Raw genomic sequence first — 240,752 nt, 5'->3', positions numbered from 1 at the left:
AGAATCTTTCCTCTCTCTAGCTTTGGTGGAGCTTGGGCCAGGCACCTGGCAAGGTGCTGCCTAGTTTCCTTGCTTATTTCAAAAAAGAAATCCATGGTGAGCAAGATCCTGTCCTGGATCGGATAACCCTCCAGGACTGATGATTTTGCTCTGCCCACCCAGAATCTTCTGCAATGTTTCAAATGGCTTGGTTCAAAGAGGCCTGAGCACTCTGTTTAGTAGAATTTAATCCAATCTTAATGCCATTATTTTAGGGATTAAAAACAAAGCGGTCCCACTCACTGGTTGGGTCCACTCACTGTTTGGGCCATCTGAAGCAATGTGGTGTTTTTGGAGATGATATAGAGGAAGGTTTTGTTGATTGACTGAGCATTGATTAATTAATTCAGGATTTTGGTTTTTTAATTTATTACTGCAGGACATCTCACCAGTTCAGTGTCTGTCTTAAAAAACCTTTGAAACCAGGACTGGACGGTCCTCCTTTTTCCTCTGTGTGGTCTCTCAGTTGGACTTCTGATTCCAGGTCTTAGGTATCTCTGCAAGTCCCAGGCCATTGGGATGATGGTACATGCTTGCAGATTTTCACAGTTGTGATGTCTCTTGTGGCTATGTCTCTCTTGGTGCAATCTGCAGTAAGGATCAGCCCACAGACTTTTCCCATTCTCTAGGAGACTGTGTTAAATTATAGTGTTGAATAGTTTTAGCATCCTTTCTTTGAGACGACTTTCATTTATCTCATGGTTTCTTTGCGCTGCAGAAGATTCAGATTTTCCCCATAGTCTTTTTATAGCCAGTCACTCATGGTATAACAATTCATTGTCGGGTGTAAACTCTAGCCTTGCATCTCCACATAGATTTATCTGATACATTAAGAGCTTCTCTCAAAGGCTGCTTTCCAAGTCACGCTATTGTTGGGGCTTGTGATCTAGCACTATTTTCTCTACAGCCTCACCAGGAAGCTAGAAGATGATTGTCCATGAGTCACAATAATTTTACCTGTAAATTCAGCTAAGCCCCCAGGCAGCTCAGAAGGCTGGCCACTGTTTCTCAAGCCTGATACTACTATATCAACAGCCTAAACTTTAACTGGGAGAGAGTGTTTTTAAAATAGAAAGGGGGAGCATACACTTCATTCCATCACACAGTAGGAGCTGTGTTACTTGTAGCTCATACCAATAGTCTAAGGAATAAGAAATTTCCAGTTTTTCTTCACTTTTCAAGACTATCCTGCAGAAGGCATCCTTTCCAGCTTGGGAGTAAAGCAAACATTTTGTGTGTACCCTACACCCACTCCAGATTTACAAATGAGCCTATCTTAAGCACAGGGTAGTCCCACTGGCTTCTGTGGCTACTTGCACATATAACAGTTTTCAAAATTGTCCTCTGAGCTAACAAAGCTCAGTTTTGATTCCCTCCCACAGCAATAATTATGGGGGTTTCCCCTCTCTGCCCTTAGCCAATTCGCTTTGCTGTTTCTAAATTCTCTCACTAACACAAGTAAGCTGCATGGCAATGAGTCTGCCCTTCCCAGAAACATCCCTGTAAAGAGAATGGGTTTAAAGACAGACTCTGAGAGCCTTTTCCGTTCTCTGTCCCAGGTAATTCCAAAATACTCCCAGATCTACAGAGATTTATTCCACTTCAAAAAAAAAAAAAAAAAAAAAAAAAGAAAGGAGAGGGGGGAAGAATGGAGACTGTCAGAGAATGGAAGCCAAATTAATTTCAGAAGAAATTGGTTCATCCTTTACTGGCATCTGCAGAGTTGCGCCAGCTTGCTGCAGAAATGGATTTGGCCTTGTATTTCTGAGAATCCAGCCTTGTTTCAATTCTTCTGAACACTTCCTTCTTTCCTTCTGACTGCACTTCAGTTTTCATCCAAGTATCAGATAGGCCCACGAGGCAGCTGACTTGCACCGAATCTAACAAACTTCTGCTGACAGGTTCTGCTACCTACATGATGCATGGCCCACCAGTGAACAGAAAGGATAAGGTCTCAGCTTCTTTTCTTGCTATAGCAACAAAGCATCTTGTGATGATAATTTTTTTCCCGTTTCATAAGCTGGTTGCCATGGCAAGTTACTTGTGTTGCATTGTCAGATACTAAAAGGAAACAATTTGCGTTCTCTAGAAATCTCAAAATGTAAAAAGTTGATTGCGTATTGGTTTGCTTTCTGCCATAACACTACTCATCCTCTAAGCTCAGGGAGAGATGAGCAAGAAAAACATCCCAGTATGGGAAAAGTACTTGCAGTTTCTCGAGTCTGGTGTATCTGCAGGAGGAATAAATTTAAAAATCATGAAGAATAAGGTGCTGTGGGGAAGCAAAACTCATGGGGATCTCTGCTTTTCTTAGTACGCTCTCAAAGACAATGTTAAAGAGAGCGCAGTGATATAATCTTCCTTCCAAACACTTCAAGAAAGTTTCAGTTACACAGAAAAAGTATGCATCTGGAAAAATGGACTAGCTGAGTGCAGGGAGAGCTCAAAAGCCATGGAAAGAACCAGGAAGCAATCTGCATAATTAAAAGTAAGTCAGGTGAACTTGTAGATATGGCAAAGCAACAGGAGGCTCAGAAAAACAAAAGTAACTGACATCACTAATCTACCCTCTGTGCTGAGAATTGATATACCCTTCAGTATATCAAAAATATGTGATTTATGTCTGGATGTATTCAAGTATGTATCCTTGTGAAACTAAAAAATTACTGTTACTTACTTTGCTGATGATTTTGATGATCACAAGAAGAACTTTTCATGTTCTTTTGGGTTTCTTTAGGGGGAAAGAAAGAACAGTTCAACTTGGCCATTGCCTGGGTGTTTCTACTAGAAATAACTCTAAAAAAGATTAACATTTCAAAAATGTCAGGGATAGCCTTGATCTATAGCTGATGAGCAAGTTCAGTTGCTAAGTAAGCTCTTGGCAGAAGTTTGTATGTCACACAATGGAGAGCTAAGCTCACTCCTTGTCTATGACTCCCCTCTTGCAGAGGTTAAAGAGGGAATGACAATATCAAGGAGTTATTTTTTAGGTCACAGCACCTGCAAAAATCAGTGTCGTACCTTCCCAGACTGAATTTAGAGTGCTGTTACAAAAAGTCATGACAGTATAAGCATGTCCATGAGTTATGGCCTCCCACCTGCAAGCTACATACAGTTTGGTGAAGACAATCAGGAAAAACTGAAGGCATGGGAATGATGGAACAGCTTTTCAACCCCACTGCATGTTTTGTTTTGGCAGTATTACTGTGGCAGTAAGGATCTTCGGAGATTCTCTCCATTTCCTTTTTATTGCTCCACATGCCAGTGGGCCCAGTATTTGACTAGCCTTCCTCTCCCCATCATGCAAGGCTTGCAAGAGCTAGTAGCACTGCAGGATTTCTAGAGAGCTGCGCATTTCTCTTTGCCTGCCTTGAGGTTTGCCATAGAGCACAGGATCTGCACTGATGCCTGGTGGGTAGCTGGAGGGGTTTGTTGCCAGTCCAGCTGGAGACACCATGGGATGAGTTAGCAGAGTAGTTAGTTAGTAGACTGAACTACCTTCTTGAGGTGGCATTTGCACTGTACTTGCTGTGGCACTGCACGTCCCATGTTTAAAAAAGAGGGTTCTGTCTTGCAGAGGTGTCAGACAGGCCAGACATTTTCATAGAATTAAATTCAAGTTTAGAGAAAGGAAGGAAGAATCTGTTCAGGCAGAATGACTTTTTACAAACAGAATGGGCTATAACCTCAGCAAGTATAAATCTGTCCAGCTTTGCCAAAAGCAATGGAGCTATGCTGCTTTGAAACAACTGAGGATCTTGTCCCAATATTTTGCTTTTTTTTCCCAAAAATAGAAAGGGGGAGAAGACATCTTTAACCTATATCACTCTTTGTGTCCTTGCAAGTTTGTGTCATCACCCCTATGTGATTGTGTGGTTATGACTCACCAATAGGTGATAATGCCTCTGTCTTCCAGCAGTCTGCAAACAAGTAGTCCTCAGGTATCTTATATCCTGATGTGATCTGGCACTGAAGAATGAGCAAGAAAGAGGCAGTTTCGGTCCCATCTTCTGGTGTTTCTTGGTTCCTGCAGGTCACTGAGAAGCCCGAGAAGCATGAAACTGAGGTTCACGCATAGCTGTGTCTATTACACTACCTATTTGGTTCTTGCTCCCTGGTAAGTTCTTCTGGGCCACCTAGGTACTGAAAAATATGAGCCCGCTTTCAAGGTGCTTCAAAAAGCAAGATTTCTGCATGCTCCAGTACCCTGCCTGCTCACCAGAAACAGCTAAAACAAGACAAGACAGGTAGCACAGAGAAGCGGTGTGCCATGTGTACGTGTGCCTGCCTGTGAAGAAACCCATCACCTTTGTGTGTGCTGCTGCTCCTGCTGTTGGCTTGGTCAGGAGAGATGCCGTGTTTCTGCAAGCTGTGGTCCTTGCTTCTGTGGAGAACTGAGAGGTTGTTCAGAATCAGGAGGGCTTGTTAGAAGCAAGCAAAGAGTTTCAAGGTAGGTTAAAGCTTCAGCCTTTTTGTTTGGACCTGTCTGTTTGCGTGCCGGCTTTTAGAAAGTGCTCTGGCGGGTTTGTTTGTGCTGGTGCAACACGCCTGAGACCTGAAAAAACCTGCACGACTCTCTCAACAGGTATCCTTAGAACTCGCTTAATCTACTCTGGCTACAAGCTCTGCAGGGCACGAGCTTTCTTTTTATTATGTGTCAAGCGTAGTATCTAGAACAATGGTTTCTAGATCCATTTTCAGATTACTTTTCTAATGGAAATAATAAATTGTGGCAGTGTGCTTGAAACTTACGTCAGAGCGAACAGTGCTTTTCCAGTATCAGGAATGCATACTTTATTCGGCATCATATTCTGCATCAAAGCTTGATCGCTTCTACATGCTCCTGCATAACAAGGTGATTATGCAATCCACTATCCACTTTCCAAAGTAATAGGGGAATCATGGTGCCCAATAGTAGAAAACGTCTGGTAACATAGGCGTACTGTGACAGCATGGGAAGTGCTGCGTTGACAGACCTGAATTCACGGAACGAAGCTTGAGCCCATCAAGGTTTACTAGCTCTGATTTAGCGGTGCTCCTTGTGGGACACAAATAGGATCAGACAGAGCCTCTCGCCACGTTTGGACCTTTGCCTGTAACTGGAGCAATTCTGTTCATGCAGCGTGTATCTCTGCTGCTAAGCCTAATTGGACCGCGGCTTTCTTACACAGACTCAATTCAGGTGTCTCGTCTTTTGTGGCCTAAATCGCTCCTGAATAATTTGGAGTCGTCTATTCTTCTAGGCATTTCCAGGGGCCAGATAAAAGCACCCAGTGAGCGGGGTTTAGCCGACGGGTTATCAGCTAGGGGCCCTGACTGCTAACAACCACTACGTTTCAGCAACCAGTCTCTGTCTTCCTCCCCCAAAGCGCGCTGTTCGCCGGGCCTCCGCGGGGAGAGGCGGCTCAGCCCAGGGGCCTTGCCTGTAGGGCGAGGGCAGGGCGAGGGCTCTCCCTGCCGCGCTACCTGCAGGGCCGTGCCCTTCCGACGGCAGCAGCCCTGTTCCCGGCGAGCGGCGGCTCGCAGGCCCCGGGACAACCGGAGTGTTGAGGTGGTCTCCCACCCCGCCCGCGGGCTAGCGGGAAAGCCGTGGCGCCTCTCGGTCCCCCCCGCGGGTAGAGCACCCCTGCAGCCGCGGGGAAGGGCGGGCTGAGGGGGGGGGAGCGGGCGGGCTGGCGGGCGGCGGTTGGCGCCTGCAGCGCCGCGGCCGCCAGGCCTTCCCCTCACCGCGGGTGCGGGGATCTCCTGAGGAGGGGCCGTCGCGGGGCGGGAAGCAGAGAGACAGCCCCGAGGGGGAACGACGAGACCGCCGCGGCTCCCGGGGGAAGGGGCGCGGAGGCGGCGGCGGGCGGCGGAGAGGAGGGGAGGTCGCACGCCGGGGCGAGGCGGCGGCCCGCCGCCCTCCCCCCTCGCAGCCGCCCGCCGCCGCCGCTCCAGGGACCGCCCCGCGGCCAGGCCGCGGCGGGCGGGCGGTGTCGCCTGATTGACAGACGCGGCGGCCCACCCGGAGGGCGGTAGCGGCGGGGGCCGCCTATCAGGGGCGGCGGGCGGCCTTTGAGCGGCGGGTGGGCGGGGCGCGGGGCCTGGGCGTGTGCCGCGGCCGCCGGCGGGGCGCGCTCCCGCTCCGCTCCGCTCCGCTCCCCCCGCACGCACATTGTCCGGGCGGCGGCGGCAGAGCGCCCTGGCGCCCGGTGCCAATGCGGGGCGGGCGCGGCACACCGGGGGCGCCTCCACCACCGCGGTGGAAACTTCACCTCGCCGCCGGGCCGAGGCGCGGCTGAAGCCCCCGGCGGGGCCGGGCCGGGCGGGGAGGAGCGGAGCGGAGCGGCGGCGAGGAGAACGAGGAGGAGGAGGAGGAGGAGGGGGGTGCTCGCCCGCCTGGGGGGCGCCTCGTGTTGTTTGATTTTCCTCCGCTGGAAGAAAAAAAACCAAAACAAAACAGATAATATTATTATCCCGCTTTAAACTTCCGCGCCCCGCTCTCCAGGACGCGCATCCCATCCGGCGGGGTGGACGAGCCGGTGAGTGACCGCCGGGGACGGGGCTGGGGCTGCGGGGAGTGGGACGCGCCGTCGGGGGGGGGGGGTCGGGGCAGCACCCACCGCCTTGGAGGTGACGGGCCGGCAGCGCCGCCGCCACCTGTTAGCGGGGCGGCTGCACCCCCCTGGGAAGTTTGCACCCCCACTGTGCTGGGGGGGCGCGGTGGGGAGGACGGGACCCCCGGCCCGGGTGGGCGGTGGCGGCGGCGGGGCCCGGGGGTGTTTGGGGGCGGTGGCGCGGACCCACCTGCTCGCCTGGCCGCGCCATGACTCTGCTGCCTGGGCGCTGCCTGCCGACCCCAGCCCCGGGCAGGCCGCCGAGGAGGGCAGGGGTGGTGGGGTACTACTGAGAGCCACAGCCTCTGCACCCCCTTTCCCCTCCGTCCCTTCTGCATCCCCTTTGCCCTCCGTCCCCTGCCCTCTCCTCCTCCTGCACCCCCTTTGCGCTCCTCCTGCCCCTTCCCCCCCCCCCCCCCCCCAGGCTGCAGCCCCCTTTCCTTCACCCCCCCTGCCCTCCCACTCCCCCCAAGTCCCCAAGCTGCAACCCTCTCTGCCGCCTCTCCTTCCTCTTCCTTGCACCCCTGGTTTGCAGCCCCCTGCACCCACCTTCCCTCATCCCCTTGCATCCCCCACGCCACCCCCGTGATGCTCCCAAGGGGGAGCACCGGACCCCCTACCCTTTGCCAAAGCAGGTGCCCACCAGGCTCTGGCTGCCCCTCATCAGAGCTGCACCCCCCCAGAAGAGACCAGCTCCCCGGCAGTGCCAGGCGTCGGCAGGCCAGGGGCGAGGCGCGGAGGGGGCGCGCAGGTGGCGGAGGTGCAGGTACGTGCATCTGCGAGCAAGTGAGCGAGGTCCCCGTGTTCCTGCGTGCGTGCGGCTCTGCGGAGCTGGCGGCACCTCCCTTCCTCCCAGGGACGCTCGCCGCCGGGGCTCTGCGGCGTGCGGAGGCTGCTTGCGCCCTGCCCGCCGTGCAAGGGCATCACGGGGTCCGGGGCTGCAACCCCTTCGCCTCGAGTGGGAGCAGGTGCATCTGGTGGCTCGCTTGGCCCATATGGGTCCTGGCTGGGGATGCGTTTTAATTGCCTCGAGCAGTGGAGCGTGCCTGGAGACAAAAGAGCCGATGAGAAATCGGAGAGGACTGGCAAACTCTGGAGCAGCTGGAGAAATGCTTAGGACAGCTGGGAGCAGGAGGATGGTGCAGCAGGAATGGCTTGACCCAAGTCAAGCCATTGACTGTTTCGGTGACCTAAGCCATGTCTCTTTAGCCTGCGCTGTGCGGAGTTGCTCCTGGGTAGGTCTTGGAGATGCAGAAGGGGTACAAACTCCTGGTGAGGTTCTGTCACGACGTAGCCCAGTCTGGTTGGCACGGGTAGGTTGTGCAGGTTGGAGCAGGAACTGGTTTCGAATGGATAAAAGCACATGAGGCTTTGTGCGGGTTCAGCTAAAGAGTTGCTGGAGGGTTGTATGGCAGATGTTGGTTTCTCCTGGTCAGAATTGCCAATGTCTTTATCCTTGCAGAGCTCCAAAGTATTTTGGTTTTGCAGCTGGTGATTTGCGTGATTTTTCCCAAGTGTTTGTAACACAGCCGTGACTTTGAATCCATGTGTCCCCCCCCTCTGTGTATCTGGTCCTTCCCCTCTCCTCATCAAACGTTTTCCCAATGTGATTAATAACGTGCCAACTGCTTCATTTCAGCACCAGGGAGGCCGATGCTGATTGATTTCCCTGATCAGTCTCCTCGGTGGGTCTGGAGGCTGATGGGTGTTATCACTGCATAAAAGTCTGCTTTGGGGTGGGAGCTGTCAGCATGTCTTTTTTTTGTCTTGGTGAGCCTCTTATTTCTTTAATTAAAAAGGGATGAAGTATGTATGGTAATACCCTCCATGTTTACATAAAAATGATCCTGTAATTAGCAATAATTATTTCAGTTTGGGATATCGCTGTTACATTTAAACAGGACTTATGACCTGAGGGACATTTTTCTGGCCCCAAGGAGTTACCCTTGGTGTGGTTCTCTCCTGTGGTGAGTTTGGTTCTTGCCTGCTGTCAGTGGTGAAGGTAGAGCAGCGGTGGGAGTAACCTCGGGTTTCTCTGATGTGGGCCTAGAAAGCGATGGCCGCAGTTTCCTCATCGAGTCCATCACTGCTTCACGGGGCTCCCCAGCAGACCTGCTGCCACGTGGACGGAGATGGTCTGCTGTAGTGGCTTTCACCCTGTTCTCTTAGGACTCTCAGGGGGACTCCCTTGTTATTGTGTTGGGCCAGAGAGGGAAAAAACAGGCTGAAAAATTGACCTTTTTTTTTTTTTTTTTTTTTCCCCTAGCTCTCCTAGGGAGGTTTGGAAAAGGCTGCTGGTACTTGGGAACCTTTTCCCTGCGAGAATAGAGGTCCTGAGGCATCCTTGTCCACACGGCCATCTTTCACCTAACTTCCCTTCCCTTTGAGAAGAGCAAAGCTCAGCTCTCAAATGTGAACGTTTGCTTCCAGGCTGGAGATGGCACCCACTGCTGCCCTTCTGCTGCTGGTGCACTCCAAATTTACCTTCCTGCTAAGGTGCCCTTGGAGCTCCCCAGGTTTTCTTGGGGTAAAAAAGCTTTATGGAGTAAAAAAGTTGAATATGGGGGAAATATTCAACAAAATAAAACCCAAGACAAAAAGTATTGCCTGTAGAGAGGGATTCCTTGTGGGAGGGTGATGAAGGGAAGAGGTAGAAAAGTCTCTCGTCTCCTGTCTTTCAGGTTGTGTTATGCTGTTATACTTTTTGTTGGTCTAGGAAAAGCAAAATGATTGTGCTCCGAGCACTCTTTATCTATTGTAATTTATTATCAGCTTTCTATTTTAACATTTTTGAAGTGTAAACTTAAAACCAGAGCTTATTAAGCGGCAGATAAAAATGTTGAACATATTTGAATTTTACCTGTATTAATCTAATAATATATTTATGGAATTATATTTGATCAGCTCTATAGCTGGTTGAAGACCACAGAAGAGTATTAATCAAATAAATTATTTGACAAATACGCATGAGATTAAACAAATGAACTATTTGCCAACTGCTGTTCAACTGTTCAGCCATGGCACGTTCCTCTTTCTCTTATCTTTCCCTTCCAGTTTTCATTCCACTTTTTCATGTTTTATCTTTTCCTGAACCGTCCTCAGTATCTGTTTCATTTCACTTTTCCTTTCCCTGTATTATTCTTTATCTCTTTTGTGTCATGGTTTTTCTTTCATTCTTTCTTCTGTGTCTTTCTTCAACCTCTCTTTCCATGCTTTTTGAGTCTAAATTAGCCAATTTTCCTCTTTTTCTCCACCTTCCTGCTGGAGATTTTTATTGAACACTTCGTAGCCAGCTCAACTAAACCTGGTATGCATTTAAACCCATAAAAACGTAAAACTAAACCCAAACTGGGTGTGAGTATAAAGATGTTTGCTTGGTGGTAATGCTTCTCTGCCTCTCCCTGGGTTTTCTGGCTGTTGCAGGGAGGGTGTTCCTGCAATTCTAGAGGTTTTTCCCAGCTCTCGTTTTTGCTTGTGCTGCTCTTATGCCTTTTTTAAAAGTGAATTTAACTTTGTATCCTGAGAAAACAGCTAGGATCAAATGGCAGACCTTGTGTTGTTCATTGGTTGTGTATCTGTACGCAACCTGCTTCCATCTGCTGCCTGACCAAGACCAGCCTCCCCACTGGGCAGTCCTGCTTTCCTCCTGGCATCATCCTTCCTCCCCTCTGGGGTTACATCCAGGAGGTATCTTTCAGTAGGGCAGAAGGAATGAGTGCTCTGAAGGTTTTCTGGCTTACCTGTTACTTTCAGAGTCTATATGAGTGTCAGGTTGATGAGGGTAAGTAGCAAGAGGCGAACAGGTTATCATGCATGACAGAGCAGTCACAATATTCAACTTAGATGTAGCATTCAAAGATTGAAGTCTCTTAAAAATGAAAGTGCTGTTGTGGAGAAGACCTGGTTTTTTCCTCTGGATGAAATCTATCGGTGGGGATATTCTCAAAAACAATGAAAGGAATAGAAAATTTTGTATTTCGGGCAAGGAAATTTGCTATGCCTTGGCAGTAAAGCTCAGGCAGTCCAGAGGAGTGTGATGGGAGTGCTCGGAGTGCGTGATTTGCCTCCTCTGATGGTTGCAGTGGTGTTGCTGCAGTGAATGAGCTAAGCCATGTATGTCATAGCTGTCTGCTTTAAGTACTGGGAGTTACGTGATAATGCGCTCTCGTACCCATAAGGAAAGGTCTCTGCTGTACTGAAGTTAACAGTTACACCGCTCCTCTATGTCTTGTGAAATGTTTTGGATAACACTCGGGTGCACTGACACAGCGAGTAATCTAGGCAGCATGTCGTTGTGAAGCAAAATTGATTGGGGAGGATGGGGCCAGGAGGAGTATTCTTTTGCAGTTAATTATTTACTGCAGGGAGAGGGGGAAGCCGATGACGTTTGGTTTATAATTATAGATATCCAGAGGAAAATGCTTCAAGATGATCCGTTTTATTCAGTGCGTTGCCACCTATTTCTTGGTCTCTATAACGTGAGACCAGCACTGTTTAATGACCGGTTCAGTAAAAGCAAAACTTCATTATCAACTTCTCACTGCTGGAATATGGTTTTACAGCTTGCTGTGTGTGACGCAAAATGGCCTGAATGCCTACAGAGGGAATAGTCTTTCTGTGCTTGCTGTCTTAATGCATGACCTGCCCATGGTGCCCATCTGATGGCAGCGTGGGCTCTTGGAACAGCTCATCTCTGTGCTGAAAGGTGACTTTGTGGTTAAAGTGCAGGACCATGGACCCAGGAGTCCTGACCCCCTCTCTGGTCTTGGCTGAGCTGATTGCCTTCTCTCACTGGGCTCTCTTCTTCAGGTGTGATACCAACCCAGCAGATATCCAGCCTATCTGCTAAAAGGGCAGGATTGTCCTGGGTGAGGGGCACACTGATAACACAGAGGCAGCGGCAGCCCAGATTCTTGCATAATACGGTGCTGTGGGCCAAGCTATAAGTGGATTTTTTCCTTTTGCGTAGCTAAACCCATTACAGTTCAGACTGCTCATATGTAAGTTAAATTCAAGAGCTGGTGGAGCTGAGTTTAGATGCGTGTGTGTGGGAGCACTAACTTGACGAATACAAAAAAAGAGACATTGCTGCAATGTCTCTGGGAAGATGCCTGTACGTCTACTGCTTGTTTAGCATACTTGAGAGAACAGCAGATGTGAGGGAGAAGCTGTGGCCTGTGAAATGAAGAGGATGTCGTCCTCTTACTGGGAGAAGGAGAGGAGCAAGATTCAAAAAGCCAGCGAGTAGGAGCAAAATGAGGGATGCAGGTGTGCACAGCGGGGTCTGCTCTGGGCTGCCCTGTTCTCACTGGATAAGGCTCTGCAGGAAGAGAAGTGAGGAGGAGATCAGTAGAAAAAGGCATTGTGGAGGCTGCCGTTGTGCAAGGTGGAGCATTGGCTATCCTGCCGGTCCAGGCTGAATTGGAGCATGGCTGGCTGGCAGCGGGAGCACACGGGATCACCTCCCCTGAGAAAAGCAGACAGGTGAAAATCTCTAAAGGAGAGTCTGGCTAGCAAGTGCTTGTGCCCCAGGCAAGTTGGGATCTTGTTTAGAGGCCTGCTGAGAAGTGAGCTCCGTTCATCAGCGGTTTGTTGGGGTAACAGGCTGCTGTCGTGTAGGCTTGTTCCAATATCAGTGTTGAGTCTGGTCTGATGCTCCATGCTGTCTTCAGCAGTTCTGTGGCTTGCATCCAGCTCTGCTCAGCCTGCTCCAAACTATGTGTATAGAATAAGCTTGAATGTATGAAACTGGAGTCTGCAAATGATGCATTTTGTTCCTTCTCCTACCCCAGCTAGCCACTGCAGCAGCCAGAGCGGTTCTCCTGGTGTGGCACTAGTTCTTGTATTTCTGTAGTGACCGTAGCATCCCTGCTGCTTCCCTGCAGCTAGATTTGCTGGAGCAAGAATGAGATGTCAGGGAGCGTAGTGTTACATGAGGGACTGGAATTCATCCTCCAGAAGGAGGAGAAGGCTAGACTTGAGAAACCAGGCTTTGGTTGGTATGATAAAATCGATAAAATGGTAGTTGAGTACGATAAGTAAATAAAACATCACTGTTTCTTGGAGGTAAATAAGGGAGAGACCCCAGCCTGTACGTGTGCTAATCCTGTAACTAGCTTTTCCATTGTCTTCCCTTGGATCTCTGTCTGTTGATGCTCGTTTTGGGTCCTGCCATGTTAGGCTCCTGCTGTGAACAGCACGACTTTTACAACCTTGGTCATGCAAGGTTTCTCCCAATCTTGTTTGCCCTGGCCTTTTCCTGATTTGCATGATATTGTACGAGGCCAGCCAGCTTTTTCTGGAGGGCTTGTCCCACTTTCCACGCAGGCAGCCTTGGGCTGGGCAAGTGGTCTGCTCCCTGACCTGCTGTGACAGGCGTGTGCTGGCTTCTTGCTCTGGTGATGTGGGAGGGAGTGTGAGGGTAAGTGCTGGGGGGCTAGGCAGTGGGAGGACATTGCTGTGCCTCCAGGTTGGTGGTGTGACCTCCCATGTGGCAGTCAGTGTAGCTGCTGATGGATGAGGAACTACATGCAAATCCCTACTCCGCTTTCTGCCTCGTCGTTCTGCTGGGTGATGCGGTGGTTGTCACTTGTACTTGAGTCTGTGAGGGTCAGATCTGCTCTCTCTACTCCTAGGAGTACAGATGTACCTCCTCCATCCTGCTGTACTCAATCACAGCTGACAACGCTGTGGCTGTTCTCCTGGGCCCCATGAATTTCCAAACATCAAGGTATTCATTCTCAAAACACACACACGCTGGAAAGAAATGACCACCACGACCATGGTGAAGGTGGGAGACAGAGGCATGAGAGAGTCTGACCTAGATCTGGAAAAGTGCTTCTGCTCCTGCTCTTCCACAGAAGCAAGGAGGCTGCATGCTGGTGTGGCTCATAGTCATAGGGGCACGTGCAGGATCTGTGGCAGAGCAGGGAGGTGAATGGATGAGGGTGGAAATCTCTTGGCTGATCCCTGTGCAAGATCCATCTGGTACAGTTGGTACAATTGTGCCACGGTTCCTTGTGCGGAAGGGATGAAAGCCACAGTATTCATCCCAGAAAGGCACCACAGAGGCAGCATCAGGACATATTTCTGAGAGTGGCTGGCAAAGTCGACACAGACATGTTGTCCAGTCCTAGATCGTTTCTGTGTTCCCATCCCTGCAATACGCCCGGTGTCGAAGGATCAGTGGCTAAAGATGTCAGGCACCTAATGAGAGGTGTTTTCAAGTGTGAAAAGCATTGTCTTCTGAAAATACTGTCCCTCTATGTATCTCAGTTGGTCATTCAGAGACTGAAGTCATTCCACAAACTCTGGTAACATTGACCAAGACTCAAGGAAAGCAAGAAGATGGGGCTGTAGACTTTGCAGGGAGGTAGGGCTGTGTAGAGCGCAGCTTGGATCCGATGTGCAGACAATGATCTGCACAGGGCTGTCAAGCAGATGCAGTGATAGAGGCAATCAGTTGGCGTTGGACTGGGAGGTCGACCGGCTGGCTGCTTTGTAAATGTTGCTGTTTCCCTGCTGAGCATGCTGACTTGTGATAGGTGGCTGAGGGTGGAGGGTGCTTTAGAGCACACAAGTTTTTTAAACCACTGACAGTGGTTATTTAGAGCTGCAGCAGCGCGTTTTTTGTGGGCATACCGCTGCAGCTTAACTTTGGCCTCTAAGAGATTGGTTTGCTACCACCCCCACCACAAACCACAGGATCTTAGGACTGATCCTAGGTGGAGTGTCCGTCATAAGCCCACCTCAGTCCTCCTGCCATGGGGCTATAGACCATGTCAGCAGCCCTTCAGTGTGGGTCTAACAAGGCAATGCCTCAGTGGGGTAAGAGCAGTTCTCTCCCTATTTTGTAGCAGGCACAAGGAGGATACAAATAGGAGGAAAATGGCCTTTCTTGACTGATTGCAGCAACCACTGTCATGGTTTTCTTGAGATCGTTTCCTATCTGCCATCCCAGGCAAGAATTTGGGCAGTTGTCCTGCAAGGAGGAAGGCTAGGACTTTCGGACCCTGAATAACACTTGCTTAATAATTAGTCATCTGATCCCCACAACTACTGCACCTGATTATCAGGGGCCAGACAAGATGTCCTCTGCTCCACATTTCTTCCATGATGAGCGCATTAATCTGTATGATTAAGAAAGAATACTTCCTCTACATCAGTTTATACCTTTGCTGTTCCTCTTCTTCTGCAGGGTATCTCCCAAGCAGCCACCCTGTTCCAACCTATGAAGCGTCCAGGCCTGGCTGGTTCCTCATACCTGCTAGAAAGTGAAAAACTGCACTCTAAGTGCCAAGTTCTGGCTGTGGGAAGTGAGTTAATGCGTGAGTTTCTCTTTCATCTACCTCCTTCCCAGAATTTTGCTGGTATATATGATCACTCTTACTGCTTGTGGGTAATATGTCCCTACCCCAAGTATCTACCAGTGCCTATAGTCAGGGCAGACACTGACTGGGCAGGGAAAGGAGAGGCTTTATTACGACCTTTTGTTTTACAGCTGGGGAACTGAGGAATGGAAATCCACGTTAAAAGGAGGAACCTGGAGAAGGGTTGAGAACAGAAATTGTTGTCCTAGTCTGATGCTTTGACTGCAGGATCAGCTTCCCCCTTCTTTTGGTAACTGATAAGCATCAAAAGATTCAGCACCCAACTGTTGATGTGTTGCTAATCTGATTTTCTGATGAGTGAAATGCTTCCTCATCACAGTGAACCCCTAGAAGGTGGGATTTTGTTTCTTTTTATCATTTCAAGCAAGGTTGTCTTGTCTGTTCTTTTAATATTTTAGGTATCCAGTCTTAAAAGTGATGTGAGTGGAGGGCTGGAATAGCAGTCCTTTCCATGTAAGTCTTCCAGGCTGTAAGTGGGGCTTGTGGCTGCAGAAATGGATAGATATCCTATGGTAAAACTGACTGTCTTGGCTTGTTGTGGGTTGGAAAAACAGTAAGAAAATTTGGGCAACTGAAAAGAGATGTTGCAGCCCCCTGGATATGGGGATTGATTTAAAAACCAGAGGGCTTTAGGATCTTGATTTGTGTTGGTGGCAGATGATTGCAAAACAAGCCATTCCCTTTTGGTCACCTGCACCAAGGTGCTTTTTGTGGAAAGATCTAAAAAACAAGATGCAGTTAATTGGCCATGTTTTTGAGGATAAAAAAACTTCCCAGGGAGGGGAGGGGGGGCGAAGGTAGAGGTAGATTTCTTCAAGAAGTAAAAAAACCCTTTACTTTTTCTCAAGGCAGTTTCCCAGGCACCTAATCTAATTTTTCCAAAACAATTCTCTGGCAGCCAGGGCTCACATATTTTTAAAAAACAATGTAGGAAGGAATGCATTGTGACAGTTTAATTTGTTGCTGAAATACGGTCACCTCTGGGGTAATTCAGAGCAACTGTGGAATGGATGATAAACCCATTCAAGATGGAAGGTGAGTGAAGGGAGGCTGCTCAGAAGAAACCACTGATGGAAGATGCCCATGCAGAAGTATAATTCCTGGAATTTAGGTTCATCATTTTCCTCCTTTGACTCTCATGGAGCTGTCACATCTTCTGAACAGGGCAGTTGTTGCCGAGTCTTTGCATGTGTCCTTGATGTGGCAGCAAGGGAGGTTTTGGTGGCGATTTTCCCATCCAGGTGGTAGGGAAGACCCTCTGGTACTGGCCAGCTTTAGAGATGAAATGGATGCAGAAGAAAAGGTGGAGGATTGCAGCACATAGGGTACAGGTCCCTGTACCTTCTAGTCCCTGGCTGGGGACTTCTAAAGGCCCAGGGCAGCTAGCTGGATATTGTAGTCACCAATCCATGGGTGCAAATTGAGCTGTGTAAAGCTGGCCTCCAATCTCTGCCATTTTAAAGAGAAAACAAGGCAATTGCAGGATGCTCTTGAGAAGGCAAAGGAAAGCCTGCCCGAGTTTTAGAGGAAGCTGTACAATTTGAAAAGAAAGAGGTATGGAGTTGCTTCTGTAGCCCTGTTTAGGGTCCTCAAGAAGAGTGTTGTCTGAAGTGTGCTCCTTGTGAAGAGGTGAGAAGCTGAGTGCCTAGCAAAGGGCTGGGCTTTTTCAGAGCACGCTACTAAGTATATGGTTTTTGGCAAGCCTTGCAAATGCATTGCAACAGGGTTACAAGGTCTTGTTCAAATTCTGCTGAAGTTGGTTGAACTATGTTGACTGCACTGACCATGGGCTGGCAGGCAGTACAGCTTCTCTCAGGTCAGTTCAGGTTTTCATCTCCTTTGTTTCAAACTCTGCATCTAGAATGAGTTTATTTAATTCACAGCTTAGAGCAACTTCAGAATAAATCTCAGGGAAGGAGAAAAAGGAAAAAAAACCAAACAAAACCAAACAAACCCACCACCAACAAAACAGATTAAAATAATTAAACAGCTCATGCTATGGAACTGGGATGTGACTGGCAGCTGATGCATGGAGTTGGACAACCATCAGTCACACTGTCTCGGTGTGGCTTGCCCTGCGTGCGCGATGGGAGCAAGTACCTGTTGGGACTAGGACACAAAGAGATAACATTTAAAATCTGAGGCAGGAGCCTGCAAATGCAGTGACCATTGTATGCTGGGGTGGAAGAAAAAGCTCTGCCACAAGTAAGTCACCCTTTCAGGGAGCTAATTTGAACGTCTTGTTTTCTTCTGAACCCTTCAGTTCAGTCCCACTGTGGGTAAATGTCATGTGGTTGCTTCCATGCTTTCTTTTTTCCCCTATTTGATTTGTAACAACTTACTCCTCATTCATCCTGTTGTCAGGGAAGTTATTCTGCCTGCAATCCCGTCTGAGCTTAATTTTCTTATTTTCTGTAGCACAGGGGCTGATGGCTTCACAAATCTCAGAATAACTCCTCAGTCTCTCCCCTGGCCAGCCTAGCAGCATGACAGCTCCATTTAATGTGTGTTGTCTGCTTTGGCTTCCTGCCCCTAGACTCATTATTTTGCATTTGTCTGCCTCAAGCTCCAGTGTTGCCTGCCCCAAAGGATTGTATATCAGAAGTCATGAAAAAGAGAAGAATCCTCAAGGTTGGTCTGTAAATCCCAAGTCTCTCTGCTAGAAGAAATGTGCAGTCTGGGTGCTCTATTCTTTCCTCTCCCATGTCCTTGCCACAGCCCTACTGCATGCGTGCATCCCTCCCTGCCTGTCCCAGTACATCTCGATGGGTATGAAGTGAGCCTTGCAGGCTCTCCGGGCAATGCCGTTCTCAATGGCACAAAGCGTTTGGTGCCTGGGACGTTTCCCTTTCTTCTCCTGCTGACACAGAGGCAGGTTGAGACCTGCAGCTCTGCCTTCTCTTCAGCCAGCCCCCAAAATGACTTGGATCCACTTGGACTATTGTTACAGGGAAAATACTGTGAAGTTTTCTCCGTGGTAGATCCTTCAGGGCATGGGCCTCGCATCTACCACTTGAAGTGTAGCATTACCTTTGGGCTTGGGGACTGGAAGTGCTTTCATGTTAGGTGCAGTGTGAGATAGTCCCTCTCTGAAAAGCTTACGAGCTAAATGCAAGATGAGGAACGTCAGGGTGCAGTTCACCTGTCCAGATGTTGACATTAACATTCCAGCTGCTTAGTCTCAGCCCCCTTATATAGGCAGTGGAGGAAATGAGCACTTTCATCCCAATGCACATAGATATCTGAAGCAGGTCTAACAGATTGTGCCTGTCTCTTCTCATTGACGATAAAGATGAATCCCACCTTAACTGGCTACATTGAGCAGGCTGGGGTAACACAAAAAGAGAGCAAGACAGTGTTGAATGTAGTCTGTCCTTGTCTTAGCTGTGTGCTGTCTCATCTGGTAAACCTATGCCTCTTCCTTTGCTCAAGAAGCTACCCTTCATTTTGGTTCCTTGCTGGCCAAGAGCTGGAGGGAAGTCATCCAGACAGTGACTGGAAGACAGATTTAAACACCTCTCAGAGGTGCTCCTAGCAAAGGTGCTAGGACAGAGCTCCAAGCCTGTCCGAGCTCTGGACCAAGGGGAATTTTAACCAAGAGAAGGCAGAAAGCATAGGCAGGAATGGAGCAGTTTGGTCCCTGTTTCATCCTTTCATACTGAGGCCAAACAGCTGCTAGCATAGGTCGGGGTTACTCGAATACTTCTTGGGAGCTCCTGACCTCGTGTGTGTGCCTGAACAGCAGTTCTGTTATGTTGCAGTGGGGAAAGACATGAGACCTCTAAATTTGGAGCTGAGACAAGGGCATGGGAACTTCAGATTGTGGATTAACAGATGATAGCAGCAGGAGCCCTGCAGTGCCTCTCCAAGGGCTGCACATCTGGGTGTTCGAGGCTTGGTGGGTAAAACCCTTTCTGTCAGGGGGAAAAGAGCTTTTTCCTAACACTGAAGCACTATTAAATGAGGCTTTGGGGGCAATGTAGTTTTGTATCCCACTTGAGCTAAACCTTCACAGTTGCTCTGAAGACCCTGGCATGGTCTGCAGGGAGCAGGTTGGAGGAGACCCAGACCTGTTCTTGAAAGAAGTGAAAAAACAAAGCTGAGCTGACTGGAAGGAATAAAGCCTGGTAGCTGAGGGAGGATTTTCTTGACTGGCTGACTTTTCCCTTTGATTGGGAGCACTTGTTCCATCATGCCTTTTGCTGGGGAAGAATTAGCCCGGTGGCAGAAATGTGATGTACCGGGCGTTTCAGGAGTGAAAAACCTGTCCGCAGCAAGAGCCTGCAGAGCTTGAACTCAGCCTTTGAGTCCCTGTGCCGGCAGCTGATTGCAAGCCTGCTCAGCAGGGGAGGGTGCTGTGCCAGGCTCTTTACCCTCTGTCTCATGCCTGTGTAGTCAGCATTAAATCCTAGGACCCCAAAGAAAACCAGAGTCAGTTTTGTACCCTACTTGTTTGTTACTGAAACTCATGCTATAATTCCCATCAGTTCAGACATCCCTAAATTGGTAGTTAGCTCTGGTGAGCCTCTGGAAGTCTACTGTGTGCACTTACAGTCACTTCAAACTTTGCAATAGCAGGGAATTTATTAGGGGAAAAATTTCTGGCTGACCCTACGTGGGAAGCACACATACCATGCTATAGAAAAAGGCAAAAAAACCCCTCGTATTCCATTATATAGTGTATTTGCCTCACTTCACAATATAGCTGATCTCTCCCTGCTCTCTTTCCTGGCTACATGTGTCTACCACAAGCTTTTCTATTTTCCAACTCTTGCTTCTAGGGGACAGAGAGGGCAAGGCAGAGCATATGAAAACCTTCAGGAGGTTTTTAATTCAGGAAGGAAAGTGTATCAGGGCCTCATAGTTAAGACCCACAGCATACGTTTTGCACTGATACTTTCCTTGTTGTCCGTCCCCTCTGAACTTTGGTACAACAAATAGCATCCGTGTTTGAAGAGCGTCCCAGCAGAGAGGCAACTGGCACAGCATTGGGTCCTTGCAGCTTCTCAGTGTTTCTGCTGCATGTAGCCTCTTGCCTGGTCAACAAGTGCATCATCAGTAGCATGAAACAGCGAGCGTGCGCCTGCCCCTTTTGCCTGCTCACCTGAAGTAATTCCTTCTGTTACTCCTTCCACGTGGCAAAAACAAGTCAGAAAGGGAGAGACGTTAATGCAGGGTTTTGGTTTGCAAAATGATACCTGCAGTGCCTTGCTGTGCTCTGTTAGTCATGTGCGAAACCCTGAGCCCATCTGCAGGAGCGGTAGCATGCTAGTACTGGCTTTTTGTTGCAGTCAACCTGCTGCTGGTTGGACGTACTCCGGCAAAACAGTGCTTTTTACTTGTTAATTTTTGCCACCGACAGTACACTCGCTGCGTTGTCGACAGGAGATTGTTCATAGGTCTCTGGGACGTGTAGCGGCGTTCCTCGGCTATTTGCTCTCCTGGTTGAACAGGCATGTGTATGGGTCCTTGAAAGCTGGTGGGAGAAACCAGGATCCATCAGTCTCTTTCATGAAGGTTTTGTAACTATATGACCTTCCTAACTAATTTCTCTAATTCCCTAATGACATATGTGTGCAACTAAATGTAGGCAGACAAGGCTATATCAAGCCTTAGGCATGGGAAGTCATGTAATATGATAAAGTTGCATATTGTGTCCAGGGCAGAGCTAACCTTGTTGCACCAAGAACTTCCTTAAGGTTTTACCTTTAGCGGGGGAAGACGACTCCCATTGCAGGGAACCCTGGTTCTCTCCCATGCTCCACCAAAGGCTGCTTTGGTTTCTGATTCAGCTCTGCAAATACCATCTAGTGGCTTCAAACTGGATATGAATTTGGCTGGTATTATTTCCCCTGTGAAGGCTAGAGCGAAGGAGAAAAAAATTAAAGTAACCTGTCTTAGCCTGAGTCAGCATCGCAGAGTTGTGAGCTTGTCTCTGTAGAGCCTAGTGAAAGGTCCCTGCCTTATCTGGCTTGGTGTTTTGCTGGTTGCACAACTCACCCATCCCATAGATGCAAATATTTTTCCTGGGGTTGGCCCTGGTTGCCCAAGGAGGCTGTTTGTTCAGATTCTCATGCTTTGCAATTAATATAAGCTTGCAATTAATATAAGCTTCTCGACTCTGTGTGAGAGAAAGAAGGGGAAGTAGTGCTAGGTGGTTTTTCTCCCTCTCCCTGTTGTTGTTCCTCACCAGCCGGCTACTTTGAAAGGAGCGCGTTGTGGTTTTTCCTTAAGAAACAACGTGTCGCTGCAAATTCAGCTTCGGAGGTGTTGTGGGAGCTTTTGTCCACTGGTGTTGTGGCTGCTGCAGGCAAGGTGCAGACAATACATAGCGCTGCGGGTACCCAGCCTGTGAGCTGGGTCTGGTCGAAGTGGAATTCAGCCCAGCTGAGCGGCATGGTCCTTCTTCCCTGGTGCATTCCCACACTCGCTTGGCGGCAGCTGTGAGATGCTAGACCTGCCTCTCTCCTTCGTATCGTCACCTAGATCGTGCAAGACCAGCAAAGTTCACACCATGGGATGTTGTCAAAGGAATCCGAACCTGGTGCATTGCAAATAAATATCTCCACCTTGTTCAGCTAAGGCAATGTTATCTCAAGAGGGCTGTATGAAGTGTGCTCATCACAACCGTTCCAGGCACTGACACAGCTCACAGAGATATTCATGCACATTCTCTCCTGAGCTCCTGGATGAAATTGGGTCCTTTAGAGGGTAAATCCCCTCCATTTTAGTACACGTTCAAAAAAAGGTATCTAGTTTAGACCTGGAGAGCACACTTCATCTTTAGGTACAGTAGAAAAACTTTGAGTAAACCTCATGAAGTCTGTGGTTCACTGTTTCCCAGAGTACTCTCTGAACTTGCTTTTTTTTTTTGTGTATGTGCTTCAAGAGCAGCAATTCCTTTGGTGCACTTGCTTAAGTGAAGAAGCACTTGCTTAAAGTGGCTTGGAGGAGTTGTCACCCTATAAAACTCAACCTGGGCCATCAGCTGTGTGTTTCACAGTGATCTCGGCCGATCACATCGGTGTCTTCTTCAGACCTTGCAGCCATGTGGAACTCTTTTTAGCGGGGAGAAAAAGGCCAACTACATGGATTTTTGTATCTGATCAGGTTAAGTCAGATTTCCTGTTTGAGTGGACGTAGTATGTCCTGAGTTTTTGATAAAAATATGTGGAAGTAATGGCAAATGAAGCCTGTGGAATGGCAGCCACCGCTTGGAACAGCTTCTTTATAGTAGAACTCCATTTGGGTAAGAAATACTAACTGCAAATATGCTTTTCTTCAGTGCAGGTCTTACACCCTCTCTGTCCTATCTTAGGTGTGCAGGTGAAAGGCAAAAATTGATATGAGGTGATAAAATATTTGTGATTAGTAGGGATATGAATCCACATCCTAGACCCTCATCAGCCTCTGATGGAGGGAATTAATTTAGAATGAGACAACCTTTACCCCAGTTTTTTTAAGGATGGACTGTGAGGGTAAGTTGACAAACTCCAGTGTTCAGAGCTCAATGCTTTCCTTGCTGTTGGAGTATGAATTTTCTTCTTGTGTTAATATACTCACTCTCTACAAACACCGCAGCACCTCTTTTTGCGTAAGCAGTGTTTCAGGTTAAAGTTGGCTGGTTTGACATGTGAGCTGGTGGTTTTCTGTGGGCTTTTTCTGTTTTTAAGAAAGCTTTTTGCGAATATTTGATTCCTTTTTTTAAATTTCATTTTATTTTTTCAGTTGAAGTTCCTGTGTGGGAACAATGAGAGCTATGTGTAGGAACTGTACCCACTACACCATGCCATGGCCTTGAAGATTCATTGTAGGGACATACATGGTCCTCAGGGAGTTGCTTTCTGAAAATAAGAGGATTTTAAGGGGGAAATCAAGCAGCAGATTATTTCCAGTTAGGGGTGAATGACATCCAAGAGTGAGAAACTGCTGTGCGTGCCTTAGGAGCCCTGAGAAACAGCACTGGTGAGCTCTGCTGCTGTCAGGTGAAGCAGGGAGGCTTTATCATCAGCAGCACATCACCCCTTTCCAAAATCTCACCAGCTTGTCTCTCTGCCAGGCTCCTGTGAAAGCACGTGATCGTGAGATCTCACAATACTGGCAAGACTGTAAAAATTCAGAGTTCAAGCTTGATCTCTGAATTTATTGTTCTAAGGAAGGAGAATTTTGTCCTACTGAGGATTTGAGGACAAATGGACCCATAAAGTAGAGCCCAATCTGGGGATACTTGGTGGTTCTCTGCTCCCTTTAAGAAAAAAACCCCAAACCACCAAAACTCTGAAAGAGCTGTTTGTTCAAAAGTGAAGACTTTCTGTAGTTGTTCCTAGTGACTGATTCCTCAGGGGGATCATTTCCATATCTTATGAGTAATTTCTGAGTCCAACTTGAAGCTCACAAGACAGATCGTGTCGTGACAAGAGCTAGGAAGTTTGCATCATCTGCTTAGACTGGATCATCTTTAACAGTGCCGGTTCACATCACCTGTCTATCTTCTTGCTTGCTTTTTCCTAACCACTGGGGGGAAGAAAAAAAACTCCTAACAGCCTTGTGACATTTAGCATTACTCAGACACTCTTGAATGGTCAGCAAAGGCACCATGGACAAATTTTGTGAGTGTGGGTGAGCAGAATTGGAGAGGAACCCCGGACCACACATAGGACCAGCCTCCTACCACTTGAACAGCGACTTCATAGCTGTTAAAATTCATATTTATAGCAGCAGACCAAAAAAAGGCTGAAGGTGTGAAAAGGGATGCAGCCACTAGTCTGAGCAAGCATGTAGACTGTGGTCTTGGTGCGCATCCCATCTTTATGTCCCACCAGCCCTGCCTGGAGCCCCTGTAGTGGTATATGCCATAGCCCAAGAGATAGTTGAGGTTTTTGGTGCCCTGAGGTCCAGTGTTCAACCCCCTTTCAAGAAACCACAGCTTAAGTATCAGAGGTTCAGTTCTTGTGTCTTTGCTGGTGTTTGCAAGGGCAGATGCTGAACACAGTGGTAACCAATAGAATAAAAGGTCAGGACTGGTTTGCTGGGGGCTGATGGCAAAGGGTGATAGCATGAAATGCTCCTAGCAATCAGTGATTTGCAGAGTAATGTAGGTCATGTAACAGATCTTCCCAACCCTCCCAATCTAATAGCATATAGAAAATATAATAAATTTTACTTATAATAAAGTTGTATTATTATACGCTGAGGGATTGAAGGCAGATGCTTGGATTTTCCCCAGTGGGCTGATGGGAGGTTCAGGTTTTGTTTTGTTTTATTTATTATATTTTAAACCAAAGCCAAAGAACCATGAGTCAGCTTGATCTTTGCTGCAGCAGTTCCTCCGCTGTGGTCCCCAGGCATTGTCTAACAGACGCCTGCGCCTCTGCTAGGATGGATGAACCCAGAGACTGCTGTATAACATGTGCAGGCTTATTTTGTCACCCCCCCTTGCAGAAACTCCTTAGGGAGGCTCTGCGTGTCCTTAGGAGCCAGTGGTAGGGGAAAGGAGGGGATGCTTTGTGCCTCTTAGCAGAGGGTCCTGGGAAGACACTTGGCTGCTGATCCCAGGAGCAAGTTCTCTGTGCCAGTGCCCACCAGCACCATGTATGATTCCTCATGGCAGCCAGATCTCCAGGGAGGAGGAAACAACTCTGTTACCTCCTTCCTCCTCCTGCTTTATGACTGCTGACTTTTACAGCTGCTCTGTAGGCACTCTGTGCCTCCCTGGCTGAATGAAAGTGTATTTTTAACTCTTCCTGTGCCAGGAAATGTCAGTCTACCTTGCTACCCTCTCAAGATGTTGAGAGGGATAAGTGCTCCAAGTGGGCTACGGTTGGAAATTAAAATAGACCAAGTGAGGTCCCCAACCAGTGTTGACTGTCTTGGCTTTAGTGGCTTCACTGCAGGGATGCTACTTTTTACCCTTTCCTTAAGGTGATCCTTCAAGGTCAGATCTCAGTTTTGGGACTCACGCATTTGGTTCTGACTCCTCATCTCAGGCTGTCCTCTCCTTTCCTTTGGGAAACTAAAAAAATCTTACACCTTGTCCATATTACACACGCACAGTGGCTTAGGGCTGTCAGGAGAAGTCAGCTTTGAAGTTCTATGTTTGCCTTTTGTGGTTATGTTTTTTTCTAGGCCAAATACAGAACTATTTGCATGAGCCTTATAAAGTCCAAGAATAAATCCAATGAACGCTGCTGTGTTTCTTTTTAAAACGTCTCTGCAATGTGTGCTTCCCCAGCATTGCAGAGTTGTGCTTGGTCAGCAGGATCAGAAAGTCTGAGAGGCTAGTGGGAGATGGCTGGACACTGGGAAAGAAAACAGGAAGCCATATATACAAGCCTGGTAAAAAGAAGGGATGTTTATAGCTTGGGAACCTCATTGCTGCAAGGTGTTAGGGAAGTCAGTGACTTCAGAAAATAAAGATTTGAGTGTTGTATGGGCAGCAGGGACAACCGAAGTTAAAAAGAAAGAAATTCTCCAAAGTGGAAGCTTTGGTGTAGGAACCCCCTTTTTTGTTTGCAGATCATCTGGCAGGATGAGACCCTGCTCTGGGACCAAAGATGGTTTGCACTGGAAAGAGTAAAAGAAGGTTTTGGGCTACATGAAAATCCCTTACAACATCTTTGATGCCTGGCTGTCGCTTACACTGCGCTAATCAAGTTATGTTACAGTAATTACAGTACACTGCAGTTCAAAGTTCAAAAGTCCCTTTTTTCCTTTCTTTTCTTCTTAACGTGCGTGACCTTTTCTTGCTGCTGCTTGGGGTTTGCCTGGGGAGTTTGCTGTGCAGGGCTTGATCTGTGATAGGGGTGCATTGCCATACCTGACAAAGGGATGCTTCATCTAGAAGGGCACCTGCAGGCTCATGTTGCCTCCTTTTAGTTTCCCAAGCTGTGACTCTTCCAGGTCATGCCGCAGACATTTTGGACTGTACTTTGCATGGTCTCTTTCTTTGTGTACTCTCAGAAGAAACCAGGTGCTGAAGAACAGGGTGAAATCCTGTCTGTGGGTGTTGTAAGCACCAGCTGTGTTTGGTGACCGGGTACCTGCCAGGGTCGTACCAGCTGTGGGTAGGTGCTGGTCTCTGGCTGACTTCTCCTACTAAAGACATTCTCTCTCTAAAGATTTGAAGGTTTTTTTCTTCCTGTTTGCAGTTGGGAGCTCATGTCCACTGTCCCTTGCATCTCTTTGTCCATTCACTTCATGAATACTCTGACTGTCTTTTCTGCAGCAAATTGTCATCCCTGAAGCTGAGGGCACAGCGTGCTTCCTATCCATACCTCTTTCAAACAAGCAGATCTGGTTAGTGTGACTGGAGGGAGCACTTGCCAGTGCTGTCATGCTGGTTCAAGTGAGGATCAGAGCTGCATTGCCCTTTTCTCCATCAACTGTTGTGTAGAGGAACACCTAAGTTGAGTCAAAGAGGTACAGCAGGGTCACCGGAGCTTGATGACCACGTCAAGTGCAGCACCAAGGCCAGATCTGGATCTACTCGTTGCCTCTACTAGGGATGTTCTGAGGGACTGGGGATCGGTTGAGGGATTTCAAGAAGACATAGGTACACTTAACCTTTAGGCATTATCAGAGGGACCTCAACCGCTCTGCTGCTCTTGGAGGCTTTGCTTATTTGTTAATCAGCTTGTCAGGCTTCAGTGTTGAGGTGGAGCCACATCTCACATGTGCTTGGTGTCTTGCTTTTCTGTGGTTTCTTTTCAGCCCTAGTGTGCCTGTGGATGCTGGCTGCAAGCCCACCCAAATCCTGCATGTCGTCATTGCTGTGGGCTCCCAAGGAAGCTCTGGAAGGAACCCCCGCCCCCGCTCCTGTTGATTGCACAGGTCTGCCAGCAGATGCTGGAGGCTGTGATGGAGGTGATGGAGTAGGCATTGTGCTCCTGTCCCCTGCATAATTAACTGCAGCCATTGATGAGAAGCACAGTCTTGTGGCAAAAGCTCAAATGTGGGGGGAGCAGAAATCCCCAGCTTTACCGTAAGTTTCCTGTGTGACCGTCAGCAAGTCGCTTAATCGCTGTGGGTTCCTCGTTGCAGGGTGGAGTTACTATTTCCTTGATCTGCTACGCTGTGTGTTCCCAGGGAGTGGGATACATGAACCTGCGTGGAGGCTACTCGGAGTTGAAGAGCATGTCTTCTGTGTCCGCGCTGTGATGCTTACAAGACAGGCAGGATCAGTCCCTGTGCAGTGTCCCTTTGTCAATCCACAGCCAAAAGAGGGAGATTCCTCCCTTTTCAGTATGGAGAGCTGTAATCCGTACATCTTCAGTCTTATTTGCAGCAGGTCTGTGCTGTGACAGTGATGCATTTAAATAACCCACCCACAGCAACATTGCTTGGATTTTTTTTACACTCTAGACTGCTGCAGAGCAAGGGGACAAAACAAGCTGAGATTGTCTGTGGCTGAGATTTACCACGAGCAGCAAAGTGAGGTTTGGGTAATCCAGGACCTAAACTTAACAAAGTCTGCTGATCCAAATGTAAATCTTGCACCTTAACCTTTGGACCTCTCTGTTTCTGTCAGTGTTGTGTGATGGTTGCTCAGTATTGCACATACAATGCGTTGGTGGCATTGGTGCATTGGTGTGCCTGGCTTCGGACCCGGTCGTGATGAACTCATTCACCTTGGCTGTTGAAGGGCTGGGTTTGGAGGTTTTCTCCAGACCTCTCTGCCAGCCGTGCTTGGTGTCCCCATCCCTCTAGGCTGCAGCTGGCTGGTGCTGCAGCTGCTGGGTCCGTAAATCAGTAGCATGTCCCTGAATATCTGTTGCATAATGACTGTTGCATATTCATCTTGCAACAGCATTGTGTCACCGTGCTAATAACATGTCCTGGTAGGAAGGCGAGCGGGGATGGGGTCCCAGCAGCAGGTACCTGCTTGCTTCCTTTTATCTCCTCTTCCTGCTGTCCCCTGGTCGTTGGCTCCCTAAGATGCCCCATCACTTGCTTTTCTAATACGTTTTCCCCAGTGCCTTCTCCCAGATTTGCTAAAGTGAGCCCTGCAGGTTTGCTTTTTGCTGTGGTGCCGCCTTCTCCTTCATCCCTGCTCTGCTAATAAATAAGGGTGTGTGCTTGCAAAGGCACTGCAAGGGCTAAATGAATGCAGAAGGATGATCGTTACATTTGATCATGTAAATTAAATGGCTTACTAATAAAGGAGACACTCTGGAAGTATCTGATTTTGGTTGTTTGGGGTTACTCAAGCTGTTCCTTTGAGCTTTGCGTTTGAATGAAGTGTATGAGCAGCTTTTTATCTGTGTCCCGTTGGGAATGGAAAGACAAGAAGGAAACTCGATCTTCTTCCCTCATCCTGAGATAGACTGTTCCTCACCCACAACTAGCCTGTAGAGATGACACTATTGCACCTGTGCTGCTCTACCCTCTGCCTTGAAAAATGAGGGGAGAAAGAGATGTTGTACCACCTTTCCCTGGAAAAATTAAAACTTTGGAGGGTAGGATTAGCAGCCTGTGATATACCACATGTGAGAGGATGGATGGGGCTTGACTCTGCTTTTCCCCTTCCGGTACAAGATCCTAGGTGCTGCCCAGGTAAGCTGGGGGAGCCAAGTTGGGTACTAACCAAAGGGTACCTGGAGATATGCCTGTCTGAGTCCAACCCAGCTGGAGCTGGCTGTCCCTGCAGAGGGGGGTCCCTCTCACTCCTCCTCTGTGTTTCAAGTTCCCCTAGAAGGAGAAGACCCATCCCCAGACTAGAGGACCCTATTTCTCTGTGGGGCTGGTTAGCCATCCAGAGGGCGAGTGCTGTGTGGGCAGGAGCATGTGAGGCAAGTGCTGTCCCAAGATATGCATTTGTCTGCTTTGCTGCGGCTGGCCAACAGCTTCCACCTCTTTCCACCTGATTCCAATGCAGCTGGCTCGCTGTCTGGACCTTTCTGCTGCAGGAGCTGTAGTGTGATAGGACGTGCTACATGCAGTTTCATTCCTGGAGTCCAGAGCTCACCGATACTCTTGTAATAATATTTTGCTCCAAAACCTGGCCTTTTAAAAAGTCTTTTATCCATTAAATGTTGAAAGAAAAAATGTAAAAAAATAAAAGCATTATCAAAACAATTCTTGAAACATCCCAGCTGCAAATACCCTGTTTCCTTATCCATTTATTTGCTGTAAAAATACATGTGTTAAGATTTAAAGCAAGCAGGAAGCTGAAAGCCAGACCTATTTCCATTGCAAATTCTTCTCAGTGAAAAGGGCTTGGATGTGTTTCCTGAAACCAGCTTCCTAATTTTTCCCTGTCAGTGGTTGTTTGGGAGGAACAGGGAAGGATGGGGAGGGAGAAGAGAACAGAAATCTCATAGGGGGAATGCACTTCTTGACTATGGGGTAGGTTTTTTTGGCCTGATATGCATCAGTGGTGCTCAGGTTGGGACTGGCCCTTTTCTTAAGTGATCTACAAGGCTGCCTTATACCAGTGGCTTCCCCCTTTCTTGTAGCTGGGCTTTGAGGGGGGAAAATGACAGTGGTGCTCAGCCTGCCCCTCTGCTCTCAGCCCTACCTGCATCTCCTATTGCTTATCTGTGCATCAGGGCATCTGCCTCTCTGCTGGCCGGGCCGCCTGCACCTGTGACCCAGTTGTGACTTCATTAGGATAATTGGAGAGCAGGGCACCTCTTACAGCACCCCGGGCTTTCCTGCTTGAGGTACCCTGCCTCCCCAACCACCTCTGCCCAGGGAGGCTGGGCTGGGGGGGAGCTGCCAGCTCTGACAGCCCAACACAAAGACCCAGCAGGGGACCATAGTTTGTCTTGCCTGAAGACCCCAGATGTTGCCTGAATTTAGTTCCCAGCTTTACCACCCATTGATGACTTTGGGCCAGTCCCTTGGCTTGTTTGCATCCCCTTGCCCGTCTATACAAGTAGGAGGATGGTGTTTCTGTTCATGTTTGGCTACCACCCCCAGCTCTAGCACTGGGTGCTCCACCTCTTGCAGCTTGGTGGCGAGATCTGAATTTGTCCCTTCTTACGCTGTTGCAGAAGAGAGCCAGGCAGCTGTGACCTGCCGTAGTGTGATGGCAGGACCAGTGGGTCCCAGGAGAGGCTGTACCTTTCCCCAGCAGCTTGCGTGCGGCTGCTCCTTTTGTCACCAAGAGGACCAGGCAGAAGACATCAGGTACCTTATGAAACCAGCCTGGAGACAGCATCTCTTGTAATCCCCCCCCATTACTGGGCAGCATTTGCCCCAAAGCCTGATGTTCTCTGTCTCTGTTAATAGCTGTTATTACAGAGATCCACTTACACTGGTGCTACATACTTGTCTGGTCCAAGCTTCTACTTCATTGCGCCTTACATCTTGTGGGAAAATCAATACAATTTGGTAGTGAGTCCAGCAAGTCAAGAGATTGCTCAGAGCCTGGGTTTGTGGTTGCCTACCACGCATTTTAGCAGTTATAGTTATTATCATCTATGATGTGGGTCTTGTTTTAAACTTTCCTGTGTACCTGTCCATCTCTTCGTATGCTCAAGGTACATCATGCTGCCTGTCAGCCATCCCGTTTATGTTTACAGATGGGATTTTAATGCAAAGGAAGGTTAAGAGCTGCCTCTTCTCTTGAGCTCCGCCTTGGCCTCTCTGTTGCACAGAGTGGGTTCTTCAGTTGTTTTTCTGAAAAAGGCTGGGAAGCCTGGGAGAAGTCTCTTTTCCAGGGCAGGGTGGAGAGCTGCCAGCCCAGGCGGGGAAGCATCTGCCTCTGAACCACCTGCTCAGCCCTGGGAGGCTGGAGAGGAGATGAAAGCGGAGAAGCCCTGGCAGTTTGCAGTCTTCTGCATCTCGGCAGTGAGAGCTTTTCCTCCCCCACACTGCTTTCCTACATGCGTTGGCAGAGTCAACACTAGGTCCTAAGTCCTGACTGTAGGATAAGAACTCAGGTTTTATTTAATTGTCCTCTGTTGTCCAGCCTGCTTTGTGGTGTCTTCATGCCTTCATGCATCCACCTTTACCAGGCTTTCAGACAAAACTCCAGTTTCCTCTTTCCTTATGCAGGCTACTCTTGCTCATCTAGAGTCTCAAACAGCACTTAAGTGTTAGATCACAAATCACAGGCATAATTTAAAAAACGTCTTTGATTTCTTCAAACCGCTGGCCCTGCCAGATGCAGACAACTGGTGTTTTCAGCTAGTGACTTGGGTGCTAGCCCAGGTGGCCTCTCCCATCTTCTTGTGATTTTTTTAAGGGTCTCTGTTCAGCAGTGTGGTGGGACATATCATTTGCTTGCCTGTTTCCTTCAGACCTTTCCATGAATGGGCAGCAAGTAACCTGCAGAGCAGCATGCTTTCTCTCTGTGGAAGTTAGCTTGGAAGATTGGTTCTTCTGCAGAGACTATGGTGGGACAGGTTCCTTGCGTTCAGGGAGAAGGGTGGAGTGGTGATGGTGGGAGGTGAAGATACCACTGTGGTTTGCAAGCACGTCCCAGCACCTGCCAGAGTTTCCTGATGGCATGCTGCTCTCCATGCCACGTTCATGATGCTGGAGACGTGGGCATGAGCAGCCCTAGTTTATAAGCTCCTGAGATGAGCTAATCTTTCTTTGGAGTATAGTAATTCTGGTGGCCTGTATTGGCTGGCGGGTCAACTCTTTCATCCAGAGAGAAAGCTCATGGGTAGCTGGTTTGTTCTTTGGGTTTGTTGTGTTACTGACTCGTGTAGGTTGTTTGCTGTTTTGGGTGGTTTAGGCATAGCTACCTACCAGTTGTTTTTCTTAGAGTAAGATGGCAATGAAGAACTTTATTAAGAATATTTATTATTTGAGTGGGAAAGCAAGAACAGCATAGCTGGATCCGCTTACTGCTAACAGCCAGTGATTGTGCAGCTTTGTCTCTTACTCAACTATCAGACAGCTGAAGCAGGAACCAGGGAACAGAAAACAGGCAGCAGCTTTGGTGAGGACAGTACTATCTTGTTTTCCTTTGTCCTTCCATCTCTTCTGGAGAGGGAAAACGAGCAGGGACTTCACAAGCCCTTTGTGGTCAGGTAGTCTCTGGCAGAGGGATTGTGTTGCCAGAGGTGCTTCAACTGGAAACTGTGCAAGGGCAGGGCCTGGTGCAAGGACCCGTCCATGCCTGTTCAAGACCTTGTGCAAAGCCATGGCTTGCGCCTTGCTGCTGGGACATGTTTATGGCTGCTGTGGAGAGGCAATCCTTCTCTTCCAGACCTGCCTGTGCCTTGAACCTGCCTGCAGCTTTCTGCTATTCTTCCTCCCAGGTTTCTCCTTGAATGTATGCCTGTGTTTTGAGCCTCCTACATGATGTCATTCCTTACCCCTTTTCTTTTTTTGCTCTGGAGCAATATTTTTGTTCTCAGTCTCTTGGGACAGGCTGCCTCTTCTTTCAGATCTTGAAGAGCATACAGAGGATAGAAGAAGCCATTCTGTTCTTCTTAGGCTTTTTTTCTTTTTTTCCCTTATAGAAGACATTTATTATCTCCAAATAGTTCCTCCAAAGCAGGGCTACCATTTGCAACTTCTACTGCATCTTTGGCATCCCTCTCTCTTTTTTCATCTGTGGGCTGAGGTTGGAGGTACACAGCCAGCAAGCCAACAATAAGCACATTGAGGTTTGCAGCCCATTTTTTAATTTAAAAAGCAACAAGTAAATTAAAATGAAGCATTGGGTAGGCTGTGATTTGTAACAGAGCATCAGCTTGCCAGCCTTGTTTCCCTAATCTCTTTCACGCTGGGCAGACTGTGGAGAACATCAGCATTTTGGCCCTTGAGTGAAAACAGAAGGTAGCATTTCACACCACTGGAGAGGTTCCTTCAGTCCCTCCAGAGGCTATATTTTGTGACATTGGTGAGAGTCTTGTGCATGAGCAAATGGAGGAGCCTGGACAGTCACTGGGGTGAGCCAGCAAGGTTTGCCTTGTCAATGTTTTAAAGTCACAGAGAAGGATTCCTGACTTGTGGGTGTGGTGGACTGGTGGTAAAAGGCAGAGATGAGCGTTGTTCTCCTGGAGGACTGCAGACCACTTCTGCCTGCAGGGCATCTCTGCCGAAGGGAAATAAAATCAAACACTGCAGCGTTTCTGGTCTAAGGGCTCCTCGGTTCCTGTGGACAGGGCTTTTGGAGGCAAGGGCGCCCAATCTGAGATGTGTCCAAAGAGATTTACAGAGGTGAAGCTGACTTCTGATGCTTTTAAATGCAGAGGCTCCCAATGGACAGCTAGAGGGTAAATGCTCAGTAATGAACAGTTGTAAAACTTCTGTCATGGCTGGCCTCAGTATGGCACTGCTGTGCAAAAATCTGTCTCTTAGGTTGTTTAGTTGGTTGTCCATCCTGGGAGAGAAACAAGGTGATGGGAGGAAAGGGAGGACACAGAGAAAGCTCCTTCAGTGATCCTGTTGGGTGTCAGAGCCTCCCTCATAGTGAATGCGTTGGAAACCCACTGCAAATCCCTTTCACTTGATGCCTGAGCTTTTCTTGAAACTGTGGTGGTGTGATGGGACGTACTGATGGGGCCAAGCCCCTTGAATTCCTCACCTCTGCTTCTGCTGAGTGAGTTTCTCGAGGTTTCACAGTCAGGTCCCCAAAAGCACCTCTCCCCCTGCAGATGAAGCTCTGTGCTGGAGAAGAGGGACTGTGAAGAATGTCAGGTTGTTCTTTGCAGGACACAGCTGGGTCTCTGGGTAGCACCTGTAACCTTGATGCCTACACCTGCTTTAGGTCTTAGCCCTGCGAAAGCTTGTGCCAAGCATCTTGGTCCTCGCTTCTGCGGGCAAAACCTCTGTGCTGCCCAGCATGCGCAGGCGGGGGAGAAGGTAAGGTGTGCCTTCTGCCCTCACCTACACCTGCATCCCCTCCCTGCAAGACAAAGGTAGGATGCTGGTGCCCACCGGCGCTGGGCACTTGCTCTCCCAGCGTCCTACACAAGGCTGGCAGATGTTTCTTGTTTGCTGGAGCTGCATGGCTCTGGCTACCGGGCTGGAAGCAGCTGCTGCTGCCAGGAGGAAGCACTCGGCGAGGCTTTCCTAGACAGCTTTGAATGGGAGCCAGGAGCCCTCTCGCTACAGGAGAAAATCCACGAGGTCAGGAAATACAGCAGCAGCAGCTCCGGCTCCACACTGGGGCTGTTGGCTTGGCATGCGGATCCCAGCCCTTCTCTTCCCAGGCGGTGCTCCTGAACGGCTGTCCTCCTCGCTGTCTCGCTCAGCTATTTGTTTGACAGCCCTGTGCGGCTTTTGCAGGGTGCAACAGTTGAGTACTGTAGAGGTGATAGATTTGGATAGGCAGGAAAAAGACCAGATGGTGACCTGGGTCAGGCTTTCAGATCTTGAAGAGCTTGCAGAGAATGGAAGAAGCGCTGTTTCTGCTCAGCGTGGGACTGGGAGGCTGTGCTTTCGTGTTTCCCTCTGTTGTTTTGTGGTCAGCTCTGTCTGGGCTCTGTGTTAGCTGCTGAGAAATAGAAACTCTTGTTTACTGTCCTCTGGAAACCCTCACATAAGGAGCTTTCACAACAACCAACAGGCTGTAAACCTCTGTCCGGTGTGTCCCCAGACTGAGCATGAAAACTTTGGGTGTCTGTTACCATCTCTCTGGCAGGAGCCCCACTCTTTCTCCCCTGCCTCTGTTTTTTAGGAGGGCCAGAAACATTGTCTTTGGGGTGGCTGTTCCCTGAACCAGCCCATGCGGTGGTGGTGATGTTCATGTGGTGTTGAGGAACAGCCACTGATGTGCGTGCATCAGTGAGCAGCCTTGCTCTTCCCATGTTCAGGAGCAAAGAGTGTGATGGGGAGCTATGAGATGGTGTTGGTAAGGTCAACTTAGGGATAAGACCAGCTGCCCAACTCTGTAACAAAGCTTGGCCCTATGGAAATCCCTGCTTTCCCTGCAGCCTTTGGCCAGGCTCTGTCTCCAGTGGCATTTGCATGTGCTCTGATGAGTGGTTGGGTCTGCATGCTCCCTGTGAAGAGCTTGCATTGTGGATCCTTTGGGAAAGGAAGCGAGCTTGTCTGAACATTGATTTTAGCACACGTTAATTCAGGCAGCTCTCACGCCCAGAGCTGTCCATCATTCCCCACACTCTCACTCTACATTAGGACACGTTTTGCAGCAATGGTATGAAACAGTTGTGTGGGCTGGACTCACCATCCTCTGCAAGCTGCAGAATCTCTCCTGCCATTGCCAGGGCGAGGATGGCATGTAGAGTGGTGAAGGGTTAGCCGAGGCACCAGCACCTTCTAGGTATGGTGTGAGTGAACAAACACCAACGTTGCAGAGTTCTTGTATCTACATTGTCTGTGTGCTGACCGTAAGTGGTGGGGAACAATAGCTTTTTCACCTCCCTTGTTTCCCCTGCCTCTTGGGTGGGTGCAGAGCAGGCAGATGTGGGTCTGTGTTTCTCTGGAGGAGCCAGAGCTCAAAGCTCCGGGCTGGGGTGGTGATATGCAGGGCTTGCTGGTGTGTGGTTGCCCCTCCACTGTGCAGCGGGGCTCAGCTGGGCTCCGGAGCAGGGAAAGACCCTTAAGCTGCTGTCGGTGACTGCCTTGGCCCCCATGTCCTGCTGCAGTGTGGACAAGGAGGCTGGTATGGCTGTGTGGGCTGGGGGTTTTCTGAAGGGATAGGCCAAGCAGTGCCTTCCACTGGGGTGGTCTCGAGGGAGGACCCCTTCCTTGAGGACTCACCTCTTCTTCTCCCCATATCGAGTCTAGGCTTTTCTCACTGCCTTAGCAAGTTCCATAGACCTGGGCAGTTGTGCAGTTCCCCTTGAGCATCATCATGGCAGCTGCTCCATCATCAGCATCAGATGCAGAACAAGGTCCATCGTAGCCACTGCAGGCCTTTATTTGCAGCTGCTGTGTGTTTTGCTAGGGGTTGCAGATTTCCCTGCTCTGTATGAAAGGTGGCAGCTGGTTGAAGAGTTTCTTCAGACCCTCAAGACCCCTCTATGTTCAGCTGTGAAGCTGTTCTGCTGCAAGAGCAATCCTTCCTGGCCAGCAGTGTTGGTGGAGACGGTCAGTCAGTGTTTGCTCCTCAGTCCCCCCTTCAGCCTGTCACTGTCCCTCATGGTAATTTTTTTTTCCCATCTGAGAGAGATCCTGGGGTGGGGATCTCTCTTGTCCCTAAGAAGTAGTGTATGTGAGAAGTTCACAGACGTGAAGGCGTGCATTAGTGGAGCAAAGCAGCGTGTGCACGGTCAATTAGTGTGCTCACTTAGATTGTCTCCAGTAGCCTTGCTTTCAATCTGCATCTCTTCCTTGGCTGGCAGAACAGAGGCATATTGGACTTTTCTGGGAAGCAGTGGCACTTTTGGGTATGGACCTAGGGTATCACATTATTTGCACTGCATTTCCCCCACTGTCACCACTTTTCCACTGTGTTTAACAACCTTCAGCTTTTCCAGCAGCATAGAACGGCACAGCAACCAGAGGTCCTGCTTGGCATCGTGTTTGTGCTCTGGTTGCTCTTTTGCACCCCCTCCCTTGCCCTTCTTCAGGATCCTGGATGCTGAGAAGGGCATGAGCTTTGTTTGCCTTCCTGCTACTGAGACAGTAGCTCAGAAAAGGGCTTTGGCAAGAGGTGGTTGTGTCTGACTGCTCCCAGCTCGAGTGGGTGATTGAACTGTCTGAGTGGTTTAAGGTTGCAGTCAGGTGGGGATTGAAGGCAGAAAGTTCTGGCCTCCTTTCCATTAGATCTTTGCTGCGTTAGCAAATGCACCAGATGCAGACTGGAACTAGAGTGCCCTTTGCCAGCACAGTTCGTACCAGCTTCCAGGGTTTTGGGAGCAGGGCTGGCGAGTCTGGGGAGGAGGGTGGAGTGATGTAACTGTCCGGGAGGGTGTGTGTAATTGCCATGCGTTAGTGTTGCAGGCTGCGTTGAATGGCGACCGGGCAGGGGAACCATGAGCTTGTCTTCCCGCTACCTGCTGCGTTTCAAGTGGCTTCCCCAGGGCTCACAGATGACAGCTGCAGACGAGTATCTGACCCTGGGGTGACTTTCAGTGGGCAGGGGTTGCAGTCCAATGAGGGTGGATTTCTATTTAAACGTTCAGGGTTTTGTAATCTTCCTGAGTTGAAGTTCCTCTTTCTTGGTGGAGTTGGAGCAGAAATTTAAAGGAGGAGGTTGGGGGGGTGAGTTTTTTCCTGCTGAAGGGCCATGGCAACTACACAGTGCTGCAGAAGTGTGGTTTGCTTGTCCTGACCCTAATCATCATTCCCAATTAGCACCTGTCATGATAGCATCTCTTGATCCCCTGTGGGGCATGCCAGCTTCATCTTGTGGGAGCAGAGGTGCCCTTTCCGCAGTCCTCCTCCCTCTTGTGATGGCCAGCACAGCAGGAGGCATCGTTAGCTGGAGGACTGGCAGAGGGTGTGGATGTGCCACCATCTCAAACCTGCCCTGTGGTTTGAGGTTTAACGCAGCCTTGAGCGTGAAGACATGGACCTAACAGCGTACTTGGGGGGGCTGGGACTTCTTCCCCACTCCTGTGGGCATTGACATCCAAACCATGTTGGCCAAGGCTTTCAAATCTATCTAATGATTTTGGATCGCCAGCTTGAGATAAGACAAATTGGAGACAGTGCTGAGCACTTCTGGAAAACCAGACGTCTTAACTTGGTTACTTTAGGGTTTACTTTTGATTTACACAGCCTGTACCTCTGTTTTCTTATCGGTAACACTCCCTTATCTTGAGGTTTGCTTGGGGAATGTGTGAAGTTTGCATCCAGACCATCAGGCTGAAGGATTGCAGCATATCACTGGATAAACATAGTTTTGTATTCAGTTTTGTGGAATATTTTGCCCATTTTAAAGTAACCTTCATTACTAGTGGAGAGCATTAGGTTAAATAGCTCTGGATGCTGCAGTTCCGTGCTGTACTTTTAGACCAAGTTTCATGGTTTTACGTGAGGCTCTCTCACGTTTGACACCCCAGAGCATCAGACCATAAAAGCAAAAGGAAGAGAGTGGATCCTGGAGGCACAGTACAGGGTGACAAACTGAAATAAGTATAATTTTCTCTGGTCAGATTCCCAGGGTAGTCAGTGTGCTAGGTGGGAAGAAAGTAAGAAAGCCCTTGACCCTTAGGGCACACAGGCCATCCCACCATCTCCCCATTTCTAGGCCAGGCTTGCCAGGGTGGTCCATCTGCGAGCTTGAGATGAGAGACCAGGGTGGTCCTGGAGCAGAGTATCCTGTGGTGGCAATTTCCTAAAGCTACATTAAAAACATGTTGCATCCCTGATGGTGGCTTGCTGGTTTTCACCCCAACGAGCAAGGGGTGGCTCTTTGCCACCCAGAATAGCAGTGAAGTGGGTTTACCTTGTCCCATGCTCAATCCCTACTGAAGTCAAGCAACTTAAAAGACTGTTAAAACCTTGAGGGCTGCATCCCTTCACCTCTGCCTTGCAGAATTAGGTGTCTCTGTGTTACAGCGTGCTGGATCCCAGACTTTGGTGTCTCTACCTAGCAGCATTTGGGTGCTCCTGGGATGTGCAGGAGACATTGGGAATGCTCAGTACCCAAGGAATGAAGCTGTGCTTCACAGATTTCTGCCTTTCCCGGCAGAAGAGGGGGCTGACCGCTCAGCCTTGCTGCAGAGCAGGCAGTGATAGGGAGGGACCCCCTCTCCTAACGTGGTGGCTGTGTTTCTCCTTGCAGGTGGTGGTGCTCCTGGAACTCCTGCTCTGGGGTTGGCTGGAAGATGACCGAATATAAGCTGGTGGTGGTGGGAGCTGGTGGTGTCGGGAAGAGTGCTTTGACAATACAGCTCATTCAGAACCATTTCGTTGATGAGTATGACCCCACGATAGAGGTAAGCGGCTCTGGGCATGGGGTCCATCTGTCTGTTTTCCTCTTGCTCTTCTCCATCTTGCCTCCAACCTAGAGCATGCTCGGCTTGGTCTCAGGTCTGAACTTGAGCAGGGATGTTCCTCTGCTTTGCAGAGCTATTCTGAGTTGCTACTGTGTTCAGAGGTCGCAGTGACCGACTTTTGCCTCCTGAAGAAGGTCGGCGGTGTCTGCTGAAGAGAGATGGTGAGGGAGGCAGCAAAAGTGGGCAGAGGGGGAGGCAGCCCTGGGCAGGTGCTGAGAGGCAGCACAAAAGTCCTCTTTTTTGATAAGACAACAGTCTAGGGAGAGGTTAAAGGTTTGGGATTGAAGAGCCATTTTGTGCCTGTGCTTTCGTTTCTTCTGTGAAATCAGAGTAAATATATTGACTTCTCATGCAGGATGTTTTGAGATTTACTGATGAAATGGGTTTTATCAGAGCTTGGTTGTATTATGTATGTCCTGCAGTTTGAGCGAGACGTACGGAACAGCTGAACCATTGTGGTTCCCAGAGTGCTGTCTCTGCTCTATTGTGAGGAGTTAAAGGTTGGTGCATGGGTCTCATAGTTGGTGTGGATGGTAGCACTGGCCTGTCTAGCTCAGCACCCTACCTGTGCAGATGGGGGGGGTGTCCAGTCTTCAATATCCATTACACTATTTATTTATTTTTTTTATTTAAAAAAAAAAAATTCCATTCTCCGACTGCTTTCACTGTTGCTAGCGAGATGCTAATTACCCCCTGCATGACTTACACCTTCGTTCGGGGGAGATGTGGGCAGCAGCCGCTGCTCTGCACAAGGAGTAAGTCCACCCTAGGAAGGCAAATTACAGCTCTGTCATGCCTCTTGGACAATAACCTCCCTGTCTGCAGTCCTAAAGGACTCTCTACCAGATGTGTATAAATGCAGCTGTGGTTGCTGCAGTTATTATTATCATAATGGATAAAAGGCTTCAGCTGGGATCAGAAATCTATTCTGGTAGGTGTTGTATGTGTAGTCCCCACCCTGAAGAGCCTACAACTTAAATAAGCAAGACAAGGCTTGGTAGAAAGGCAGAAATAGTCTTACAATCCTACAGATGGGAAGGAGAGAAAGCACTTACAAGCACGTGCTATTACGTCATTTGGCCAGGGTCACCTAGAAGGTCCGTGGCAGAGACTGGAATTTAATTTAAGGGCTCCTGAGTCTTGGTGCTGCACCTTGCTTATGGATGCAGTTGCCTTCTTCCCCAGCTCCTCTCCCCTCGCGTGCTTATCACCAGTAGCATTGTTTGCTTTTGTTAGAAACCCATTTCAGGTTGGTTTCAGCAAAAGAGCTGCTGATGGAGAGCAACCTCCCTGGGGAGGCATCTGCATGGATGGGTCCTCTTTTGGACCTTAGAGTGGGCAGGGGCAGCTCTGACCCAGTGATGTGTTGGGTTATGGCATCCTATTTGTTTTTGTCTCCAGCCGACTGCCCCCTGTATGTACCCTGCAGGGAATTTTCTCCATGTAAACAGGCAGTGGGGAATGTAAACCTTGTATGGCATTTCCCAGCACACCCTCCTTGCCCTGCCCACTGCTGACGTGCCCTGGGAGATGCCCGCTCTTGTCCCCCGTTCCCCCAGCCCCACTCTGCTCTTCTCCTCCTCTTTTCTTCCTAAAGCAGCCATGAGCTGCTCTTCACCCCTCTCACCCCTGGTGCTTTTCTACCTGCAGGTCCCACCAGCCCTGATGCCTTTGCAGCTCCCTCAGTCGTGCCCCACATCCTGCCCCCGGCCATCTTCTCACTCATTCCAGGGTGACTCCTTTTAATTATGCTTCATTTTATGGGGAATTAGGACGCACAGAGAGTTACCTGCCAGCCATCTGAATGTGACCAACAAACCACCCTCCTGTGACTAAGCTGCTTTGGATCATGCCCAGGAGCTGACTCTGACTGTTCAGCCGGCTAACAAACAGCACAGCAATGCTGAAATGAGCAGGATAAAAGGAGGGAAAAAAAAGAGTATACGTGCATGGAGCAAAGGCGTTACCCATCGCTTTAATGAATTGAATGCAGGCTGTGCTGCAAAGGGGGGTGCGAGTGGGTTGGGGTGCACTGAGAAGGTGCTCCCCAGGACAGGAGAGGTGGAGAGTGAGTTTGTCCCCTGTCTGGGGCAGAGACCCTGACTGAGTGCCTGCTCCCCTCCTGCCCTCCCAATTCACTAGTGCAAATGTCTGGCTTTGTAACTCAATGCTGGCCAACCCGCTACAGCACGCGCTTGCACGGCTGCTCTTGGGCTGCCAAGGAGTCTTAAGACCTTCAATTTGGGAACAAGAGGGCCGAGGCACCAAGTAAATGCACACCACTGGCAGTGTCGCATGGCGAATGAGCGGGGATGGAGTAAAGAGACTGTGTTGAGAAATTCTTCGGTTCATCTTCCAGCTTTTAGCAGTCAGCTAGTAACAGGCTTCCCAAGCCTCTGGTCGCATCCTGACTGTAGCGTTTAACAAATGGACCTCTTGGCCTGGTCCCCCAGCACACCCGGGGTGCTCCCAGCATCCATCTGGGATCCTAAGTCTGAAGCCCAAGCGGACCCTGGCACTTCACGGCTGGGTCCAGCCACTTTCCCTTGTGCAGGAAGGTGGGGTAGGACACGGGGGTGCTGCAGAGGAGCGTTGAGGCTGCAGGGTGCCGGTGGCTGGACGTGTGGGCTGGTGGCAGCTACCCCTGCAGCAGCAGTGAGGTCACCAGACAGCATGGCAGGGATGGCTGAGCTGCCATTCCAAGCATCTCAGGGGGGTTCAGATGAAGCTGGACACAAAGCAAGGGTGGGGAGAGCTTGTCCCCTTCCTTTGGGGAGCGGTATGCAAAGCATCCTCTGCAAGACTCTCAATACCTTTGCTTCGTTAGCGAGCTGGCTGGCCTTATGGGGCAGCCTGTTGATGACCTGAGCCGAGGTGCGGGATCACTTCTCCGTAAGCGTACTGTCTGCTGGTGAGACCTCCTGTAATTGGGGACTTGGCAATTAATTGTGAACATGTGTGCCAAGAGGCTGGTCCTCTGGACGCAAGCCAGGGCCCAGGGGTGGGAGAATGCTCTGCTGTGCAGAGCAGGCACTGGGGTCCTCTTTGCCGGTCCTTGCCAGGCACTGGGACCCCGGAGGTAGAACCAGTGCTCTTCTACCTTGCACCAAGGAGGCTCCAGATACATTATTGATTAGAAATGGGAGCGCATCCCTGCAGGGCAGTCTGCCAGTTGCCTTCAGAGCGGTTGGCTGGAAGCCAGCCCATCACTCCACACTTATTCCCGGTGGGTCAGCAGTCCCCTTTTTGGGAAGGCACAGCGGAGAAGGTCGTGGCAGAGCAGATCTCATCTCTGATCTCATGGCCCTCTCCACAAGGTGAGGAAAGACTTTAATTAGCCCCGGTAGATGATGTCGTTGTAGTAGTGAACCAAAGGGTGGAGGCCGCGTTGGCCCCATTCCCTTTCCGTGCCGCTGCTGGTCCTGTCGGTGACCTTTGCTGCGTTGGCTGTTTGTCTGCAGACCTGCAAAGCTCATCTGATAACATTGTTGTGGTCGCTGGAAGAGCAGCAGACATTTGAATTAATTCTAAACTGCAGCCGTAGCCTCTGCGAATGGCTGCAAAGCACTGTCGTGGTCATATTGCTGACTCGCACCTTTTTCATGCCTTTGGTTTTGGCTTCCTTCTCTTGCTGAGAGTCAAGGATGCTGCGCTGTACCCAGGGGATGGCTATCGGAGAGGGATGAGGCTGTTCCTTCATGCAGGGGCTGCCCCAGCAGCATCCCTGCTGATGAGACTGGGCATGGGGGAGAGGGATGGTGGGGAGGAGTGGTGCTTTGAGGAGCCTGCCTTGAAAAATGAAACCTTTTGAGGGATGCCCTGAGTGATTTCCAGGCCTTCTCACATCTGTGATAAGTTGCGATTGCCTCTGCTGCAGGGAAAACCCCCAACTTCAAAGGACCTGCCTGGATAGTCCTTACCTCTCCTGGAGCACTCTGGGCACAGCCTGGTTGTGGGAAACACCCTCCTCACAGCGTGATTTTTTTTTTTTTCTCATGTTTGAAGAAGAGGTTTACCATCAAGTCCAGTTTGCAGCCTTACTGGTGACATTATGCTTCTGGTGCCTGATCTGAGGTGCATTGGAGGTGCTGCATTTCCAGGTGATCTTAAACACCTTCCAGCCCTGCAGATTGCAAATGGTGGCTGGAAACCCTGGCTGGCTGGAGCTGCCTTTCCTGGGTGTCCCCTTCCAGCACTAGGGCAGGGTGGCAGTAGAAGGGATTAGCCAGGACTAAATAAAGCTTAGGAAAATAGTTGTCGAGGGCTATGTGTTGTGGTAGAGACAAAGCTGCCCCTGGTCTGCCAGAGGCAGGGCTGGGAATGGGGAGAGCAAGCCAGGGGCTGTCTTCTCTGGCTCTGCCAGAGAAGAGGAAACCTGCTCAGCTGCTCCCTTTTTCCTTTTATTTTTTTTCTCCTTCTTTTTCTCCTTTTTCCTTTCCCTCCCATTTTTGAAACAGATTGAGTCAGCTATTTAATGGGAGCTAAACCCAGGCAGAGCGTGACCTGGCATCTTCCCAGGGATGCACTCGCTGCATCCCTTTGCTTGGCAGGACCCAAGCCCTCCCTTAACACATCCTCCTCCCTTTCTTTCCCTCTCCTGGCCTGCAGGATTCCTACAGAAAGCAAGTTGTCATTGATGGAGAGACCTGCTTGTTAGACATCTTGGATACCGCAGGGCAAGAGGAATACAGTGCCATGAGAGACCAGTACATGAGAACAGGGGAAGGATTCCTCTGCGTCTTCGCCATCAACAACACCAAGTCCTTTGAAGATATTCACCAGTACAGGTCGGTATCCTGGAAGGGCCCCTTCCCTCTTGCCCTGTGCAAAGGGGAGGCCTTGCCGCTGCACCCTCCTGCCCTCCCTTTAAGATCAGGCCCCATGGTGGAAGCACTGGCTGCCAGCAAAGACAATTAGCTCAAGTGGCCATTCCCCAGGGAAGAGACGGAGCAGACAGCTAATGTCAGTGACTCCAATAAAACCCATCCAAAGGGATTGCTTGTGGCCTTTGGGGACTTGGTAATGTAATGTTTAAGTGTTTATGGTGACTAAAGAGAGAGCTGATCCTCTGTGACCCCCTCCCTTTCCTCCCTAATTAATGGAATTGCTTTGTTAGTGGAATCGATCTCAGCGACTTCTGCTGGGCCTGGGAGCTGGGAGAGGAGGTTGGGAAGGGCAGGGAGGGCTGCTTCCCCCGCTGGCAGCCATTGTGGCAAGGCTGCGGTCTGTCGGCCGCACGCACATGGGGAGAGGCAGTCCTTGCCCGTTGGAGCTCGGTTTCAACCAGGGCAAAGATGCAGCAGGAGGAGAGTCAGAGCCCCGGCGAGGTGACTTGCCCAAGAGGTTGTACTGGGGGGACAGTGGCAGAGCAGGGACCCCAACCCAACGTGGTCCTGCTTTGGCTGTACCCAGGTTACCCATCCCGCTTCTCCCTCCCTGCTGCCATCACCCGTGCAGAGCTGGAGAGCCAAGGAGATGATATAAATGCAGCGGGAGTCTTCCCTGGTTACCCCGATGCTAGCGTAGGGAGGGATCTCTGCTTTATGCCTTTCTTTGAGGCTTAGCTGTGATGGGAGGCGCTTGCAGAGGATGCAAGAGATGGCTCTGCCTGTCCCCGCTCTGTCCACTGCCCACCAAGGGACTGTGTTCCCCAGTCCCTCATCATAAATCTGGGTCCCAGATAACCCTGTAGCTCCGAGCACAGGCACAGCCCTTCCTTGCTCTGTAGTCAGAGGCGCTGGTCCGAGCTGTCGAGATGTCTGAGTCTTTGGCTAGCAGGCGTGTTCAATGTAATAACTATATGGTTGGACTAATTTGGCTTGTTTTAGCTGAACCAGAGGACAAAGGATGAGATTTTCCTAAAGCACCTGAGGGATTCGGCAGCATTCATCCTTGTGCCAGGGCTGGTGCCTGTGAATCACTCGCAGGATGGCTCGTTTTCAAGCCCCGGTTTTAATCATGATGTAAATCACTGGCTTTCATCTCATTTTGCCTGTGCTCTTTGTGTTTGCACTTTTAAAAGAATATTCCCCAGAGAAATGCTGGCTCTCCCTGGTTAGTAACCATTAGGAGGTATCTCTTTCCAGCTAAGTGTAGCCCGTTCACTAAATTTAGTACTTAGGTTTGCTGATCAGGATGTTACTTGGAACATTTAGGGTGCTTTATGGCATATCATACATATAGTCAGACTTCATTTCTATGTTCTACTACATTAAAAAAAGATGACTGATTTTTTTTTGTGTGTGATACATGTCCAGCTGCTTTTGGATGGAAGTTTGAATTCAATTAAAGTGCAGAAATCAGCATTTTAAATAATGCTTTTACTAGTTAAATAAAACCATGTTAAATGTTCTGGATGCATGAGCAAGAAAAAAAAGCTGTTTTGCATCTGAAGTTAAATGATTTATTAAGGAAAGGAAGTTATTATCTATCAGGAGGGAATTGAGTGGATTGTTTGTGGTCATAATGGCCTTTAAGATTTTTAGAAGTGGTAGATCTCATCCTCGCCCACCTAGTTTTAAATCCGAGGTTGGAATGAAGAAGTGAGCATTACAGCTTTTTTGCTTCCCAGTTGGTTTCTCAACTTTGAGTGACCTGAACTAAACTGAAAGGAAGTAAATACTGCCTGTGCATCTGCAGAAAAGGTTACAGCTGCCAAAAGCTGGTTTATCAGCTCAGCAAATTCTGGTTGCAGGTGATTTTTAATTTGTCCTTATTTAGGGGGATTACTTGATCTAAGATGTTGGAAATAACACAGGTAACTGCTTGAGTATTCATTTTTATTTAGCTTAAACTATCTTAAGCTCATGTCTTAATATAGATTTTCATAATTTCAAGTTGTAGTTTGTAAACAGTTGCATTTAAAGAGCAGAAGTATGTTCAGTTTTCGTTTCCAAAAGTGCCCTAGCTATTTTGCTGTTTAGTCATTTACGTGCTGTGGTCATTGACATTCTCCTGAAAGCCCAACACAAGGCACTTGGCAGGAATGAAGTGCAGCTGTTAATTCTTGACGAAGAAGCTGGTGGGGAGTGCCCTGGAGCTGCCTCTGATGCCTTTTCTCCCTTCACGTTGGCACCTCTTACTTTTGCAGGGAGCAGATCAAGAGGGTGAAAGACTCAGATGATGTTCCCATGGTGCTGGTGGGAAATAAGTGTGACCTGCCAGCCCGGACAGTGGAGACCCGGCAAGCGCAGGACCTGGCCCGGAGTTACGGGATCCCCTACATAGAAACGTCTGCCAAAACCAGACAGGTAGGAGGAGGGTTTTAAACAAAATCTTCTTTTTCTTCTCTTTTCTCCAGTGTTGTCCTGGAGAGGCAGGAACGGGCAGACACCACCTTGCAGATAGATGAGTGCAAGGGCTGGGGTTAGTTGCTTCCTCAAGGCTAAATGCTCCATCAGGACATTCCCTCCCCTGTCCGGGCTTGAGTGTCCAATCTGGAGAAGTACGTAATTCATGCTCTGGCATCAGTGAAGGGCAGATGCCTTCTCAGGGCTTTCTCCAAGGCTCTGGAATAACCCCCATAGTCACTGCAGGTCAGGTAGGCTCAGGGGACTTGGCTAATCTCATCCATGGTCTATTTTGGTAGACCTACAGGCAGAATATACCGGTGCTGGAAGGACCACGTGGGGATCCCAGAGCACAAAGGTGGAAATGGAGCAGCTGATACCTTCAGTGGTCTAGTGGTGGCTTTTCTCTTGGGTGGTAGACCTCATTCAGGCTGCTGAAAGCTGATGAATCTCAAGGACTTAAGAGCTCCTTGGCCTTGTGGTTGCTCATTCAATCTTGGTCTCTGTTCAGAGGCCGCACTAAGATCCATGTTAGTCTTCCCAGCTTGGTCTCGTGCCTTTAACTCTGCAATCTGCACTGCTGGGAGACAAAGCTAGCTGGGGAGCAGAGCCCTCTCTTCTCTCCACTGTCCCCTTTCGAAGTGGGCAGCTGCTTCAAGCAATGCTTTTCTTCCAGGGCGTTGAAGATGCATTCTACACCTTGGTGCGGGAGATCCGTCAGCACAAGCTGCGCAAACTGAATCCCCCAGATGAGAGCGGCCCTGGCTGCATGAACTGTAAATGTGTGATATCGTGATTACGGTGAGTTTTGGAAGCAGGAGATGGGGTGCAGTGGGGAAGCAGGGCAGGAGGTGACTGCAGATGCACTTGTCTGCAAACAAATTCAGCAGAAACAATTTCAGCAACAGGTATTTTTTAATGAAACACTTTTTTGACTGAAATAGCATTTTTCTTTCAAAACATAGGTAAGTCAAAATACCCACTTTCCTGAGGAAGTGTGTAGGAGGAAAGGGTTATTTGTTTTTCCCCCTCATTTTGTGGAACAAAATTCTACAGAACTGAATAAAAAAGAATATGTGTTTTGTCATGCTTTCCCTGAGAAAGCTCCTTCCCATGCTGCCCTTCTGAAAGAGGAGTTAAGCTGGTGTTGAAGGTGTGCAGCTCACTGTATGTTCACCAAACTGGCCCTAGAAGAGTTCAGATGAAGAACTGGGTGAGTGCATTGCCTCCTAATGTACTCATCTAAATTGCCTCATCCTAAACCTTCAGAGCCCACCTGTCTCACTGTGAAAGTCCTGTGTTCCTCAGAACAGTTTTCCCCATCAGATATATCCCCTGGGATATTTGGAACTGATGCAATGTTGAGAATTAGCCATAAGGGGGCTGTTTTGCTTTTATAAATTGTGCGTGCTGGAGCCAGAAACAGTGTTTTTCACATTGTCCGTGTTCACTTGCCTGTTTTTCTTCTTTCTCTTTCCATCCGTGTTCACTTGCCTGGTTTTCTTCTTTCTCTTTCTTTGTTGTTTTTTTTAAATGATGAGTTTATTTAAATCATTGCAATCCTGCTGGATAGCAGTGAGGGAGAACTCCTATCGGTGTCCCTGCATGAGCTGGGTGGCCTTAAGCCAAACGCCTGGGAACATCTGGCTGTGTAACCAACTCCTTCCATGGCCGAAGTGGAGAGAGGGGCAACTGGGGATGAGTGCACCAGGGTGCGGGAGAAAAGCGTGCATGAACGTTGCCCTTAATGTCTTTTGGGGAGTCTCCCAAGCACCTGGACTGGCCCTTCACCCCTTTACACGACTGCTGGAGTCCTAAAGAGAAGCACATGGTGCTAAGAGGGTCTTGCTGAAGGTGGAGGTGGGCAGCTGGTTTTCCTCCGTCACTTTTTGAGCCAAAGGCCATGAGTGCAGAAGAGCTCTTCCCCAGAAAAAAAAAAAAAAAAGAAACGCTGGCAGCGTTTGCTTCCTATGAGCAAAAAACCACCAGAGCACCCCACCCCTCTGCTCCCAGCCGAGGCATGCGAGGTCTCCTGGGGGCCAAGCCGAATGCTGTGCCCAGCACACTTATCACTGCTAAGGGAGGTTTTCCAGATGTTCAGGTCCTCCAGATGTTCAGGAACATTTCCTCCGGATGGGGATGTGAGCTCGGGGCTCATTTCCTGCTCTGGCTCACAGCTGATGGCACGGGTTCGGCAGATGCTGCTGCTGCCCTACACCAACTGCCAGGAGCCCGGTCCCCATCACAGCCTGGTGGCCAGCACTGGCATGGGCAGTGCCTTCAAAAAGAGGGGCAAGAAGGGGTGGCAAGGAGTCTCTTGGAAACACTCCCCTCTGTTAAGAGAGCATGCCCTGTGAGTTGCCCACATCTTTTTCTGCTCAGGCAGAAACTGGAAACCAGACATCCCAGCTTATTCTAGCTGCAGTGGCCAAGAGCAGAGAGGGAGGAACATCAGGGCACAAAAGGAGAAGCAAGGCAAGGACACACTGGGTTTTGGGGATAAGGGTGGGTGTGTGGTCAGGGAGGCAGGGAGATTTGGCTGCATTTGCCCTGGACTCACTTTGTGGTTCCTGTCATCCCTGGAGGAGGGAGAAAGATCTCACCAAACAGTGCCCCTTCCCCAAACAGGGTTTGGGCAGAGGCAGAAGGTCTGGTGTGATGCCCGAGGCTCACCCATCACTCTACAGACCATTTGCTTGTTCCCTTTAGCACACATGCAGATGCTTTGCTGAGCCAGGTCCAGTCCTCCGAGACCTGTGTAGCCCTTTGCTTTCCTTCTGTGGGCACTAGCAGGGTCATCCTGAAATGTGAGGGGTGGGTAATGGAAACAGTCCCCACTGGTTCTGACGGTGAATGGGTGCTAATGAGTGTCCTCTTCTGGTTTCAGCTGACTGGACCGTGTCTTGGAGAGGTTCCCACTGTGCAGAGTGCAAGGAAAGAGGTGAAGCGAAGGAAGAAGCAAACGGATTCAGGGGAGGAGTATGGGGGGAGGGGGAGAGGAAGAGGAGGAAGAGGACAGGGGGAGCATGAGCCCCTCCAAGGACTATCTCGCACTTCACCCAAGCCTGCAGCAAACGACTTTTTTTCTTTTTTTTTCTTTCCCCATCCCCTCCTGCTTTGGCCTCCTCCCACCCTGGCAACTGTACAAAGCCACAGATTGAATCACACTAAATTATTATTTGATGGTCTCGACAAACCGTCTTGATGGCTGTGTCCTCCTTCCAGAAAGTGCTGCTGCTGGTGCTCCGGGAGGATCGCTGGTGGGACAGCAGGGAGGGAAGGGCACAGAGGTTTGCTCTCCATGGACCGAGGCCATGCTGTAGGCCGTGAAGGCGATCGGGGTGAGATATCCTTCAGGGAAAGAGCTGTCTTTGTCTCCAGCAAGTCGTCGTCATGTCCCTGTCCCCCCCAGCCCACCTGAAACTCGTTGCTGGCCCCAAGTTTTGGTGGGGTAGAAGAGCGCAACCAGTCTAAGCCTGTCCTCAGTGCTCCCCTGGGTGCTTTGCCTTCAACCTAGTCCTTGTGGGATTTTTTATGGCCTCAGATGTGATGCCTGGAAGGGAAGAAGCACTGGGGAGGAGATCTGAGAGCTGGGTTCACCTCAGCTGGTGCCAGTTTGTTTCTTCCTCGATTTTTTTCCAGGCAGCTCTTTCTGGCACAGCACCTCCCAAAGGTTTATGTGTTCCAGAGGTAGCATTAGGCCTTTCTGCTCCCCTCCAGCACCTAGCTAATGCTAACACCTGCATACCTTGGGCTGCTCCAGTCTGTCAGCAGTGTAAAATGGTATGCAAATCCTTGTCTGCCCTGTGCACGGCTTAATTACTGGTGAGCATGTAGCAGAAGGGCTCTCTTGCACTGCAGACAGCTGTCTGGCTGCTCAGCAACTAAGACTAAAGGATTCAGACTTCCAGTCCTTGGGTTTAGAGTGGGTAAGAGTGTTTTGGATAAGGGCTAATCTGTTGGGAAGCCTGTCTTCGCTCAGCCCTGCTCCTGTGGGATTTTTGCCTGGTGTCTGACCGGCTTCTCCCACATGGCCTTTCACTTGTAGAGCCAAGATGAGGCATTGCACTCAGTGCAGCGGGTGGCCCAGTGCTCGCTGCCTTTCTCTCTCCCAAGCTATTGCACAGGCTAATTTAGCTGGCATCCAGAATTAAGAGCATCAAAGGGGGAAGGAGATCCAGCCAAGTGCAGCGGGAAGCTGTTCTGCACGGGCTAGCCCAGGCCTGAAGAGGTGTCAGGTTTGGCAGCTGAGGCCGGCAGGGGTTGGGAGCGGTGAGGGCAGCATGTGAGTCATATGCCTCACACGGCAAAACCAGAACAGAAAGCCCGGTCACCCCCAGCACAAAGCCACAGCCCACCCAGGGGCTCTCAGTATCCATGCGGGCAGCCTCCTGTCCTCCCCTCATCCTCCGTCATGCCAGGCAGCAGCAGAATTAAAGCAGCAGAATTAAACTCCAATGCTGGTTGGAGTTGCTGCCTTTGCTTTTGGCCTGGGCAAGAGAGGACTTGTGCTAACGGCTTGTTTTTTGTACCTGCCTGCTCCGAACTGCTGTGGGGCACAGCCACCACCCTGGCTGCAGCTGCCTGGCACCCCATTCCTGCAGGAGAAGGGGTGATCCCAGCTTGAGCGGGAGAAGTTACCCAAGGGAAGAGCTGCCCTGCCTTTAGCTGGGCGTGCTGTTTGCAGCAGTGCCTGTCCCCATGCTGGAGGAGTGCTGAAGATGCTGAGTCTGGTGTTACATGGTGGGGCTGGACCAAAGGCTCCCAGAAAACCTCCCAACCTAAGTTGTTTCAAGTGTGAAGCCTGGAAGTATGTGTTTTGTTCTGAAGTTGGCAGCTTCTGCGCAACTGCAGGCAGGGCAGAGGGCAGGGCTACTTTGTCCTTCTAGAAGATGACTAAAAGCCTTAACAGTTAGTGAGTGGGTTGACATGGTGTTACTGCACTAGGGACCTGGTGCTCTTTTTCTGCAATAGAGCTTATTACATCCTTCACCAGGCCCTTGGGGATGGGATAGCTCTATCTGGAGGCCTTCAGATGAGAAGTAATGCTGTGTTTGGGGCACTCTCAAGGACTGGACTCTGGATGGCTCTAACCACTGAGAGTATCCTTTCATTTCTGGTTGGGAGCCAGAAGCCACAGTCAAGGACCAGGAGCTATGGTCAAGCAAGCTGAGGAGCTCCAGGGAGTACCAGGGGTGAGGTGTCTTCACAGGGCAGGCACCAGCTGCAGCTGCAAGAGGCTGGCAGGTCTTGGTGAGGGTGTGTGAGAGCAGCACTGGCCAGAATACAAAGTCCTTCAGCAGTTTGGTCAGGAGCAGGAAGCCAAAGTATGATCATCTCCCTTTCAGAGAGGTTTCTGCACCCCTGAGGGTGAGGTTTTCCAGCTTGCTCAGGAAAGCTCTGGGTCTGGTCAAGTCACATGTGTTATTGTAGCTTGTTCGAGTGTCTTCTAGTTCCTTGGGCCACTCATGGCTGTTGCACCGAGGGGTGCTGAAGGTGAGCTGTTTCATCAGTGGTTCAGCAGTCGGCATCTGTGTTTAGCAGCACACCATCAGGCACCAGACAGGCTTTTCTTCCCGGTGGAGGAGTCTAGTTGAAACTTCACAGCTTTGATATGTTGTACACTTCAGGTGGTTCCAGTTACTGACAGTCTCTTTTCTGGAGTGGCTGGTTATAGTCCTATTTTATGTATGGCTAAAGCAGACATAGATGTGCTAGGAGTCACTAGGATTCTGCAAATGGACCCAAAAGTTTTTCAGGAGCCAGGGTACACCTTCATCTCGGTGTAGGTGGTAGGACAGTGCTATGACAGGACAGTGCTTCAGGAATCCAGTAGGCAGGTAGGAGCTGGAACTGAAGACTGCAAGCATCTTAGGAGGATGTGGCTGATAAGTGGTGGTCCGAGTCTGGCAGGGTGCAGACCAATCTCATTCCTTTTGTGGACTGCACCCAGCAGAAGTGACGCAGCCATGACCCTTTGTCAAACAGTGCTGGTCAGTAACATGGCCACCTCAGGATCTGGAAGCACCGTTTTTTTGCTGTAATTAGAAGATCACAAGGAACTCCGACTAAGGTCAATGTTCAAGTCCATACTGAAAGTTGGAGGTAGGTTGGGAGCAAAAGGAGGTGCTAAAAGCTTGATGCCACAGCTCTTCCACTGAAATTGTGCATTAATCTTGTATTAATGTAGTACTGCATCTTTGTTGCAGGAGGTTGGCTTCAGGAGAATCATGACAGATCTCCAATGTACAGTAAGATATGTCAGCTCTGATCTGATCTGATCTTTGGGGTAGGCAAAAACCAGATCGTATCACTTGTCTCAGGTGGAGCTGTTACTTTGGACTTGGAGTTTTCACTTGCTGACTTGGTGCTGGTGATTTGGGTACAGGATAGCAACTTGCTGGTCATGACAGACAGGCGGTCAGTATATGAGTTCATGATGTGTTCTCTGCTTGCTAGCTGAACTTCTTGAGTCTGAAAGTAACATCAGGGTTACAGTTTCCTTAGAGCAAAGGTAGGTCTGGAGAAGGAATTGCTGGGTTTGGAGTTGATTTAGTTGATTTTCCCCACAGTTCTTTAAGGCGCATTTGTTTTAGAAGTACGTGGACTGGAAGATGTGGTTTTCAGATACTGCAGTCGTTTTCCTTATGACAAGGAGTTTATTGCCCATCTCAGTTCTGCTTCTGTAGCACAAGCTTAGGTGAGCAGAATGTGCAGTTACTCTGAAGAGCTGCTCCAGTTGCATAGCTGGAAGCTGCAGAAGTCCAGAGAGGTAAGCTTTTTGCTATATTTGGGCACATCAGCTCATGTTTGGCTGCTGTGATCTCTTCAGCTGGTCATGGCAAGGCTGGACTAAAGCTGGTGCTGTGTAGTGGATCTCGGGCAAGCGTGAACACCACCTCTGAGAAGGCTTCAGGCAGCATTGTACTGATTATCTGTTGAGGCTGCATCTCCTGTATTGGAGGAGTGCCACCTTTGAACCTGTACTTAAATGATGGAATAGCTGAGGAGGTCTAGTCTGGTTTAGTCTGGTCAGGTCCAGATGTCTCAGGACTGATGTATAAGCTTTACTCTCCCACATCTTTCAAGCACCCCACACCCTGTACCAGAGGGGTTGGGGCTCTGGAGACATCACAGCTGAGTCAACTGACAAAATTGCTTACAAGTCCTTAAAGATGCTGATTAAGTGCTGGAATACATCTCATGCCTTTTGGTCTGTGAGGGCTTCCAGAGAAGCATTTTCCTAAGCCAGCAGAGGTGGTGACTCCAAAACAGATGAGCGCATGGTGCTTGCTGAAGGCTTTGGCAAGTATCTGGGTCAAGTTTGCAGGAGCTGGCAGCAATGACTCGTTGCTGGAGAGAGGCCTGAGAGGCAAGGGGGGGGCAGCTGAATGAAAGGCTGAGTTTTATGGAGCAGTCCTGGCTAAACGCTGGCCTCATCGTCCTCACTTGCAGCGTGGTTGGATAAGGAGGAGCAGACCAGGTTTCCCTTCTGGACTACAGTCCAGTCCACTGTTGCAGACCTTTCCAGCCCAAGTGGTACTTTCGTATCACTTCTCCTTGGCTCCGCCAGGAGCCATAAAGGTAAGCAAAGCCCCCGAAGAACCAGCTTCCCCAAGCAACTGCCTGCCTGAGTGAGCTGCAGGCGTAGATACCCCAGGAGCGGGGCTCTAGCATGGGGCCGGGCAGAGTGGCCTCCAGGGCACCAGGGTGGCCCAGGTTCTTAGTGGGGTGGTTGGAAGCATGGGCTCGTGATAATCGCACCCCATCTATCTGCAGGTACCTCTAGGGACCTCAGGCCAGTTTTGGAGCAAGGATGGAAGTTTCTTACAGTTAACCTTTCTCTGTGTCTTAGGAAGAGCCCGTTTTACTGTGTGGAAGGATAGGGCTAAATAAGCCAGGCTTTAGTGACTCCGATCCTTGGACTCGTGCCTTTGTGTGTGCCTTCAAAGCCATCTCCATCCCCATCTTGGGCTCTTTTGTAACTGCTGCCAGTGAGTAGGGACGCTTGTGGGGTGGGACCAGCTGCTGTGCCTCCGAGTGAGATGTTGGCCGAGTTGTTTAAGCTCTGGTTTGCTTATCTCCTGTGCTGTCATGGTGCCCACGTCTGCTAGGTGAGTGCGATTGCCTCGCTACCAGGAGGATGCTGGTATACACCCTGCGGGCTTCCTCGGCCGCTGAAGTTGTAGGATTTGGGAGATGGTTTGGGAAGGGGTCAGACCTGCCTCTTTCAGCTGCCAGGCCGTTATTTTCTCCGCGTGCTGGTTTGTACCAGATGATGTGCTGTAGGAAGGGGGTGGCATTGCTCGGACGATGGTGTGACAGCAAACATCCTGGTCACCAGCAACTGCTGGGAACTGGGTCAGGCAGATGGGGCTGGCCCCATGCGCAGCTTCGTTCCCCCTAGGGCGGGTGAGCCTTGCTGTCTCTGCGGGTTGAGTACAGGGTCTGTGGTTTAGCAGAGCCCCGGCCAAGGCTGCTGGGGCTGGGGGCTGCACGCCCTGCACTCTGCGTGCCCTCACTCTGCTCCCCAACTCCCAGCCACTGCTGCCACAGCCCCTTTGCAGCGCGCGAGCAGCACATGAGCAGCACCGCAGCAAGCGAGGAGCACGTGAGTGGCACAGCAGCATGTGAGCACCAGGCGAGCAGCACAGCAGGCCGAAGAGGAGGAAGACTCCCAGGCCCAGCCGAACTCCAGCACTGCCTCTGCCAACCAGGCCAGGGCGCAAAGCTCCCAGACACAGCACACCCATCTGTCTCCCCCCACTGCATCCTGGGACCAGAGCCTAAAACAGCCCAGAGCCTTGCTACCTCCCTCAGCTTGGCTCTGCTCCAGGCTCCACTTAGCATCAATTATTCAGTGCTGACTCGCTGACGTATTGCGGAGGCAGGCAGCAGGGTTGCTGAGCTCTTAGCGGTCGTAGGTGGTGGGCAGGGAGGATGAGGAGCGCGGCCGTGGCTCGACAGAGCTGGCGAGCGACAGGGCGAGACGTGGCCGCCCGCCTGTCCCAGGTCCTGGTGCTGCTGGTTTGGCTGTTCATGAGCCAGGAAGGACGGGAGCCAGGGCACCAGAGCTCAGCGCAGCTGGCGGGTCTGCATTGGAGTGGTTTCTGGGCAGGGACCAGCCCTGGGAGCCGGAGAGCTGGTGTTAAGAGTTGTCTGAACACCGTGACGAGAGCAGTGGCTCCACCAGGGGAAGGGAGGATTTAGTGGGAATGCTGGCAAATGCCAAGTGTGGAGGGAGAGGCAGCAGGAGGACCGGTCCCCGGCTGACAAGGCCATTAGGATTTAAGCAGCAGCCTTGATACCATCTACAGAGTTCATTCACCACTGGTGTCGGCGCTGTACAGCAAATGGGTATTGGTAAGCTTGGGCTTGGGACTACACAGCTGTCCTGCTCTTGGTCCCCTGGGAGCAGCACCCAGGCCCTGGAGGGCATAGGAGGGGGTAGAGGGTGCTTCTTGACTGGTGCAGGGGGTGTCTGCACTCCTGTCCCCTTGGGGACACCAGCACCTCCCGTGCTGGGACCTTCCCGCAGCAGGAGAGCGTGCTGGTGAGCTGCTGCTCCTGGCACCAGCCAGAGGCCAGGCATTTAGCCTAGGCTGGAGACCAGGCATGGCTTGTGTCCACCCCGAGACCCACCCCGAGGTCTTTCACTTCTCTGGTAAGGGATGGAGGTCCTAGGCTTACCTGGTGGGCAGGTCCCAGGGGTGGACTTCCCCTGGGGAGGGAGGACTCTCTGCAGTGGGTGCTTGGCACATCCTCCGTGAGCCGAGCCCCAAAAACCTAGCTGGGACCCCGGCTCAGCACCCATTCAAGGCTGGGTACCGTTGTGGCTCCTGCATTAGCCAGAAGGATGCTGTCAGGGGATGCGGTGGAGCCCTGCCTGTCCCTACCATGACCAGGCACATGCATGGGGTGCGGGGACCAAGGATGCCAATAAGCAATGTCTTACTCCATTACTTTCAATGACGAAGTGAACTGAGGCTGTTTCAGAGAGGAACAGGACTCTGCCTGCCGCATCCTGCAAACCTAGCACGACTCACTTTCCCTGGGGGAATCCCTGCCCTTCTGGACACTTCTGCTCCCTCCTCGGCAGCACGGAGCTGAAGCTGTCCCAGCAGTTGGATAAATGCCATATCCTAAACCCTGTGGCGCCTGTCACGAAGGGAACTGTCACAGCCATTCAAACCCGGTCCCAACTGTCTGCTTCCTCCGTGCCACCTGAAAGCCAACAGGTTCACTGGGGCTGTTGGCTCAGAGGTGACACAAAGCAGCTTCTGCAACTGGGCTGCTTGCAGGCACCTGGAAACATGGGAGGGATGAGGTTTGCTTCATTCCAGCCCATGGATGTCCCACTTGTGCTCGCGGTGGAGCATCCCTGGAGTAGCATCCAGCATGAAATGACACGGGAGACGTGCTGAGCTGCATCCTCACTGCACTGCTGCTCCACTGTGGTGCTTAACTGGTGCTGGCTTTTTTTTTCTGCAGGGTTGCAGACAAGATTTTAACCAGTTCATATAAATGAGCTAACTTAGGGACACTGGAGAACAAGGTAGGGGCTTTTTTGTTCCTGTTTGACCTCTTTTAGGTGAGGCAGAGCACTGCTAGAAGCAGGAATACCAACCTACAGCACCCACTGGGTGATGCACACGGATGCCACATTTCCTGCACTGCCCTTAAATCCTCAGGTGGCGTTCAGCTAGTCCTGGCCCCTCCATTTTGCTGTCAGTCTTTGTGCCCTCCGTGCTGCTCTGGTAGGGACAGATGACCCTGCATTTACTGTAACCATGTTGCTTAAGCACCAAATGGCAGCTTTCTCTTGGGGGAAACCAGAATCCTGCCCAAATTTAACACCCCAAAGCCAATGGTACCATGGTCATCTAAGCACAGGAAGCACTGGCTGCAAAATTTGGGGTGTGCCAGAGGTGCTGCTCACACGCAGCTTCTTAAAATCCATTTTTTGGCTGTGAGCAGCACCTTACGCTGGTGTAAGCATGACTCAGTCCTGACTCACACAGCGTCACAGTGAGTCGCACCCATCAGCCATGCAAGGAGCTGTGTCCACCCGCTCCCCGTCCCATCCTGTCCAACCCTCCCAGCACTGCCCACAGGCAAGGAAAACAAACTCCAAACCCAAAGTCTTGGCCAAAAAAGAAAGCTGCAGCGAGGCTGTTGGCCACCAGCCACGTGTTGGGAGGGATGCGCAGGGGCTGGGGGCAGGATGCTATCCTTGGCTCAGTGAGCCGGGAGAGGACAGCAGTGCATAGAAAGGAGCAGTTTTCTTTCCACTGAGGATCCCTGGATTTAACTGTGGTAGAAAAGCAGGGAGGAAGGCAGAGATGGAGAGGAAGGTGCAGCTGAAGCACATTTGGTGAACCAAGCTAAAGGCCAGCAGGAGAAGGCAACTGGTCTTGCTGCAGCATCTGTCACTGTAAGAACCCTTGTGGAGTCTGATTTTATGCTAAACTTCTTTAACCGTTATCATTACAACTATGTAAAACACATCATCAAATACTCTGGAGTGTCTTTGACTCAGCGTAAAAAGGAATGATTGACTTCCCCCCGCAACCTTCCTTACAAAAAAAACAAAAGAAAAAACAAAAGCACAGACATAAAAATGTTTTTATAAAGTAATAATTATAATACATTAGAAAGAGTCATGGAGGAAGCGTTCCACGCTGTAAACAAGAATAGCAATTAAAAAGAAAAGCAGATGGTAGCCGGGCTCTCAAAGTGCATGGCCGAGAGACCCCTGACCTCAACCGCCCTCCCACACTGGAGCTGGTCCCCAGCCCAGTCCCCGTGGCTCCTGCTGCCTGCCAGCACCACAGCCACTCAAAATGCTCAATTGCAACCCCCCCCCACCAAAAAAAAAAACCAACCAAACCTGCAATGTTGGTCTTTAAAACTACATGGAAGGCAGCAAGGCGAGAGCTGTCCCAGGGCTGCGAGGGCAGGGATGGGGCAGCGGTGGGGGCTGCTTTCCTGAGTTTGCTTGCGGTAAGAGTGGCTTTTGCTAAGGGGCTGAGGCCATTGTAGGAGGCTGGCGCAGGGGTGCAAGTGGCAGTTATTTGTCCTGCTGAGCTGCCACCCTCGCCCTTCTTCTTCCCTTCCTATCCCCGGCAAAAGAGCTGAAGCTGGGCCATGTCCTGCCCACCCCGGGCTGCCACAGACCACCATGGCTGCACCTTCATCTGCAGCAAGAGGCAGACAAGGCAAGAGCATCAGTCATCTCCTAGTAGATGTGTTGATGTGCTGAAGTGAGAGCATCGCTCCAAGGAAAGCAGTGCGCACTGTTGGCTCCCAGTCAGCTCAGGCTACTTTGTCCCCGGGCACTCTTCCCAAACCTGCCAGCTTTCGGGGGCTGCAGGTTGCAGAAGAGCTTCTTAGGTGGCACAGGGAGGAGCTCGGAGACCTTCCCAGTGAGAACACACTGGAGGGAACGGGGAGCCTGTCTCTACCTGGTCCAAAGGTCACTGAAACCACCTGGTGGCTTCCCCCAGGCTTGGAGGTGACCAAGGACTTTGCTGCTCAGTCCCGTTAGGGCTTGGAGGGGAGGAACAACCCCAAATTCTTCTTGAACACCATGCACCATATACCATGCACTGAGTACTGTGCATTTGACAGCTCTCCCAAGATTGGCGCAAACCACCTTTTTAAATGTGAATACTGCAGAACATCCCCAACACGCTGGGTGAGGAGCCTGGGCGCACGTGCAACATGATGTGCAGAGGCTGTGTGCCCAAAATGAGGAGAAAAAGGTAAAAATGAGGGGAAAAAAGGTCTCGGCTCTTGCACGTGTGAGCCAAATGCTCAGACACATTAGCAGGAGTCCTATGTGTGCTTCAAGGAGAGGACAGACCCCCAAGCTACAGAAACCAAGCCAAGAGGTGACCACCAGCCCTCAGATGCTTCTCGGTGAACTCCAGAGGCCAGTGGCCTGCTAGCAGAAGGCAATCGATACCTGTCCTGAAATACTGCCCAGGTATTTTAACACACAAATAGGTTTAATTACTGTATGGTTATTGGAAAAAGTACTCTAAATTAAAACCAATTCAAGCACCGTTGTCCTAGAAAGGACCCATGGCATCTCAAAACACAAATACTGAACATTCATACAGCAGTTCTCAAAGAGCAACTCTTGACTCCTCACAACACCCCTGCGAGGTAGCTAATAGGGTTATCCCTGCTTTGCAGAGGGAGAGAGGACGGGCAAGGTTGGAGACTCAACAGAAGATGGGGTCTCCGGCAGAGGAGGGGTTGCAACAGAAGCTGAGGGTGCTGTGGTCTGGCTGGCTACATCCAAAGAAAGATGGGGTGCTCCCTTCGATGCTCTCCCTGCTGCTAACACAAACCACCATGTGAACAGAAAAAAACCCAACAACTGATAAACCCCCCAAAGTAATTTAGTGGAAGTTTCTACTGGGCTTCCTATCAGGTTATGTTACTGAAGCAGCCTGTGAGATAAACAGTTTTCAAAGTCTCCTTAGAAGAGCTTTTGCCCAGGGTCTCCATTGAAGGGATGGGAATTCCACCTGCAGTCCCATCTAAAGTGGCATCTGCAGCCACGCTTCTGGAGAGCAGAGTCAAATACAGCACATCTGGCCTAGGTTAGCTCCTGCTGCATCCATTGATCTTCCTTCCCAATGAAGTCCCTTCACCTATAGGGGTGAAGTAGATATGGGAAACAGATGTTTGGAGCAGCTCTTTCAGTGGGGTGAGTGTCCCTGGGTCCCTGCTCACCTCCAGCCAACGGTTTGGATTGTGCAGCAGCAACACCCTGGGATGGGGAGGAGATGGACAGGCCACCAGTACATCAAGGGTATGTGGGCACCCACTGCGTTATCTCTTCAGCAGTGGGCTGTGCTGACAGTGATGCTCTACAGCATCATCTTCCAAACCTCTGTGCCCAGGTTTCCTTCCTTGGTGGTTGATTTCTGGGTGGGCTAAACCAGAAGGGCTGGGATCAGGTTCTAGGCAATGTGCTCTCCTTCCTCAACTCCTATGCTGGTTCCACCCCGACACATAACTTGCTCAAAGTAAAAGTGGGCTTCAGCTTGGGCACCATGATTAGACACCACTGCACCTCCAGCAGCTTGCTAGCGAAGGCAGGAGGTTTCCCAAGGCAGCAGCCCCTTTTCCTGTTCAATGGAAAGGCAGCGAGCCCGCTCGCCGCCCTGGGCCTGTGAGGGAAAGGCCACTCAGCCCAAGAGACAGGGCTCAACCTTCATCACTGTCCTTATCACCTTGAGCACCTGGGAAAGAACCACCCCGCTGGCTGTCCTTCACCAGGGTCACACCAAGGAGAACCCCCCCACCCCGGCCAGGGACTCACCAGCCGTTAACCTCCCCCCAGGACCCCATCCACCACCGTGGCAGGAGCCAGGCACCGCGCTGTGGAATTGCATAGAGTAGGCAGGAGGCTGCCTGCGCCCTGCCGGGATGCCATGGCCCTGCCTGAAAATGCTGCTGCCTACAACCGTGAGCCTGGGAAAAGAAATAAAGATCTATTGCTACAAGGGCCTTTGAAAGCAACGCTGTTGGCTGCGCTGATCGGGCATTCTAAAGAAAGCATTTCAGACTCCTACGCTTCACGCCCGCTTCCACAGCCATGGGTACTATGGCAGGCAGGCGCAGAAAAAAACACGCAACACATTCACCAGCCCTGCCTCTACCCCCCACCCCAACACGCGACGAGGCTCAGGGAGCTTCGAGGAACAAAAAAGTGAAAGCGTTTTCCAATTTGTCCATAGGAAAGATGCAAACCCAATTTGCTGGTGTCTCCTGGCGCCGGCGGCCACCGCTCCATCGCCTCACCGCGCGCTCGTACCAAAGCACAGCTCCACAGGCGATGGCTTCTGTGCTGTCACCCCCACACAGCCCTGCTGAAGGGGGGGGTGTCCCAAAAACGGGGCACGGGTGCTGCTCCAGCACCTGCTTCCTCTCCCTCACCTCCCCCTGTCCCCACTAAAACGTCACCGATTTGGGCAGTTTTGCCAGGGCAGGAGAGCCTGAAAGGAAACTGTTCTCCGAGTGGGATTTGGCAACCTGCGGCAGTAATTTTGGTTTGGGGCTCAGGGGGGGTCGTGGGGCTTTCAGTGTGTTTAATGGTTTCTGCAGGCTTTTTTGGGCATCTACCTCCTCCGGGTCCAGCGCAAGAGGCGGTGGCATGGAGGTGGCAGGCAGGGGTCGTCCAGCCTCCAGCAGAGGCAATGCCACCTGCTTTCTGTTCGAGAAGTCCTGCTCTGTTGCATGGGCCAGGTGGAGGGGAGTGGTGGTTTTGATAACAGTGTAGGGACTGTTCCGCTCCGCCGTCGGGGATGGCACCCGCTGGAAGGGGCAGCCCTTGCCCAGCCCCGCTGCCTCTGACTCGCTGCCGGATAAGACAGGCACGCTGCCACCCGCCAGCCCGTGCGCGGGCAGGACGCCCAAGCCCTCCGGCCAGTGCACGGTGCCGGTGGCGTTCCCTGGGCCGTTCTGCTGCAGGCTGGTGAGCTCCCCTGTGGATGCAGCTTTGGATGCCAAACGCTTCAAGTCCGTTTGGTCCGGCAGTGCTGCTCTGCAGCGCTTCTCGGCCGTCTCCTCCCTGTGCTTGCTCTCTGGGGAGCCGTCGTGCTGCGATGTGCCGGAGAGCTGCTGCCAGCTGCCCGGCTGAGGATAAGGGGGTGCTTCGACCGCTTTCTCTTTGCAGAGGCAAGATGCTTGTTCTCCTGCCGGCAGAGCAGCAGGATTTGACTGCCATACTGAGTGGTCCGTAGCAGAAAGCTCCGTGGCGCTCGACTCGGGAGGACTCGGCATGTTTTGGAGAGAGCAGTCCAAGGATCCATGCTTGGCCAGGGTGGGGAGGGAGACCGACTCGTGGTCCACTGTGGTACGGCTGGGGGTGAGAAGAGGCTGCTCTGGAGGCAGGGCTGTGGGCAGGAGGTGATGACGGGCCTGGGGCTCGCTTGCCTTCAGAAGAGGCGGCGGCTGCCCATTCCCAGTGGGCTCCACCTGACTCTCCTCTCCTGGTGGCCCCCTGCCAGGAGGATGCAGGTAGATGTCTGTCGCTTCAGCTGCTTCACTGCGCTGGAGGGTGGGAGTCCTCGCCTCTGCCACCATTGTTCCTCCTGGCACCCCAGGACCTCTGTGGGGATGGGGCTCCCTGTCCGGGGGGTGCTCGCCCACCTGGCCATTCTGGCCATTGGCTGCCACATTGCCCTTCATGGCTACCAGGTTGAGGGAGAGCTCCAGGCCCAGGGGCTTCCGTGGGAATTCCTCAGGCTTTGCTGCATTGGAAGCAGAGAAAACAAAACCCAAAATGTGCATCAGTTCATTTTTGCATCTGGCATGCCCCAACTGCGGGGCAGGCAGATGCTGCACCCAGTGGGTGCCAGACCTTCTGGGCTGCCCTGGCTCCCAGCCGTGCCAGAGGGATGCTCTGGTCCCCAGTGCACACAGGTACCACTGGCCATTCCCACTGGGCTGCCTGCCTTCCCCTTTACCCACCTGGCGGGGGGAGGTCAAATTTCATCTTGCGCAGTTCGGTCATTGACATCTGCAGTTGCTCAATGACGGCATCGTCCTCGTACTGCAGGGAAGCGGCAATTTTCTCCTGCAGAAATTCCCGTAAATCTTCCAGCGTCATCTTCAGCAAGCGCTCTGGGGGACGGTAGAAAGGAGTAATGGCAGTGGAACGGCCAAACTGCAGGGTAGCATGAGTGTGGGTTGCATTGCTTTGGTTTTATCTGGGATTCTGCTGCTGTTCCCATGCTGCAATGGGACAGCCTGAACGTTTTTGCCTCTCTCCCACCTTCCTGCTGTTGCTCAGGGTTGTCGATACATTTACATATCCATGCTACCTCTGGGCAGTAGCTCAGCAATGGCAGGACAATGGTAGGGCTGGGACCTATGCTGACCAGGATGCACGTTTTGGGCCATTTCTGGAAGTTCTCACCAATACCTCTAGGAGGAGGAAAAGCTCCATGAGACTGACCCCAAGCATCAGACTGAACAGCCACTGCCAGCAGCTGCTGCCGCCACTGCCAGCCAGGGATGCCAACCTGCACCAGCCAGCAGGCAGGGACGCAGGCAGAGATGCTGACCCACACCAGGGATGCAGGCAGGAATGGGATGCAGGCAAGGATGGGAGGTAGGCAGGAACGGGATGAAGGCAGGGCTGCTGATCCGCACCACACATTCCTCAGGGAGGAGAGATGATTTCACAGCCAGGCTGAAACTTGGGCCTGCCTGCCAATTTCCCAGTCTTTGCAAACAAACAGGATACTTGATATATTTGAATAGCCTGTTCTTCATTCAGCTCAAGGAAGAGCAGGGTGGCTGTTTGCAGAAGCCGACACACGCAGTCCCATAAATCCCACTGGCCCAAAGGTTCCCAGCTTGCACTATCAGCATCACTGTTGTCCCACACTAAAGACCTGACAGGGTGACAACACAAGGCTGCTACCTTATGGGAGTGGAGGGGTTCAAAGTCCCAAAGATCTCAAGGTAGAAACATCACTGCCTTAACGTTATGTAAGAAAACCAGGTTTTGGTCATTTTAGAAGTATATTAATTGATTTATTTCTCCCTCTACAGCCTTTTCAGCTGAACTGCCACATACAGCTTTGCAGACAGATTGGCTGCTGCCTGTATTGCCCCTAAAAGTGTGATGATAAAAGATATCGGACGCAGCACATGGAAAGAGGCAGCTGGGAGCATTTCGGGTGGGGTTTGTTGTGTGCTGAGCACAGCATTTCAACCCTTGTGGCATCTCATTTCCTCCCCGGAGCATCAGCACGGGACCGTGCCTTTGGGGGCCAGCGCAGGGCACCGAGCAGGCTGGTAGCAGCCAGCAAGGCTTTCCGAGTCGGCAGCACAGGGGTGGCCCAGCATGGTGCCACTTCTGCCACAGGAGACGTGCTTTGCTGGGACCTTACTTTTGTGCAGTTTGAGGATGGTGTAAGCCATGGCTGTCAGCACCCGCTCTCCTTCCAGGATGTAGATATCCCACAGCCGCAAGGTGAGGGTGAAGGGGGTCTGTTTCAAACACACAAACAAAAACCCAGCTCGTTAGTATCACACTCATTAGCACTGACTGATGGGATAATAATACAGAGGTTGTTGGCATCACTACATCCCCTCGCACCAAAACACATAACAGGGCAAGGCATTGGATGTCCAGGATTCATCTGTAACACAAAAACCTATTTTATTGTCTATGGTTTTGCCTTAAAGCTAACACCCTTGGGTGGCCAGGAAAGTACTTAAAACCCAGCCATGAATGCAGAAAAAGGAGAAACTTTCCACACAGGCATGCTAACACATGGATTCCCCCAACCTGGAGGGAGCATCATCATCTTTCAGCCTTGCAGGCACACAAAACCATTCCTGCATCCATCCAATTTGCCCAGACAGATGAAGGGCTATTTATGGAATAGGTCTGAAGGCCCAATGGTGCCTCACTAAGCATTGGAAAATCACTCCTTTGGTGTCTATACAAGTGCTCTTCCTTATACACAGGCTTATTTCTGCTTGCTAGAAAAACCTCTACAAGAGGTTTTCATTTGCACCCGGACCCAATCTGACAACTAGGAGTGAACTGATATCCAAAATGATGGAGCAGCCCATCACTCTTAGCCCATTATCTCAGCGCAGTCTGCAGCGGACACACAGCCCACGGCCAAATAGCCAAAAACTCCCCCACCAGCACACACGGAAGGGAGAGGGGTCAATAACGCAGAAGAATGGAAGCTTGCAGCGGCGAGGACCTGCAGGAGGAAGAGACTTCCTCCGAAGCCTGAGGTGCCCTTGCAGAACCGCTTCACTGCTCTGCAGATGGGAGAGGAAAGACCCGTCACATCAGGAGATGCTGGAGCTAAGGCAGATGGATCTGCTCCCCATATAACACCCAGTGCAACTATGAAAAAGCAACGATAGTAGTGATAGTAGTAGTAGGCGACTCTTCTGAGAGGTACGGAGGCACCCATCTGCCGACCTGACGCACTCTCTAGAGGTGTGTTGTGTACCGGGGGCTCGTGTCAGGGATGTCACTGAGAGACTACCAAGCCTTGTACAGTCCACCGACTATTATCCGCTGCTGCTGTTCCATGTGGGCAGCAGTGATACAGCCAGCAGTGGTCCGAGGAGTATCAAGAAGGATTACAGAGCCCTGGGAGCGGCGGTAAGGGACTCTGGAGCACAGGTAGTTTTTTCATCAATCCTCCCAGTCAAAGGGAAGGGGTTTGAAAGGGCCAGTCAAATCTGGCGAACCAACAAATGGTTACAGGAGTGGTGCCACAGCCAGGGGTTCAGCTACCTAGACCATGGGACTCACTTTGAGAAACCTGGTCTACTGGGGGCTGATGGGGTCCATCTGTCAGAGAAGGGAAAGAGCATCTTTCTTCGGTCATAGGCTTGCGACGGTGGTGAAGAGGGCTTTAAACTACAGTTGCCAGGGGAGGGGAACCTCAATCCATCCCACTCCCACCAGTTTGATGCCAGTGCCAGCAACAGATGCCCAGAGCCTGGAGAGGGATCACAGGTCAGCAGGAGAGCACCTGAAGAGCAGCACAGAGGAATTCCAGCCTGTAAGTCAGCTTCATCGGGGGCCCAACGTAACTGCCTCTATGCAAACGCACGTAGCATGGGGAATAAACAAGAGGAGTTAGAGATGTGCGCACACCTGCAGGGCTATGATCTTACTGGCATCATGGAGATGTGGTGGGATGGCTCCTATGACTGGAGTGTTGGAATGGGAGGATGCAGGGTAGTTAGGAAGGACAGGCAGGGGAGATGAGGAGGGGGTGTCACCCTCTATGTCAATATGTCCTGTGGATGGATGAGGAGCCAAACAAGAGCTTATGGGTCATGATTAAAGGGAGGGCAGGGACAGGTGACATTATAGTGGGGGTCTGCTACAGGCCACCCCACAAGGAAGACCGAGCAGATGAGGCCCACTATAGATAGATAGGAGCAGCCTCATGTTCACAAGCCCTCGTCCTCGTGGCGGACTTCAACCACCCTGATACCTGTTGAAGGGACAAGACAGCATGGCACAAGCAATCCAGGAGGTTCCCGGAATGCGTTGATAACAACTTCCTTCTCCAAGTAATGGAGGAGCCAATGAGGAGAGGTGCTATGCTGGACCTTGTTCTCACCAGCAAGGGGGGGCTGGTGGGGAATGTGAAGCTCAAGGGCAGCCTTGGCTGCAGTGACCATCAAATGGTGGAATTCAAGATCCTTAGGGCAGCCAGGAGGGTGCACAGCAAGCTCGCTACCCTGGACTTCAGGAGAGCAGACTTTGGCCTCTTCAGGGATCTGCTTCATAGAGTACCATGGGATACAGCCCTGGAGGGAAGAGGGGCCCAAGAAAGCTGGATAATATTCAAGGCTCAGCTCCTCCAAGCTCAGGAACAATGCATCCCAACAAAGAGGAAATCAGGCAAAAACACCAGGAGGCCTGCGTGGATGAACAAGGAGCTCTGGGACAAACTCAAACACAATAAGGAAGCCTACAGAGGGTGGAAGCAAGGACAGGTAGCCTGGGAGGAATACAGAGAAATTGAGCAGCCAGGGATCAGGTTAGGAAAGCTAAAGCCCTGATAGAATTAAATCTGGCCAGGGATATCAAGGGCAACAAGAAAAGCTTCCATAGGTACATTGGTGATAAAAGGAAAACTAGGGAAAATGTGGGCCCTGTTCAGAAGGGAACATGAGACCTGGTTACCTGGGACATGGAGAAGGCTGAGGTACTCAACAACTTTTTTGCCTCAGTTTTCACTGGCAAGTGCTCCAGCCACACTGCCCAAAGAGGGACTGGGAGAATGAAGAACCACCCACTATAGGAGAAGATCAGGTTCAAGACCATCTAAGGAGCCTGAAGGTGCACAAGTCCATGGGACCTGATGAGATGCATCCGCAGGTCCTGAGGGAACTGGCAGATGAAGTGACTAAGCCATTATCCATCCATGAGAAGTCATGGCAGTCTGGGGAAGTTCCCACTGACTGGAAAAGGGGAAACAACCCCCATTTTTAAGAGAAAAGAGGGAAAAGAAAGAGGGAGAAGAGGAAGACCAGGGGAAATACAGGCCCGTCAGTCTCACCTCTGTGCCCAGCAAGATCATGGAGCAGATCCTCCTGGAAACTATGCTAGGACACATGGAAAATAAGGAGGTGATTGGTGACAGCCAGCATGGCTTCACTAAGGGCAAATCATGCCTGACAAATTTGGTGGCCTTCTACCATAGGGTTAGAGCGTTGGTGGATAAGGGAAGAGCAATGGACGTCATCTACCTGGACTTGTGAAAAGCATTTGACACTGTCCTGCATGACATCCTTGTCTCTAAATTGGAGACATGAATTTGACAGATGGACCGCTCGGTGGATAAGCAATTGGCTGGATGGTCGCACTCAAAGAGTTGCGGTCAAGGGCTTGATGTCCAAGTGGAGACCAGTGACGAGTGGTGTTCCTCAGGGGTCGGTATTGGGACTGGCACTGTTTAACATCTTTGTCGGACAGTGGAATTGAGTGGACCCTCAGCAAGTTTGCCAGCAACACCAAGCTGTGTGATGTGGTTGACATGCTGGAGGGAAGGGATGCCATCCAGAAGGACCTTGGCAGGCTTGAGTGGTGGGCCCATGCAAACCTCATGAGGTTCAACAAGGCCAAGTGCAAGGTCCTGCACATGGGTTGGGGCAATCCCAAACATGGATACAGGCTGGGTGACAAGTAGGTTGAGAGCAGCCCTGAGGAGAAGGACTTGGGAGTGTTGGTTGTTGAGAAGCTCAACATGACCTGGCAATGTGTGCTTGCAGCCCAGAAAGCCAGCCGTATCCTGGGCTGCATCAAAAGAAGCGTGGCCAGCAGGTCGAGGGAGGTGATCCTCCCCCTCTACTCCGCTCTGGTGAGGCCCCACCTGCAGAACTGCATCCAGCTCTGGGGCCCTCAGCACAGGAAAGACATGAGGGCAGAGGAGGGCCACGAAGATGATCAGGGGGCTGGAGCACCTCTCCTGTGAAGACAAGCTGAGAGAGTTGGGGTTGTTTAGCCCAGAGAAGAGAAGGCTCCAGGGAGACCTTACAGGAGCCTTCCAGTACCTAAAGGGGGCCTGCAGGAAAGATGGCAAGGGACTCTATCAGGGAGTGTAGTGATAGGACAAGGGGTAATGGTTTTAAACTGAAAGAGGGTAGATTTAAATCAGATATTAGGAAAAAAATCTTCACTGTGAGGGTGTGAGGCACTGGAACAGGTTGCCCAGAGAGGTTGTGGATGCCCCATCCCTGGTAGTGTTCAAGGCCAGGCTGGATGGGGCTTTGAGCAACCTGGTCTAGTGGAAGGTGTCCCTGCCCATGTCAGGGGGCTTGGAACTAGATGATCTTTAAGGTACTTTCCAACCCAAACCATACTATGATTCTATGATCTCCCAGCAAAGATTTGAGGCATCTCACCAACACAGAAATTAATACTAGTCCTACAGTGACATTGAAGTTCAAATTTAGGATGCTGCGCTTACTCTCCTGAGTTTAGCATGACTGGCCATTGCAGCTCTTTTACCATGTTACTGCAGTTAACGGGATTTTGCATTTTATACAGCTTTTAGTGACAGACTGCAAAGCAGTGAGCTCCCTCTCAAGGGGAAGAGGTCATCCACTGTTTTGTAGGAGACGGGGCAGCAGAAAATTGAGACTGGGGACACAGAGGTGTCCTAAACATCAGCAAGTCTGGATCTTGCGTTCAAGTGCGCAAGCACAATGCTGCCCCTAAAAATAAAGCAGTCTTGGCTCGGGACAGGCAAATTAGCTCTGGACAAATCAGGGTAATTTTCTCACGCTTTCACGTGTCTCCAGTGCCCAGCCTGCTCCTTTGCCTGCAGCTGCTGCAGTGCTATTTGTTGAGGTTTGTGCCTCCAGCTCTTCTCCCTACATTGTTTCCAGAGCCAAAGTGAGGTTAATTGCCTTTGCAGCAGTGCCAGTGGGCAAGAGGAAGATCTCTCCTGACTTTGAAGCTTATACTGCTGCTGCCGAGCCACCTCCCAGTGACCGTTTGTGATGAGGCAGTGGGAATTGGCTTGTCATCAGTGACACACAGTTATTTTTAGCTTCTCCCTTATTAATTTTTTTGCATTATGAGAGTGTGCATAATATCCCACCTTATAAAATATTAACACCTTCTTCAAATTATGATACTTTTTTCAAAAAACCAGTTGGATTAACCGTGCATGCAAGTGGCAGAGCAGCAAACAGCCTGCAGAGCATCCTCACCCGGTCAATGAAGCATTGCAGGAACCACTTGGTCGTGTAAATCCCTGTAGTCATCTGCTCTTTGTCCTAGGAGGAGACAGCAAAGAAAGACAGGCGTTTCACCAGGATGGCTGCTGGAGGTTCAAGCAACTCGTAGGGCTTTTGGGGAGGGTGGTTGGTTGGTTTATTAATGCTGGGGTCTGGGTGCAGGATCTGGCTGTGGTTTGTCTCCCAACAAAGCCCATGCTTTAAATACCAACGTTGAAGCCCTGCTTTGGCCCTTTGCCTAACACATTCATCAAACCTGATCCTCGACGTGGCCAGACTTCAGCCACAACTTTGGAGAGGGATTTCTAGGACAAGCTTTTCTGGTCAGATATCTACTCCAGGGATTTACAAAAACCTTCCAGGAACCCAATCCACGCACTCCTTGCAGACTACCATTTTTGTTTCCATAGCAATTCTCATGCGAGTCTCTTAGAGCACCACAAAAATGATTAACCCCAAGTATCCCCACAGGTAAATCCAGAGCTGCACAGTCAAGCCAGCTTTGCTAGCATAGCACTACCTCACTTGCACAGCATGGCTGCTGCAGAAGCAGAATGGCCTGACAGGCTAAGGAAAACTCTTAAAAACCTCACAAACGTCACCCCGGTCTATCACTTTTCTATCCCTGTGTGGCACCTGGCGCAACACTCACACACAGCTTTGCTTTTTCTGGCATGGCTGATAGCCTGGCATAGCTGGTACTGGGATGCACAGCACCTTAAGTCGACATGACCGCTGCTGCAAAGCCAGCAAAGCAGTGGAGATGGGAAGAGAAAGAAGCCCGTGGGATTAATGGCCGTCTCTGGTCTTTGCTTTTGGCTGGTGCTGAGCACCTGCAAGCCTGGGGAGCCTTTGGGAGCCAGGAAGCAGGATCAGCTTTCAGAGTTATTCCCATCCTTCCCACCCAGGTTTCCCCCCCTCTCCATGGCTATAATTAAGTGAAAACCTGTCCTGGCTCTGTTTCACTTTTATGGCCAGGGCTGGCTCATTTGCAGCATGAAGCAAGAGCTGTTGCAGATGATGGCAATATAAGCAGCTTTTCCTGGAGCCAGGCCACTGAGCCCCTTAGGAGCACAAGAAACATTCAGGAGTCTGGCCACTGAATACCAACTGTCTACAACAAATGCAAGGGGGGAAAAAGGGGAAAAAAGAAGGAAGCAGGTGTTGCAAAGTAGTTGCCTAGACATTAGACTGCAGTTGATGTGTCCTGCAGATGCTCCTCCAGCCACAAAATGTCCTTGTACCATCTGCTAGAGAGAAAAACAACTGGATGTGCCCAAGCAACCAAACACACAGCAAATCTTACACGCCTCCTGTCTTTAAACAACAGCAAAGCTGTTAAATGCAAGCAGTTGGGGCTAATAATTATTGAATTAAGACTCCAGATAGTCCAGCATCACCCTTTGGGCTTTGCAGCTGGTGTAAGAACACAGCCCAGCCTCACTGCTGTATGCAACAGCTCCTTCTGCTGCAGGCTGCCTGAGCCTTCCTGCCTGGCTTTAGATTTTAGCAGTCCCTACACTAATGATGACCAGCAAGCAAATGTTAACCATACGCCTCAGCAAGACTCAGGCACCCCATTTAATAAACGCTTGCCTCTTTGCGGCTGAGGCAGCCCTACACGGTTAGAAATATGTTCAGTTGTGCATCTATTTGGCAGAATATTACATTAATTGCTTTAGCATTAAAACATGATATTAGTATGGAAAGACTGATAGCAAAGAGATACCATGTGCTTCTTCAGTTTGGGAAACAGTTTGGTTAAAATCTGCTCATGGTGAGCTTGAAATCTCTGCAGCTTCGGGAACCCAGGAATGAAAAAACCTTCATGAGAAAAGATGAGAGAAATAAAAAGTAATCAGAAAAGCTCTGGAGCAGTCACGGAGGCAGCCTCATTTTCTAGAAACTCATCCCCTGCATTGCCTGTTGAAGTCGGCTGGACCACAGCACGCCCAGCTACCTCCCTCGGCATCCCTCCCAGAGCCCATCCTTCACCGTGTCTGCATGGGCAACAGCACCCTTAGCACCAACCCCAGCTGGTCCTTCTCAGCCCAGCCCCACAGAGCAGACCCGCTCACCTCCCCACCGCCTGCCCGCCTGAGACTTGGCTTGGCCAACACCTCTCGGAACACACCTCGGTGCTCACCAAGGTTCAGAGAAAAGCTGAAGATGTTTGAACACCACAACCTTGTGCGGCGCCCCGTAATCTAGCAGGACACGCATATAAAACTGTCTGGAGTTATCATGCCATGAGGCTTAGCCCTCTGCTCATAAAATAACCCTCTGTGTATAGATTACTGTTAACCACAAGTAAGACGGAAGGATCTTTAATGTGTTTGAAGTAAAATAATCCAGCACATTTGGTGGAATTACATCTCCACAAAAACACAAGGGCATGTAGCTCATGGCATGCTAAAACCAGAGCATTACATGATGCTCTTGGATGTACTTCTGTGAGACAGTTTAAAAACTTGTAACCTTGAATTAATTGATTGCCGAGGGCAAGGCACTCCAGAGGGAAGATAGCACCTCTGTAGAAGTGTTAATTACTGAGCACTAAAGCTCAGTGCCGATAAACCACATTTTTCTCTGATGAGCTTGTCTGCCTCCAAGAGTGAAGTTCAGCTCTGTAGTCAGGTTGCATCGGCACATAATTAAGCCTTACCCGCTTTAAACAAATACCTGAGGAGAAACGAGGCTCTACCAACCAACCTAAACAGCCTCCCCTCCCATCACAAGAGCCCCCATCCGCATCCCGCCCCAGCCTTACCGTGCATGGCATGCCGCTGGTTGGTCAGCAGCTGTGCCAGTGCCCAAAATGCATCCTCTTCGTTTAAGTACATCAGGAGGATGGCTGCGATCTGGCTCATCCCTTGGCAGTAGCTCACCTCCTGCAAGACCCAAGAAGGGCACGCGTGCTGCCATGCCGTCAGACCCCACCATGATGCTAAAGCTGCAGAAGCAGGTCAGGCTGCCTGTGCCTCCCTCTCCTCTTTCAAGGTTTGCCCCATTTCAAGGTCTTTATCCTTTATGCCCAAATTCACAGCACCCATATGTCTAGAGCATCTACCATGTCACTGACTCACAGAGTGGTCTGGGTTGGAAGGGACCTTTGAAGATCATCTTGTTCCAACCCCCCTGCCATGGGCAGGGACACCTTCCACTAGACCAGGTTGTTCAAAGCCCCACCCAACCTGGCCTTGAACACTGCCAGGGATGGGGCATACACAGGGGATGGGGCAACCTCTCTGGGCAACCTGTTCCCATGCATCACCACCCTCATTGTAAAAAATGTCTTCCTCATGTCCAATCTAAACCTACCCTCTCAGTTTAAAACTGTTGCCCCTTGTCCTGTCACTACAGGCCCTGGCAAAAAGTCTTTCCATCTTTCTTATAAACCCCCATTAGATATGGAAAGGCCACAATAAGATCTCCCCAGAGCCTTCTCTTCTCCAGGCTGAACAACTCCAACTCTCAGCCTTTCTTCATGGGAGAGGTGTTCCGGCCCTCTGACCGTTTTCATGGCCTCCTCTGGACCCGCTTGAGCAGGTCCTCCAGCGGGAGGTGAGGGGCTTGCAGGCAATGCCCACCACAAGCCCTGCTCAAGCCTGGAGGGTGAGGGACAGAAACCCCAACATAAGAGGTGCCCGCAGCTACTTCAAGGAATGGGATGACAAACAGCATGTGGCTATGATGCTGTTTTGGATTCCTTCACCCACATGAGCACTGAAGTAATTAAAGAACAAATAAATCTGGTAAAGCATTTATCTGGTATGAGGGAAGACAGGGTCTTTGTTTCCTTGACTCCCCCCCTGAGCATCTTCTGTGCCTTCTGGGGTAATTGTCCCCTCCTGGAGATGGAGGCAGTAGGTTCAGCTGCTAATTTAGGCTTACTCTGCCTGTGCCCTTCAGCTAAAAATGACTGGTTCGCTGTAATAAATCAGTGTTTTCAACAAGGATGCCATTCAGTGTATGACAAAGTCAGAAACATGATGGGCCTTCAGCCAGGAGGCTAGTCTTGTTGGAAAGCCAAAGGGCAATCCCTTGTTCTTTGCTGACACTTGCCCAAACTGCATCTGCCAGATGTCATTTACCAGGTGACAAAATGAACAAGGGCATGAAACAACTGTGCAAAGACTTGTGCTGCCTGCGAGTCTTGCAGCTGTCTGTACAAACAAGTATTAGGACTTAAAATTGGAATTACCACTGGCTAAATGTGGGACTGTGTGTATATATATATACACGCACACACACACACACACACAAATCTACATGTATACACATATATAGATACATATAAAGCTTTTTTAAAATCTTTATATATATATATATATATATATAAAGCACAACGCTATTCACTTTAACTGGACTAACTTACTACTTACGGTGTTATAAACCGAGTATGCTGATAGGACATGGAAGAGTGCCTGTTGCCTGGGGAGAAAGAAGGATATTAAAACACCTGAGCACGAGGTCTCCAGCTTCATATGTACACACCAATGCGTACGCACAGAGAGCAAAGGCTCTGAAAACACCCAGCCAACTGGTACTCAAGCCTTCTGCAAGAGCAGGGCTCACAGAACCAGAAAGCACCTTGATGGACATGTGCGATGGGACCTCTTCCTTCAGGGGGGAGTCACCAGTGGCCCCACGGAGCAGGGCTGAACCAGCCTGCTCCTTCAGCACGTCTCCTGGAGAGACATGCACGTACCTACACATGCTCTGTTCAACACACCTGCTCTTCAGGTTTGGAGTGGTGGTGGGTTTTTAATAGACTTGCAACCACCCAGGCATCCAGTGTTATACATCCTGGGGAAAGCACTGCCACCATTTTATGAGTAGGTTCCTTTCTCCCTTCCCTCCTTGCTAAAGGAGTCTTCACCATACAGATATGCAGTGCAGGCTTCCTTGCAGACTTTACGTCTGTGTAGGGCAGCCAGGTGTGACTCATCCAAGTGACAAAGCCACTTTGTCAAACTTCTCCGACCCCATCTGTTGTGGAGGCCGTGTCCACACCATCCCAGCCAGCTCCCAACGGACCCACCCCATCATCCCACCCATCCCAAACCAAGCCCCCTGCAACTGCAACCCTAGAACTTTGGGGGACAAGGCACCGCAACAGGCTGATGCTTGGCTCAAGAACTGGGGCTGAACATGGTCCAGTGTGGACCTCTCCGAAGAGAGAATCAGCAGCCCAACATCTGTGGGTTGTACCATGTGCTGATGGTTTGTGGAGCAGGCAGAGATGGCTTTGCTCACCTGTGAGCTGCTCTGAGCCAGGGGAGTGGTGGCCAGTCCAAGCCAGTGGGCTGCTGGCCACCCCATCCAGCTCATCCCCCACACACCCACCAGCACCGATGCCCGTACAGCTGCACAAAGCCTCCCGTACTCACTTCACTCCATAGCGATCCCGAAACATGATGTGGTTTCGGAAGGTGCGGTTAACGTCCAAATCTATCTGCTTGATTTCCGATGAAAAGCTCTTTGCTTGTTCTTTCATTTGCTGGAAGGGAGAGGGGCAGAGAAGAGGAAGGAGTCAGACACCATCTCAGCCCACACTTCCCTCCACACAGCGAGATGGCATGCTTCCTACCACAGGAGTGGCAGGTCATGAGCTGCACAGAGCTATCGCAGAATGACTCAGGGACACTGCCGCCTTGCAGCGAGCAACTATCTGCAGCCCGCAGGTGAATCCCAGGCCCCTCGGCTGTGCTGCTGGCCCAGGGAGAAGGGGATGACCCCAGGCTCATACACTACGGCAGCAGCAGCTGCCAACCCAGCCTTTGCCCACCTTCCAATGCAGATACCCAGTTTTCAGAATCTAGAACTTTTACAATTAAATTCCACTCTGATTTCTTTGTGGTACCCAGTCTGGCTGTCATACAGCATCAAGACCTCTGTTGGCGCTTAAGGAATGACACACTCCTATAACCAACACACGGATGTACACACCAAGTCCCTGAGTGCTTCAGAGGCTCAGTCATAATCAAGTCCAAACTGTGACAAGATGGACTCTATGAAGTGATCTCCAACTACTACTTCTCCTGCAGAAGAGAATCATTTTAGGTTTAAGGAGTTTCCACTAGAAAAGCAATTCTGGGGTATTCCCTTGGACTGGTGCAAATTTTAAGGAACTGGCAGAGTCCAGAACAGAAGCTAAATTCAAAGCCGAGAATACCCATGTTCCCCCCATGCTGGCTAATCATTTAAAGCAGCATCACACAGATAAAGGACTGAGGTCCACTGCAAAAAAAGGAAATTCAAACCAAAGCTAAGCCCACCTCAACCAACTGTGCCCTCAGAGTCCCAAGCTGAAGATGGTCCATGGACGACTCCCACAGCAGTCCCATTCAGAACCCACTACTCAGCCCTGTGCATGCAGACAAGGACCATTATGCTATAGCCAAGCATCTCATCTCACAGTCTTTAGATATCGCCAGTGATCATGCCCTCCTTCTTTAATATCTCAAGGGTTAATTGCATTAATAAAATATATTTTGTGGCTGTCTTCAGGCAGCCTGAGATCCACCAGCAGGTTAGGGGCAGCAGACATGAGCAGCAAGCCCAGCTTGCCTGGAGCCCAGGGTCAGGACCCCTCCTTGCTCACATAAGAGACAGAAAATAGCACATCTGCACAGATACTTAATCATCTGCTCCAGCAGCTGCCTTCCTACGAATGCTTGTCAGCCTGATACAAGGTGCCTCCAGGCTGCTGTTGACCTCTCAAGGTGGCCACATCAGCTCTGGGGAACACCAAAAGGTCATTAGCAGCATCCAGATGTGTCCAGCACAGCCAGCGCTGAGGGCAGTCACAGCATCTCAGGAATATTAACTCCAACCTTGAAAGCAGCTGTATGGAGGAGCAACAGCGCAGGGGCTATTTTGAATTATTGCCTGCACAAGACAAGGGAGGGTAAAAGTGATGATGGAATGAAGATCTGATGAACAACATCATCTCCCTGCTGTAAATACTGTGCTTTCTGCATCCTACAGCTCCTTGCCCTCTATAAAGCAGACAGGCTACCTGAAACAAGATGACTATTCATATGCACCAGGTCACTTCAGTTCAAATTTCCCTGCTAAAGGCCCTCTTGTTTTCCTGGCAACACAGAAATCTCCCCAAAACTGTAAAAACTCCTGCTCTGGGTGTTTTTTAAATCACTGCACCTGAATAGCAGGTAGGTTGCACAGCACTTTGTCACCTCCATGCACACAAGGAGGCTTTATTAATTCTGCAGACAGTAAACAGGAAGCCCAGGATGGGTTGTTCTCCTTGTTTCCCTCGTTTAAGTAACGTGGGGGGGTCCACAGATGCTCTCCCGAGCTCATGAGCGCCGTGAGCCCTGCAAGCCAGCAGCAGAGCAGAGGCTGGGAAGCTGGAGGTCCCATCCCAGAGACCTTTTACAAAGCAGCAGGTAAAAGCCAGGATGCCTCTGTTCTGCCCCACGGCCAGCACATTTCTCCTGCTGCCTTCTCAGCCTTCCTCAAGCCCCCTTGGTTGTGGCTATAAAACCTCAGGGAGGCAGAGCATCACAACCACATTGAAACCAAGTGTGGCCTCTGGTCTCCTGCAGCATCAGGGACAACTGAGCTGCCACAGCCTTGAGGAAGACTTGGAGACTTGCACGGAGAGGACTTGGACAACAGTTGGATAAGATAAAGCACTGTGGAAGCAACTAGACCAGGCTTTTTAATCGCATCACTCCGGAGGTAACACGGACATGGGGAGCGAGGTATCCCATGTGGCTGGAAAAGTAGCTCCTCCGCCAGCCCAAGCGCAGGGGGCAACACCTCTACAGAGGGAGCAGTGGGTATAAAAAAAGATAAAATCACCTGGCATGTGCCAGGTGGCATGCTCAAAACTCAAAAGCCAGGCTTTTGTGCCACGGTTCATGCCCCAAGGAGAAATGGGGTGGCCTTGGGACCAGCCCTCCAGGACACAGGGCTGGGGCTGAGGCTTAGTCCCTTCTTGAAAGCAAAACCCCTCATCCAGGACCTGCACTGAGCCTCTTCTGGAGGAAATGAGGGGAGAGCTAATTACTGGCAGCAGGTGGCACCAAAAAAGAGGTAGATTAAGATGAGCTTGTAGGGGGGTTGCATCCAGCAAAGCCTATTAGCCCTGAAGCTCCTGTTTATTGCAGACCCCGCTGGAGTACAGATAAACTCCTTGTGACTTTCATTTGTCTGGATTGCTTCCCTGCCTGCACAACACAGCTTCAAGGGAGGGGGGACGATAAGAATTTGCGTGCTGGGAGAGCTTTGTTATCTCTGCTTATTGCCATGAGCCCAGCCCGCCTTCCCCAAGCCCCTGCACGTGACTCCATCCCAGCGGCATCTCGCTATTAACATCTACGCTTTACTAACTATAATGAGCGTTAGCATCATCCTGCTTAATAGGCAGGGATTTTTAGAAACACCTGCTGGAAGCAACACTCAACCTCCTGCCTCCGAAACATAACTGTCTTCACAATGCCCTGATCCTCGCTTGGGTATGTGATACAAGCTAGATCATAACACAAGTTTGGAAAATAAGTTAATTATCAACCAAGGGCTTCCACACGCTACATATGGAAAGAGGCAGTGTAAAGGAGCCAAGATACCTGAAATAAAAAATAACAAAATACAGTAAGCCCAGTCACTTGGGTTCTTGTGAAACACAAAACAGAAATTGGTTATTTTATACCAAGTAATCTAAGCCTGCAGCATGCAGTGCTCTCGTAGGAAGCAACACAAGGCAGACTTTTCTCCTATCTGCAGAGAAGATGAGTGTTTTTAATAGAAAAATGATTTTTATTTGATTTTTAATAGTTATTCTTAATAGAAACTTTCAAGACAGTTATAAAAAGATTGAAGATGGAAGATAAAAGAAGCCACTTTAATCCAAGCTCTTCCAACACCGCCAGTCAACTTCCAGCTGCACATCTAAGTGTAAGCCAGGACCCTGTGCTCAGAAATCCCCCCCAAGCTTGCAAGACCTGCCCTCACCTCACCCTTAATTGGGTTTCTCGACTAATGACCCATTGTCAGCTGGTTTAAGGCTTCTGACCTTGCTGTGCTTTTCAAAATGCCCCGAGTGAAATTTTCAAGCACACGGAGAGGTTTGGGGTACTCCCATCCAGCACCTACCCGCTTCAGGGTACTCGTGGCTACTCCACATCACTCCAGGGAGTTCAGGGAACTGCAAGCAGTACCTTTGCTAAGCTTCCCCCTCCTCTTCCCTGCATATTTGCCTAAGGATGCAGTAACACTGACAGCATTTTTGCTTGCAGCTTCCAGCAGAATAAATGGAAGCAGCATATTAGGGAAAGCAGCTGGTGAACGTACTAAAAGACCCCAGCCTAATATACACACATGGATAAAGAGTCTATACCCTTTGCATTTTCAGCCCTCGCTAATTTTAAGCCCTTCCTTCTCAGAGGTCACAGCAGTTCACAGACAGGATCGGATCTCACCACCAGTGCATGTTGTAGGGTGCTCAGCATGCTGCTACCCTGCGAGGGAGGATGGCAGGGCTGGGTGCCCACCCCCGCCCCTTAAAGCATCCCCGTAGGGACCCCCATTTCCCTCCTGCCCATGTGGGTGGAGATGGAGACACCTGCATCTGCCACGGGTCCGACCAGCTGGTGAAGCCCCACCAAACCAGCCTCCCCATCACCTTGCTCCCATTGTCTTTGCCAGGAAGAGCCTGTACCTCATATTTTCCTTCGTTCTCCTTCTTCATCTTCTCGACATCCAGCAGAAGCGACCAGACCTGGCCTCGCACCTGAAGTGGGATCCCTTTGTACACTCGCCGGCACATCTGTGGGGAGGGAAACACATGCAAGGTTAGCAGGTCCTGCTGGTGGCAGAACAGATTTGCTCCATGGTTTGCTGCTGCGGACCACCAGCCATCTGAGCGGACACACCAACTGATCACTTCCTCTGCCTGCACTGGCGCAGTGAGGGCATCTCCAATCTGATGGATGAGCTGAGCACCTGCATCTATCAAAGACACCTACTCAGTCAAAATCAAGCCACATCTCATGCTTTGAACCTTACTGGAAGAGCTGGACAGGGACCTTTATACATGGAGACATCTCAGGTGCTTCACAGCGGTCCCATTCCATGCACACCAGCCTGCCCATGGACACCTCTCCAAGGACCAGACACAGCACCCTTGGCTTGGAAGCCTTTGATCTAACCTGGCATGGCTGTTCTCACCTGGATCCTCAGGGACTGGGAGAAAAATACATTTCCCCTTGGAGAGGAGAGCCCTTACCATGAGAGCCACAGGCACGTGTCCACAGCAACTCTCACGGCTTGACAAGTAGCAAAGGAGGCTGTGGGCTACACCAAGGGCTCTCCCCTGAACATGTAGGGTACTCCTCAAGCAAGGAGGGGGATTGGGGACAAATGTGCATGTGTCCCTGCCTCCACGTGTTCACTTCATCTCACAGGTGCCTCTTCCCTTTTTCTTGACATACAGCCCTCTCTCTCTCTAAAGAGACCATTAAATTTCAATGGAAAACAGAAAAAAGAGCTTTTGTTCCATCCCTGACTTCTCCCATTAAAAGAAAAAGCTTCAGAAAAAAAGAAAAAAGCCTCATTTCTGAATATTTTCCACCCTTTCATTCACCCTACCCATGAAACTCCTTGCAGATGCACTACAAAGCCAACCGTGGCACTCCCCCAGGTTCCTGAGGACCCTGGGGTATGCTGAAGGACCTGCTGCACTTGCCCAAGCTCCAGCCACAGAGGGGATTTACGTTGCGACATGGTGATCCCTCGGGACTGGGCAATTTCTTGGGAGGGGACAGAGGTGCTGGATTCCCAGTCATGGGAATGAGCTCAGGGCTGAGCAGGGCAGTGCCCAACCAGGCAGTCAACTGGAGCTACTGGCATTGCCTGGTACAAATGCATCCGACCGCCTTCAAAATCCGTCTTCTTTTTCCATAGGGCATTCTGCTTCCCGCAATTCACAGGGAAGCATCAAGATTCTAGCAGAAGGTTTCCTGGACATGGTCTTACCAAGTTGCCTTTGCATCTCTTACACCAAGCTGAACATCTGCTCCTGTTACCTTTCCTTTCTGACCCATCTCGTGTCATCAGCTTTTTCACTTCTAGCTTGACTTTGTAATGCCAGCCTATGCACAAGGTTATAAAGACCATAACCATGGCACTGCACTGTCAACCCACCTGGGCTCGCAGCCTCCGAGAGCACAGACCCATGCTCCTTGTCTGCATGGCAGCACTGCACCTACCGAGTGCAAAACACAGCCACAATGGCTCTTGTCCCAAAGAGCTAATATGAGACGAGACAGGAGGTGGGGTTCAAGTAGACAGGCTAGGGGACAGCAAAGAAATAACACCACTATCCCAGTCAAAATTAGTGTATAAAATAGCTATGTAATAAGTGCCAAGACCACCATGTAGTACTAGGAGAGCTAAACGTGTGTTAGAACACTTTTTCACGCCATTATGGTAAATATTTCAGTATTTCTGCTGACACAGAAAGTGTCAGTGTAATGTATCCCAATCCTATAAGCAGAATGGACATTCAACATTTAAAATCCAGTTCTCAGTACTTGCCAAATGCTTGCTCTGCCCCAGGTGTTGCCTAGCACCAGCTTTGAAGGTCCAATGCATAGCCAGGACCATACTCTACAGAAATCCTTTGCAAGATCCTGTCCTCCCCTCTGTACGCACCAAATAAGAGCTGCCCCCTATAAAGCATCTCACCACCAAGACATGACCATGGAAGCCACCATCCTATTCAACACATTCCGCATTTTAAGCCGGACATCACTAATTCATCATCTGCACACCCAGGGGAGCCACTCCGCTCGTCCAAGCTCACATGAGGAGGCGTTTCTGGAGGGCAGCAAACCTTCGTGCCATGCCAGACAGCTTCATGCCTGTGGCTGAAAGACCAAGGAGACGAACAAGAGATTCCCATTCCCTAAGAGTCACTAAATCAAGACGAAAGAAGTATAATGCCTCATGAGACACAAAGTGACAGGGTTAGATGAACCACATCCCCACAGCAGTACTGGTAAGGTGCCCACAAAAGCCTGGCTCCCACAAGCGCTCGTGACTTCATGAAGCAAAAGCTCAGATTGGATCAAGAAACTGGAGGATGTACCAATTCAGATAAAATCACCGATTCAGAAAAAATTATTTATTTCCAATGGATTAGGAGAGAACGACTGACAGCTGCCAAGGTAGAAGATGATGCTGAGCTCCATGGGAAGAAAGTGATTTTGTTTTGAATTCCCAGAGCTGGTATTGTTGTCCTTTAATGAATGCAACCCTCACTGGCATATAGTTAATGTCTCTAATGATTTTCTCTGCATGAGAGTGTGACAGAACAGGGGAGTTACAAAACATGCTGAGATGGAACTGAACTGAAATGCCTCCCTGTTATTTATCCAAGGGCTTTCCTCCTCCCACCGCCTCCAGACGTGAAAGTGATAAAACCTCAGAGCTGTGAGTCACACGGAGTTAAAATGAGCAATTTTCCTTCATTGTGAAACTTGAAGGAAAACAGGGAAGTTACCATTAAAAGCAGCATTTATGCTGGGAAGACAGCAGGTGATGGCAACTCCTGCTCCACATGAGAAGAAAAAAGCAACCCTCAAGGTCACCATCTTCTGTCTCTTATAAACTGCTCAGCCCTTACTGATGGGAAGAGAGCACCTAGACCATGCCCCATGCAGACCAAGTGACAGACCAATGCAGGGCAGGAAGAATGGACATCATCCCGTTTCACAAATGGAGATGCTGGTGGTCAAAGGAATGGCTAAAGATGCTGTGTAGAAAGGCTGTGTCAGAGCCAAGGACTGAACCCATGGTGTTTAAAAACTTGCTCCGGGTTTTGCCATAGGATCATCTTCCCTCTTGAGACTTTAACATACAAAGCTTGTGGCACAGAGGCCATCGTCACCCCATCCCCATCTCTCCCCTCCCCATGTAGTTTGTTTCCAGTAGGTGGGATGGGGAAGACTATAAAAGTACAGACCTGAGCTCCATCTTCCTGCATCAGAGATCTCCTCTGAAAAGTACCCAACCAAGTGCTCCAGGCCTTTAATTAGAGGGGTGGAGTCACTGCCTTTAAATATGCAACATCTTTTTTGCAGTAGTTAAGACACTGAAGTTCAAAAGTGTTTGGGAGGGGTGGGTCGGCTTTTTAAAGCAGAATATACACATTTCAGCTCACTTTCACATTTTGGAGCCTGCAACTGTTAGCTTCTCAGCCATGTGCATGGTCCACCAGGAAAAGACTGCGGAAGTAATGTCCAAGTTTTGGGTATGCATGGCAATTTCAGTGTCAAGCCTCTCCGTATACCCACCATACATCTACAAAACCCTGAAGTGGGGAGCAGCCCCCCTTCCTCAGTTCCTTTAGGCCTCAAAGACTGATCCTTCTGGAGAGGAAGGGCTCCTTCACTTCCTCCACCAGTGATGCACCAGGGGAGCTGAGCTGTGAAAATCTTCACCTGGAGTGGTGGGTGAAGCCTCCACTACCACCACCATGACCACCACCACCCTGCAGAAGAGGACTTGTTTTTTGCACCATGTAGCCGCCTGATCGTTGAGATGGCCATGCAAGACACTTGACAGCCTGGACTTGGTTGTGCATGGTTTTCTTTTTGTATAGATAATGGTTGCTCCCAACTCAGCTGTTGTCCCTGCAGCTGGAGCCTTGGCTATGCTGGATGGGGTGCCAGCAGGTCTGCAGGGGCTTCAGCAGCAAAGCAGGAGCAAATTTAAATCCTAAAGATGATGTGCTGGGGGAGGGGGTGACATTTACATTTATTACCAGGGCTGCTTTTGGGGGAGAGGAAGATGCTACCTGCCTTTCCAAATGGCAAAAAAACAGCAGCAGAAGTCACCCTGCAGCTCCCAGGCGCAACCCTCTTTCTTTCCTGTGGCATCTGCGGGCACACCTGACTTCAGCCGACCCTGCCATGACAAACATCTGCTGGGTCTCCCCAGCGTTAGCAGATTATTCGCTCTTGGGGGTCTGTGTCAGTCCATACAGATCCCTGATTCATCCTAAACCGCTTTCCTGGCATGTACTGGATTAAGCGCCCTGCACTCCCGTGACCTTAGCAGAGACAAGGCTACCCCTGTGCACAAAGACAGGCTTTGCCTAAAAAACAGACAACTCTGGTGAAAGACATCCCTCTCTAAAGGTCCTATCCCACATGGCCAGCAGAAAGAAGCAGCTTGCAAATGATGCAGGGGTCATATCCTCTTCCTAAGACTGATACTTCTGGCTGAAATCCACTTATTTCAGGGGTACGATAAATAAATTATCCCACTATCGGAGCACACGCAGCACAGCCTCTTTTTTCTCTGCAAAACTGTGCTGCCTTAACTGTGTAGATTCTTACATGGCACCAACCATCTCCTAACCTTCCCAAGCAGAGGCAGGCTGGGATTTAAATTTGGGTTTAAAACAGCAGTGAAGAGGACACAGACCACCTGAGCCTCCCTGTGCTGAACCCTGAATTAACACAATCTAGCACTTCTTGGCAGGTTTGTGTACCTGAACTCTGCAAAGCAGTGTGGTCCTTGCATGGACTCCTTTATTTTTGTACCCTTTTGGTTGTGGAAGTACAGCCAGGAAAAGGCACCACTGCATCAGCCTAACCCCATCCACGCGAGGAATTGTGCTGGTGTCACTTTTTGTTGATGTTGCTACTGAAATTAAATCAGATTGCTAAGAAATGCGTCTAGAACAGAGATGGAGACAGATCTGATGCAGTGATGAGCACAAGGAACCCCAGGGCATCACTTTAATTGAGATAATCCTATTTGTTGCTCATCCTGAAACAGGTTATGCCAGGAATGATTTTAGGCATAGCTGGGCCATCCTGAGCTACGGACTGTAAAAAGCCCTCCTCTTTAGGGTTTTTTTCAGCCTTTTTTCCTATAATCTGTGACAGCCACAACAGCCAGACTGCAACCAGCAGCACGCAGGGATGCACACTGGCAGCAGGTGGGGGAATAGAAAGCAAAACCTGCTGTTCTCTGGGGATGGCTCATGGCAGGGGTCTGAAAAAGCTGCTTTCTTGCCCACTGACAGGTGGTTACTTTGGGGCCAGTGCCCTGGATGGGTACACAACCTCCCTCCTCCTGCTGACGTTTCACAACCCAGAAGCTGGGACAACAACCTACGCCCCAATCAGGTACTAAGATGCTGCAAAACACAACGGCCTGCTTGATAAGCCAAGAGTCCCTCTTCAAGCACTTGATATGGTCAGCCGTCTGCCAGCCCTATCACATGAACTGGGACTCGAAAGGTTGGCCCTGAAGTCCAGAAAGTCCCAGCCTGGAAAATAAGGTGGGTTTCTACATCACTCCAGCAGCGCCAAAGTCAGGGCAGCTTCCCTGTGAAACTGCCTGGGGTTCCTGCAACAAGATCTTTTTCCCTCTTATGAAGTGCAGTCTATCAAAATGAACATCAAAGGGAAGGCTTCTGTCTTCAACAAGAGGTTTTTTTCAAAGATTACATCCTAGTCTTTATTAAAATAACACAGAGCTGCTGTCTTGTGACACTCAGGCTTCCATCACATCAGCGAAGTGGCGAAAACAAACCCGAAGGAAATGTGCAATGCAGATGTGACAGCCCAAGTGCTCAGAGAGGGAACAAAACCAACCCACTCTGCTTTAGAAAGATCAGATCAAGGGCTTGTCACATTTACTTTAGCTATAAAAAAAAACCCATAACCATCTGAACAGCATGACTGTGACCCAGCAAAAGGTCCCTGAAATGCTATGTCTGAGCTGCACTGACCTGTGGCAGCAGGAATCTCCGAGCAGCTTCCATGCTCCTGACACAAGAGCATGGGGGTGCACATTCAGGTGAAGGATACAACCTAATTTTATTATTTTTTTAAAGCACTTTTTTTGTGCCTGTCAGGATCTTTGCACTTAACACTGCATGGCTGCTCTGATGCACAGACCTTCCTGCCTGCACTTGCACTAGTGCAAGGCAGCAGGGTGTTAGGCTGGACGGGACTGAAATCAAAGCTCCTTTCTGCTGCCCGGGGTCACCAGACTCCTCCTTCCCTGCCTGGGGCCAAGCATTGCTTCTCCATTTGCTGGGGGGGGGGGGGGGGGGGCATTTTCAGTCCCCCAGCACGGGGACAATGCCACGTCTGTGCCCAAGAGTCATCAACCATTTACAGGCTGTTATAAATAACATCATTTATTCCATTACAAGAGCTCTGTGATTTTCTGACCCAAAGACCCTCAAAATCCGCTTGCCAGTCTAGCCCCTCGCCATCCAGCAGACCTGAGCGACATCAGCTGCAGCGTGCTTAACACACCCGCTAATTATTGGGGTAAATCCAAAAGACAGATGGGGATCACTACCACTCCACACACCCCTCACCCTGGATCCTGTCTGTCCCCACCAGCTGACCCAGGGAAGCCAAGGCATGCTAAGAACACTCATCATTACCCATCCCAAACAGCCCCCAGGACCTGAAGGGATTCCCTGCACTCTGCTGGAATTTGGTGTTTTACCCACAAGGCCACTAACCAATTAGTACTAACTTCTAATTGGAAAAAACAAAGCCACGGGGGAGCATCCATTTTTGCCCATGGAGCAGCACCGATAAAAATAATTAGAACCACCCTGAAGTGAACAGAACAATTATAAAACCCCAAGTCCATCTCCACCCCATCCCTGCTGTAACGAAGATAAGATTTTGTTGGGTTTTTTTAAAAAAGGACGAGACTACAACTAGTCTTTGGCTGGGTGAACATGACATCACTCTGGATGGCTGGGCGAGGGAGATGCTCTGCTCGATGCCCACCCTGCAGCTATGCCGATATCGTCTGCACAACCTTTCAACTGAGCTCAAGTTTCTCCCACGGATTCTCAGAAGGAGCTAGAAGCAATACAGCCAAACACCCTGCTCCTCCAGCCGAAGAAGGAGGCTGCAGAGGCCGTGGCAACGAGGTGACACCGGGCTTCAGCCCTCTCCTGTGCAGAGTGCTGTAAGCAGAGCAGCTCAGGCGTAATACTCCTCTCCTTACCCAGCAAGGGTCCTGTCATTAGGTTCAAGGTTTTTTTGTTTCAAGAGGTTTGCAATAGAAACATATTAAAAATATTATTTATTAAAACCAACTCAATTTTGCAGTGGCGTTTGGTGCAGAGCTTATTTTGAACACCAAAGCCAACACACAAGGTTGGTGTCTCCATCCTTGATTTCCACAGATGGGTGTGCACAATCTAACACCTCGGGGGCTTCTCAGAGGCACAGCTAGGACCCAAACACAAAATCTAGGTGGTGTCCTAGACAAATAGTTCTCCCTCCAGGGAGAACTATGAGGAACCTCAGCTGGACCATTATCAGTCACATCTCCCACACCATTCCCAGGTGGTGGAGACATAGAAGCGACCTGCAGCATGCAATGCCCCCTGCTCTCAGGGCAGGGACCCAGCTGGGCACACGAACATCTCTGCTGCGTTCCTGCTTGCCCAGGGAAGCAGAAGTGCAAACACGCCAGCAGCATTTAGGAAACCATTTTTAAAACTATGCTAGTCAGAACAGGATTTTGCCCTTAACTGGTAACCCAGCAACTTCAAGGAAAGATTTAAAGTATTAAAGACTAACGGGTAGAATTAGGCAGTATTTTCCAGTGATCTCTGGTTTCTCTATCAACTTTTCAAAAGCCTGACACATTAGAAGGATGCACCATTCCCATCCCTCCGGACACGTGCTCTTTCTTTTCCTCCTTACCTTGTCACTGTTTCTGTATTTGCCCCATTTCTTCAGCATCTTTAGCCACTTGTCCACGCGTTCAATTTCCTGCTGTTTTTGCTGGTGCAAGGGGGAAGAAGACAAGACAAATTTAAGAAAAAAGCCCCACAAGATACCTTCTGAAAACACAGAACTTCATTCTCTTTAGGTTTAAACTTCTACGCAAAGACCTTGCATTGCAGGTGGGAATAATCCACAGGTGCTTGCAAGAACTGGTGATTTCAACCCATGGTAATTAAAGCAGCATTGGTAAAAACGAAGACACACAGCCTTAACATAGAGAAAGCATTTCCAAGATGAGTATTCCTTGACAACAAAAATCTTTGCAGGTTCAGCTAGCCTCAAATCGCATCATCGTATCAGACTGGCAGAAACGAGATGCTATTTAGTCCCAGTTAGCAGGATCCTAACAGAGGACATGCTCCCAGCTCAGGGGAGATGACGGTTACCTGCAACCTCTACCACATTCCGCCACACGAGCAAACCCCTTTTCAAGCTGCAGCTGCTGAACACTGTGCCAAAGCAGAGGGAAAAAGCCCAGAATTGCTTTAAAAGGTGCGATTTCAGTGCAGCGTGGAGGATGGGAGATGCCTGACCCAGCAAAATAAAAGCTCCAACAGCTGAGCATCGTGCAGCACTCCCACCTCTGTGTGAAGAGCAGTGACCAGTGCACCCTGGCTGCCTGCTTCGCTCTCGCTTGCACATTCGTTTCCTCAAAAACCATCCCCTCCCCAGCCAGTGCGATAAGGATCCGATACCCACAATGGCAGAGCTGGCAGCTCTCACCTTCTCCTCCAAGGCGGTGCGGGTCGGCAGCTCCTGCTCACTGGAAAAGCAAGGGGGTCACCGGTTACTCTATGGGCAAGAAAGGGTGTGGAGAAGTGTGGCCCGCTGCAGCTCAGGGACTGCCTCAGGCACCTGACGAGATATGGCCTGGGCCTGGGGGCTTCCTGACTTTCCTACAGCTGTCCCTGACGAGGAAGAGGCACAAGAAGCACCAGCCAAAACCCCACCACCCTATGGGAGCTGCTGGGGGATAATCAAGCACTGGACATCACTGGAAATCCTAGGCATAAAGCTCCCCTTCAACAAGCACATGATCAGCAATTAAAAGGGTGGGGGTGGGTGGGGTGGATTTCTGGACAGCCATTGCTTCAAGCCCCCCTCCTGCACACAAAAGACCTACTACTATAACTTTTTGTTCGGATTTGGAATAAAAATAGTTCTTTTAAGCATCCTCCCCAGGCACAGGGTGTGCATCTAATTCACCTGCATCTCGCTTAGGATGGGGATTTCCTAAGGGAACAGAGAACTCAGGTATCTTGTCTCATCTCTTCCTACACCTCCCTGAATCATCAGGTGCAACCACAAGAGCTTCTCCCTCTACAACACACCGCAGGCCTCCATGGAGGCAGAGGAGCACCAGCCTGCACCTTCTGACGCCAAGCTTGTGATGGGAAACCATTTCTGAGCCTTGCCTTGCAGCACATTCAAAGCATCAGTGTTTGAACACGTGTGGTTGAGGGAGGAGGCACATCTAGTCTTTCCTCCTGCATTTGGGATTGATCAAGCCAAGGCACGGAGCAGCTTATAGGGAAGATGCTGGGTCTGCCACGCTCGGTGCAGGTGGATGGTCTGCACAGACGCGCGGGTCAGAGAGGACAGGAGAGGGCAGGAGGACTTACTGCAGGAATCCAAACCGGTCTGTAACCTTATACAGCGTGAAATCGGCATCTTCCCACGGGTCAATCTGAGCTCCTTCCTGCCTGCCCTGAAAGCAGAAAGGACACCCGTGAGCAGGCCCCAGCATCGGGAATGCCCCAGTGCCTGCATCCCTCCCTCCCCACATGCTAGAAGGCCAAAACCTGCTCTAAAGAGACAAATACAATGCAGGCAAGAGAAAAATGCACAAGTTCAGCCTATCCAGCATCCCCGGTGTGCCTCTGCTACAGGCTGGGAAGGGTTGTCCATCAGAGAAACCAGTGCTGTCAGGCATAAGCCACCGTGGTGTTAAGGGAGCACTGAAGCACTAGAAGCCCAGAACTTTTTGGTATCTGTGCTGAGTGTACATGGGATCTGCGAGAAACTCTGGGGACGTGGTGAGAGGGGATGTGCAGGCAGAAGCAGGTAGGGAGAGCTGGCATGAAGCCTGATGGCATGAGGGTTACTGGGGTGATGCCTGCAGGGAGGCAAAAGTCCTTATTTGAAGCATTCCTGATCGATTGAATAGCTTCAGCCCCAGCCAGCATGTCGGGCAAAAACGTCAAGGTTGGTACCTTCTCATACTTGGCAACGATCTCTGCTTTTTCCTGGGCTATTAAAGACTCTATATCTTTCTTCATGTCAGAAGCTGTAAAGCAAGAAAAAAAAAAAGAAAGGGGGAGGGAAGGAGGGAGGAGATAAGTAAATGTGTACACAGCATGGGAAATACTTTAGGAAAGTGCTAATAGAAAAAAACTTTTCTGACAACTTTAGCTTCCAGCCATATCCCATAGCTAAAATTAGGCTGAGGTTGAAAAGGCCCTGCAGAAAGCGTGCATGGATCTTGCCTGCACGCAGCAGGACTGCCAGCTCCCCCATCCCCTGCACAGGGACACAAATGAATTTGAGCAAGGGGGAGTCTCGTCTGCTGGAAGACAAGATGCCATGCCTTTGTTCTTAGGCACAGACATGCCTGTATGAAAGACATTGTGCTTTTAAATCGAGACACGCAAACCAGCCACAGAGCTCCTGCATTGCACAGGTCACATGCCAGCTGGGCGATGCACAGCATAGCATTTGTGTGGATGACAGCAAACCACCACGCTCTTGCCCTCAGCTATGGATGTGAAGCCATGAGATGCTCTGTAGGAGCATCCAAAGGCAGATTTAACATCAAAGGAGAAACTAAAAGAAGTTTTTGTCTGCTGAAGTGTGCAGGCAACAGGTAAATTTGCCTCTAGATGATTACCTTCTATACACAGCCCCAAAAGAAAAACAACACAGCAGCAAGATGACCACAGAGTCCCCATCTACTCTGAGATGGACCAGTCTTGGTCTAAACAAGACCTGGTGTAGCTCCCTGAGGTCTGTGCCCACTGCTCTGCTTTGTCCTATACACATACGTATGAGCAAGATAACTTCCCACGTCAAATGCAACTTGAGTGTTGTCTTGTACCAGCCCAAAGGAGCATCCTCGCTGTCAAGCCATAACTAGTTCCTGGTATCTTCCCCTTGCTCCCCTTCCCCAGTGCTTAGGTGCCTTTTTTTTTTTTTTAAACTTTTAAAAATAGTTTTAAGTTTTTCCCACACTTCTGCTATGAATGATAAACCCTACTCAGTGCAGACAGGATAAGCACTGGGAAGTCATGCTGTGTTTATCACCTACATGGCTCCATCCTTCAGAGTCCTGCTGACTTGCCACAGGTCCCAGACAGATACTATGCATTTCAAGAACAGCAAGGTAAAATAATTTTAGTCCACAGTTGCAAGTGGCTTAGTGTTTGGAAAAGTTTTTGAACACTTAAGAGTATAAAGCCTCTTAGAATAGCTTGTTATAGGGGCAGACTGCATTTTGCCTACTCTAAGGAGGTTTTGCCTATTTTATCTGCTGTAAAAAGATTCAGCAGGGTTGGGAAAAAACTGCTAAGAGCCACCACAGCCTTAAAATATTTTCCCCACTGTAACATTACGAATGATCCAGTGATTTACCCAGAACATCTGAAAGCTAAACAACTTCAATAATACAGTCCAGAGGTTTCTTGTAGGGCTTGAAAGGAGCTCCCTGGAGCATCTGGGATCCCCCTAGCAGAACAGACTTGAAAGCCTCCCACAAGAAATTACAAAATTTTGAAAAGACTTTTGAAAATAAAAAAGAGCAGGTTGACTGCTGCTCAGGATGACATGTTGCATCTAAAGCTGGAAAGCAAATCCTGTATTGCTGTGCTCTAGTCCTTTCCCAAAGTGCTGGTGACCATCTCCTTGCAGAGAAGAGGAGCATTGCTACCCACAGATAAAACACTATGCAACAGCTGCTCAAGAATAAGTTTACTCCAAGCTGCCGTTGCAGTCTCTAATGGACACCAGGGGCCATCCTGACCTCCCTTCAGGAGGAACCTGAAGGGTTCTTGTTGGACATGCTACCCCAGCTTCTGGCTGAAGCCGCATCTCGGCGGCAGCGCTTGGCACTGGACAAGCCTGAGCAGCCAAAGGCGTTGCACTTGGAATGATCTGAAGAACGTGATTTTTCCTTGAGGGATAAAAATAAGAGCAATAAAAAAAACAACAACTGGGGGAGATATGATGAGCAAAAGCAGCAGTGCTCTCCAAGGCTCAGCTCACTTCTCTGCACCTTCGGACATCCGTAAGCGATTATTTGTCTCATCTTACCAACTCCTTAATGCAACCTGCTCGCTGCCACTGTGTCTTTCAGGCGTGGATGGAGACAGCTGGGAGATCCACCTTTCCCTAACTGTTCATTTTGAAAGCAGCCATTGCTCCCAGTTGCCAGCAGTGCGATAGAAATATTAAACCACACATAATAATTAGGGCTACCAGGGCAGCTCTTTCATGAGACATTATCAGCCAACAGCATGGGCATTTCACTGCTTTACACTCACCTATACAGACACCGGAAAAAAGCAAACTCTTCAAATTCATGGCAGGAACGGGTGTACCTTTCCCTGTTATTGACTCCACAATCAAAACAAAACAGGGATAGAAATATTAAAGTTTATTTTGTTCTCTTATTTTTCCAAGCTGCAGCTCTTACTTCAAATGTTCCCATGAATTTTGCTCAATACATGTTAATCGCAGCTTCATTTTTCAAAGTAGCAAGGTCTGAGTAACTGTCTTACAGCGTCATCTAATATATCTGCATCTTCTTCTTCTCACATCTTTCTTCTGTGAAGTTTAACTCAGGGAAATTCACTCCCCCACTTCTGACACTGTTTTTTGGTTGTTATGGGGTCAAAGAATTCAAATGAGGTCCTTAATGTGCTGCTAAAAATACAAATATTCTGCAGGCTGGAGGGACAAAATAAACTTTATGTCAAAATAAATGGGCAATTTTTCAAGACATTTACAAAGTGGAAGTTATTCTGAACGTCTCTGACCACAGTCTGTAATAAAATAACCAAAGGAAGAGCGACTCGGTAACATGGGAGGGTTTACACAGCAGAACACAGCAGCAAGACCACATGTATTTTGGCATCTGCCTCTGTAAAAGCCTCTCTGCAGCCAGAAAGGCCAGACTGGTGCAAAGGAGCCAGTTTTGCATCTCATGCCTGGAATGTGCACATTTGTTTTCTCTTTCTACTAGAACAGCGCAAAAGTCCAAATTTAGGAAAAAACTTGAAAGCAGAGAAAATGGTTGATAGCAGTGGGAGGGAGGGAGGGAGAAGGCAAGTGGCTGCACTGGCCTCGGCGCCTGACCACAATACTGCAGCTTTTTGGCGTACAAAGGCGATGCTGTGCTTGACTAGGTGATTTTCAAAGTACTCTGGAGAGGGAACAGAATACAGCTTAGCTCTCTAGCAGCCTATGTCAAATATAGATATTGAAGTTGGATATATTTATTATTTAATTCTGTGCGTACTCGGATTCCAGAGTAGTTTGACACCATGAAGTTATAGCATTTGCTTGAGGGAAATGACACCTTGTGTATACGAAAACTACTGAGACAATTTATTTTCTGCAGAGTTTGAGGAAACACATCATTCTGCCCTGATATAAATAGGCTACCTATAAATAGGCACAGCCTGTACCTGCCACACTTCTCCATATACCTATATAAGACTGAAAACTTTCTTTTTTTTTAAATACACCACTCAAATTACTTTCCCAAGCCTGCCACCCAATTTTCTCCTGCGAGTACTCTGTTTTCCCAGCAAACAGAGTTTTTTGTCCCCATGAAAAATACACAAGGTGAAGCAGCTATGAACATGAATGGTAAGAGAACGTGAACAATGCGAGAATGGTATTAGATAAATTTACTAGGATATCAGCAACAGAAAGCCCCAAGCCATGCACACTTAAATTCAGATGGAAAACAAAGTTACAAACTAGTTCCTTTTAAAAAGAATGAGTTGAAAACCCCCACCATCTGACATCTTACACTAAAACTTGCAGCTTCCAGTTTACAATTTAAGGAAGTAAAAATGAAACCCAGCAACAGTAAGCCTAAAGATGCTTAATGAAAATGCATGTTACTGCCTACCCACTTTGAACACTACCTAGCCATCAGCAAACCTGAAATAAAATATCCAAATTTTGGATGAGAAAAACTTTACTGAAATTAATTTGCCAGCTGAGATCTCAAGTATTGGCAATGGAAAGAAGGTGTCTGCATCAAAAATCCAAAGACTCGGTGCAAAAACTGTTATCCATAAATCAGATTTACGGTTACAACCCTCCCCCCAAGCCCCCTTATTTTTCCAGTAAGATCTGATGAGCTCCCACTGCCCCGCGCGAGGTGGTACCCACCGGGACCAGTCTGGCTGGGAGCGTGGAGAACCTCTGGCCACCGGTCACCCCACCTGCGCGTTGCAACCCTGCTCGCCGCCCCAAAGAGGAACCCGGCATCACCCATGGCCCGGGGGCAGGACACACGCGCATCCTCTGTCGCCCCCATCCACGACAACGTCTCCCACCTATAAACCCATCGGCAATCACCCTGCCTGGTTCGTTCCCCCTGTGCCGGTACCTGCAGAAGACACAGATGCCACCACCTCTTTCCACTGAGGTTGTTTGCCAAGGCCACATCTGCAGCCCTCTCCTCACCGCCAGGTCCTTGTCTCCCTTCCCGCTGCTCCATTTATATGAAACAAGGACAAACTTCCATTAAACTCCACCAGGACGTGAGACCTGTACGCAGAATTTAATCCATCAAAAATGCAAATGGATGTAGTCTAAGGAGTGGAGCTGAGACATCAAAGGCTCAGCCGATGGGCCCTGCGGAGGGTTGCGGGTGGTTGCACATCAGCACGCCTTGAGATGCCCTCTTGGAAATTCACTGCAAATGTGATTCCAGATCCAACTGCTCCGAGCCCACCTTGCAAAGCGGTTTTGGTGTTGGGACCTTGGCCAGAAAGCAGTTTCCCAGCCTTTGAATGGAATAGCGGTGGTGATGCTACCAAGCAACACACCTGAGCCAAAGCTCCTGAATTTTCAGTCTCTTCAAGCCCCTTCTGCCTCCTTACAAGGAAAGTACAGAACTTTTACATGCTTTTATACTGTTTTTACACCAGTTTTATACTGTCAGGCTGCACTATCACCAGACTGTATTGCTTGACTTCACCATTTTGCTGCAAGGTGAGCTGTAGATCCAGTGTCACCGGGCAGAAGGGCTTTTGAAAATGAAAATATCAGTAAAATCTCCTCTTTTTAGAAGTACAGCATAGCACCTTGTTCTCAAGCTTGGGCTGGATTTGGGGATATTCTGGAACCCAATTTTTAAATATTTTATACTGTAGAAAAGTACCTACTCAAGCCACTTGAGATGACAGGCTACGTTTTGGTTATTTCTCCGTTCCCGCTGCATCCACCAGTTAGAGCACATTAAAGGCAAGTATGATGCAGGCATACAGCCAAATACAGTTGAGTTACAAAATCTTAAGTTACCTACCCCAAGCAGAGTCATCGCAACCACCTGCACCCCTGCTCAGCATGCTCCATCTTCAGGGCAAAACTTCTAAAATTTGCATTTTTGCTTCAGTAACCTTTCACAGCACTGTACGTTTCTCCTGTCCAGCTGCACCCCAGCCCACAGAAACATGTATAATTTTTTTTCTGCATGCTATTGCAAGCAGAAGGTCATTGAAAAAGGAGAAATGAACTTAGGTGAAGATGTGTTGGAGTCCTGAGTGTGCCCAGTTAACGACTAATAGAGGCTGCTGTTAGGAGAAGGAAAAAAAAAAAAAAAAAAAAAGAAAAAAAAAGGTTTTGACTGACACACTGTACTTAAACACCACGCTGGCCTGTATCAGACTGAAACTACCGCTGTGGAATAAAGTAAAAAAGGTACACACTTACTACAACCACATCCACCACTGCCGAAACTCAACAAGTCGCCGTTCCTGTTTCACGTTCTATTTTAAAAGCACATTTTAACACAGCATTTTATATCTTTAGCTGTCTATGGCATAAGCCTGCAATTTTTCCTTTGGGGAACAGGCTTAAAGGAAATGCTTATTCATCTATGCAAGTGGAAATGCTTATACAACATGTGCTAAAAGGTGAGACCCTCACACAAGGCACATTTGCAGTCTGCATCACTTCCCAGCAAAGCACTGCTCTCACTTGTAAAGCTGCTAGTAGTTGTAACAGCGGCTCACGTGCTTGCACGCCCTGGAATAAACCCGGCCACGCAAAGCGGTGCAACAGTCTGCTTGCAAAGCGGCTGAAGCAAGCTGCGAAAAGCCGAATAAACCCTCTCAGGGTTTTATTAAGTGCAAGGAACAGGCACCGCGAGATGCTTCAAACCGTGCAGGCTATCGGCTCACAGCAAACGCCCCGTCCTGGTTGCCTGGTATAATTCGGGGGGCACAGTCGGCTGCAGCGAGCTGAGGGGAGCTGTCGTCAGAAGCTCTTCTCCCACGCGCTTAAAGCCTTTCAAAAGCAAAGCCGCGGGGTTGCACCACTGTACGTACCTACCAAGCACAGCCAAAACGAGCACGGCTTTGGGCCTGCTTCGACGGCATCGCCACAGCCCCAGGAGACCTCAAAGCCTCCTAAGGCGTCCGTGAGGAGCTGCGGGCTGCTGCAGGCAGGCCCCGGCGGGCAGGCCCCGGCGGGCAGGCCGGCGACGCGCCGCAGGAGGAAGGGAAGCGAGGGCCACGCGCCGCCAGCCGCGGGCAGAGCTTCTGCTTCAGGAGAGCCGGCTCCCCACGCGGAAGCCGAGCTGCTCCCGAGGTCTCGGTGCAAGGCCGGCCAGCGTCCCCACCTCTGGCATCGCAGCCGCCGCAGTATTTTTTACTAGAAACCCAAATTTCAATCCCCAAATGGGCAACGCACTCAAGGCGCTCGCATCGAGGACTTCTGCTGATCCCCGTCCACAGCTCTTCCCTCGTTAGCCAACCCAGACTCAAACGCCCTGGCCAGGCACCAGCTTCAAAAAAAAACGTCACCGGGCTGCACGTCACCGATCTTAGCCCAAATCCGGCAGTCGCTTACAACCCTGCTTCCGAAAAGGAAATCAAACTTGCACTCGCAAAGTGAATTATGACTTCAGGAATGAAATTACTATCAAGCAGGATGAACCAAGATACAGGAGATCCTGTTTGCATGTTTATTTCCTTGACTACAACAAAAACTCAAGAGCACACAAGCAAGCTTTTTTTTTTTTAGGAGCATGAGGACCCGTAAGCCAGCTGAATTGCAAGGAGGTTTGTGTTTTAAGTGTCTCAGTGTCTTTGAAAATGACTGCCCATAGATCACTTTATATGAGCCACAGATGTGTTACGAAAATTTAAACACGCTCCTGTCCCACTAAACTTGCATCGTATCTGAAAGTGCGCTGGATAAAAACACGCTCACCTCCCTTAGTAGAGGCACTGGGAACACTCAAGTGAGAACCTCCACTGCAACTCGCTTTGATGCCACCAGCAACATCCCAACAAGCCAGAGCATCCAGCATCATCACAGGCGAGATCCTGCTGATTTATTAGCACGTATACCCACAGCACATGATGGCTCTTGGGGCGATTCCCACCTGCTCCGGAGCTGGTCTGTGAGGTCGGAGAAGGGAGCATGGAAATTCAACCTGGCTCCAAGCAACATGTCCTTACCTGAGCCTGGTATCAGGTGCCGAGATGCATCAGTTCAGCTGGAGTTGTCCTCTCCCCTGCGGGCATCTACCTGGCAGGAGTTGGTTGTCTCCGCCGTGGGGTGGCAAGGACCCCCAGCTGCTGCGGCCCACCAGTCAAATACCCTTTTGCTTCACCCGCGCTGCCCCAGCTCAGTGCGGCAGCTCTCCCCTCCGCTCCTCCAGCAGCTGAGAGCTCAGTGCGAGGGGCTGGGAGAAAAGGCAAGGCGGGAGGTAATCTCCACGCGGGCTCTCTCTTCCCCTGGGCTCACTGCGAAGGAAATAAGAAGTTGGTAAGTTTTGCAGTTCTGGCATGGTGGTGGCACCATCCTTTACCAGCGCAGGAGGTGTTTGCATGCAGAGGCAAGGCAGGTCCCATTGGAGCAGGCAGCAAGCCCTCAACCTGGTGGGGAAGGAACAGGCTGTAACAGGAGGGCACCCAACAGCAGAAAGTAAACTACGCTTGTCTGCGCTGCAAGAAAACCCTCAGGGTGGGTTGTGCTCCGATTTTGTTGATTCGGTGGGTTTTTCAGGATTAGTTTCCTCCCTACCCAGCTCACAGCATAAGCCCGGCCCAGCACGGACTTGTGCTAACAGAGAGGACTTGTTATAGGGGTTTTGTTTGGGGCTGGGCAGGAATTTTACAACTATCCGACCTTACATGCCAGCCTGCATGCCTTCAGCTGCACAACATCATCTTGTCCCGGGGGTTTCTCCAGGGGTGCTCAGCTCAGACATAACCCAGCACCTGGTTTGCAGCAGGGGCTGTGTTTTAGCCCATCTTCTGGCCTGGTTGAGTGCCAGGGGATGGAGGGGCTTCCCATGTAGATCTCAGAGTCCATCACACCTTTGTACCAGCAGACACACATGCTACCGGCAACTCAGCAGGCAGAACGTGCCCCCTGCCCAAGCCAAAGGCACAGTGTGACACCCAACTTCAGCCGATCTAAGAGCACGTTGCCACCAAGAAGGGATGCAATGGGGGATCCAGGCCACTCCTCCAGCAACAAGCTGTGGGGAAATGGAGATGCAGCATATGGGACTTCAGTCAGGTTAAGACCAGTAGCACACCATCGCCAGCTCGCACAGCCGAAGAGCTGGCACCGGCAGCACTGCCTAAGTCACCTCCTGGCACCTGCAGTTCTGACCCGATACATCCGAACAGCTAACACCGTTCAAAGGACACCAGAGCTCAACATACAGCTATCATTTTTTTAAAACAAGTTTTTCATTCTCACCTTAAGCAACCCAGAGAAGCAACGCACTGGTTTCCCAAGTGTGAAATCAAGACATCACCCCAAAGCACAACGCTTCTGTTGGAAACCAGCAAGCGCCGGGAGGGGGAAGTGTGCGCCGATGCCCGGGAGAGGAAGCACAGCTTGCTTTCGTCATGAACAGCCACTTTAATAACACCACCTCTCCTCCGATCCCCCTCACAAGCACCTGTGAATGGACTTTTCCCCACGTTCCTGGGCTGTCCTGTGCCAAATTTCCCTGCTGTCACCCCCCTCAGCACCCAGACACAATGACTCAGAGACCCCAAAGTGCAGAAGACTTCACACCCTTTCAGAGGTGGCCACCTCTATCATCAAGCAACCTGTAACACAGATTACACTATATATACATTATCACTGAGTAGATTATAATGTGGCTTACACATATTATAATGCAGATGACACACATTTCCCTCTGTTTTCCCAATTTGCCCCAAGCTTTTAAAGTATGATGGCAAGCTGTGGTCACAACGATGATAATACTTTGCCATTAGACTATGGCAACACCATGAAACCCAAATACATTGGCCAAGTCTTTTAGTTATAGAAGTAACTAAAAAAACTATGTAATGCTACATTTACATGCTATCCACCCCCCTCAACACTACCAGCATGCACAGCAGCGCTGCCAGTAAATAAAACCTCAACCCTCTCGCCACCATACTTCCTGTGCTCCCAGCACTTACCTATCACTCTCATTTTCACACACATTTTTTTGCACTATGCCTTGGGCTCTTCTGCCCAATGATGGAGACAGGAGGAGAGAAGCAAGAGGGCTGATAAAGACATTTGATCTCCTCCCTGCTTATGCTTGGTAAGCCCAGCCTTGGTGCTTCTGCAAAGCTCAGCTGTTGCAATGTCAGAAGACGCAGCTTTAGACGTAAGCTAAACCCTCTGAGAAGAACAGCGAGTCTACCAGCAATTCTTCATCAGTTTCTATTTTTAGACCTCACGGGAAATAAAAGAGCATCCAAACATTTTTTTTTTAAGCTCTTTTTGACAGAAACTCATCTTGTCCAGACAACAATAGCAAAAAAAAAACCCCAAACAAAAACCAGCGCAAAAAACCCCAAGGTGCATGTATTTTTTTTTTTTTTAAAGCACCATTATTTAAATGATTTCTCATTTAAAAAAGAGAAGTAAACTGAAGAATGCAAAAGTCCACGTGCTGCTTTGGGAATTCAAGACTAATTTTCTCTCTGCATTCCCTCCTTCCTCCATTCGAGTGTCTATAAAAAGGCCAGAAAAGCCGGGGGGGGGGCAGGGCAAATCCCCTTTTTTCAGGTGATGCACTGACCTGGAAAGGAACTATATAAACATGGAGCTTAGGAACCAGCTTCTTCTGTTTGTTTAAGACTGGAAGAGCAGTTTACATTTCCTTAACCATAAACTAAAGGAAACTACAACGATGGTCATTATCCACTTGGACATGCATTCCTCTCAAAATATTGTTATTTTATTCTTTTCAGTCCATGTAGCAACACCACGGGACACGCTGCTACTCCCTTTTACCATCCCCACGGTCATTCTTGCCTCCAGCTATACATGGCAATTTTGGGCAAACTAAAAGCTCTTATTGCATCTCCTTTTGCTGTTTAAAACTTTTCCTGCTTTTCGGCTCAGCGGCCACAGCCAGCTAGAGACCACCCACACCTAACACGTGCCCGAAGCAGCGGGGTGAGGACACGCGTCCTGGCTGATACCTAAGATGTCACCCTGGGCACTGCAGAGCTAGCAATGGTCACTAGCCAAAACCAAAGGAACAAGGATGCAAAAAGAAGCTATCGTGCTGCCAGCAGCCCTTGCTCTCCTTGGCACAGAGGGGCAGCATCTTTTTAGAAACACAAATAAGGAAATAACAAACGTACTATCATATAAAGTCACTGGGACAGCCAATGAAATAAATGGGTAGGAAGTTAAAAATCCACTAACAACAAGATGCAGCTTGTCCATGGAAAACTCACCCAAAATAATCATCAAGGCGAATGATTTATAAGTTACAGACATATAAGTTGAGTTAAAGTGAGACCTACGCTGACCATGTGGAGTCTTGCACCACTTGCCAGAGCCCCTGGCTGCACCCCATTTTTAGGAGGGGAGGCAGCTTGAGCCATTAGCCTGACCCTGACCCAGACTAATGCCCATCCCCTAGGAAAATATGTATTTTAAATGAGGTTCTCCGAGTACCATCCTCATTCCTTCAACTGCTGTAATAAGTTTAATCAGCCCAAACTGCCTCCAAACACAGAACCCCATGCAGTAAATTATTTGTATTTGGCAGCCTCTGCAGAGGACACTCCCTGACCATTTTGCTGGCAGTACCTTGGACTTGCATTACCTTCAAACAGCATCTCTGGACTCTAATGGGCGAGCTGTTGTTAACTTCTTTTTTTCTACCAAAGCCCCACGCAGGCATGTTTGGTAACAGAAAACTTCAGGGGAAAAAGAAGTATTTGATCCGACACTGGGAAGTACGGAGAAAATGTCTCCCAAAGCTCTTTTACAGCCCTGAACCATATGCAGGACAGCATTAGGATACACAAAATTTTTAAGGAGTATGAAAGCAATCTTTTTTTAATTACAACATAACCTTTCCCTTCCTTTTTGCTTGTTGATAACTCCTAAAATTACCCCAACTGAACAGCCGCAGGAATTTTTGCTATTTTTTTTGTGCATAAGCAACTTTTTATATAAACAAGAAAATTTAATGGTTGTGTTCCCTTTGAGGAAATTGTTCACACAAGAAGTCCCCCCCTCTTCCCTTCATGGAAAATATTTTTATAAAATCCAACCGGAGGCGAAGACTTAAGGCAGATGTAATATTTCAGCTTACAAAACAGCAATGGTCATGTAGGACATGGCTCGCCCGGCAGCCCCCTCCCTGGCAGTGTTGCAGGCCAGGTTGGATGGGGCTTTGAGCAACCTGGTCTAGCGGAAGGTGTCCCTGCCCATGGCAGGGGGGTTGGAACGAGATGATCTTTAAGGTCCCTTCCCACCCAAACCATTCTATGATTCTATGACACCCTGTTAAAAGCAGCTCGCCAGCTTATGAGTCAATGTAAAAATAACTCAAGGGTTCTTGTTTTTGTTTTTTTTAATAGTTGAAATCAACATCTGTGTCATTTGGTCAGGGCTCCAAAATACATCTTACAATTCACAATGTATTTGGCTGTTACCACTTTACCATGGTCAACATAAAACTAAACCTGACACTAAAAATGGATCCATTGAGACATGCAACTTACCGAGCAGGGAAAATGAAATGGCACTGATATTTTGGAGTAAGCTGTATTACTGCAATAACAGTTTCCGTACTTTAGATATAAGCGCAATGAAAAGATGCTCAGGGGAGCAGTGGAAACGCAGCCAGGCGGGTTGGTGCTGGATGCTGGTAAGACCTAAGTGTGGAAGAGGATGCGACTCTCCCGGTCGCTGGCAAAGCCCTAGTGCTGGTAGCGGGCAGCTGGTGAGGTGCCATGCTGGGCAGTGACTGACAGCAATCAGCATCAGCTCCGGGCCATCAACAGCAGCCAAACCAGTGGTCCCAAAACTGCGGTCCGAGCCCACGCCGCCAACCAACCACAACCCTGTGCAAGTGCGGAGCCCATCTCCCCGTCACTGCAGCGGGAGTCCCCAGTCCCGGAGCAAAGCCATGCTGGTCCCCAGTGCAGTGGGTGTGAGCAGCTGGCACTGCTGCATGTCTGCTTGGGGGATAAAATGAGTCTTCCCCCCTCCTCCACCAGCCCTATGTTCACCCAAAGCCCCCAACAACACTTTTTTCCTTGCAAGCTCACCCTCAGCACTTGGGGTATTTCCTAATTAGCTAAACGCCAGCCTCCAAAGAGCTCGGCAAGGACTGCTCACATCACCACGCTGCCGTCCCACGGGCTTTATCAAAATGGCAGCACTTTCCCCCAACCCACAGCAGTGAGGGTGAGCCCCTGGCATGCACCCCTCCATCTGGGAGATGGCAGAGCACCGCCACACTTCGTGGCACGTACCACCACGTAATGACATATGCCCCCAGCATCCCTAGGCCACCTCAAACGTGTGTCAACCAGAAATTCAGGTTTGCTGACTCAGCATCTCCCCCACCTCTGGTTTGGAAACCTCCTGTGATGATCACAGCATCAGGAAGAGGCACGGATTCAGCTTGGTTTCTGGGGGGAGAACGCTACGCTCGAGTACATCATCTGGGTCATCCCTCGTTTTACCCCACGAGGGACTCAAAGGTGAAGGGGTGGCACAAGGAACCCCATGTTTGGAGTCCAGCTCCACGTGGTACATGGAGAGCCCCGAGCAGGTCTGGTGTTGACCTGCACCCACAGGTGCCACCATGGAGCCCAATACCCTTGGGGATGTACAACTGAGTCAGCCAGGTGACACAGGCAGACATCAAACAGGATGTCATCTTTCCATTTCTAGTTTTTCGGAGGCGTTCAGGCAGCACCTTCAATCAAATATGCTTGAAAAAGCAACACAAGGAACTTCAGAAAAACCAATGCTCAAAACTGCAGTACATCTATTACCTACAATTACTGTTTTCCATGTCCTCAGTATTTCTGATGTGAATAATGGACAGCAATGGAAGCGGGATAAAAGCAAGTCAAAGGGGACCACAGCAGGCTCAAGTCCACTAATGAAAATGTTTGAGAAGGGTTCTTCCAGTGAAGGCTGGAGCTTGCATGGGGAAAGTGACAGTATGCATGGAAGAACTAAAAAAATTACAAAACCCCATCTCAGATGAGATAAAAAGCAGAGGGAGAAGTTTAAGTAGATTACATCACTGCCACAGGCTCTCAAGACAAGCATTTGGTACGACGGAGACCCATGCAAGGCTGCCCATAAAAGCAGCAGCAGCAGGTGCTGCTCTCCCCAGGAAACAAACACAACTCGAGTATCACCTGTGTTTCAAGATGCAGTCTTACTTAGCTGAAGACATGCTCAGCTAAAGAAAAAAAAAAAGATAATTTCAACTTGAAAGATGCATTTGTCTTAAAAATGCTTTAACATTCACCCAACAAAGCAACAACTAGGCAGTTCACTTAAAACACCTTCACTTAAAACAGTTCACTTATAAACACAAAATTTCAGTTAACTGCTACAAAAGACATTTGCAAGCAGGGTGATTATTTCCTCCACAGCCTGGGAAGTGGGAATCTTCCTGTTCTAAGATCAAAACCTGGGAGGGCTGAATGCATCCTACTAAAGTGCAGCTGGGCTCGGCCCTGTGCAAGAAGGCTTGGAAAAGGGAATTTGTCAATAAATAAGCATCTGAGGGCAGTGGAGGGTGTTTTGATATGAAGGGCACAAAGAAATCCTTTTTTTTTTTTCCCTAAAGTAAAAAGTGGGGCCAACATAAAGAATAAGATGCATGCTCAAGTTAGAACATGCCTGCAGGCCTTTGGATAAGACTTCAAAATAGAATAGCAATTGCACAGGAGTTTTCTGCATTTTATTTTTTACAAAACGTCAAGTCCTTCAGCAGGAAGGATCCTTTGCAGAGAGCAGAGATGAGAGCTGGTTCACTCTTTATCATCATCTTTATAATAGAGAGGAGCCTTTAATTTAAAGCACAGTTGCTTCAGTCTTGTCCTGGCCGAGTACAAACCAAGGAGTTCGTCTTCCCGGTTCCCATTTCCCCTGTAAGCCTGGACCTGGATTCCGGTCTCGGCCCACTGGTCCACCGGTTGCAGACCCTCCTTTAGCACCTGCTATCAGACAGATGCACAGCTGCAGCAAAACAAAAGCGGTGCCTTTCCCACCTGCTCCGAGCAGCCTATCCTCTCCTTATGGATATCTCCCCACCGGACCCTCTCCTAGGACCCACTACAGGAGGGCGAGCACTAAATCTCTTTTGCAGCAGTAACTCCTGCACTGCGCTAAACCTATTACGTGTTTCTCCCACTTCCTTCCATTGACAGAAAACAAAAGCTTATACTGTTGCTCACCGTTATCGTAAAATATTTGCTTTCCCAGATTGTTTCTCCCCTCCTCGTTTCGGAAGGGTTTTCAGTAGAAGAACAGGCTCACTCCCAACAAAAAGCAGCAAGGGGTGATTTGGGACAGAGACCCTTCTGAGCCCCCCCAGCAAATCCAGCCCAGACACAGGCACAGCCTGGTCCTGCCCTTCCCATCGCTGCTGGGGACTGCACGCTCCAGCACCTCCTCTGTCAGGAGACAATGCTCCAGCTGCCTGGCCTGCAGAGACGGGGCCAACTCTGCAGCGCTGACCTGGCTTCAAGTAGCTGTCCCTGTTTTCTAGCTGCAGATCATCTCTAGAAGATACTCTGCCCACTCTGAGCATCTGCTGTATCATACTCTGAGTATCTGCTGTTTCTCTCTTCTCACCATGCACTGCACTTCCTTCCTGCCAGATCCCTTATCACCACGTTTCACCCCAAAACCACCCGGATGAAACTTCCACTCTTGCTGATGCTGCTCTTTTATTCAGCGACCAAAGGAATCACTCTTGTGCCAGGCACTAAGCCTGTGGTGGTCCTGCCAATGAGCGACACAGAATTAAACGCAGGTGTCACATGGAAACACAGTGCTAAGCTTACAGGTCCCAAAAAAGCACTGAATGCATGCACATGCTTGGTCACTTTTTATTTTTATTTTATTTTTTTTTAAGCAACCAGAGTATCAAGTGTCAGGTCCTAAAACCAAGAAGGGCACCAAAAGTCCAAGTATTATTCAGGATATGAAATACTCAACTACTGCAACCCAAGCTGACACCTTGCAAACTCCTAACTGAAATCTGCCCATGATGGCTGTTGCCAAGCCCAAACAGCTTTTAGACGCACGTGTTTAGTTCCCTGCAATGAAAGCATTACCCAGACAGCTACTCCATACCCCGAAACCAATGCAAGGGAAAATGTGGAGTCGCAGACACCACGCTCCTGCAGGAGCTCAGCACCAGCCCTGCATTATCTGCTGGTGAAAGCTCGCAGGAGGTCTCATCCAGAAGAGGAAAGCTCAGGTCTTAACTCTGGCAATCACTTTGGCATGAGGCTCTACCGAAGACTGAACAGATTTTGAAAATATGAGCTTCAAAATAAATAAATTCTTGGTCCAAGAACACCGGAAAAAAACAAAGACCACTTTGGCAAGTTTCTGGTGTTAAATGATCCATAACCTCTTCCAAGCAAGATCCTCTTTACCATGGCAAGTCCTGCCCAGCCCCGGAGCAGCACGGGGCTTGCAAGCCTCCCCATACCCCTGCAGCCCTGCTCCTCGCCGCTGGCAGCTGCAGGATGTGGGCTCTGTGCTTCGGGGAGTAGTGACCCTTTTTTTTTTTTTTTTTTTTTCTGACCCAAGGCTGGACCAGTGACCGTGTGTGGTGTCAACACCTTCAGCAGGCTGGGCTGTCATTTCTGACAGTGCTTGTGGTCGTTAAAAAGGCACCACAGCTTGAAAGGGCTTGCTGGCAAGCAAAACAGTCTCAGCTCAGGGAATGTTTCCTTCATTTCATTTATTGCCAATTAGCAGAAACTCCTCATCACTGATTTGGGTACTGAGAAAAAAATACCTATATAAAGAAGTAAACAACCACTTAAACACCTTCCTTGTCCCTTCCCCAGGCTCAGCCCAAGCCAGACACCTCCCCAGCCCCACCACCAGCATCAATGTCCCTGATGCCCCCTGCGACGCAGTGGCACGCCACCAATGCAGCATGGACACCTCTTGCCTGTCCTTCTTCCTGCCCGTGTTCACATGGCATGCGTTTATTATTTACATGCAGCTTAATTGCTTTCCTCACCCAATGTCATCAGAGGCAAGCGCGGAGAAACACCTAACTGTGCAGTTCACTTTGGAAAGCCCGACCATCTCTGCTGGTAACTACCAAGAGACAGATAGCATCAGCAACCCAACCTGAAAGCCCTTCTCTCCTCCTGCTTTTTATAGCACCGCTCTTTGAGAAGCTTTTTCATGGCCACTTTGGTGTTTGCAAAAGCCCAGGACCAGCTCACCTGATCCCAAAGATCTGTGTTGGCTTTTCAGTCCGTAGACATCAGGCAAGTCCAGCAGCCTATGGACTGATGAAGATGACCTTCAGGTCGTACACTGGAATTTGTTGGCTTCCTTATCATCTCAGAGACATTCGCAGGTAAGTCCCAAGTGTCTCCAGACAGCCACAGCCCAAAGCACTACACAAAGACCTGAAATTTAAGTTGCCATTCCTTATGCCTGCCCTCCCATGGGATTCCTGCACTACAGCATCTCCATCAGCATGTCATTCCTCTGTCCAAGCTTTCCTCTTCCAACCTTTTAAACTTGTCCAAATTCAGTTTTTTGATCCCATTCTCAAGTGCTTTTAAGAACTGGCAATCTTACAGCTGCTGCAGCCAGGGGAAAAGCTGAAGTGCAAGCCACCCCTCTGACCTGGGAAAGGTCCCTCATGAGATGCACCCAACTCTAACATCACACGCTCTTAGGCACCAAAATCCATCAGAAAACAGATTTCAATACTTCTCCTGCCTGTGGGCTGCTCCTCCCTCTTCTCCTCCCCCCAGCAACATGCCTTTGGCTGAAAAAGTTTCTGGAACTACAAAAACTTTAAAGAAAGCGTTAGAGAAATGTATTATTAAGAGAAGGTCATAAAAGAACAACAACTTGAGAATAGCTGCAGCTAAAAATACCCGATCCCCACACCCCTTCTTTAGAGAAAGCATTATCAGATATCACTTCCCAATGTTAAAAACATGTATGTTTGTTTTTTAATTAAGGTAGTATTTTGAACACTGGATTTTCTTGCCCGGGAACACAACAAGAGACCTTGGGAAAAGTCTTGGTTGCTGCCTCAAAGATCCCACTTTTCTGTGCCATCTGATGGTACGATACTGTCTGAATCTGGCACCTGCAAATCTGTATTTTCTTCTAGCACCACCTAACTTTGCAAAATAACTTTCTAAAGAGACCAAAGTATTTTGGCCAGCCATACAGAGTTGCAGAGCGTTTGTGCAATATGGATTTATTTTTATTTTTTAATACTTCAGAGTATCGAGGTGGAGAACGTGGGAAGGAGATAATGTCAACAAGCAGAGCAGCAGCGCAGAGGAAGCATTGGCGCAGGGCTGGAAACCGCCTCTCGCCTGACCCAAATCCTAGGCAGGACTGCAAAAATCTGCATTATGGACCAACTGATTTGGTTACTCAGTATGCTGCCCAAAATCCTCCCAGCCCTAAAGGGTGTAATCGACGTTTAGTGGACAGCAAAATAGCCATGATGTACAGCAATCTGATGGCTTCCTTACAAGAGTAGGATGAGCAGACTAAAGGGAGCCAATTAAATGCCCCCCAGCAAAGAGTTTTGTACCACTTCATTGCTTAAATAAGCTCTGGTTTATTGATCACGTAGAAAAATACCCAGGAATTACTGCAGGCGGGTAAGGGAACACCTGTGCTAACATTTTAGCAAACCAAGCACGTACAAGGGGAAGGTTAGCACACCACAGCATGCTTTTTCCTCCAAAGATGTAAATGAAATCCAGGAATAACTTCTCCAGAAGGTCCCAAAACCTTGTCCAGGTCACACTCTTTACTTTCTAACCCTTAACAAATATATACCTTTCCCCCATTCAGAAATGCTCAAAACAATACTTTTTTTTTAAGAAATCACACACACAAATATAATTTTGTCAGTCCATTAATTTGGTGGCCAACTCTTGCCCTGCTGTCCCTCCCAGGTGCCCCCTTCCCTCCACCATAAAACAAGCAGCACATCTCATGGGAAATGAGCCCATTTCCCCTGCTCCCTCATACGTTTAGTCCACTTGCTCCCCTGTCAAAGTCATCTGAAACTGGCCTGATGCAAAATTTAGCAGCATTGATGATACTGAGTGTGGAAGCCTCCTGCTTCCCTGAGAAGTCAGGGTGAATACCCACCAAAAAGCACTTCGAGGACTAACCTGAAAGCGATGAGCAGGAAGACAACCACAGCTATGTTATACTGTTGAAAAGTTGGCTAAAGGAGATACACCAGTCTGCTGGGGGACCTCCCCGGAGGAGGATCGGGGTTATTTTGAAGGACAGCCACTGAGCAGGACCATGGAGATGCATTAAGAAAGAGGCAAGGCTCAGCTTCACGGCCACCACCTCCCTCCATCCGCTCAGCCCGGAGGAACTTGGAAGACGTGCCCACATGATGTCATTACTGGGTTGGTGTCTAAATAAAGGAAGCTTTTTATAGAATTTCCCACTGACAAACTTAATCCAGTAAACCCCGATAGCCAAGACTTCGTCAAGCAGAAGGGAAGGAAAAGGGAAAACAATAACCGTACCATTGCTGGGACCAGGGCAGGTGGGTGGCGTCTCAGGAAAGAAACCAAAACAACCCCAAATTTGCTCCCTAATACCTGCATGTTGGATAAAAAGCATAGGTAGGAGGAGCAGGTAACTTAAGGGAGATGTGTTTTTACACCATCTGTCACAAGGAAGCGCAGCCTGTTTCTGCGCCAGGGTAGGGGAGAGAAGGATGAAGACGAGGAGGGAGGATAGGGAGAGAAAAACTTTGCTTAAAGAGAGTAAGTAAAACATACTTCCATGTCAGAGGGGTTTTCCAGCTTCATATTATTCATGTGGCAATTACTGTGCTTCCTAAAAGCAAATGGGGTGTTTCTGCATATTCAGAAGACTCTTGGCTGCAAACATCTTAAGCTCAAATCATCAGCAAGCAGCATTTGGCTGGAAGTTCTCAAGAAAAAATACTAACGAAAGCAAAACCATCCGGCAGTTAGTCGAGTTCATGTGTGCCTGCGTGTCATCCTCTTTGTAACCCTTCATCACTTCCACAGCGCTAAAGAGCGGTTCCCCTTCCTCCCTCTGCTCCTCACTGCATCTTCAGCTGGGCATCCACTTGGAGAGCAGTTGCAATAGCCTAGTGACTCATGCTGCAGTAATGTGGGTGGGAACTGCTCCCATGCCCAGCTTCTAAGGACACGGCCTTTTATGGTATTTTTAGAGTGGAAGCTGTTGTGGTTTGCAGCACTTCGCCTTTTGTCTTGCAGGAGCCTCAGAGAAAAGAGCTCATGCTCCCCCAGGGCTCCAGCACGCAACAGCGAGGAGCCCACGCAGGTGATGAGCAAGCTGATGCCAGGCTCCTTGAACTTCCTCGCCCAGCCACGTCAGGGATGCTCCAGGATGTCACCCGCTCCACACGGCAGTGCCGCAGCTCATCCGCAGGCTCTCCCACCCGCGCCGTGGGTCGTCGGGTGGTTCCACCGCCCCACAGCCTCCACACCAGATGTAAGGGCAGGGTGCGCGTGTGAGCTGTGCTGTGGACACTGTAACTACTGCAGCCCAACTTTTGAGTCATCCCCTGCATCCCCTGAGTCTTACCACCCTGTCTTACCACCGACAACCTCTTCATCATCTCCAGTGATGAGCTACCAGACGTAGTGTTTCTACCCTTCACAGGCTGCCAGAGTCCCATCTGTCTTCCCTCAGGGTGAGTCATTAACTTAGGACTCCATCTCTCCACCAAGTAGAAAATTAATTCTGTAGGGTTTCTACCCCATAGAAATTTAGCTGAAACAGGGCAAGAGGTTTTTAGGGAAAAGCAGGCAGGGGTGTTGCACTGAAACCAGGTTAAAAGCATCAGGGAGAAGTGCAGCGGCAGAAAAGACACTCTGCAGGCTTGTGGACCACAGCACATGCAACTCAAACTGGGCAAGGTAACGAAGCAGACTCAGCTGCGCTCTTTAAAAGCTGAGGGTCACATGTGAGATTAAAAAGAGTATCCCAGAACATTACCCCAGAGGGCTTGAAACAGGACTCTGGCTGCAAAAGTGCAGCAGATTGCTTTACAGGACAGCTCTCCACTCTCCTTTGCACCTGAAGCATTATCTGCTCTAGAAGAGAAGGGGATGAAAGTTTCTGCATCCCCAATCACAACTCCAACCAGCTGCTGATTTTAGTCCTTTTAAAGCTGTTAAATACAAGAGGAAATTAAATTATACTCCGCACATGCCTAAAAAGTCTAGGAGAAAAGCTATCAGGATGAAGGAAAAAGTAGTAATCAATCCTCCTGATGTAAAGCCACTGACATTAAATATATTTTCTTATTCCTTCCGAAATCCCAGTGAGCTCTGCAAGGAGCCAGGACAGCCGAATGACAGACCGCCCCTACAGACAGATTTCACCGAGTGGGAAGACACAGTGAAAAGCTGCTCTGGAGTGACTTCTCAGGTACAAGAGACACAGCAGAGGGGAAGTCTGGGGGAGGTCCATGTCAGCAAGCACTACACAGCCCACAACATAGCTTGGAGGCGAGCCAACAGCAGCAGACCACTGCAACCAAAAACCCTCCAGCACTAATGCAAATTAAAAGGGGATTCAATGCATTGCCCTCGGCACAGCAAGCCCCAACACCTGCTAAAAAAGATGCCCCACACCAGGGGCACAGCCAGAGCTCCCCAGACAGACCAAGATGGAGTCTTTTGCTTCCCAAGCAGATGAAATACATTTCCAAGTTTAGGGAGTCTTCTTGCTATTAGGTAATGGATCAAGATTAGAGAATTAAAGCTTAAAAAAAAAAAAAAAAAAATCATGTGAAAGGCTCCATCCTGTTCAAAGGAATACAATGAATTTCCTGTAGTCTTGCCCTAAAGACCACAACATCACACCCAATTACTATCCCATCTTACTCCTAACTCCTGCAGAGCCAGCTTGGTCATTGGAAAGCAAAATGAGCTCTGCCTTGCCTCATTTCTCATGAAACTACTAACTACACACAGCAGTGGCTGTGTAAGAGGTAGGGCAAGTTACTTAATTTTCATTATCCTTTACTTGGACCAGGATTATCAAATTTGATTTAAAAAAAAAAAAAATGAAGAAAAACAAACTGAACACAATAACCAGCCTAAAGCTCCTACGGACAGATGAGGGACACATCCAAGGCTGAGCTCAGGTTCACATCTCCCATGCCAGACAGACCTCTCTGTAGGAAGCCTTCAGGTTTCAAAAACTGCCATTCGTGCCCTGGGGAAAGCCAGGGAAAGGAGGAAATGCCACTTTGCCCCAACACGCTCAACTCCGCCATTGCTGCAGGCTGCCCTGAGCGTGGTGTGCTGGCAGACCCCGGGGGACCTTGCCCCACAAGACTGTCCGTCCACCCACCCTCACCTCCAGCTGTGCAGGACACCTGCATTTAACATAATTTTGATACTTTTGCCCACAAACAAGAAAGCTTTTCCAGCCAGCAGGTTCTCTGCAAACCTAAAAGCATCAGATGCCGATTCCTACAGAGCAACAACCTCACTTAATGCAGAAGTCCACTGGTGCCAGTGCAGCCCGGGCTTGGATGCATCTGCCCTTGGACGTAGCCAGGCTTTGTGGCTGTCGGTGTCTCCAAAGGAGCAAATCCAGGCAGTCCCTCCAAGCACTTGCAGCCCTCTTGTCCTCCGGCAAGTGCTCCGGTGACCACCCTTCCAAACCCCACCAGAGCTGGGATGCAGCTCCCCGGGAGCGGACCAGCCTGTGGCTTGCTGGGACAGCTGTGGGAAGAGATGGATGCCTTCCTCCCCCCCTTCACCTGGAAAGGGCTCCCTGGAAAAGCAGGCTGGGGGCACGCAAGGCAGACATACATATCCAGAGGAAGAGGCATGGGCTTACAGCGTTGGTTAGCTGGAGGACACAACCCTGGCTCCACTGAAATGAATGGGAATGTTGCTAATGAATTTACAATGAAACTCAGATTTCCACTAGTCTTCACACAAGGCCCATCTGAACTAGAAAGGAACGTTTGCTGGAAAGGCTGAGCTTTTCTGAGCTCCAGTTCCCCATGAGTTTTCCCTGCTTATCTTCTTCCTTCCCCCTCCCAAATTTGTAGATGGGTTTAAGCCCACAGGAGCTTCTGCTCTGGACACATCTCAAAGTAGTTCGCATCATCAAGGTTGAGCTTGATGTAATGACTACAGGGAAAACCTTGCAAGGGGGAAAAAAAAAAAAAAAAAAAAAAGATAATCCGAGAAATTACATCCTTCACAGGATCTGCAGATGGTGTATTCCTGCCAGCAGGACCAAAATTGTTTAAAAGACAGGTAAGAGCCTTCCAGAAGGAGATGCAGACAGCAGCAACAGACCCTAACGCCCAACTTTCAAACCCCTTTAAGATGAAAAGGAAGTTCTTCATTGGCATCCCAGCCATGAGAAAAGAAGGGGACAGCAGACTGTGACACAGGTGGTGCTTAAACCAGACTGCCCATCATTTTACAGGAAGGGGGGAAAAAAGCGGAAAGAGAAGCACCCCACTGTATGCAGGCTTAACAACCTATTACCTTCACCAGTCCTTGGCAGGGTCACAGCCTTCAGCTACGGATCTGCTTGGCTGGAGCCGGTCTGCAAATTATATAGTAACTGGAGGCTTTAAAAGCCTTGCAAGAAAATGCCGTAAAATAAATAAAAATCAGCTGGGCAGGTTCTGTCTGACAAGTCATTTTTTCCCCATCCAATACAATGCCACGCGGAGAGACGTGGCATGAATCAACCCATTTTGGCAGCACATGTCTAGCCAGGAAGGGCAGGACGCGTCACTGCGCCAGTACACGGGGAACACCCTCCAAAGGGCTCTGCTTACCCAGCAGGAGCCAATGCAATCCCTACACAAAGCCTGTAAGTACATTTAAGGCTCAAAAGTCATCTGAAACAGGTCCATTCTCCCCTCCCACTCGATAAATACAATCCAAATTGGGTCATCTCCTAACAATAAAAGAATGACACTCATTTAAGCCTCTGTTGCAGTGCTGACATAATCTAGATCTTTTCATTCTCCTTGCACTGCAAGTGTTAAAGATGCTTTTGTACATCCTTTGAAGTACTCCATTTAAAAAACCATGGTAACTAGGGCATTGCATTCAGCTGCTCATGAAAAAAAGCCATTCCCCTTTCCTCTCAATAGGCTGTAGGAGGCTTGGACAGAAAAACATTGCCTAATTCAAACCCCACCAGGATGGTTGGAGTTGGGCACTAGGGATGGGGGCGAGCACAACTACTGGGTACCACTTGGGTCTGCGCTGTGAATACCTCCAGCTATATGATGCCATATGGAGAAGGAGAGCCCTTACCTGTATCCGGCAGCTAAGCAGCACCCAAAAGTCCCATTGTAAGTCACCAAGTGTGACAGCGCAACCGCAGCATTTAATAGGTAAAACATTGTATTTTCCTTAAAAACTACTGAGCGCTCCTAAATCCCTCCAGTTCTTTTTAGGGGGTGACAGGATTATTCAGTTCCAGTATTTTAGCGTGACAAGGACTGGAAGAACCAAGCAGCAAGTTTTTCTATTATCTTTGCATGGCAGTAAAAAAATTAAGTGGCTTGGGTTTTTTTTTCCCCACTCATTCCCAACGCCTCAGACCTGTGACACTTTCCTGCAAGGCAGCTTTTGAAGTTTGTCTACTGGCACGGAAGTTGTCCTCCTTTCTGAAATGGAAACATTCAGAGGTGTGGGCACAGAGATCAGATGGAAAGAACAGGGCAGCTCCCACTAAAAAAGCCATTAACTGGGGAAAAAAACACCATTGTAAAAAAGGGACATTTGTCTAAAATGGAAGGCCCATTATTTGTTTTTGTAAAAAAGAAAAACATTCATAGCTCTGTATTAAAAAAAAAATTAAAAAAAATAAATCGCATGCACCAGCAGCAGAAAGTCTATCAACTTTAACATGACCTAACTGTTCCACTATCCCTTATATACGATTTTAGCAGACTTTTTTCCAAATCCCACTATGTACTGTTATGAAGCCACATTCCAAGATTTAAGGTTTCAAAAATAGAAGCCTTTAACCATAACATCTGCAAAAATACCCCGTAAAAAAAAAAAAAATTAAAATGGAAAACTTCAAGTCCTATTGTGTTACGGAGGCTGTTCCCCAAATGATGCACAGAAAGACATTTTGCGTCTGTCTGTAGGAAGCAGCATCAGATTCACGATAGCACTGCCACAGAGGACTTTATAACAAAATTCATGCCTGTTTGAGAGAGATGCAGGCTTGGGAGAAGACAGGCAGTTTTAAAGATTTAAAGAACATATTCTTAAATGGGGAAACCGAGGCACGCAACGATTAGCCGGTTCTTCATGCAGCAGAAAATGTATTTCTTCTGGCTAACACAGTGTCATCTTTGCTAATGCAGGCTGCTGTGGCAAGAGATGTGAGGGGGTGAACTGAGGACAAGCTCAGCTGTTAATTTTGAATTCCCTGACTCCGCTCCTGCCACCATCCACTGTGTTATTTTTCAGGAGGAAAACAGGAGAAAGCTTATAAAGGAAAACAGGACAACAACAATTTATGGAAATGCTCACAAACAAGTCAGCCTAGCTCGTGTTGAACATGGGGCCGTAAAACAAGGTACCAGCATGTGTCCCAGCCATCTTGTGAGACATGCAAAGACTGAAGGTGTTCAGAAGCTGAACTATTATGCCCTTACTTCTAAATATAGGGCAATAATATTAAAAAGAGTCTGAAACTTATGTAAGTAGTAAAGAAAAAAAGCTAAAATAACAAGGGGCTTGCATGAGACTCCCCCATTGCCACTGCAACATGCATGCAACAAATAAGTAGGTTTTTTACAGTCAGTATTTAGCATTGTTTTGTTGCTATTTTTCTTGAGACTGTACGAGCACTCTCCTTCATATGAACCTTACAGGAGGAAAAAAAATATAAAACCAGAAAGCTGCCACTCCTGGCATTGCTCTGGCAGACCTCTGCTCATTTCGGCTTTTGAAGGCAGAAATTCATTACAGGAATTAACGAAGAGAATTAATGCAGAGGAGCGTGTCAGGGAGCAGCAGGCTCCTGAGGCTGTTCCCTGTCACCTCGCCTGGGACTAGTACAGCAGCTCTTGGCAGTGCTCGCCCATCTCCACTGTGGGCCAGGCAACTGGGAAGAGTTTGCTCACAGTCAAGTTCATGAATGTTTCAGCAACTGCCTCCTCCTTCAAGCAGCTGCCCAAAAGCCCCCAAACCTGGGCACCCTGCCACATCATGCAGCTGCCCTAACTAATGAGCTCCTCTGTTTGTAAACCCAAGCTTTGACAGACACTCCCTGGCACACAGGTAGGTAACATGCTCGGCACAACCGCAGATGCTCGCTGCTCCCAACCTGCCGCAAGGCTTCTCCACTCCCTCCGCCACGCGCCTCATGGGACACCAGCCCCTTGACTTTGGACCGGCAAAGGCTGGCACTTTGCAGGCTCTGCCTCAGCAGGCAGGCAGAAGGTCAGGAGAAAGCTCTCCAACAGCAGTGGACTCTGCTTTGCAAAGCCAGACTGTGCCGAGTTCCACATTGCAGTGGAAAGGACACGTGGGCACACCAAGCCCCACGGAAGTTTGGCTCCCGGGACCGCTAATGCCAACCACACTGTGGCAAGTCACCTTGTTTAATGCATAACATCTGTCATCTTTGGTCCATGCTCTCCTCCTCCCTTCAGGGGAAGGACATGTCCATGGCATGCCTCAACCTGAACAGCAGAATTTTGGTGGCATGTTGCCACAAGATTCTTCAGGAACACAAAAGACCAAAGAAAGCTACTTGCATTTGGAGCAAGAGACAGAGAAGTCTGCAGTGCTCTGTTGTGGCACGGGAAAAACAGCAACCAAATGCTTTTCGGAGAGCTGATGACAGCAGCCTGGTTTTGCTGCTGCTATTCCTGAAGTAACATTGGTCACATTCTGGTCCCAGGTGAAGAACAAATCCTGCACGCACAGCGAATACAAGCCTCACAGGAAACCATGACAGGTACCATGGGACCACCCAAAGAGCGAGGGGAGAGGCGAAGTCCCACCGAGCCATCGGCACTCAGCCAGGCAGGCAGCTAGTTCCTCTGCTCAGACGCATCATCAATTAAATTAGTCATCTTAGTGTTTGGGAGCCCTTGCCATGGGCAAAGGCCCTTCTCAATCTGATCTTGCACCAGCCACCAGAAGACAGGGAAGGGGGAGAGTTTTAAGGAAATCCCATTGGAAAGAGAAACCAAGACACACAGGAAAAGTTTCACCAGAACCAGTCACCACCCAGTTTCTACACTATTGCTGTTGATGGATCTCCAATCCTCTCAACATGGACCAGCACAGAGAAAGGCTTAACTTCTCGCCTGCTCCCTTCATCAGTCACCTCAAGCAAGGGCCCTCACTGTTCATGGTAACTGGCACAGCTCCCCTCCAGCCTCCAAAGTACATACCAAGTAATACCATATCTATATGCACAGAGCAGAAATCCATAGACATGCAAAGAAATATCTTTGCCGAGGGAAGACCAGAAAAATCCACAGCTGACACAGACCTGTCCTCCCTAAGCACCACAGTAAATAAGCTGCTGGAAAGCGTACTATCTATTGTGGAGCATGACGATCAATTCACTGGATGCGTTATTATTTCCATCAAGCCATCTCAAGCAGTAGTGCTCTTGTATAGGAACCTGTGAGTTGGGCTTTGGATGTGTTGGATTTTTATGTGTATGGACATCAACTCTGGCAATTTTGAGGAAACAGGGCTGGTTATTTTCTTATCACAGCATTTGGAAAACTGAAACGAGTTTGTTTGCAGCTTTCAGTACTTTTAACTGAGTGATTAAATGGAGAGAGCAGCCAGCTTCTGTCTTCCTCTAGATGAACCACTGAGATCATGCTGTTAGCAAGCATCGCTCTCACTTCATTTTTAGCTGGAAAGACAGACAGTGCAAAGGGGTGTCCAGCTACAGAATAGAAAGACTGATAAATTGCCTAATGTTTCAGCAGAGAATAAATGCAAGATGTGCAACAAAAATGCCTGCTGAGTAATAGATGTGGGGTCATGTGGGCATGTTTCCAAATTCCTTCTCTTCAGTATGTTCAACAACTCCTCCAGCAAGAAAGTCAATGCAACAAAGCACAGAATGCTTTTTCAGCTAAGCCTGTAATTACCCTATTTTCTCTCCAATTACAAGGTCAGTTCTAATCCTCTTCAAAGCAAAGCGTTTGCCGAAATGCAGACTCCAGAGCAGCACAGTCAAGGCAGACAGTATATCGTCATGAAATATCAAGCCATGGGCATCACAAAAAAGGCATCTATGTACTGAGGCAAGAAACAAAACAACCTGCAGGAGCCACTGGTGTCATGCAAACCATGTTAGGAACAAAGAACAACTGTTCACAGTGAAAGACAACGAGAGAGCAGATTAAAAAAGTCAAACAGAAGGAGGAGATACTTCTTCCAAGTGACCCACAACTGGGCTGTAGAAAGTGTCTGCAAGGTAACATGCAAACTGCAGGAGAGTAAGACCATCCGCAGCTGTTAAACCCAGCGACTCATTCTCCTTCCCTGAGCATCCGCTCTGATCGTCACTGGGGGGGGGATACTGGCCAAGTTCGACCTTGGCTGGAGCCAGCGTGGCAGGTCCTCCACTCTTGAGCTACCACACTTTGGCATTACAGCAAAGCTGGGAGAGGTTTGCGCTCCAGCATTTAAGCCCTCTGTCCTGGCATCTTAAGAGACCATCTCTACAATACGAGCAGACCAAGGAGGGATCACAGATACTTCTAACTGTCCTTGCAGAGAACCACCACCAGCTGCTCTTTCTTGGGCAGAGGATTCGGAGGGGAATGTTTTCTCTGGTGCAGACCTCCAAGCAGCAAGACACAGCATGTCCTGTCTTCTCCACAGTGTGTCACTCTGAAACAGAAACTGCAAGTGTTCAAATGGACAAGAACAAGTGCAGCAACCCTTCACCAACCCAACGGTAGCTCAGACTCCAGAACTGAGATCCCCAATGAGCCGCACAGAATTTATCCAGCATCCACAACCACCAGCCCATTACAAAAGGCATCCAATCTCACCATTAGTGGGCCACAAGCTCTACAGAGGAAACTTGAGGACAAGAGGCACCTCCATCTGCCTGGACATCCCTGCCATGTCCACCAGTGCAATCTTAGATGCTGCACCACGCAGGTCGTCCTTACAAAACTCTTATGCCACCAGACAGGATGAGCTTCTAGGAAGACACGCCAGGATCACCTCTCTACACCACAGCTTTTCCACAGCAAACACTTACCAGAACCATTAATTGGTGGATGACGCCGGAAGGCTGTAAAAACTGGTACACACACACAGGAAGACACATAGGAAGACAGTGCCGTGTCATACTGCTGAATAGAGGGGGGTTTAAGCCGCTTTATTCCTGCACTTGTCCTCTGGCAGTTGAAGGACCAGGGCAATGCTTCCAAGGTGTTCCTCTGTTTGACCAAGTGTCCAAGTTGAACCCTGGCAGAAGCAAACCTACCAGGGCAGCTTCAGGTGTGTTTTTCCTCCAGAACGAAAATGTCTCCCATTAACAGCAGAAACATTCATGGCAGGGAGGAAGCTGATCAGCTCCACTTTAGGGTTGCTCTGTCAGAAGATGCATGAACACAGCAAGGTCCAGGAAACAGGTTAATGGCCCATCTCCCTTCAATCAGGAGCAGATGCAACACCAGTAACAGGGAGCAGAGAGATCAAGGATCCTTCTCTCTGTGGCAACAAACCATCCAGAACAAACTAGCAGCAACAAAAATCAGGTGGAGGTCTCTTCTTCTGAAGGTTTTCAGCCACTTCTGCCTTGAGAGAGGAAATCACAAGGACTTCATGCAGATCATTCCACTTGTCCTCCAAGCCAAGGCACCTTGTCAGCCTTCTGCCTCAATGTCAGAAATCGTGTGCGCGCATAAGAGGAAGCATTCGCTCGCTGCTTTAGCTACTTTCCAACCAGGCTGACCAAATCTTCCTGTTTCTTTGTGCTCCTCCTGTACTTCTCCCTCTTGGCATCTGCTTCAAGCGTTCATGCATGCTATGTGCAACCAGGCACTCTCACACCAGGTTACTCACTTCTGAATACAAGGAGCCAAGACTTTTAAGGTATTAAAGTGATAGGTTACTCAAATTTTATGAGGATGGCCTCACCAGCTGCTGGTTAAACAAAGACTCTGAGCTCTACAGACATTACAGACAGTAATAATGAGAGTGATGATCACAATTAAAAACTCTGGGCCGGGCATCTCTCTCTCCACAGAGAGGTGAAGATAAGCGACGTAATGCTAGCCACCCCCAGGGCTGGCAGGGACTGTTCAGCAAAGGGGTGTGAAGCCCTTTGCAATTGGAAAGGTGCAGGCAGAAATGTGTTATGCTTCAGGGCAGACAAATCCCTTCACTGAGAAGGTTAAAACCAGGACATCCCATCAATGGAGTCTGTGCATTCATGGTCCCCCAGCTGTGAGAAAATGAGAGCTGACAGCAGTGCCAATACAAGCAGTCTGTCCTCTCTCCTGTTCACTAGATTTACATGCCGACAATGCAGCCCATGGGCATATCGTACCTGCTCTTTACATTCAGCATCCAGCTAAAACAACCCTTCCTCTTGTTTCTTCTCCCACCTCGCACCAGCCAGGCTTCTGGCAACTAGAAGAGTAACCAGTGCAAATAGCCCTCCTGCTCCCATGTTCGCAGGGATGCATCCTTAACCCAACATTACAAATTCTATAGTAATAAAAACACTAACCTAAGCATTTCTGCCTTGTGTAAGACTTTCAAATAAACCAACCCACCTCAGCACGAAGCTAAGTATTCTGCAGACCGGGGTTCCTACCGTACTGCCATGGGGAGATGCTCGTGCAAAGCAGCCAAGCAAGTCCCTTGGTGCTGCCACACACCAGTGCTGCGCTCTGCTTTACCACACAAGCCGAAAATGGGAGGCAAATGCTGGGACCAGGTTCCCTTTCTCCCCACTGTACTTTGCATCGAAATCACAGTGGAGAACAGAACCCGAGCTGCTCTGGAGAGGTGCATCTCATCTAAACGGAGCAAGACCTGAGATGTGGCTTTCCTGCATCCTAGCTCAGCATCTTCTGCCACTCTTCATCACCCAGCCTGCTTTTGCCTAGGATTGCACCATAGGAACCTCTGCATCACCATCACTGGACTATGAAATGCCTGCCACCTCCAAACTGCAGGTTTCTGGCCAAAGTAGCAAGCCTTTGGAGGTCTCTGATAGACTTGTTTTTTCCTCCCTCACCTATATCTGTTCATCTGAATAGCAGATGCTTCCTTTGTTAGTTTTGGTTTCTGTTTTGTTCAGAGGTTTGCTCGCTTTTCTTATTTGAGTTGCTCTTAACAAAAGTCCAGCTCCAGGCTGTGGCATAACCCATGCATTAGGCAGGCTGGCAGACTGCTCTTTTTGATCTGCTAATAATGGCTGGGTTTTTTTCTGTTCAATTCCAGGGTAGGCGAATAGCTCAGCCTCCAGGGAAAAGATACGGCAGCTTCATATATCTCAAACCAAGCAGAGTACTTCAGTGCAGAGCTTGCAAAACACACACCGAGTTGGTGCCCTCCAGCATCTGCTCTGTAGACAGAGCACACCAGGGACAAGCTTACCAAACTGAGAAGGATGACTGCTCCTCGCCTCTTCGTTGCAGAGCGTGTCCCAAAAATCCTCACCAGAACTCAAGAGCATCCAATAAGCATCCGTCTCCCTGCTACTTTCATAAATTGTAATTCTAGATTTGGAAGGAAAATAACGTGCAACTGAAATTAAGCGAAAGACTTGTCTTCGGTAGGGTCACACTTCCCACCAAAAAGGAGGTGATTGCCCAATTTGCAGATCAATACAGCTTATAAAGTACTCAATAAGCATGAATGCTGTGACTTTCCAAGTTTAGTCCAATATCCAGGGCAATCCTTCATTAGATATATTAATAGTTAAGTATAATATGAATAGTTATGTCTACAAGTACAGTTTTACACAGGTAAAAATTCACACTGTATGCATTTTGCAGGGTGTTCCTATCATATCAATACATAAATCATATTTTCATGTGTGCAACTGCAACTATTAAGAAAGCATTAGGCATCTAGCTTCTAAATTATTAACAAGTCTGTTTTCTTATGCCTCACCCTTGCACCTTTTGCAATCTTATTGGGGATAGCAGGGGATTATTTTATCATGGATACCAACAGAAACGTGATGAGGGAGCAAGTATGGCAGAACAGAACTGCCTTGTACCTCTGCAGCATGCCAACTTGGAGGGACAGAACCAAAGCAATCCTTGGTAGTATAGGTATAGGAGCCATTTTAGCTATACTAGTATACCACTATCATTACCTCAACAGCATAATTAATGTGTTATGTCAAGGTTATAACAGTAGGCTCTTTAAAAGGTGTGCCAGCTGCAAACTCTATCTGTATTATTTTGCTTGACAAAGTATGCCAAGCCTGATACTGTGCTTGAGCAATGGAAAAAACAGACTTTCGGGCAGATCCCCAGGACAACCACTCACAAGCAGACACAGCAGCTGGTTTTTCCACAGATGCTGTGAGCTGGGTACGCTTGCAGGCTTTTCCATACCAGATATACGAAGTCCCTTGACTCAAAGAAAGTTTAATCCAAAGGTTTTCCATCAGGAAAGCAGGAGTCTCTTTCACAACAGGCCTGCCAAACCTCTAAGGCTAGAAAGCTCAAGCAAGCTGTACAGTCCATGTATTTTTTTTTTTTCCTTTTTCTTTTTTAATTTTTCATCCCAATTAACATACCAATAGCTTTGGCATCAGAATACTTACAGAAATGGTTTCTCTCAATGCTAACACTAAACATTCATCCAAGAGAGCTTCTTAACCGAGGTAGAGGACCAGCTAATTTAAACACAACCCAGCCTACCTGGAGGGTCTTTAATACACCAGGCAAAAAGAGTCAAAGAGAGAAACCGCTGCAGCACAGAGATGACTACCACTTGTCTCATCTTAGAGGCCTGAAGGACATCTCCAATTTTGGTGGCAGAAAGAGAATGAAATGGCTTTTTCATTCAGAAATAATATTCAGACAACTGTCTGAATTCAGTATTCAGGCAACTGTCAACTACAAGCCCTTCTGAAAATTACATTTTTTTAATTGAGCTCTAATTCTAACCAGGATTTTCAAGGAGGAGCATAATCAACTTCTTACCTTATACCTTTGAAATTTTTAGGTAATCATCACTACACCTACCTAAGGGATGCTTCAGAGACATGGTTAGGTCCTTCATTAAATTATTCCTTCATTTAACCTACACACAAAGCTTTCTGAAGGCTGAACACCAGAATTTTAGGCTGGTATCAGAAAACAGCCAAAGAAACAGCTGCTTAGAGCAACCTCAAGTGAAACGAGGTTAAAGAAGGAAAGAAAGTACATCTTTTCCTACGGAAACAAAAGTCATTACCATGCTTGGAGTGTTACACCAGGTCAATATAAGCAAGCACTGCATAATTTTGAAGAAAAATAATTAATATCCCTCCACACTTATCACCAAGCTTCTCAGAGGGGCTGACACAGTGAGGCATGACTTGAAAAGAGGTCAAGGGCTGAAACAGGAGGACACAACCTCCTCTTCTCCAAGACCCATCAACAGCAGCAAGCGTGTGTACTACAGCTGCCCTGCCACAAAAACCTAACCAAGGAAAAGCATCTCCCCAAAAATAACAGAAAGGTTTTAACTGTGACTAGAAGTACTCGAGTTTGCAGTTTTAAACACCTGAACTTGGAAAAGATGCTCTGAGAAGTGTTCCTCTCATGTGGTTTCTCTAATGGCATCATCATTACAGTATAAAGGGGAGAAACTAATTCATTCAACATGCATTCAGCCTCTAGTTGCTTAATACAAACATTTCTTTATGACCATTTAAGTAGTCAGATGGCATGGAGGCTGTTTTGACTAGAAGACACGCCACTGGTTTCTCACATGTGGCTTTTATTGCAAAATTCTGGTGTAATACTGGGAAAAAAGCTAATTCAAAGGATAAATGAGAACAGTGACTTGAGAAAAGGTTATTAATCTCTACATGTGTCCCATTCACCCCCTCCACCCATTTTTAATTTTTTTTTTTTTTTTCCCTATCTTAAGGGGCATGATAGCTGAGGAACATGTTGTTCATTAGAGTGCATCCAACTCAGCTGGTCAGCTGCAGCAAGTACTGGGATTGCACTGTTCAAACAGTTAACACTCAGGAAACTTACCTCTTGAGCATCAGATCACAAGGTGCAAACACTGCAAGGTCGTGGTAATTCACTAGTGGTTGAGAACATCTCAGTGACTTGCAGTGGGTGGCTCGCATCCCATCCCTGAGGAGTTTGCTCATCGCAGTCCTCCCACTGCCACATCAGCAGACTCCAGGTACCCAACGGGCGAGGACATCTTGTACCCCTCGACAAGATCAATGTTCATTAGCAGAGAGGGGAAGAAGTCGGACACATCCTAGGAGACACCATTGCTATGCCACAAAGACAATCTACCTGGGCTGATATAACCCAAAGCCTTTCACTGATATCCAGTGCTCAAAGGGGAGGGGGAAAGCCCAAAAATGCACATAAAGCCCACTTCTCACTTAAAAGATGCTTAGTTCCAAAACAAAACTGAGTAAAGAAACTCATTGTTGCAGCTCATTGTAAATTAGGGAAGCAAACCTAAGTCTTTCTGCAGCCAGAAGATCTCTGAACAAACCAAGAGAGGTTTGCAGGTGTATGCCATGCTGACCATAGGGTCCAGCCTCTGAGTTCAACGTAGGTAAAGAGATAAACGTCTTCGGTGAAAAGCTATGTCAAGCCTGTTAAACACATATGCATACAGATCCTAATAATAACCTGTTATTTCTGGAGGGAATTTGGGAGGGGGAAATAGGCATTGGACTGGAAGAGTAAAACAGATTTAACATGTAGGATGCTATGTAGAAACCAGAAGTAGCAGGGTTTGTTATGTCGTTAGAAACGTTTCAACAAAAGTCAACTCCATCAAGCTTGCAAGTCCTGCTTAAAGCTGAACTTGGCCCAATCTTAACTGAAACCTGGCCAAAAACCAAGCAAAAAGCCTGCAAGAATCACGCTTTCAGAAACTCAAATGTGAGCACTACAAAAGCAGTTTTCCTGCCTGGAGCTTTGAACACAAGACCTTGTGTAACAGGAAAAAAATATTTTCTGCAGAGTGACCCGAAGGACTCCAGAAGCATTTAGGAGACTGCTTTAGTCAAAGTCAAAAGGGGGAAAAAAAAAAAAAAAAAGCCCATAAAATTGGAAGACAATGTGAACAATGCTGAGCTATTCATTCAAAAATGAAAGCTGCTGCTGGGAGAGAAGGGGAAATGCCCACCACAACGGCTTTGGAAAACACTGTCCAAAACCCTCAGGAAAGAAAGAAAAAGAAAAACATACTTTCAGAAATCAAGGATGATAAATGTAACACAGAGGAATTACAGCAGTTGCATGCTAGGAAATAAAGACCAAAAAGAAAACTGCCGCGGTCAAGCCGCTTATCCCAACTCCCACAAGCCTGATTTTCACCCAGTTTAATCCAGGAGTGCGTTTAGCAGAAACCCAGCGCAGGGGTTTCAGCAGCTCCCAGCACTCATGCCCGGGGGGGACGCAGCCCCGGCTCCTTCCAGCCCTGCCGCCGCGCCACAAGGCTGCCTCTGCTTTGCACCAAAAATGGGGAATGGAGGGTTGGTCATCGGCCCTGTGAGCCCCTCTCCATCCTCCCACACCTCAGAAATGAGCTACACGTCCCGACGTAAAGGATGGGTGCCCTCCCAAGATGGGATGACGCGCACGTGGAATAAACACGGGGCTGTGGATGGGAACTGCAGCAAACATCTCACTTGCCCTTCCATTACTTAAAGAAAATGTGTCCTCTGCTCCACCTCCTTCCTCCACGGATCCCTCCTTTTAAAAATCCTCATTGCAAGAGAGAGACAGCAGGGGCATCTTTCATGCCACCACTGATCTTGCAGCGATAAATCTCGGTGTATTTAAATGCAACCTGCTAAATCACTGGCAGACTGCGCTTCTCCTTGGTGTGGTCCTCATGGTGCAACAAGGAGGTATGGAAACACCCAGGGGCTAATGGCAGCACTATCAGCATCATTGCATGCCGTGCATGTACCAGTTCCTGTCCTTCTAAAGCAGCCTTCAGACAGTCCTGTTTCCACTCAAAGCATGGCGAGAGAGGCCCCCAAAACAGCTACCCTAGCAAAAACTTTTTTTAAAAACTGGGTGTTTCAGGAATGAGTTAATGCACCTGGAAGAACCAGCCACTTCCTTGCGCTGGCATCCTTCCAGCCTACCAAAGCCTACCACGGGCCCTGCCACAGGAATTCTGCAGGGTTAGAGAACAAAGAAGGGGACAGCAAGCTGCAATTCTAAAAATCCACCAGAAACCTTTGCCTTCAGGTTGCCATTTCCACCTTCTTCCTCAGCCTCGTCTTCCTGCACCCCGGCAGCCCGGTATGGGACCATCCAGCATCCTCTCAAGGGTGCTTAGAGAGTAAAGTCCACAGCTGCACACCGGCCAGCTGTGACTTAACTCTGCTTCTCCTCTATGGGCTAAAAAGCCAGGAGCAATGCAAGACCAAAGATACCGTATGGCCAGAAAACTGGAGTTCACGTGGACTGCACCATCCATACCATCCTGGATCCCAACAAGGGATCCAAGCAAGAGGTCATAACTTCAGTTTGATAAATCACCAGCACACCAAACCCAAGTATTCCAACAATGCTATTGCTCTCCTTCCTTTGCCTTCAGTTACAATATCTCAAAGACCTAAAAATACTTCTTATTATTTAACAATCCAGCAATTCTTCTGCGAGCTACTTAGGGTGGAAAAAAAAAACAAAAACCCAACCCCTTATCAGATGAGACCAGCAGGACTCCAAAGCAGAACACTGGTGTTTGTCTAGAAAAAGCAGCACCATTCAGACAGTCTCAAGCAAGGAGCAAAACATAGCCAAAACAAGTCTTAATGAAAGCTGTATCTTTTATCTGAGGAAAACAAACAAGTGAACTACATGGAAACTCAGCCAAAAAGAAAAAGCAACACAATCCCCTGTGAACTGATAAAATATTAGATAGCCTGTTGCATTTCTAGCTTAGAGAGAAAAAACAGAATATCCTTAGTGTTTCGTTTCTTTCTAATTCTGGGATATGTTTTTTGGCAGCAAGCCTGGGTTTCACCTGAGGGTAATGCAAAAAGGAACATAAAAAACTCCAACGTGAATGACAACTGAAGAGCAGCCATCTGTGTGGGTGTTTCTCTTTCCAAACCAGACTCAGAGTGAAAAGGGTTTTCCAATGAGTCAGCCAAAGAAAGGGAAACTTCATCAAGAGTCGCAGTGGGATCTGCCTGGAGAGTATGCTTCACGCAAGTATTAGGGCTAAAACCATTCCCCCTGCCCACTACCAGCAGCCCTCCCAGATGTCCATCTGTCCACTGTTCCTTACCTTCCCTTTTAAAAACTGCAGCGAAAGCTGCTGGGAAGCATGCAATGCGTGGCAAGTAATTACAGAGCAAAGCAGAGCAGAACAACCTCAAGGGATAAGTAGCAATTTAGACAGGCACCAAATGCTAACCCTCCATGAGAGCTACACGAGATCTCTGCACGTGAAAGCAAACTGAAACACACTCAAATTGGCGCTGTCACTCTTAAAGGGCTGGGTGAGCATGAACTAAAATGCCCAAGGAACAGATCTGCATGCCACAACCGCTCATCTAGGCCAAATAAAGTAAAAATGGTCATCTGAACCTTGCAGAAGTCAGGTCCATCCTTCACTGCAGGTAACCCAGAGATAGCCTTCCCACCGCTGCAACCACATATGCAGACCTTGGTTTCAGCTTTCAGCCAGAGATGTGGCTGCTCCTCGCCTGCCAGACTACCTGAGGCTGGAGGCTGCAAGCCAAGCGAAGCTCTCAGCCTGCTCAAAACCCAGCACATTTGCAAGACACAAAGTCAGGCTAGAGCAGATGGAGTCTTGAATTAGGCTGCTCAGCTTCCATCCAGCTCCTTCCAGAGCAGCTCCTCTACCACCACTGCAGACAGGGTATTGCTTTGGACATAAGCAGCTTAGATGCACCTTTGGTCCAACCCAGGACAGCTATTTTCATGGCGTCTTTGCCAGCAGATTGCAATATGTGCCCACATACTTTAAGCATAGTTCAACAGTATCAGCAAAAATTCACTGATAGGGGAAATATTTTCCTACAAGAGTACTCAAGGCTCAAGGTGGACACCTCCTCCTCCAAGTACTCACACACACACTGGAGCAAAACCCTCCTTGCTTTTTTCACCCAAGGATCAGAAGAAAAGCTGACAGAGGGATGCCCCAAAATTTCTGCTCATTTCGTAACAAGCCGCTGTAAAAGGAAATTGAGCCAAATATTCACATGCTTAAGGCCATTTAAAGTAGAGACTGGCTTTCCTAATGTATCAGGGTTCTTCTGGCCTCTGAGGCCAAGAGACAGAGCAGAAGAGAAATACCTTTTGGGGAGAAAGCACTAATAAGATAGGAGTTCCCCTGAAATAATTAGCAATATAAATTAAAAAAAAAAAAAAAAAAATCAAAAAAACCAAAAACCCAACCACCCACAAACTTTCCCAAAGGAAAAGCTTCAAACTTATGAAACCTCTGTATCCACAGGTCATCGGGGGTATGGCAAGCATGGGGCCGACTGCTGCAGCAACACTGGGACACATGTAAAATGTTCTGCATCCCACAGGGACAGGGGATTTGCAAATAGGTTCAAAACGAGCAAGTCCCCAGGGAACCAGGGAAAACTGAGTAGCTAAAACAATCCTAATTTGCCAGCTGATACAGACAGTTTTTCAAGAGGAAGATAACAACAGGTCTTAGGAAAACATAAGCCCACCCCCCACCCCGGGAAAGAAGACGGTACTTAATTTTTCCCAGTCTTCTCAGGAAGCTCAGCAGGAAATGGCAGAGACTTCCCCCACTGCATAAATTCTTGTATCAGGTTAAATTAGATTAATTCCTCCTGGGAAGATTACTGCTCTAGACAGTTGATGGGTGCTCTTACCTTGATTCTCATGGTGCTTCTACCCCAGTGACTGAAACAGCACTTAAAAGTTTCATCCCCAATTCTTTCACAAGGATATGGCTTCATTACCTGCAGGCAACGTATACCCACTCGGACCAAACACAGACTACACCTAAAATCCTAGTGCTACTTCCCCTCTTTCTTCTGGTTTCCAAACATTCAGAAGAAAATTGAAACGCAACAATTCTCCTTGTTTTCTTAACGGAACCATGACAAAGCTGCTGTGCAATTGTCTGCTATGGGGGAGGCGGGGGAAAAGAAGGATAAAGTAAACTGCAGGAGTTAACCTGCAGCAGCAAACAAATCATTTATGTGCCCACATGTGGAGCCAAGCCTCGTTTGTCAGAGGAGTAAGTATCAAAGGGTTTGCACACAGTCTTCCACTCCCTGGTGTCATCCTCAGACAGCTGGTGTTTGCAGCATTAACAACTAACAGTAACAAAGATGCCTCTGTAAAACCAGTGGTGGAAACGTCAGGGGATATGCAAGAACAAGAAGAAAAGATCTCTGCACCTCTGAAGGGTAGTTGTTCACATGAGAAGCCAGTTTGAGACCCAGAACGGTTAGGAGCACTCGGTGAAAGCAATGAGGCATATGAAGACACTTTGTGCCTGGAGCAGCAGCTGGGGAAGAGAGAAGAGACAGCTGCAGCACTGCCCCAGGACATCCCACGCACCACCCTATTCCTTTCGGGGTATCTGACAAGGGTACTCAAACACGGGGATAATAATGCCTGTATCATCACAAAGCTTGACCCTCGGCGAGCCCAGTGGCCCCGAGCGTGGGTGTGACAGGACAATGCACTGCAATGCACTGTGTGGATGTACTCTTCCCATGGATGCTGCCGTTAAGGTGAGTTTGCTAACTCACTGCTCAGCGTCAGGCCAAAAGGTTGGTGACATCAACCACCAGACCCTGAACAGCAGTTCCCATCCATCCACTGTTGGTTAACCTCTGGGGCAGCTGTTGTGAGGAAAAACAAGTGAAACCCAGACCGAATTAGCCACTGCAGCAAACGCAATGCTGTTCTCAACTTGTATTACCCATCCTTATGCTCTCACAACAGTGTCTCAAGCTGTTTTTTCAAGTCAGCATTTAGCTTTTTCGCTAGCTAATACGACATTTCCTCTCCCTTCCCCCAGCCCGACTATTTGGTGAAACCGCTTCTTCTGCAAATTGCGCTGCAAATGCTGAACTTTTGCCAGTTAGACAGGGAAAGCCTCGACTAAAAATAAACCACATTTCAGAAAATAGATCCCTTCCCAGTACGATGGAGTAGTGGATAATGCATGCAAGCAGACCTGCCAGGAGAACACAACCTCCAGATTTGCATGAGAATCTCATCAAGCTCAATAGAGAGACAGTTGCAACCACTGTGGCTTGTCCCATCTTAAAAAAAAAAAAGGGGGGGGAAAAGGGAGCAAGGTAGGGTTGAGGATGCTGGGGTAAATCAAGTTGCCACCTGTTTTGGCAGGAAGAGAAGTGCCACCACCACCACTTGCCAGCATCCCCTGTGAACCGAACTGCTCATAATCTGTACAGGAGGAAGAGGATGACACACCGCTCCCTGCACGGCCACTACCGGAGGCAAAACCCTCTTACAGGAAATTCACTGCAATTCAGGCATGTAAGAGAACGACTTGGGCTTTTGCCACCTGAGTCACCAGGAGTCTGGGGCTCTGACTCAGTGCTGGCTCCCTCCAACTCAGACACACCTGTGACAGCTTGCTAGCAAATGGAGATACTCCTACCTTTGCTGTTCCCCTTCTCATTACGGTTCTCCTCTTAAAAAGGGCCTTTTACACTAGAAAATTAATTTAAGAAAAGGAAAGTACAGTGAGAAGGCTAGCATGGGAAGCATAGGCAGTGCTCTACTAACCAACTCCGCTTTCAGCTCCGAAGTGGAGGGCACGTCTGCTTGCATGGTGCGATAAACCCTGGGAAATACAGGGGAATTAGGTGGAAACAGCTCCGCCCTGACGCCTACTCTCCAGCACATTCACCGCACCACCCAGACAGTCCTGGATGAACCAGGTTTTCAAGAAAGGTCGCTTTCCATAATGAATCCATTTCACTTTTTTAGGGATCAAGAAAGCTTCATGCAGCAAGTTACAGTTATGTCCTCCTACAATCAAATGCGCCATTCAGGCAGGCCAAAGGCAAGGCAATGCCGTTTTGGGATGAGATCCATCAGGAACAGACGTTTGCAGGAGCCTCTTTTGCTCTGTAAGCTCTTAGGGCAAGCTGAAGGCTCGAGCTCCGGGTGCCAGCCCAATCCCTCCTTGTCCATCGACACTTCTCAGCATCCATCTACCCACTTCTCAGACCTCCCCCGAGCAACCACAAATGGCAAAATATTCCACTCCAATTCCAGGGGTTGGATGCACACCTCTGGTCAGCTGGGAACATAATTCCAGTTAATAAAAAAGCAGCCTGCAACCCAGCCCTGTATTTTCTCCTCCTCCAAGTAATGCGGGAATTGAAATCAAGGTGCAAGCAGACCTGCTGGTAGCACAGCGAGGGGCATCACTGAAAGCATGTTTGGTGTCTCGGTGACTACAACTGAGTCAAGCAATCCACTTACAGTGCCAGTTGCAGAGAGTGCAGATGAGATTTTTTTCAGTTGAGCACTGATGCCTTAAAGCAATAAATACATCAAGTAACTCAGGCAAAAGGATGCATGGGGCAGCACAGCGGAGGCACTACTCCACTGTTTCTGATAGCCATCAGTGGCAGAGCAGAGCAGTAATTATCCAGGAAGGAATAAGCTGCTACAGGCTGTTCTTGCCGTACATTAGGAAAACAACGGCAGATTTGTTTGCAGTTGGACACCAACACAAAACCAGCTTCCTCCCACCCCCACTCAGGACAGCGAGCAGATGCACGCTACGTGGGAGCTACAGAAGACCAGCAAAGCAGGAGGGTGCAGTAGTGATGCATACAGCCATGAGCTCAACTGGGATTCCCCAGCTGGTGCTACGGGAAGGAAAAGGCTGTGTCTGCGTTAGCAAGGAGCATGGCCTCCCAGGAGTTGCTCTGCAGCAATGCTGTGTTTTCCAGTGCTTTCCAGGGCTGTCGGCAAGGCTAAGTGCAAGCCTCACCTTCTGCCTGGGTGTTTTCACAACACGTGGGGATGGAAAAAAAAAAAACTATTTGTTGCAGAGCATTCTCTCCCACAGTATCTGTCAATCCACACCCATAAGGCAAACCTTGCACACATTTCACTCTTGGACACATACAGACCCTCTCGCCCTCACCAGCAGCATGGCAAACATACCTGTTCAGAGCATCAGCTTCTCTTAAGGCACCGACAAGGAGCCAGAACACAATCCCCATTGGCATATAGGAACTGGCAAATCCTGTAAGTGTTAAGAGAGAATAGTAATTAGTGACATTAGTAAGAACTGGCTGGCAAAAGGGAAGGACACCAAGGCAACCTCACAAGAGATCGAAGGTGTTAGATCCCTGCCCTGAACACACTCCTGCCTAGCCCTGGCACAACAGTGGAGGTACCTGGCATGAGGCTGTCAGGGGACTTCTCCAAAATCACAGAAGGAAGCCAAGGTAAAAGGCAAGACGATGAGTCCCAAACCAAGGCTGTTCGTCCAGCAAAGCCTCCTCAAGAGTCAGTGCATGGAAGTTAATGTCTAAGTAGAGGGGCAGAAAAGAGGCTGACCAATGGGACAGAAGCGGTCACCTGCGCAACCCCCTACTCCTCTCCCTGAGATGCTGCTGAAGATCTCCTGCTCCACAGCACTTGTGCAATTTCTTCTAGTTTGCAGAGCAGATGAATCCCATCCGATGTCAGAGCCAGGCTGCTTCCACTTTTTCATTATTATTATTATTATTATTATTGGATTCATAATTATGGTTTCATAATATAAATGGTTTTATATTTCCCACTGATTGCTTTTTATAAAGCTTTTGTACATTAGTCACACAGAAGACATCTAGCAGCACTGAGCAAAAGCTGTGACATAAGTCACCTCTGTGGGCTGCAGAAACACCTTGCTGCAGGCATGCAAAGTGCCCACTGCATGCCAAAGAAGATGTATCAGAAAAAAAGATGTTTTACTGGAAACAATTCTAGGCAGCATAAGGAGACGTTTTTCTGATGATACAACTGAAGCAAAGGTCACCACATGTAATACGGTTTTACTTTTCCCATTCCGTTCATGCAACGGTTCGGGGACAGCAACAAACACAGTGGATGAACAACCATCCTCAAGCACGTTGTAACAGAGAGAGGATTTGGAAGCAGGGGGAGGTAAGGAAACAGGGTGGGACAACTTCTCCAGTCAAAGCAGCAAACTGGCAAGGGGAAGGTACAGGATCAGCCTGACAACATCTCACATATTTCCTGCCAACTGGACCTCATTATGAGCTGCAAGAAAACTTACTCACGAAGTGCATTGGTTTACCTTGGACTAAGAAAAAGAGACTTGCTTGTTTTCCCTAGTCTCTGCGGGTGACTCACAGACGTCAGCCATTGCCAGCTGGTATTTAAAGAACTGAGAAAAACCATAATCCATTCGGCTCCCCATTTTCCCCTTTCTCCTTTCCCATTATGGAAGGGCTGAAGGCATTTCTAAGGACAAAACCAATGCTGAAGATCACAGCACAGACCTTGGTACTCCAGCCTCAAGCACAAATTTTCCATCACCATTTATAATTGGTCTCCCTGTTGCTTTACATTACCACTCTAGCCAAAACACAAGAGTTATTTACTCGTGTTATGTACCTCCAGGAGGGTCTTCTGTTTTAATTTTGAAGTCAGTAACTGGACACCATTCTGCAGTGGAACATAAAGTCTCTACAAAGACAGAAATAATACGACAAATCCAACCTGGCCAATAATCTTCAGTGGCAGCTTATTTATAAAGTACAGAAAGACAACTTTCCTCCCCCAGCAAGGAAATTCTTACCTTAGCTTCACATGGCTTACATCTAAAGGGGCTGCATTAGCTTTGTAGGACTTTATCTGCATTGGCATCAACCCACTCCTGCACCAAGGCTCAGCACGTGGGGGAGAGCAGCACAGCTGCCGTGCAGACAACCTTTTCCCCCTTCCTCCTCCAGCTCCTTTTTCCTCTAACAACTTTCTCAATGCGACTGCTACTATTAGACAACATTGCAGAAACATCACTGGCAAAGTTCAAACTCCTCGCCTCCCGGTACTGCTGAGCAAGGCAAACAGAGATGCTTGTAGCTTCTCTAAGTGCTGCTGGCTGCTGGATTTAATCAAACCCACATGAAGGTGGCCTGGCCTGCCTTCCCAAAGCAACCGCAGCTCTCAGACAAAGCATTTTGTCCCACAGCAGCCAGATATACTGAAAGCACAGCTGAGTGCCAGGGAATCAGTCCCCCCTGTTCCCAAATTCCCTTCTCACAGTGCCCAGCAGCATCACTAGCCCCAGGGCTGCTCCTCCCCAGAGACACGACCATGCTCCAGGCATTGCAGAGCATGGATGACACTCCTGCCAGCAAAGCTCCTCTGCTGCTTTCCTGCAGCTCTAACTCGTCCACGAAAATACACATTTCTCGGTGTCACCACCCCAGTGACCTCTTTCTGTCCTTGACCTCGACATTGCGACGTGTTGCTTGTTGGCAGACTGAACTAGTGCTGCAGAGACACAATAACATTTTATTTCATCTAATGCAGCACATAAAGATTCACCAGAATTAAAAAAAAAAGTTATGAAGCATAGGGGCAGAGGACTGATCGATACCGGGTGACCTACAAAGGGAGAAGGAAGCATCACCAGATCAGGAGTGAAAGGTGCAAGCAAAACAATGGGGCAGAGAAATAGGAGGGCTCTGCAGAGCAGGAGCGACCAGAGAAGTCCCCCAGGCCATAAGCAGTAAAAGAAAAGGAAGGCACATGACCTCCGGGGACCTGCCAGACACCAAGCCTGACCAGACAGCTTTGCTAATGCTCCTGTCGCAAGCAGATACACCCACCATAAAAGAAACTCTACTCTGAAGCCTAAATAGGGAGGTAGGGTGTTTTCCTGCCAGCTTTGAGAAATAATAAAGCTTTCTTTAAGGGGCTTATGCTTATTTTCTCCCCCCGTCCTGTAACGATCTTGCAACACCAGCAATTTCAAGCTCAAGCAAACAGCTCTGACCTCCCATAACCAACAGTAAGGCTGAGTGTCTGTGCTGCTTTTAACAGGAAGATGCACAACCCCCTTCGACACAAGCACATATGATGAACTCCTCAGATATGGCTAGTACGTTGAGAGCGCTACCAAAACCACGCCAGCTCCCCGCTCAACAGACCTTGAGAAATCATCATCAAGGCAGTAACTTACTTGCAACAAGCACCTAACAGAACATCTTTTCAGGCTGAGATGGGACAGATAAAATGTTTATAACAAGTCAGGCAGGAAGATAAACCTATCCCTAGCCTTATGGCTAGAGGAGAACAGGACAGCAGGATTTGTTGTCCTGCTCCCTCTCAGAGAGGCACTAACACATCAGGCCTTGGTCTGCAGCATATTTAAGCAGAGAAATCATAGAATCACAGAGTGGTCTGGGTTGGAAGGCACCTTTTAAACATCACCTAGTCCAACCCCCCTGCCATGTGCAGGGACACCTTCCACTAGACCAGGTTGCTCAAAGCCCCATCCAGCCTGGCCTTGAACACTGCCAGGGATGGGGCATCCACAACCTCTCTGGGCAACCTGTTCCAGTGCTTCACCACCCTCATTGTAGAAAATTTCTCCCTTATTGTCAATCTAATATTCTCCTTGATACGTTTAGCAGAAGATTTTATTTAAAAACTGTGCTCAAAGTCCTCCCGGAGGGATACCTCCCATGGGTTAACTGGGAAGCTGCATGTTTTCAGCACAAACATGAAGCCATCAGCGAGTTGCACCTCAAAGGACTCTACCAACACGGTAGCCTCCCAGAAACGTTAACACACTTTGCAATCCTTACCCCTCCTTTGCAGGGAGGGAAACCAGGGTAGAAGCAAGATGTGCTCTACCAGGGCCTACAGGGCAAGCTGTGCCCACTCCCACGTGCTCATCAGCTTAACTGATCCAAAACTATCCTTTGCTGCCAAAACAGACAGTCCTGCCTTTTCCCTTCTCCACCTCCTTCTACACATCCCAGTCATCTCTACACTTGTGGTAGCAACCATCATTTGCTTGATCCAACTGGAAGCCGTCCCAGGAAGAAGAAAATAAAGTGGAAGGATTTCTGGCAGGAGAACAGCCTGAGATCAGCTAAAGCTGATGGTAAGCACGACCTCAGAAAGACGGCACAGTGGTACATCTGGAAACCGAGATGAGGCTTTCAAGCTACAATACTTCAACTCATCATAGCTTTGTCTTTGCACAGGAGTAAGTCACTTAAAAACCACTTTAACAGCTCCACTCACTGCTGAACGTGCCCAGCCACTCACTTTTCTAAAGACCCATCCAAAAGAGCCTGGTGAAGTGCTGCCTGAAGTCTCCAAACTAGGCTGATGCACTCAAACAGCAATACACCACAGCTATGCAAGCCTCACAGCTTACCGAGGAACAGTGGTAAAACAAAACTTCTCCAAGAGGTTTGGGGATTTTTTTTTTTGGTGTGTTTTGCCATAGCTGAAGGGTATTCTCAAATGGTTTTCAGAAGAGGAGAAGGACAAACATATGCAAAGGATCTAGCAAAAGCTCTTAAGCAAAGCAGACAGCAGGATACTGAAAATAAATATCCAAAGCCCTTTGCAATACCAAAGTTCAAATCCATCTGGACATTTCTGAGGCTGTCACGGCAGCCCATAGAAGGGGTATTCCAATTCCTTGCAGAGAAACCCTGGAAAATAAGGATGGAAAAACAGAAGCACAGGCTCAGACTTGAAGCCAGCCCTTCACCCTGACACGCGACCTCCTTCAACACCACCAGGAGCACAGAGGGAGAACGGGGCACAGCCCTGCGTGGGTCCCACAGGCTGGCTTGTCGCCAGCACAGGGTGCCCTGAGCACCCCCACCTCCATCCCGCTTCGCCTCCAGCACAGGGGTGGATGGAGGGGTCCCGACAGATCCAGGTGCAGCTCAGGGTACCGGAGGGGCTGCCAGCACAAGCCTTCAAAGCCCAGCCAGCCACCTCACCTCCAAAACCAGCAAGAGCATGATCCCCACCTAAAAAAAAGTACACGCCACAAAGCTGTACCAAGTGGAGGGAGCTGATGCACTGGCATCCCCAGAGGTACCATCCAAACATCCCGGCAGCAGTCCGACAGAGCTCCCCCACCCCTAGCTCCTTACAGAGGTGAAGGAGGCAGAGCTAATCCTCTCATGTTATTTCTAAGTTTACGCAGCATTAGTCACACAGGCTCCTGCGGAAGCTGTCCCGGGGCCCCCAGGCAAGCCTTGCCTGCGATGGCTGCCATGCTTGCACCGCAACCACCAACTTTGCCAGACACAAACAGATAAGCACAGTTAAAACCCTCACATTCAAGCCTCCTTTAAACACCCTTCACAGAAATACCCAGAGCTGCTCCTCCATTAAATGCAGCTTTTTTTTCTTCCCCCACCAGAAAAAGCACAAAGCAACTCAATTTGAGTTTCCATGGCATTAAAATCAATTAACCAGCTACGCATCTCCAACTTCCCCATTCTCAGTCTTCCTGATAACTGTTACCATGTGGAGCACATGCACACCCCAGAAATAGCCAAAAGCATCCTTAAGAAAATTATGGACTTTATTACAAAGCTCAAGCTTTCACCTCTGCAGAAATTAATCTTATCTTAGTTTTAAAAAAAAAAAAAAAATCAAACAAACCACAACAGATTAATTCAGGCCAATTTTTACAGAGCAGAGTTTTTGAAGTCAGCTGCAACTAGCTGTAACCACAGAGCTGATGCTAGGCAAGACACAAGAGCCATCATGCGTGCCACATTTATGCCAGGGACCTTTCGGTTACCTGCATGCCACCTCCCGGCAGCAGGGACTCGGGGCAGAGCTCCTCGGCTTGCAGGAAAAAGCAGCTCATGCACTCACTAAGATGCAAGGAACCACTGATAACAGATGGAAGCGATGCCCACGCCTGGCTCAAAAGACGGACTGCCAAAGCAATCAAGCCAGCCCTTCGGCTGCACCTCCCCAGAGGTCTCCTGGCCCGTGCCACAGCTCTGCTTTCCCTGCTGGCTTTGCAGCACCAGAAAGAATCATTCTGCAACACAGCTTTGCAAGCAGACATCTGCAGTGGGAGCAGCCTCTGGCGTACAGCCTCTTTTGCTCATTTCTTAATGTAAATTCTTGAAATAAAACAAGAAGAGCTAAATTCATGCTCTATCAGCTCAAGCTGATAGACACCGGCTAACCCAATCTTTTCATTTCAACGCCTGCCACTTCCAGCAGTCGGAGAATATGGACTAGCAGCACTGTTTGAGCCACAAACTAAGGACTCTAGGGACAGACCTCTCTGGGGACAGACCTCTCTGTCCATCCAGCTGCTCCCATGCCAGATTCAGCACCCTGCAGGAGATGATCCCCCAAGGACCAAACTGCTTTGACATGCCCCAGGGAGAGGTCAGTGGAGATCCAGATGGCATCCATGCCCAAGGCAGGAAAGCAATAAGGGAAGAGATCCCTGTAAAATCCCAACAGATGACCTGGAAAACCATTTCCCTAGACACGCAGGGGGCTGACAGCAGTCCACCACTGCCAAAGAGGGGCAGACACCCCCCCGTCTCACACCTGTTCCCTCCAGTCTGCACTGGAGGGAAAAGCTCTGGCTGCCACTGGACCGAGCGCTGGTGCATGAGAGGGCAGGAGCTCCCTGCACTCGCACTGGTCTCCAAAAGGCCAGAATAAGCAAGGGGAATTACAGACTGAGCCCGAAAGCAACACGCACACTTGCCGAGCTCAGTCCGCCCCTTGTCTCGACACATGCACCGTGCAATTTTTTCCAGGGAAACCTGATTACAGCACCCCACTTTAAGAGGCAGCTAATCACATTTTAAACATGTCAGCTGGAAACAAGTTCAACCCCTTCAGTGGTTAAGGTCTTCTGAAGCTTTTTGCTTTTCTCAGCTATAACATTTGTTATATATCCCTCCTTCCCACTCCCAATTCAACTCCAAATTCCACCTGCTGTATCTCATGGCATCTTCTCTCACAGTATGGGAGACCCTGAGCAGCCTCCAGCCAGATCTCTTCACCGCACAGAGGTACCAAAGCACAGCCATCAGGTCACCCCACAAACACCCCAAAGTTGAGCAGACACAGCATCAGAAGGTCTCCAGCCTCAAAAACTCAGAGAGGACCCAGAGGAGCTGACTGCCTGATACCGCAACATGAATCAATGCCAAGTCCAGTTGCTTGTGGCTTTTCAACAGGCGTCTTGTTAGAGCCCAGCACTGAGGCAACAGCGCTCACCAAATGTCATGCTGTTCAAGGTATCTCTAGCACTGCTGAGCATCCTCAGTTCATCATCTGCAGAGCCCACCGTGGGATTTACACCATAAGCTCAAGACCATTAGAAGGACAATGTTAGCAGGCTCTATTTGCTCAGCCTCTAGACACCTAGAGCAAACAGGCTTGGAGTCTGCAGGAGGCCAAGCGATGGTCCTACCAGGCCTTTCTCCGAGGGAGCGGTGTGATAGGCGTCAGTCTGCAGCAGCTCTGGCTATTCCTCCACAGCTATGCTGGCACAGCTGCCTGGTCAGCTATGCAGCAAACCAAATGGGGATGCAGATGTGGCTCAAATATACTTGCGTAAAGAACAAATTCAGTGCTGGGGCACTCAAAATGTTGTACCAAGGTGGCAAGAAGGTGGCTCAACCATGCACCTAGGCCAGAAGAGCCATCGAGCAAATCAATGCTTTGCAGATCAGATACAGGTTTCCCTGTGAAACTCATGCAGCAAGTCAGGGAGCAAAGAAAATAGTGATGCTTTGAAACAGTTTGAGCAACTTTATTTGGTTAGCGTTGTAATCAGCAGCAATAGCACACTCAACACTTCTGACCCACTTAACTACCACGCAGAGGAAACGAACATATTACATCCTCCGTGGTAAGTCCCCCTCATTCAGACAACGATGCTTCATGACCAGTTTTGACTCATGGAACTGGGGGAGGAGGGAAGAGAGAAACAGTAAGAACAAGACACCACAGACACAGCATTTTTTGAGAAACTGAATTTCTAAGCATGCAGGTCATTTTCTTACCTGCTCCCTCCTCATCTATTCTGTACTGAAATGTTTGACAAGACACACAATTCACTATCAGTGCAACTTTGCTCTGCTCAAGCCCAAACCAGATGTCAGAGCTACGAAAGCAGGAAAGCAGACACTCAAAAATTTTATCTTGGGAAGAGAAAAACACGCTACTAAACTAAAACTTGACTAGTCAGCTACAATGCAAATGTGGGAAACTTTAAAAACAAAACAAAACAAAAGAAAAGCAATTGCACTACTAGCTCAGACTGATACCTGCATCCCCCCAACATCGTGCCACTGTGGCGGTGAGTGGCAGACATTGTTCTCGCACACTTGGTCGAGGCAACGGCCGGACAGGTTTCTGCAGTACACCCTCCACACACCTGGCAGGCTACAGCTTTAGCAGCTGGGGAAAGGCACGCAAAGCATGACCCTCGCTGATGTGGGAACAGAACTGAAGGGAAGGGGAGGCAGGACATTTAAAAACTCAAGCCAAGCAGCAAGTCTCAATGTGATCCCGCAAGCGAGCTGGCCCAAAGCGCGTACATCAAGAAGCCAGGCACGTCTGCACAGCTACTGCAAAGAAAAGTAAGAGATGCATGAGCAGGTTGTGGACTTTGGAGGGCTGTCCCAGCTGCTGCTAGGTCACTGGCAAAGCATGCACCCCACTTTGCTGAACAAGTGAATCTCCCCCACACCTCTCACAGCAGAGGAAGCATCGGCAAGCTGCTGAATACACCAACAAACAAGCATTTCTGAGCAAGTTGGCTTTAAATCTGCTGTCAGGATACCAGCAGGGCCCCAACGCCTAAGAAGATCAGATCTGTACCGACGGTCACTTGGGCAAAGCTGGCATGATGGGGGCACATGGGGGGCTGAGCATCCCCAGCACCTTCTTTGGCTTCACAGACCTTTTTTCCCCCACCTTGGACTGATGACAAGCAGTTTCCCACAAGGAAAATCCTGTGTTGAGCTCCAAAAGTTGGGGGCAAGTGCCTCGTTTGCTTGATTTTTGGGGTACCTTAGAACTGGGGCTCACTGGCGCTGTGAGCTCCCACCGTGCCAGACGCACGGGAAGCTCCTCTGCATAAAGCTGAACGGTGCTGGCTCCCGTGTTCGATTTCCAGGATCCAAGCCACACGGAGAGCTAAAAATATCCCAATTAACCATTCCTTTGCAACGCAAGACTCACTGATGGTGCCATGAGGGTATTATACAACTGCAAACAGGAAGATGTGGTCTGCAAAAAAAAAAGAAATCGAACTGGGAAAACAGCTGGCCAGGACAGTAATCTCTGAATTCAAGCGTGGACCACACTGCCCAAAAATGTGGAGGAGCCTGTGCTACTTGCAATTGTGGTGGCTAGCTCCGATGTGCTTGCAAGCTTTCTGGTGTGATATACACAGGGTATCATTTTTGCTCTGCATTGATTATACACAGCGAGCTTGTTTTGGCTATATCCCATGCAAGCTGCCTCCTGAATTGGCTGGTTGCTTAGCTCTGTGTCGTTCTGCATGTCAGGAGTTAAGCAGGAAACTCTTATTCCTGGTAAAACCCATTCCAAAGAGACAGCTAGTCTACAGAGCTAAGGATTTCTTCACATGGAGATTTAGCAGCAATTTTTTTTATCACTGCTTGGTCTTTATGCTGACATCTAGACTTTAAACATCATCTGTGGGTAATGCAGGAGTACATTACTCACAGCGGCACACCCGGGAGAACCAGCAAATCCTCTCCATTTGAGCCCCAGTGTCAGCTTTACCCTGGAATTACATTTATCTCTCTAGCACTAGGCTCCCATTAATGGAATTACCAGGCAGGCTGCTTCAGACTTAACACTTGAGAGAGGCGGGCTGGGATGGCACTGCTCCAGCCTCAACCCGCAGAGCCTGCACTGTTTCTCCATCCTCCAACGAGCTGCCGCCCTAATGAGCCCGACCCCATGACGAGCGCCAGGGAAACAAAAGAAACAAACCCGAACTGTCCAGGGCAATCAATATCTTTCTAAGAACACCCAGGCCTCTTGCCAGCTCTCTTCCAACCCCAATTTAGCTCTCCTGGAGCGCAGAGGGGGATGGCACACACGGGAACAACCTGGCAGGATGCTGAGCCGGGAAGCACAGCTGGTGCTCAAGCAGACACTTAGGGAGGAGAATCTGCAAGGGTCCCTCTGCAAATACCTGATGCTGAGGGTGTCAAAGCAAACCCACAGCTAAGGAAAGCACCCATCAACCTCGAAAAACACAGAGCAAGCACTCAAGCCTGCATAGTTGTTTCAGAAATACCCACTGCTACGTAAAACGGGGAGGCATGTTGTAGCACACCAGCCAAAACTTCCAACCTCAGCATGGGAGATTATCTTGCATGTGCTAGAAAAACTGCCTTCCATCACACAGCAGCTATTGCACCGCCATGCTAAGCGACTGGCAGCATGGCACAAACCAGTGCCTTAAACCACCCCCGCACTACCCAGTAAAATGGACAACTGGGAGTGCCACAGGCTGCCGAAAGCTAAAGGGGAAGCAGCAAGCTGTAAAGTTGCAGCAAGCAACCCTACCACAAAGCTCCACCAACAGCACTGCAACTTCAGCATCTCTGGGGGCTGTTCTTTGCACAGAGCAGCTGTAGGTTTGTTTAGGTGGTTTTTTTTCCAGTCACCTGCAAAGGGACTTCTCTGTCCTTGGGAGGGAGGGAGTGCAAGGGGAAGACGGAGATTCACTAGCGCTCGAACAATGTTTGCCCCACGTAAGGAGTCCCAGGTGCACAGCACTGCCGAAGTAAAAGATAGCAAGGGGAAAGCTTCTTTGCAGAGCATAGATGTGCCCTTAAAGCAGCTTGAGCTGTGGGAGCTGAACTACTCTCCTGTAATTAAAATGCAGGAGAGAAAAGCACAGGAATTACTCCAGCGTGACTGTGAAGGACTAACAGGCTTTGAGTTTCAAAGTCGATCTTAACACACACTCTTCGGTGTGATTTTAATTCTAAAAAAAACAAAAAACAAAAAACCAAAAATACTTTTTGCTGTGAGAAAGGATCCTGCACAACCCTGTTATTAAACCACACAAGGAGCAAACGAGGGAGGCTGGGGCTGACGAAGCAAGGGTGAAGGCAGTCCTCTCTTCCCCCGTCCCTGCATTTGCTCTGCCAGTTGCTCTCAGCAACGTAACGATTCAGGGAGGCAGACTGCCCCGTGACAGGAAAAACACATGTAACACCCAGGCGGTGAAATCTCACATCTGAGAGCATCTATGCAAAATGCAGCCTGAAACATTTTTTCCAGCTCCACAGAGTCGACTTTTGCAAAACCAAGCTGGTGAAATGCTATCATTTGCATCGAAGGCAAGATTCACCAGCAGGAGATACTCTCAAGCATCTCCCTATTTTCTGCATATCAGAAAAAAAAAAAGAAGCCCATGGACAAGATTACGGGGTCCTGCAGCTCAGGGTGATGTAAAACAGACAGGAGGCCATCAGAAAAAGAAATGACACACGTGCAACACTCTTCAGCCTGGCACCCAGGGGAATAGCTTAGGTAACAAAACTACTTTCTTTTTAAAATAACAACAAAGGTAAGGAGCCGTCAGAATTATGAGTCATGCTCCAAGATAAGAAATCATACTGCTGGATGGGTGCGGCTGCTGCTTGTTTGGTTGCTGTTGGGCTTTTTTTAAAAGATAAACATGTCTTTCAGAACATGTTTGTTGGCCAATCTTCCCTCTGCTAAAAAAAAAAAAAAAACCAAGAAGGAAGCTCACAACCATGAAAATGATAAATGAAAGGCAGGACAGTTTCTGAAGAGCTAAGATCATGCGTCACAGGCCCTTTAAAGTAAGATGCAACATATTAGTATGTTGAAAAGGACAGAAGAGAAGTAAACTTAAAATTCCAAGTACTTTCATAAAATATCATTCAGAGAAGGTATTAAGCAAACTCTGCAAGAGGCAGAGCCCATTCACAGACAGGAACCTGTCAATGAAAAGAAATAAATAATTTTTTTAAATCTATTTGTTAATTGTAAAGCTGTTGATATATAAGAGTATTTCATCAGAAATTCACAGTCTGGAGGACACTAGCTCAGCAAACGCATCCAGGAGAAAAAGTAACTTGTACATCAGAGGAAGAACTAAGGCAAATCCCTTAGGAAGGGTGTAAAATTGAGCAGAGAGTAGTTTTGAATCCAACAGAACAATGGCTTGAACACAGCCAAGGTAGAAGTACAAAAGTACTGCAGGAAAGCCGACAGTGTAAAGCACGCAGCAGCTCGATGGAGCAAAAGCCGCAGCAGGTCCCGTCGCTCTCTCCAACCTCCCCGCTGCTCAGTGAAATTGGAATAACTTGGGGACAGGCACCACTGCCTGCAGCCCTGCCAACTCAGCCCAGGACTTCGCTGCTCTCCAAACATCAAGGTGTTAAGCAGCCACCACCGAGGTTATACAACAAAAGCGATTTTGTAATCCCCTTGGTTTAGAAAGCATTTGCACTGGCCTTTGCCACCGTTCTGTTTTCCGTTTTCTTATTCAAGAACATCAGAAGGGAAGAAAAGTGACCAAGCACAAGGCAAGGCATTTACTAGAATGACAGATTTTTAACTAAACCCTGGATACTGCCACTGCTGAAGACTGCTTTAAATTAAAGTGTAAAGCCCACGAATAGCCTCCTCTTAGCACAACGCTGGCAGAGAAAGGTCCCAATGCTCTCACCCACTTTGCTACGCACTCCCTGAGCGAGCGCATCCCTTTTCCCTCCAAAAATGTGGCACCAAATTCCAGCCGGTCAATGCAGCTCCCCAGAAGGCCCCAGCACATACCCTCATCCGCTATTTCGACAGACACCCAAAGATCCCTGCTCCAGACCCAGCATCTCCTTCCTCATCCAGCAGAGAGATACTGCCCTTAACTCTACTTCAGTTGGAGCACAAGAGCAAATGGAACCATTTCTTGAGGGAAAAGACTTCATGACTCACCACAGTGCCAGATTTCACTTTTTTGGGTGCTGTTTTTAAAAGAGGTATCACAAGGCAAGGTGGGGGGAACCAACTGCAAGCGGCAGGTTAACTAATTCAGGCACTTGAGCTGCCACATCTCCAGCTGCCCCTGCCACCTGCAGGGACCAAACCCGGCCACCCCACCAGCGTTGCCAGCTACGTCCCAGGCAGCAGGTATTTCGGGGGCTGCGCACTGGGCACCCAGGCCATACCTGTGCCACCCCACGCGTCCCCATAGAGCAGCAGGGCTGGGGAGGGCAGGTGAAGGCTCACCACCCTGTCCCCTGCAAGGAGCATGCCCAGCTGCTGGGAAGGAGAAGCCTCCCCTAACAGCAACCGAGGCGATCACAGGCAGCTCCTGTGCTGCTTCATCCGGTGGGGGGGGGGGAACCAGTATTTGGGTTTTGTTTTGTTCTCTTTTGACCTCAATGCGGCCCCACCACGACTCAAAGAACTGCCCCAGCCCTCTGGCAGAGTCTCTGCTGGGTGCAGAGCCCCACGCTCTGACCTCCACACAACCCCCACCTTGGCACACAGCCCTCTGCAGCCCCCCCCAAGCACACAGCCCTTTACGGTCCTTCACCCCGCAAAATGCTTTCCCGTGCACACCAAGCCCTTTGCAGCCTTCCCGAGGCCCCGGCCGGCCGGCCCTCCGGACACCCCCCCGCACCTCACGCTTTCCCATTCGGGGTGCCCCAGACACACAGGTCTCTGCAAACCCCTCGGTGCTCCCGGGCACGCAGATCTTTGCAAACCCCCGCGCCATGCCCGCGGGCACACAGCCTTTTGCAAACCCCCCTCCGGTGCCCCCGGGCACACAGCTTTCTGCACACCACACCGCCCGATGCCCCCCACGCCTACAGCCCTCTGCGACACCCCCCCCCCGCCCCCCGATGCCCCCAGACACATGCCCTTTGCAACCCGCCCCCCGGCCGGTGCTTCCCCACGCACGCTCCCCTCGGGCTCAGCACGCCGCCGCGCCCCCGGGCGGACCCCGCCGCGCACCTCAATCCTTCTCCTCTGCTCTGCTCTGCTCTGCTCCGCTCTCCCGTCCCGTCCCCCCGCCCGCTCCGTGCCCCCTCCGCTCCTCACCGCGGGGCGCCGCGCGGGCGGGGGCGAGCTGGCGGCCCCGCCGCGCATCCTCCCCGGCGCGCGCCCAGCCCGGCCCGGCCCGCCGCCGCCAAGCCCCGGCCGGCGCGCTCCCGCGCAGGCGCAGTAGGACCCGCGAACGGGACGTGGGACGGCCGGCGCCGCACGGCGTCTCGCGAGAAGAGAATAGAACGGCGCCGGCAAGAGTGTGGTGTAGGGAGGGGAATTAGCTCAAATGGTAGAGCGCTCGCTTAGCATGCGAGAGGTAGCGGGATCGATGCCCGCATTCTCCACGCTTTTTCTCCTCGGCTGCTACGCCGCAGCCTTCTGTCTGTACGATCCACCGATACGTTTTGCTTTTTTCTTAAAAATTCCTTAAATTCTTATTTGCTTCCTTAAAATTTCTAAAGATACATTTGTTTTACCCACAGTTAAGGCAAGCAGAGCGCTGCCTGCTCTATGTGTGGCACTGCAAGAGGGCCTTTTGATTTCTCATTTAATGTTGGACAAGGCCAGCAATGGGGAGCAGCACCCGCTCCCCCCGGTGCTCCCCGCGGCACGCCCTGGCCCCAGCCCTCACCGGCTCATCCCGTGCAAGAGCAGGAGAGCCCCAGAGATCCCCTCTCCTGGGAGCCTCCGATAGAGCCAAAACATGCATTTGCCTTAAGTAAATCCGAGAAGGAGTCAAAATACCTCAAGGAGGCATTGATGTATGTGCCATTTAGTCAAAAAGCTGGCAAGATTTTTCCCAGTGAATTTATCCAGTTCAAGCAAATATTCAAATTCTTCACATTCTGCTATTATTCTACTGCAACAAGCCACAAGGAGTAATCAAATGCTTTAAAGAAGAAGAGAGCGAATTTTAAAAACTGGAGATGTATCATGAAAAAAACCCAAGGAATAGGGCTTAGGGAATATTCCCATAGGAATATGCTCGGTTGGCATTTCCATCCCAACCACAAGCTGAACTGGAAACCAAAGATGGAAAACAATTCTGCACACTTTCTCCCATTCCATGTGTGAGGAAATTACCTTTGTGACAAATTTCAAGGGCAAAGAGTGGAATTCAGCTTTCAAGCTGCTCACAGCCCCCAGCCTACACCTGAGCAAACTGCAAAACATCCCATCCTCAAACTTTGCAGTGGGCCTGGGGTAGGCTCACCCCTCTGCGGAGCATATGCCTAAGCCCTGGGGTGGTTGATGAGGGAAAGAGTAAGAAGCCTTAATATTACGGGGTCTCCTTCTAAAAAGAATAAACCTGGGGAAACTCTTTTTGTCTGAATAAATCTCACGTGCAGAGTTTTTTGCAGAGCAGCACTACTTAGCTATGGTCTTTTGGCGCATATATAGCCATGCCATACCCCAGGCTCAAGTCACATTTATTTTACTCTTTAACTCCTGCAGGTCTTCGAAAGTCCTTCTAACCCCACTGCCCTTCTTTATAGGCAGCATAGATGTTTAAATAACACAATTCCCAATTAATTCCCAATAGCCCAAAGAACAACTGCATTGAAGAGAGGATGCGGTGGCTTTTCAAAGTGATTATTTGGCACAAATACCTGTGAATTCTCATGGGTAGTCTCATGGAGACTAGAGAGAGATGTCTCCACCAGCAGTGGACACCCACCAGTCCTTTCCAGAAAATGGCAATGGCAACATGAAGTCTGAAAAACAGATGAGTGTATGGTTGTTGGGGTTTTTTTTTAGCTTGAAGATTTCATTCTTGCCTTTTAAAGCTGATTTACACTCAGGCTTCTGAGTCCCAGACAAACTAATGAAATAACCAGCTGTCGCTACAATGGTCTTCAAAGCTTCAGCAAATGATTTGAGTCTTCCTGTGCAGGAGGATTGAACAGGGAAGTGAAATCCTTCGCAGTCTCCTGTTTCATCAGCTGCTATGCAGCCGGCATGAAGAGATTGTGCGTGAAATACGCTTGTGTCGATGGTCCAGTCCTCTCCTTTTCCCCTCTAGCTTTGGCCTCACCTCAACCCTCAACTCTCAACCCCTGCAATAGCTTGGTGATGGAAAACTAAAGGAGGACCGTAAATCTGGTCAAACTGATGCTGCATCGCCCTCTGCAGACTGGCAGGCAACAATTGCCAGTGGTTGAGGCAGAAGCAGAAGAAAAGCTGGGTTAGGTGAAAAATTCCCCTGACCATGCTTTTTATGCAGGTCAATGCAGTGCAGCGGTTGATGAACATGTCTGGAAAGCTCCATTTTCTTGGGGTCCCATTTTCACTGGACCCACGGTGAAAGACTGTATACACAGGGATAAAATATTACACGTATACTCACAGCACTATTTCTTTATAATGATTCCCACCACCCGAAAAAATAAAACCAGCATGAAATGAAGAGACCAGCTTTTCTTTTACAAGAACAAGATGACCACATCAGAACAGCTAAAAATTCCTTCTTAATGGCTTTCTTGTGGGAATCTATAATGAGCTACCACAGTATGGAGCATCCACATGTGTGCGTGCACACATGAAAGTTGGGGTGAGTATTTGCAGAGGAGCCCAAAGCTTGCTCTGCCACCTCGCAGATCCCAAACACATGCTACCAGGATCTGTTTATTGTCCTTGTCCTTCCTTTTTTTTTTTTCTCTCCCAAGGCATCAGCTAAGCCACAGTGTCAGGTTCTCCACTCCAGCTCCACAGATGCTTTTGCTCCCCAGTGCTTTATCAGCCCGCTGGCTCTTCAGGAATGACCCAAGTTTTGCATTTCCTCCCTCTACAAAGCCTTACTTTAAGTCGCACACAAGCTCAAGGAACAAATGGCTTCCAGCAATGGATCAAGTAGGAGTTAAAACAAGGCTCTCAGTGCAACAACTGGAGCTGGGCACGTGCTTACGACTCACTGTTTTGATTACCGTGGCTGAATTTATGTAATGAATTTGCTGGTGGGCATCGCATGGTTAGCAAAAGATCTGTCACTACCCTGAAAATTTCATTGTCTTTAATTGCAATTAAGTATGTGCACAGAGGCATCACGAGAGCAGAGAGGACAGAATGGGAAACTGCTAGAGGGGGAAAAGGCAAAACTTTCAGCTTATGCTAATGAGCTTAATTTAAATATCCTTTTGTAAGTATGCTCTAGGGTTATGTGCATAAATTTAGTTTTAAAATGAAGTCAACTTAAATGCAGAGACACATCTCAACTTCCCCAGGCCCCAGGATGCAAGACCTACCACCCTTGCTGGGTCCATGCCAGCTGTGCCCACAAGTGGTGAGGCAAGGCAGGCAACACCATGATCTCCCTCCCTGGTACAAAGGCCAAAGGAAGGGGGACGCCCTAAAAAAAGGGGAGATAAATTTGAGTGACCTCAAAAAGGGCATGGGGAAACGGTGATAAAGAAGAATGGAACATACGGCAGATGTCACGGTCAGACTCCTCAGGCAGTCAGACCTGAGTCCGTGCAAACGCCCCAGTGGACATATCCTCCATGCCAGTAGTTTTCCACTGTTTCCGTGGAAAGACATACACATGCATTTCTCACCGGTGTTTGCCATTGGCTTTCTCAGCCCCATTTTGCATCGTTTCCTCTGGACTTGTGTGTATCTCAGTGAATAGGACAGCCTGGTCCTGCTTGCTGGGGAAAGGGCAATAGATTTTTCCCGAGATGCCTTTTGTTGTCCCCACAGTGAGGGCAGCCAAAGGGATGACAGGGAGATAGAAGCTGATAGCATCTTGGCATGGCTACCTAGCTTGTAAAGCTAGTTTTTCACCAGCACAGACCAGCATGTAGCAGGTACTTTGTCCAGAGCAGAAGGTCTACAGAAGGTCCACGTGACATAAGCCGCTCTGAAACCTCTAACAAACACTAGACTTTGTCCTTTAGAGACTCCTGATGTGGGTGGCGGAGCAGGAACCGAGAGCAGTGAGGTGCCAGCAGTGGCTGGATAGGAAATGACACCTTTGCTGTAGGGCTGAATGACAGGCATCTGATTTCAAATTACCTGGTAGACCAGGAGATGATGCAACCTCTTGCCAGCATTCACTTACGTCCTAACACTAGTGGTCTTCCTGAAAGGATCACGCTAAGCATGAAGGGCAGAGACATCCTTCACCGGCCGCAGCACCCCACCCATCCTCCTGCCAGGGACTGCCCTGGCAAACACCAAAGCCAGAAGTTTGTGCCATCCCCAGGCTCGTGGCTGGGGTTCAGCAGGTTTCGGGTCAGACCCAGGGGCACAAAGACTGTTCTAGCAACTCCTTTGCATGGACGACCCTGGGAGAGAATGGGAAAGACGTGCATCCTCTGGTGTTCAACTCTCTTCTAAGCTCTAAGGAAGGTGGGTTTTAGCTCTTTGAGCTCTTCTGGTGGTCGGTTCCCATCTCCTCCAGAAGGACAATAAAGGCAACTGGGAGGAAAACCTCTAATGCTCCCCCTGGGGTGCAACAAAGGCTGTGCTTCCCAGCCTGTGCCGCCATCTCCTCTGCTGGCATCAGCAGCCATGGGAGGGAAAAATGGAGCTCGCCTTCTGCCTCTGGTTCATTTGCAGTCTATTGAAACATTAATTAATCTTCACGCCGTTGAGGATGGGGGGAGAAAGCGGGTTACTTCAACCTGCAATTAGTGTGCGATGCAGCTTGAGCAATGGCAGGGTAATCCTTGGGGAGGGGAAAAGCCAGCGGGAGTTTGGGAGGAGGAGGTGTAGGACTGGGGGCCCTGCTTGCTGCCGAGAGGCAGTTTTAGGGAGGCACGACCAGGGCTGTTCCAGGGGGGACCCTTCCAGGCTGTGTGAGCATCCAGCTCGCACAGGAGCGGGGGGCTGCCCGTGCCGTAGCCCCTGCCAGGGGAGGTTAACCCCCAGGTGAGGTGGCAGGGAGGCAGTTATGTGCTCAGCAACCCTCCCCATCCAGGCGGGACAGGGCTTGCCTGAGAAACGGAGAAACTATTTGCAAACTCCAGCATCTCTATCCACACTTTAACACTGTGGTGGCCTCATTTTTGGATGGATCCTTCAATGGCAACTACTCCCTTGCTCTGGGCTAAACCCTGGCTAGTGGCTACATGATCAGGGGTAAGAAGGTAAAGCCGCCTCTATCATCATCAGGTTTTGTGGGATGTTTGCATCGTCACTAAACCAGCTACGAACACGTACGGAGTGTGGCTCCGCAAGCCTCTGAAGAGCTGCCCTGGGAGGAAAAAAGCCATCACAACCCAAAACTGCTTTTCTCCCTCTAGCAGGCACCATGTGTACAACAGCAGAGGTTGCATGGTAACGGCAGCAGGAAGGCGTCAGCTCTGCCCTCCTCGCTCCCGCAGAGCGCCGAGAAGAACGAGGTACGTATCAGCAGCAAAACCGGGCTCTTAAACTCCCTGAACTTTCCCTTCTGCTTACCGGGGAAGAGCACAGCGATTTTAAAGCTGCGCATCGCAGAGGCTGCTTTGTAGGGAACGGCTGGTTGTGGTTGTGCTTAACTGGACTGTTGTGTGAGCCAGGGGGATGGGGTGTTTGTCGGAAGAAGAAACCAGGGGAGACACTAAGATTTTTGGGGGGAAGGAAGGGAGGAGACTCAGTATGTTGCCTAGAAAGCTCTCGGCACTTCAAAACCTGTCTTCACTCGGTCTTGTGAAAGTCTGAAAGAGCTTTTACAGGGGCTAAAAGTACTGGGAAACAATAGAGAGACGGGGAGTAGCTGGCAGCCGGAGGAGGAAGCGAGCTGAGCGATGACGAATGCCTTCCAGCCCCGGCCAGGCGCTGGCACCCTTGCTCCCGCCACGCCACGGGACAGATGTGCCGGCGAGGCGCTGCTCACTGGGCTCGGGTGGGCGCAGCGGCATGCGGAAAGCCCAGGGAGGGTGGCAGTCATCGCGGCAGCAAAACTCCAACGCGCCCATCCTCCATTGCTCTCGTGGCTTCGTCTCAAACAGCTTAGAGGAAAGGCCTTTGTGCCGGCGAGGTGCGGCTCGTCTGCTCGTCAATGTGTTGTGCTAATGAGGGAGACAGAATACAGAGAAGATGGGTCACGGATAGGACTGGTGAAAGGGGTGGAGAGGGGGGACATCCCGGGCCCTCCAAGCTGGCCCCCATACGCAGCCGCCTGGCAAGCTGGAAGTCAGGGAAACCACTGAGGAATGGAAATGTTTGTTGTTGTTCCCAGTTCAAACAGTTCCCGGTTCCGACCTCCTCGGGGAAGTACAAGGAGGGGGTCCTGTCCCCCCTGGCCAAGACCCTCCCATGTTGCCTCTCCCCTGGGTGACCTGCCTGCGTCCCCATCGTGCTCCGGGTCCCAGCATGGGGCAGAGGTTGCCCTCCCAGCCTGGGTGGCACACCTTCCCGTTTAATATTTGATCCTCCCATCCCTTGCGCATCCCCTCGCTGCAGGGACTTCCCCCTCTCCTGTCTTGTTTCCTGCGTATCCCAGTGCTCCTGCTGGTGGGGGGGGGGGGGGGGGGGAGATAGTGGTGGATGGGAAAAAGGGGCAACAGGGGAGTGGGGGAAAAGGGAAAGGGAGGAAAAAGAGGAGGAGAAGAGGGAAGTGGGGGAGAAGATGAAAAGGGAAGAATGAAGAAGGAGAGGGAAGAAATAGGGAAAGAGGAGGGAAAGGGGAAAAAAGGAGGGCAGAAGGGTGGAAAAGGAACAAAAGAGGGAAGGGGGAAAGAAGGGAGGAGGAAAGGCAGAGAAAAGAGGGATGTGGGGAGAGCACAGGAAAAAGAGGGAAGGAAGGGAGAAAGAGGGAAAAGGGGGGAGGAAAGGAAGAAAAAGGAAGAATGAGGGAAGGGGAGGAGTGAGAAAACAGGGAAAAGAGGGGAAAAGCAGGGAGGAAAAAGAGGGAAGTGGGGAGAGCACAGGAAAAAGAGAAGAAAGGGGAAGGTGAGAGGGAAAAGAGAGGAAAAAGATGGAAGTGAGGAAAACACGGAAAAAGAGGGAAGGAAGAGGATATGGAGGAAACAGAAAAAGAAGAGGGGAGGGGGAAAGAAGGGAGGAAAAAGAGAGGGAAAAGAGGAAGAGGAGAGAGGGAAAAGGGGGGAAGAAGGAAGCAGGGAGGAGTCAGGCTAAAAGGGAGAAAGGGAAAGGTAAGAAGGGGGAAAGAGAGGGGAAAGGGGGAGAAGTGGCAGAAAAAAGGCGGGGAAGGGAGGGGAAAGAGGAAGAAAAGGGGAGAGAAAGAGGAAAAAGGGGAAGAAAGGGAAAAAAAGGGGGGAGGAAGAAGGAAGAAGGGGACAGATCCGGCCCCGCCCCGCTCGGCTCCGGGCCGCCGTGCCCGCGGGGCGGGGCCGGGGCGGTGCGGAGCCGAGCGGGGCGGGGCCGGGGCGGGGCCGGGCGGCGGCGGCTGCGCGGGCAGGCGGAGCGGCGGTGGGAGCTGCGGGGCCGGGGAGCGGGGAAGCTCGGGTGAGTGCCGGCGTTAGGCGTTAATCGCGGGGCAGGTAACGGGGGGTGGGAGAGGAAGAGGAAGAAGCGGCCGCCTTGTCAGCAAGGAACAGCGGCGGTGGTTGGTGTGGGACCGAGCCGGAGCCCGGAGATAGGGAAACCCCTCAGCATGCAGGAAGGTGCAGAGCTTGGGGGGCGGGGGGGCGGTGTTGGAGGGGTTGGGAACCCTTTTTTGATCCGAGAGAGGTAAAACGGGAAAAAAAATACAGTGAGCAAAGTCGGGAGGCGTTTGCTACATTACGTGATTGGTTTCCTTTGCGCTGTTCTCGCACTTATTTGCACTGGTTTGGGTCGGCACTGGTTTTTTAACACCGCGTGATTCAAGCCCCTTTACACGTGGGGCTGTGCTGCGAAGCCACTGAGGACGCGGTCCGTGACTCCCGCCTGACATCGCTGTGCTTTGGGTTCGGAAGGGGAGAGGCCAACCGCATGTAGGGGGGCTCTGCTAACGCTGTTCTTGGTGTCCTGGTTTCCTTGGTGTGTTTTAAGTGTGCGGGCTCAGCAGCTCTCTCCTCTTGTGACGTTGCCTCTCCCCGTGTGGGTGAGGGATTTATTGTGGGCAAAACCCGATGTGGGCTCTGATACTGAGCTCGCCTCTGTGAAAAGCCTACTTTGGGATAACCTTTGATTTTATGGTAGCAGGAGGTGAGCGAGGTGGAGGAAGACAGTGATAAACCTTAGTCGGTAACGCCTGGTAGTTTGTTTTTTACCGTTCACATTCCAATGTGATAGCTCAGGAGATTTTTTTTTTTTTTTTTTTTTTTTTTAGAAATACCCTGTAGTCTGAGTCATGTTAGCAAAGCCAAGATGGCAAGACTGCATTTTGTCACCTACTGGAGTGCTGCCCTTAATACTATCCCTTGTAGACTCAGCCTAGAGTTCAGCTTTTGGCCTTGGCATATTTTTGTGCATGTTTAGCTGGAGCTGCTCTGTAAGGCACTGTGTTTGCATCAGTTCAGAAATGCAGTTTGACTGCACAGCAAAAAAAATTCCTGCTTGCCAGCTTCTTTGTACTTGGACTTGCCCAACCAGAGTGACCATTCAAAGCTTGGGTATCAAATCGTGGAGAAACGCTTGTCCCATCTGCCTGGGTTCCACCTCTCGCATACAGATGTGTGGCCGGCAGGATTTTTAATCTGAGCCTAGGCAGTTCTCATGCTGATCTTCCTCATTCACCTTTACTCTCTCAAAAATACCCTAATTTTAAGTATAGCTCGAGGTCCTGCAATCAATCAGGTGTGGCACACTGGTAATACTCAACAGCTGTGTGGCTCAGTAGTGCAATAGTGAGAGAGTAGCACCAGTGCCTCTAAAAAGCTCATTCTGGTTAAGCTCCCTTGGTTAGGGAAGGGGAGTGTCTTACTCTCATGCAAGCAGCCTTCAGATAACAAGCTGTTACCATATCTCTCCGGGATCTGTGTGCTTTTTGCCTCTTGGAGGAGGGCCTTGCTGAGTCCCAGACAAAACCATTCCAATGCTGCTGGCTCATACTGGTGCTTGCAGCAGGCTGGTGTTGGAAAAACACAATCTGTTTTCTTTGCACAGTGTAACTCGTGGCTGAGAGCTGTGGGGGGTTGAAGAGGATTGCTGCTTCTCAGTCAATGAAAAAAAAATTTTGATTTTTTTTTTTTTTTTTACTTTTTTTTTAAATTTTCAGATCTTATCTCACCTGTCAAAATGGAGCTTGACATCCAGTGTGAGGAGATGAGCCCATCCAGATGGGCTGAACTTCTCTCCACAATGAAATCCTGCAAAACCATCAGGTAGTAACTAGTTGTGTATCATCTCTTCTAAGTAAGAACTGTTGCTTTTCTCTCCTGTGTTTTTCAGCTGCAGAACTTTTGACCTGTGACTTAGACATTGCACAGTTACAGGAATGATTCTACCTATTTTTATCCAGAAGGTTAATTTAAAGGGGGGAGAAAACCCCCACCCTCTTGCAAAGTTTTTTCAACTACAGGTAAGCATCCTTTGGTATGAAGTAATGCTGTCCTTGTTCTGTGGTGTCCCATAGAACTCAGCTAGGTAATGTGGTTATCTAAACATTTGACCACTATTTTGGTAATTCTGTCTTTCTCCCTCAAGAGAGGGAAGACATCTCTCTGAGCTCATTAGATTGCACTCTCTCTGGGCTGCAGGTCAGATGCTGTCAAGTCACTGTTACTTAATAGTCACGCACAAGCCACATACCATCAGCTTTTAATTCTTCACTTGGCCTTCAAAAGTATCTGCCTTGTGTGTTGAGGGAATCATCTCCTAGAGTGTAAGCTGTAGGACAAGGTTCAGAAGAGTTGCTCCTGCACCTCTTCTGGTTGGGAATTCACACCCCACAGGCTGGCATCGCCTTGCTTGGGCTGGAGAGGATAAGTCGCTCAAGCCAGCGATGGCTTGGAGGGTATCAGGCAGGTTGAAAGTGACTTGCTTTTGTTTTGCAAAGGAGCTTTTTGCAGGCAAGCTTCATGGGCCTGACTCTGACTTCCCAAGGTCTGCCTTGGATGGCAGAAGGCAGTGGGATGGTTGTCTCCTGGGTAGAGGCTGGGCTGCTCAAGATATAGCGGATGAGAGCGGCTGCGGCAGGGATTGTTAATCGGTGTTGAACGTGATCCCATTGGGAGCTAAGTCTTCTTGCCAGAGGGAGGGAATAAGCCTACTAGAGCCTCTGTTTTCATAGGGCTGTCTAAGGAGAAGTGACCAGGCAACTTTTGGCAGTCCTGGCTGTGGCTGTGCCTGGGGCTGTAGGGTTCTTCATGACACCTCCCTTTTGCCCCATGTCTTTTCTGCCTCCCTGTACACCTCCCTGCCTGTCCTGGGCTCCCAATCCTTTCCTTGGCTCTCCTTCCAATTTAACTCCCCCCCCATCAATTTAGCAACAACTAGAAAAATGCTGATGTCCAGGGGGAGAAGCCACTGCCATGCTGCAAACTCGTGATTTGTGTACCGAGAGTCGTGCCAGAGACATGCAGGCTGGCATGACTCACCTACACGAGACCAAACTGCCGATGGGTGTCTCTGGGGCTGGCTGAAGACCCAGCTTGGCTGGTCTCAGTGCAGAACCAGTCTGACAGCCTGTAAGCTGGCCTCTGGTTAGAGGTGGCTTCAGACACCAGGCAGTTGTTTGCTATCAATGTTTAAATGAAGGTGCATCCTCCTGCTGAAGCCCTGCCACGGGGCGGGGGGGGGGGGGGGTGACTTGAGTCACGTGCTCTCTTCTGCACAGCTCGGAGGTGGTGCGTGGCTGGGGGAACTGCTGTCCAGCCCCTCCTGTGCTGCCGCCCTGCAGAGAGAGCACGTCTTGGTTTGGGCCATGCATTGCCCAACAGGCCGCGCACATACTTACAGAAGCATCCCAGGCACCGCAGAGGAGTAAATTGTCCACTTTGCTTCTGTGGGGAATGCTCCAGCCAGGGAGAACAGAACAACCCTGAGGACTAAAGTGCTCCTTCTCTCCTTCTTTTTCAGACTGGATGACTGCAATCTCTCCAGCAGTAACTGTGAGGATCTCTCCTCCATCATCAACACAAATCCATCCCTCACAGAGCTGAACCTGAACAACAATGAACTGGGAGATGCAGGCATTGAACACCTGTGTAAAGGGTTGCTGATGCCAAGCTGTAGCCTACAGAAGTTATGGTAAAGCCCCATTGATTGCCTTGCTCTAACATGCTTGCAGTCTGCTGCAGGTGAAGTCATGAGGCAAACTAGTATGTGATGGTAGTAAGAGCCGTGCCAATGCACCTCAGCAATTACCTAGGTCAGATGGTTGGAAAACCCAAGTAGTTTTTATCTAAGTGGTATATTTATTGGAAGACTCCAGATCATCAGTGTGTCTTCCTTTGTCTTCCAGCACCGAGGGAGGGACAGGTAGCATTTTCCCAGCCAAGTGAAGGCTTTCTGGGGACTTTTTTTAGAAGAGGTAGCAGATCTTCCCCCAGCCTAGGCAGCTGGATTATCTGTTTAGGCAAGTTTAAACAAAAGGATGACCACAGAGGGCCCCACTGCCATGAGCCATACCTGACATTTTGACAAATGCATTTTTCAGAGGGCTCTTCTGCCAGGTGTAAGCACAGCATTTAGCATCTGGTCCAGTTTGCTTGCTCCTTTCTCTAGGAACCAAGCAAAAGGGAGTTCTTGTGAGCCTTGATGTTTCAAGAGCTGTCAGTCTTTCTGCACTCTACCAAACTGCCTCTGCCTCAAGCCTTGTCTTCTCAGCTGGGCAGGGCCAGCTTGGCTCAAGACAGCATGCTTTGCAGAGGCACCAGCACTAACATTAGTGGGCTTCCCTCAGCAACCATGGAGCAGGAGCTTTAGTCAAAGCCAGTGGCTGCTGCCCCTGCTCCTCAGTGACTGTCAAAGTGATGCTACCTTCTCTGTCCAGCACCTTTTCTGCAGGGTACTGGAGTCCTCCAGCTCCTGAGGTGGGTCTAGGATCTTCATGACACTACCTTGTGAAAATCATTTGCCTTGTATATCAGATATGCCTGCTTCAAAGTCCCTGTGCCCCCTGCAGTGAGGAGTTGCTGACAAATAGAGGGAAAGTTGACGGTGAAGCTAATCAAACTGCAACTTTCTGATGGACCTTCAAGAAATAACTGTGATACTCTGTACTGGAAGACTAACACAAGTAATTTTTCAGAGAATTTGTCCTACACTTCAAACTTCTCCACATGCTTAAGTAACAGCCTGGATTAGGCTGTTTTAGTTGTGTAGAAACATAATTGCCCGTTTTGGCATTCTGGTGAGGTGCCTTAGGGAATAAAAGAGCAACCAAACCCAAGTCAGACTTAGTACCGCCACGCACAACACCTCTCCATTGTCGGTAAGTCCTGTCCGATAACTCTAAACGCCCCATAGCAATACCAGCATGGTTCCTACACGACCAGCCTAAGTGCTGAAGGATCAGCTTCATAGATCCTTCTTGTAGTATACCATTAGATTTTTAAATGATATCCAGGGATTTAAGCCAAGTTGAATGAGATTTTTATTTTTAGCTACTCTGGATCACATTTCCAGAGGTGGCAAGAAATTGTAAGATGCCGTTGCTTTATCTCTGGGATAAGCCTCATGATGATTAAAACACTTCTATAAAGCAGATGCAGTTCTACGTAATGTAGGGTGGATCCATCTTCTTCTAGAGGTGCTATATGAGTGATTACACTGAAGGAAGCATGGGAGCTATTGTTCATGCTACAGGTATAATACTAGCTGATAAAATATTTTGGCACACTGGTAAAATAGCAGTACTAACCTGGACATACTGCGTTCTAGAGGGTTGCGCACTGTCAGTGCCACGACATCCTTTCCAAGCTCAAACCCCAGCAGATGTGTCTCTCTGAGAAGAGCCTCTGTAATTCTGGGGGTGCACTTCCCTCACCCTGGTTGCCTCTCTCCTTCAGGCTGCAAAACTGCAATCTGACAAGTGCCAGCTGTGAGACTCTCAGCTCCGTCCTCAGTGCACAGCCGTCCCTGACAGAGCTGCACGTAGGTGATAACAAACTGGGAACTGCTGGAGTGAAGGTGCTGTGTCAAGGGATGATGAACCCCAACTGTAAGCTGCAGAAGCTGCAGTAAGTAGTCACTGGGCTTTTTTGGTCATCAGACAGGTCATGCTTGTCTTTCCCTTGGGAAGAGCAGGAGTTTTGTTGCCAGATAGGAATTTCTTCTTGTTTTATCTGAAATTGTGTCATGCTTATTCATGCTGATAGGTCTTGTGGGTTTGTAAGAGCTGGGTGTCTATTCCCAGAGGCTATTTTAGCCCTCCTGGCAGTGGTGGCTGTTAATGCAGGACCTCTCAGACAACCAGGAAAAGTCTGATTCTGCTGCACTTAGTCCTTGTTTTACAGCTGAGTGGGACCCAGGTCTATTTGCAGCTTCCAGCTCCTCCCAGGAAGACTCGGTGGTGAGGCTGTGTGATGTGTTGCAATGCAAAACTGAGTTGTGTGTTCAAGGCAGCCTGGCATTGGTTTAACGGAGGACTAGTGTAAAAATGGGGTGGGTAATTAGTCTTGCTAGGTTCCCCTGGGGTCTAGTTTAAGAATTAATGCTTCCTGAAATAAGCAGTGAGACGCTGTTAAAAACTCTTACGGTTATCTCTGTTTTCATTCGTTGCGTGGTCTCAATTCATGTTGGCATGTTTTCTGCCCCGTCTAACACACACTTTGCCCAGCTGATGTCTTGCGGATAGCGGGATGTGGTGAAGATGGTTGTTTTACCCCTGGACTTCTTCTCTTCTCGCAGGCTGGAGTATTGCGAACTCACAGCTGATATTGTGGAAGCTCTCAATGCTGCTCTGCAAAGCAAGCCTACCCTGAAGGAGCTCAGCCTGAGTAACAACACGCTGGGAGATACAGCTGTAAAGCAGCTGTGTCAGGGACTGGTGGAGGCAAGCTGCAACCTAGAGTTACTACAGTAAGGAAGAGCTGGTCATCTCTAACTGCAACTAGTCCTGCTGCTAGTCATACCATCCGTAAGACAGGAAAAATTATTGTCAGGAATGCCTGAAATTCAGGCCAGATTTTTTGCTGGCTCAGATTGCTGTAACTGGAAACTGCAAGCAAATGTCTGGGCCTTTCAGTTTTGGGTTTTTTTGACCTTTTTTTTAGCATGTGAGTCTGAGCTCACTCTTCTGCCTGTTGGTACAGTGCGAATGTGTACCCCACACAAGGGGTGCAATTACAAGGGGTGACTGCTCGCCAGTATCTTGGAGCAGAGGAGCAAACACCCTCAGTGGCTCCAGTTCTTACCCTTGAATTACCAGCCAGATGAGTATATTTATTCAGATCCCTTTTTTGCTTCAAAACAGATGCTGGATTTGGCCTCCTATCTGGTGTAAAGGCCATGAAGGGGTTTAGGGGAGAAGCCCAATTCATTTTATCTTGCCCCTGTAATTCAGCAGGGGTTGGTTGCCAGGGACTCACTGTGTGATACACCCAAAAGTTCCTCTTAAAACAGACAGGCGATATAAAGGGGGAGTTTGGTAAAAATGATCCTCGCATTAATGGATGTGAATGGGTAGGTCAGAGTAAAAGTGCCCTGCAGCCTTGCAGAGCGCAGGAGCAGTGTGTTGCCTCACCCAGAGCCTGTCTAGGATACCTGTATCATCTCTAAGCCTTGCAGGTTCTAGCAATGCCCAGCTGAGCTGCACTGTTTTGCAGCAAGGAACCACCCCGTAGACCCTCCTCAGTCTGAACTGGGGGTGTTGGGGTGTATTTAACACAGCGGGTCTGGAGCAGCAACTCCAACTGTGCTTTTTTTCTGCAGCCTGGAGAACTGCGGCATAACCAGTGATAGCTGTCGGGAGATCAGTGCTGTTCTCAGTAACAAGTCATCGCTGATAGATCTCTCCGTGGGGGATAACAAGATTGGGGACTCTGGTCTGGTTCTGCTGTGCCAAGGACTGATGCATCCTAACTGCAAAATCCAGAAGCTATGGTAAGGGTAGGCAGAGGTTACTTAAATCCCTCTTGCAGCCTCTGAGCTATCTACGTTGTGCTGCTGGTTTGCTCCTAAGCAGAAAGTTTCTCAGTTACACCCCCTAGTGAAACAGGAATGTCTCTACTGCAAATTAGTTACTTCTCAAAACTGCGTAGAGGACACCGTGAATGAGCAGGACCGCACTGAAATCACTTGGGTCAAAGTCTGGGGAAAGGGTGAATGAAATTTGTGATGGTGTTGTCTTGGCTTCCTGTTGAGTTATCTATCTACTAGAATTGCATGGTCCTATTTCTTTTTTTGTGCTACAAACAGAGCTTTTGGTGCAACAGATGGAAAGTAAGGAGAAAGCTGTGTGGTATGATGCATGAATAGGTTCTGTAAAGGATAGAAGAAAATGAGATGATGTAACCAGAAATTCAGAATACTAAAATAGGACTCTGTTTTCTAATCTAAGTCATTCTTGGGCGAAAATAATGTTTTGTTCTTCCCTGTAGGTTATGGGACTGTGATCTCACAAGTGATAGCTGTAAAGATCTCTCCAGACTCATCAGTACAAAAGAGACCCTCACAGAGATCAGTCTGATAGACAATAACCTGAGAGATTCAGGGATGGAAATGCTGTGTGAGGCGCTCAAGGATCCCAAGTGTAAACTCCAGGAGCTATGGTGAGCTGCTGTCAAGTTTCACATACCCACTGCCTTCTTTGGAGACCGCACTGAAGAAAGATGTAGGTGAACGCCCACCAGACAGATCCTCAGTTGCGATGGTTCCACAAACAACTCATGCCAGTTGTTACCTAAAGGATTTAGACTTATGGAGCTAAAGGGATTTGTATTTCTAAACTTGTAGACACTTTGAAGTTCTGCCCCATAGTCATCCTGTTATAAGCAATAGGAGACCAAGCATCACTTGCAGAGCTTCTAATATATTTTATCGTGCAACAAATGGCAGCTAAAAGACTTTTGAAGTTTGAAAAGCCTCATGTAATAGCAAAATGAGTGCTGTGATCAGATATCTTGGGTTCTTCACTGGATCCAAGCTCTCTCATTGATGAGCCAAAAGAAGGCTCTAATGACATAAACTGTTCTCAGCATCCTCTCTGCTGACAGTGTTACCTTTTAGGCTGGGATGATCTGGTATCACGTGGCCAGGAGAGGAAAATTGTTCTTCCACATAGAACTTGAACAAGCAGCACTTGAATTTTCCTACATTGCAAGTTCAGCTCCAGCCCCCAGCTGCATTCTTCCCCTGCACTGGTGGCCTGGGAGTTGATGAGGTGCCTCAGGAGTGCACAGTGGAGCTGAGAGTGACTCTGAGAGCAGCACGCTTCATTTCTGATGATTCTTGTGCTTTATGGGCATTTGCCTTTCCTAGGTGCTCGCTCCGAGACAGACATCCCAAATACAAAGAGTGGGAGAGGTGCTGCTTAGAAAGGATTGAGCAGACGGGGGGTTGAGAGGAGTACAGTGATTGTGGGAAGGCTTTGGTTCCTCTGTTCCCACTGTCTGGGCTCCTGTGAAGCAAATGTGAAGAAGTGAACGGTGCCTGTTACTCTTTAGATTCCCCTATCTAGATCTCATGTCACTTTTGCCTTGCAGGATTAGGGAGTGCGGGCTCACGACCGCTTGCTGCAAGGCCGTCAGCTCTGCTTTCAGCGTGAACAAGAGCTTGAAAGTACTGCACATGGGCGAGAACAAGTTGGGAGATGCAGGTGTTGAACTTATGTGTGAAGGGCTGCTGCACCCCAACTGCAACATCCAGTCCCTATGGTAAGGTGCATGCTCAGAAGTCGTCGTCTTTCTTGCTGTGTTACCCTTCCAAGAACGGCATGCAAAGAGAGGAAGATAGCAATAGATCATAGTATGGTATTTTTTTGCTCACATGAAACAATTTACGCCACACACTGATGTTTAACTAGTCCACTAGCAAGTAAATGGGAGCTACAAGTGCTTCCATGTATCCTGTCACTCATGGTCTCTTGCAAGTGCAGGCTGTCACCCATGCGAAGGTGCATTCATAGCCATCCACAGGTGCTCTCACAGGTGCAGAACTGAAAGTGCACGTACCTTCAGGATCTAAAGCAAAGTGTGGGGAGGCTGAAGGGATCTTGCTTTGTTCTGTGAGCTGCTTGCTGTAGAGCTTCCCGTGCCCTTCTCTGAACTTGCCCACAGGGCCTCTCTCAGGTGGGACACTGAGATGGAGAAACTGCTGGTCCAGGTCTGGCATGTTAATTCTCGTGCCTGCCAGCTGCAGTGCAAAGCCTGCCTGAATTCACCAGTTGCCTCCTGCTTCCCATAGTCTCTATGGGTGCCAGCACAAGCGCTGGTCCAGCAGTAGGAGCAGGAGGCCAGCTGGAGCATCACCTCCAGCCCTGTAGTGGGACTCGCCTTCCCCATCTGCCCATTGCCTTCCCAGGCAGGCACCGAGCTCGGGACTGGCATGCCTGTGGCCTGCGTGATGCTCGGGGCAGCATGCTTGTCTCCTCCGTGCCATTTGACAGAAGCCAGAGCTGTGCTCCAATGCCTGAGACTCGCAGTGAGTGAGTTGAGCAGATGAGTCGTGGGACACATCAGTAAGACTTGAGGTCTCTGCCCAGAAAGATGTGTTTGCTGACCAGTTAAAGCTACTTGGCTCTCAGCTGAGAGGCCTCTGTTGCCCTTTCTAGAGAGATGCTTGCAAGTCTCAACTTTAGAGATGATTTATGATCAGTTTAAATCAAAGAGAAGATTATGCATGATGTTGAAGTTGGAAATATCTTCTTAGGGTTCCTTCTTCCCCTGCAGCCACACGCCATTAAGCTTTAGGGAGGACTTTTAGGTGTTCAGCAGTCACCATGAGAACGGCTGTCTCTGTGGGAAGACCACAGACCAGCCCCCGCTGATGTCTCGGAGATGCCAGCCTAACGGGGATCTCTGGTCTGTGCGAGGGATGTCTGTGCCTGTTGCCCAAGAGTGGGTTGGTGGGCTGGTTTCTGGAGCCAGCACTTACCGCACTGGCCTCTCCCTCCTCTTCCCTGCAGGCTGGGTAACTGCGATCTCACGGCAGCCTGCTGTGCAACCCTCACCACTATCATGACTAACAAGCAGTGCCTTACTGAGCTGGACCTGAGCTACAACCCTCTGGGAGATGAAGGCATCAGGAAGATCTGTGAAGGTTTGAGGAATCCCGGCTGTGGCGTGCAGCAGTTAATGTGAGAGCTGTTTGTGGTCCTGCTTGTGTTCCCCCTCGGAGGTGCTGGGGGCTGCGGGGAGGGGGCCATGAGCACCAGCTCTCTGGGAATTGCACCTGAGGGCAAGTGGTGACCCGGGTGGGGGTCAAATGCCATCTGCATGTTGCAAAACACCCCCTTGTCCCTTCCAAGTGACGTGACCACAGTGCCTTGATCTGTTTTGGTCCATAGTGCCCAAGAGCAAGGGGAAGGTGCTGCTGGGGAGGGAGTAATAGGGTCCGATGTTGTAAGGCATGTTTCTGGCTGTTGGGCCAGACTCTCAAACCTAGACGGGGCCCTTCCTGTTATATGATCTTCCCATACCAGCCATTTGTGCATCTTTCTCTTTCCTTAACGGGAGGATGCTTACTAAACTAGCTTGTCTTTTTGTTTGGGTATAGTTTGTACGACATTTACTGGAGTTCTGAAGTGGATGATGAACTGAGAGCCCTGGAAGAGTCCAACCCTGAAGTGAAGATCATTTCATGAGTGGTGACTGCCTGCAGAGCAACGTCAAAGCAACGTCCTTTTCTTAATCTGAACTGTTTCATACATAAAGCTGATTAACTTAATAGAGAATTTGCTTGTACCAAAAATGTTTGTTGATTCCCTGAGTGGGTGTCCAGGGAGCTGATCAACCTTCTGTGCATCTCTGGATGTACTAACACCGAGGCTCATGAAAGCGTGGTACATTTTCACTGCAGCATTACTATCCTTGAAATAAACAATTACTGGGCATCTTCTAGAAGTGGGTCTCTACCCTTTAGGAGCTCTTTAATCCTATAATCCTTTCTAATGCATTAGTCAGGCTTTAAAGGGAGCTCCTTTCCAAAGGCAGGAGAACTACCTACTGTATTATTACTGGGTGGTGCTTTTGCTGGGTCTCTGGGGAAGGCTCTCTAAAAAGCCAAATGGTTTTTAATCTAAAATGGAGCTCTCCCCTGCCTTTCCCTAGAAGAGTTCTTGGAAAAGCAGTGGTGGCCAAGGCACTAGAGAAGAAAGAAATGAGCAGCTTATCAGCTGCATAAGTTCAAAATCGGTGTCCCTTGAAAAGTGATTTTCCTACAAACAAAAGATGCTGTGTGCATTTCTGCTAGTATGGGAAATGATTAAATGGTTTGATATGTTTGCTCTGGCAAGAGTGGTTCTACAGGAACTTTATTAAAGTCTGTTTGCAAGTAATTAAATGCTTCATTTTTCTACTTAGAAAAATAAGATATATCTGTATATTTCTACTTTAAGACCAATCCATCACTTCTGAACTACAATACTACTAACACCTTGTTTCGCATGTTTGCTTTTGGTAAGTTCCTAGCTGAAGCATGTCAGAAGATCTTGGTCAAGGCCTTAGGTGGACAGCAAGCCTAGGAGACATTCCCCTGATTTCAGGGGACACTGTCTGGGTTTTCTTGCCCAGTCAGAGTTTTAATAAACTTTGTTCTAAGGAAAAATGCAGCTGTTGCACACCTAAAACACAAAAGAATGAATGTAGTTTAAAAATGTAGGCGACAAACCTGGCATTGCCCTGCAGTGGCCTTGCAAGAGGAATGCCGAAAACACCCTGTTCCCCAACATCTCTCTTCCTAGAGCAGTCACTTAGTGTTCCGTTCACTTGCAAATCCTGCCTGGGCACCCAAGTTAAAGGTGTCCTCCAGGCTTTGGCTTGCGGCGCTCACATGCTCATCCCTTAAAGGCTGTAACGGGCTTTTCTTTGACTTCAGGAAAGCTTTGATGTAAGCATAATTTCTACAGTAGCCTTCACAAATCTCAAATGGTGCCTGACAAGTAGCTTATGTGTGTCTTGAGGCAGGTGTGAAGGATAGGATTTGTTTTTTCCTCAATGCACATCTCTCTTGAGGATGCCCCAAATGCTAAAAAGCCATGGCTTTGTGCTTCAAGAGCTATTTGGTATTCTCCATCGAGGGCAGAAGCAGTTCTTGTGTTTTAAAACCTACCCGTCGAGGGGCTCTTAAATAGGCTTTTCACATTCATGGTCTCTCCTGGACTTGGCATGCATGGGCTTGTTTCAAGCTGGGGGAGAAGATAGGGCTGAAGAGGGGCAAGAGCACGTGTAGGGGGAGCCACAAAAATCGGGCACTGGGCTGGGTGTAAAGACAGCACTCAAAAAAAATTCAGCAAATATCAGAAGTGGATTTCTGAGAGTACCTGATGTGGTAGATGATAGAAGAGGTGTTCCAAGAGGGAAGTGGAGGTGCTCCTAGGCTGCTCCTGAAGCAGGTTGTGGTCAGGCAGGTTAGAGGTGAGATAGTTTGCAGGCAAATCCTCCCATGGCCCTATCTAGCCATCAGGATGGGCTGAGGACTGCGTCAACCAAAGTCAAACCTGGGCCAAACTAGCCCGCAGCCAGCACCCGTGCATCGGCAGGACGTGTTCCCCGCAGCATCCCCTGTGCTGGCTACCCAGGGGGTGGCACTCTCCCCTCACACTGCAGCGCAGCCCGCCTCCAGCCCTGCCATGCCTGGAAAATGCCTCTTCTTCCTCCGCTGCAGGCAGAGGAGCACCAAGAGGAGTCTGCCACCATGGCCCTACCGCAGGCGTTCAGCCTCTGATGGCACCTTCCTACCTGGGGATAAACCGCACACCTGCCTTGGTTCCTGGAGTGGTTTCGCATTCCCTGCAAAAATGCAGACGGGATTTGGAAAGATCTCTGCAGCACCCGCCACTTGTCCAGTCACCAGCTTCAGCAAGAAAAACCACAGAGCCGTATTTTGCCATCTCAGTGAGTTCAGAGCAGCTCAGGTCAGGCCAGCCCAGCAGAGCTCTGTAGGTCCACCCAGGATGAGGAGGAACCTGTGCACCCAGATCACGTTGCTGTGCTTTAGGACGATGTGAAGTCTTGTGTTTGGCTCTAAAACACAGATATAAATCCTGGAATCCAGGAGCAAGCCACTGTAGCAAGAGACACTTGTGCTCATAAACAAGACTCAACCAGGGATTTGTATTCCTAGAAACTCATCTGGTTTTATTTGTCTATTAGTTGGGCCAACTCACTTCCCTGACAAACCTTGTCATAACCGTAAACTTGGGAGAGGTGAAAGACAGAGAAATTTGCTCCTGCATTTTATATGTATGGGTCTTCACCATTTTAAGCTAAAACGAGTAAGCAGTAATTAAGTCACGAACCTTTCATGTGGACTAGATAGTAGGCTGGCAGTCAAAAACCTTGCTCATACCAGGTTCACAGCTGGAGCGCTCAGCAGCTCCTGGGATGTCGCAGTCACATTCTGGTTCTCAGTCAGGGCAAATGGTTGGACCCACTGTACCAGTGGCTCGCAAATACTGACTTTCTACTAGCAAGGGTTGAATTTCACCTAGTATAATGAAGCTAAAGATAAAATTATGCAGCCAAAAATAGAAGGTTAAGAAATCCAGGTATGACTTTCAGTTTTAAGCAAATACTAGAAGCTTAAAAGGCATGCCCCCTTGAGATCAAATAGCAGAGAACTTAAATCCAGAGAGAGCAGGTTTGTATTTTAGATCTCAGTAACAGCAGCAGTGGATTAGCATGTGTTAAAGCTTCAGGTTTCTGCTAGTAGTTTAGGATTCTGCAATAAACTTAATTTTTCACTCATCACAGCATATGATCTCGAGCAGGGAGGTCACAGTGTTCCAGTTAACGTTGCCAGAAGCAGTTAAGCAAACATTACCGGCCTCACAAACAGGTTATACCCCAACTAAACCTGCTACTTGCTTTGGAAGACCATCATGTCACGGCTGCCCTGACACCCCTGACTGCTTTCTTGCTGCCTGGGCTTTTCGGGAAGGAGCTCCAGCACAGCAAGGCCCCAGGCACCAGCTCCAAACAATACAGATGCTAACAGCAATTTCAGTGCTCCAGCTGAATCTGAAAGGGGAAATCAAGCCAACTGTGTTTGAAGGGTTAACCACAGCTCCCCCCTTTTTTTGAAAACAGTGCTTGCCATCTGAGTCACTCCCAATTATCTACTAAAATAGTGTGAAAGGGAGTTACTTCTTGACTGAATTCCCCTTTTGCACAGAAAATTATGATTTTTCATTATAATTTCCAACCTAATGCTTCCTTTCTGTGTGCTTAGGTCCTCAGTCACCCCTTCCTCCCCAGCACCTCCTTTTCATTTCATCTCTTTTACCAATGGCGAAAACACACACTGAGGAAAAAAAAACCAAACTAAGAGGGAAGTCCTTCTCACTATAAGGCAAGAAGAGTTCTGACCTACTTTACCCATTTCCCTGCTCACAGCTGCAAACGAACCACGGACATCTTGCATTTCTCCTCTTGGGGCACAGCATCACAGTCCCCTCCGTCCTTGCTTCTGCTACTTGTCTGGCGCCCACACCATAAATGCGAGCCAGTCAAATGCACTCCCAGCTTGGCAAGGACTTATGAATTGACAGCTTTATGAATATGTGAGGTTGCTCTTGCCTTTCTCAGCTAAAGCCAGCTGCATCCACCAAGGGAGGAAATTCCTGGCAGGAGGAAGAAACGCACTGGGTCAGATGCCTGTATGGATGATAAGCCTTTCCAAGCTAGAGGGCTGGGCTGGGATAGAGTTAATTTTCTTCATAGTAGCTGGTATGGGGCTACGTTTTGGATTTGTGCTGAAGAGTGTCAATAGTAATACAGAAATGTTTTTGTTACTGCTGAGCAGTGCTTACGCAGAGCCAAGGGCTTTTCTGCCCCTCACAGCACCCACCAGCGAGGAGGCTGGGGGGCACAAGAAGTTGGGAGGGGACACAGCTGGGACAGCTGACCCCAACTGACCCAAGGGATATCCCAGACCATATGTCGTCATGCTCAGCATATAGAGCTGGGGGAAGAAGGAGGAAGGGGGGACATTGGAGTGATGGCATTTGTCTTCCCAAGTCACCGTTAGGCGTGATGGAGCCCTGCTTTCCTGGAGATGGCTGAACACCTGCCTGCCCACGGGAAGTGGTGAATGAATTCCTTGTTTTGTTTTGCTTGTGTGCACAGCTTTTGCTTTACCTATTAAACTGTCTTTATCTCAGCCCACAAGTTTTCTCACTTTTACTCTTCTGATTCTCTCCCCCATCCCACCGGGCGGGGAGTGAACAAGCAGCTGTGTGGGGCTTGGTTCCCAGCTGGGGTTAAATCACAGCAAGGGCAAATTGGTGACACATGGGATTTGGGACTGTGTACCTGGGGAGATGGAAATTTTAACCAGCCAGTGTTGTATCATGGCCTATCTCGTTTGAAATTAAAGGCAGGTATGCAGTGGGAGAAGTGAATTGTTGGCAGTTCCTCAAGCCCTTGAAGATGTTCCAGAGCAGACACTCAAATAAAATTCTAAGATGGGCTGCCCGTCAGGCTGGCACACAGCAGCCCATAATATCCACAGAGGGAAATAAAGCACCAGCACAGCTGTTGTTTGCACACGCATCCTACAAGCAGTTCATGCAAATCCTCCATTGCTGCTTGCTGTTTCCTACTTCACTGGCAATTATTACATCCCAAGAACCACAAGGTGTCATCAGGACAGTGCACAGACCCAAAGTATCCTGCAAAGCCAGCACTTCCCACTCTAACTTATTTCTTTACACTGTATGTATTGTTTTCACCTTGTTTCACACTTCACTTACTTAGATGTACCCTAATTATGCTTTGCAGATGATTAAAGCACCTCTGCTTCTGGGTACAGAAATACTCCCCAGGCCATATTGTAATTGTCTAGGAAACATTACCTGCCTGCCATGACTTCTAGGTGTAGCTTGGCTAATTGAGCTCCTTGTAGCTGGGTTAGATGCATCAGCTCGTCTCTAATGTGCAGTAACCACAAATCAAGTAGTGAGGCTGCACTTGGAGATAATTAGAATATAAAGCACCAAAGAGTTTTCTCCATGGCACCTCCCACAATGAGGGAAAAAAATACTGTTTTGTTCATCCCTGACTGCAGTGGGGAGCTGCTGCTTTCTTCACAGCAGTCTCCCAGGGGAACCATTCCCCCTTCCGTGCCACAGCGTGCAAAGCAAATCTAAATTAGAAGTGCTATGTGGCATGCAGCCATGCCTCCTAACTACAGCAGGATCAAAGATAGCTATAATCCCAACGAGGTGGGTTAGAGTCAGCTAATTAATGGTCTGGGGAAGAAATCTGTCTGGATTTGGATGGCTTGATAGAGAGCAAGCAGAGGTCCCAAGGCTGGAGAGACAGAATGGGACCGATCCAAGGCTTCTCAGGGAAAATCATTGAAGCCCAGGTGGGGTAAGTAGTGAAAACCAGATGAGGGAGGAAAGCAAGCACTGGAGGATGGTGTTCTACCTCCTTTCTCACCTCCCTCCCCAGTTCTTGGCCCTGTAATCTCCATGTAACTTAGCACCATCTTCTGAAAAAGAGAACCACTCCTGCTTTTCAGATGGCTCATTGCCTCTAAGTGTTTAAAGCATCTTTAGGCTCCTGGATTTCATGCCTGGCAGCCCTGGAAGGGTATGGGATGGCATTGGCACAGCTGAGACTATGGACCTAGCTCCAGTAGTGTGTGCAGAGACTTCCCATTCACTACTGGCATCCAGCTGCAACAGCCCCAGCTCCAACACCCACAGGACATACTTGTCAAAAAAAAAAAAGAGATCCTATTGCTTTGGAGAGAGAAAGGAGAGTTAAAACAACTGCACAGCAAAAGCAGATGAAAAGCATGCACTCTTAGCCCACTCATTTATCCTGTGCTTTTTATGGGCTTGCAAAGCTGGGAGGACTTCACATATCAATATGGATTGGTTTCACCAAGAGCAGCAAGGGGTTATAAATGCTCTCCTACAAGCATCTAGAAGCTCAGCCTTTCTCACTTGTGTCCTGCTGTCCAGTGCCTGCTGGGCCTCTCCTGGGAGCTGCAAGGGAGCTTCGTGTGGAGCAGCGTTCACTGTGACCCTGACAGCCAGATTTTCCAAGTGGGCACACAAAACACCAGCCCTCCACAGTTTTGCTGGAGTTAATTAAGCAGCAGCCTCTCCACCACATTGTTCCCCACATACACCCTGTTCTGAGCTGGCTTCATCAATATTGGCTCCTGTCATGCTGACCAGGGTGGTAACTTGTTTTTCTAGTACAGCAAACCAATCTTTTATCATGTCACTGAAGGTGTGGTGTGCATATGCTCTCAGAGGGCTCCCAAGGACTTGCTTTTATACCATTTCTGAAGGTATGATTTTTAAGTTGCCCAGTGTTGAGTTAGGCACCTGGGAGGATCTGGGAAAGGGATCCTTTTGGTTTTGCAGGGAAATACAATGATGTCTCCAGCCTGTGAGACCCTGGCAGGGCTGTTGATGCTCTAGCAAGGCAGCCAAGCTCCTTCTGGAGTTGCCTCTCATGGGGCTGCAGCGCTCTTGGAGAGGGGCTTGCAAAAAGAGGAGAAGGGTAAGATGTTTTCTGTTACTGGCAGAGTTGCAAATGTACGTGTGCAGGAGTAGCTCGTCTGCTGTAGGTTGTCATTCACAGGATGGGGAATGAGTGACAGCCTGGTTTAGGTGTTGGGGTCATGGGGAGGACAGGGAGATGCACGTGCAGTGTCAAGCCTGTCCTGCCCCTGTGGCATGACAGCAGAGAAGTTGCTCACATTAGCGTGGTCCTGCTTGCTTAGTGATGCTGGGGCAGCTGCTGTCTTTATACCAGACCTATTGCAAGGGGAAGCTGACTTTAATCAAGGTCCATGAGTGCTGGACTAGGCATGATGGTTACGGAGGCATTCAACTGCACTGTGTGCTCTTATTTAAATATCTGCTATGTAATTCAGAAGCAGGTTCTTAAAAGTAACTTCTGTCAGGTGAATGACAGCCAGTTAATGAGTTTGAAAATGTGACTGTCCACTGCCCACACAGAGAACTCAGTGATGCTTAACAATGTTAGGAGGCTTTTCTAGGACAAGCCAGTCAGTGCAGGGGTCTCCTGCCCCTCCCTTGCTCACTCATGCCCTTACAAGAGAGCAGGCAAGACTCCTCTACCTTCAGGATGTTATTGCAGGAGGATGTCAGGGTCTACTTGGTAACGCCAAGGTGTCCTTGGCTCACAGATTCTCCAAAATCACCCTGTCCTGATAAAAGCCCACTCTGCACTGGCAGAAATGTGCTGGTCCCCTCACTGATGCGATGGTACCCTCAGCTCTATTACTGTTTCCCTTCCCCAAGACAGACATCCAATACTTCAAGCTCCCTGCTATTGTGTGAGCTAAGAGCATGCCCAAGGATCACAGATACCTGAGGCTTTGGGCAGCCGTCTGTACCGGTGGCTTTGTACCTGCTAGGTGAGCACAGAGTCATGATGGGCACTTGTATCTATGGGCAAAATCCGGTTATGTTCTTTGCCTGGAGGTTTTGGAGATCTGCTAGTGGAAGGAGGCTTAGATTCATAAGCGCAAGTGTAAGGACTGGTCAGCACAGGAGGAGGTGGTGTTGTAAGGCCCCCTGCTAGGGAGAAACTTTATTAGTCTAAAGACAATATTTCATTGCAGGTTAGTAGTGAGTTAAATTTCTTGGGCAGTTTCAAAAGCTCCTCTTAGTCCCATTTTTTTCAGGAAGCAAATTATTGGGAAGCTTTTATTTAGACTGAGATTTAGGTCTCACTTATGGAAGGATATTTCTGCTGGTCACCTCCTGTTCTTTGCTATTGCTTCATCTCCAGCAGTGATTGCTGGTAGTATGTTTTGCAGTGCCCCAGCAGTTGCATAGGGTTCTGCACCACAGGTACAGATAATAAACCACGACACCTGGTATGAATATCAACTTGTTCTGAGGTGAAGAAATCACGAATATTCAGGGCTTCTGTGCAGAAAGTTTGACTAAACTGATTTCTGCTTTAAAGCTTGTTTTGGGATGCATAAACCAGAAGCAATTTCTTGGAACAGCTCTTATCTGAAGCTGGGCACTGTTTCTTGGCTGCTCTTGTTTGCTAGAGGTGGGTAAAATGTTTGCTCCCTGGCAAGATTAGTGTTTTAATCTCACCTTAAGCAAACAAAAAAGAAAGACAGTAAGTGCTATTCGCTACCAGATCTTTATTGTGAGTGGGTGTAAAGGCATGGATGGGAAGGGCTGCTCGAACACGAGCTCCCCATCCCTTCTCCTTTCCAGTTGGATTCAGTCCTCTCCTGAAAGAGGGTGATAAAGCTCTTAAGGGATCCTTAACCCGACGGCACTGGGTGAATCCCTTCCTCCAGTCCTCATTTTGATTACTCAGGCTAAGCAAGGATGAAAGGCTATACCAAGCCATAGCCCAACAGACCACCATTCATCTTGGAGCAAAACAACAGAGACAGAAGCCCAAACTAAGCTGCTGTTTCTTCCTAGGACTGTCAGGTTCCTTCCAGGGGCAGATAACAAACTCTCCAGATCACTTTTTCCAAATTTCCAGAGACTTTCCCTTGTCTTCCATTACAGAGACCCATCAGGCTCTCACACCTGCCCAACAGATCAACAAGTGAGCACCCCAGTCCTGCTTCTCCCTGTGTCTCTCATCCTTTTCCCAGTGTCTCCTTTGGCTGCCTTAGGCCTCCCAGACTTGCTCTACAAACTACAGCTCCTCAAGTGTCTTGCTGCCTGAACAGGTCTGCAAATGAGTGGCACATCTGAAAGGAAGGCACCAAAATCTCCTTATCTGATGAAGCTGCCTGCTAAGCCAACAGTTTCATGACTACTGGCCAGCACATTTCTCATCAGCTAGTCAAGCTAGTGACCTCCCAGATGCCAATGCCATCACAGCAAGCCAGCCGGTCAGATGCTGATCCCATAACCCCGCAAAGGGTTTTCTTTGGATCAAACCCAACAAGCCAGATCCAGTAAACCAGACAGACTTGGCCCTTGGTAGTACATTCTCATGGTTGCAGGGAAGAGCAGGATAAGGCTCAGGGAAAAGGAACAAAGTTGAGAAGAGATCTGGAGCAATTGCTGTAGGAGGAATGACTGGCTGAGCTAGGACTACCCAGCCTGGGAAAGGGTGGCTGAGGGACAGGAGAGAGGTCTGACGGCAAGAGTGTCTGGAGAGGGTGAACAGAGAACAACTCTCTGCTGTTCTCTTTCCAGTTCAGGATCTAGGCAACGACAAAGTAAATCATCAGGTGAGAAGTCAGCTAACTAAAGGATTCAGCTAACTTGTGTTGGGTGGGAGAACTTCTTGGTAGAGGATACTGTGGAAGCTAGCATCTGACACAGCTTAAAAAGTCAATTGGATGAATAAATGGAAATAAAAAAATCCACTGAGGCTTATCAGAAGCAAGTAAGGCCCTTAGCTGCATACTGCAGGAGGCTGAAGGAACATTTTGGGGGAAAGTATCATTGGGTGCTTACCCTGGTCTTATACTGTCCCCAAGCATCTGCTGCCAGGCATTGTCAGAAGGCAATAAGCAGAAGGGCAAGTAAGCAGGAGGCAGCCAGCAGTTGTGAAGCAGTGCTATACGGAGGGCAAGGAAGCAGGCTGAAAAAAGAAAATTGTGGGAAAATCACAGTTGTATCACATTTCTAGTGGCTTTTCACCTGGGAAGACCATAAGCTGCCTTATGAATAGCTCTGGACAAAAGCAGGGCAATCCAGCAGATGCCTGTTTGTGTGGCAATGGTGAGGACAGATTTGTAACAATGTGGTACTGACCCTGTGAGCACAAGCACAGGTAAATGACATTACCGACAAGTCCCTATGAGGGCCACAAGATTAATTTTGTACATATGGGTCTGAGCTGCAGTTCATCCATGTGTACAGACCTTTTCCTGCTTGGCTCATATGTGGAGAAGCAATACTAGCAATGCTGAGCCCTTCTTTCTCTCTCTCTCTCTGAGGAACAAGACATGGTACAGAAGAGCTCTGTCATGCTCAACTTGCACAGCTCGCAGATGCCCTTTTCCAATACCTGGAAGTAAGGGATGTTGGCATTAGCTATCCTCTTGTGCCTGGTGGCCCTGCCCATCTTAACTTGCCAGACGTGTCAGCTCCAGGAACTGGAAAAAGTAAGTATTGGGGAACAGTGCTCAGCACCCACTGGGAGCCTGCGTTTCTGCCACCCTTTCCTCTCAACAAGCATCTTCCACCCTGAGCCAATCACAGGAACTGAGCAATGTCCTCAGCTTTTATGCTTCCATCTGCCACCATTTCTGTGATAGTCACTCTGTGCCAAGCTGCATGTCCAAGATCTCCATTACCTGATTCAAGACAGGTAAGGGTGCAAGTTCCTCTTGTTAAAATGAAGTTGGCTCTGTGTGCAAGAAGACAAGAGGTGGGAAACTGGGGCAGGTCACCTGTCCTGGTTGTTAGCTGCAAGGGGAAGAAACAAGGCACACATTACAGGATCCCACAAGCACATCCTGCCCTTACAGTTGTTGTAGCCTCGCTACAAGCCAGCTGCTTCTTCACCAGGCCAGATATATAAGCATGGCTTCTTCTGCTCTCTCCAGCCCAAATGTTATCTCATGCCCCAGGTGATGCCAGGCTCACTCACTCCTCCTCGCTGTCCACAGTTCTTCCCAGCCTCCTGTCACCCAGACTCAGCAACCCCACTCTGCTTGGATGGCTTTTACAAAATAAAATAAAATAAATTATCTCTCCCACCTGCTTCTTCCTCCTCTTTCCTTCTCAGCTGTGCAAGGTCACAAGCCGTGACCATGGCTCACCCCACTTCTTTTGTCCAGAAGCATCAGGCCCAAGTGCCATCTGAGCACAACTTGCTAGACCGCTCCAAGATGCATTTTTATTGTAAGCAGGTCACAAGACTGTCCCAGAAAGTCTAAACTATACAGTATTCACACCAGGTGGTCAGTGCCAGCACCTGCACGATGGCAATGTTAACACCGGACCCTTCAGCAGGTCCCACTAACAAGACCTTGCTGGTGACAACACTATCCCTGCAGGAAGAGAGGCTGAGCAAGGCCATGGGATCCACTGTCCTCCTACCCACACCCCAGGTGGTGGGGGAAGAAACACTTCCCACCAAACTGGGATCTTTCCCAGCTGCACTAACCCTTCCCTCCAGGACAGGGCTATGCACAAACTAAAGCAAATGTAAGTGTAAGACCGTGTGACAGCAATGTCTTCATCCACTGCACTAATTTTTGGGGTACCTTATCTAAATGTTCTGCTTTTCAGAGACAGGATCCTCAGGAGTTTTTAAACTTTAGGCTTTCTAAAGGCTTTCACAAACTACCAAATAAAAATCCCACTCCAAGACTCCAAATGTCACCATCTCCAAGCTGGATGGCATTTACCCAGCTTTTCTTTATTCCCACAGAGAAGAGATGCCACAGCAAAGGCTGTGTTAGGATAAAGGCAGAGAATGGCATTTGGGGGAAGAAAACGCCACCTCTTCTGCATGATGTCACTAAGCAGCGTAATGCAGACATCAAGGCAAGAACACTGATGCTAGGGCAAAGTCAAGAGCCATCCTCATTTTCAGAAACCTCACAGGGTCAAGCCATGGACTGACTGACAGTCCGGTAGAAAACAAGACCCAAAAACCTGTGGCAAGAAAACATACAAAGAGAGAGACTCTCCAGCTGACAGGAATGGAGGGAGAAGGAAAATAAAATAGAATAGAATAGATTCTATATAAAATAAAATATTGCTCTTCCACTTATATTGATGTAACATAAACTATTGCTCCTCCAGAGCAATAAACAGAAACCCTTCACATGTGGTAACAGGGCCACATGTGCATCAGGGCCACACGTCCACTTGTCCCTGCTTCCCTGGCAGGACCAGACAGTCACAGAGACACACAACAATGAAAGGGGGAGCAAAGCACTGACGCATCAGGTGAGCAGCCAGCCCCACTGCCATGATTGTACAGGTATTGCAGCCCACCCACAGCACCTGTGCGCTCAGTTCCTATCCTCCATTGCCCCTCAGCCTCCCAGAGGGTACTAGAAGTAGCCTGGATGGCAAATTCAGATATTGACCTCCCGTAAACAGGGCTGCTGGGATGCTTCAGCTCTTCAGGCCACAAGCAAGACACAGCAGACAGGTATCACACTGCACGACGGGGACCTTTGCTCCTGTTTCCAGGTGCATTAAGGAGAGCTGCAGAGCTTACGACGTCTGCTGCCGAGGGAAGTGAAAGCACTGGCAGAGCGATTCTGGGGGAAACTGTCGCGAAAAATTTCGTTTGATCAAAAGTTTGACTTCTACTTGCTTCTCCTTTATCCATCTCTTAAATTTTTACTGACAGAGGAGCAATTGCAAACCTTTCCCATCCCCTCTCCCTCCCCCATGACTGAAGAGACGTAGCTTCTTCTCCACCTCCAGCCTGTGTCTCTGTTACCGGACACGGTTTCCAGTAAAACGAATTCCTCAAGTTCCTGGTGACCTTTCCCGCAGCTGGCCAGGGCTCGCCGCGAGAGGAGGAAGCCCAGGCACGCAGCTCTGCTGCGCAACGCCGCGCCAGGAGGAGAGCCGGCTCAGCAACAGGAGAGAGGAGCCAGCACAGAAATACCACTGGCAGCTGCTAAGTACAAAATGGCTATTAGAGGGTTGCAGCTGCTCCTCTCTAATTAAGAGAAGAGCCAATGCCAGAAAGAAAAGCACGGCGAGACGGGGAAAAAAGGCTGAGAGAGAGCCCGTCCTGCATGCCTGGGGGCGAGGAAAGCAGCTGCTTTGGTGTGCTTGCTCTCCCTGTTGCAGCACAGCTGTTGGGCTCTGCTGTGCATTTCACTCACTGCCCAGCCTGAGCTTACATGCGGCTCTCGGGCGAGGCCAGGCTCTTTTTCCAGCTCTTTCTTCCCCACGGTCTGAACCAGGACTAGATGCTTGCGCTGTGCCAGAGAGCCAACCTGCCAGGGGAGAGGAGCACGCCGGGCGCTGGCAGAACCACACAAGCCCTCACGGGTCCCCTGGTTCTACTGCAAAGGCAGCAGGTCTAAACACACCTTCTTCTCTTCCTACCACTGTAGGAACAGAAGGGAAGTTCAACACTACCAGACTATAAAAGACCCATCTCTCTCTTTTCCTCTTGTCCTCTTTTTCCTGAGGTGGAGGTGTTACAAACTGAGCTGGATGAGCCGTGCACCTGCCTCATCTCCTCCTCCAGCAGGAACAAGGACCTCAGCAGCATAAGCAGCAATTTGGGGCTCCTGCCCCACTCCCGGGACACACTGAAGTTCTCCCTCCTCTACCGCAGAGAGCAATGTGAGCTGCTTTTGACTGGTCTGGAGGGCCGGGAGCTGCCTAGCCACGGGCGTGCCGAGTCTGCTGTCCGGGTCCCACTGCTGAGGCAGGTCCCATCCCACATCTCCAGGCTCCAGTGCGTGGTCCAGGAGTAGCAAAGCCAGGTGGTGAAGAACTGCAGCAGGCCACCCTTTGGGGACCGCTTTGCTCCTGCAGATGCCGAGGTGGAGAAGAGCACCTTGAAGCTGGAGGTAAGATGGGGTGCTAGCTCAGTAGACATAAAGAAGGGTGCCTTGACCAGAGAAGAAATGTGTAATGGCTTCTGGGGATGTCTCCTCCTCTTACCCCTCTGAGGAACACAGAGGGGGTTAGTCACCAGGTCAGAGTACAGCCAGCCGGGAGGTTGGTCCTTTGGCAACACGAATAAGCCCAAGATTGCCAATTAACAGCATCAGCAGCCCGAAGGGTTGGAAAGCCTAGAACACCTAAAACACTTTCACATTCAAAGGGGTGTGCTACTAATTTCTTGGGCATTTTAATTTCTTGGGGTCTGCGGTATTGATGTAGGGAGGGATTTGATTTCCCTGAAATCTGTGTTTCCCGGTGCTCTGCGTTCTCCTGTCCTTTACCACAGGCATTCCCCATGGAAATGTGCTTGGATGCACAGTCCTGCAGCAGGAGGTGGCATAGAAACTGAGGCCTGGCGTGAATGCATGGCACTGCAGTGAGTGAGCTGAGGGATGTCATACAGTGCAGGGAGAGCAGACTAGCTCTAATGGAGATAACAGAGTGAGCAGAAGCAGCCTACAATTACTGTTAGCCTCTTTTCCCTAACTTTTTGTTACTCTTGCTTGGGTGCTTTTGACTTGCCTCATTTAGAGCTAGTTTGGGTCTAGCCGCAGATGTGACACTGCAGCTGGACCTGCGAATGCCCAGGGATTTTAAATGTACACCATGCCTTGGCAACAGATAGCTGTGAGACATCCTCTAGACTGGGATGGATTTGAAACATGGGCTGAGGGGACAGCAGTGAAGACATAACTGGTGAAATCCACAGCAGAGAAGTCATTTTCCAACCAGCTATTCCCTCCGCATGATCTGCAGACGCCACGAGCCAGCAGTAAGAAAGAGCATGAAGCTGAAGTCTTTGTACTTTGAACCCCTTGCCACATTATACCGTGGTGCCCAGGAGCTCAGCTGGAGACAGAGGAAGTGGACCACCCAGAAATCTGGAGTTGCACTAGCAGCAGGAGAAAGACAAACCAGTAGTGCAGAGCTGGTACAAACTCACAGGTCTCGAGGTGTTAGCTAGAGGTGTAACCAACCATGGATAGATGGTTTTCCCAGAGGCACGTAATCCTTTAATGGTCTCTGGCAGGTTTTGCTCCTCCCGGGGGCAGCCAGCAATTGCTATTCCAAAAGACATCAGTGGACTAGACGGCTTGTAGGTCTGAACCTGAATGATGATTCCCACGTGTTGCTACCAATCTCATATTCCTTGACAAGTGTCTGGTTGCACATTACTTCAAAGCTCCTTTGATTTGGCCATTAAGTTTTCCTGTGGTAGCAGGCAGCAAAGCCAGGGAGCTTAGACCAGACGTGGGAAATGGCCACATGCTGGAGAAACAGCTGTGGAGGGGAGGGGACACAAAGAGGGGACTGAAGCCATGTGTGAGCACATGCAGCGACAGCCCCAAGCTGCCATGAAGCAAGTGTGGGCAGCTGGCAGAGGACATGCCCTTGTGCAAGGGGATTCCAGCACACCCGCTCCTCCGGCCAGCCCAGTCAGGGAGCAAACCTTGCACGGAGGAAGGGCAGGACCCAGCAAGATCGGAGGGGCCATGGCCTTCACACAGCCTGTTCAAGCTGGTCTGAGAAAGGGGATAGGGCGAGGCAATGCCACTTGATGTTCCAGTAGGCAGATGTCCAAGAGCAGTAGGGCGTCAGCAGAAGAGTTTTTACAGGTGATACCACTGAAAGAAAGCACCTGCATTTTACTCCTTGGCATGGGCCTTTGCTATCATGACAGCCCAGTCCTGACTCCCCCAAAAGCCCATGAGTGAGAATAGAAACACATGAAAACAGGCCCTAAAGGCAGGTAGCTCCCCTTGAATGAGGTTCAGCTGTGGTCCACGTGGATGCACTTGTGGCACAGCTCCATCCTGCACCTCACCCCCATGGATATGCATTTTCCCTTTCTCCCACAGGTCCAATGGTTTGACAAATACTCCAGAAACACTGCACTGGGAAAGTCAAGGTCACCCTGAGTGAGCTAAAGGGCTCCCAAAGCTTGGTTTTACATGAAGAGCTGTGGAAGACTACAAAGGTGATGACTCTATCACATGGTCTTTCCCGGTGTGCCCACACAGTGGCCAGGGACCTGCATGTCAGTACAGCCATCCCTTCATTTTATTAATGAAAAATCCCCATCCTGCATCCTTGGGGACCATCTGTGTGATATCTGTGGCAGCAGATCCCTTCTGCTCCCAGCATACTTGTCAGGTAGGATCTGCAGGAAGGCAGGGCTTTACAGGGGTGGAGTTTGAAATTGCATCTTAAAGGTGAGATCTCCAGGGAAGGATGAAGGCATATTGATGACCAAGCTTATGTTGCAGCACCTTCTCCCTTCGCCACCCAGAGAGACAAGAGTTCAGTGTGCATTACACTGGTGGACATTTGGTCTGTTTAAAGAGACTGATTGCCCAAAATGAAGACATGTAATGTGTTCCAGTAAGGAATTAATAGCAATTTTAAAATGTTGGAAGTGTATTTTAACTGGTTGCTAATGACAGTAGTGTATTTTATAACAGAGAACAAGTGGCATCTCAAGTCCAGCAACCTGAACAATTAACTGTTTGTAAGAAACATCTATTCATTCCTTATATATGGGCAGCGGACGTAAAATGCGAGCAACATGAATTTGATTCCAGATCTAGCTCTCATAGTACCCTAACATGGCAAAGTCTACAGTCTGTGGGGCTTCCTGTGGCCCTCTGGAAAAAAATACCATGGTGCCATAAGAATTAGTACTTTAGTACCGTAAAATTAGCACAGATGCACGTGGATGTAGTCTGTATCGTACTACCTCATGCAGTCATGTTTGATTGGACTCAAAACTCAGAAGACACCCTTACATCCAGGTTATCCAGACACAGGAGAACAGGGGCTCTTCTATTCCTCCCTAGGAGAAAGGGAAATTGCCACGTTGTACAAATAAAGAGCGGATGCTGGCAATTGTTAAAAAGGTAAAAAGCTAAAATTCAGTCTCAAGAAAAACCACTGAAGAACAGGATATGGCCAGCATGCTGTGGTGGCCCTGCAGTCTCAGCAACATGCTGAGACCCCAAGAGCACACTCATGAGCTGCAGGAAGGTTGACATGTGGCCTTGGTGGCTTCAGAAGTTGTTGCACTGGATGTCTGCTCACCACCTGCCCGTATGCCTTTCACAGGACATTGTGGGAGAAGTGCTTGTGTCACTGAAGTGCCTTCCCATCTGTCAGAAGATGGAGGTTGGGCTGCTCAAGGCAAGAACTACATCCCCTCAAAGCACCGCAGATAAGAGTAAGGTTTTATATCTGCTATTGTTGCTGCTCCAGTCTTCATTCTGCTGCCTGCTACCTTTATCTCACCCACCCAGGGGGATGGGGAGGTGTTGGAGAGAAAGGTCCCTTGCATGCCCATTGCACCCCAACAAGCACTGCTGAATCAGACGACAAGTCTGCCTAGCCTAGTGACTGTCTCTGACAGAGGACAAAGTAGCATAGAAAGAAGACAGGCGTTAAGTGATACTCCCCCTCTGTACTCACCCTGCCTCTTCCAATTCATGGCTTAGAGATTTCTTGAGCTGGGGTTGGCTTCTGTGTATTTAGAAATCTCCAATGGATTTCTCTTCCCTGCCCTCCTTCGGTCTCCCCTTGAGCCCGTGCTAACATTTAGCATTCAGAGTGCCCTGTGGCAGGGACTTCCACACCAAACTACACTTGTGTGCGGAACCACTTTCCCTTGGTAGCATTGACCTTGCTGCTCACAAGAAAGCTGCCGCACTGCTGTGAGCTGGTGCACAGCCCCCAGCTCATCTCAGCAAGGTGGCCATCTGATGTTAGATCCTGTGAGTTTTGACATGGGAGCTGCTTTTGTTGGCTCATCACACTAATGAAACGCCCAGCTACTTTTCTCAGGCAATGCCTTCCACTCCTCTTCCCTCTATCACAAGACTTGAATCCCGTTTCTCTGCTCTGCAGAGACCCAAAGACCAAACTTCATCACAGTCCTGTTGCTCTCAGTATAGAGCCAATTTTTTTTCTCCTGAGGATGCCCTGGGGTGGGGACAGTGCAGAGATGCTACAGTGCTCCTTGGGGAGGTAACCAGGGCATCACTATCATCCTTCAGTCTCCACTGATAAGATGGCCCTCTGAGGCTATGGACACTTGAGAGCAGCCTTAGAGGTGCTCTGCATTGCAGATAAGCTGTAGACAGCTCCCTACCCTGAGAAGGCTGAGGCAGAGCCACCTTTTTCTCCAGTAACCCAACATCTGATGCACAATGCAGCAACGCTTCAAATTTTGGGCCCTTGTCTTATGTGGATTTCTCCCCTGCACCATCCAGCTAGTTGGAGGAATGGAGGGAGGGGAAGATCCGGCCATTTTCCTTCTGTAGTGCTCAGCACGTAAACAGGGAGAAGGTAGGCAGCCCTTTCGCTTGCCTTACTTTACGTCCTGCTCTCCCTCTTAGTTGTATGTCCAAAGTTTCCCCTTGGGACTGGGAGAAGCACAGCAGACTTTGAATTCTTGAGCTGGTCTTTCCTGGGCTGAACTCTTCCCACAGCCTTAAATGCTCAAAAGATCTTCTCATCTATACCTCTGAAGCCACTGTTTTCCATTTCACTAATTAAATACAGGCAAAGCACTTGCAAAGGCTCCTCTCTGTTGTTTCTTTCTGAGCTTTGTTGCGGGTGTTGGATTTAGCACAAGCACTTACAGGGCTAACAGGAGTAAATCCTTTTCTCCATCACCCTCTTTCTACTAACTTCAGAGCTTGTTCCACAACTACAGAGACTACTCTGAGGTAGTCCTTCTTAAATCATGATCTACTATTATAGGATGTTGAGGTCCTACTAGGTCCTACTAGCTATGTACCTACCAAGATGTGATTGCCTTGGCCAAGTGGGCTGATTTCCAGCGGTACTGAAGCCAGCACAAGCTTTTTTACTGGCTTTGAGAAATGTGGGATCAAGCCTGAACAGTTGCAATATTCAGCTCTAATCAACACATGGCCCTTTTCCAGCATGACTACCTTATGCAGTATTATGTCTATATTTGAAATGCCCAGCTCTGGGACAGAGATAGATACCCCAGTGTTTCATTTCTCCTTTCTCTTCCCCATCCTAGATGTACATGTGAGGATAGATGTTTCCTGTAGATGCCTCAGAAAAAAGCACCAGAAGTCCAGGCCACAGGCCTACACCCTGCTCATCATCTTCAACAAGACTTTGCTCTTCCACATGCCTGAGCCTCCAGCGTGGGACTGCACAGCCCTGGTCTCCATTTATGAAGTGGATTTAGACCCCAGGCATCTCATGGGGCAGGCCACCCTGGGGAGAAGAGTGAGCGAAGAAGCTGAGCACTGGGACCTCATAATAAAGTCCATCCAGCAGCCCATAGCTAAACAGCATCCTCTGCTCATTTAGAAGGGAGGTGTTTTGCAGCAGTTGCACGTGGTGAATCTGGCCAGGTTTTCTTTCACGAAGACAAGCCAAGGTAGCGCTCACAGTGGGTATATTTAAAAAAAAGATAGGTCAGAGTCTGAAATCCTTGCTCCCTGAGACATGACCAGAGGTAACAATCTTTTGGCTTTCTCCCACTCCTTGCTGCTGCTCCTGGTAGGGAAAGGATTTTTCATCTTTGCTGATCCCATGGCATCTTTACAATAGCAATAGGGTTTCAGCAGCACCTTGAGCTGGAGAAGGTTTGTACCCACAGAAGGAAAGAGAGCCTGCCCTGAAGTGCTCACTATGAATAGACAAAAGGAAAAAGGGATGGGAGGGAGGAGTTCTCGATGATCCTATTTATAGCATAGAAAAGCACTAAAAGGTTAATTGATTTGTCTAAGCTCAAATGAGAAATGTGTCTGGGAGCTTGAATTTGTATTGAGATCCTCTCCAGCACCTCAGAAAGCTGTCATCATTTTTTTCCTAGTAGCCTCCCAGGCTTGGCTTATTAGGACTTCCAAGTTTGTTACAGAAAGAGTGAAAACAGAGGCCCTGGGGCTATTGGGGTGACACTGTCTTGGTGTGAGCACCCCTGTGCTTGCACAGGACAGGTTGCTAACGGGAAAGTACCACCCATTTCTGCTCCGAGACACTGGCCAGAGGCTTTCTTTAGCAGTACAGCCATCCCAAAACTGAACATCCCAAAACTGAACTCTCTCGACACTGTGGGCACGAGGATGATGTGCCGCTTGGGAAGAGACATCTCCCTCCAGGGCAGGATGCTGCTCCCTGCACCTGCCTGGGAGGGTGACTGCTGCACTGGAAGGGCAAAGTACCCGGCAGCACTGCCAAGGTGACCACAGCTGCAGGGCTCTGTGCTGGCTCCACATCCAAACACAGGGAACACCAAAGCGAGACACATCAGCCATCTGCCCATCTCACATTATCCTTCTGCCACCAGAACCTCTGATGGAGGCTGGAGAAGGGCCGGAGCTGGAGCTGCCTCCCCATCCTCATCCTCCTCCCCACTCCAGCTGGATCTAATGACGCAAGTGTTTCCTGCACCCTGAAGCGGGGAGTTTAATATACCTGCTGACATTTTTACTGCCATTAGTTCTAATGAATCTGCATATTCTTGCTGTCCATATCCCTTTAGTCTTTTGCTAAATCCATTTAGTCTTTTCGCATCTTAAAATTTCCTTTCACCTGCTTCCCTGTCCTGGTCTGATAAGAGAGACCCATTTGTCATTTCCTATACTCCCAGCATGTCTTCTGATTGATTTCCCAGGCTTTCAAAGTAGCAAATTCCCTCACAAAAGAGCCATCCTCTGCCTCGCCTGCAGGCAGGTGTGAGTTGGAACTCCAGTTTTACTTTGTTTTATAATTTTTCTTGGTGGCACTGCTTAAAAATCCTGCCCCCCTGCACCAGTCACAAGACACGTAAGGTCTCACCTTCTGAGAAGTCTGTTAAATGCATGGATGGGTTTTGCATAGAGTATGACCAAAAAAAAAAAAGTGATTTAGGTCACAAAGGCTTATGTTGGTGTGGGAAGCAAGTGAAAGGAGGCCAGTAGAAAAGGGGAGGGAGGAGGAGGTGCTGGAGCTGAAATGGGTGCTCCTGCAGCCATCCCCACCTTTGCACTCCTCCCCTGTTTGCTTGCCCTGCAGACTGTCTTGGATTGCAACATGGATCTGACTCGTGCTCCTGTGAAGCCATGAAGGGTGAAGCTTGGAGGTGGAAGGCTGCGATGCACTGCAGGCTGGTGACGATGTTCGAGTTGGGATGAGGTGTCCCAGAGAGGCCGGTATTCAACTATCCGAGGTGCAAAGCCCAGGCAGGGCAGTGGAAGTGGATGACAACTCAGGGCTGCTTGCAGGAGGTGGACAGGATGGTGGCTCCTGGGTGGTGGAAGCTCTCCAGGTAAACAGCATCTCAGTGCTGCAAGGAGATAATAGAAAGGAGTTGCTGATTTTGTTATCCTCTGTCCTCCCCTCCCTGCAGAGGCCAAGCACGGTTTGGTTGCCTTTTTGGTCTCCTTTCTTTCATCCATGACCATCAGCCCTTCCAGAATTTGATCTCCAAAGCTGTCCAGACACAGCAGTGGCAGCATCCCTTTCCGGACATGGGACGCCTGTCGCCCTGACTGCTGCTGCATCTGGGGCAGAGGCTTTCTTTGGCCTCTTTGGGGATGTGCTGCTCACTCATGTCTTCTCCAGCGGACCATTTTCTTTTCCCAAACACTGTATATTGAATTTCACTTGAAGTCAGTCAGGCCCTTCGCTGTGCTGCCCTTGCATGAGAGTGCATGCGCAATAGGTCTCGCTCCAGATGCAGCCAAGCAATGCTAAGTTGAGGAAGAAGGAGGTGGCTTATAAATAAATACATAGTATTTATATTTAAATATATATTGTAATATATATTTAAATAAATAAATAAGTACAAAATATTTAAATAAATAAGTATGTACAGGAGTACAGACAGGTGGCAAAATAGCTCTGCAAATCCTACCAGAAAAATACCACTAGAGCAAAGTGCTATCACACCACAGACACATAACCTTCATTTCCTTCTCATGCAGCTTTCCCCATCTCAAGGCAAACGTGTGGAGAAGAGGCCAGCCTCTGGCTTACAGGTGAACACGCTGCTCAGGAGACAGTTATTGCACCCTCATTATAATGAGTCAGTGTGTTTATACAGTTAAACTATTAAGATAATTTTACTCGTCAAACTCTCAAAGCCTCTTTAATTAGCCTCCAGCAACTTTAGGTTTGGAGTTATTAACATGAATTGGAGATTCATTTCCGTGCAATTGCTTGTCCTGGTTGTTGGCCATGTTCGACTGGTTTGGGTGTGCCTAGGATAGCTCTGAAAGTTAACTGCAGGCTCAAGTCCTTACACAGCTTCACCTGCCTACCGGTAGTAACTACAGGCAATGGCATTCTTGGGATTGTAAAGCAGAATGCCCTACTGAAGTAGCAGAAGTTTTGGTGACCCACCAGAGAGTCCGAGGAAACACACAGTGACTGGTAACAGCCCAAAGGCAGCACCGGTAATTCCTTGTTTTTTCCAGGGTTTGTGCCTCCTCTTCCGAGCTCTTTTCCTGGCTTTATAGTGCCAGGCTCTCATGCAGGTACCGACAGATTTGCATCAAATCAATGCGCAGCTGCTTTGCTGGAGCCAGGCGGGTTTAGTGCAGCAAATGATCTGGCCCAGAGGGCCCGGTGCAAGTTCAGTCTGGGACCAGCAGCAGCCCCCAGCATCACTGGGGTTTCTCCCCACAGGCATTGTGCACTGCAACAAAGACAAGCTCTCCTTTACACATGGCTGGGATGGAGGGGCTGAAGAAGGGTGATTTGTCTCCTTGAGCCCAGAGGAGTCTGCACTTGAGGATGGCCACGTCAGGCATGTGGTGGCGGGCACAGAGCTGCAGCTCACTTGCATTGCACAGTGGAGTGGGAGTGGGCAGATGGGGAATCGGGATGTGGTCCTCCCTGCCGCGAGTAGCTCCTGTAGTGCCTGTGGGACAGCAATGTCACGCGCTTTGCTCTTCTGTTATAAACAGGCCTGGAGGCACCTTCTTTAATTAATGTTTGGGTAGCCCTAGCAAAACACCATGTAAATGGACTTGAAGCAACATGTCCAGTTCAAGCACACCCGGACACCAAAGTACTTGGGTCCCATTTGGTCTACACTCAGAGCCGGACATGTTAGACCTCCCCAGACTATGGGCAGATCTCAGATTCAGCTCTGGAGACAAATTTTGGGGCCCAATCAGTTCAGCATTTAGTTTCAAGTCTCCTAAGACACAGTTTCCAGTGCTATGCTGTCATTCAGGTGGTGGGAAGGACTCTGAAGGCAGTCAGGCTGTGCCAGACTGCTTTGAGAGCTCTGGGATCCGAGTCTTGGTCCCAGCCAGGAGAGTCAGCAACCAAAGCTTGGCTGGTGGGAGCAAAAATTCAGATGATCATGAATTTGCCCCCATTGAACATTGAATGGCACCTTCCTTCAGGCACAAATCGTTTCAGAGGTGCTGGCAGCCAGCCCTGGGCACATGTGTGCGGGGCTGAGCGACCTCTGATCCGCTCAGCTTGTTAATCTGCCCACACGTGCCACGTGCCTCCTCTCCAGGAGCTCCCAGCTGCTTTGGTGCCTGGCAAACCTCCCATGCTCACCCTTCCCTCCCTCCCTCCTCTCTAAGCATCTGCTTTCTACAGCAAGGGAGGGAGCGGACGCCTGCCTCTCCCCTTCCCTGCTGGCCCAATCTTCATGCAGTGCAAGTCCCGCTCCCTAGACATGTCTCCCCAGTTGAAAGCAAGAGACAAAAGGGAGCTGCCCCGAGCATGCGCAGTCCATCAAGCCTGGGCACCTCCCCTGCCATTCCCATGCTCCCCGTACTGCTGGACCTTTGCCAGCCCTCTCATGCTGTCCCACCGAGACCCCAAAGTCATTCCTGACCGTGCTCCTCACACCCCACATTGGCTCTTTGGGTGAGCAAAAGCCACCCAAAAGCTCACCCAAACATGAGCCTTTCCTCCCCTGCCTGCAGCAGCCAGCCTGGCAGCAGTGCTCCCTGCCTGTGCCCCCCCCCTGCAGCTGGCCCTCCTGGGGTCCCCTCCTCCTGGCCTGTGCAGCTGCGTCCTTGGGGACAGTGGCAGCTGCTCAGGGCGGGGATCTTGCAAAGTGCCAATTTGTGACGGGCTGTCACGGGAAGGAGCCAAAGATGCTGAGACTCACCCTGCTTGCCTGCTGCCAGATGCCCAGCTAACCCCCCTGGCAAGGGTGGGCGTCTTCAGGAGCCGTTCAAACCTCCCAAGGGCTGAGCCAGATCTGGATGGTGCCTTTCCCTCGCTGTTGACTGGAAAAATCAAATCTAGGATGATGCTAATCCTAGTGATTGAGCATCATCATGATGATGCTCTGGTGCAGCCGTGTTTGCTGGTGAGGTGAAAGAGCCCACCTGCCTGTCCCCCTCCTGCCACCCCTCCCTGCATGCTAGTGGCTGCTGCTAGTAAAACCAGTAGCCACAGCTTCTCTGGAAAAAACAAGCACGTGATTGTTCCTAATCTGGCACGGCCAAAGCAGTCCTGATAAGAACAATCCCTCATCAGGAGTGTTCATGATGACCTTGGACAGAAGCTGCTGCCCCTGCCGACCCTCCCCAGCAGCACCAACGGTGCCCCACTCCTTCAGAAATCGCAAGGATCTTGCCCAAATGTTGCCTCCAGCATGCAGGACCTGATGCTGGGCAACACCTCCCACCCAAACTGGAGTCCCAGAGCAAGATTAAACCATCACATCCATTAGGAGGTCAAAAGCAGGGAGTCAGAAATCTCCCCTGGCTGTGCCTGCCCACACCCAGCCGCCTACCCCCATACATCACTTACATGCTCCGCACTGGGATACGATCCCTCTGGGAGCTCCTCCGTGTATTTTAGGCTTTTTCTGTGCTTGCAAGGACAGAAGCAGTGTGCGCCTGGGCCAGCTCCATGACTGCTTCCTCACCAGATGTCACACCACTGCCGTGTGGTCCTTGTCCAGCTCCATCAGGCGGTGGCAGTCCACGGCCCCCGTCCAGACAAGCAAAGCAGGAGGTTGCACCAACAGCCAGCAGTGAGAAATTGTGCTTCCTTCCCCCTGTATTTACCCCACATAAACAAAATGCAAGTATGTGTTTAAAAAAATGAACTGCAGTGAGCTGGCAAGGGACCAGGGGGCATCTCTGTGTCACTGTGTCAGCTCTCGCAGGGCCCATGGCAGCAACACCGAGAGGACAGCCGTCCGAAGGAGGATCAGTCAGTCCCCTGCGAGAGCAGAACAGCAGCATTAGCCTGACCCTTGAGCCTCCAAGGTCTGCTTGGCTCTAGATAAGCATCTGCTTCCCCCACAGTACTTATCTCCTTTTCCAAGGCTCTCATCACGGAATCTAAGTAGCTTCATGACTGGTTTAATTTTTCCAACAAACTATCTGGAAGGCAAATGTTATCTCATGCAAGTGATAAGGGCACATTGACCGAAACCACGCGAAAGCCTGTTACAAAAGAAGTAAGAGAATTTAAACCTGCAGAGACCTGGTTTTGCCCATTAGTCACAGACAGGCTTTACTCCATGCAGGAGTGCAGCTGAACCCAGTACAAGCCATTTCTCACCTAGGAGCCTGTTAGGAGACCGTCTTGTCTAACCACCCCGTGGCTGTGGTAGAAATGAGAAGATGAAGGTTGCCACCTGGTAGTAGCGTCATGTTTGCAATCCTGAGTTGAAGTGAGGGTTTATTTTAATAAAAACCAGGAGGTTGGGAGAGTGGAGGGGGGGTAAAAGGCAATTGCATCCTTTGGAGAAACAGAAGTCTGAGTTTCTTATGCCTCTGGGATTTGGCACAGGGGCCAAAGGCAATGTATTTGATCCACCTTGCTTTGTCTGTAGCCCTGTCACCCTGCATACCTATCAGCATGGAAGCTGATGAGAGCCGAGGCTCAGCTTTTCCCTGCCGAGAATCTGCTGGTGCCTCACGAGCACCTCCCTGCGAGCTGAGCCCAGCTTTCGGTCCCAGCAGGCGCAAAGATCTGGTGCTCGCTCGCAGCAGCCTCCCTTTGTGGCTGACGCGGGGGAAGCCCAGCACCTGGTGATGGCTGGCACCTCTCCAGCCACCTCTGCTCCCTGCTTTCTGGCTGCAGGCAGCATGGTGGAGGTGGGACAACAAATACAACATATCCTTTGGCCAGAGGGGAAGAATTCCTGACCTGAACGCATGCACCATCCAACTTTTGGGTCCAGCAATATGTATCTCACTGTGGTTGTGATGGGGATAATGACGTGGCAGGAAAAACTACGTTGGAAACAAGGTGCGTGGCAGGGGGGGCAATGAGGCCGGGAGAGGAAGAAGCAGTGTAAGCAAAAGAAGGAAGTGTTACAGCAAGCCAAATGAGACTCCAGGGAGAGGTTTCCTTCAGGTACCAGTGATCCAGCCAAGCACAGACTTCAGTTTGTTCTTTGAAGAGATGTAAAGACACTGGTTCACTCAGCCCATGGCCCGAAGAGCCTTGGGAACGAGCCCTTCTGTTGCCCTCTCCTGGAGCCAGTCCTGGTCCTACAGGAATGGTTTTGCCATCCAAACACAGCTGGGCAAGAGCAAGAGAAACAATTAAACCTGCTGCATGCTTTTTGGTGCCCCAGCAGTTGAAGACCCAATCTGACATCTTAAAAGCACCTAATTTCCTCCAAAGCCTGACAACACCCTGGAGAACTGAAGCCTCACTGGAGTAGCCAAGTTTGGGCATCCGAACCCCACAACTCTTGTTTTTTAAGCATCTGACACAGACACAAAAGACATCTGTGGTCCAGGCAGCCTATTTTTGTAATGTCTTTTTAACAGCATGGAGACTTTCTAGTCCATAAAGAGAGGCCTAGAGAGACACCATGGAGCTGGCTGGGGCTCCAGCCCTGACGCACTGGGAAGAAAACCCAGCGTCTGGCTTCAAAGCAGAGCATTGGTTTGGGGACAGCCCCTTGGGATCTCCAGACAAGTACAGCACTATGAGCCAAAAACAGCAGCTCTGCCCTCACCACAGCAACCCCATGGGCAGAGCGGGTACGGAGAGGAAAAGTGCCAAATTTAGCCAATTTTGTGAACTGAATGACAACTGAGTTTCTCACCCGTGGGACAGGTTTGGATTACATGGGCGATGCTCCGTTGGGTAGCTTGCACCCTTTCTGCACGCAGTGTACACTGCTGGGCACAGGGCTCCCACTGGATTCACTCTCCCCCACCCTCAGTCCAGCAGCTCAGCAACCCAATGCATGTTGAGTTTCTCTTATTCTCACTCAAAAGAAGCCTGCAAATGGTCCTCGGAGCCTTATCTCCAAGGGCAGCAATCTAACACTTTTTTTTTTAGTTAAGCAAGACTGACAGCTGGAAAAATACATTTAAGTGAGCATTAAGAGGTATTGATAAGAAGAGTCCTGGAATGAATTCAGCTGGTGCAGACTGCAGCGTGCCCTGTGTGTACACAGGGTTCATGCTATATGAACAGCTGTGGATGGGAAGCAAACCCCTCCAGCCCCAGAGTGTGAAATACTTTGAGAGAGTGGCTAGTCCAAAAACCCAGTCGCTGCGTCTCATCGACCAACTAGCCAGTGGGACGTATTGCAGAGCATTCACTTAATAGTACCATGAGCCTTTTACCTAGAATAAAACTTTGCTTGTAAATTAAAAAAAAAAAATCCCACAGTGGTTCTGTGTTTGTATCGCTGTTTAGCAGTACGGCAACCATCGAGAGCTGGGTGGCAGAAAGCCTTTAAGGAGGCAGACCAACATCATTTCTTCTGGATTTCACCTTCCAACAAATCCTCCCTAAGAAACTCCCTCTGGGAAAGGATGATCTCGGTCTTTAACTCCATTCTGACCTTCCCAGCATCCATTTGGACAATGTTGCTCCAAGATTAGTTCTAAATTCGCCCTCTAATTTTACACGGGCTGCCAAGAAAACCAATTAGGTGATGGCTTTGGCTCTCTTCTGGTCAGGGCCAGACTTCTTTTCGGAAGTGTTAAATCTCTCTGAGATTTAGCTCCCTTTATAATATTTTATCAAATCGAGTAATCTTTCCTATCATAACAACTCCCAGTTTTTAAAACCAAAGAGAAAGGCTTCACCTGTTCCCCCGAACCAGGAATGAAATGGGAAAACATGCTTGCCAGAAGACATCATCAAACCAGAGAAAAATTGTTTTCCTAAAGCATTTGGATAATGGAGAAATGTTTCAAAAGCCCTTCCCTGCCTGAGGAATTTCTAAAACACAAAACAAAATAAAATCCAGCTGACTAGATGCCAAATTCAGGCTATCTAGTAGTCTGCCCAAATCACCACCGATTGTAAATTACCCTTTAATAAAGTACATTTTACTCTGTAGAAACACTTGGTGCTCACCATCACACAGATGAGAGTGTCTGCTCAAGAACTGAGTGTTTGAGACCTGCTCCGGACCCAGCTCCGAGATCCAGCTCAGCCTAGAGCTGATCTGCCCATTACTCAAGAGGCTTGGTGACTGGGACACTGGTTAAACTAGTTTGGAGTGGAAATTCAAGTCCCAGCGGCATCCCAGGCAGCCTCACGCTCCTAGCTATATAAAGACCTTTACTTACGTTTTTAGAAATAACTACACTGCTGGTGCCCTGGACTGTTTGTTGCCCAATTCATATAATAGTTTTGCTTTGTTTATTTAAGATTAGGCTCTTTCATCCCAGCCTCCAGGTTGTTTTAAGGGGAAATGGTACCTTTTTGGTTTTGGTTTTTTTTTTTTTTAAGGCTTTCTGCACTGGGACTCAGGCATGCTCGGGGCTGACATTTTGGAGATGGTCCCTCTCACCATCCCAGTCTCTTCCAGAGCCCTGTGTTGTACTGATCCGTCCCTAATTCAGCCATTTTCCTAAGTGATGCAAAAGACTGTGGGATTTTGACAAAAGATCCTCAGCACGCGGTCTGCAAACTTGCTATTCTCACTCATGGGAAGTGAACCAATTCCTTCCCTAAGAGAAAAAAAGACTTATAGTTTTGGGTCAAAATCATACTAAACAGGTCCCTTCTGGAGAATGTCCTTGACGTCTGGTTTTAAATGTGTGTTAATGAACAAGCCAATGCCTCCAAACAGAGTCATGGCTCCCAGAAGAACATCTTAATCATTAACCATAAAATATGCAATTTCCCTGCAGTTTAGAAAGCAGGGGTTTAGATGGAGATAATGTTAAAGGCCATCAGGATATGTGCACAGTCCCAACGTGCCTGGGAGAGCGGTGAGCAGGGACCACTCACAGCCCAACAGTGTATTGCTTTCATCACCTGAAGGTGTTTTTCTCCCCCCCAGCTACTGATCTGCAGTGAGGACAGGACTGGACTCTGGCTGTATTCATCCCAGGAGGACTTTGGTTTGGTCCCTTTACTACCCAAAAAAAGGTTTCTCACCTGGATTCCTCTTACTGTCCCATTTTAACCAGAGATTGCTGAGCAGGTCTCGAGTTCAGGTGATTTTCAGATCTGCCGTCACCATGATTTGACATGCAGGAGGGAGGGTTCAGGTCAACACCAAAATGAGCAACTGGGCTGACAAAAACTCATGAAGTTTTTAATCAAGGCATCCCCAAGCTAATTTGTTTCTATTTTTTATGTATTCAAATGTTCAGATGGCCTTGTGCATATGCTGGCTAGCTACATTTTGTTAAACAAATGAAACCAAGATGTGACCCTGGAAGGCAGAGCTTGCTTTGATTTTCCTAAGGCTGAGGACAAGGGAGACAGTGAGAGCTGGAAGCACAGAAGTCATGCTCGTGGTTTGCCTTGCAAGGACACTGCCCTGGGGCCCGATCACCTCCCACTGTCAGCCCAGCATCTTTCTCAGTTGCCCCACAAACAGCCTACCCTTCGGTCGGTTGCTCTCGCTGCACACACAGAATATTTGCTTTCCAATACTGAAGCCAAAATCAGTTGCCGAAAAGGACATCCAGGACCCGAATGGCCTGGGAAGAGAGGGTTTTTTTTCTTTTTTAATGTGTGTGTACACAGGACACATCAAGCCAGCTCTGCAAACAAACTGGTGCCATCAACTGAAAGTTCCCAGGGTTTCCAGCAGCAGGAGGGGAAAGCTGGCACCGAACAAATCCAAAGTCTGCAGCCATCGCCAGGCACATGGGAGCTGAATGAAGACCAGATTTGGGTTACTGGGCCAAAAATGTTCTCTGCCTTTTATCATCTGTTTGCAGAGCTTGTGCAGTCCTTTCCCTACACCTTAATGCAGAATCCAGATAACTTTCTCCTAGAAATAGGAGGCAGGGCTGAACAGCATCTCAGTAACTAGTCAGTGCCTGCAGTCTTCATAGAAACCATGATGTAATAAAAGTATGGATGCATTAATCAAAAGGGCAGTGATCAGTGTATAGTCTTCTGCTCTGTATTGGTGGGAGGTAAAGGTTAAACTAAGAAATCTGTAATTTAGCTTGGGCTTGAAGAGAAAGCACTATAAAAATAACCTCTCGCCTTCTGAGTGACATCCTCATCTTCTTTGGTGGGGTTAGAAATCCTACACAAAGGGCAGCTGGCCTTTACATGAACTGCCTGCTCCTGTGGCTCGACCCTTCATTCTTCAGGGACGACGCAGGGAAAACCGCTGAATTCACTCCCAGTGACCCAAAAGCAGCCAGAACTGTAGGCAGAGCTTAAGGCCAAAGATTCCCCTGGGGAAGGAGCAGAGTCAGGATAGGCAAAGCTATGTTGCAATTTCTGGGACGAAAAAAGTGTAAATAAGCTATTGACCCACTGAACTCCAGCTATGACAAGGGGATAAACCAAGTAGGAAGACTGAGCTCCACTAGATCCTGAGTCCTGCTCCCTCAGGTCAGGTTCTGGTGAGCACCAGTTACAGCTATTAAAATAGCTTCTTTAAGCATCATCATCCACTGCCGCTTCAGCTGGAAGCATACCAAGCTCCACAGGATCATCTCCAGGCTCCGTTGACTCACTGGAGTTAGGCTTTTAAAGCCCACGCTTCCTGCATTCCCTGCCCAGTGCCTCTGCAATGTTACACATGTATCTTGAGCCCAACATATCAACACATTATACTTCTCAAGAGGTCAGAAAGCTTGTACTCGCAGAGCATTCAGTTTTGCTGGAGACTATACGGTGATGCAATACTAGCAGCTTTCCAAAATAAAGCTAGTTCGATGTGTGCATGTTGCCGGGTTTACACTGTTCTACCACTGAAAGAATCCATGACGCACAAGTACACTGGAGCGGAGGTTACTCCTGGAGCAAAATACTCAGTGAGAACAGAAAGTAAATACCTTCAGATTTGGTTGAATCCATGCCAAGATTTCTGGTGCATTGCACAGTTCAGAAATGGCTTAGACTTGACATGAGAAGTCTAAGACTTGACATGAGAAGAGCGTAAGGTCCTCAAGGCAGGGTGAACCTGCTTGTTGTGCCGAAGGCAGAGGTGCTAAAATGTGTGTGCTGCCCAATACAAACCCATACTGGAAGTGGAGATGAGTCCAACTGAAAAAGCTATATCCAGAGACTTCAACTAATAGCTGAACTCTGAAAGCTCAAGTCTCTCCCACACATGAAGATAAAACATTACCAGGATGTCTGAGATGTAAACTCTTTGCAACTGTTAAACATTTCAGTGGGAGACTACATTTTTGTTAGGTCCTCTGGATTCTGTATTGCCACATCTAGCAGCAAGTGAAAGGAAGCAGCCTAGTTTGGCTGTCTGAAGACAGCAAGGATGCTGGCGTCCCCTTCCTCAGGGCATTCTTGCCTGGAGGATCTTTGCTTGAGATCCCCATCCCAGCATGGCAGCTTCACGTCAAACCACTCTCTCCTGTTGCCAGCTCTTGCACAGTGCAAAGCTCAAAGGCTTGGATGCTGCAAGCCATGAAGCGGCCAGGCAAAGGCAGAAGCGGCAGGAGCTGGAGGCGGGGGAGCCCCTTCCCTGGAAGGTGCGCACCGTGGCGGTGCCACCTCGCTCCGGCGCCGAGCATCAGCCCATGGTGGCCCGGAGGGGCCACGGCAGAGCAAGGCCCCGAGGACGCCCAGTGAGAACCAAGTGACTTGTGCAACGGGGCATTTGTACAACTGCTATTTACAGCCTCTCCAGCTTTGTCTTTCTTTTCCGTCCCTTCCTCTTTTGGGGTCTTCTTTACTTTCTTGGGAAGCGAGAACGTAAACTGTGACACAAATGGTGGTTTCATATATAACGCAGTTGGAGCATGCAGCCATGGAAACTGCTGCTTAGGTATGACTCGATATTTCTTATTTTGTCTTCTTTTGATTAAATTGAACAGTAGAAAGGACCATAACCATGAGATGCACCTGCTCCTCGGGAAACATCGTTACCTGCCAGTTACTCAGTACTTTTATAGGTGTACAAATACCTATTTATATAAATATTTTATAAAAGCCTGCACATTTATAAATAAACCTAGCAAAAAATACATAAAAAATCAAAACTAGTTGGGAGAGGTCAGAAAGACAAACAAATAAGTATGATATGGAAAACTTTCATTTTACTTTAGGTTGTTCACACTTTCGAACTGGAATGAAAAAACTTCAAAGTGAATCTCAAAAACCTGAAGTTTGAGTCTTGAGTCTTCATCCAAACCATAATTCACTGTAAATGAATGGTTTATTTTACTCCTAAGAGAAACCAGTACTTTTCCAAACAACTCTACGGAGGGATTTATGAATTTTTTCTTTACAGCTGTAGCCTTCTAATTAGATTTTCATTCGAAGGTGAATTTTTAAGCCCTTCAGACCTGAGACACTACACACAATCCTCTATAATCTCTTCCTGAGGAAATTATTGTATTATTTAATAGTCTTTGTGTTGGGTAATTACAGCAGGCTTCCTTCCTCCTTTCCATTCCTTGTACTCTTTATTTACATCTGCAATAGGCTCACAGGGCCACAGTCTCAGCTGACTTCCAGTGTATGATGATTCAGTGAGATGCAGCAAGAAGAGAGAAGGACATGGGCTCAGTGGGATTATTCCCAGCATGGAAGATTTAAGTTTTTAACACAGAAGCTGCAATGCCCTTTCCTTCAGTATATGTAGTCAAGACAAAATACAGCACGGTAGCTTCCTCACAGGCTGTAGGAGGAAGTGCAATTGCAGGGAGAAAAACCCACATGCAGAGGAAACGCTGAGAGTTTTCAGATGGCAAACACCGGAGCAGAGGTGAGCAAATGTTTGAGATGATAGCAGGCAGTGCTCTTTCTCTACCCAACCAGAGGGTAAGTGTCCTGCCAGGTGGGAAGATCCCTGTCTCCAAGGCAGGACACAGGCAACTGGTAATATTTTGACCCTGTTCAAGGCTGTGCCTTTTGGCTCTGCCATTTTCCCAACTTGGTGGGAACTGGGAGCTTCTCATGGATGATGACCTCACAGGATGCCGAAGCTCCTGAGCTCTGCAGTGTGCCATTTAAATTCTGCCACTGGACCACTTTAGACAGCAGTTGCCAGCCCTGAATTTACAGCACCTCAAAAGTTGTGGGCTTTGAAAATTAGGAGGGACGGCTGATTCCCAAGTCTTATTTTATTTTGATAAGAAGGGAACAATGAATAAAAGTAACATTCCCTAGGGCTGGCAGCAGAGGCAGCATTTGCAAGGCTTTCTGTGAAGGTATTCAGTCAAGCACACAGGGCTGGTACTCAACTGCTGTGTGCTGTTCCTGGCTCTGCCAGAGACCGCCTGTGACCTGTAACAAATCCCATCAGCTCCGCTTACTCTCCTGCCTTTTCTAGCACCATTCCTCAGACAAGCACCTCAGTGCTACACCACTCAAAGACTCAAACTGACTCCTGGTCAGGATCCTTTCTCCTAAGGCAGGGTTCAACATATTAATGAAAGCCAGATTGGACTGCATCCAGACTTCACTGGCTTATTAAATAGGGATCAGACTGGTAAATACAAATCATGTACCTATACACACACACAGCTTTGCACATTATAATACAATTGCACTTAATGCTGAGTCAGCAGGAGCTCTGCATACTTTGAAAATTAAAGCCATAAAAAGTTAATTTCATGTTAGGAGAAAACAAGTAGCCTGTTTGCTGGTGATCAGCTTTGTTGCCTGGGTACCAAGTACAGTAGCTCCTTTTTGCTCCCTGCCAGGGCCCTGGAAGTGCATGCTGTATTTTATTTCAGTCCAGAACCATTACGGCTCTTTATTCATCTCCGGTGAAATGCTCCATTTGCTGCTTCACGTGGACCCAAACTGGCATCAGAGACAATCCTGCCTGCACACTGAGGGAGCTCGCCCAAGGCTGCGCCAAGGATCTTTGAAGGGAGGATTTGAATTCTTAAAAGCCTTATTGTCTTTGTAAGGCACAGCAAACAGTGCTTCTTCCATCTACCTGCTTTTCTGTAAGCCACTGAAACAATGCAGGGCTGTGGCATGCTGCCTGGCAGCTCCATGCACCGGCTGTATCTCACTGGGATAGCTGAATTGTGGTGGAGAAACAGCAGCAGGATCTGTTGACTTCTGGCTGCCGGATTTGCGATTTTACTAACCCTGAAAAGCTGCTATGACTTGCTGAAGATGTGGTCTGCAGAAAAGATGAGCTGGTATCTTGAGACATCTGCAGATTCAGTCACTGTGATTTAACACAGCACCACTCATCAGCTCAGGAACCCACAGCATTGCAGTTGCAAAGCAGAATACATATAAGCTCAGAGGTGCTGGCACTTGGGCTAAGGACAGTCAGTTTTCTTCATTCTGGGAATTAATTTATTTGCTTTCTCCTTCTCTATTTGCAAGTCAGAGGATGCATTCTTTAGTTCGCAGTTCTACAGACTCTCGCAGAACTAAGCTAGGTTCTTTCCTTCCCATCATGTCTAGTAAGTGAACTGCAGGACAAATTAGGTCCCTGGACAACATGGATACAAGCCCCAGTGCCCTTGAGGGGTTTCCACAGCCATAATCAGCTAGGATAAATAATTACATGCATCTGAAGGAGTGAAACCCAGCTCATTCCATTTAAGCTGTAGGGTGACCTCAGCCAAGTTAAAAGGGAGGAAAAAAGCAGAAATTCTTGGTATTAGAAGATTTGGAGACACACAAAGGGAGGGAGTTGATCTGTAAAGTAACATTTTCAGGTAACTGCTTTTCAGAACACTATCACACCTCAAAGCTGCTTCAAAGAGGAATGCCAAACAGCCATGGTGAATTTTTCCTGTTAGTATCTTCAGTGCTGGGGAACAGGGATTTTCCGAGGTAGTTTCTGACCCTTAAGCAAAGAAGCCTAGCAGTGGAAAACCAACACAGTTCTCAAAAAGTAACTGGTCAAAATATATTAAAAAATATCTCAGCTTCTTCCCACTGCGGCAAATAACTCTGTACATTTGGTGGAAAGACCAAGAGTCACATTACACAGAGAGCAAAGGGTGCTCTTGCTTTTCACCATTGTTGCTCCTTGCTGAGTGTGTTCCCTGAGGGTAAGGCTGGAAAGAAACTTTCTCCCTAATCAATTATCAAGAGAACAGCAACTCCAAAAATTTAATAGCCTCATTCTATTTAGTACCATCACCACCATGAAAGATGTTTAATTCATTAATAGATTGTGTCCAGTTCAGACCAGAAATACCTGTTTTTTTCAGTTAAAGAGAAGGCAGTGCATTTGATATAGCCCCAAGACTGCACAGGCCAAATTTTGCAGCGTTAGTTCCTCAGTGAGGTTTTTTTTTTTCCCCCAAAGTCTAAGCATTCAGATTTTTGTCTCACATAAATTGCTGTAGAAGTGATGGGGGTACACCCTAGGCTATGCCAATTACCCACTGAATCACCCCAAAGTGGCAGCTGAGACTAGCTGTCTGGCTAGACGAGCAGTAAGTTTCCTTTAAAAAGGTTGTTTTGCTGTGGGTTTGGTTTTTTAACCCTTATACCAAAAGTCGTATTTTCCCCAGTTAATAGCAGGTCCTTTCACCAGTGACTTGGACACTAGGACAAGAACTCACAAAGTGGAAATAAAACCCAGCAATTTCAAGAAAGAGCTCAAGCACAAGTTGTATTTACAAATCAACTGAAAGGAAGATTAATCAGTAGTTTTAAAACTGCCTTTATGAAAAACAAATCAGATTGACCATAACTACTTTGAAGTTACAGAACTAAGAAATATTTAACTACATTTATACTAAGTCTTATGAATATGGCTTCACAAGACAATACTCCATTACACAAGTACCAATACATTTAAATAGCTGCTTGGTCAGCTTACAAGTCAGCTTTAACATTCAGTGACTGAGGAAGAGAAGACTGTGCTCCAGTTCCTGTTTGTCTACTTCAAGTTCTCAAAGAAAACAAAATCATACCAGGAAGAGATTAAGTATTGCTCACTGCTCACTAGTTTTGACTTCCCTGCTCCCCACTAAGCCTACCACACAATACACAGGGGGAATCCCACCCTCTTTAAAACAAATTTACATTACAAAAGGCACAAGATGGAGCATGCTTTGCTCTCCTTCAGGGCCTTTCCTTCCCCTCACCCTCAGAAATCACAGTAGTAATGCTGGATTACAACTGCAGTTCTGGGACTTGCCTGAAGCAGTTTTGCCAGGGAACTTTATAGCTTAGTTTCCTCTCAATTTGTTTAACGAGAACCATCTCAGGTGTAAGAAAGGGCTTCACCTCCGATGCAACCTTCTATTAGTTAGCACTACCATGACTGAGTCTCCTTCCTTTTTTGGTTGAGAAGAATGAAATGCAATGGATGAGTTGGACAACAGTCTCCACAGGCTTCAACTTACCCTTGGAATACAAAACAAGGCTTCCTACAGAATCAAGACACCTATTACGTATCAGTCCTTCCCAGCTAGCTGCAAAGCATCATTCTGAACTGTTTTGTTTCCACCCCTTTCATGACCACTGCCATTCCCACCAGGTTTACAGTGTGTAATAGTACCTGTTAAATGAAGCTTTCAGTAGCCTAGGGAAATTACCTGGCTATTCATACTACAGATACTTCATCTGGTGTGCCAGTAAAACTCATATATGCTGGTAACTTTTCCCTTTGTTTTTAGGGTAGTTAACAGGACAGATAAAGTGAAGTACTTAAACCTAAACCTTTTCCCACCTCTAAAACTATAGACCTTATAAACTTATCTTGTCTACTTTGCATCACTTGCTTTAACAACCATTCTTCCCCACACTTTCTATTAGTATTGTTATACAATAAATGCTAAAGAGAAATTTAAGTAGAAGGTATACCCCCACAGCATTGATCCTAAAGCTTACATTAGTCTCCCTTTGAAGGTAAGCACAAAAAGTACTTCCAGCATAGTTTAAGGCCAGAAACAGCATCTATTTTATCCTGCAGATATAATGAAGACTTAAGAATATCAACTATGATGTTTTTAAGTGCTTTATATTTATTATAAAGTATTAATAACTCAGTGTATGGAAAATGATTCTCTATACTAGAGAATAAAATGACAGCTTTTACAAGTTATGCTATACAGTACATGAAATGCTGCATTTTTCAGCTGCTTGAAACAGTATTTGCTATACAAGTGAAAAGGGTAGACTTAGAAGTTTATTATTTATAATACAGTGTGTTAGAAAGCACAAACAAATAACATTCAAAACAAACAAGCTCCCAAAAATCTAAAGAAATCTTTAGATGACATGTACACAGATTATACTCAAGTTTCAATATGCACATTATTGTTCCCCCCACAAGACACTCCACTTCACTGGATTGCTGGAACATGATGAAAATTGAAGGTGCAAAAAAAGCACCTCCCAAGCCACATAAGCATTGGATGGGCAGAAAAGCAATTTCCTGAAGTGTTCTCCGCAGTCTTTGGCTCTACTATTTCTTACAGCCATATACTGTGGCAACACAAGAAGAGAGATGGGCTCCAATTACAAGTATTTTCAATGCCAATCCAGTTATCTGGGGAGTTGCTAGAGCAATTCAAGGCACTCTTTCCAGTGCTGCCAGCCCACAGAACCCCCTGTGCAGGACACAGCATTTTAAGAGACAACCAGGCTGGGCTAAAGCATGTTCTTGAAGGGCATGGAATGAACAGTTCAGGACAAACTCCTTCAGAATGCCCAGTTCAAAGTTCATTTGTACTTCACAGGCACACCAGCTTAAGAGAAACATTCACGTATGTGTAGATAACACTTTAAAGCGTACTGCTTCAATGTGTTTAGTTGCTTTATGGTTAAAGTGGTGTAACATATCAGCAGCTTTAAAGATAGTGTTCATGGGGCATGTTGAACCAAATCTCACCGTAAGATTTTAAGCCTACTTCACAGTTTAACAGTTGTCTCCTTCGCTTTTCCTTCTCATTAAGAGGCAGCATCTACAATGAATCATCTTTTACAACTGTTCCACTTACAACATAAACCATAATGCCAACACCCCTCTAGAAAATGTACTCACAGTAACACTGTTTGCTCTGGTACATGTGGTATTGACAGTTAATTGTAAGCTTCTCCCATAATATAAAATATCTTCTAGATCAAAGAGATTTAAAGATATTGCACTGTTGTATTTTACTTTTGCCTCCCAATCTCATTCCAAGTATTTACGAAACTGTAAACAAGTCATTTTTATACAGTCATCAGTACTGTACACCTGTGTTCCAAGGAACTGGAATTCAGTGACACCTTCGTTAGAGATACAGTAGCCTAAGCACAGTGTAAGTTCTGTCCAGCTGCCCTCTTCATACAGTAACCAACAGGCCACTCCTCCCACATTCACACCTTCAGCTTCTTCTTCTGATCAAAGTATGCATCAAATCTGGATAACGCATATTCCTGGAGAAATAAGGGACATTCAGTACTCAATACAATAAACACAGCTGAGTTCTCTTATTTGGGATGGGGAAGCATAATGAAGGTATTAACTGTGCTACCTTCCTAATCCATCATCTGAATGCATTAAATTAGTTCTATTTGGGAAGGATAATCTCTCCAGAGGTGTTCTGGCCTCTTAAAATTTCCTCTAATCTTACTTCCTAACACTATTAGCTGCTACCAGCATGTCAGAAAAAACAGGAGCTAAAAAAGTCAGGATTTCACTAAAAAGGATGGCTTCTGCAACACTTCCTGCAGGATACTCAGTGTACCTGAAAGTTATATCACTTTACAGCACACTAAACATGTACCAAGAGTTAGACTGATCTGTTTATTAAGTACAACAAGCCACCTGGCATCAATATTGTTTCACACTGAATATCAACATAGGCACTTTGACTATTTCCAAATTCCCACTTACTGCATGCTAGCTTCCCTCTTGCACAGGATCTCTTATCACACAAGAACACTTCACTGCAAGGCATCATCCCACTGCAAGGCCTGACACATAAGGCTATAGTCTCTCTACATAACAATGGGAAGAATTTCTGAAGTCTTTACAATCTTTGATGTTCTTTACATTAAGGAAAGAGCACAAACTAGTAACAAATTGATTTTAAGTTCTACTCCACTTAGAAGATATTAGTTGCTGTAAGGGGCCACTTCGTTTACTTTCTGATAATGTACCACAGGTTACTTAATAGAATATACATTTTTAGTTACATGAAACTACGATTCAATAACTTACCAGGTAACCAAACTCAATGGATGAGATCTTTGCTTGTATAATAGACCACAGACCCCAGAAGAAGTGTGATGCAAGGGCAAACCTGAAATTACAAGGCTATGTTTACTGAAATACCCAGCTAAGTCACAACACTTTATTTCAATATCCTGTTAGAATAGTATTCCCTAGGTTGCAGATGTCCACACCTTTTCTTCAAGTATGACATTATAAAAATAATTCCATTAGCTTCCGCATGGAGTAGTATTTTGTTTACTCCACTAATAGTGTATACCACATACCTGAAGTTTACAATGGACAGGTTTTTCTTTTCCATATATAAATAGCTTATAATCTCTCTTAGATGAAGTTTCTCCACCCAGTGAGGTATACAAGTATAGGTATCACAGTGGAAGTTTCAAGGTACAGCTGTGAAAGACAAGTTACCTGTTAACTTCTATCAACACTTCTTCTTCTAGTTTGGACTTCTCTTCATTGCTCAGATTTTCAAAGCCATCATGGAATGCAGACAGGTAACTGGAGATAAAATGAAGCTGGAAGGCAAGTTAGCAGAGTTACAACTCTTCGTCTCAAGACATATTTGCTTCTTTCAGAACTAGGCAGGCCTTTTAATAAGTTGTCATTTATTTTTTCCAAACATCAGCAGTGCTGGAGTTAGCTTTAAGATTAATGGTGGTTCTACTAATTTCTTGGAAGTCTGGTTTAAGAAAAGCCACACATATTAGGACAACAGACAACATTTTGCTACTGTCAACTAATTTCACAGCTGCAGTCCACAACTACTGGACTTTTTGTGGTGGGTAGCTACATGTCACATAGTAAATATTCTATCCTGAATAGCTGTTATGAAGTTTCTATGATTTTAAAGCAAAGGTAGTCAGGATCTGTCCTGATTTCAGCTGGGATAGAGTTAATCATCTTTCTAGTAACCAGTATAGTGTTATGTTTTAGATTTAGTACCAGAATAATGTTGGTAACACACTAATGTTTTCAGTTGTTGTTTAGTAGTGTTTATACTAAGTCAAGGATTTTTCAGCTTCTCATGCCTAACCAGCAAGAAGGCTGGAGGGGCACAAGAAGTTGGGAGGGGACACAGCCAGGACAGCTGACCCAAACTGACCAAAGGGATATTCCATACCACGTGATATCATACCCAGTAGATAAACTGGGGGGGAATTGGCTGGGGGCAGATCGCTGCTCAGGAACTAACTGGGCATCGGTCAGTAAGTGGTGAGCAATTGCATTGTGCATCACTTGTTTTGTATATTCCAATCCTTTTATTCTTATTGTCATTTTATTATTGTTATTATTATAATTATTAGTTTCTTCCTTTCTGTTCTATTAAACCGTTCTTATCTCAACCCATGAGTTTTACCTTTTTTTTCCTGATTCTATCCTCCATCCCACTGGGTGAGGGGGGAGTGAGTGAGCAGCTGTATGGTGCTTAGTTGCCGGCTGGGGCTAAACCATGACAGGATTACAGGAAGTATTATATTTAAGGAAGTCATGGAGGAAAGGTCTTGGTACAGAATCATAGAATAGTTTGGGTTGGAAGGGACCTTAAAGATCATCTAGTTCCAACCCCCCTGCCATGGGCAGGGACACCTTCCACTAGACCAGGTTGTTCAAAGCCCCATCCAACCTGGCCTTGAACACTTCCAAGAATGGGCCATCCACAACCTCTCTGGGCAACCTGTTCCAGTGCCTCACTATCCTCACAGTGAAGAACTTCCTTACATCTAATCAAAGTCTATCCTCTTTGAGTTTAAAGCCATTACCCCTTGTCCTATCACTACATGCCCTTGTATCCAAAACAGAATTGGAAAAGAGTTAAGATTTGAAAGACTGTGGACAATGGCATTTTATTATGTCTTATGTGCTTACCTGTTGCTTCTTTGAAGGATATTTAAGAACACTAGCTTTGAAGAATGGGTATTTCTCATACGTGTAATCATACATCCATTCACAAAAGTGATTTCCAATGTCAAATCCTCTGAAAAAGAGATAAAAGACCAAGTACCTCAATATTTGCATACTAGCAATCTGTTTTTGCTTAAGCAAACCTAAAATCAAGTTTAAAAGCACAAGGCTACTTAGAACTTACTGCAGTTTTGTTAAAGGAGGCAGAGAACTGATGACTAGAATACAACTTTTTTGGAAGTTATTAAAATCAATTAGTAAAGATGGGCAGTTAAAAATGAAAGCTACTAGCTACATGAAAATACTAGGCTTTGCTACCAAGTTTTACACCAACAGAGACAGTTAAAATACTTGAGTATGCACTACATCTCAGCACAAAGTCAGATGCACCTCTAACATTAGCATTGTTGCAGACAAAGAGGTCATACTTGAAGTATTTAACATATCCCACTTTTACATTATTGGAATTCAGGGTTCCATTATGTTCCAGCTATGCTAGCGTTAAATTATCCCAATGACTCCACACACTTAGATCACCCTTAAACACAGGTACTAGATGAATGAGGTAAGAACAGAAAGCATTATGTGTAACCATGCAGTGAAAAAACCTAGGATTATTCTCATCTGCACAAATAAGATAGCCATTTGAAAGGACTGAAGGGAAAAAAAAAAAGCAAAAGCAAACCTGCCCCACATACATACGTACACACACAATCTACCATTCTCCTCATCTTCCCACTTGCTTGCATGCTTTGACATGCAAGCAAGAAGCCACTGTGCATAAACAAGTCCTCTAGTCTGGACAACCAAGGAGCTCCAACAGCTTTGACTCTGCTGTATGCCTATACTCAACACCATCAGGACCAGAGCTGTTTTTCCTAGTTATATTTGCTGTCCATCACTAATAGAGCAGAACACAATTCACTAAAATAGACAGATAATCAGCAGGGCAGTACTTGCTTTCACTGTAGCATGTAGAAAGTAATACACCTTCCTGCTGAATAAAGTGATTTACCGGTAATTATAGCTGCTGTATTCAAAGTCAATGAGCATCAGCTTTTGGTTTTCTGAATTCTCTCTGCCTTCCAGAAGTAAGACATTACCTGAAAATTTTAAGATAATACAGCACATTCAATAAAGTCCCAGGAAAATTACAGAAAAGTAATACTGTATCTTAAGAAACATTGTTCAGATAATCCCAGTTATCCCTTACATCTGCGCAGAACAATGATAGGAAAAGCCAAGTTGCACTGGCTGTATACCAGCTCATTGAAAGTTGAGATATATACTATAAACCTTGTAAAGCTGAAAGCAAGAAAGTTTTCTTCTGTACAGGCAGAGGTAGATTTGTTCTCCCAAGGGTCCTGCTTCTCCAGTGTTTAGCTTGCAGCTAACTCAGGTGACGCTGTCAGCCTTCGCAGCCCTTTCCAAACTGCTTCTTTCCTCAGCTTGAGATCTAAATTATGCAGCTTCTTTCATACTGGCATAGCACTATCATTGATCACACAGCACTTGGGACAGGAATTGCTTTTCAGCAGCCTGAAAGCCAGAGGCTGATCACTTTACTATTTTAATATGCGACACAACCAGTACCCATAGAAAAGCTCAGCCTTTTCCTTTATAACAAGGAGATTGCTTTATCTTTCAATTCACTTTGTCACTACAATTAATCTGAAAGACATCAAGTCTGCCTCTGTCAAGTGCCAACTAGTAAATAAATTCAGACTAATTTCAATGTCTGCAATAGTTTGTCCCCTCTCCACAGGTACATCTGTTCTCCATGCCACACCCTTGCACCAACTGAACAAGCAGTTTTTCACAGACCCCCACCCACTCCCCGCCTTGGAAATTTGGATTCCAAAGCTTGCCCCAGCCTTATCATGCTCTGATTCCTCCAGTACTGCAAGGAGACCTCAGACTCCACCACTATTGAGCTAGCTCTTCAGACCTCAGATCAGTGGCTTTTTCCCCCCTCTGCTGCCTAGCCTTATGTGCCTATCCTCCAGGGCAATCCTCTTCCAGGCCAGTTACTCAGCCTTAGCTAACAAGGCTGGGACTCCTGAGAACAAAACAGCCCTGCATATGGTCCTAGTATAGCATCCTTCCAGCTCAGCCCAGCTTACCCACTGTACAGGTGACAGTGAGCACAAACACAGCATACCCAACACCTTCAGCCCTGCAGTGAGCACAAACACAGCATACCCAACACCTTCAGCCCTGCCTCCTTTTCATCTCTTTAGAGAACTGGCTCAGAAAAATTGTTACTCCCGCCACGACTCCTAGAGAGAGCAGACTAAAAAAAGGTGGATAAGGTTTTCCTAATGTTTCTTACCAAAGCAAGCTGAGAACTGCTGAGTCAAACTACCCTAGTCTCCATTTTTACCACTCACTGTACTTTTTCTGTATCTTTCTTTTAAAAGGACTAAAGTATATCCTACCCTGATAATGTACATTGCAAACAGCTAAGAAAGGTACGGTCTTACCAGAAGACACCCAAGGCTCTCATCATCAACTGACCTGTACTAACAGAGCATGTGTACATGCTTGGCTTAATCCAGTTATGATACCAGACATTCTCTTAATTAGCGTGAAGGGCTGCTGAAGCCAATGCACTTTGCCTTGCAACTGTTGCACACTGGGAGTGCACAGGCTGCTGTTTCAGGTCAGCTGCCAGGGAAAAACCTGGATAATGTGACTACCTCTCAGAAAGCAAACAAGTGACCAGAAAAGGCTTAATACTGCATCATTGAACAAGGTCATGAAATATTAGCAGCTTACCTTCTTGACAGTCATTGTGGCAAAATACAACTGGTGATGAAGTAGCTTCAAGCATAGCTCTGGAAAACAGCAATACAGGATCATGTAAGTAACAAATCACGAAGTTCAGTTCCACCTCCAAGTAAAGAATGGATTTTGTTATAAGGATTTGAAGCGCTATTCATTTCTAGCAAGACCCTATTTTCTCAATTAGGAGCCCAAAATCAGGACAATGAAGTTGGACTTCACTGATCAACAAGTCAGATCAGCAATTGATTGTATCAGTTTGTAGTCATATGAGACTCAGGCTGGTGACAGAACCAAAAACAATCCCCAACTTGTAAAGTAAAATGAATATAGGGTATTATACTGTATAAAGTGTTTGAACAAGTATATACATTCATACTGAAACTGTGCAAATTGGAAGATAGTGGTAGACAAAATAAGCCTACCTTAGATTTTTCATTTCCTGGGGAAGATTGTAACTGAGGAGTTTGTTCAGTTTTCTAGTTCTGGACTCTCTGGTAAATTTAATCCTCAGCACCTGATTTAGATATCTGTTAAATAGAGACAACAGTACAGCATTTGTGACAATAAGTACATTAGTCTTCCCATACTAAGATACCATTTAAACTAAAAATCAAGTTTAAAAAAAAAAAAAGAGTTACTAAAAATGTTACTATTCTTCAAGGTAATTTAAGTTCCTCAAGTAACTATGAAACAGTTTCTGGGTACAGGGAGAGCTTGTGCTCTTAGGCATTCAGGAAGAATGATCTGCTTATCAAAATTATAAAAGGCCACATTTTTCCCTGTACTTTTACGTATTGTGTAACTTACTTTTCCATTGTTCCAAAAAGCCACTTAGGTTCTTTATTAAATGGCATTTTCATGCCATGAAATCTAGCCATCTTCTCAGCTATTTCAGCAGATATGTCAGGTAAGCTTAGTTCTTCAGTACTGAGCTTCCTGCTCTGTAATAAAATACAGTATTCTTAAAATGTTAATTAATTACAAAAGCATGATTAATTACAAACACTAGCATTTGTCTCTATATAGTATAGTATAAAATACTAGCACAGTACTCAAGCAATAGACTTTTTTCATCCCAAATGAACTTACAAAATTGCTGTCTTTGAAAAAGCTGGGTTAGCCAGTCTAGCTTACTTATGACTTAGTCAATTCTCTTCTAGATCAAGACCTGGGGAATATCACATCTCACACTAAGAATATCTTCAAAGCAGATTGGGTATAAATACTTAAGAACATCAAAAGCATCTGCTCTTGTTGCTGTTAAAGGAAAGTGTTACTCCATAGCTGCCAATGCTATGTTTGGTATCTAACAGGCTTTTTATCTTCATTTATTAGTCTCTGCTGAAGAGCTTTTAGATCTCTCTCCCTGGCAAGAGCTATATTTGGGCTCTCCAACACCCACTATAACTGCATCAAATTACAGCTAGCAATTACCACAGGCTGCCAAGTATTCCATTCCCACATCCCTGCTTTTCCAGGCAGTCCAGAGACCTTCTTGTCACGATCAATTAAAACAGCTACCAGCAGCCCACTAACTAATCATGAACAGGACTTACGGGAATGAATTCCTCCAGTCGCCCTTGTGGAAAGATTCCATACAGCTTTGGGCCAAGAGCTCGCTCTGCAAGAATGGCAAACATAACACTTTCCAGAACCATGGCTTCTGCCCCCTACAAAAAAAACAAAAAAACAAAACAAAAAAACACAAAAAAACCCCCAAAAACCCACCAAACAACTTAAAGTGTTAGTTGGTGCTTGCACAGAAATGAATTTAGGTGTGCACAATAGCTAAACTGCTGCAAAGGGAGAAATTTTAGTGTTAGCTTTAAAAAGAAGACTCAACATTTTACTAACCAAAGTTTCTTGACTAATAACAACTCGTACTTAGCATAGAGGCAATACAAATATTTTGCTTTGAAGTTTAAAGCTGGGGAGGAAAATATGTATTACTTAACAGGTACTGTTGGTGGGCCAGGTCAAAGCAAAACTACACAAAAACCAAAACACCCTCTCCTCCCTAACCTGTGGGAACTCTGCAAATTCATTTCCTGAAGGAGTTTATCCTACTGAAGCACAGCACAGGAACTATAAATATTATCCTTGGCTATTTTAACACACTTTGGAACACTGCCTCACAAAAGGACATTTTAACTATGCAAGTGAATGAAGTGAATGACTGAACTAACCAATTTTTCATTTAGAAGAATGACTTAGGATTTGTTTCCATTAAGCACATTTTAGATCTTACCTTTTTTTTTTTAAGGAGACAGAATAATTTAAACTCCTGTTAAGAAGCATGTGTGTGTGAATGAACACTCTTTTCTACCTCCAAACATACCTCAAGTTTCAATAACTTTTCTTCAAGGTTTTCCTTACATCAATAAACTCAGTCCACAACAATCACAAGCAGACAGCTTTTTGACTGTTTAAAAATTAATAGAAATATGAAATACATCTCAAATACAGTTAAAATCACTAAGTATAGCTTTCTTGATGGGTAAGATTAGCTGTAAGTAAACAGAGAAGCCACAGTATAAATCACTACTACTGGCAATTATGTTAACCAGAATCCAGCTGTACTCAAATCCTAGAGGTCTGCTAAGCCTCTGACTACTTTTGAGCAACTCATCTCAGTCTGACCCATGACACTTAAAAGCATAAGAATTAAGAGCACAAAATTAAGAAAGCTCTCAGATATTTCAGACTACAGAGCCTTTTGCATTACTGCAGTCACTGCAGTCTCAGACAGTAAATAACTCACTCTATACAAGTTCCATTCTTGAGTATGCTTCACGCAGTTCCACTGATAAGTTCTTAATACTGGCCCACACCTTATTATTTCAGCAGCTTCAAGAAATTCTGCATTTCATATTGAAGTGTAGGAAAGACTCATGTAACTATGTCCTGAAGCATTAACTTCAATAAAAAGTAAAAGAGTCATCAAGAGTACCAATTGAGAGTTGAAGATGAATGCATATGAATATATATGCATATGAATGTATTGCATCCATGTCCTCCACTGTTTTTCCATCTCAACTCCTCGAAGCAGAACTAATGCACCAAAAATACGTACTTTTAATCATTGCACTTGCCCTCGCCACCACAGATCTGAACTTTTCAGTTCAGTTCTGAAGCCTAATGCCAAGCACCAAAAAAGCAATTAGATACAGGTTACTGAATGTCTACTCCATTAACAGCCGATACTGAATTTGTCTGTGCCTTGTACAACACCAGGGTGTTTTAAAAGTCTGATTACAGCAATCCTGTCAGCTGTTCCCATTAAGATGTCAGTTCCTTGTTTTCACATCTTACTGAAAAAACAACTCATGATACTTGGATAACAGCAAGTGCCAAAGAAATGTTCTTCATTAAGATGTCCCTTAATGCATCAGAAGTGACAACCAGAAATAGTGAAATTTCCAATTACTCAACAGTGTACTTCTGGGTTACTTCTGCCACATGTCTGCCTAGCCCTAGTCCTTTAAGACATGCTTAAAAATTTAGAACCTTCAGATAACCCACAACTACACAACTGCAAGTTTGTAAACTTCTGTGACAGCACTGTTAACAAGGATGGCTGCATCTCTCCATGAAAGGTCTACTTCAAGATTAAAGTTACAGGCAAATATTATCTAAAAGCAGCAGCATAAGAATATTCAAGTTTGAATGCTCTGGTGCCCAACTCTTAAAAGACAAAAAAGTTTAGAGCACCAAAAGAACTTCCTCTACTGTAACAGAATGGTCACTTGAGAACAAGTCCAATGAAAGCTCTGGAAGAATACCATCTATGGATCTCAGGCACAAAGGCTTCTCCTTCATAATACCTGATGGACCTTTTAGCAAGTCTCCACTCCACACACTACTGTCAAGTATAGGTGTGGAAATAAACTACTAAAGGACATTAGAAAATTCTATATCTTACTTCATATGGATACAGAACAAATCTAAGTAACCCTTCAGTTAAATGTTCACCTGATGACTTTTTTAAAGCATCAAGCATTTACTTAAGTAAATTACATATCTCAATGCCTTCAAATACTTTGCAATATACTTATACTGCCAAAACAGCCACCTGTTGTTTTAAGCTCTGAAGCTCTCAATTTTCATCAGTTTCAAACAGATGTAACCATGAGCACTTGTATTTAAAACAAGCTTCTGGAGATGATTTGACCACTCACACTTTTAAACAAATACTTAGAGCTGAATGTTGCATTTCAAAACTAAGAGTTACAAACACTGTTTACAAAACTTTTCCAGCATGCAACTCCCATTCAGGCAAGGAGAGATCAAAAGCCTTTCTATACTTCAGCTAGAACTGAGGCTTCTTCTGCTTTATTCTTGCTTCAACAAAAAGCTCACTATAAAATACATGAAACTAGTATTTTGAGGAAAATTACCACTAACTATAGCAAAACCAAGGCAAAACATAGATAATCCCAGTTAAAATACCTTATGAGCTGACTATCCCATCTCTAGTCACAGTCATCAAACACCAGGCAGCTCAGAACAGCTACAATGCTTTTGCTAGTGATCCAGAACATTTCTGGATTACCCAGAGGTTTTTCTTCTCTCCAAAGGATGACATTAACTCCTTTGTTCAAGCCTACCTACAATTTTTACCTAGACTCAAGAAAATTAACAAATCCATCCCGACAGGAATTCTCAAGTACACCGATCCAACAGTGAAGTTCCAGCACTATGAGATTAATAGCAGAAAACAATAACCTACCAGCACAGAATCACTGTTTTCAGGCAACAAACAAAGACAGTTCTGAAGATCAAAACCTTGCTTCCTGAACTGCAAAACTTGTATGAGCTGTTGGCACCAGGGTGGGGCTTGTTTGGATTTTTGTTTTCTTTCATAACTTTAGGATTATTTTTTTTTTTACTGGATTGGGGCAGGGCAGAAATCAAGCCACCTCCATTTTTAATCTCTGAAGAAAACTGAGGAATCAAACCAGTACATTTTTCAGTTCAGTCTTGGTTCAACTGATTGAAGCTGTTCCAGTGAACTTAACTGAAAGTTCAACAAAACTTCAAAGGCAGTCATTCAACAACAAAAATTTTAAAACCAGTTTCAACTCACTAGAAAAAAAAAAAAATCAAATGCTTGAACTGTTTCAGATGGCATTCCCAGAAGGCAGAAAATAAAAGGGAAGAAAAGCAGCACTTATCAAACAAGTAAGATGTACTTTTCCCTAGTAACTGCCAAAACCATTACAGAGCTGAAAAACGATAGTACATAACAAGCAAAGCATCTGGTTAACATGCTGCAATGTTATCCCTTATTGGAAAAAAATACTGCCAGGGTAGAAATCTAGATTACCAAATTCTGTTTAGATGACTATGAAAAATTACACTCAGCTAAACATTATGCTGCATGAGCAGAAATGGTTCCAAATGCAAGAACTTTAAAGTATGCAGAACACAGGGATCCAAGCACAATGCTATCAGAGACATTTCATATTCAAGAGGAAGTTCTCTCCAGCTCCATATACTTATACATATACTCCATATACTCTTTCCTCAGAAGAGTCCATCAATGTATTATAAAATAGGGATTAGGTAAAGCAAAGTACTGATCTTCCTCTACTAAAGAAAGAGCAGCCTAGTATTAGAAATAGTGGTACTGATACCAATGTTAGAAATTGTAAGAAACCATTTAGGGTTGTTTCTTGTTAATATAGAATGCTTCAATCTTTCCAAACTATGTACAGACACTCACATTATAGTGTTACTCCTATGAGCAAATATGATCTCTTTTCTTCATTACTGTTTACAGTTTCTGGAAACACACCCCAGACACCAGTTGGAATAACTACTAGTTTAGAACAAGGAGGATCACTACATTTCTTTATCATCTATAAAATTCTGTGAAATAAGCAAACTTAATTACTCACTTGCAAGTCATTTTCCTTCTGAGACTGTACAGACTCTCCTTTATTACAGGACCTCTATGAATAAGAAAAAGCAAACACAATGAGAAGATGAAATTTAACATGATTAACCTGCAACCACCAGAACAAAGGGAGTAGAAGTGCCAGCTACAATTAACTAGATGTTTCAACACTGTCTTGATCTGACAGCTACAGCACTAGCATCCATCTGACCTCTGACCACCACACTACTTCAAGAATTCCAAAATCTTTCAAAAGGATGTGCCACTGAGACCAAGCTACTCCTGTAAATAGCCTGAGAGCTGATTTTCAGGTATGTTTTTATTGTTTTCCAGTACTTCAAAACAAGATTTCAATGTATCATAAGCTTAGAGGAACATTTTTAATTAAGAGAAAATTAAGTCCCTCTACATGACATCTGGGATAGTATTCTTCTTGCAGTTAAAGCACTTAAGAGACATTACAGAGATTACGTAAAAGCCTTAGAAGGACTATTAGAATAGGCTTGTTACAAAACTTGCAAAGCAGTTGCTTTTTTCTATTACCTTATTTTCCAAATTTCTTGTGACTAGAATTTCCTTATTTACAGTATGCTGTCTTAGGTTATATGTACAATGTACCACCGGCTGTGCAAATCCAAGATTTTTCTTCAAATGAACTGCTCATGTAAGCTAAAGATGTCTCAATAAGAACTGCAGTATACTAGCAAAACTTTAACGAATTCCATGCATAATGTATTGTGCTAGGATTGTTAACAGTCATTATAAAGCAGTTTCAGAGTATCAAACCATACCCTCCTCAGCAACTGAACCCTCAATGGCACATGCTTTTAATAGAGCTGCACATTTAAAATTCAAGATGTAATAAAAACCTTGTCCTTTAAAGGCTTGAAGGTAAGGAGAAGAGAAAGCAAATATTTGCTTAGAATTAGCGACAGGTTGTGGCTGCTATTTATGTTGCAATTCCACTGCTGACTGTTTAAACCAGACTAGCTTTAGAGGCCCATAAAGGTAGCCTGCATCTCCACCTTCTGAACAAAAACATTTGATTCATAGGACCGTATGCATACCTTTCTGTTCCAAAGCTCTAACATGTCCAAAACAAGGGTGGAAATATGAACTTAATGGAATACAGTTAAGCAACACCAGCTGCCTTAAGCACAATACAACAAGCTAATGATTTACACAAGCTATGCAGTTACAGTATTTCAGAAGCTACAGAAGAAGTATAGTTAACATGAATCGATGGTCTTTCAGCAAGTACTTCCCATTCCACTAGGATAAGTTTAAAACAAAACAATATGAAAACTACTATTAGTTTATATTCCTTTCAAGGAAATGAATAAAGTCAAAACATATTCACTAAAGCTAAATGCGCAACTACTCAATAGTATTAAAGTCATTTACAGAGGGTTTCTCTGAACAAGCATGTCCTACATCAATACCACTCTTGCATCTTACAGATTTTTCTTGAACAGTCAGAAAGTTACTCACCATCCAGGAGTCTTTCCTGATTAATGGTGCTCTCAGAATGGTTCAGTTCATCAGAAGGTAAGCAGATTAGGCTTTTCCCTAGAACCTGAACTGGCATCCACTTTCCAGAAGTCATACTGCATAAAGAGCTAGCCAGTTCTAAGAGTCCACCTCAAATTAGTGTTGGAGATAGCCTAATGGCATCTACTGTGCCATTAGAAAGAGACAGTTAGGGATGTGTATTGCAGAGTCATCAGAAAAGGAGACTTCTGCGGCATCCCTTCCTCTTTTCTGTTCCCTCAGCATGGAGCATTAGTGTCCACAGGAGAATGAATACAAAGTAATTTGTAAATAACTTGCAAACATGAATGGGAGCTTGGAGAGGATCAGTCTTCACAAGTGGCCATGTACTCAGCCTAGAATTAGAAAAGTCTCCAGTACACATGGTCAAGGAGAATGAAGTAAGCAGGATGCAGTTTTATGCAACGGAAGTTTAAGAGTTTAAGTCTAAGAGTTTAACAGATGTTAAGGTAGTAGGATTTTGATTGTTTTCTGACTGCACAATTGCCTACGAGAACAGTGGTTCAAAGCAAAACATCTCATATCATGAAGTATTTCATCTACATGTTTAGCTCATGTGTTCTTGGCTAAACCAATCAAAACTTCAGTTCTTCCATAAACTCTAATAGCTCACTCCAACTTATGTCCAATTCTGGGAGCTATTTACTTCAACAGCAATGAGGAGATTTTAATTACCCCAATAAGAGAATGACTGAATAACTGGAGGTTTTTAATCACTCTATATGGAAATATTAGCATGTGTTCTACATCTTTACGATTTCTTTAAATATTTGTTCAGTGCTTCTTTTATTGTGGGAAGTTTTATTCTCAAAGCAGATTAAGAATGCTCACTACAATTTTAGTAAGGGAGGACAGCTATATGCATAGAGACAACAGAAGTTGTTACAGAGTCTACTTTGTGATCATGTAAAATGATTTTAAGGCAGGAAGCTTCAGGTATGAGATGAAAGTCCTACAATGGGAGACATTGCACATTATCCAATCTGTGATCTAAAGATGACTAGACAGTGTTTATATATCTGGCAGTTTGGCACAGAGAATTGAGTTCTTCATCATTTTCTCTCCAATGCCCCAAATTTCTTTATTTCTCTTGTAACTGGAAGATGAACTCTGTATCAAAAAATCCCAAATGATGCTTGACAGAAGAATTCTGTCTAGAGAAGGAACTTGCAACTTTTTTTCCCCCCAAATAAGCCTTAGCTCTGCTCACAAATTTAAATCTTGCATTATAACTCCATTTTTCTGACTTTACTCAGCTTTAGTAGTTTTCAAGACTTCAAGGTACTGCAATACTTTGATTTAGACAAATCCCTAGGAATTCAAATCCCAAGGAATTACAACATTACAAGGAACTGCCTCAGAGGTTAGAGGCAACCTATGCAGGGGAAACTTTTCTTAATTCTAGAAGCTGTTGGAAGACATCGATTTGAACTTCAGCATATGGGAACACAAACAGTTTTAGATTCAGCAATAACTGTTTCTGCTTCTAAGAATCTGCCATTGATCACTGATCCCTGCCAGACCTGAAGGAACTAACTTGCTGAAGTCCTAGAATCTAGCATGTGAAGAATAATTCCCAGTTCAAGCCCTACAAAAGCCACAAAGACATCTCTAATCCTCTTCATTTCAAGTTACCATTCTCTTATGAGGGAGCAGAGGAAAGGAAGGGGCAGAATTTGATTTTTTGTTATTGCTGTAAACATTCAGATGCACAGACAGTAGCTGGTGCTCCTTAAGCCTTATTTTTAAACAATGAAATCCATTACTAAAGAAAATGAAAGCTGTAGAGAATGCTCCAACTTCAGAGATCTCATACTATACCGTGAATCGTGTCTGTCACCTGGAAACCAGAGTGCTCTAGGCACGATCGCATGGGCAAGCCTGCAGCAGAGAACACATGCATATACAACTAAAGTGGTACATTACCCCCAGAATACCCTTAACTCCACCCAACACAAATATATCCCCATAAGAGGTGCTTGGTTTCTTTCAAGCCGTCTGCCAGTGCCAGGGATTTGTAGTTACTCCATGCTACAAACAGACATGGACACCAACAACCACAGAAGACGTTGATAATTACAGTTACACAGCAGTCTGCATTTTATTTAGTTACAAAAAATAAAAGGCAGCAAGGCAGGTATGGAAAAAGATTTACCACAGAACTGTGGCAACCATTTATACTTATTTTGCGTCTGCTCACATAGAAATCGAGAGACTAGAGAGGAACATTAGGTATACGGGTTTGGTTTTCCTCATCTATATACAAGATTTTGTTTTGGCTGTTGCAAAGTAACAGAGGCCCAGTGAATCAGAGTTCAAGGTTCTTTTGACACATGTAAAAGAATGGGAATCAATCCCCAAGTTACCTTTTGATAGGTGAACTTCAAAGAAATTCACCTTAATTTGAGCTTCTTTTTTGTTAATGCTATCTTATGTTGAAATCCTATCAGCATTTCTAAGATGTGGGAAGTTTTGGTTGTCTGAATTTAAGTAGAAACACTACAGTTATCTGCATATGAAATCCAGTCTTAGAGGCTGGACATTAAATGGCACATTGTTGGAGAACCTTTTGTTTCAGTTGTTTTAACACTGATATAGTCAACAGTTAAAGGTATTTTGTCATGAGGATGTTTTACTTTCAATGCTCCCCTTTACATTTAGCAACTAAGCTGGAGCAAGTGTAAGTGAAGCAGAGTAAGGCATTTCCCTTTTTTCAATGTAGAACATATCTGCATTGTGCCTCAAACATTTGAGTTTTAATGTGGTTAGTACTTTAACCTGTCACAAGCACAAATACTCGTCTTAAAAAAAAGTTCTGCTCAAGGATATACTCAAGAGAAGTCCTTGATTTTTAAACATCCATGCCAGTGCGACCATTCATAATAATGGCCGAGCCAGCTCAGTTCATCTCCCCCAACTCCCCCCAAAACAGTCATGCACACAAAAAATTGGCTTAAACATATCAGCTATGACAGAGGAAGGCACAAAGCCTTCCCTGTGTGGCAGCTTTAGCCAACTGGCATGGTTTATATAGGATGAGTTTCATGTACTGACATTTGTGTCTTCCAAGATTCATAATAAGCAAACTGGGGCTATTTTCAAACTGCAAAAAAGGTTCCTTTAAAAGGTGGCTCAAAGAATTATGGTGCCAGTATCATTCATTCTTAAGTTAGTATCATGTATCTATTTTTCACTTCTCTTCAAAATTTTAAAACTTAACCATGTGTACATAAAACAATTTGGTGCAGATTGCTATAGATCTATAGTATTTACAGTAAAGGAATAAGAAGAGCGGATATCACTGTTTTGTGCTCCAATTTCAACAGAAAGTAAAATGGACAAGAGTTAAAACATGCTACAAAGGCTCAAACAAACAAGTGGTAACTACTAATACCCAGTGGCAGTTACAATCAGGTCATTAAGAATTAAGTCATGATTTTAGCATAAGGTCTCAAAACTCAACTTACTTAAGCAGTGTTCCTTAATTTCTACAGGGCTTTAAACTTAAGCAACATTACTAAAAAATATCAAATTACTCCCTCTTAACAGGCTTGTCAGAAGATTCTGCTTATGCCACCCAGAAATTCATAAAAATCCTAAGTGAGGTTTTCAAAATACCCCAATAAAACAGTTTGCTTATATTTTAACTTGCATTTAAGGTAGAGGGGCTGGAAGAGACAAATGTTTGTCGACAAAACTTGTGAACCTCAATGCAATCTGAAAGTTTTACCTTGGGACTTTCTCTGCTTACTTAACCTTTAGTGAACTGCACCAACAAGAGCAGTCATTTCACTGCCACTACGGAAATAAAGGAAGTTAGACATCTCAAAAGATCCTTCAACACCAAGAGTAGAAAGGTTAGAAAGTTATGAACACACCTTCAATTTTCAAAGTGAATTATTTCTGATTTTAGAGCCCAAAATTTTACTTTGATTTCTTCAGTAGATAGGGGCACAGAAAAGGCAAGTTAAAAAAAAGTCCTGAGGGAAGAGGAGGGCAACCAAGTTCTAGAGTCTACTTTATTTTTCCTTTGAAATACAAGGGAAAGGCCACATTTCTTCACAGCTCTTGGGCAACGGAAGCTCTACCACTACAGCAGTTTTACAGCCCATGTTCCTACTCAAGCCTTCTACATATTAAGTCAGCATTGCATTAAAGCCATTAATAATTCTGAAAAAAATTCTTAGCATCAACCCTAGGAGTCATTTTGAAAACAGTTTCTCACCAGTTTTTTCACTTTGATTTTGGTTTCTCTTAAACTAAAGGAAAGACTATTTAAGCTTGAATTGATGAATTTCTACACACTTTTCTTGTTTAACAGTTCAACTTTCCCAACACACATACAGTGGTGTAGCCAAGCATTTCATGCTATTTCAAACCACTGGAATCTTTTACATATTTCTGGTAAAGTTTGCTACTATGGGAAAGTTAATACCTCATGAAGTATAATAAAAAGAACACTTTAAAGCCAGTTAAGTGACAGTATCCAATGAGATTCTTAATGGTAAGTTTGGTCAAGGCAGCAGAAGCAGGAAGAATGGGCTGAAATTTCAGGAACAGTCAATCTCCTGCAGATATCAGATCAGTTGTTCAAAGCAAGTGACTGAGTACTGAAAAATATCAAATTAATGGATAATAAAACCATAGTCAAATAGAAACAATTGCCAACACCCAAATGTAATTTTATGAAGCTACAATTTTTCATAAGGTTAAACACTTATGATTATTTATTTACAATATAATCAAGTATCTAGCAGAGATGGGTAAGAGAAGATCTGCTGTACAGTCCTTCGGTAATAGCCTGTAAGCTTTAGAAGAGATCACCTTTACAAAATATTCTTGATTTTAAACCTTACAATTTTAAACAGATTTGCCAACCACTTCTCTTAAGGTTTAACAAATTTCAGTGCTATTTACATTTTACTAACCAAATAAAAGAGAAGTAACATTAGAAGAGTTCGACAAACATCTGGCTAAGCTTCTATGCCAGCTACAAGGCATATCACACATTTAGGAAAGCATGTTTTGGAATGAGATGGCTTTTTTTTTTTTCCATTTTGTGCTTCATTTTTATTCTAACACTATAGATCAAGTTTTCCAGCAACACAATTACCCTCGAGATCTAATAAAATGCTTGAGCACTGTACAAGTTTGACAAAACCTTCAACTTTAATCTCCGAGATTCGTAAGTAATACCAAGGTTAAAATTAAGCAGTTTAGTCTCTTGCAATCTTGCTAGTTATGCCAAAGTCCTACATACTGTACAGAAGCAAACTTTAGTAATTTTTCTGAAACACCACAGTCCAAACTTAATACCATAAACAAAACATTACTGATCAAATGGACAGCAAGTGAGCCTTCAGCTGATATACGCCAGTCAGGATCTGTACAGAAAGGAGTGTAAGTTCTAGACAATAACAAACTATAAAGAAAACTGCTTTAAGCTAACAATCTAGCCTGCTACCACTAAAACACATTCCCAAAAGGATAAAGCAGCACACACTTGCAGTGTGTCACAAATGAAGATCTCCAAACATACTACAATTAAGCTACAGAAACCCTCCCACTCCCAAAGCACTCTACGTACTCACCATCTGCAGGATTGCACCATATAAGCGCAGGAGAACTTTCCGTGGTTCATCTGCAAGTGTCTCAATGGTATCAGGTAGTGAGCACTGAAACAGCATGTTGCTGAGGCCACCTCTATCAAGAGAAAGGTAAGTTTATCAGCTAACTTGGATGAGCATACATGTTTTGTTTTCTACAAATTAGAGGCGCACTAATCATCCTTAGTATGATTAACTGATCTATGCTAACATGAGCAGATTTTCCAACAGTACTAATAACCCATAACATATAAGGCTTCAATAAAAAAAAAATTGGCACTTCCATGCTTCTTAATATTTAGTTCACCATCAAGATCTATTGATCCAAATTACAGCTCAAGGTATGAACAAACTAATGTAAATGCAACAAGCAACCAAGACAAGACATAGACTTCTGTTAACTATTTTCAGGACTTCTAGAAAGTGATGCTGGAGACTTGCCAGATATATTTGGTTGCAGAAACAAGCAATAAGACAGCAGAATAAGCTTAAAAACATGCAGTGAGTCTAAACCCCTTAGTTTGAATTAAGAGCTTGTATTGCTGGGATGGAAGCTACAAAGATTAGCTACAAAGATTTAACCTGAGTACCTATGCTACAGCATCACTGATGAAGGTCTTACTTATGCTATCATTCTTAGGGACTCGTTTTCAATTTTGAAATTTGCAATTAAAGCCCTTCTTTGTTTTAAAAAAATTGCTCGTGTATTTGTCAAAACTAAAGTCACCCTCAGAATCTTATCAGGTAAGACAAACTAGGGAGTCCTGTGCTTCAACCATTCAGGGGTTATACAAGCATGCTGGCATTTCATATAACTACAGTTTTACAAGAGTGTTCTTACAGGAAAAAGTGACAGCATTTGTTTTCTACAGGTTTATCTAGCTAGGTAGTTACTACATTAGAGAAGATGTTTCTTGATTTCTAGTAGCCCACTAAGAACACCAGTCTACTCAACCCACATTTTCTTTACTACATTGTCTTTCTGCACCCTCTTCATTATCAATATGTTCATTAAGAGGTTTTCAAATTTCCCTTCTGCAATAGATTTCCCTATTACTTCTTCCTCTACTGTAAAAGGAAAGAGTACTGAAACTTCTGGTTTACTTGCAAAAGAGAAATGCAAATCAGCTCTACTGAAAAAGCTTGTCTGTCTGGCCGCTAAAGAAAGAACTTTTAAAAACAGATACAATCCAAATATGGTAGCTAACAGTAAAGGGATGAGGTAGCACAGATTTTAAAATAAGTTATTTTACTTGTAGCATGCTACATAGCTTACTGCAGTAACTCTAGAATTTAGGTAGTAGTAGCTCTGTCACGTTGTGATTTCCTTCACAAAATAATGCAGTTTTTCATAACACCCGAAACATAAGTATTTAACATTACCTTGCAGTGAGCTTTGATTCCAGGAACCCATGGCAGATCCAAAATGCAGTGGCTAAAATGCAGCTCTTTGTTCTAACCTTACACACCTCTCAATGCTTTTCCAAATATTTTTCTGGGTTCTCTTACAACTCAGTGGGGAAGTAGTAAAGACTTTCTGGAGAAAAAGGCTATCGAGAAGTAGATGACCTGTATGTATTTACTGGGAGATGATACAGAGAAGAAGGGCTGGACTATGTATCCAAAGTCAACAATTGAGAAGGAAAAAAGAAATCTCAAGAATATAGGCTAAAACAGCAGTTGCACAATACACTCAAGAAAAGACAGAAGAGAACCAGGTGGCTTGGCAGGCATCCAAAAAAGGATGTTTAGAGACAAGAGATATGAACTAACTTTGAACCATGAAGGTGAGCAGGTAGAAAAAACAGACAGATGGAAAGGGTATCAAGTGAAGAGCAAAGCCAGACTATTCAGATGCAATCAGAACATTGGTTAGTTATACCAACTACATTCCTGGCTTCATTTAAACTGTGCTAGACAGGTTTTTTTTGAAAAACACTTGCCACCTTTTCTAAGACTCCGATGTAGACTTTGGTGAAAATATCAATACTAAAATACAAGACCTAAACACATTGAAAACCACTTCACAAAAAATACCAGACTAGAGCTCAAAATCCTGTACAAACAGTTATTTAAACACATGCTCAGCCTGCATACAGTGCATGAAACCCCAGAGACTCTTCTTTTTTTATGCCACTCCAGCCAAACAGGAGTGTCTTACTGAGGCTGAACTCCATTAAACAGAAATTTCACTATAGTTTGTGCACTTAAGACTTCAAAAGTTACCTCTAATCAAGGAAATCCACACAGGAGTCTAATAAAAGGTATTGTTCTCCTGAAAGGTCAGTAGACTCAGCAGCTTGTTTAAGGGTCAAAAGGGCATATCTCAACTCTTATACAGATAAAGCTACCAGTTAGTCTACTGCTACAAATGACTTAAAGGTAAGCCCTTCCAAAAGGGTCACCTATTTTCAAAGCTTTCCATAGCTTTCCCCAAATCACAGCCATAGCAGTTAGATGTGCTTATATACTTGCATTCTGATTAGATGCAAATCTATTTCTTTGCTCTCAAACAGTAAGGACCAGACCCCTTCATCTGATGATACCAACTACCTAACAGCTGTTCATGAACACAATTTGCATTAATGTAGTCAAAATGGCAATGCCGACAAACATACTGGAGAATGCACACCGCATGCTTGACTTTTGCGAGACTAGAATCAGCAAACCACTATGATGCTGCATTTGCATTCTCCATAGTTAAGAAAGGTGAGAAGACTTTTGCCAAAATAAATGCAACTGCGAATTAGCATGGTTTTACACATTTTTTTTTTTAAGTTTCAGCCCATCCTCTCTTCCTCACAATCTGGAAACATCAAACCATTTTGAAGTGGTATCTCAGAGGGGAAATTTCCAAGAAATGCAAGAGTAACTGTGCTAAAACCTAAGGCTTTGGAAAATAAGTACCAAAGTCAGCAGTACACACTAATAGGGATGATAACAGAATTAAGCAAGTCAGATTACAGACAACTTATCAGACTAGTCTACTGTCTAGGAACAGTATCAGTCTTCTGAAAATTCTCACCCTTCATAAACTTATTATGTTCATGTCATAATGACAAGAAATCTAAAAATACAAATACTATCTGCACTGGCTTTCAGTGACTTGCTCATTTTCTATAAGGCTTTTAAAATACATTTAGAAATGAGTCTGATGGGGTTTGATCATACTTTTATATATCAGAGCTTTTTCAACAGTTTATGCTCTCTTAGCTAACTGGGGGAAGATCTGCATGTATTTTGTGTTATCAATGAAGGTATAAACTCTAGGAAAGCAAACTCAGGGCTCAAGGGGAGAAGCTGGCAACCATATCCTTTGAAACTGTATGTGACTCCACATTTGATCAGGTAGAACGATCAAGCACTAAGACACTAAATCTGTAAAAATGAAACTCAGAGCTAAGACACTGGCTTAACTAGCATTCAGGACTGATACAAGAGATAGACTACTTAATTCGGCAAAGAAGGCCAGGACCTCAAACGCATTACATATGGCTTCTAGAACATCCCCAATTTACATATTTCTGCTGCCAAGGCGCTGAGTCACAAGTACTTGTTACTATATATGCCAAAAGATGATTCACATCATTGATACACCGCATCTACCTGCTAACTTCTGAACTTCGGAAGGGTCAGGGCCACGCCAAAAAAGGCACCTTTTTTTTTTTTTTTTTTTTTCCCCCCTCCGGAGGGAGCTCCGCACTCGGTGCAGCCGCTTCTACCGGCTCCATCACTTCTACCGTCAAGGTCGGGGGCCCCTCCCCGGCTCAGGGCCCAGGCGCTGCCGCCGCGCTGCAGCACCAGCCACCTCGCACCACCACCCTCTCCTGGGCTGGGGGGGCGGGTTGGCACAAGGAACCCAGCGCCTCCCCCCGGGCGAGACTCCCGGCGCCGGGGGGCCCCGCCGACAGTCGCAACGCCCCCGCCGCCGGTCGGTGCGCGGAGCGGGGGGCACCCGCGGCGGCCCTGAGCGAAGGCGGGAGGCGGATGCGCAGTAGCTCCCCACCCGACAGCGAGCCTGCTCTCCTCCGCCCAGAAGAGCAAATATAGGAAGGGGTTTTTTCTTACAAAAAGAAAAAAAAAGAGGAAGTAAAAGAGGGAGACGCTCATCTCCCGCACCTCCTGCGTCAGGAAGCGGCTGGGACTCCCAGCGACCCACCGACCCCGCCCCCCCCCCCCCAGCGCTGACCTGATGGGGTTGATGCGCAGCTGCTCCTCCCGCAGCCCCCGCCAGGCCCCCGGCAGGAACTCCTTACACCACAGATACGCCCTGCGCCGCGTTCGGGGGTCGAGCGGCGGCTCCTCCTCAGGCGGCGGCGGCGGCAGCAGCAGCGCGGAGGGCGGGGTCGTGGCGCCCCCGCCTCTGCCCGCCGCGACTGGGTCTTTCCCCTCGGGGTCGGCGTGAGCCAGCGGCGAGGGGGGCTGCCCGGCGGCAGGGAGGACGCCGCCGCCCCCGCCGGAGCTGCAGCCGAGGAGGAGCCCCAGCGGGGAAGGGTCGGTCTCGCCGTTACAGAACTTGGTCTTCATCGCGTGAGGCGGGAGGGCGGCGGCGGGGCGGGGGCGCGGCGGCCGTTGGGGCGAAGAGCGGGCGGGCGGGCGCGACAGCTCGCGCGCTCTGGCGCCCTCACCTCGCGGGCGTCCTTCCACGGGCAGCGCGAGCGGCGAGTGAGCCGCGCGCTCGCTCCCGGCCCCCCCTTTTATAGGCAGCTCGGCACGCGGGCCCGCTCGCCTCACGCTTTTTTTCCTCCGTCCTGATTGGCTCCCGGCTTTCGGCTCCGTCCTGGAGCGGGGAGGGGAGAAAGAAGTTGCCAGCGGGCGCGAGGCGGGCGCGCGCCTTCTCCCGGCTCCCGGAGCGCCCGGCGATTGGTGCGCGAGGGAGCACGAGGCTCTCGCTCGCGCCGCTGCGGCCGCCCCCTGTGCGCGAGGGGCGGGCAGGGAGCACGCCGATTGGCCGTCCCCCAGTTGTCCCGGTGACCGGCGCGCGCAGCTCGGGGCGGGGGGGGCGCCGCGGCAGGTGACCCCTCCCCCCTGCTCCTCACAGCGGTGGCGGCGCGGCCGCCGGAGCCGGCCCTCCTGTCCCCGGCCCGGGCCGTCAGAGCCCCTCGGGCCCCGCTTCCCCTTCCCGCCGGGCTCAGCCCTGGCCCCGCCGCCTCCGGGCGCCCCCTCGGTGCCCGCCGCTCCTCCTCGGCCCGGCGGCCGCCGCTTAAAGCCTGAGGAGGATTTAACGGGGGAGGGTCGGGCCACAGCGAGGGCTCGACCGGGGTGGGGGGGGGCTGAGCCGGAGGTGAGCGCTGAGGACGGAGGGAGGGAGGGAGCTGGCCGGAGCAGGGCGTGCTGGGCGCTGGAGCTGCCTTCCCTGCGTCGTTGGTTACGCGGTGTCCCATTAGGCTGGTGCTCCCTCAGGGCCGGCCGCGCTAAGGCTCCGTAACGTGTCATTGACTCCGGGACTTGCCACGAAAACCGGTGGGAAATCTCTGTGCTGTACAGAGTGGGTTACAGCAATCAACAATATGTTTGTTTAAACTCTGCTTCTTACAGAAAGTTACCGAGGTACTAGTTATCATGTGTGAGGGCTGATTCATGCCTACATGGTAAACTGATCTCTCTTGGCTCAGGAGAAAATCATGCCTGAACAGAAAGGTAAGCTACAAGAAGAAATATAATTCCCACATGCAGTGCTTCAAAGTTGAACTTCTTTGTTAGTTTTGGCGGTGGAAAGACGTTCTCCTGTTACGGGGAACGTCAGCACCTGCCTTCCAGTCCTTCACAGCACATGAGGAGTGTCGGTGCAGTGATGTCACAGCCAGCTGGAAGGAGCCGCAGCTGGAAGGAGCTGCAGCTTTCCCGGCCCTCCTGCAGCCAGGGGGGATGAGAATGTTGCCTAATATGTTATATCACCTCGTCATATATGAGCAGTAAAGGAAAAAATCACCTTTAGGCTTTGAACTACCTCTGCACTTCTATGATTTTTTTTCCTCCTTTGGCTGTTCTCCCTTGATGGTCTTTTACTGTATATAGAAGCTTGTGGGGTCTTTTAATAATACTTGCCGTTATTGTGGCAATCGTTGTTAAAGCTGGGGATCGCTGGGTTGCGAGGGACTTCCTGATATGCTCCTTCCCTCATCCCTTCCCAAACTATTTCACCACATGGGCTGCTCCCTCATTTTGTCTGTACGCTTCGTTTTGGCACTCCAGTGCTGGAAAACCCCCAAATAGCCCAGGGATTTTCTGAGAAGTGGCAGGAAATCTCCAGAACTGGCTTCAGAACTGCTTTGTGCTGGCACAACCAAAACTGTCATGGCTGAGGCATACTGAACCGTAGTTTAGAGGAAGAGTGATGTATGTGTTAGGGATGCCAAACTGGAACAGAAGAGACACAGATTCTCTTTTCTCCCCTTTGTGCCTCTGCTCTCATTTATGAAATAAAATCCCTTAATCCAAGCACAGATTAGGATGCTGGAGAGGGGACACGCAGTGGCTGCTGGAGATGGCTGCGGAGAAGCCCTTTGTTTTGCAGGTCCCTGCTGAAGTACCTGACAACATCACTGATGGTGAAGAGCTAAACTCCAAAAAACAGTTTTACAGATGGAAAGCTCATTCTGCGACAAACACTGATGATGTCTCTACATGTGGGAAGAAGTGGTGAAAATACCAGAAAAATTTGCCTTTCAGACTGGCCCTTCTGCTTCCAAGTGCTCGAGTTTCACACTATTTTGTCATAGCGTGACATTTTTTTGTTGCTAATTAGAGTTATTTGACTGATTTTTTTCTAGATTGCTATTAATGGGGAAAGAAAAGGCAGAAAAGTCAGAGAAATAAAAGATTTGTTTTTTCCTGGGTAGAGAGAATTCTATCCAGTTCTACTAGACAAGAAAATTCCAACCTGTTGATGCTGGCCATTTCACTGACATTTGTTCATACCAAGTCAGAAGCTTTGCTTCAAAACCTCACATAATCTCTTTCAAAGCCTCAGAGAATTTAGAAGGAGCCGGGAAGATTATGGCTCTATTTGTTTTATATCCTTTTGATTACAACAGACCCTTTCTTAGTGTCAGTCTAGCTTGGGTTTCAATCCTGTAATGACTTCCGTTTTGATAAGTATCCTGGACCCATATAAAGCCCACACACATATTTCCTTTAGCTGTTTGTTCTGCTCATTACATCATTTATTAACACTTCATTAGTAGTTAGTAACCCATTGTAATTTATTGTTGAGTTTACAAAAAGGGTGTAACTCACTTGAAAACTGTTCAGAGTGTTTTACAACAAACATGGTCTATCTTCTGGGGAGACACAAGCATGTACATATAGTGCAATAAAGGCAAGAACAAAGCGGTAGAGGAACTCAAGGTAGAAATAAAGGTAAGTAATCATAAGGGCTTCAGGTTTAGTCGATATGAAGGCATATTGATATGTTACTGGCCAAAATTCTTTTTCTTTCATTATTCCCAGAAAGTAAATGTTGGTTAGGGAATTCATTATTGGTTAAGATGACTTTAATCTTTAAATTGTGGGTAATAGTTCTTTCAGCCAGGTTATCCCACCATTGTGCATTTCAGATGTGGTTGATTTGAATGGTCAGGAAGCCGTGTAGCAGCAGTGGCATGAGCTTGGTCTTACTGAAAGCCTAGGCAGCAATGCCAAAGTTGAATGGTCAGAAGGCTTGACGCAAACCCCAGTAGAGTATGTGGAAAGACAGGTACTGGTTTCACTAATCATGAAAATAAATAATTTTCTGCTCTGACCCAAGAACTTCCCTGGTTTGGCTCAAAGCATTCAGGAGGAGCAATGTATGAGAAATGTATACTGCTCTTCTTCATGCAGTATATTTTAAATGGCTAAACAGAGAGAGTGGTTCTCATTCTAGAGCTACTGAGATGGTTCTTTTCATAAGTTTTAGGTCCACATTCAAATAAAACAATTGAAAAAAAGAAAACAAACCTATTTCTTCTACTTGTCTATGTGACTTTTTTTCTGCTCCTAAGGAGGAATCTATGACACTGAGATAATGCATATAGTCAAATTCAACAAAAATAAGGCTTCTGCTAACATCAGAATATACTGAAAACTAAAAGGCATCAGAAAAAAACTCAAAGAAGGGAATTAAGTACTGAATTATTGGCTCAAACTCTCCAAGTCTGAACAGTTAAAATACTGGACTCAGACTTGAGAAACCTGATTATGTTCTCAGCAGCAACTGACCCCTGTTTCCATTTCTTGTGCACTAGAAACACCTTGTTGTTAGGTAACAACACGATACCCTACCCAATGGATTAGTCAATCAACAGCCATCTTCTTACGTAACAGAAAAAGGCAAACATGTCTTCATGTTCCTGATGTCAGATTTTACACCATAGCAACCAATCTGCATTAGCACGCTTTTTTTTGTAGATAGCAGACATGGGTTCTGTATCTATGTTCAATTTCTGATCCCATCTAACAGGTTAATCCACTGTAGCATCTAATAAGTGAGACCCATTAAGAGAATAATTTTTCAGCTGCCTGTATCCCCTGGATAACCCAGCCTTAAAGCCTGTGAAGGAAGTAACGGTGAGGTAAGTAGGGTTAGGGCACAGACAAAACACATAGCAACTAATTATGCCATAAACAAGGTACAGTCCAGACTCAGATCCCCTCTTCTGGGGTGAGCTGAGACTTGAGAGTTTGTACAACCTCTGCTATCAGTATGGAGGGAGACAAAAACTACTTGTCACAGAAATCTCCTTCCCCTCAGACAGGAAAAAACAAGTCCTTTTCTCTGTAATTTACTTTTCCCTCAACCCCATACCATGACTGTAATCTATTACTTCAATGGCTGAACAGAATTTAATGGTCGGCGAGTCTACTACTTCCTTTGAAGTAATGGAGATCCTTCTTCACCAAGTCTTGATGGAAATTTCTACTTTTCACTGGTTCTGAATGCAGTCTTAATCATATATTCAGTTAGGAGAGGGCGTATGTCTCTGACATAAGAAGATGAACCATTTGTTAATTTATTAATTTGTGTGATTTACTAAAGCTTATTAGAATGTTTTTTCCCAGTTTTCTGTAATACTTGTATATCTGCAGCAAAGGGAATTGCAGTTGGATTGATACATGATTTTATTCACCTCAGTTGCACTAGTGCAGTAGAAATTGCTGCGTGCTCACAAAAGAGCTAAGTCTAGAACTGTGACTCATAAAGCACTCTATTTTCTTTCACGAGTCTTTCTTGCTATTTTACCAAGCAGCAGCCGATTTTACTGGCAAGATCAAATGCCAGCTACGGCCGCATCTGCCACATGGCACAGAGAGAATGACACTTTTGTAGAAGGATGCAGATACTTATTTCAGCTGAAAAGCTTGCGGACTTCTTCATAGCAGTTGTTGATAAACATTCTTTTATGGACCAGTAGCAGGTTGGTGCTGAGTTTGTGAATCCCATTTCTGAAGCTCAGCTGAGGCTGGAGACTTTGACATGGGAACTGTGCAGTCGTTGCAAGCATGGGTGAGAGTTCAGGGCTGTCCGTGAGTCCCTCAGCCTCTTGGCTCACCTCCTCAGCATACTGCTCACAGGGGAACATGTTGTGATAGCAAAATACTGTCAGCCTAGTTCTGCGTTCAAGTTGCACTTGGAGCAGGGAGCCTGCTTTCATTTTTCGACTCCTTGGTTCTACGTCTGGTAAGACCCTTGATGAATTTTAAAGAAATATTAAGGCTGCTGTTTCTGATTCCCTGCATCAACAGCCAAAAAAAATGCTGCTCCAAAAGCCAGGGATTATGAAGGTTCGAAGTTGTGTTAGTCACCTAGGCAAGATGCAGCTGCAAGAAAGAGGCTGGACAGCTGCCCCCCTTTCCTCTTCCTCAGTGATAGGAAGGGTAGTGGGATCATGGCAGACAATGTTCTCCTTGATCTGTGTCTCCAGCAACAATACTGCATGGACAAATAGACAATAAGCAGCCTAGGGAGAATAGTGGAGCAGAGTGTTTCACCCACAGCACCCTTTGCTCACCCCTTATCAAGAGAATTTGCAATGTCTTCCGTGCTTTGACCCTAAGAGAGAGAGAACTTCAGGACAAAATTTGAGATGATCATAGGTTGTTTTATTTTCCTTCTGTGTTTGTTTAGTTTCCAGCACAAAATACCAGCAAAAAAACAAGGTGCAGCTTTGGCCCCTGAAGTATACCTGCCAGAGTCCACAGGGTTAACAATGGCTAAAGATGAGGGATTTACCCTCAGCACTGCTGGGGTATTTATATGTCTCCTGTGAATGCAAGGGAAGCGTTACACCAGAAAGCAGTCCTCCTGAAAGGATAATATGCTCATTCATTTGCTATGTTGGTCTAAGATAACCACAAAGACCTAGAGCTTGTACAGTGCCAGGTACTCCAAGCAGTATGCTAAGATAACATTACCTGGCGCAAGTCCCAGAGAATGACTTTTCTTGGAGTCAGACTGACCAAGCCTTTATTATATTACAAATTACTTAATTTCTTACTCTGTACCAATTTAATCTTGCTGAAGAAACCCAGCTGGGGAACTTTCTCAGGACCTCAGAGAGATTTAAAAATCCAGTAGGAATTAGCTAAACATTCTCTTATTTCTTTTAAAAACTCCAGCTTTGAAACTCCCGCTTGTGTGCAGTACTGTGGCACAGTAACAGCTTCAGTCATAGCTGCAACCCACAGAACAATACACCATGAGGTGAGTATCACTTTTAATACAGTCCCAGTTTAGTAATCTCTCCCATGAGATCAGGCACTTCAACATCTGTTTTACTTTTGGATGAGCGTCAAACTCTCCTACAAACCTATCCCAGCTCCCCCCGATCCCCAGCAGAGTTCAAGAGTGCAGCCACGCAGCCTTTGTCAAATGAGATTCTTGAAGCAACCTCCCCTCCCAGCTCCGGGACTGCGCAGAAATCCCCTCGCAAGGGAGTCCTCCCAAGCTATGCTCAAGGAAGAAAACAGTTGCTATAGTAACCAGTTCTCTACCTGCACTGAATCGGCTCTCTCTTCCCTCTTAATCTTCTCTGGTTTTATTAGTTCTGGGCAAGAAGCAGCTCGTCAGGTCAGGGCTGTGCTCAGTTCTGCAGGCTGGAGGAGTGCATGGAAGGCACTGGGGGGCCCTCACCCATCAGGTGGTCCTTGCTTGCTCCCTTCACCTGCAGGAGGATATCCCGTGTGAGGGTTGCCACTGCTGTCATTTTGTGACAGAGCCACCCAAGCCACAGAGGAACAGGCTCTTTGCTTCCCCTTCTTGCCCCCTTGTCCGAGAGCAGGTCCACTTGCACATCCTTTGCAGCTTCACTGGGATAGATTTCAGCCTACTAGTGGAAAAAGAAACTGGATACAGTCTCTTTTCTGCAATAGCACATTTTTGCAACTCTTCATGGGCTTAAAAGTGACCACAGTAATCACTGAAAACACTCAGAAAGTTCTAAAGTGTGCTAAATTGCATCTTTTCCAACATGCCTACTGTGGCCAGGCCTTGGACTAACAGTTTTCTGCATTCTGAATTGCACTGTGGAAGTATATAGCTGGGAGCGAAAGAAACCTGCTCTAAGGAAGAACATGCCAGAGCCACCTCAAGCTGTTTCAAGTGTGCAACGCCAGCAAACCACCTGCACAAGCTGGGGCACATTCCCCTGACAGCAAGTGGACTAGCGTGAGGAGCATATAATGTGGTCACTAGGGAGGGGGAAAAAAAAGCCACAGAATTAATTACCATGCATGTAATAATGGTCACTAATAAAAGGCTGCAGAGAATTGTGTAAGACAAAGCTGGTAATGCTCTATAACAAGGCATCAGGCACTGTCGCCGCTTGTGTTAAATGCTCAGAACCTGTATGCTGTAAAGAACCTGAGAACATTCACTGGACACTTGCATGGACAGAGCAGGAGCAAAGCCAATTAGAAGACTTCCTATGTTATGTTCACATAGCTGCCATTAACATGATAGTAAATGCTCTGTATTTAAATATAACACAATAAAAAGATCCAAGAGCACACCCACATCAATATGTTGCTTGAATAACAGCCAGTAGTAAAATAAAAACGTGCATACATTTCTAAAACATTTCAAAATCTATTATTGACCCAAATAATGAGGTAGATCACAGACTAATCTTAAAATTACTTGGACTTCTAAAATATCTTTTTTTTTTCCTCCCCTTTTGCTCATAATGCAACAATTTGCTATGCTAAGCATGCATAACAATGGACTAATACCAAGTCGAAATAACTGATTTGTGATGGAACTTGCAACTTCAGTACTGCTGGTTATTCAAGCATGCTGCAGTTTTTTTCCTATGTTAGGATGTAAAAGGGTGGATTCCAGATACAGATTCCAGCCACTGTAGTTTTGACTCGGGCACTGATTGTACTTAAGTAATTGGCATAGTTTTAATGGCATCCTGGCAGAGTTTTATCATTTAAGCCAAAGCATGGTTTCTAGCTGGTTATTTCCTTGTGGGCCATTAAACTGGTATCATGGGCACAGTCAGCGTAAGGAGGTGGCAGAGAGAAGTTTCCCAATCTTTGGGGAGCCCAGCCTGCAGCAGTGGCAGCAATGGGACTCCGATGCCAGAGCCTCAGGCAAGATACATGTTCTAGGCAATAACTTCAGCTACCCACCTCACTCAGACACATTTGTTCCTTCCCAGTGTTCCCCTAGCAGCCTGAGGTTAAAGAAAGGTCATTAAGTTAGAAAATGTTTCCAAATATTCAGCAGGATGCTTATTCATGGGGAACTGCCTGCCAAAGAAGTGGTCACTGGACTTGGAGCATACACGTTCTGAAGAGCAGACAGGGTAAATACAAGAGGATCAGCAGAGCAAAGAAGTTAAAGCATTTCAGGGAGCTGGCTGTGTTCTTCTTTCTGACACACACACACATGTTGATTTTCAAGTGTTCCAGCCTGAAACCTAGAAAACTATAGGTCTTGTCTGTTTTACACAGACACTGAGGATTTCTTGGCCTGTCTGAAGAGTTTTAAGTCATCATTTCCATTTATAGAAGGAAACACATTACTCTCAATTTCCTGTGGTGATTTATTTTATTAAAAAAAAAAAAAAAAAAAAAAATCAATCTCTTCCAAAAGATCAAATAGCATCTGCAAAGTCAGTCCTTTGCCCTAGTATCTTTGACTAACAATATCTGGTTATTGTACAGGTCTTTAGACTTTCAGTAATCTTTTTATTGCCATATTGGCATAAAATAAGTGGAGTGGATTTTTCTGTGAAGCATTCCACATCATCCAGACAAATGGCCTTCATTGAGAAACAATTGCTGATAATGCCCGGGAGGTGAGGGTAACTTTATATACAGCCAAAGTGATTATGTGATATACCTAAACTTCAAAGCTGCAGCCTGTTTTTTGACCCCAGAATTAAGCTCGCTGTTAATTGTTACCAGAATAGTGTTGCACACTATAGAGTTTTTTACTGTGGCATTTTGTAATTAACTAATTTGATCCTACTTTGTTTCTATTTTGACACAGAGGAAAAACGCAATTACTTGTGACAACCAGAAAATGGTCAGCAAGCAATTAATCCAGATTGAAACCCTCTGAAAACTGAATGAAACCCATTGCTTCTTTAACTGGAGCATGTTGTACTCCATTACAGGTATTTAATAGATTTATGAATTAAATACAAAATGCTATCATGAATTTCTGCTTTCCATTCTGATGGTAACTTGTGCCAACTGAATTTACAAATCTGGCTTGTTATGTATTAACCAGTCATCTGGGAATCTGATTGAGTAACACAGCAGTTGTTGCAATACCAAGACTCCCATATAAATCATGCCTGAGTCCTAAGTAAATATTGGTTGAAATATTGATTCACGTGAGAGGTATGACTGCAGTTTAAGAGGTTACAGGTGCCAGCTGAACTACTTTAGAGACGACCACTCCCTCCATGTTCATTTGAGATTCACATCAAAGTGCTCACCTCACGTTGAATTCATGGCAACAGAGCATTTCCCTTCACTTTTGATATTGACACTACATCAGAACCTATATTTGATGCTCTAAAATCAAAGGTATCATAACATGTATAAGTACCGAGTTATTCAGTTATTTACACTCCAGATAGATGTAACATCTGGGAAGAGGGGAGTGAGACACAAGAAGTTATTTTTTATGGGTCACTGAAAGCAGGAGGAGAGGGGGACATGCAGGGTTTTTTCCTGACATATAGATGCTGTACCAACTGCTACCCAAAAAACCCGGGAGATGGAATTTGAGGTGAAGGAAACATCTGACGACAAAATGAAAAGCTATCATCTTCCACACTTTGGAAAATAGGAGGAGTCTCTCATCAGTTGGAGGAAGCTCAAGGGAAAAGGAGTGCCCCAACCCGTCTGTTTTTATGCTAACAAAAGGTATTGTGAGCCACATCTACACTAGCAATCTGCTCTTCTATTGCAATATAGATATCTCCTTCACTTAGCCTTGAATCCCAATTGTTCTTCTGAGTAGGACAAACACAGATCCTTCTGGATACATTTCACAGTTACAGATCTAAACAAGAATGAGTTTCCCCAAAGTCTCCTGGGCACTTCTGTCTTAGCAAGTCCTAAGCCAGCAACTAGAGAAAAGAGTGCATGTGCTCCTTTCCAACCAGTCTGAATAAGTGGAAGGTGAATAACACCAGCCAGCTGCTCTAAATCTCCAAGTCTTGAGGATATTCACTTTTAAGAGTGGCTCTGTAATTGCTATATTCACTAAGCAAATTGTTAAGAAAAAAGTTTACAACACAGAAATGAAGTTCCTGGTTTGAGCAATTTAAGATAAGTATGTTTACATCAAAAGAGCTCAACCTTTTAAATGTAGGAAGCTTGGCATACCTTTATCTCTTAGATTAGCTCATTGCTTTTCTTTTTTAAAGGCACAGAAAATAAATCTATGCATTATCTTAGCTTTCGGAGTAACACTGTTTTCTTAATAATATTTGTGAGAGGAGGGGTTGGAATCAAAGCTTAGAGCATCACACCACATGAGACATGACATAAATCATAAAAGTTTGGAAGTAAATAACCAATACCTAACTAGCCACTGAATTCAGAGTAATTAGAATCATAGAATATCCTGAGCTGGAAAGGACACACAATGATCATTGAGTCCAACTTCTGACTGCACACAGGGCAACCTAAAAGTTAAACCATGTATCTAAGAGCATTGTCCAAATGCTTCTTGACCACTGACAGGCTTGGTGCCACGACCACTTCCCCAGGGGGCTTGTGCCAGTGCTTGACCCCCACCTCAGCGCAGAACTTTTTCCTAATATCCAATTAGCCCCACAAAATATTCTCCAAGGGACACCCTTACTATGACATGCTTTCCACAATGCCATAGCACATGCAGAAAATCATTGTTCTTTGAACTGCTCTCTGCACAGCCTCTCCTTGCCATGGACGCATCCCATGCGCGCACAAGGGCATACTTTTAGCCTGCAGTATCTGCTGTGGTCAAGCCTCCCTGTGCTCCATGGAATCAAGGACAGCGCGAATTCCGTTATCTCTCTGTTCCTTCTAATTGCCCATAGCTGTGAGACAAAATCCCCACTTGTATCATTCCTCAGCACATTGTGCAATTTTAAACCCTTTCCTTACACGTGTAGTTAGCTAGCATATTCCTCTGAATTGTGCAAGAAATTCTTTTGTCCACTGGTTGACAAACTAGATAGTGTTAAGGACCTTTTTGCTATTGCAATCTAGCTGCTGCAGCTGAAACAAACTTCTGTTGGTTCCCAACTGGTCTCTAGCCACATTTTTTTGCCCTACAGAAGCTGCCTTATCTACCACAGGAATTCAGTTTGCCAGTCCTCTTCAAAATGAGCCTCCTTTTTGGGACAGGATTTGGATGGATGGAGGTTTGCCTCAGCTTCTCTGCAGGCTCTGACATGGGCCTGGCAAATCTACCCGCCCTGAAAGAGCATAGGACCTCCAGCAGCATATGGGACCTCTCTGGTATGACTTCCAGTGGGACATTGGGGATCTCAGCTATGCACCTCACTTACCAAAGCATGGCATGCCTCACAGCCAGTCATCAGCTAATGCACACGGTGATTCATTGCTGCACCGGGGCAGGAGGATGGGAGCGGCCACGGTATTCATTCCTCCGCCTATTACTGCGGGATCTGCACCCCAGCTGCCTGGGAAAGCTTGTGCTGCCATTTGGAGAAATGCCAGCAGCAAATTCAGCAGCAGTGAACATCAGCTTGGGGAACCAGAGCTGTGCGGTACCCAGCAGAACGACGGCTACATCAGACACACGCAGAACCAACTAATTTAGGAACTGACTTCGAGAAATGCTGCTCTGGACCTGATGTGCACCTTTCCTGGTCAGAAAAAAGATCTCCTCAGGCACTCTGCAGTTCTCAGTGCAACACCAGAGCAGAGAAAGTATTGTAAGCAAGGTGTGGTCGATTATCGTGTAATTCCCTCTTGTGCTAGGTTCAGGGAAAGGGGGCAATTTTGTACCACTGTCGCAGCCATTACTATATTTAGAGGATTTTCTTCCAGCTTCTAAACAATAACATAAAAGAGTTAAGACCTGTGCTTTCTGGGCCTGCTTGAGATGGAGAAGTATCAAAATACATCTCTATCTCAACAATTGGCTCTGCTATAAGAAATACTGCTAGCTCATCAACCATATAAACCAAAGATTATTGTAATTACAGGCCTCCACGTTAACAGAAAAAAATCCGACTTAATTCTGACTCCAAGCACAATATGTGTAAGATAACTGTCACTCTTGAGGTCTTCAGGAGACTGTCTTACAGAGCATTCAAATGAGAATAAGCTCTTCCAAGCACAAGTAGTTAATTTGTTTTCTTACTCCTGTATCGTACGTTTTGACATACGTTGTTTTGCAAGGCTCTTTGAAACCAGCGGTTCTGCCAAGCAAGGAGCTAGTGGACGAGAAGTCTTTTCCTTGGGGAATGGCTGAAAAGACCTGCATAAGCCTTTGTAAGAGGTTTCCTTCTTTCACTTGTGCCTGCCAAGGCTATGGCTGCCAAGGCTATTGCTAAAAAAGGTTTTGATTCAAGGATGGATAACTTGCTTAGCAGACTGACTGAGTGTGCGGGACCTTGGTAAGATGCTCACCATACAGACGTTTTGAAGCGTGCGGCTATCCCCTTGTCTTGTGACTTACTATTCCCCTCCTGGAGGTCTGCTGTCGAGGACCCAGCAGACAAAACCACAGCCACACAGCGTGTCAACAGCAGAGCAGAGCCAGGCTGTTCCTTCCCTGTCAGTACCCTGTTTGACTTGGGACTTTGTGTATTTGTCCTTAGAGGACACTGGTGCCCCCGTACCTGCCTGGTGGTTGGTGTTCCCTGGCACAGCCCCAGCGGTCCCATCGCCCCGAGGAGGTGGGAGGCAGAGGCTCAGCCCTGATGGCCCCAGTCTGGGTCTGGCCAGTCTGGCACTTGTGCACGACCAGTCTGTCAGCGCAGTGCGAGGGACGCTGCCAAAGCTGTCTCTTACTGCCTTTCAGAATTCTTCCTCGTGGCTGCATGGCTAACTGCCACAGAAAGACGCTGCTGAGTTAAAGTACAAACCAGATTTGTAGCCAAAAAAACAACTCCTGCTCCCTTCCAGCCCCGAATTAGAATGACTTCAAAACAAATAGAGTGACCTCAAAAAACAAAAATAGAAGTGCTATTCAGTCACCACCTGCCTTCCTGGAAAATCCTATTTCCATCATTTGCACCTACTGGCAACCCTACAGGGGCTTTCGGTCAGTGTCCTAAGGCTACGCAGTCCAGCAAGCTAGCCCTGAAATGGATAACTTGCTGTCTACAGTGTTTTGTCCCCCATATTGAAGTCTACAGGGGTCTGTTACACTCATTTTCCCCTATTAAAAAACCATCCATCTCCGTGTAAGCTTGGTAGAGTCACAACCTTGACAGGACTTTCTTGTTCTTAATAGCTTGTTTGTTTACAGTCTTCCTGTGCTCCACATCTTCCTTTCCCAGTGCAGAACAACTCAGGTCCCAGGATCTCCTCCAAGATTTTATTGCACCAAGGATGGGATTTCACCACAGACATCTGCATCTCAGCTAAGCCCAAACTCTTCCGTACAGTCAGCAGCACCAAGGGCAAGGTTCACATACTCCCGAAAATTCTTCAAACAAGTGCCATTTTCTTTCCTTTAGCTATTAAAGGAACCCAGATGGGGCAGCTTGGGTGTACACATCTACTTTGCAGATGTCTGGAATGAAGATGAACACCATCCAAAGTGACTCTGAATTCTGTACGACCAGGATTTACCTCCAGATTATTTTCTCACTGTTCACACAAATAAAGGGAAAGCTAAGCCATGCACCATCAGCATACGAGTAGCATGCTCTTTTTTCCAGTAGGAGGACCAGACTGCCTTTTGCTTTGTCACCTTTGCAGCAGGGTCTCTTTCCTTAAAAGCACGCCATAAACAAGTGAGATCAGATCCACCTAAATTCAATGGAGTTCTCAACACCTTGGGCGAGACAGTCTCTGTTATCTCCTTAAAGAGCATCTACACTACAGAAAGATGCAAAGTGCCTGCACAAGAATCAGTCCATGCATTTTCCCAGTTTTGGCCCTTACAGGGGCTTTTTGGTCAGACACACATCCTTTCTCTTCCTTGGTTTCAAACTTGGCAACTCGTTTGTGATAGGGGCCTCTTTAAAAGACAGAAGACTGTCATGCGTACACAGAGGAAGAACGAGGTAGCAACTGCTAGAGGCAGATACAGGCAGCTGTAAAAAACCTACCATGTCTTAACAGCAAAAACAAGATAGGAGAGAAGGGAGGTGTTGCTGATTTGTGCTGGGAAGAGGGCAGGAGGCTGCTTCTTAGATGGTGGCCAAGATTAGGTAGAGCAGGTTGTTTGGGGTGGGATGAAGTTCTCTGTGTCCCCTTGTCTCCTCAGGAAAGGTCTAGAGAAGTATCAGAGCATCAGCACAGAGATTCAGCACATGTGCTGCAAAAGCAGAAGGGATGATATTTTCTGGCTTAGCTGTTGCTTTTGGCTGATAACCAGTAAAAACAAAGCTTTACTGTTATTATTACCACATTTGAGAGATCAGTGTGAAGGACAACCCTGCCACTAGGCAGAGAGTAACACAGTAGAGAATCTAATAGTTCCCTCCTATCCTTTTCTTTTAGATTGTGCTAAAATGGTAACACTTGCCTTATCTGCAAACTAACAATAGCTCTGCAGCAGCATAGGAAAGTTAAACAAGCCTTAAGTCAAGGGGATGTAGCCATTACCCCCATGCACCAACTAAAGCTATAGACCACGTACTCTTCTGGTGAAAAAACTGCAAAAGGAACAGGTTTTATGGTGTTACTGACCTAAAACTACAGTCCTGTGGTCCATCATGTTCCACCTACAAATATCAAACCCAGGTCCTGATCACAGGCTAGCAAAATCACAAATTTGGAGGTTTTTGCCTTTAAATCAGAATGTAGCCCCCATCAATAGCAGATAATGCTCTAACAGTGGATTTCATACATGTGACAACAAAAATAGGAAAGAAAACCCTGACATCAAGCCAGTCATCAATAGACAGGCACCACATGCTGACTGAACTAATGTGCCCCCAGGAACTATACTGCTGCAGAGGGGTTTGTTGCATATGGCAGAGAAGGGAAGAGGTAAACCAGGAAATTTTGCTCTTTTCTCCGTGTTCACAGTCAGGCAATTTGCAGATGATTGGTAAATTCTCTTAAAGCACTTTTAAAGGAAAGACAGAAATGCAGTTTGGAGCATGTAGTTTCCTTGCTAGAGCTGCGTTAACTCTAA

The 240,752-nt window shown here is 47.7% G+C and overlaps 4 protein-coding genes, 1 long non-coding RNA gene, 1 other non-coding gene and 1 pseudogene across 26 annotated transcripts; 5 read left to right on the top strand and 2 right to left on the bottom strand.

Moving 5' to 3' along the window:
• The first annotated feature begins 6,128 nt into the window (after positions 1 to 6,128).
• On the top strand, positions 6,129 to 49,329 carry HRAS (HRas proto-oncogene, GTPase). The gene is made up of 6 exons (XM_030039146.2): positions 6,129 to 6,560; positions 38,631 to 38,784; positions 43,453 to 43,631; positions 45,935 to 46,094; positions 46,810 to 46,934; positions 49,021 to 49,329. Exons 2-5 carry the CDS (start codon positions 38,674 to 38,676, stop codon positions 46,927 to 46,929), a joined length of 570 nt encoding a protein of 189 aa, XP_029895006.1. The 5' UTR covers positions 6,129 to 6,560; positions 38,631 to 38,673; the 3' UTR covers positions 46,930 to 46,934; positions 49,021 to 49,329.
• An 8,415-nt stretch (positions 49,330 to 57,744) lies between these two features.
• Positions 57,745 to 145,386, bottom strand: LOC115351815 (USP6 N-terminal-like protein). 17 transcript variants are annotated; one of them, XM_041129182.1, is made up of 19 exons: positions 145,305 to 145,386; positions 131,349 to 131,430; positions 96,928 to 97,215; positions 94,767 to 95,034; positions 93,847 to 94,006; positions 91,762 to 91,774; positions 89,440 to 89,513; positions 88,849 to 88,934; positions 87,950 to 87,989; positions 87,143 to 87,223; positions 79,096 to 79,203; positions 74,798 to 74,907; positions 73,790 to 73,838; positions 72,175 to 72,295; positions 71,134 to 71,228; positions 69,378 to 69,443; positions 64,055 to 64,154; positions 62,625 to 62,777; positions 57,745 to 62,404 (listed from the first exon to the last, which is right to left on the bottom strand). In XM_041129182.1, exons 7-19 carry the CDS (start codon positions 89,503 to 89,505, stop codon positions 61,104 to 61,106), a joined length of 2,376 nt encoding a protein of 791 aa, XP_040985116.1. In that variant the 5' UTR covers positions 89,506 to 89,513; positions 91,762 to 91,774; positions 93,847 to 94,006; positions 94,767 to 95,034; positions 96,928 to 97,215; positions 131,349 to 131,430; positions 145,305 to 145,386; the 3' UTR covers positions 57,745 to 61,103. The 17 variants fall into 17 exon arrangements, with proteins under 17 accessions (XP_040985116.1, XP_040985115.1, XP_029894985.1 ...); XM_041129181.1 differs by lacking the exon at positions 91,762 to 91,774 and having other exon boundaries at positions 93,846 to 94,006; XM_030039125.2 differs by lacking the exons at positions 91,762 to 91,774; positions 94,767 to 95,034 and having other exon boundaries at positions 93,846 to 94,006.
• Positions 145,387 to 145,521: 135 nt separating this feature from the next.
• On the top strand, positions 145,522 to 145,594 carry TRNAA-AGC. Its single transcript has one exon. It is a non-coding gene; the product is annotated as a tRNA-Ala (tRNA).
• Positions 145,595 to 150,378: 4,784 nt separating this feature from the next.
• RNH1 (ribonuclease/angiogenin inhibitor 1) lies at positions 150,379 to 164,502 on the top strand. Of its 4 annotated transcripts, none has more exons than XM_030039141.1 (10): positions 150,379 to 150,592; positions 154,339 to 154,444; positions 156,141 to 156,311; positions 158,075 to 158,245; positions 158,916 to 159,086; positions 159,939 to 160,109; positions 160,607 to 160,777; positions 161,711 to 161,881; positions 163,132 to 163,302; positions 163,722 to 164,502. In XM_030039141.1, the coding sequence occupies exons 2-10, from the start codon at positions 154,359 to 154,361 to the stop codon at positions 163,807 to 163,809; spliced, it is 1,371 nt and encodes a 456-aa protein (XP_029895001.1). In that variant the 5' UTR covers positions 150,379 to 150,592; positions 154,339 to 154,358; the 3' UTR covers positions 163,810 to 164,502. The 4 variants fall into 4 exon arrangements, with proteins under 4 accessions (XP_029895001.1, XP_029895000.1, XP_029895002.1 ...); XM_030039140.1 differs by lacking the exon at positions 150,379 to 150,592 and adding an exon at positions 152,592 to 152,642; XM_030039142.2 differs by lacking the exon at positions 150,379 to 150,592 and adding an exon at positions 152,656 to 152,772.
• Positions 164,503 to 169,341: 4,839 nt separating this feature from the next.
• On the top strand, positions 169,342 to 183,093 carry LOC115352078 (annotated as a pseudogene).
• A 17,913-nt stretch (positions 183,094 to 201,006) lies between these two features.
• On the bottom strand, positions 201,007 to 225,734 carry CHKA (choline kinase alpha). 2 transcript variants are annotated; one of them, XM_030039128.2, is made up of 12 exons: positions 225,162 to 225,734; positions 220,958 to 221,069; positions 213,817 to 213,870; positions 209,473 to 209,586; positions 208,724 to 208,857; positions 208,339 to 208,443; positions 207,908 to 207,966; positions 206,145 to 206,232; positions 205,094 to 205,202; positions 203,636 to 203,742; positions 203,213 to 203,294; positions 201,007 to 202,425 (listed from the first exon to the last, which is right to left on the bottom strand). In XM_030039128.2, the coding sequence occupies exons 1-12, from the start codon at positions 225,497 to 225,499 to the stop codon at positions 202,366 to 202,368; spliced, it is 1,362 nt and encodes a 453-aa protein (XP_029894988.1). In that variant the 5' UTR covers positions 225,500 to 225,734; the 3' UTR covers positions 201,007 to 202,365. The 2 variants fall into 2 exon arrangements, with proteins under 2 accessions (XP_029894988.1, XP_040985125.1); XM_041129191.1 differs by lacking the exon at positions 225,162 to 225,734 and adding an exon at positions 222,356 to 223,182.
• A 403-nt stretch (positions 225,735 to 226,137) lies between these two features.
• On the top strand, positions 226,138 to 239,296 carry LOC121233852. Its single transcript, XR_005934124.1, has 6 exons — positions 226,138 to 226,256; positions 226,511 to 226,612; positions 227,490 to 227,664; positions 231,572 to 231,656; positions 234,453 to 234,579; positions 236,743 to 239,296. It is a non-coding gene; the product is annotated as an uncharacterized LOC121233852 (long non-coding RNA).
• The last annotated feature ends 1,456 nt before the right edge of the window (positions 239,297 to 240,752 follow it).

Source organism: Aquila chrysaetos, chromosome 16, assembly GCF_900496995.4.
Source record: "Aquila chrysaetos chrysaetos chromosome 16, bAquChr1.4, whole genome shotgun sequence".
Lineage (NCBI taxonomy): Eukaryota > Metazoa > Chordata > Aves > Accipitriformes > Accipitridae > Aquila > Aquila chrysaetos.
The sequence above is the reverse complement of the archived record's forward strand: the minus strand, read 5'-3'. Positions and strand labels throughout refer to the sequence as shown.

What these genes read in the sequence shown, in the direction of transcription:
- HRAS (XM_030039146.2), top strand. Translation starts at nt 38,674, where the DNA reads ATGACCGAATATAAGCTGGTGGTGGTGGGAGCTGGTGGTGTCGGGAAG. An exon ending in AGTATGACCCCACGATAGAG is followed by an intron (nt 38,785 to 43,452) that starts GTAAGCGGCTCT and finishes CCTGGCCTGCAG; the next exon opens with GATTCCTACAGAAAGCAAGT. An exon ending in GAAGATATTCACCAGTACAG is followed by an intron (nt 43,632 to 45,934) that starts GTCGGTATCCTG and finishes TTACTTTTGCAG; the next exon opens with GGAGCAGATCAAGAGGGTGA.
- LOC115351815 (XM_041129181.1), bottom strand. Translation starts at nt 89,505, where the DNA reads ATGAAGAAAGATATAGAGTCTTTAATAGCCCAGGAAAAAGCAGAGATC. An exon ending in AATACAGAAACAGTGACAAG is followed by an intron (nt 79,204 to 87,142) that starts GTAAGGAGGAAA and finishes CCCTCCCCACAG; the next exon opens with ATGTGCCGGCGAGTGTACAA. An exon ending in TGCAATGCTTCATTGACCGG is followed by an intron (nt 64,155 to 69,377) that starts GTGAGGATGCTC and finishes TGTTTGAAACAG; the next exon opens with ACCCCCTTCACCCTCACCTT.
- RNH1 (XM_030039141.1), top strand. Translation starts at nt 154,359, where the DNA reads ATGGAGCTTGACATCCAGTGTGAGGAGATGAGCCCATCCAGATGGGCT. An exon ending in TGTAAGCTGCAGAAGCTGCA is followed by an intron (nt 158,246 to 158,915) that starts GTAAGTAGTCAC and finishes CTCTTCTCGCAG; the next exon opens with GCTGGAGTATTGCGAACTCA. An exon ending in TGTAAACTCCAGGAGCTATG is followed by an intron (nt 160,778 to 161,710) that starts GTGAGCTGCTGT and finishes TTTGCCTTGCAG; the next exon opens with GATTAGGGAGTGCGGGCTCA.
- CHKA (XM_030039128.2), bottom strand. Translation starts at nt 225,499, where the DNA reads ATGAAGACCAAGTTCTGTAACGGCGAGACCGACCCTTCCCCGCTGGGG. An exon ending in CTTTTTGGAACAATGGAAAA is followed by an intron (nt 208,444 to 208,723) that starts GTAAGTTACACA and finishes TCTATTTAACAG; the next exon opens with ATATCTAAATCAGGTGCTGA. An exon ending in CCACAATGACTGTCAAGAAG is followed by an intron (nt 206,233 to 207,907) that starts GTAAGCTGCTAA and finishes TAAAATTTTCAG; the next exon opens with GTAATGTCTTACTTCTGGAA.